The 288,358-nt window shown below is 38.4% G+C and overlaps 4 protein-coding genes across 4 annotated transcripts; 1 reads left to right on the top strand and 3 right to left on the bottom strand.

The window, feature by feature from the left end:
- Positions 1 to 2,309: 2,309 nt before the first annotated feature.
- Positions 2,310 to 8,904, bottom strand: LOC106092925 (apolipoprotein D-like). The gene is made up of 6 exons (XM_013259881.2): positions 8,816 to 8,904; positions 8,631 to 8,745; positions 8,434 to 8,564; positions 8,288 to 8,370; positions 2,729 to 2,827; positions 2,310 to 2,565 (listed from the first exon to the last, which is right to left on the bottom strand). The coding sequence occupies exons 1-6, from the start codon at positions 8,821 to 8,823 to the stop codon at positions 2,426 to 2,428; spliced, it is 576 nt and encodes a 191-aa protein (XP_013115335.2). The 5' UTR covers positions 8,824 to 8,904; the 3' UTR covers positions 2,310 to 2,425.
- A 49,946-nt stretch (positions 8,905 to 58,850) lies between these two features.
- On the bottom strand, positions 58,851 to 60,723 carry LOC106092923 (alkaline phosphatase). Its single transcript, XM_013259879.2, has 3 exons — positions 60,183 to 60,723; positions 59,106 to 60,117; positions 58,851 to 59,042 (listed from the first exon to the last, which is right to left on the bottom strand). The coding sequence occupies exons 1-3, from the start codon at positions 60,570 to 60,572 to the stop codon at positions 58,861 to 58,863; spliced, it is 1,584 nt and encodes a 527-aa protein (XP_013115333.2). The 5' UTR covers positions 60,573 to 60,723; the 3' UTR covers positions 58,851 to 58,860.
- Positions 60,724 to 82,236: 21,513 nt separating this feature from the next.
- LOC106092924 (alkaline phosphatase) lies at positions 82,237 to 84,085 on the top strand. The gene is made up of 3 exons (XM_013259880.2): positions 82,237 to 82,688; positions 82,753 to 83,764; positions 83,828 to 84,085. Exons 1-3 carry the CDS (start codon positions 82,287 to 82,289, stop codon positions 84,010 to 84,012), a joined length of 1,599 nt encoding a protein of 532 aa, XP_013115334.2. The 5' UTR covers positions 82,237 to 82,286; the 3' UTR covers positions 84,013 to 84,085.
- A 26,898-nt stretch (positions 84,086 to 110,983) lies between these two features.
- On the bottom strand, positions 110,984 to 275,088 carry LOC106088821 (protein sax-3). Its single transcript, XM_059365141.1, has 14 exons — positions 274,066 to 275,088; positions 159,570 to 159,760; positions 155,648 to 155,750; positions 151,403 to 151,687; positions 151,149 to 151,289; positions 147,110 to 147,241; positions 146,101 to 147,038; positions 145,888 to 146,007; positions 145,190 to 145,640; positions 131,531 to 131,626; positions 131,053 to 131,299; positions 130,648 to 130,811; positions 124,024 to 124,246; positions 110,984 to 112,852 (listed from the first exon to the last, which is right to left on the bottom strand). Exons 1-14 carry the CDS (start codon positions 274,553 to 274,555, stop codon positions 111,448 to 111,450), a joined length of 4,986 nt encoding a protein of 1,661 aa, XP_059221124.1. The 5' UTR covers positions 274,556 to 275,088; the 3' UTR covers positions 110,984 to 111,447.
- Between the last annotated feature and the right edge of the window lie 13,270 nt (positions 275,089 to 288,358).

Genomic DNA, 288,358 nt, shown 5'->3' with positions numbered 1-288,358 from the left:
ACCCAATAAGATTCGGCCCGGCCGTACTTAGCACGCTCTTACTTGTTAAAGACTGCAGCGTGATTTCAACAGACAGAAGAACGGACAATGCTAGATCGTTTTAGATTTTTATGACGATCAAGGATATATACATTATCGGGTCAGAACGGAATGACAAAATGAATATACCCACAACCTTCGGCGGTGGGTATAAAAATTATGTAGCCTATTTTTCCTTCTAGACCAACCTAACTATCTGTGATAATTTCATGAAAATTGGTTCAGCGGTTTTTGGGCCTACATGGAACACACAAATTTATAAAGCCACAAACAAACAAGCAAAGACAATTTTATTTTTATATATAAAGCTTTAAAACGATTGCAGTTTGCTATTTGCTTCGTTACACTTTTTTTATTTCGATGTCCTATACTAGGCTCTAATGGCACGTATTCGGGTTTGGCAATCGGCTCACTAATGTAGGACAAGCCATTTCTGTCATATTCGTCCACCTTCTCATATCATGTAATATCGTCTTGTACAGGAACTCAAGCCAGCATTATTTCACAATTATGCAGCTTGATCAGGGTTTCTATATATAAAGGGTGATTTTTTAGCTATTATCTTTTTTGGCAACACTGGATTAAAGAGCTCACACACGTTTCGTGTTTTGTTTCACTGACAAATTTCTTCAGTTTAGTCTATAATTTAACTATGAATCGTCTTAAAAACGAACAACGCTTGCAAATTATTGAATTCTATTATCAAAATGCGTACTCTGTAAAGAAGATTCATCAAGCGCTTCTTCCATTTTACGAAGAAACTCATTTTTGGCTCAATGGGTACGTAAATAAGCAGAATTGTCTATTTTGGCGTGAAGAAAGTCACATTTTGGTGCGGTTTATGGGCTGGTGGCATTGTTAGACCGTACTTCTTCAAAGATGAGAGGAATCGTAACGTAGGTTAGGTTAGGTTGAAAAGGGGGTGCAGATATTAATCCGCACCATGCCACTATGGACATACACCTAAGCCAGTAATCGGCTTGTTTTGCGCTCTAAAAACCATAACGTAACCTCTAAAAAGAAAGTTAAGAATTCCGTACTACTTACAAATTCTTTAATTCTTTTCAATACCACTGCCCTAAGTTGGTCTGATATTGTGTCTCCACCTCCAAGTACCGGTATCTGTTGTACGCGACAGCCGGGCAATGACAAAGGAAATGCTCCAACGTCTTTATCTTCACCACATGCTCTACAGATGCTATCACTTGCCGCACCGATTTTACATAAGTGAGCTCGTAGTCCTATGTGTCCCGTTATGATACTAACAGCTATACTGACCTCCATCTTGCTTCCTTTCAGTAATAGCGTCGTCTTCTCACGATCTTGATCCTCCCCTAGGATTTTCGCCGTCCTACCGACCGTTTCGCTGTTCTACATTGTTGCATGCGTCGCCCACTCCCTTAACTAAGACTGCATCGATCCGAAAGGCTTCGGGTTAGCCAAGTTTATTGACGGCAGTTCTCTGGCCTTCACCGCCAAATCGTCTGCCCTTTCATTTCCCCTTACATCGTTATGGCCCGGCACCCAAACGATGCGGATTTTCCCATCCTCAGAGAAGACGTTAATCTCTTTTTTACACTGCAAGACTGTTCGTGACCTTACTGTCCTGTTAACCGTCGTAACCATTTTTTGAAAAACTTTCGTATAGCTCTTAAAAAATCACCCTTTACATCCACGCATTTCCACATCACCGCCTTTAATCAAATGATCAAGGCCCAATTTCGTTCCTGACTTCAACTAGGGGCCATTTGTGAAGCTCGTGGTCTTATCCTTCTCAAACAAAACATCTGCCTATCTTTTTCGTTTAGTTATCGCCCTCTACGGCCTTTAACTGAAACGCCATCTATTACTTGTATCTTTTCTTTAAGAAGATATCTTTCTTAAACGACCATTGAAAACTCCTTTGAACAGAGAAAAAAATCTGCGAATCTCTAATGAGTTCATGAAAATTCATTACCCATTTGAATTTCCGCAACTAAAAACCCCAAAGGCGACCAAACGCCGGTTTTCAAATGTACTTTAAGTGGGATTTCGCGTGTATATTAAAATCGCTAAAAACTCCAATAGTCTTGTGGCAGCTTACATCTGTTTCCATTCGCAACTGCCGTTAGGCTTTTGGCAAACTCTAAGTCTAGGCCACAAGGCTGGGTGGACAAAGTAGTAGTCATTGGGCGACAGGGGGTGTCTGTGTTAATTTTGCAGCGGAACTGCAATTGCCGATTAGCGGCAATGCTGTGCCCTGTCATTGCGATGTAATTAAATGTGAGTAATTGTAATTTCATTGCTTTTATTTGTTTATCGGGAAATTACACGGGTAACAACAATGTTTTTCAATTTCAAACTTTTTCATTGTTGACCTTTTGTGTGATCCCTTGTTTGTGTGGATTTAATTGGAGCTACCACAACCATTTTGATTGGTACGCTGCAGGGGTCCCAACGACAAGCCAAGCTGTTTGATGAGTTCACGAGCTTGTTCAATATATTGAGGTTTGGGATCGCGTTCACGGGTTAAGATCCAGACAACCTCTGCAAAGAAAAGGAGGGAAAATTATAAAATGAAAATAGTTTTTAGAAATATGGTTTCATCCGTGTTAACCTAAGGTTGCATTATATCGACGGTCTTATGCAAAGCCAAATTTTGGCTTTTTTTTATGATTTTTCATTATATGCCGTATTTATTTTTACTTACGTCCTTTAAGAAATCCCAGAATATCCGTACACGAATAGACCACCGCATAGTTTTCATAATCTGTATCAAGTACCCAATAGTTGGCACCTCCAGCAAAGGCTACGAAACAAAAAGAAAAACAGAAAGACAATTAACACAAGAATAGCGTTATTAAAATATTTATCTCCTACAGATCTATGACGCTAGTTGTATTGTTGATATATGAGCTTAAATATTTAGTTTGTAAAACAAATAATGCATCGTCTCATTTGTAATTATAAACGTTCTCGTTACGAAACATGACTAACATTATAGGCTTCAAATTAGTGCGCAAATATTTTTTTTTTACTGCGGGCTATATAAATATGGCAATTAAATTGCAACTGTTGCTACCCGTTTAGCCAGTTACGTGAACTTTACGATAAAAAACAAACATTTTCACATTTCCTACTATATTAAAATCAAATGCAAAAAATATTTAGTGGCAAACTCCAATTTCAGGAAATTACGTAGAGTTTGGCCTTGCTGAGACATATTCGAGACATATTTGCAAGTAAAACGTGCAATGTACTGCCGGGTCGAATCTTGGTAACCCACCATCATAAATTCTGCTGAAGGTTAGGTTAGGTTGAAAAGAGGTTGCAGATATTAATCTGCCCCATGTCACTTTGGGCATACACCTAAGCCAGTAATCGGCTTGTTGTGCGCTCTAAGCTACAAAGTAACCTCTAAAAGGAAAATTTTAACTTAGGAATTCCGTGTTACTTACAAAATCCTTAATTGTTTTCAACGCCACTCCCTTAAGTTGGTTCATGTCTGGTATTGTGTCTCCACCTAAGTGCCGGTATCTGTTACACGCAACAGCCGGGCAATGACAAAGGAAATGGTCCAACGTCTCATCATCTTCCTCGCATGCCCTACACATGCTATCACTTGCCGCACTGATTTAACATAAGTGAGCTCGTAGTCCCGTGTGTCCCGTTATATACACTATGTCCCGTTATACTATACTGATCTCCTTCTTGCTTCCTTTCAGTAATAGTTTCGTCTTCTCACTTCTCTTGCTTCCTTTCAGTAATAACTTCGTCTTCTCACGTTCTGGATCCTCCCATAGAATTTTTCCCATCCTATCGACCGTTTCTCTGTTCCACAATATTGCATGCACATTCGTCGCCCACTCCGTTAACTCGGACTGCGTCAACCCGAAAGGCTTCGGGTTAACCAAGTTTATTGACGGCAGTCCTCTGGCCTTCACCGCCAAATCGTCTGCCCTTTCATTTCCCCTTACTCCGTTACGGCTCGGCACCCAAACGATGCGGATTTTGCCATCCTCCGAGAAGGCGTTAATCTCCTTCTTACACTGCAAAACTGTTCGTGACCTTACCGTCCTAATTGTTATTGCCTTATGGCAATTTTACTGTCGGTAAAGATGTTCACACTCGACGTCCTTGCGTTAGTACCACACCACCTCACGCATCCCGTGATCGCCCGTATCTCCACCTGCAGAACCGTATTATGGTCAGGCAGTCTAAAGCTGATCTCAGTCCCTGGGTTCTCTATGTAAACCCCCACGCCCACTCTGTCCTCTAGCTATAATCCATCCTTCCAGAAGGCAATACTAGGATTCCATCATTCCAAGACTGTGCCGATGGCAGCAGTGCCTCACACTCGATTTCAAGGTTCATCTCAGGTATTCGATCGGAAACCTCTTTCCTTCCTTCCAGGTTTCCTATCGTCGGCTCGATTTTACCGCCATGGTATGAGCAGCTCCAATCCCCAATCCATTCTCCCATCGCCTTAAGTCTCATAGCCGCAGAGGCTGCCTCACACTTAATTTATATGTCAATGGGTCGGATATCTTGAATAGTATCCAGTGCCCTAGTGGGCTCCGCATATGCCAACATGTTCTCTGAACCTGTTGTCAGCCAAATCCGACAACAATTGCGACTTCGAGGGGCTTAAGAAGTAAAATTGGGATATCGGGTTAAGTGGCAGTTTGCCATTAGACTAACTTAAACGTTTTCGTCCGTTGTGATAACACAGGAACAGAAGAAGGAAGATGCCTTCTAGTTCCTACCGTTGAACCATCCAGATCCCTTTAAAAAAACCCAATAACTTGCGAATGTTCACATTCGCTAAATCAGACAGGTTCTCAAAAAAATGAGACCCTAAAGTGGAACTCCCTCTGACTGCTAGTGCGGGACACACACACAGAAGTAGTTCTATAGTCTCTTTTTCGGGGCTACCAGAAATGGGTTGAGGACCAACCCAGGAAAGAGGGAGCTGGTGATCTTTACGCGTAGATATAAGATACCGGAGTTCAGACTCCCGTCCTTGGACGGGGTCACCCTGCGACGGTCGAAGGAAGCGAAGTATCTAGGTATATTCCTCGATTCGAAACTGTCCTGGAAGAGGAACACCGAGGAAAGAAGCCATAAGGCACTGTGCGGCCAACTAGAGTGAGGGCATTCGCGATTCGATTTCCTGAGAGGGACGAATGGAGGGCGAATGGTGTACTTGAGGAGGATGAGACCTCGATATACACAGATGGAGTCAGGGACTGGATTGGGAGTCTACTCTGATGCACTTTATATCAGTATGTCTGGACGAGTGTCCGGTCTTTCAGGCAGAGGTCTGTGCCATTCCAATGGCCGCAAGGGAAATTCTGGTAAGAGGCTTACCCCCCTCGAAACTCAGAATTTATGTGGACGGTATGGCGGCGTTCAGGCCCTTGGGGTCAAGGATGGTGGGGTCGAGTTACGTGGCGGATTGTTTGGAATCCCTGGATAGGCCCCGGGCCCACGATGTGACGCTGACATGGGTTCCTGGGCATGAAGGGATTCCAGGAAATGAGAGGGCGGTCGAGTGCGCCAGGAGGGGTTCGTCTGCACCGGGCGGACCAGTCAACGGTGTTTCCTACGTGCGTGCCAATTGTCGAGCTACTGAACACAGTAGATGAGATGGCCAGGGCGGCGTCGGTGGCGCGGTGGGACTCGGTGAATGGTTGAAGATCTGCGAAGGCGCTATGGCTGGCCATCGACCAGAGGAGGACGAGAGAGTTGCTGGCGTTCGATAAGAGGTCGATGAGTACCTTGACAGGGGTCATAAACGGACACTGTGCCAAGGGCCGCATGGCGGCGCTCATGGGAATATCACACAATGACTTCTGTAGGAGTTGCCTCGATGGAAATGGGGGGGGGGGCGGAGACTTTTGAGCATTTGCTGAGTTCCTGTACGGGTCTGCAGGGACGTTGGCTCTCCTTTGTGGGGAGCCGTTTCTTTTGTGATCTGGGTGAACTTGTGAACGTACCACGGGAATGTCTCCTGAAGTTTGTTGAGGGAACAGGATAGTTCCGACGGGGGGTTCCACAAGCTCCGTACTTGCGTAGGGACGGGCGGTTCTACACCCCCCGCTCGGGTTATCCACTCCACCTGTCTTTTCTTTTATTCGTGTATAACCTCTAGTCCGAGGTACACTTTCTTTCTCTTCCCTTTCTCTCTGTGGGGTACCACAATGGGCCAAACTGGCCTCCGAGTGAACTCACCCTTGGTGGGCAACCCATTCAACCTAACCTAACCTAGAGTCTTCTTCTTCGATGCCCTCACAGCTTCTGCAGACTATATCTTGATACAGACCCGGATTATAGGCTGCCAATTTAAGGTCTTAGATCCTTTAAATCCATATTCGCTATTTGATCTCGCTAGAATTTGGGACAGTTAGGCCTCTCTAAGTCTTTATTCAATACGGCTCAGATCGATCCACATTTGGATATAGCTGCCATATAGACCTATTTTGATTTAAGGTCTATTAGACTTCTTCAGCCCCCCACAATTTTGGCCACAATTTTTGTCCGATTTGGCTGAAATTTGACACGTAGTGTACGGCTATGACTTCCAAGAATTGTACCAAATACGGTTCATATCGATCAAGAACCTGATATAGCTCCCATATTAACCGATCTCCCGATTTGACTTCTTGAGCCCTTACAAGCCGCGATTTTTATCCGATTTGGATGAAATTTTGCATGTAGTGTTCTGTTATGACTTTCAACAACTGCACCAAGTACGATCGAATCCGGTCTATAACTAGATATGGCTCCCATATATTAGCAGAATCCAGGTGGTGGGTTCCCAAGATTCGGCCCGGCCGAACTAAGCACGCTTTTACTTGTTGAAATATAACCTTATTTGGAAGCTTAATCAAGATATCGATCTATTTGTCCATTAGTTGGAATACAATTTTAGTAAACTACAAAAAATTGAGGATACGTTGGCATGGGACCTACATCTAAAGTTTGATCGACCTGGACCACATACGGCACGGTTGTAAATAGGTCTAATAAAACCCCCGTTCTAAACTTTAGTCAAATGGGATAAAAATGCGCTTTTTAAGCTTAAGATTTTTAATCTAGAGATTGGTAAAGCTGCTATATAGAGCAATCTCTAGAACCTAGGGCCCAGTTTTGAGGCCACCATAGCACAGAGGTTAGTATTCCCGCCTATGACGCTGAACGCCTGGGTTCGAATCCTAAGGAGAGCATCAGAAAAAATTGTTAGTGGTGGTTATCCCCTCCTAATGCTGGTGAAAATTGTGAGGAACCATGCCATTTAAAAAAATGGTATGGCAGCCATGTACAAATATCTTCCCAAAAGAAGTGTGACACTGTGGCACGCCGTTCGAACTCAGCTAGAGATAGGGGTCCCTTTTCTTTCAGCTTATAACTTGAATCGGACAGCACTCGTTGATATGTGAGAAGTTTTCCCCTGTTTCTTAATGGAATGTTCATAGCAAATTTGAATTTTTTGCCCACTGTGCATCTGTACCGAGTTTGGCCTAGATCAGGCCACATATCTCTGAAGCATAAATGTTGCATATTTCACCGGCAACTTCAAGGTTACGAAATGTTTTTAACATATGGAGACCACCGTAGCGCTGAAGTTTGCATGTCCGCCTATGTTGCTGAACGCCTGGGTTCGAATCCCGGCGAGACAATCAAAAAATTTTTCAGTTGTGGTTTTCCCCTTCTAATGCTGGCAATATTCGAAAGTTACTATGCCATGTAAAACTTGTCTCCAAAGAGGTGTCGCACTGCGGCACACCGTTCGAACTCGGCTATAAAAAGGAGGCCCCTTATCATTGAGCTTAAACTTGAATCGGACTGCACTCATTGATATGTGAGAAGTTTGCCCCTGTTCCTTAGTGGAATGTTCATGGGCAAAATTTGCATTTGCATTTGTTTTTAACATACATATCCAAGCAGGTGGGTATCCAAAGTTCGGCCAAATTAAATGCGATTTTACTTGTTAAAAAGTTGAAGCAGAGATGTAAATAACAAATCACGTGCGTCTATGACAAGAAAGGTTATCATGAAAAAAAATTGTTAATGGGAACAAAGGTTGAAATAACCAACTAAAGAGGCATCTTCAAGGTTTTTGAACTACAAAATGCTAAAAACCATTTGATACTTAACAAAAAGTCTTGAAAATTTAACATATGTTGGTTATCTCCACCTTTGTTCCATTAAATAATTTTATGTATTTTCTATTTGCAAACAGTTTTTATACACTTTTCAAACTTACCAGGCATATTGTCAAATGTTACAAGTAGTTTAGCGGGTCCAACAATTTTAGCGGATCCTCTGATATCTTTTGGTGCTCCAGTTCTAGATTTTCAGGGAAAATATTATTAATCAGAGTTTCAAATAATAACTTTAAATTATTCTTACAACTCATTTATATTAAAATTATAGACACTAATATCGCCATTCTGGAGAAGGCCGTATTGGGCATAAATACATTTGCCGCCCAATTCAAAAATAAATGGATACTTTTGTTGCTCATACCAGCGACCCAAATACTAAAATCATTAAAATTACAAGTAAAGTAAAGCATTTTGAAGAACATTATATTAAGCAAAATTTACCCGATTAGCATCGAAATTTTTTACAGTTGGAAGCTGTTGGTTGCACACACCTTTACTTAAAACCTGAGATAGGCATGCGTGAACTAAACAGAATAAAATGACAATTTGCTTTACACTAAAACGAAAAAAACAAAATCTTGTTTGTTATTAGCACCAATTGTTAAAGTTGACATTAGACACTAAACCTTTTCATAATGCTGTTATTATTGTTTTTATATACTTGTTTAACTATCTTTGGTTTTATCTCTTTGGTCTCACACTAACTAGACGCGACTGGTGGCCCATGCTCTCGTCAGTTTGTGTTTTATATTAAACAAGTAAAAGCGTGCTAAGTTCGGCCGGGCCGAATCTTATATACCCTCCACCATGGATCGCATTTGTCGAGTTCTTTTCCCGGCATCTCTTCTTAGGCAAAAAAGGATATAAGAAAAGAGTTGCTCTGCTATTAAAACGATATCAAGATATGGTCCGGTTCGGACCACAATTAAATTATATGTTGGAGACCTGTGAAAAATTTCAGCCAGTTCGTATAAGAATTGCGCTATAGACCGATTCATAATAAACACGTTTGTTGATGGTCATGAGAGGATCCGTCGTACAAAATTTCAGGCATATCGGATAATAATTGCGACTTCTAGGGGTCAAGAAGTCAAGATCCCAGATCGGTTTATATGGCAGCTATATCAGGTTATGAACCGATTTGAACCTTATTTGACACAGTTGTTGAAAGTAAAAATAAAATACGTCATGCAAAATTTCAGCCAAATCGGATAGGGATTGCGCCCTCTAGAAGCTCAAGAAGTCAAATCCTCAGATCTGTTTATATGACAGCTATATCAGGTTATGGACCGATTTCAACCATACTTGACACAGTTGTTGGATATCATAACGAAGTACTTGGTGCCAAAAATTCATTCCAATCGGATAAGAATTGCGCACTCTAGAGGCTCAAGAAGTCAAGACCCAAGATCGGTTTATATGGCAGCTATATCAGGTTATAGACCGATTTAAACCATACTTGGCACAGTTGTTGGGTATCATAACAAAACACGTCGTGCGAAATTCCATTCCAATCGGATACGAATTGCGCACTCTAGAGGCTCAAGAAGTCAAGACCCAAGATCGGTTTATATGGCAGCTATATCAGGTTATGGACCGATTTGAACCATACTTGGCACAGTTGTTGGGTATCATAACAAAACACGTCGTGCGAAATTCCATTTCAATCGGATAAGAATTGCGCACTCTAGAGGCTCAAGAAGTCAAGACCCAAGATCGGTTTATATGGCAGCTATATCAGGTTATGGACCGATTTAAACCATACTTGGCACAGTTGTTGGGTATCATAACAAAACACGTCGTGCAAAATTTCATTTCAATCGGATAAGAATTGCGCACTCTAGAGGCTCAAGAAGCCAAGACCCAAGATCGGTTTGTATGGCAGCTATATCAGGTTATAAACCGATTTGAACCATACTTGGCACAGTTGTTGGATATCATAACAAAACACGTCGTGCAAAATTTCATTCCAATCGGATAATAATTGCGCACTCTAGAGGCTCAAGAAGTCAAGACCCAAGATCGGTTTATATGGCAGCTATATCAGGTTATGGACCGATTTGAACCATACTTGGCACAGTTGTTGGATATCGTAACAAAACACGTCGTGCAAAATTTCATTTCAATCGGATAAGAATTGCACACTCTAGAGGCTCAAGAAGTCAAGACCCAAGATCGGTTTATATGGCAGCTATATCAGGTTATGAACCGATTTGAGCCATACTTGGAACAGTTGTTGGATATAATAACAAAACACGTCGTCCAAAATTTCATTTCAATCGGATAAGAATTGCGCACTCTAGAGGCTCAAGAAGTCAAGACCCAAGATCGGTTTATATGGCAGCTATATCAGGTTATGGACCGATTTGAACCATACTTGGCACAGTTGTTGGATATCATAAAAAACACGCCGAACTTTGGATACCCACCACATCGGGTATATATGTAAACCCCCCTTCGTCACAATCTGATGAATATGGGATAACTTATGCACCCAAATTCGCCACGGATATTGAGTGGGTTAATAAATATTAGCCACTGTTGTATTTCAAATTTCAATAAAATCGGGTAATAAATAAAGCTTTTATGAGCTTCAGACCCTTAACCGGCATATCGTTTATATGACAGCTATATCTAAATACAGTCCTATTTTTACCATATTTGATCCTATGTTAGGAGGCCTAAAACTACTCATTGTTTCAAATTTCAGCGAAATCGGTTAAAAAACAAAGCATATATGGGCTTCAGACCCTTTATCGGCAGATCGATCTATATGGCAGCTATATCTAAATATAGTCCGATCTGAACCACATTTGGGCCCTATGTTAGGAGGCCTAAAACTACTCACTGTTTAAAATTTCAGCGAAATCGGTTAAAAATCAAAGCTTCTATGGGTTTCAGACCCTTTATCGGCAGATCAGTCTATATGGCAGCTATATCAAAATATAGTCCAATCTGAACCATATTTGAGTCAGATGTTGCTAGGCCTAAAACTACTCACTGTTTTAAATTTCAGCAAAATCGGATAAAAAATAAAGCTTCTAGGGGCTTCAGACCCTTTATCGGCAGATCGGTCTATATGGCAGCTATATCTAAATAAAGTCCAATCTGAACCACAATTGGGCCCTATATTAGGAGGAATAAAACTACTCACTGTTTTCAATTTCAGCTAAATCGGTTAAAAATCAAAGCTTATATGGGTCTCAGACCCTTTATCGGTAGATCAGTCTATATGGCAGCTATATCTAAATAAACTCCGATCTGAACCATATTTATATCCTATTTTAGGAAGTGTAAAACTACTCACTGTTTCAAATTTCAGCGAAATCAGATAAAAAATAAAGCTTTTATGGGCTACAGACCCTTTATCGGTAAATCGGTCTATATGGCAGCTATATCTAAATATAGTCCAATCTGAACTATATTTGGATCAGATGTTGGTAGGCCTAAGGCTACTCATTGTTTTAAATTTCAGCGAAATCGAATAAAAAATAAAGCTTTTATGGGCTTCAGACCCTTTTTCGGCAGATCGGTCTATATAGCAGCTATATCTAAATATAGTCTGATCTGAACTATATTTAGGTCAGATGTTGGTAGCCCTAAAACTACTCACTGTTTTAAATTTCAGCGAAATTGGGCAATAAATAAACATTTAATGGTCTTCAGATCGGTCTATATGGCAGCTATATGTAAATATAGTCCGATCTGAACCACATTTGGGCCCTATGTTAGGAGGCCTAAAACTACTCACTGTTTAAAATTTCAGCGAAATCGGTTAAAAATCAAAGCTTCTATGGGTTTCAGACCCTTTATCGGCAGATCGGTCTATATGGCAGCTATATCAAAATATACTCCGATCTGAACCATATTTAAGTCCTATGTTAGGAAGCGTAAAACTACTCACTGTTTCAAATTTCAGTGGAATTGGATAAAAAATCACGCTTTTATGGGCTTCAGACCCTTTAATGGGAGATCGGTTTATATAGCAGCTATCTATTCTTATATATAACAAGTAAAAGCGTGCTAAGTTCGGCCGGGCCGAATCTTATATACCCTCCACCATGGATCGCATATGTCGAGTTCTTTTCCCGGCATCTCTTCTTAGGCAAAAAAAGGATATAAGAAAAGATTTGCTCTGGTATTAGAGCGATATCAAGATATGGTCCGGTTTGGACCACAATTAAATTATATGTTGGAGACCTGTGTAAAATGTCAGCCAATTCGAATAAGAATTGCGCCCTTTGTGGGCTCAAGAAGTAAAATAGAGAGATCGATTTATATGGGAGCTGTATCGGGCTATGGACCGATTCAGACCATAATAAACACGTATGTTGATGGTCATGAAAGAATCCGTCGTACAAAATTTCAGGCAAATCGGATAACAATTGCGACCTCTAGAGGCTCAAGAAGTCAAGATCCCAGATCGGTTTATATGGCAGCTATATCAGGTTATGAACCGATTTGAACCATATTTCGCACAGTTGTTGGACATCATAACAAAATATTACGTGCCAAAACTCATTCAAATCGGATAAGAATTGCGCACTCTAGAGGCTCAAGAAGTCAAGACCCAAGATCGGTTTATATGGCAGCTATATCAGGTTATGGAACGATTTGAACCATACTTGGCACAGTTGTTTGATATAATAACAAAACACGTCGTGCAAAATTTCATTCCAATCGGATGAGAATTGCGCACTCTAGAGGCTCAAGAAGTCAAGACCCAAGATCGGTTTATATGGCAGCTATATCAGGTTATGGACCGATTTCAACCATATTTGGCACAGTTGTTGGATGTCATAACAAAACACTTGGTGCAAAATTTCATCCCAATCGGATAAGAATTGCGCCCTCTAGAGGCTCAAGAAGTCAAGATCCAAGATCGGTTTATATGGTAGCTATATCAGGTTATGGACCGATTTGAACCATACTTGGCACAGTTGTTGGATGTCATAACAAAACACGTCGTGCAAAATTTCATCCCAATCGGATAAGAATTGCGCACTCTAGAGGCTCAAGAAGTCAAGACCCAAGATCGGTTTATATGGCAGCTATATCAAAACATGGACCGATATGGCCCATTTACAATACCAACCGACCTACACTAATAAGAAGTATTTGTGCAAAATTTCAAGCGCCTAGCTTTACTCCTTCGGAAGTTAGCGTGCTTTCGACAGACAGACGGACGGACGGACGGACGGACGGACGGACGGACGGACGGACGGACGGACGGACGGACGGACGGACAGACGGACGGACATGGCTAGATCGACATAAAATTTCACGACGATCAAGAATATATATACTTTATGGGGTCTCAGACGAATATTTCGAGTAGTTACAAACAGAATGACGAAATTAGTATACCCCCCATCTTATGGTGGAGGGTATAAAAATCAATGTGTTTGTATGTTTGTGTGTTCCTTATAGACTCACAAACGGCTGAAACGATTTTCTTGATATTTTCACAGATGGTGCATAATGATCCCGTGGTGAAAATAGAGTACTAAATTTTTTGATATCTGAAGGGGGGCGGACCCTTCCCCTTACCCTAATTTTCAAAAACGCCAGATCTCGGAGATGAGTGGTACGATTTAAGCGAAATTGTGCTCTCATATAGTACCCTAAAAATAAAAATTTGGTATCCAAATTTCGGATGGGGTACCTAGGGGGGACGCCCCACCCTAAAACTTACCAAACATATATTTAGACCAATCACGACAATATGGGACTCAAATGAAAGGTATTTAGAATAAGAAAACGTATCTGATATCCAATTTTCGGACAAAGTGCTAGGAAGACCACCCCAAGCCCCAAAACACCGCTAAATCGGACATATTACCGACCATGGCAATATGGGACTCAAATGAAAGGTATTTGCGAGTAGAATACGAATCTGATATCCAAATTTGGGACCACGTTTCCGGGGGTCCACCCCTTCCCCAAAACACCCCCCAAACAGGACTTATTTACTGACCGTGGGAATAAGGGGTTTAAATAAAAGGTATTTGAGTGTAGAATTAGAATCTGATATCCAAATACGGGACCAAGTTTTTGGGGGGCAGCCTCTCCCCAAAAACATCCCCCAAAGGGGATAAATTTATGACCATAGCCCTATGGGGCTCATATGAAAGGTCTTTGGGAGTAAAACACGAATCTGATATCAGTATTTGGGATAAGTGTCTATGGGGCCACCCCACCCCCACAAAACCCCCCAAAAAGCAAATGTTTGCTGACTTTTGCAATATGAGGCTCAAATAAGAAGGTTTTTAGAGTGGAACACGAATCCGATATATATTTTCAAGGCCAACTCACTGAGTGGCCGCCCATCCCCCAAAACACCCCCCAAGCCGGTCATTTTAGCCGACTATGGAAATATGTGGCTCAAATTAAAGGTATTTGGGAGTAGACCACGTATCTGATATCAACATTGGGGACCAACTGTCTAGGGGACGTCCCACCAGCATAACAACCCCCAAATAGGACGTATTTGCTCACCAAGACATAGATATATGAGAATAGAGCACGTTGCTGATATATTTTCCGGGCTTAGTGTTTGGGCGACCACCACAATCCCCAAAACACCCCTTAATCGGCCTTATTTACCGACCATGTCAATGTGGAGCTTAAATGAAAGGTATTGGGGGTAGAGCAATAACTGATACCCACTTTCGGGACCATTTTCCTGCGGGTCAACCCCTTTCCCAAAATATGGGGTGCAAATAAAAGATATATAGATATATGAGAATAGAGCATGTTGCTGATATATTTTCCGGGCTTAGTGTTTGGGGGACCACCCCAATCCCCAAATTAACTATATTTGGGTCAGATGTTGTTAGGCCTAAAACTACTCACTGTTTTAAATTTAGATATATAGCAGCTATATCTAAATATATTCCGATCTGAACCATATTTGGGTCAGATATCAGGAGGCCTAAAACTACTCACTGTTTAAAATTTCAGCAAAATCAGATGAAAAATGAAAAATTATGGGCATTAGACCCTTTATCGGAAAATCGGTCTATATAGCAGCTATATCCAAATATGGTCCCGTTTAAGAACTTTACTAGCGTGCATCAAAAAGACGTGTCCGTACCAAATTTCAGCTCAATATCTCAATTTTTGAAGGCTGTAGCGTGATTACAACAGACGGACGGACAGACGAATAGACTGACAAACACACGGACATCGTTAAATCGTCTTGGAATTTTACGACTATCCGAAATATATATACTTTGTAGGGTCGGAAATTGATATTTCGATGTGTTGCAAACGGAATGACTAAATGAATATACCCCCTATCCTACGGTGGTAGGTATGAAAAGAATAACAAGTAGAAGCGTGCAAATTTCGGCCGAGCCGAATCTTATATATCCTCCACCATGGATCGCATTTTTCGAGCTCTTTCCACGGTATCTCTTTTTAGGCAAACAAAGGATCAAAGAATATTGAATATTGCAGACCAAAGTTAAAGTCATTGTGTAAAATTTCTGCCAAATCCAGTAAGAATTGAGCACTTAAGGGACTGAAGAAGTAAAATAGGGAAATCGGTTTATAGGGGAGCTGTGTTAGGCTATAAACCGATTCATGCCATATTCGATACGTATGTTAAAGATCATGGGAGAAGCGGTTGTACAAAATTTCAGCCAAATCTGGTAATCCTTGCGCTTTTTAGAGGCTCAAGAAGTCAAGACCCCAGATCAGTTTATATGGCAGCTATATCAGGTTATGGACCGATTTGAACTATTCTTGACACAGTTGTTGAAAGTCATAACAAAACATCTCATGCAAAATTTCAGCTAAATCGGATAAGAATTGTGCCCTCCAGCGGCTCAAGAAGTCAAGTTCCCACATCGGTTTATGTGGCTGCGCCCTCTAGTGGCTCAAGACCCAGGATCAGTTTATATGGCAGCTATACCAGGTTATGGACCGATTTGAACCATTCTTAATACAGTTATTGGAAGTCATAACAAAATACCTCATGCAAAATTTCAGCCAAATCGGATATGAATTGCTCCCTGTAGAGGCTCAAGATGTCAAAACCCCAGATCGCTTTATATGGCAGCTATGTCAGGTTATGGACCGATTTTAACTATTCTAGCCACAGTTGTTGAATGTTATAACAAAACACCTCGTGGAAAATTTCAGCTAAATCGGATATGAATTGCTCCCTGTAGAGGCTCAAGAAGTCAAGACCCCGGATCGGTTTATATGGCAGCTATATGAAAACATGGACCGATATGGCCCCTTTACAATTCCAACCGACCTGCACTAATAAGAAGTATTCGTGCAAAATTTCAAGCGGCTAGCTTTACTCTTTCGAAAGTTAGCGTGCTTTCGACAGACAGACGGACGGTCGGACAGACGGACTGACCGACAGACTTGGCTGGTTCGACTTAAAATGTCATGACGATCAAGAATAAATATACTTTATGGGGTCTTAGACGAATATTTCAAGGAGTTACAAACAGAATGACGAAATTAGTATGCCTCCTTCCTATGGTGAAGGGTATAACAGCGGCAGGCGTTGCAACGCAGGTGATAATTGAGTTTGGCGCATTTGAGAAAAAATAGAAACAGCAGAATGACTAATAGAATTGCCTATAGCATATTTCAAAGTTTAGTTCTGGTTTTAAAATATCAAATAAAGTTGTTTGCCCGTGCATAACTATACCGACTATAAGCGTTTAAATTTGATTGAACTATGTCTTTAAGGGTTAACAATTAGAGTGGTTTTCTATTTTGATACAATGTTTACGCTCGCCACTATTGAATGTTTCTCCAATATTTAACCATTTTTATAACGAAGAAGACGTCGACTAACTGCATGTCATTATTTTTTTTGTTTTATTTTCGTATTCAGAAACCACATCTATTTTTAGATATTTTGTAGGCCACTTTGCAGCATTAGCATTAATAAATTATACAAATTACTGTTTGTATCAATCCATTGTATGGACAGCAAGAGATTGCAACTGCGTATACTATTCAAAAGTAGAAACAAAACATACATAAGTAATCGTCGTGAGTTTGCACAACTACTCGTATCTAAACTTGTCCATCTGTCTGGTACTTACTATAATCTACTCTTTAACAGGTATATCTTATTCCGCTGCGCTGAATCATATAAACTCTACACCATGGATGGAATTTGGTAAGTTTAACAGATGAATAATTCTATAGCCTGTAATCAAAAGTACACTAATCTAGTTACTCTGTTTGTAAAACCTCGATATATTGGTCGAATTTTTTTAATCACGTAGCAAAACCCTAAACTACATGAAATTCTAAGAAACTTCTTCGAAGAAACCACATCCTAATCCACACCTCTCGACTTGAAAATGTATGGTTGCCCAAAAAGTAATTGCGGATTTTTTAAAAGAAAGTAAATGCATTTTTAATAAAACTAAGAATAAACTTTAATCAAATATATAATTGCCATTTTGTTCGATAACCTTTTGCCATCTTACTGGCAAATTTAGTATTCCACGCTCATAGAACTTCTGGCCTTTATCTGCAAAAAACTGAACCAAGTGCGGTTTATAGCCTTATCATTGCCGAAAGTTTTACCATTTAAGGAGTTATGCAAAGATCGAAATAAATGGTAGTCTGATGGTGCAAGGTCAGGGCTATATGGTGGATGCATCAAAAGTTCCCAGCCAAGCTCACTCAGTTTTTGCCGAGTGACCAAAGATGTGTGCGGTCTAGCGTTGTCCTGGTGGAATATGACACCTTTACGATTGACCAATTCTGGTCGCTTCTCCTTGATGGCTGTATTCAATTTGTCCAATTGTTGACAGTAAACATCCGAATTAATCTTTTGGTTCCTTGGAAGCAGCTCAAAATATACCACACTCTTCCAATCCCACCAAACAGACAGCATAACCTTCTTTGAAGTGGTTTGAGCTGGTTCACCATGCTTGGACCATGATCGTTTTCGACTAATGTTGTTGTAAACAATCCATTTTTCATCTCCAGTTATGATTCGTTTTAAAAACGGATCGAATTCATTGCGTTTAAGGTGCATATCACAAGCGTTGATTCGGTTTGTTAAATGAATTTCTTTCAATACATGTGGTACCCAAATATCAAGCTTTTTCACCAGTCCGAGACTTTTTATGTGATAATGAACGGTTGATTTTGGTATATTTAACTTCTCTCCTATCTCACGCTCAGTTACATGACGATCCAATTCGATTAATGCTTTGATTTGGTCATCATCAACTTCATTTGGCCGACCTGAAAAATCCGCAATTACTTTTTGGGCAACGCAATATATGCCCGTCTTTGCCAAAGAAAAATGCTAGAAGTTATAGCTTTCTCCAAATTGAGAAGCGCGGATTAGGGTTTGATTTTAGATCCATGGTTTCTTTGAAGAATTTTTTTCGAATTATATGTCGATTACTTTTTGCTATACGATTTTTAACTTTTTTCATCCATACTTTAACCCGCCATCCATGATTTAACCCGCCTTGATATATATTCTTGATCGTCTTGTCATTTTATGTTGATGAAGCCCCGTCCACCTCTCTGTCTGTCAGATAAAGGGTTTCCAATACGGACTTTTTCAATTCAATTTGAGGACGCTTTATTACACTTATCTTTGAACTGTCCATTGATTCAGCAAACTCAACATGTTTACCATGGTAAAGTACAGAATGAACAAAGTCTGCATATCATAAAAAATTGGTACCTAAATTCGGAGTCGGTGACCGCTACTTTAAGAGCGTTAACTCCAATTTTTAGAAAGCTCATTATTGGCTTAATGGGTTCGTAGATAAGTAAAATATGCGTTATTGGTCAGGTGAATATCCACATGTGCTTCACGAGTCAACACCTCATCCACAAAAAAACCTTTTGGTGCGGTTTGCATGCCGGCGAAGTCATTGGCCCATACTTCTTCGTCAACGATGCCAATAGTCACATCACCGTGAATAGACAGCGCTACCGCATCAAACACACTGATTATTATACCCACCACCGAAGGATGGGGGTCCGTTTGCAACACATCGAAATATCCATTTTCGACCCTATAAAGTATATATATTCTTGATCAGCGTAAAAATCTAAAGGGTCTAGCCATGTCCATCTGTCTGTTGAAATCACGCTACATTCTTTACAAATAGAGTATTGAGCTGAAACTGAAACTGCACAGATTATTTTTTTGTCCATAACCAGGTTAAGTTCGAAGATGGGCTATATCGGACTATATCTTGATATAGCCCGACTATATCTTGATATAGACCGATCCTCCGTTTTGGGTCTTAACCCCATAAAAGCCACATTTATTATCCGATTTTGCTGAAATTAGGGACAGTGAGTTGTGTTAGGCCCTTCGACATTTTTCTGCAATTTGGCCCAGATCGGTCTAGATTTGAATTTAACTGATATATAGACCGATGTCTCGATTTAAGGTTTTGGACTCATAAAGGCGCATTTATTGTCCGATGTCGCCAAAATTTAGCATAGTGAGTTCTGTTTGCCCCTTGATATCCTTCCTCAATTTGGCCCAGATCCGTCGAGATTTGGGTATAGCTGCCATATAGACCGATCCACCGATTTAGGGTCTAAGGCCCATGAAAGCCACATTTTTTATCCGATTTTGCTGAAATTTAGGAAAGTGAAGTGTGTTAGGTCCCTCGGCATTTTTCTGCAATTTGGCTCAGAGCGGTTCAGATTTAGAGGTAGCTGCCATATAGAACGATCTATCGATTTGAGGTTTTGGGCCAATAAAAGGCGTATTTATTGTCCAATGTCGCCGAAATTTGGGACCGTGAGTTGTGTTAGGCCCTTCGACATTTTTCTCCAGTTTGGCTCGGATCGTTTCAGATTTGGATATAGCTGCCATAAAGACCGATCTCTCGATTTAAGGTTTTGGGCCCATAAAATGCGCGTTTATTGTCCAATGTCGCCGAATTTTGGGACAGTGAGTTAGGTTAAGACCTTCGACTTACTTTTGCAATATACCACAGATCGGTTCAGATTTGGATATAGCTGCCATATAGACCGATCTATCGATTGAATGTTTTTGGACCATAAAAGGCGCATTTATTGTCCGATGTCGCCGAGGTTTGGGACAGTGAGTTGTGTTAGGCCCTTCGACATTTTTCTTCAGTTTGGCTCGGATCGGTCCAGATTTGAATATAGCTGCCATATAGACCGATCTCTCGATTTAAGGTTTTGGACCCATAAAAGGCGCATTTATTGTCCGATGTCGCCGAAATATGGGACAGTGAGTTGTGTTAAGCACTTCGACATTTTTCTGAAACTTGGCCCAAATCGGTCCAGATTTGGATATAGCTGTCATATAGACCGATATCTCGATTTAAAGTCTTGGCCCTATAAATGCGCATTTATAATCCGATTTCACTGAAATTTGACGCATTGACTTATGTTAGGCCTTTTGACTTCTGCGTCGTATATGGTTTAGATCGATTTATTTTAAGATATGGCTACTAAAAAGATTAATATTTTGTTATACACAATTGAACAATGACTTGTACTTATCAGTATTTGGTCCAAATCGGAACATATTTCGATATAGCTGCTATGGGGCATAAGAAGGTATGCATTTTTCACCGGATTTTGGCGAAAGGTGGTTTACATATATACCCGAGGTGGTGGGTATCCAAAGTTCGGCCCGGCCAAACGTTGACAAATTTAAATATCTGCCTTTTGTATATCTCATTTAAATCTTATTTTCTTTTGTTCCAATAACCGGATATTCCTACTATCCTAATGCCATCTACATTGATTTGGTAAACTAATCACTGAAAAGGGATATTTATTCGTAGGATAATGCTAAATTCTTCTTTAATTTTGGTTTGTCACCCTGAATGTCTGGGATGACTAGAAATTTTTAGGTTTATCCCAGTCTAGTTAGCGGCAAAGCTGGAATAACTCTGTCATTTCCTTTCAAGTCGCTAAGTGAATAGGTCTGACATTCCCCTTTCAAAGAGTCCATTACGATATGTGATCTTAGTGTATTTAGAATTTCACTATTCCATCTATAATCGCTTCACTAACTAAATTTCTCTTATGCCAATGAGTACAGTCCGATTAATGTTTAAGCTCAATGACAAGGGGCTTCCTTTTGTATGCCGAGTTTGAACAGCGTGCCGCATATCGAAATCACTTGGGAGAGAAGTTTTAACGTGGCAGGATACCTCACAAATGTATCCAGCATTAAGGTAAGGGGGTAACCACCGCTGAAAATTTTTCTGATATTTCGCGTCGGAATTTGAACCCAGGCGCTCGTTGTTATAGACGCACAAGCTAACCTCTACGCCACGGTGGTCTCCGATAGTATCGATAGAAAAAATATCAATCGATATTCAGACAAGAAATAAAATATCGATAGTGCCATCGATATCTTGCCATACTATGAGATGAACCTTGAGGTCGAGTGCAAGGCACACTCTTGGATTGACGGACCCTATTATTGCCATATGTCTATAGTGGCATGGGGCAGATTAATATCTGCACCCTCTTTTCAACCTTATCCTAACCTACATACTATGTATTTATATGAGCGCGTTTCACCCAAATCCCAAACTCTGACTGCGCCGCGCTGAAATGCTTTGTTTCAACAATTTATATACTTGCCGTCATGAGATTTTAAGTCGATCTAGCTATGTCCGTCTGTCGAAAGCACGCTAAATTCCGAAGGAGAATGGCAAGGCGCTTGAAATTTTGCGCAAATATTTCTTATCAGTGTAGGTCGGTTCATATGGGCCGGTCGGTCGATATGGGCCATATCGGTCCATGTCTTGATATAGCTGTCATATAAACCGATCTTGGATCTTGACTTCTTGAGCCACTAGAGGTTGCAATTCTCATCAGATTTGGCTGACATTTTGAACGAAGAGTTTTGTTATGACTTCCAACAATTGTGATAAGTATGGTTCAAATCGGTCTATAACCTAATATAGCTGCCATATAAACCGATCTTGGATCTTGAACTCTTAAGCCTCTAGAGGGCGCAATTCTTATCCGATTTGGCTGAAATTGTGCATGAAATATTTTCTTATGACTTGAAAGAACTGTGTTAAGTATGGTTCAAATCGGTACATAACCTGATATTGCTACCATATAAACCGATCTGGGATCTTGACTACTTTAGCCTCTAGAGGGCGCAATTCTTATCCGATTTGTACAATGGCTTCTCCCATGACCATCAAATTACGTGTCCAATATGGTCTGAATCGATCTATAGTCTTAATAAGCTCCCATATAAACCAATCTCCCGATTAAGGTTCTTCAGCCCATACAAGGCGCAATTCTTATCCGAATGGACTGAAATATTACCCAATGACTTCTACTATGGTCTTCAATATTCAATTCACTGTCGGAATCGGACTAACTTGATGTAGCTCTAATGGCATAAAAGTTCTTATCCATTATTCTCTGTTTTCCTCAAAATAGATACCGCGCGAAAAGAACTCGACAAGGGCGATCCATGGTGGAGGGTATATAAGATTCGGCCCTGCCGAACTTAGCACACTAGTGTAGAACGAGCTCTATTCCTTCTGACAAAAACATAAAGAAATAAGGCGTGTTTGTCGTCACACGACAATGTGATTTGTTTCAACAAATTTATGATTTAATGACCTTTCTTAAAACTTTTACCTTTAAAAAAAATCAGATTTTTAGGTTTTGTTATTCGAAAATAATATACAGGATTGCTAGTAAAAATGAGGCATGTTATAAGATAATTAGTGCAACTCGATTTTTTATTGTTTAAAATATTTTATTAAATTAGAAAAATTTTAACTTTCAACAATCTCTCGAGCTGTTTTCCACCTGCATTGACCAACGGCTTTATTTTATCCCATAGTCTTCAAGGGCGTTCCATTCAAAGACGTGGGTTATCCCCAATATCGAAATGACGGAAACTAAATTTTGTAAACAAATTTGGCATTGGCGGTCTGTCAACGTATATTCTCATATTTTCTCCTTGATTGTCACATAATTTTCGTCTTGCTTGAATATTATTTGACTTATATCATACAATACATATCATTCAGTATATATTTTTGTAAATTAATTAAACTAATGGAAAAGGATAAGGTACATAAAGCCAGTGAATCATGACAACTTTGCGTTTAATAATGCAGTTATACTGGTATACAAAATTTCCCTTTATACGAACAGTTTTCTTTTATATACTCTCTAAAATATACCACGTAATTTCCCTTATACACTGTATTGCCGACTAATGTACCTGATCTGCCATCTACATGTGGTTATGTGCTAACAAATACTGTTATACTAAGCAGTGACTTTGGGTATACCGTTATCATTGTCGATAGCAACGTACAAGGCTGCAAATGTATTGGTCCTTTGTTTATCATGGTTAAATGTGTTATATATTATAACAATTATAGACAGTAGAACATATAACAATACTCAAGGGTATTCTTTTCAGGGAATAAAAGCTAGATGGTAACTCGATATAATGGTTATAACAGTTAAATAAAGTAGAAGAGTATACAAGAAAAGGCGTACAATTTGAAGAAAAACAGTTTTATTACATTATGAAGGGTTTTCCAACAAGAAGTGTTATTTCGAATCACCGGGTATACCGGTAAGAGTCACTTTGGTAGCTCTTTTTTGTTCTTATATTTGATAAGTATTAAAACTAGAACGATAAACGCTACAAAAACTAATCAAAAATTTTTAAAATTCACAAAAAAATGGTTAATAACATGCAGTCACAATACGCATCGAAATCGAAAAATCATCTTGACCGATGAGGTCCATTTCCCTCTTGGTGGCTACGCCAGCAAGCAAAATTATCACAGAGAGGCTTCTCCTCATCCTCAGCTTGTGACTGTTTGGTGCGGTTTACGGTGGACTGGTCATTGGACCTTACTTTTTCGAGAATAAGGTTGGATCAACAGTTTCAGTGAATGGATTGTATGTTGGCGCTGGCGTTTGTAAAACATCGAAATATTTTTCTGCAACTCCATAACGTATATAGACTCTTGATCTTTTCGACATTCTGTGTCGATCTAGAAATGTCCGTCCGTTCCTACGTCAATCGAAATGACGACAGCGGTTGTACGAGTAAACCTAGCTGCTTTTTATTGGTGTAGGTCGTTGGGGATTGCAAGTGAACCGTAACGGTTCAGATTTGGATCTGGCCATGATCTGTTGAAATCACGCTACAGTCTTTAAAAATAGAGATATTGAGCTGAAACTTTGCATAGAGTATTTTCATGCCCATAGGCAGGTTAAGTTCGAAGATGGATATCGGATGGATAGACCGATCCCCCGATTTACGGTCTTAGGCCCATAAAAGCCACATTAAATATCCGAATTTTCTGAAATTTGGGACAGTGAGTTGTGTTAGGCTCCTTGGCATCTTTTTTCAATTTGGCCCAGATCCGTGTAGATTTGGATGTAGCTGCCATACAGACCGATCTCTCGATTTAAGGTCCTGAAGTCCATTGTTACGCGTGCTGCGTGTCATGAGGCCACCGTAGCGCAGAGGTTAGCATGTCCGCCTATGACGCTGAACGCCTGGCGAGACCTTCAGAAAAAATTTTCAACGGTGGTTTTCCCCTCCTAATGCTGGCAACATTTGTGAGGTACTATGCCATGTAAAACTTCTCTCCAAAGAGGTGTCGCATTGCGGCACACCGTTCGGACTCGGCTATAAAAAGGAGCCCCTTATCATTGAGCTTAAACTTGAATCGGACTGCACTCATTGATATGTGACCCTGTTCCTTAGTGGAATGTTCATGGACAAAATTTGCAAATTTGTGTGTCGTGTGGCACCGTCTTGTTGAAACCACATGTCATGAAAGTCAAGCTCTTGCATTTTGGCCAAAAAAAAGTTGGATATCATCTCATGGTAGGATATCATCTCACGGTAGGGCTCACCATTCACAGTTAGGTTACGATTCGCATCATTTTTTAAGAAGCACGGTCCAATGATGCCACCAACCCATAAACCGCACCAAACTGTGACTTTTTCTGGATGCATTGGTAGCTCTTGCAATGCTTCTGGCTGATCTTAACCCCAAAATCGACAATTCTGCCCATTGGCCCATTGAGCCACAAATTAGCTTCGTCGATGGAATGGAAGAAGGGCGCGATGAACTGTCTTAACAGAGCACGCATTTTGATAATAAAATTCAATAATTTGCAAGCGTTGTTCGTTACTAAGGCGATTCATGGTTAAATTATAGACCAAAGTGAAGATGTTTGACAGTAAAACAAAGCACGAAACGTATGTGAGCTGTTCAAAACCAGTGTTGCAAAAAAAAACAAAAGGAAATAGTACCTAAAAAATCACCCTTTAAATGGCCGCTTTATAGACCGGTCTCCCAATTTGAAGTCGTGAGGCAAAAATTTGCTCATTTTTTTATCCGATTTTGATGCATATTTACCCATGAACATTCCATTAAGAAACAGGGTAAACCTTCTTACATATCAAAAAGTCTGAGAGGTGTACCGAACGTTTTTACATGGCTTTTATGCATGGCATAGTGCCTCACAAATGTCGCCAGAATTAGAAGATGATAAACACTGTTGAAAATTTGTTTGCTGTTCTTGTTGTGCTCTTGTGCTCTGTTGAAGTGTTTTTGTTTATGCAGTCCTTCTTTAGACCAACCAGCTCTGGGGTCCACCATGGCGGTCGCTGTTTGCCCTTTGGCTTGGCACTAGGGTATGCTGACACAAGCGAGTCATTCAGTGCCTTCGTGATCCGCTTGACCACTATATCTATATCCTCCATAGTTTCCACTTCCTTTTCTAGTCTAGAATGCAGAATTTGAGCCGAAATTTATGCCAATCCTCCTTTCTTCTGTTTAGCCGAGGGACCACTACTGCAGTATTTTGTCCAAGGCGGAAACTAATATTGGGTTGCCCAAAAAGGATTTTTCATATAGTCGGCGTTGACAAATTTGTTCACAGCTTGTGACTCTGTAATTGCTTTCTTTCTTCTGTCAGTTATCAGCTGTTACTTTTAGCTTGCATTAGAAAAAAAGTGTAAAAATAGTATATTTGATTAAAGTTCATTCTAAGTTTTATTAAAAATGCATTTACTTTCTTTTAAAAAATCCGCAATTACTTTTTGGGCAACAAATATAATAATGATCAGAGAAGCTGCGGTCATCCAACACTTCCCAGTCCACTTATATCTTCCGATACAGAGGTAATATAGGAGGCCACCATAGCGCAGAGGTTAGCATGTCCGCCTACGACGCTGAACGCTGGGTTCGAATCCTGGCGAGACAATCAGAAAAAAATTTTCAACGGTGGTTTTCCCCTCCTAATGCTGGCAACATTTGTAAGGTACTACGCCATGTAAAACTTCTCTCCAAAGAGGTGTCGCACTGCGGCACATCGTTCGGACTCGGCTATTAAAAAGGAGGCCCCTTATCATTGAGCTTAAACTTGCTTCACAAAGAGACTTTTCTTCCCTACAGAAGCGGCTTCAACCAGCGACTTAAGGTTTGAAGGCGGCATCTCTTAAACCTGTGGCATATATAGGGAAGCCATCCAGTAATGAGATTTGTTTATTTCAAGGCTGGCTACTACTAAATCTTCGCGACGGAGGTGAAAAACATTTAGAATACTCTTTGCAAGAATACAGGCTTAGTGTCTCCTATTCCCGTACCCTTGAGTAGTTTAAATCCCGGAATTCTGAGTCCACGAACCATTCCTCCACACACCCATGGTTTCTGGATAAGAACCACGTCAAATCCCCCAGCCATCGGGAGGACCTTTAGTGTCTCTAGAGGGCGCAATTATGGTCCGATTTGACTGAAATTTTGCACGTGCTGTTTTGATATCACTTCCAACAACTGCGCTAAGTATGGTTCAAATCAGTTCATCACCTAATATAGCTGTCATATAAACCGATCTTGGGTCTTGACTTCTTGAGCCTCTAGAGTGCGCAATTCTTATCCGATTGAAATGAAATTTTGCACGACGTATTTTGTTATGATATCCAACAACTGTGCCGCGTATGATTTAAATCGGTTCATAACCAGATATAGCTGTCATATAAACCGATCTTGGCTTCTTGAGCCTCTATAGGGCGCAATTCTTATCCGATTTTGCTGAAATTTTTCATGACGCATTCTATTCTTATTTTCAACAACTGTCTCAAATAAGTTTCAAATCGGTTCATAACCTGATATAGCTGCCATATAAACCAATCTGGGTTCTTGACTTCTTGAGCATCCAGAAGTCAGATTTGCCTGAAATTTTGTACGACGGATCCTCTCATGACCATCAATATATGTGTTTATTATGGTCTGAATCGGTCTATAGCCCGATACAGCTCCCATATAAATCGATCTCTCCATTTTACTTCTTGAGCCCCCAAAGGGCGCAATTCTTATTCGAATTGGCTGACATTTTACACAGGTCTACAACATATAATTTAATTGTGGTCCAATCTGGACCATATCTTGACATCGCTCTAATAGCAGAACAAATCTTTTCTTATATCATTTTTTGCCTAAGAAGAGATGCCGGGAAAAGAACTCGGCATATGCCATCCATGGTGGAGGGTATATAAGATTCGGCCCGGCCGAACTTAGCAAGCTTTTACTTGTTTTTTGTCAAATTTCTGGCTCGATCGCAAGGCAATTATCGCAAAACACATCGCCTTGCCTTACATCCCACATAATTTTTCTCTCTGGCATATATGAAGAATGTATTTTTTTTTTTAATTCAGAAACTCTTGTAAACTTTTTTTATTAGCTCTAAATTTTAAAAGTTTTTTTATCAGTATTCGCGAAAATTAAACCCTCGCCATATTTTATATTACATTCCCAGTAATCATCCATATGCTTTACTTTATGTGTACGCAAATAATTCAACTATACAAACTTAATTATATTAATAAACCACAAATTAAATTACATTCATAATAACGGCAACATAGCAGAAAAGTTCTAACGTTTACCCACCCAAATATAAACATGGTTGCGGAAACAAACACCAATGATTTTTGCTCCCTACAAAATTTGAATGGATTTCAAAGGGATGCTGCCCGCCCTTTCCTTGCACCTCATCATCCTGCAAATGGATTATAAAACATACATAGGTAAGTGCAAGTGGCACGAGCATCCAAATGGATGTGTATGGGCTATGGATACCTTTGAAAATGTTTGTACTCGACGTAATTCAATTCAAAGATAAACCAAAATGGTTTAAAAAATTTTATAACAGCATCAGCAAACTCCACTGTGCTTTATATCGTATAGTAATCGAGAGAAAATTTAATTAAAAAAGAAAAAAACTTGGCAGTTATACTTGTGTGGACTAACATTTCTGGAGAATAGAAATTGTTGAGGTATTTCCAAAATATTATTAATCCCAATGCTGCGGTGGAGGTATCAGTTCGTGGAAGGTTTAGGCTGCTGCTGAAACCGCCGATGGTGAAGGAGCTGCACTAAGTGCTTGATCTGCAAGGGTATCTGACAAAAACACTCGTCTTGGGAACATGGTAGGGACTTCGGCTTTCTGTGACAATCCAGTGGCCCCCGAAAAGGGGTCCTAGATCCTTTGCTTATGTCGCTAAGCACAGCTTGGTGATGACGGTTATAAAAAAGAAATAAAAACTGGGCTGCATATCTAAGAATCTATGGATTATGAAAGTCGTTGGACTGTCCTGGGTATACTCCGACATCCTTATGGAATTGCAAGCACTTCTCCGGATTGTGATGATGGAGGCTGGTAAAGAAACCGATACAAAAAGAAAAAGTCGGCCGAGCCTAATTTCATATATCCTCCATCATTGTTCGCATTTGCCAAGTTTTTGCCAAGTTGCTCACGACCCGGCCGACACTTGATAACTATGAGCACCACCCAGGCTGGAACTTTGAGCTCCGACTTGTGCGGTGTCCATCGTTACCACGGGAAGCTTAGTCCACAGGTTGCAGATGATGGAAAACTCTGTTTTTTTGCGGAGTAGCTGCAAATGCGGCCGCGGGCAGTCTGCGATTTTCGAGAGGAGGGTCTCAGTGAGGAGTCGGGTGGCAATGGCTCTTAACAAAATACTGAGTGCCAATGATACTCGAGATCACAAGGCGAATAATTTGCGCCTTAAAATAACCAATGGCCAACATCAGCGTCTGTTCCCAAGCTAGGGGTGGCTGGAGGCGAGCGTCGGATCGTGGAGCAAGCGGTTCGCCAAAACGATGGATACATCCCACAAAACCCATGCGGTTGAGGCGATAGGCCAGTAGCCCGCCTCCGGAAACTATGAGAACTACTACGAGAAACAAAGGAATAGTAACAAATAAAAGCGTGCTAAGTTCGGCCGTGCCGAATCTTATATACCCTCCAGCATGGGACGCATTTGTCGAGCTCTTTCCACGGTATCTCTTTTAGGCAAACAAAAGATAAAAGAAAATAATTCCTATGTTATTGGAGCAATATCCAGTTATGGTTCATTCCGGACCATAATTGAATTGAATATTGAAGACCATAGTAAAAGTCATTGTGTAAAATTTCAGCCAAATCTAGTAAGAATTGCGCACTTTAGGGCCTGAAGAAGTAAAATAGGGAGATCAGTTCAAAGGCGAGCTGTATTGCTCCTGTATTCGAGACATATGTTAAAGGTCATGGAAGAAGCCATTGTACAAAATTTCAGACAAATCGGATAATACTTGCGCCCTGTAGAGGCTCAAGAAGTCAAGATCCCATATCGGTCAAGATCCCATAGCTATATCAGGTTATGGATCGATTTGAACTATAATTAGCACAGTTGATGAAAGTCATAACAAAACACCTAATGCAAAATTTCAGCTAAATCGGATAATAATTGCGCCCTCTAGTGGCTCAAGATGTTAAGACCCCTGATCGGTTTATATGGCAGCTATATCAGGTTTTGGACCGATTTGAACTATTCTTAGCACAGTTCTTGAAAGTCATAACAAAACACGTCCTGCAAAATTTCAGCCAAAGCGGATAGGAATTGCTCCCTGTAGAGGCTCAAAAAGTCAAGACCCCAGATCTATATGGACTGATTCCAACCATACTTAGCTGATATGTTAAAAGTCACAACACAATACCTCATGCAAAATTAGTTGTGCCCTAATCGATTTATATGGCAGCTATACCAGGCTATGGACCGATTTGAACTATTCTTAGCACAGTTATTGTAAGTCATAACAAAACACGTCATGCAAAATTTCAGCCAAATCGGATAATAAATGCGCCCTCTAGTGGCTCAAGAGGTCAAAGCCCCATATCGGTTTATATGGCAACTATATCAAAACGTGTTGGAAGTGATACCAAACCACCTCATGAAACATTTCAGCCAAAACGGATAATAATTGCGCCCTATATTGGCTCAAGAAGTCAAGACCCAAGACCGATTTATATGGCAGCTATATCAAAACATGGACCGATTTGGCCCATTTACAATACCAACCGACCTACACCAAAAAGAAGTATTTGTGCAAAATTTCAAGCGGCTAGCTTTACTCCTTCGAAAGTTAGCGTGCTTGCGACAGACAGACTGACGGTTGGACGGACGGACATGGCTAGATCGATTAAAACGTCATGACGATCAAGAATATGTATACTTTATGGGGTCTAAGATGAATATTTCGAGGAGTTACAAACAGAATGACTAAATTAGCATACCCCCATTCTTTGGTGGAGGATATGAAAACGGAACCCCCCAACGTTGACGACCCACGCCAACGAAAAAAGGACCATGATTTGCGGATCTGCACCTGGAATGTCCACGCTCTCTATAGAGAAGGTGTAGTATACGCTCTGGCGGATGTATTAGAGGAATACATCAGGAATGGCGTCACTACAACACCAAACGGTGACGATCTATACTATAGCTGCCATAACGCGAGGCATGAATTTGGCTGCGGATTTGTGGTTAGTCGGAGTGTTTCACACCTTGTCTCCAGCTTTACTCCGGTGGATGAGAGGCTAGCCACAATCCTCATTAAAGCCAAATTCTTCAACATCAGCCTTATTTGTGCCCATGCCCCGACGGAAGACTAAAGCTAGCAGTCCTTGAGAGAGAATATGACCGCTGCCCCGCCCATGATTTTAAAATCGTTCTGGGAGATTTTAATGCGACAATAGGGAAGGAAGACAACTTTGGCCCAACTATCGGAAAGTTTAGCCTTCACGAGATAACGTCCAGCAATGGGTTGAGGCTGATAAATTTGGCCGCGGCGAAAAACATGGTAGTGAGTAGCACCAGATTTCAACATAAAAATATTCACAAAGCCACAAAGGTAAATATGTCCTGTTGAGGGGTTTTGGGAGGCGCCTCAGTCACCAAGGAATATATTTTTATATTAGCTTTGAACTCTACCTTTAAATAGCTTTCATTTGATATCCATATTGTCCCAATCGGTAAATTTGGCCTGCTGTGGGGTTTTGGGGGGTGGGGAGGGCCGTCAGACAGCAAAAAATAAATTTTTGTGTCTGTATTGTATTCTACTTTTAAATACCTTTTATTTAATACCCATATTTCTCAAAGCGGTTAAAGTGTCCTGTTTTGTGGTATTTTTGGGGGTGCGGGGCCCCCGACACTTAGAGTAACATTTTAATGTCAAGTTCGTACTCTACTTCTAAATACCTTTCTTTTAATACCCATATTGTCCCAATCGGTACACATGGGTGTGTGGGTTTTAGAATGGGGCGTCCCCCCAGATTATTTGACCCTGAAATTTTTTTACCAATTTCGTGTTTTTGGGGTACAAAAAGGTGGCATAAACAATTTCGGTCCATTTCTTAAATCGGTGCATGCATCTCCTATATCTGGCGTTTTTGAAAATTGGGGTATGGGGGAGGGTCCGCCCCCCTTCGCCCCCTATTTTCACCGGGGTCCCAAACTCTACCATCTGTGAAATTTCATGAAAATTGGTTAAGCCGTTTTTGAGTCTATACGAAACAGACAAGCAAACAAACAAATAAGCAAACAAACAAACAAAGCGCAACAATTTTTATATAATAGATTCGATAAGTATCCGATTGCATGTTGAGGTAAAATTTCTTAATATTTTAAAACCTTAACATTACTTTGTCAGATCTATGGTAAACTAAATACTTGTCAATTACAAATAATCAAGAAATTCACAAATCTGTGTATGTCAAATACCAATGGGAAACAAGAAAGAGAAACTCTGGGAAAAAGGAAAATGCACCCCAAAAACCATTCGTTTACTTACTTTCTCTGTAAGTGAATTTGGAAAATAAAAAGATTTATCTAAAATTCGTTAAAGGTATGCCACCCTTTGTCATCATCGTAAAAAAGCATAGATTCTGTATGTGTCTCTTCAATACCTTCATAAACTTCCAGTGTATAACATGCATAGGTTCCATTCTGCGCTTCTATGAGAAATAAACATTGCCATCCTTCAGTGACAGCACAGTGACTTGAATACAACATAGGTAACCTCTATAAAAGCTGAAATAATTAAACGAAATCACTGTCAATTTCAAAACCATGTCTAAACAAAATCTCTTTAAAATTATCCTCGATACAATATTCGATGTTACAGGCAGTGTGGATTTAGCCTTTTTTTGATAAAAAGTACTGTACCACTATTCCTCATAAAACCGATTGGAACTACGATATCTTTGGTAACAGAAGTTACATAGACTTCTATGCGGATGGTTCCAAACTAAACGACCAGGTGGGCTTTGGGGTGTACTCTAAAGATCTAGAACTGGTCATATCGAAAAGGTTACCCGACCTCTGCAGGATATATCAAGCGGAGATCCTTGCAATTATGGAAGTGGTGGAATGGCTAAGATATAATGTCATTACGACGATTGGCATAAATATCTTCTCAGACAACCAGGCAGCCATTAAATCCCTGGAGAACGTATTTCTGTTTACAAAAACCGCCCTCGACTGTTGCTGATCTCTTAACGAGATATGTGCCGGCCCACAGAGATATTCTGGGTGCCGGGCCACAGAGATATCCCGGGGAATTGTAAAACGGACGAGCTTGCGAGACTAAGAACTACCCTACATAATCCAGGGATACTGGAATCTGTGGGTAAGCCACTTGCGACATGTAAGCTAAGTTTTCAGGACCAGGCCCGAAGGACAAGGAATGATAGATTGTCACAAAGAGGGGACTGACAGACTGAAGGTTGCCAGCAACGACTTTTGCAGAAGCTGTGAAGACATCGAAGAAGGAAAGACTATGGAACACCCTCTGTGTATGTGTCCCGCACTGGCAGGCAGAAGGAGTTTCACATTAGGTTCTCATTTCTTAGAGAACCTGTATGATTTAGTGGATGACCAACAGATGTTTTCTCATATTTGTTGAAATGTGGTGAATTTCTTTAAACCTTTTGTTGCATTTCATAAATCCACTCCCAAATTCACTGTGTGCCAAAAAGCAAATTCCTGGCCTGACACAAACAGAATTGGAAGCTTCTGCCAAAAGCGACTCGGCAACCATCGAACATTAAACATCATAGTTCATCACCAAACTTATCTGATGGAGACACATTATTCGCACTTGGTTGACCGGGACAAAGGCAATAGACTCACACAAATACCCATAGTAAACCCATGGTGTTCACGATACCAACAAAAAAAGGCAGGCTTTGTCACAAGCACATTAGAAGTTGATAGCAACACCATTTCTCGTTCCACCTTTTGTTCTTTAACCAAAGAACGCCGAAAATAATCTTCCCAATTTTCCATTTTAATATTCACATACCCTCACATCAACTGGCACACATGACAACAACAGCATCAGTGATGCTTGGAGGACACTTGGTGTGAGATGGCCATTGGCAGGGTCCAACCCTAATCTGACCTCAATGAAAAGCCAAAAGTCTCACGCGCCCAAAAACCAAAAATCAAATTTTTTGTCGTCCCCATACACCACAAACCCGGAGGGTAAAAACGGCCAAGGGACATTAAGGTTTTGTTAAATTTATTTATTTTTTAAACTTCAGACATACATTTGTTTGTTGTTTCATTAGTATAACTGATATAATGTCCTTTCTTTGCTTTTGTTGTCATCTTTGGTTTAAATGATCCCGGTATTCCCCCTTAGACACATTTGGTTAATGCTGTTGCTGTGTGTGGTGTTTTATCCAAGATTTGGATTTGTTTTTCTCTGTTAAGACCTCATTGAAATGCTCCAAGTGTTACGTTACGTTCTAAATTCTGAATAAATTGAAACTGACCTAACGTCTGGATGATTTTCCCCCATATTTTTGCTTTGGTCTAAACTAATACGACGTACGACATTTATGGAATTGGCCAAATGTGTATTTTGTATGTAAAGCCATTTTCATTCGAAAAAAGAGATGTTGAGTAGTAGCGTCTCTCTTTGATGTGTTTGATGAAGACTGAATAACGAGTGGCGTTAGAGAAGTTGTTGTTGATTTATTTTTAATGCACACCATAGTTGGGGTCATTTTATTTGATAGCTAGCCTTCGAATCGAATGCTAGCGAAAAAAGTAAACAAGTATTGAAAGGCAAACATTCGGCTTTGTCGACTATACACTATATGTATTTCTGGAGACCACCGAAGCGCAGATGTAGGATGTCCGCCTATGACGCTGGAGGTGTCATAAAAATATGTCAGCCTATGACGCTGAACGCCTGGGTTCAAATCCTGGCAGGGACGGTGATTATCCCTGCCTAATGCTGGCGACATTTGTAAGGTACTTTGCAATGCAAATCTTCTCCCCAAAGAGGTGTCGCACTGCGGCACGCGGTTTGGACTCGCCTATAAAAAGAAGGGTACCTATAGTTGAGCTAAACTTAAATCGTTACTGACTTGGGGATGTTGGAAACCAAGCAACTGTTCTGATTGGTTCTGCAAATGCAAAATTTTTCCATGGACATTCCATTAGGGAACTGGGGCAAACTCCCAAATCAATGAGTGCTGTCCGATGCAAGTTTAAGCACAATGATAAGGGATATCCTTTTTATAGCCGAGTTCGAACGGCGTGCCGCTGTGCGACAACTCTTTGGGGAGAAGTTTTTACATGGCAAAATACCTCACAAATGTCGCCAGCATTAGGCAGGGATAACCCCCGTCTCTGCCAGGATTTGAACCCAGGCGTTCAGCGTCATAGGCGGACATGCTAACCTCTGCGCTACGGTGGTTTTAACTTGTCGAAATCCAGGCGTATCTTGTTCTTCACCTCAAATGTGGCCACAATCCTCTCCGCGGTGTCAACAATAAAGCTAGTCAGCTAAAATGTGCCATAAGTTTATCTGTAAAACGATAAAAAGAGGGGTTGGGCGTAGGGAAACCTTGAAGAGATTACTTAAAAAAAGGAAAAATAGAAAAAGAAGATTAACAAGTAAGAGCGCGCAAAGTTCGGCCGGGCCTAATCCTATATACCCTCCACCATGGATCGCATTTGTCGAGTTCTTTGCGCGGCATCTCTTTTTTTATATGCGAGCCGTATCAAGCTATAGATCGATTCAGACCATATTGGACACGTATATTGAAGGTCATGGGAGAAGCCGTGGTACAAAATTTCTGCCAAGTCGGATAAGAATTGCGTCTTCCAGAGGCTCAAGATCCCAGATCGGTTTTTATGGCAGCTATACCAGGTTATAAACCGATTTGCGCCATACATAACACAGTTGTTGGAAGTCATAACAAAACACCTTATGCAAAATTTCAGCCGAATCGGATAACAACTGCGCCCTCTAGCGGCTCAAGATCGAAGATCGGTTTATAAGGCAGCTATACCAGGTTATGAACCGATTTGCGCCATACTTACCACAGTTGTTGGAATTGATACCAAAATACCTCATGCAAAATTTCAGCCAAATCGGATAACAACTGCGCCCTCTAGCGGTTCAAGAACTCAAGATCCATGATCGGGTTTTTTGGCAGCTATACCAGGTTATAAACCGATTTGCGCCATACTTAACACAGTTGTTGGAAGTCATAACAAAACATCTCATGCAAATTTTCAGCCAAATCGAATGAGAACAGCGCCCTATAGCGGCTGAAGAAATCAAGATCGATATGGCAGCTATACCAGATTATAAACCGATTTGAACCATCATTAGCACAATTGTTAGAAGTGATACCAAAACACCAGTTCTGAAGATGCTTGAATTGGCTGACTTGACAATTCCCCCGCCGGTAAAGTTATCTTCTTCTTTTTTCTTCTCTCCTTTTTGCTATCTTGCACCGTGCTGTTATGTAAATTTTTCTGTTTTTCTTCGTCTTCCTTATCTCTTCCACCTTCTTCCTGGACGTGGCTAGTTACCGAGCTTGCTAGTCGTGTGTCCGCCAACCTTACCTAACCTAGTGCCTGTTAGGTAAGGTTGATAAGCATTTTTCGAGGATTGTAGGGAAATTAATCTTCGAATTCAACTTTCGGAAAGGCCATAGAAGGCAAATCTTGACCAAGATACTTGCAAGAGGATTTTCGGCAAAAGTTTGGTGGTTTAAAACGTCTGTTATGTTTTGGCTGTACACTGCAGTGGTCATATCCAAAATTAATATGGTGTTGTGGTCTGCTGGAAAGAACTTAAAATATCCAACAACTCTTTTAAACCTAATTGGATCAATGTATGGCTTGTTTGTAATCAACCGCCGCACTGAGGTTAACCTGTTGACATTGTAAGCAGACGATTGGAATTATTCAAACTATTTACTAAATTGCAGATACTTGTGTGTCGACTCTCGTATATACGAAAATAAATATATCTGTGAATTAGTATTCTTGGCCTTACCACATATCATATTAAACATATTTGTATTTCCGCTCTTATGTTTTTGGTAAGCGGAAGTTTGTCATAAGGAACAACAATTTTTTGTCTGTTGATTTACATTGTGAGTATTTTGTTTTTCTTTTCAATCTAAAAGGACCTTACAAGTATGTTCGCACTTCCCTGGAGACACTTCTGCCAACGCTGACAAGAACCAGGGAACGTGATGTTGAGTGCAATATTGTGAATAAATATTTTATTTTTGAGTCTAAGCTTGAATTTTACTTAAACAAACATAAGTTATAATAAATTTTAAGTAAATGAAAATTAAGTTAAGTTATGCTAGGTTATTGTGTCAGTCTTCCAACAGACTTGCATAGATATTTTAGTCCATTGTGACACCACCGTAACAAGAGAAGGAAAATGTAATCTTGTTCTTACTGTTGAAACAGCAATACTTTAAAAGGCCATTACAGAACATTTGTTCCTCTAGCCGAATTTGGAATATATTCTCAAGCGCCTCGATCTTCTGCGCTCCTCCTCCACTCTCTAAGGCTGAGTATTCTGTTCAGCTTTTCTGGCGGAATGCTGTCAAATTCCATATAAAAAAAAAACGCCGGCGAAACGTTGGCTAAAACTAGGCGAAAAAGTAGTACTCTGCTTATAGCAAGGAAAATTGCAAAAAAAACAAGTAAAAGCGTGCTAAGTTCGGCCGGGCCGAATCTTATATACCCTCCACCATGGATCGCATTTGTCGAGTTCTTTTCCCGGCATCTCTTCTTAGGCAAAAAAAGGATAAAAGAAGAGATTTGCTCTGCTATTAGAGCGATATCAAGATATGGTCCGGTTCAGACCACAATTAAATTACATGTTGGAGGCCTGTGTAAAATGTCAGCCCATTCGGATAAGAATTGCGCTCTTTAGGCGCTCAAAAAGTAAAATAGAGAGATTGATTTATATGGGAGCTGTATCAGGCAATAGACCGATTCAGACCATAATATACACGTATGTTGATGGTCATGAGAGGATCCATCGTACAAAATTTCAGGCATATCGGATAATAATTGCGACCTCTAGGGGTCAAGATCCCAGATCGGTTTATATGGCAGCTATATCAGGTTATGAACCGATTTGAACCCTATTTGACACAGTTGTTGAAAGTAAAAATAAAATACGTCATGCAAAATTTCAGCCAAATCGGATAGGAATTGCGCCCTCTAGAAGCTCAAGAAATCAAATCCCCAGATCTGTTTATATGACAGCTATATCAGGTTATGAACCGATTTGAACCATACTTGGCACAGTTGTTGGATATCATTCAATAATAATACATAATACTTCGTGCAAAAATTCATTCAAATCAGATAAGAATTGTGCCCTCTAGAGGCTCAAGAAGTCAAGACCCAAGATCGGTTTATATGGTAGCTATATCAGGTTATGGACCGATTTGAACCATACTTAGCACTGTTGTTGGATATATTAAGAAAACGCGTCGTGCAAAATTTCATTTCAATCGGATAAGAATTGCGCACTCTAGAGGCTCAAGAAGTCAAGACCCCAGATCGGTTAATATGGCAGCTATATCAGGTTATGGACCGATTTGAACCATACTTGGCACAGTTGTTGGATATCATAGCAAAACACGTCATGCGAAATTTCATTCCAATCGGATAAGAATTGCGCACTCTACAGGCTCAAGAAGTCAAGACCCAAGATCGGTTTATATGGCAGCTATATCAGGTTATGGACCGATTTGAACCATACTTGGCACAGTTGTTGGATATCATAACAAAACACGTCGTGCAAAATTTCATTCTGATCGGATAAGAATTGCGCACGCTAGAAGCTCAAGAAGTCAAGACCCCAGATCGGTTTATATGGCAGCTATATCAGGTTATGGACCGATTTGAACCATACTTGGCACAGTTGTTGGATATAATAACGAAACACGTCGTGCAAAATTTCATTCCAATCGGATAAGAATTGCGCTCTCTAGAGGCTCAAGAAATCAAGACCCAAAATCGGTTTATATGGCAGCTATATCACGTTATGGACCGATTTGAACCATACTTGGCACAGTTGTTGGATATCATAACAAAACACGTCATGCGAAATTTCATTCCAATCGGATAAGAATTGCGCACTCTACAGGCTCAAGAAGTCAAGACCCAAGATCGGTTTATATGGCAGCTATATTAAAACATGGACCGATATGGCCCATTTACAATACCAACCGACCTACACTAATAGAAAGTATTTGTGGAAAATTTCAAGCGGCTAGCTTTACTCCTTCGGAAGTTAGCGTGCTTTCGACAGACAGACGGACGGACGGACGGACAGACGGACAGACGGACGGACATGGCTAGATCGACATAAAATGTCGCGACGATCAAGAATATATATACTTTATGGGGTCTCAGACGAATATTTCGAGTAGTTACAAACAGAATGACGAAATTAGTATACCCCCCATCTTATGGTGGAGGGTATAAAAACTACTATAGTGACAACACTTAAAACTATTGCCGGCATCATTTTTGCTTGTTTTATTGGTTTCAGGGGTTCATTTTTCTTTATTTATTTGAGAAGAAGTATATCAAATAGAGAAAACAATAAATGCAGTTACAGAAACGTGTTTTGGTGTGGAAACAAAAATATTTGATTGCTGTCAAATTTCGCTCGCGAAACAATTAAAAAATTTCAGCGGCTATTCCGAAAGCTGAATGGAATACCAACCCTAATACTGAAGATATGAACCTATTTCTATGAAATTCAACAACAATGTCGGGAATCATAAGGAAATCCTTTTTTCTAATTTCATGTGTATCGGTTAACAAGTGACCACGTTATTGCAATATTGGTTCAAATCGGAAGAATTATATGTGAGAGCTATATACCAATCTGAACAGCTTTCAATCAAGATCCGCACGTTTTGTGGTAGTCGTAGAAGGAAGCATAGTGCAAAGTTTTGAGAAGAACGGTTGATACATGCGCTTGCAAGGCTCTAGAAGTAGAAATCGGGCGATATATATACTTGGAAGCTATATCTAAATCTGAATCGGTTTCTTTCAAATTCACCAGTAATGTCGATACTCATTAGAGATTCTCTTGTGCCAAATTTCATGAGAATCGGTTCACAAATGACCAAACTATTGCAATATTAGTCCAAATCGGACGAACAAATAAATGGGAGCTATATCCTAAACCAATTGTTTCCCATTTGGTCTCTAGGCCAAAGAACATGCCGGTTCCAAACTTGAAGACGATCGGATGGCTGTGAACTGTATTTTGTACCCAAATTACCATGGATAGATAGACAGACGGTCGGACGGACAGCAGACGGACATTGCTAAATCGAATCAGAAAAAGATTCTGTGCCCATCGGTATACTAATCAATGGGTCCAACTCCCTTCTTTCTGGGTTGTACAAACAATCCTCTAAGATATAATACCCGATAATTTGATGGCAATAAGCCTACTACTTTTGAAGGCAAGTGCTGTTTTATGTCCAAGTCATTAAAATCAGAGATGCGGAGCGTATACTTTTTTCCGCTCCACTCCACACTTTGCTCCTTGGCATTTAAATTGACTATTTATTTTTTAATTTTCTTCTTATATATTGGGTTGCCTAAAAAGTAATTGCGGATTTTTTAAAAGAAAGTAAATGCATTTTTAATAAAACTTAGAATGAACTTTAATCAAATATTGTATATAATTGTCATTTTGTTCGATAACCTTTTGCCATCTTCCTGGCAAATTTAGTATTCCACGCTTATAGAACTTCTGGCCTTTATCTGCAAAAAACTGAACCAGGTGCGATTTTATAGCCTCATCATTGCCGAAAGTTTTACCATATAAGGAGTTCTGCAAAGATCGAAATAAATGGTATTTTGATAGTGCAAGGTCAGGGCTATAGGGTGGATGCATCAAAAGTTCCCAGCCAAGCTCACTCAGTTTTTGGCGAGTGACCAAAGATGTGTGCGGTCTAGCGTTGTCCTGGTGGAATATGACACCTTTACGATTGACCAATTCTGGTCGCTTCTCCTTGATGGCTGTATTCAATTTGTCCAATTGTTGACAATAAACATCCGAATTAATCGTTTGGTTCCTTGGAAGCAGCTCAAAATATACCACACCCTTCCAATCCCACCAAACAGACAGCATAACCTTCTTTTGGTGGATATCAGCCTTTGAAGTGGTTTGAGCTGGTTCACCATGCTTGGACCATGATCGTTTTCGACTAACGTTGTTGTAAACAATCCATTTTTCATCTCCAGTTATGAATCGTTTTAAAAACGGATCGAATTCATTGCGTTTAAGGTGCATATCACAAGCGTTGATTCGGTTTGTTAAATGAATTTCTTTCAATACATGTGGTACCCATAGTAAAATTGACGCCAAACAAACAAATGTAAACAAAATTTCGAGCACTTTTTTTCTAAAGCAAGCTAAAAGTAACAGCTGATAACTGACAGAAGAAAGAATGCAATTACAGAGTCACAAGCCGTTGAAAAAATTTGTCAACGCCGACTATATTACTACTATATTACCGACAATTACTTTTTGGGCAGCCCAATAATACAATGTGCCCTATGAAGTGATATATTAATTTTGTCATTACGTTTACAACATCAATCAACATTCACTCCGAAAATATATATTCTTGACCGCCGTCTTCATCGGACTATATCCTTGTAAAGCCCCTATATAAACCGATCTCCTGAATTGATATCTTGAAACTCTAGAGGTCGCAATTCTTATCCGATTTGGCTGTAATTTTGCAAAGCGGTTATGGACCGATTTGAACCATACTTGGCACAGTTGTTGGATATCGTATCAAAACACGTCGTGCAAAATTTCATTCCAATCGGATAAGAATTGCGCACTCTAGAGGCTCAAGAAGTCAAGACCCCAGATCGGTTTATATGGCAGCTATAGCAGGTTATGGACCGATTTGAACCATACTTGGCACAGTTGTTGGATATAATAACGAAACACGTCGTGCAAAATTTCATTCCAATCGGATAAGAATTGCGCTCTCTAGAGGCTCAAGAAGTCAAGACCCAAAATCGGTTTATATGGCAGCTATATCACGTTATGGACCGATTTGAACCATACTTGACACAGTTGTTGGATATCATAACAAAAAACGTCGTGCAAAATTTCATTCCAATCGGATAAGAATTGAATAAGAATATACTTTATGGGGTCTCAGACGAATATTTCGAGTAGTTACAATCAGAATGACGAAATTAGTATACCCCCCATCTTATGATGGAGGGTATAAAAACAAGTAAACACGCTTTAAGTCCGGCCGTCCTGACTTTGGATACCAACCATCATGGATATATTTATTATCCTATTTTGTTATAAACCTACTTTATCTATATTAGTATCCAAGTATGGGCCCATAAAGATCATATTCGAATCAGATACCGAGAAGTTTATATAAGTAACTGTTTAAAACTTCAAGGAAATCAATTTATAGATGAGGATTTTACAGCTTGATCTGCAGATCGGTCCATATGGCAGCTATATCCATATATGGTCTGATATGGACCATACTCGGTCCTTTACATCCTTGATCTGCAGATCGGTCCATATGGCAGCTATATCCATATATGGTCTGATATGGACCATACTCGGTTCCGATATCGGGTGGCCTAGTGCAACTACATGTTCCAAATTCATATCAAAGTATGGTCCCATCTGAACCAAATTTGGTCGGTTTGATCGGTTAATATGAGAGCTATATCAGGTTATAGACCCATTTGGACCGTACTTAACACGGTTGTTGGAAGTCGCAACAGAACACTACATGCCAAATCGGACAAAAATTGCGGCTTGTTAGGATTCTAGAAGTCAAATCGGGAGATTGGTTTATATGGGAGCTATATCTAAGTCTGAACCGATGTGGGTCCGCTTACAATCCTCAGCGACATTCATAAATTTTTAGTATCTGTGCAAAATTTCAAGCTGCTAGCTTTATGTGTTCGACTGCGATCGTTGTTTTGATAGACGGACGGACATGGTTGGATCGAATATTTCAAGGTGTTACAAACGAAATGACTGGATTAGTATACCCACATCTGGTGGTGGGTATAAAAAAAGAATTTTTGCTGAGTCGACCAATCTTCCCGGAGTCGGAGTTAAGTAAAAATTTCTGGACTCCGCAGACCTGGCTTAAACCGTTTGCCATGCACCGTTGTATTGTAGAGTTGTCAGATCTGTAATGCTATATGGTGTTGTTGTCTGGCCGACGACGCTTCAAAAGTCCACCTACTGTTCAATAGTCAACTGGATCCGAAGGATGGCTTGTTTGTGCATCACAACCGCACCGAGGACGACACCATCCGATGTACTGCATTTAATGTAACACATAATGCCTTTGGACATTGTGGGTATACAAATTGCTGTGAGCCCAAGGGAGCTTTCACTTTCGTGTGGCGGCGGCTACGGACACCGTGTTATCCTTGATATTATCCGATGTTCCAGGCAAAGGGGATTACACATTCCCTGAGCCGCTTTTTGATAATAACTACTGTACGAGGGTTGTCTATTATATATCGGGATTGGACAACCCTTATATTGCAATCTGCCAACTGACAGTTCTATCATAAATTTTGACATTTTTGAGGTTATACGTACTTCGAACATTTTGACATACGAGTAATATTTGTGTTGTTTACAGTAACTTCAAAGATTCATCTCGCCCAAAGACGATTTAATTAATCGCGAACATTTTCGTGCGATTATTTTTACAACTTTTGACGTGGATTAAATCAATGAACTTAATTAAGTTTTTGACGATGAAGCTTCATCAAGGACCAGTGTTTATCGATGGTATGGAGAATTCAACCGAGACGTCGTAATTCACTTCAAGACGAATTTCGTGACGGTCGTCCAAAATCACTTGATGTTCCAAAAACCATTGATGATGTGCGCCAACTGATATTGCACGATCGCCATCTGACTTGTCGTTAGATTGAGACAACCTTAGGCATTGGTGGGACCAGCATACATTCAATATTGCATGAACATTTGCCCTTAAAAAAATTTGTTCGCGTTGGATCCCACACAATTTGTCAATCGCTCAAAAAAAGGCTCGTGCCGATTGGTCGAAAGAATGCTCCACATATATGAAAAAACTGTACATTTGAGCACTTAAAACATCGATTTGATGAGTCATCCGCCGTATAGTCCCGACTTGGTTCCGAATGACTTCTTTTTATTCCCGTACGTAAAAATGGAATGATAGGTCAATATTTTTCGACAACTGAAGAAGCGTTTGATGCGTTCAGAATGCATGTTTGGGAGATACCTCAATCAGAGTGGCAAAAGTGCTTCGACAATTGGTTCAAACGCACGCAAAAGTTTAGAGATCTTAATGGGGAATATTTTGAAAAACAATAAGGCGATTTTCTATGATTAATATTTGTCTTCGTGTTCTCTAATCCCGAAATATAAAAGGCAACTCTCATAACACTATTCCAGATAGAACCGATTGGAACTACAATATCCCTTGCAATATGAGTTACATAGAGTTCTATACAGATGGTTCCAAACTAGAGGACCAGATGTACATTACGGTTTACTTTGAAGAACTTGGACTGATAATACCTAGAAGGTTGCCCAACCACTGTGGTGTGTTTCAAGAGGAGATCCTTGCAATTAAAGATGTGTTGGAATGACTAAGATATAATGGCATGATTATCTTCTCAGACTGCCAAACAACCTTTAAATCTCTGGGTAACATACCTCGGAATTCAAAAATCGGAATTGCAGAGCAGACGTGCTTGCTAGGCTGAGAACTACCATACACATTCCAGATGGACTGAAATCTGTGAGTATGCCTTCAGCGACATATAAGCTAAGTCTTCAGGATCAGAACCGAAGCGATTATGGTCGCAATGTGCGGATTGTGAATACTCCAAAACAATGTGGCCCAATTGTGGTTCTATTGCTTTACTGTCACTGGCTAGAACAGACGCCGCAGTCACATTGTCCCTGTCATGACAGGTCACTGTCTGATCGGAAAACTTGTTGACAGACCGATTGTTACAAGTACCGACTGCTACAGAAGCCGTGGGAATGTGGAGGAAGAGTAGACTGTAGAATATTTGATGTGCGTATGTCCAGCATCAAAACAGTCGGTAGGACTGCGAAAATCCTACGTGGCGATGCGGATCGTTGGAGGACAAAGCTATTACAGAAAGGAAGTAAGAAGGAGGTCAGTATAGCTTTTGGTATCATAACGGGACACATTGGACTACGAGCTCACTTATGCAAAATCGGTACGGCAAGTGATGGCATGTGCGGAAGATAATGAGACGTTGGAGCATTTTCAATGTCTTTCTATGTCCTTAGGTGGGGACGCAATACCAGACTTGAACCAACTTAGGGGCGTGGCTTGGAAAACAATAAAGGATTTTGTAAGCAGCACAAAATTTTCTTAAATTATCTTTTTCGAGGTTACTTTTTAGTTTTAGAGCCCACAACAAGTAGATTGCACCCTCTTTTCAAACTAACCTAACCTAACCTATGTCCCGCACTGCCAGTCAGAACAAGTTCCACTTTAGATTTTCATGTCTGATTTAGCGAATGAGCTCACTCGCAAGTTGTTGGGCAATCTGGATGGTTCAACAGTAGGAAGTAGAAGGCATTTTCCTTCTTCTGTTCTTGTGGTATTATAGTGGAAAAAAACGTCTCAGTGATAATGGAAAACAATCACTTAAGCCTTAACTACCCCATAGTTAACTTAAACTTAAAACTTACCTACCAAACAGTGTTGTCCGACGTGCCGCATGTGGGCAATTTGACCTCAAAAGTGTCACCAATTACCAATCCCATCCCTTTGTAGTTTCTATAAGACTGTAATATTGACTTTGTGCTGCTACTATTATGAGATGAACTTGCGAAGAAGTGATAATATGTGCAAGGTGGCCTGTACCATAATTTTCCCTGGGCTCCCAAGTATCCTCAATTATAAATTAAAAAATATGAAAGGTTTGAGTTGGATAGCTCTACTCACTCCTAGTGGTGATATATTCAGCAGACGGATAGACAAAACCGGTTGAACTTACAATTTATTGGGTTGTCCAAAAAGCAATTGCGGATTTATCATATAGTTGGCGTTGGATTTTTCATATATCCGCAATTACTTTTTGGGCAACCCAATATATGGGTGCTAGTGCCTTATCCTATCCTTTGGTGAGAGTTTAACAAATTAACCTTAATAACTAGCAATTTATTTAATATTATTGTACACTAGCCTTCGAGCAATGTAGTACGAGTTAGGTGTCTCCCCACGACTCAAATGTAACAAATTCAAGTATTTGTTGAACACCATTCAACATAGAGAAAGACGACTAAAAAAGCCAATGTTAACAATGCAAATTGCTTATAATTTAAGCAAAACGACATTCATCAGCATTACCGCCACAGAGTGAACATTCAGCGATTGTTAGCAATCTAGTGTCTGCCAAAAGGACATGCTTGGTTAAAATAACTCATCTTCAATGGAGCACCATTCATGGCATCCATGGCATCGCATCGCTGACTAAACTTGATGATAGAACATTTATTCAAATTTCCAGAGGATTAAAACGAAATATTTGACTGACTGTTAAACTGTCGCCGTTTTTTGTAGAGAAACAAAATGAAAAAAAAGACGTTAAACAAAAAGCATTTCACAAGGATATATGACCACTGAATGCAGTATCCTTGATTTTCATACAACACCAGAGCCTTTCATTCACTTTTTTGTTTTGTTTCTTCCCGGAAATAAAGCAAAAAAGAAAAGAGCAACATTTATTTTGTATATTTAAATGGGGTTTTAAATATTTTTTTTTTTCCTTTTTTTCTCATTTTGCACATTTTTCCTACTACTGCTGTCATTTGCGTTGCACCAAAACGTGAGTAAGGGTGGGGAAAACCATCCAATGAAATGGTCACTTGATTTGGAAGAATATTTGTTATTTTTATGACTCTGTTCGTGGGTGGTTTTGGGGTAATTGAGTGTGAGATAGCTGGTCTTTGTTGTGGTCTGATTGCTTTGAGACTTGTTTCTAGGATTCCTCTATGTTTCGCGACTCTTTACCGGCACCACTCAGCAGAGTGTTTGAATTGCACAGGAAGAGGTCATTTATTTGCGCGGTTGCCATGCTCAATGCCAGTGGTCTTTTGTTTCTCGAAATTTAGTTTCAATGTGATTGCTTTTTCAAATTTAAATTGTTTTATTTTAGATGGCAATCTACATAAATTTTTGTTAAAGTGACATTAGAAACTTTAATTTTACATTAAAGCTGGTTTTGCATGTTATTGCTAAATTGTTAGAAACTTAAATGTTGCAATTCTGTTCTCCATATGTTATTGCTAGCCATGTTATGGCGAGACCTTATGTCTCTGCATACCCCATTACATAGCATTGCCAAACATTATGGTTGCCACTCAAGGCGATTTGCTCAATCATTTACAAACTAAACTTTACAAAACAATCGTGTATGTCACTCTCTTGAAAACTCAAAACAGATGTGAAATCCTTGTTGGAAAACAATTTGTTTGACCCTTTTCCTTAATTTGACTTTTAGTAATCCCTTAGCATCAATGCCGACCCCTTGTCACTTGAAATTGGTTTTGACTGTGCTCTAACCACTTGCTCGTTTCATATGATATTACACACCAAATTGTTACCAACTTTTAATTTTTGTCATCCGCCTTATCCCCATTTTAATCCTTGAACTCCATCAGTAGCCTAAAATCCATAAAATGTCTATCAAGTATCAACCAACAACATGGTAGGCCATAAATGGGCTGTACAAAGCCTAAAAATAGCAGAACAACCAGCAGAACAAATAGAATAGACCGGATGGACTAGTCACAAAGGACACACAATTGCAACACAACAATCAATGGCAAATTAGGTTTTTCCTAACAAAAAAATGGCATCATAAAATGAAATCTGATTGCAATAACAGAGATTTTCTTTGACATTTCAATCACCCCAACAGTTGGTCAAAATGAGGATGAAACTTGAAGTGGTAGTTTGAGGGTAAAACAAGTAAAAGCGTGCTAAGTTAGGCCGGGCCGAATCTTATATACCCTCCACCAGGGATAGCATTTGTCGAGTTCTTTTCTCGGCATCTCTTCTAAAGCAAAAAAAAGACAATAGAAAAGATTTGCTCTGCTATTAGAGCGCTATCAAGATATGATCCGGTTCGGCCCACAATTGAATTATATGTTGGAGACCTGTGTAAAATGTCAGCCAATTCGAATATGAATTGCGCCCTTTGGGGGCTCAAGAAGTAAAATAGAGAGATCGATTTATATGGCACCTGTATCTGGCTATAGACCGATTTTGACCATAATAAACACGTATGTTGATGGTCATGAGAGGATCCGTCGTACAAAATTTCAGGCACATCGGCAAATAATTGCGACTTCTAGAGGCTCAAGAAGTCCAGATACCAGATCGGTTTATATGGCAGCTATATCAAGTTATTGACCGATTTGAACCTAATTTAGCACAGTTGTTGGAAGTCATAGCAAAACACGTCGTGCAAAATTTCATTCCAATCGGATAAGTATTGCGCCCTCTAGAGGCTCAAAAAGTCAAGACCCCAGATCGGTTTATATGGCAGCTATATCAGGTTATGTACCGATTTGAACCGTACATGGCACAGTTGTTGCATATCATAACAAAACACGCCGTGCAAAATTTCATTCCAATCGGATAAGAATTACGCCCTCAAGAGGCTCAAGATGTCAAGACCCACGATCGGTTTATATGGCAGCTATATCAAAACATGGTCCAAATTTCGAAAACTGGCAAACTTCGGGAAAAAAGGCGTCTAGGTGGTCAAGACGGTGAAGGCCACCGTAGCGCAGGTATTAGCATGTCCGCCTATGGCGCTAAACGCCTGGGCTCGAATCCTGGCGAGACCATCAGAAAAAATTGTCAGTGCTGGTTTTCCCCTCCCAATGCTGGCAACATTTGTCAGGTACTATGCCATGTGAAACTTCTCTCCAAAGAGTTGTGTCGCACTGCGGCACGCCATTCGGACACGGCTATAAAAAGGAGGCCCCTTGCCATTAAGCTTAAACTTGAATTGTACAGTACTTATTGATACGTGAGAAATTTGCCCCTGTTCCTTAATGGAATGTTCATGGGCAAAATTTGTATTTGTTTGTAGGTATGGGTGGCTACATCAGTTTATATACCGATTCGGATAATACTAAACACGGATGTTGGAAGTCAGAGCCGACATCTTTGTGCCAAAATTCAGCCAAATCGGATGAAATTTGAGGCCTCTGAGGGCTCAATAAAATACGCGAAAAAATTTAGGCATCTAGGGGCTCAAGAAGTCAAATCAAAGGATCGTTTTATACGAATGGGGGCTTTATAAGTTTGTGGGTCGATTTGGGTAAAACAGACGTTGAAGGTCAGAGCCGACGTTCTTGTGCCAAATTTCAACCAAATCGGATGAAAATTAAGGCCTCTAGAGGCTCAAGAAGTCAAAATCGGAGATCGGCTGATATGGAGGCTATATAGAAATCTGAACCGATGTGTTCAATTTGCAATCCTCAACGACCTACATCAATTAGAAGTATCGGCGCCAAATTTCAAGCGTATGTCTCCATTCAAAAAGCAGACGGGCTGATGGACGTTGCTAGATCAACTCAGAATGACAACTCCATCAAGAATATATATACTCTGTAGGGTCTCAGATCAATATTTCGAGTTGCTACAAACGTAATGACTAGATTAGTATACCTCCCAGAGCGATGAGTATAAAAACAAGTAAGAACGTGCTAAGTTCGACCAGGCCGAATCTTATATTATATCCTCCACCATGGATAGCATTTGTCGAGTTTTTTGCGCGGTATCTCTTTTCAGGCAAACAAGGAATAATGAATAAGAATTGTTATACTATTGGAGATATATCAAGTTAAAGGCCTATTCGGATCATAAGTGAATTGAATGTTGAAGACCATAGTATTTAGAAGTCATTGGGTAATACTTCAGTCCATTCGAATAAGAATTGTGCCTGTAGGGGCTCAAGAAGCATAATTGGAAAATCGGTATCAGGGTATAGATCGATTAAGACCAAACTGGATATGTATGTTGAAGGTCATGGGAGAAACCGTTGTACAAAATTTGAGCAAAATTTCAAAATTTCATCGGATAAGAATTGCGGCCTCTAGAGGCTTAAGAAGTTAAAATCTCAGATCGATTTATATGGCAGCTATATCAGGTTATAGACCGATTTCAACCATACTCGGCGCAGATGTTGGAAGTAATAACAAATCACTTCAAGCTAAATTTCAGCCAAATCGTATGAGAATTGCGCCCTCTATTGGCTCAATACCATTAAACCATACATAGCACAGTTGTTTAAAGTGATACCAAAATACCACGCGCAAGTTTTTGAGCCAAATCTGATAAGAAGTCAAGACCCAATCAAGAAGTCAAGACCCAAGATCGGTTTATATGGCAGCATGGACCGATTTCGCCCATTAACAATCCCAACCGACCTACATTAATGAGATACATTTGTGCAAAACTCCTTCAAAAGTTAGCGTGCTTTAGACAGACGGCTGTCCATATATTTTAAGGTTTGGAGATTATTTTACGCAAACAGTAACTGTGGCTGCACCTCAAATGGCATCCGCTTAGTCCATTTCTTGTATACTCTTTCCTACATTTCGGCCGGTATGTCACTAATAAATGCTTAAGTATTGTCTTCCAAGTATTGTCTTCTTAAGTATTTCTACCGGGAAAATACCCAACGCTTAGTTATTATTTGGGTAAATACCCAATAAATACTTTTTTATACCCTCCACCATAGGATGGGGGTATACTAATTTCGTCACTCTGTTTGTAACTCCTCGAAATATTCGTCTCAGACCCCATAAAGTATATATATTCTTGATCGTCGTGACATTTTAAGTCGGTCTAGCCATCTTCGTCCATCTGTCCGTCCGTCCGTCTGCCTGTCGAAAACACCCTTACTTTCGAAGGAGTAAAGCTATCCGCTTGAAATTTTGCACACATACTTCTTAAAGGTGCAAGTTGGTTGGGATTGTAACGGCCATAACGGTCCATGTTTTTATATAGCTGCCATATAAACCGGTCTTGGATCTTATCTTCTTGAGCCACTGTGCTAAGTATGGTTGAAATCGATCCATAACCTGATATAGCTGTCTTGTAAACCGATCTGGGGTCTTGACTTCCTGAGCTTTTAGAGGGCGCAATTATTATCAGATATGGCTGAAATTTTGCAAGACGTGTTCCATCATGATTTTCAACAACGGTGCAAAGTATAGTTTAAGTCGTTCCGTTACCAGATATAGCTGCCATATAAACCGATCTTGGATCTTGACTTCTTAAGCCACTACAGGGTGCAATTTTTATCCGATTTCGCTGAAATTTTACATGAAGTGTTTTGTTATGATTTCCCACAACTGTACCAAGTATGGTTGAAATCGATCCATAACCTGATATAGCTGTCATGTAAACTGTCCTGGGTTCTTGACTTCTTGAGCCTTTAGAGGGCGCAACTACAGGGCGCAATTTTTATCCGATTTCGCTGAAATTTTGCATGAAGTGTTTTGTTATGATTTCCCACAACTGTACCAAGTATGGTTGAAATCGATCCATAACCTGATATAGCTGTCATGTAAACCGTCCTGGATTCTTGACTTCTTGAGCCTTTAGAGGGCGCAACACGTGTTTCGTCATGATTTCCAACAACTGTGCTAAGTATGATTCAAATCGATCCATAACCTGATATAGCTGCCATATAAACCGATTTTGGATCTTGACTTCTTGAGCCACTAGAGCACGCAATTCTTAACCGATTTGGCTGAAATTTTGCATGATGTCTTTTGTTATGACCTTCAACAGTTGTGCTAAGTATTTTTGAAATCGGTACATAACCTGATATAGCTTTTATATAAACCGATCTTCAATCTTGACTTCTTGAGCCACTAAAGGCCGCAATTCTCAGCCGATTTGGCTGAAACTTTACATGAAGTGTTTTGTTATGACTTTCAACAGTTGTGCTAAGTATGATTGAAATCCGTCCATAACTTGATATATCTGCCATACAAACCGTTCTTGGATCTTGACTTCTTGAGTCTTTATAGTACGCAAATCCTATCCGATTTCGCTGGAATTTTGCATGACTTGTTTCGTTATGACTTCCAACAATTGTGCAAAGTATGATTCAAATTGGTTTATAACCTGATATAGCTGACATATAAATCGATCTGGGATCTTGACTTCTTGAGACTCTATAGGGCGCAATTATTATCTGATTTGGGTGGAATTTTGTTCAACAACTTCTCCCATGACTTTCAATATACTTGTCAAATATGGTCTGAATTGGTCTATAGCTTAATACAGCTCCCCTATAAAACGATCTCCCTATTTTACTTGTTGATCCCCTAAAGGGCGCAATTCTTATTCGATTTGGTTGAAATTTTACACAATGACTTCTACTAGGTCTCCAACATTCATTCCATTACGATCCGAATCAAACCATAACTTGATGTAGCTCCAATACAATAGCAATTCTTTTCTTTTAGCCTTTCCTTTCCTTTGTTTGCCTAAAAAGAGACCCCGGGAAAAGAACTCGACAAATGCGATCAATGGTGGAGGGTATGTAAGAATCGGCCCGGCCGAACTTAACACGCTTTTACTTGTTGTGTATTTATTTTGGGTATTTACAATTTTTGTAGATATCTTGGGTATAAAAACATTTTCCAAACAATTTTTAATGCTTTCGTATTCTTTGATCATTTGATCTCACAAAATCGGATTTTAGTTATATATATCCGCTATATAGACCGATCTCTAGACTTAAAGTCTTGAAGCAATAAAATGATAATTTCTCATCCGATTTCAATGAAATTTGGCACAGTGAGTTCTGAAAAACCCCTTCCCATTTTTGTGAAGTACTGTTCTGATCGATCTATATTTGGATATAGGTGCGCTATAGAGCTACCGCCCGATCTACCGATATAGGGTATTGGAGCCATAAAATATCTATTTATTACCCAAATTCGATGAGATTTGGCACAGTGTGTTCTGGTAGACCCCAGTCCTTTCCTGTCAAAAATGGTTCAGATCGGACCATACTTGGATATAGCTGCCATATAGACCGATCCCCCGATATAGTGTAATAAGTCTATAAAAGGAGCAGTTTTTATCCTATTTTGACGAAATTTGGCACAGCGAGTCCGATATCGTCCAGATCGGACCATATTTGAATATAGCTGCCATATAGACCCATCTCCCGGTTTGGAGTATTGAGCTCATTAAAGGAGCATTTTTCATCCGATTTTGATGAAATTTGAAACAATGAGTTTTGATAGACCTCTACACCTGTGTGTCGAACAACGTTTAGATCAGACCATATTTGGATATAGCTCCCATATAGACCGATCTCCCGATATAGAGTATTGAGCCCATTAAAGGACCACTTTTCATCCAAAAAAGATCCCTATCCGGGGTTGGTTAAAGGTTATAATGTTCAACAACAAAATTGCTCACAGTCTTGCACTACGCACCAAAAATTAAAGAGGATTACAAGATATCGTTAGTCGAATATTTAGCAAAATGTTCAGCAGAGGGCATTTATTTTTCAATCTAAACTTTCAAAACACCTATACCGATGATCTATGCATGTTTTTCTATTATTTTTTTGTTGCATTCCACAGTGTTTTATATATACACTATTTTCCTATTCAAAATCTAAAATAATATATAATACGCACAATGTTATGTCTTATTATATTTTAATCAAATTAATATGTTATTAGTCATTTTGTATTGTATTATAAGTATTCAATAAATCATATAATCATCATAATTTTAAATGGATGGTATTCCACATTCTAACGTTTTCACGGGTTGGTCTCTTGCTGTATTAAAGCGTATCGGCCATGTCTAAAAATGGCAAAACAAAATACATCCAACAATATTCAGCACCAAGCTCTTTTAAACGTTGCCACAGCTATTTAAATAACCTCATAATATTGAATCCTTTAATCAATGTCCTGCTTATTGTTAAGGCTAATTACTTCCGTTCCTTTATTTGATCTGTGGTATACCACTTCATGACCTCATTTTTGTGCATTGAAATGAATTTGTATGATTTCTAGGTCCACATTTATGGATGGCTTTTGATTTGGATTTGAATGAATGGACATTACAACTTAGAACGTTATTATGGCAAACAGTTTGAATTTCAAAATGTTGATTTAGCAAAATTTTCGCAAATAATCTTGTTGTGAACTAAGCAACTGACGACTCTGTTGCCTGCATCAGTTGTACTTGGATCTCTTTGGGCTATGAATTTCTTTTATGCCATTGTAGCATTGTTCGAATGAATGTGTGGGTTTGTGAAAATGTTGTCTCGTCATGTAATTTGCACATTTATATGGAATATGACTACGGGTTCTGAATTTACAAGCACATAGTCAGAACCAACATGTCTATACATATTTGAGTACAAACACGTATTTAGATGATTATGTCTCATTACCATGGGTTATTTGATGGGGACTTTAAAAATAGGGATGCTGTACAGGTTTAAATTCGTTCCTATTATCGATATATCGACTTGGAAGGGAATGCTGAAGCATATATAACTGTTATACTGTAATTGTTATACCAGCTCTATATGGTATATGTTTTTGAAGGGTGAGCTACTAACCCGAGGCCTACACCAAGTATTTAATACTCAATCTGTCTTCCTGTGAACTTTCCATTTATGGACTCCTGCATAATTGCATAATTTTTCCATACTGATAAAAACAAGGACTTTCTTTCTCCTAGCCCCTTGCATTGAAAGTCTCCTAATGTTATAGCCCTTTATGACATTTTTGTCCACTTACATTTATGCTATGCTATTTCCACACTGGTCAGAATTAAATGGACAGACGTCTGATATGAAGTTTTGCTTTGGCCTGGTTTGGACTCAATTGGTTGCCTCGTTCTACTCTGCTTCACTTATCCTAAAGGCATTTTAATAATGTCGAATGTTTGTTTGCTGTCTATGTGATGCACATGGTCAGTGACTTACCCACACAACCTCAAACGCATACTTCCAAACACACATGCTTGAACATCTTAGTTATGACCAAAATGTAATGATTTCATCATAGAAGTTTTTGGCCTTATTTGTGGTCTTGTATTCGGTCGAATGACTGGCTATGTCTGTGCGGGCACATTGTATTGGTAGTTTTGGTTGTATTCGATTTTCAAGTCAATTAACAATGCAATTCGTAGGGAGTTTGTAATCAATTTAATTAAGAATATTTTTGTTATTGTTTCGATAATTGATTTTTAGTATTTGGAATTTGGAATTTGCTTTAAGCATTTCTCGCAAAATGATAAGAAATTGCCAGTTGTGGTTAGGAACAATTTAAAGACTTGCGTTAAAAAAGAAAGTAGGAAGGAATTTAAAGAAATGCTATGAAGTCTCTGAGTCTTCAACAATAATTAATATGCAAGAGTCAATATAAACTTGGCAGTGTTGTTATTTCTTACATTTCCTCCACTATCGGACAAGTTAACAGCAATAAATAGTAATCTCAATATTTCGTCGGCCTACTGCTATTTTTATACCCACCACCGAAGGGATGGGGGTATATTCATTTTGTCATTCCGTTTGCAACACAGAAATATTCATTTCCGACCCTATAAAGTACATATATTTCGGATCGTCGTAAAATTCCAAGACGATGTAACGATGTCCGTGTGTCTGTCCGTTTGTCCGTCTATCCGTCTGTCCGTCCGTCTGTTGTAATCACTCTACAGCCTTCAAAAAATGAGATATTGAGCTGAAATTTGGCACAGATACGTCTTTTTCGATGCACGCTGGTTAAGTTTCTGAATAGGCCAAATCGGACCATGTTTTGATATAGCTGCTATATAGACCGATTTTTCGATAAAGGGTCTAATGCCCATAAATGCTTTATTTTTTATCTGATTTCGCTGAAATTTGAAACAGTGAATATTTTAGAGCCTCCCGGTAACTGACCCAAATATGGTTCGGATCTGACTATATTTAGATATAGCTGCCATACAGACCGATCTCCTGATAAAGGGTCTGAAACCCATAAAGCTTTATTTTTTATCCGATTTTGCTTAAATTTGAACCAGTGAGTAGTTTTAGGCCATCCGACCCTAATATGTTAAAGATCGGTCTGTTTTTATGGGGTCTTAGGCCAATAAAAGCCACATTTATTATCCGATTTTGCTGAAATTTGGGACAGAGAGTTTTGTTAGGCCCTTTCGACATTCTTGGTTAATTTTGCCCAGATCGATCCAGATTTGGATATAGCTGCCATATAGACCGATCCTCCGATTTAGGGTCTTAGGCACATAAAAGCCACATTTATTATCCGATTTTGCTGAAATTTGGGACGGTGAGTTGTGTTAGGCCCCTCGACATCCTTCGTCAATTTGGCCCAGATCCACCCCTTCCCCAAAACATCCCCCAAACAGGACTTATTTACTGATCTTGGCAATATGGGGCTTAAATAAAAGGTATTTGAGTTTAGAATACGAATTTGATATCCAGATGTAGGACCAAGTGTTTGGGGGCCGCCCTTCCCCTAGAACATCCCCCAAAAAAGGGCAAACTTACGACCATAGCAATATGGGGCTCAAATGAAAGGTCTTTGTAAGTAGAGCACGAATCTGATATCAATATTCGGGAAAAGTGTCTATGGGGCCACCCCACTCCCATGACACCACCCAAATAGAAAGTATTTGCTGACATGCTTTATGAGGCTCAAGTAAGAGGTAATTTAAAGTAGAACACGAATCTTATATATATTTTTAAAGCAAAGTCACTGAGTGGTCGCCCCATCCCCCAAAACACCCACCAAACCGGTCATGTTTGCCGACTATGGAAAGATGGGGCTCAAATGAAGGGTATTTGGGAGTAGACCATGAATCTGACATCAACATTCGGGACCAACTATCTAGGGGACGTCCCACCACAATAACAACCCCCAAATAGGACATATTTGCTATCCAATTTTGATTTCCTATCCGAATTTGATATTCAATTTTGAGGCCAATGGCAATATGGGGTTCAAATAAATGATATATATTGTAGATATATGAGAATAGAGCACGTTGCTGATATATTTTCGGGGCATAGTGTTTGGAGGGCCACCCCACTCTCCAAAAAAACCCCTAAATCGGGCATATAAACTGACCATGTCAATGTGGAGCGTAAATGAAAGGTATTGGGGGTAGAGCAAGAATTGATACCCACTTTCGGGACCAATTTTCTGGGGGCCTACCCATTTATACCCATTTTCGGAAAAATAAGTTTAAGGCTGCCCTGGCCTCAGCAAAATATTGTCTTTGTAGGATATTATAAATATGAAATTTTGTCATTATAAAAAAAGTTAATGAAAATTTAGTTTAGAATACATTTAATTTAAAATTTTTTTTTACACAAAATCATTTTGGGACCGATTCCCAATTTTCTGGGGGTCTACCCTTCTACCCTAAAATATCCCACAAACAGTAATTTTTTACTGACATCGCAATATTGGGCTCAAATAGAGGTATTTGGGAGTAGGATAGGAATTTGATATCCACATGTAGGACCATGTACTAAGGGCATCACCCCTTCCCCAAAATGCCCCCCAAAGGTTACAAATTTGACGACCATGCCGATATGTGGCTCAAAGAAAGGTATGTGAGATTAGAAAACGAATTTGATAACCAATCTTGGGGCCATGTTTTTGGGGTACACCTCATCCTGTAAACTCCCCTCAAAACCAATGGCAATATGGGGTTAAAATAAATCGTATTTGAGAGAAGAGCATGATGCTGATATTTTTCCGGGGCCAAATGTCTGGGGGATCACCTCAGCCCCGAAAACAATCCTAAATCAGACATCATGAGAATATCGGGCTGGAATAAAGTACTTTAAGAATAGAGTACACCTTACATCGAAACTTAAATTCGTTGATCAATAAAGGTCATATGGGATTCAGATAAAAGCACTTATATTGTTAAACGGCAAGTCAAGCGATATACTATTTTCGTATTATGCTATTTCACTAAAAGCTCCATAATTGCCGAAAATAAATATTCAAAGGAAAATTTTGTTACACATAAAGTAAAAAAAGGCGCAGCAGAGCGGGCCCGATTCAGCTAGTATCTATATATAGTCCGATCTAAACCATATTTACGTCAGATGTCGGAGGACCTAAAACCACTCACTGTTGCAAATTTCAGCGAAATTGGATAAAAATAAAGTATTTATTGGCTTCAGACACTTTATTGGCAGATCGATCTATATAGCAGCTATATCCAAATATGGTCCGTTTTGACCCGTTCAAGAACTTAATTTCAGCTCAATATGCAAATTTTTTAAGGCTGTAGAGTGATTACAACAGACGGACGGACAGACACAAGGACGCACAAATCGTCCTAAAATTTTACGAGGATTCGAAATCTATATACTTTGTAGGGTCGGAAATTGATATGGAAACGGCATGGCTAAATGAATACCGTCTATCCTTTGGAGGTGGGTATGAAAATGCATCTGAGCCAACGGTGTTCCTTAATTGTTCTCTATCTTTACCGTCTTTTAATTGCCTTTAAATTGCTTACTGTTCCATCATCATCTGGCATCGTCCCAAGCTTTGTTAAGTTGTATTCAAAAATTTCGTCCCAAATTATGTTTGAGACGATTTAAAGCTTAAAAATTTTTTATGTTGCTGAAAATCTACTTAAAACTTAAATTACATTTCTTAAAAATATCACATTGCCAAATACCTAAGTTTTCAGCAAAAATAAATAAATTAAAATTAAATCTTAGCAACCACAACTAGAATTACGAAATTTCCTAAAACTTAGTTGTGCTTTTTACAGATCACATAGGCTATTGATTACGATACTAAGTTGACTTTTGTACTATTCACTTTGTGTTGCAAATTTTTTGTTTCAGTATCCAAAGTTTACATTTTCACCCATCACACAATGTAGGTCCATTCCCAATGCACGCTGCATAGGCCGCCATAATTGGTATGGTATTCTGTTGTAAAACTCCTGTAAAAAGATGGGCAAAAGGTCCCGACGCATAAACACTTACATCCTCACCAGAATGAGGGCCTTTAAACACTTTTACCGCACTTGGGTATTTGCTATCTGAAAGAGTTAAAAAACAAGGTTTTATATGAGGTTTTGCGGTATTTTTACCAAACAAGTTACCAATTTTCCAATTCAATTTCTCTAAATCCATGCGTTTTCCCTTTTTATCCAAGTATTGTTCATAGCCCAAGGGATAGGATAGGGTCAAATACTTTAAACCATCCAGTGAGCGTTCGTGTTGATTTAAGCCCAATATGGGCGTACCACGGCCGGGAAAGCCAGCCAGGGTCATGGGCTGTGAGTGATCTGCAGTTACTAGAATAAGTGTATCCGAAGGATCGGTCATGTCACGCGCAAGCTGTACAGCCTTATCCAGTTCCAAAGTCTCCTCTAATGCCAAACCAGCCCTATTATCATGATGAGCTGAATCTATCAGACCCCCCTCGATGAACACAAAATATCCTTTCTCATTACGTTGTAAAAGCTGTAGGGCTACTTTTGTCATCTCCGACAACGTCGGTTGATATGTTTCATCTGCAAAGGCGTTAAATTTCATGCTTTTACTTTGAAATATGCCCATTATGTGAGAAACATTTAAAGTATTTACTTTTAGCAATTGCTCACGGTTCGTAACGAAGGCACCCTGTGGATGCATAGCTTCCCAGGTGGAAACAAGATTTTTGCCATCTCTACGTTCTCCATAGTTGCCATGGGAATCTCTCTGATCATTGGGCATGAGTTTACCCAAGCCGCCACCCATTATGACATTCAAATTTCGTCCTGGCTTTTGTGTTATCAGTTGCTGAGCCATGTCCATGCATTTGCGGGGGTCGATATTGTATCTCATTAAATCGGCATCACATTCATGCAAACGGTTCGATGTATGAGCATAAACACCGGCAGGGCTGGCATGAGTAACAGGCGTGGTGGTGACAAAGCCAGTGGATTTACCTGCTCTCTGGGCCCAGGCGGCTATAGACGACACCTGATTGGCAGGATCCATGCTGGCAGTACAGTTATTATAAGTGACCTCTGCACTTACACCTATGGTGATAATATTTCCCTTGACTCCAGACAAATATGCGGTGGCGCTACAAGCAGAATCGGCCACCTGGGCATTAGAACAATAAGTCTGGAATAAAATTTTTAAAAATATTTAAATGAATGGTAAGGAATTTGTGAAAATTTTTGTCTCACCTTACTCAAAGCTGTATAGGGAAATTTATCAGAACTTAGAACAGCTTCTTCGCCTGTGTGATTCATACGTTGCCCTTTTAATATTCGAGCAGCGGTTATTGTACTCAAGCCCATTCCATCACCCATAAACAGAATGATGTTTTTGGCTTTGTTTACATTCAGCTTTTGTTTGGCCAGGCTTTTGAATAATTCCTCACGACCCAGCGTCAGCCAAAACTCTGGATCTTTCTCCTCCTCCGGTGATGGCTTATTTGAGCCAGCACTTTCTGCATCGTCGAAGATATCATATTTTGCGAGTTGTTCAGTACTTTGTTCTCCACCCAGTGTTAAACATAAAATTAACACAATAACAAGTGCAACAAAAACAATTATTAACGTAATCTTGTACATGGCCTTCGAGAGGGTCTAATGTTTAGCGTTCGACTGCTTTCAACGACTAATCCAAAATTCTTTTCACTCTTCGGATTTTATACGATCAGCCATGTATCGTACGTATTTGCTGTGCGTTGTTGGTAATATGCAGCACGCACATGGTACTGTAAGAGAGTAGACCTTTTATAAACTGTCTCGTGAACTTGATGTTAAGGCGGTTTTATCAACTACCATTCGGTACTATAGTATACGGGTCCGAGAAGCTAGGAGATTGCTTTGTAGAAATTTGCACAGTTTCGTATAACAGTCAGTCAATCATTGCTATCTCAGCTTTTTATCACCAAAATAATAAAACAAAATTTGATGTACATAAGTAATTATACCATCAGCCGCAAGATAGACGCTTTATTAGGATAAACATTCCATTTGTGCCCCTTCGTAAATACTTCGTATTTATATCCAACATCATAAGATTAATGCCATTCATTCTAGATCGTCGTAGAGTTCTGAGATGTTCCAAACATCTCTGTCCGTCTGTTGTTAACTTTATACAGTTGTATTTTAGTTGTATCTGCGAGTTATGCCAATAGGTGGGTTATCTTCCAATATAACTCCCATTTCGAATGATATTTCGCATTGACATTTCGAGCTTATAAAATTTAAAGTTTGGTATATTCGGAGGGGTCATTGTTGGTATAAATTCCCTTTAAAGATTTCGCGCAGATGTGACTTCTTGGACCGCGAGAAGCCTACATTAATGCATAATCGGGGTTTTTATACCCTCCATCATAGGATGGGGGCATACTAATTTCGTCATTCTGTTTGGAAATATTCGTATCACAAAGTATATATATATTCTTGATCGTCGTGACATTCTAAGTCGATCTAGCCATGTCCGTCCATCTGTCTGTCCGTCCGTCTGTCCGACCGTCTGTCCGTCCGTCCGTCCGTCTGTCTGTCCGTCCGTCTGTCCGTCCCTCTGACCGTCCCGTCCGTCCGTCCGTCTGTCCGTCCGTTCGTCTGTCTGTCCGTCCGTCTGTCGAAAGTACGCTAACTTTCGAAGGAGTAACACTAGGCTTTTGAAATTTTGCACAAATACTTCTTATAGGACTAGGTCGGTTGGGATTGGAAATGGCCCACATCGGTCCATGTTTTGATATAAAGGGTGATTTTTTTGAGGTTAGGATTTTCATGGATTAGTATTTGACAGATCACGTGGGATTTCAGACATGGTGTCAAAGAGAAAGATGCTCAGTATGCTTTGACATTTCATCATGAATAGACTTACTAACGAGCAACGCTTGCAAATCATTGAATTTTATTACCAAAATCAGTGTTCGGTTCGAAATGTGTTCATTCACCGTAACGTTGCGTCCAACAGCATCTTTGAAAAAATACGGTCCAATGATTCCACCAGCGTACAAACCACACCAAACAGTGCATTTTTCGGGATGCATGGGCAGTTCTTGAACGGCTTCTGGTTGCTCTTCACTCCAAATGCGGCAATTTTGCTTATTTACGTAGCCATTCAACCAGAAATGAGCCTCATCGCTGAACAAAATTTGTCAAAATTTGAACACATTTCGAACCGAACACTGATTTTGGTAATAAAATTCAATGATTTGCAAGCGTTGCTCGTAAGTAAGTCTATTCATGATGAAATGTCAAAGCATACTGAGCATCTTTCTCTTTGACAACATGTCTGAAATCCCACGTGATCTGTCAAATACTAATGCATGAAAATCCTAACCTCAAAAAAATCACCCTTTAGCTGTCATGTAGACCGATCTTGAATCTTGATTTCTTGAGCCTCTAGAGGGCGCAATTCCTATCCGATTTGGCTGAAATCTTGCATGAGGTGTTTTTTATGCTTTTCAACAACTGTGCTAAGTATGGTTGTAGTCGGTCCATAACCTGATATAGCTGTCATATAAACTGATCTGGGGTCTTAACTTCTTGAGCCTGTAGAGGACGCAATTCCTATCCGATTTGGCTGAAAGTAAGCATGACGTGTTTCGTCATGACTTCCAACAACTGTGCCAAGTATAGTTAAAATCGGTCCATAACCTGATATAGCTGCCATATAAACCGATCTTGAATCTTCACTTCTTGAGCCACTAGAGGACTCAATTCTTATCCGATTTGGCTGACATTTTTTACAACGTCTTCTCCCATGACCTTCAACATACTTGTCAAATATGATCTGAATCGGTCTATAACCTAATATAGCTCCCCTATAAAACGATCTTCCTATGAGGCGTTTTGTTATGATTTCCATTAACTGTGCCAAGTAAGGGTGAAATCGATGCATAATCTGATATAGCTGCTATATAAGCCGTTCTGGGATCTTGACTTCTTGAGCCTTTAGAGGACGCAAATCCTATCCGATTTCTTCTACTGTGGTCTCCAACATTAATTCCATTATGGTCCGAATCGGACGTACCGCACTTATCACAGTTATTTCTACATATCATAGTTCTGTCAAACCAGTACAAATTAAAGCTCTAGGAACCAAACATGGATGATAGAGAGACCGGTTTACTTGGAAGCTATATCAGGTTCTTGGCCGATTTGGACCGTACTTAACACAGTTGTTGGAAGTCTTAACAGAACACTCACAACATGCAAAATTTCAGCCAAATCGGGCAATAATTGAGGCTTTCAAGAAGTCAAATCAGGAGATCGGTTTATATGGGAGCTATATCAGGTTCTTGACCGACATGGCACATATATTGGAAGTCACAACAGAATACTACGTGCAAAATTTCAGCCAAATCGGACAAATTTTGCGGCTTGCAGGTGTTCAAGAAATTAAATCGGGAGATCGGACAAAAATTGCGGCTAGCAGGGGCTCAAGAATTCAAATCGGAAGATCGGACAAAAACTGCGGCTTCCAGTTGCTTAGGAAGTCCAATCGGGAGATCGGATTATATAGGAGTTACATCAGGTTCTACACCTATTTGGACCTTACTTGGCACAGTTATAGATTTATATGGGAGCTATATTAGACTCTTGAACGACTGGGACCGTACTTGGCAAAGATATTGAAAGTCACAACAGAAACTTACGTGCAAAATTTAAGCCAAATCGGACAAAAAATGCGGCTTCCGGGCGTTCAAGAAGTCAAATCGGGAGATCGGCTTATATGGGAGCGATGTCAGATTCTTGACCGATTTGGGCCGTACTTGGCACAGTTGTTGAAAATCATAACATAACACTATGTGCAAGATTTCAGCCATACCGGTCACAACTTGGTGTTTCCATGGGCTCAAGAATTGAAATCGGTTGATCGCACTTGTCACAGTTGTTGGAAGTCATAACGGAACACTACATGCAAAATTTCAGCCAAATCAGTCTAGCCTGCGCAAATTGAATGTAGCGTTAAACATTATAACTCGTTATGTATACTAGGGTGGGGCGATTTGAACATTTCAAGGGACGCATCTCGTTTCTGATTCGTGGAATTGCACCGAGCCAAATAGTCCACTTGATCATATATCTACGTTGAAAATCGAGCCCAGATTTTGACTTGCAGTTTTTTCTCTGACTGTTTTTTTGGAAAATTGCAAATTTTCTTGTTTCAAACCGTATACATTGTATACGGCTTAAAACAATTTCAACAATCTACTAAAGTGGGTCACTAATATTTTAACAAAAAATTATCGTATGACAGGAAACAGAATATTTGTTTGAGAGACTGGAATTTCCACAATCTACAATAGAAGAGGAAAGAGTTAATAACCTTTAGAAGATGGAGTTTGATGTCTGAGAAATAGCTTAATATCGGCAGCAATTGTTATTGGAATAATATAGAACACGATATTCAATGTATCAGCTACGCAATTAGATTTAAACAAGTAAAAGCGTGCTAAGTTCGGCCGGGCCGAAACTTATATACCCTCCAACATGGATCGCATTAAGCTCTGTGAGTTTTGAATGACTTTTTCAAATATATATGAGCTATATGAAATTATTGACAAATATGGACCTCACTAATCATGGTCGTTAGAAGTAATACCATGTAAGAGCGTGCTTAGTGCGGCCGGGCCGAATCTTATATACCCACCACCATGGATCGCATTTGTCAAGTTCTATGCGCAGTATCTCTTTTTAGGCAAACAAAGAATATTGAATAAGAACTGTTGTGCTATTGGAGCTATATCAAGTTATGGTCCGATTCGGACCATAAATGAATTGAGTGCTGAACATTGTAGAAGTCATTGTGTAATATTTTAGTTCATTCGGAAAAGAATTGGGCCTTGTAGGGGCTCAAGAAGCAAAATCGAGAAATCGGTTTATATGGGAGCTGTATCAAGCTATTGATCGATTCAGACCATAATATACACGTATGCTGAAGGTCATGAGAGAAGCCGTTTTACAAAATTTCTTCCAAATTGGACGAGAATTGCGCCCTCTAGAGGCTCACGAAGTCAAGACCCAAGATCGGTTTATATGGCAGCTAAATCAGAACATGGACCGATTTGAACCATACTTATCGCAGTTGTTGGAAGTGATAACAAAACACCACGTGCAAAATTTCAGTTAAATCGGATGAGATTTGCGCCCTCTGGGGGCTCAAGAAGTCAAGACCCAAGATTGGTTTATGTGCCAGATATGTCGGATTATGAACCGATTTGAATCATATTTAACGCAGTTGTTGTAAGTGATGTCAAAACTCCACGTGCACAATTTCAGTCAAATCGGACGAGAAATGCGCCCTCTAGAGGCTTAAGAAGTCAAGACCCAAGATCGGTTTATATGGCAGCTATATGAAAACATGGACCGATTTGGCCCATTTACAATCCCAATCAACCTACACCAATAAAAAGTATTTGTGCAAAATTTCAAGCGGCTAGTTTAACTCCTTCGAAAGTTAGCATGCTTTCGACAGACAGACGTACGGACGGACGGACTGACGGGCGGACGGACGGAAGGACAGACGGACGGACAGACGGACGGATATGGTTAGATCGACTTAGAATGACATGGAGATTTGGAATTTATATACTTTAAGGAGTCTCAGACGCATATTTCGAGTTGTTACAAACAGAATGACGAAATTGGTATACCCCCATCCTATGGTGGAGGGTATGAAAAGCACTACTTCAAAAATTTCAGGCAAATCAAGTAATAATTGCGCACTCCAAAGGCTCAGAAAATCAAATCGGAAGATCGGTTCATTTGACAGCTATATCAGGTTATCAACTGATTTAGATCACAGTTGGTACTGCTGTTGGAAGTCATACCCGCACGATATTTGCAATATTTCAGCCATATCTGATAGGAATTGCGCCCTTTAGAAACTCAAGAAGTATAATCCGGAGATCGGTTTGCATATCAAGTTATTAATCGATATGGACCGTATTTGTCATGCCGTTAGTAAGAAGCACCCCTTCCAAACATTCAGGCAAATCGAGTAATAATTGCACACTCCAGAGGCTCAGAAAGTCAAATTGGTAGATCGGTTAATATGATAGCTATATCAGGTTATCAACCGATTTAGAGCAAACTTAGCACAGTTGTTGGAAGTCATACCCGCACGATAGTTGCAATATTTCAGCCATATCTGATAAGAATTGCGCCCTCTGAAAGCTCAAGAAGTGTAATCGGGAGATGGGTTCATATGGCAGCTATATCACGTTATCAACCGATTTAGACCATACTAGGCGCAATTGGTGAAAATGACATTAAAACACCTTGTGCAAAATTTCATCCAAATCGGATAAGAATAGCGCCCTCTAGTGGCTAAATAATTCAAGATCGGTTTATATGGCACCTATATCAAAACATGGACCGATTTGGCCCATTTACAATCCCAACCGACCTATTCTAAAAAAGTAATTGTGCACAATTTCAAGCGCATAACTTTACTCCTTCGAAAGTTAGCGTGCTTTCGACAGGCAGGCGAACAGGCGGATGGACAGACGGGCGTACATGGCTGGATCGACTTTAAATGTCACGACGATCAAGAATACATATACTTTATGGGAGCTAAGATGCATATTTCGAGCTGTTACAAACGGAATGACGAAATTTTGTATACCCCATCCTATGGTGGAGGGTATAAAAACGGCTTAAGCAACTTATCTCATAATTCACTGATATCACTTTTCTTTACACTTTGCCTCAAAATGTTTGAAACTTTTAAAATTCATTCCCCTCTTGTTTACTTAAAATTTGGATACGGCTTTTTAAAAAACCGTTTGTTATACTTCTTATATATTATGAACCTAGTTAATTGGATAATATTATAACAATACATATAATTATAAATCAACACTCTAATTATAAGATCATTATCTTGTTGTATAGATAATAAACGAATAAATAAATAAATATTAAACGGAACACAATTTTCTTATAGATCAAGGTACATGCCTCAACGACCTGACCAGTCATACATATAAAACCTACTATTTGGTATTATACACTGTTTATCAAAACTGTTTTAATTGTAGTTTTTTCATGAATTATTCAAATAAACTGTTCTGGTCTCCATTTAGCTAAATAAGCTACTCCATTGTTAAGAATACCGATCGCGTGCTATCACACGACTTTTCAGTCTAGTGGCGCTACAGTTTATACTGATGGGGGTTCATGATGGGAATCAGACATTACTATTCAGATCTATATAGACCGATTTCTTGATTTCACTCCTTTAGAATTTGAAAGCAAGTATACTCCTGCCAGCATTCAGCTTTCAATTAAGGAGACCAAAGATAAGCCGCCTTGATGTTGGACGACTGGTTTGGAGAACATCAGACAAATTTTTAACATTGGTTATCCCCTCACTAATGCTGGTGTCATTTGTGAGATTTTCCTCCATGTAGAAAAGTTGTCCCCAAGTTTCACTATATTCGGAAAATTGTCAAAATTCTTCTGTTAGTATGAAATTGGTAAAATACCTTAAATTTTGTTTTGAAAATTGTGGTCGCTACTGGGTAAAGGAACTGACCCATTGGCGGTGACATTTGGTCAAAAATTCAGAGCTAAATTGTGTACGGCTTGCCAACACACCATTTATAGGCCGATCGTAATCCTTCAAAATATGGTTGTCTTTGCGAATATCTTGGTTTTTTAATGATAGTTTTGGCGAATCATTTCAATGGTTTGATGATATTTCTAGTTTTGTTCTTATTTTAATCTTCTCTCAAACTAGTTTTATGATTTGTGTCGGTCAATAGGTTTTAAATGACTTTTTTACCATACATTTTTACGCAAACAAACTAAAAATATAAATTTTTACCAATTTATTTGATGATTTATTCAAATGACCCGATCTAGTAGCCAAAACAAATAAACTAATGGTGGAACCCCAAAGCTTGGGGTAGTACTAAGAAAAATAAAACAGCTTACAGTTGTTATTGTTTCTAAATATAGAAACGAAAAACTCGTTCCAAAAAAACAAAACAAAAAAGTCCCCCACATTGATGGTGGCTAATTGTTGTTGTCATTGGATGGCGCTTGTCACGATGACGTTAAAAATAAGTAAAAGCGTGATAAAGTCGGCCGGGTCGAATCTTGTGATCCCACCACCATGGATTCTGCCAAAATATGGGAACTATATCTGGTTATAGACCTATATGGACCGTACTTGGCACATCGGACAAAAATTGCGGCTTCCAGGGGCTCAAGAAGTCAAATCGGGAGATCGGTTTATATGGGAGCTATATCAGGTTATAGACCGATTTGAACCGTACAGTAGTAGGAAGTCGTAACAGAACACTATGTGCAAAATTTCAGTCCAAATCGGATGAAAATTGAGGCTTCCAGGGGCTCAAGATGTCAAATCGGGAGATCGGTTTATATGGGAGCTATATCAGGTTATAGACCGATTTGCAGTGTTTGGAAATCATTAGAGAACAGAGAATGTGCAAAATTTCAGCCAAATCGGACAAAAATTTCGGCTTTCAGGGGCTTAAGAAGTCAAATCGCTTTATATGGGAGCTATAACTAAATATGAACCGATATGGCCCATTTGCAATGCTTAATGACCTCCATCGATATTTGGTATCTGTGCAAAATTTTAAGCGCCTAGTTTAACGCGTTCGACTTCTATCGTGGTTTTGACAGACGGCATGGATAGATTGAATTAGAATGTCGAGACGATCAAGAATATATATATATCAATACTTCGAGGTGTTACAAACGGAATGACTAGATTAGTATACCCCCACTCTATTCAAATGCAAATTTTGTCCATGAACATTCCACTAAGGAACAGGGGCAAACTTCTCACATATCAATGAGTGCAGCCCGATTCAAGTTTAAGCTTAATGATAAGGGGCCTCCATTTTATTGCCGAGTCCGAACGGCGTGCTGCGTGCGATACTTCTTTGGAGAGAAGTTTTACATGGCATAGTACCTCACAAATGTTGCCAGCATTAGGAGGGAAAAACCACCGCCGAAATTTTTTTCTCAGGGTCTCGCCAGGATTCGAACCATGGCTTTTAGCGTCTTAGGCGGACATGCTAACCTATTCGCTACGGTGGCCTCCAATGGTGGTGGGTATAAATAGAGAGTGAGAGAAAGAGTAAGCCTGCTTACGGTTGGCGTAGAGCTGGGAATTGGAATTGTTTGCGAAGATATTGCATAGAAAACTGACTCACATGTGATTGGTGGTTAATGTGTCCTGCTGCTTAGATTTTCACAAGGCTTTAGTACTAAAAATCTAAGTTAAATAAGACAATTAACATGCCATGAAACCGTGGGCCGATCAGAAGGACTGATATGATACCGTTGAGGGTCGGCAGCCCAGATAACGCGCCTTCCAATGGTGTTGATGTCTATGCCCGATTGTCTGAGCGCTGGCAATTTCTCTTCTTCAATTCATAAAAAATAATCTCTTCAACGTAACACACATTCTTGTGGCCATTTAAGGTCGTTTAACGCAAGGATGAAAAGATATCCGGTAAAAATGTCATCCAACTATTGCCGTATGTTATTGTAATCCAATGCCAAATGGGATGAAAATCGCGGCTTGGAAGGGTTCAAGAAGTCAAATCGGGAGATCGGTTTATATGGGACCTATATCAGCTTCCTGACTGATTTGGACCGTACTTGGCACAGGTATTATAAGTCATAGCAAAACACTACATGCAAAACTACAAAAATCATCCAAATTGGACAAAAATTGAGGCTTCCAGGGGCTCAAGAAGTCATCTGACCGGTTTATATGGGAGCTTTACCGTCCGTCTGTCGTAATCACGATAGCGGAACGTGAACGAACGAACGAACGCGTAAAGCTAGCCGCTTGAAATTTTGCACAGATACTTAATGTTGATGTATGTCATTGGGGATTGCAAACGGGCTATATCTGTTCAGATTTGGATACAGCTCCTATAAAAACCGATTCTCCGATTTGATTTCTTGAGCCCTTACGAGCCCCAATTTTATCCGATTTGACTGAAAGTTTGTAGATAGCATCTGTTATGACACTCGAAAACAGTGCCACGTACGGTCCAAATCGGTCAATAATATGATATAGCTCCTATATAAACCGATCTCCCGATGTGATTTCTTGAGCCCTTACAAGCCGTGATTTTTATCCGATTTGGCTGAAATTTTGAATGTAGTGTTCTGTTATGACTTTCAACTCAACTGTGTCAAGTACGGTCCAAATCGGTCTATAACCAGATATAGTGGTGGATTCCTAAGATTCGGCTCGGCGAACTTAGCACACTTTCACTTGTTTATTATACCCTCCACCATAGGATGGGGGTATACTAATTTCGTTATTCTGTTTGTAACTACTCGAAATATACGTCTGAGACCCCATAAAATATATATATGCTTGGCCGTCAGGTCATTTTAAGTCGATCTAGCCATGTCCGTCCGTCTGTCCGTCTGTCTTTCGAAAGCGCGCTAACTTTCGAAGGAGTAAAGCTTGCCGCTTGAAATTTTGCAAAAATACTTTTTATTAATGTAGGTCGGTTGGGATTGTAAATAGGCCAAATCGGTCCATGTTTTGATGTAGCTGCCATTTAAACCGATCTTGTATCTTGAATCCTTGAGCCTCTAGAGGGCGCAATTCTCGTCCGATTTGACTGAAATTTTGCACGAAGCGTTAAGATATCACTTCCAAAAACTGCCTTATGTATGATTCAAATCGGTTCATAATCTGGTATAGCTCTCATATAAACCGATCTTGGATCTTGACTTCTTGAGCCGATAGAGCGCGCAATTCTCATCCGATTTGGCTAAAATTTTGCCTAAGGTGTTTTGTTTTGACTTCCAATAACTGCGCTAAGTATGTCGCAAATCGGTTCATAACCTGATATAGCTGCCATATAAACCGATCTGGGATCTTGACTTCTTGAGCCTCTATTGGGCCCGATTCGCATCCAATTTGGCAGAAAATTTGTACCACGGCTTCTCTCATGACCTTCTACATACGTGTGCTCTAAATCGATCAATAGCTTGATACTGCTCCCATATAATCCTATCTCCCGATTTTGCTTCCTAAGCCCCTACAAGTCGCAATTCATATCCGAATGAACTGAAATATTACACAATGACTTCAACAATGTTCAGCACTCATTTATGGTCCGAATCGGACTATAACTTGATATAGCTCCAATAGCATAACAGTTCTTTTTCAATATTCTTTGTTTGCCTAAAAAGAGATACCGCGCATAGGACTTGACAATTGCAATCCATTGTGGAGGGTATATAAGATTCGGCCCGGCCGAACTTATCACGCTCTTACTCTTACTACTTACTTTTTTTATTGCTATGCCACTGTGCGCTGTAAGCCCTCGATTTGATTTGATCATAGGAAATACAGACTTAAACGAGCCATTCGAGGAGTCTGTGATTCGCTTTACCGGCATACTATTAATCTGCACAATGTCCACCTTAATTTCTAGTCTACTAGAGATTGTCCTGTAGAATGGGTGTCGAAATATATCCCAATCCGCATTTCTTCTATTCAGCGGAGGGATCACCTAGCTTTAGCAAAGGCTAAAGCTTATTAGAGAAGCTTACCAAGACTTACTAGTCACATATTCTTACAAAACATTACCTTCCTCAAATGTTACTAGAAAAATGTTGTTAGAAAAAAAAATATACTCACGATTAATATAAGATTCCACCATAGCCATAAGAGCTAATGAATATTAACGCTGATGACGTTCAGATGTTCTACTTAGCAATCGCTGTCTGGCTAGGTAATAAACCGGTCTATTAATGCGTATGTTGGTTAATTGTTAGAAGCAAAAATAGAACTTTTAAATAATGCATGAAGTTTTCGATACAAGAGGAAAGGAAAGAAATCGAAATTGAAGATATGGATTGGATATATTGTGAATTGATTGTGAAGCCTCAAACAGCAATTCGCCTCAATGACCTCTAAGTAACATATTCTTTGAAAAATTTTATACTTGAGATAAGGGACTCCCATTTCACCGTTGAGTATGAACGAAAATAACCTTTCCGATATGTGTAATAAAAAATATCGAACATGACAAACACAGGAACTAGCAAAGATCGCATAATAAATTAATTATAATGTATAGCAAGTCAATAAAGGGTCTTTTGACTTTTGCTGGCTTAAGCGTAAGAAACGCTGGTGTTCGGTTTGAATGATAACAGTACAATTCGCTTATAGTCCACAAATTGCATTGCACGTAATTTGTGGCTTATATCGCGAATTGTACTTAAAGCGAATTTTTATACAGTCCATTTTTTGGACTCTCCCCCATACCCCCATTTTCAAAAACGCCAGATCCCGGAGATGGGTGCATCGATTTAAGCGAAATTTCGCATGCCACCATATTTTTTTTTATTTTATTTTATTTATTTGATAAAAATGTAATGATAGTACAACAAGCATTACTTATAAATTACAGTACTATCCGATATATGTCAATAACTAATAGTTTCACAAAAATAATACTATTACATAGGTATTTAAGTATAAACAAAGAAATTAATGATTAAAGAATTATACAGAAGATAAATAATTATTAGTGTAATTTGATGTATATATTAATAAATGTGAGCTAATATTTAAAGGGTCAAAATTAAATTACTTCCTAAGTGAGATGATGTTTTAGCTTAAGTTTAAAGTTCTTTTCATTAGGACTATTTCTTAAATTGATTGGGAGGGCGTTCCAGAGACGAATGGTGTAAACAAAAAATTGTCTGTCACATACCAAGTAGTTACTATGCAGTGGAACCATGCAATTGGTTCGAGAAGATCGTGAGATTTCCAACCGGTCGTAAAGATATTTGGGTTCATGTGTATAAATTAAGCGATGCATGAAAGTCAGTGCACGAAATTTCAAAAAATTTTCAAATTCCATCCCATAAAACTGTCTAGAAGCCGATGATATACTATCCGCACGTCTGATACTATAAACAAATCGTGTAATGTCATTCGAAACTACTTTTAATTTACGCTTATGGACGTAGTCACATTCTGCGTATATCTCACAACAATACAAAAGTTTAGGTAGTAAATAGGCATGAGCAATTGCGTGACGCACACTGAATGGAATATATTGGTGAATAGACCAAAGAGTCCGTAACATACCATAAATCTGTCCTATAGCCAACTCAATATGCCTATTCCAGGACAGAGTATTGTCAAATAATACCCCTAAATTCCTTGCAGTCTGCACATACTCTATGGTCTTGTCACCTAAGGCAAGCCTAGGCAAAGACAATGTATCTATAGACTTTCTCGAGATAACAATGCACTTCGTCTTATCAGGATTCAACTTCAAGCCATTCTTGGTTGCCCAATCACTGATGGCAATTAACTGCAAATTAATCCACGCCACATATGACCTTGTATCACTCGTCCTGCAAGAGAAACACAATTGCACATCATCAGCGTATATGTGCATGTCATATCCATCAGGTATGCTTGCAATATCATTGACATATAATGAAAATAATAGTGGTCCCAGCACAGAACCCTGAGGAATACCACGAGTAAGCTCCAAGAAATCAGACATCATACCGTTAGAGTAAACAGCCTGTGTGCGCCTGTCCAGATATGATGCAATAAACCGAACTGCTGTGTCGTCAAAATTAAACAAGGTTGTAAGTTTAGATGCCAATATCGTGTGATCCACGGAATCGAATGCCTTAGAGTGGTCTAATAGGACAAGAAAGCTTACGTGGTTATCATTAATATTGCGTCTAATATTTTCGACTACATCAATAAGTGCAGTCGTACAACTACGGCGTTTACGAAACCCAGATTGCCTATCTGATAAACCCAGATTGCCTATTCGATATGCTACCCCACCTTATGCTATGGGGGACGCCCCATCCCCTAACGCACCCGAACGGACATGTTTACCGATTAGAACAATATGGGTATCAAATGAAAGGTCTTTAAGAGTAGAGCATGAACTTGGCATAAAAATGTCATCCTTAGTGTTGGGGGGTCCCCCATCCCCGAAAACACCACCCAACAGGACACTTTTACCGCTTTAGGCAATATGGATATCAAATAAAAGGTATTTTAAAGTAGAGTCCAAATCTAATATAAAAATGTATTTCTTGGTGTCTGAGGGGCCTCTCCGCCCCCAAAACCTCCAGCAGGACACATTTACCGATTGGGACAATATGGATATCAAATGATAGGTATTTAAAAGTAAGGTAAAAAGCTGATATAAACATTTATTCTTTAGTGTCTGAGACGCCCCCACCCCCGAAAACCCCTCAACAGGACATATTAACCGATTGGGTCAATATGGATGTCAAATAAAAGGTGTTTGGAAGTTGAGTACACGTTTGTTATAAGAATTTGGTCAAAGGTGTCTACTAGGTCTCTCCAACCCCAAAAGCCGTCAAAACGGGCATGAAAGTCCAACGTCACAAAATAGGTATAAAATGAAAAGTCTCTATATAAAAACTCTACAATATATTTTCGGTCATCCTACACAGTTTGGCGTTGCATTTATTGGGGGAAGAGGGTCGGTCCCCACGACGCTAACAACCAAAAGACAATTTATTTGTGCCTTTTATTGTCGCGATCTACTGTCCTGCGGAACGATAGGATGTGACCCTGATACTTGAATCCTTATACCAACATTAGATTCGAAATATACTGTCATAGACCTTTCTTTTAATTGGCATATTATCTCGATCGAACTACACGTCCTATTGAAGGGTATTTAGTGGATGGGCGGGTCCCAGACTCTGTCCTAATTGTACATGCCACATTCGTAGTCAAGTCCCAAAGACCTTTCATTCGATACCCATCTTGTGACGTTGGACATTAATGCCCGTTTTGTGGGTTTTTTGGATTGGGAGACCCCCTAGACACCTTGGACCTTATTGAAACGCTTATTACCCAATCGGTAAACATATCCTGTTAGGGGGTTTTGGGGGGTAGAGAGGCGCCTCGGACACCAAGGAATAAATATTTATATCAGCATTGGATTCTACCTTTAAATAGCTTTCTTTTGATATCCATATTTTCCCAATCGGTAAATTTGTCCTGCTGGTGGGTTTTGGGTGGTGGGGAGGGCTCTCAGACACCCAAAAAATATTTTTTTGTCTAAGATTTGTATTCTACTTTTAATTACCTATTATTTGATACCCATATTACTCAAAGCGGTAAAAGTATCCCTTTGGGTGGTATTTTTGAGGGTGGGGGCCCCCGACACCTGGGGCTTTTTTTGGGACCCCCCGAAACTTAAGAGTAAAATTCGTATTGGTATACAAATTCGTACTCTACTCTTAAATACCTTTCATTTGATACTCATATTGCCCAATGCGGTGCACATGTCCGTTCTGGTGGGTTTTGGGATGGGGCGTCCCCCCATATTTTTTGACCCCAAAATTTTTTTACCAATTTCGTGTTTTTAGGGTACCATAAGGTGGCATACAAAATTTCGCTTAAATCGGTGCACTTATCTGCGAGATCTGGCGTTTTTGAAAATTGGGGTATGAGGGAGTGTCCGCCCCCCTTCGGATATCAAAAAATTTGGTACCCTTTTTTCACCTGGGGCCCAAACTCTACCATCTGTGAAAATTTCATCGGTTCGGCCGTTTTTGAGTCTATGCGGATCAGACAAACAAGCTAACAAACAAACATAGCCCATCAACAATTTCATTTTTATATAATAGAAGAAGAAGATATTAGGTTATTAACCGATTTTGGCCGTACTTGGAAGTCATAGCAAAACACTTCGTGCAAAATTTCAGATAAATCGGACCAAAATTGCTGCTTCCAGAATCTCAAGATGTCAAACCTGGAGATCGGTTTATACGGGGGGTTATATTAGGCTATCAACCGTACTTGGCCCAGTTGTTTTGGAAGTCATAACAAAACACTCCGTGCAAAATTTCAATCAAGTCAGATTACATCAGAAGATCCGTCTAAAACTATATTAAGAACTTGGGAACTATATTAAGATCAGGAAGCAATCAAATTTTATTCGACTCCGGCTTCGAAGTCAACACCGATTATAGACCGTTTTGAACCGCACTTGGCACAGTTGTTGAGATTCATAACAGAACACTATGTATAAAATTTTAGCCACATCGGACAGATTTCCAGGTGTTCAAGAAATCAAATCGGGAGATCGGATTAAATGGGAGCTATTTCAGATTATTGACTGATTTAGATCGTACTTTACACAGTTGTTGGAAGTCATAGCAAAACACATCGTGCAAAATTTCAGCCAAATGGGATAACAATTGCGGCTTCCGGGGTCTCAAGCAGTAAAATCGGGAGATCGGTTTATATTGTAGTTATATCAGGTTTTTGACCGATTTAACCCGTATTTGGCACAAAAGTTTGAAGCCAAAACAAAGCACTTCGTATAAAATTTCAGATGAATCGCGCAAATATTGCGGCTTCCAGAGGTTCAATATCTCAAATTAGGATATCGTTTTTTATGGGAGCTATATCCAATTCTGAGACGACATGGGCCATTTGCCTTTCCCAGCGACCCACATTAATAAGAAGTCTCTGTGGAAAATTTCAAAGGAATATCACTATTCGTTCGCTTTCGTGATTTCGACAGACAGACGGATGTATGGAGGAGCGCACGGACTGGCATGGATTGCTCTGCTTAAAATATCAAGGCGATTCAGAATATATACACATAATGGGGTTGCAGCACAACATTCCGAGGTGTTACAAACAAAATGGCTAGGTTAGTACTTGATATTATGGTGGAGGGTATTAAAAAGTTGTCAAGCCCTTATTGGAAAACCCGATATATTTTTGACCGTGGTAAAAATCTAGGACGATCTTGCCATGTCCGTCTGTCTGTACACGTTATAGTCCTAAAACAATCTTTGGTCGGATGCTTTTTGTCTATAGGCAGGTAAGGTTTGAAGATGGGCTATACAGACATTATTTTGATATTGGTCCTATATAAACGGATCTGTCGATTTAAGGTCTTAGGCCCATTTAAGCCGAATTTATTATCCGATTTCGCTAAACTTCGGGACAGTCGGTTTTGTTAGGCCCCTTGACTTCTCTGTTCAATACGGCCCAGATGGATCTATATTTGGATATAGCTGCCATACATACCGATATCCCGATTTAAAGTCTTGGGCCTATAAAAGCAGCATTTATTATCTGATTTCGCTGAAATTTATCACAATGAGTTGTGTTAAGCCCTTCGACATTCCTACCGAGTACGGTCAAGATCAAGGTCTATATTTGGGTGTAACTGCCATATGTACCAATCACCCGATCTAAGTTCTTGGGTTCATAAAAGGTGCATTTAACATCTGATTTTGTTGAAATTTAAATTGTGAGTTATGTTAGATCCTTTTTGGTACCGAGTATGGTGTACCGATCTTCCGATTTAAAGAGTTGAGTCCATAAAAGCATCGTTAATTGCAGAAGCATTTATTACTGTCCGTCTGTTTGTTGAAATCATGATACACTTTTAGAAATAAAGAAATTGTGCACAGATTTTTTTTCCATACTCAGGTTAAGTTCGAAGATGAGCTGATACGACTTTATCTTGATATAGTCTCCATATAGACCGATTTCCCGATTTAAGGTTTGTTAAGGTGAGTTGTATTAGAATAAATGGTAGAGTTCGGACTACATTTAGATGAAACTTTCATATAGACCAGAATTGTGTTTCATCGTCGTCAAAATTTAATTAAATTAGACTCCTCGACGTCAGCACCGAGTTTGATCCACATGAGACCATATTCCGATATAGCTGATAGTTCATAAATGATGCAGTTTTCACCAGATTATGACGAAAGGTGGTGGATACTCAAAGTTCAGCCAGGCCATACTCAAAGCTTTTTTACTTACTTTACATTGCTTTTAGTCTGCCTTCTATCTGCAGTTTTATAAGCTAATTTCTTTATAATTAAATAATACAATTTAATGTGCGTTTATGTCATTCGCTCCATATATCATGTACTTTCAATTAATTTATCAAAGTCCATTTATCAATACATTTTATTCGGGTTTTTTTTATAATTATTTTACCTGTTGCCAACAAATATATTGGCACGAATGTTTACACTCTTATCGGTGACTAACTTTAATACACTCATATGGTCGGAAGTAGATTTGACAATTTAATTGTGGTTTTAAATCTAAATGACATTATTTTCTTCCGGCAGAGAGGGATTTGTATATACAGGTCAATGGTGTCTGTTTATGTTCTTTAAGGTAGAATTTCTTAGATGTAGTTTTTAATGAGATTATAAGGAAACTAACAAATTTCATAGGTTATATATGTTTGTCCCTGCATTTTTTTTATCAATCAGCAAGCTGTGGATACCCCCTATGAACGCAGTGCAATGCGTTGGCGAATGCAAATTAGGTATTAGAGGCGAGTGGGGGAAAGGATGAAATGTTTATTGACATTTGTGTTTAATCTCTGGATGTCATAATGGGTGGGAAAACATTAGCCGGAAATCGATTCCATATACGAACGGTACGGACGAAATAAGAATTCTCTATATAATGCATTGTCCGGTCCGAAGGCCAATCAACTACAAATGGGTGTGAGTTCCCGGAAAGTCTATTATTTTTGAAGAACATCTTTACATCAGGAATAAGAATACCAATATCAAATGAAAGCACGCCATGAATGACCGATAGAAAAGCGCCAGACAACCCACATTATGAGGCCACCGTAGCGCAGAGGTTAGCATGTCCGCCTATGACGCTGAACGCCTGGGTTCGAATCCTGGCGAGACCATCAGAAAAAATTTTCGGCGGTGGTTTTCTTCTCCTAATGCTGGCAACATTTGTGAGGTACTATGCAATGTAAAACTTCTCTCCAAAGAGGTGTCGCACTGCGGCACGCCTTTCGGACTCGTCTTTAAAAGCAGGCCCCTTATCATTAAGCTTAAACGAAGTTTGCCCATGTTCCTAAGATTAAGGTTAATGGGCAAAATTTGCAAATTTGCAAAGTAGGCACATTATCATAATGTGGATTGACTGGCGCTCTTCTATCGGTACTTTCATGGTGTATGTTCATCTGATAGTCGTCTTCTTATTCCTGATGTTAAGATGTTTGTCATAAATAATGGATATCGTTCTTATATGGAATCGTTGGATACCCTACTGTGTTAAATCAACCTCTTCGCTCTCCTTTGTACACGGCTCAGTAGCTCCAAATATGCTTTTTGACCTCTAGACCACACATGTGAGTTGTACTCCATTTTCGGCCTTATGAATGTGGTATAGATGTTAGGAAGATCAGAAGGAGTGAAATAATTCTGTCACCGTTTGAGGAAGCTTAAACAATTGAATGCTTCTTTCGACACTTCGAATACATGTTTAGCCCAAAGGAAATCACGTTATATCTTCATGTCCAGAACATCAAGACATCCTGTTCGCTCAACATTTATAACGTTGATAGAAAGAGATGATCGTAATGAGACAGCGAATCGTTTGTGTAGCAACGAACAACACTGAGTCTTTCGTGCATTAAATTGTATCCGATTATTCGACCCCACTAAGAAATGGCCAACAAATCCTCTCAGAGAGCATCGTCCATAATTAGCTTTTTGTCCCCAAGCTCTCGAGGAGTCCTATATATTGACACGAGTACGAATGACAGAGATTACTCTCATCCGCAAATGAGTAGATTGGATTCGATGTCTGACCCAATGGATTGTTGATGAAAATAAAAAAAAGAAGGAGAAAGAACATAGCCGCGGGGTACACCTGCGGTCAGCTATATCATAATCTGGACCGATCTCGAGTGGCCTTACACAACTCACTGTCTCAAATTCCAGCAAAATCGACCAGTAAGTATGGCTTTAATTGGCCTAAGACCTTAAATCGGCAAATCGCTATATATAGGGGCTATATCACGGCAACGGCATACTCCACTCGACTGACCCAACTGCTTGATGAAAGCACTCCTTGTTCCGATGATATAATGGCGCAGTGGCATATCATTGCCGCGGAAAATGGAAAATGCCGCGAAATCCATACTTGGGTACCGGAAGTCTCTTCAAAGGAACTTATGGTACGACCAAGAGTGTCGAGATGCTACTGAAGCCAAAAATGCGGCATACAGAGCAACCCTGCAATCAATAGCAACGCCTGATGAAGGAGAGGTATCGGGAGAAAAGAAGTGAGGAGAAACGTCTATTCCGCAGAAAGAAAAAGGAAATGGAAGGATGTGAGTCTGAGCGAATTGAGAAGTACAGGAGTCAGGATAAAGTCCGGAAATTCTACCAAAGAATTAAACTTCAAACCGATGGCTTTGGTGCAGGCACATCCTCCTGCATAGACAAAGAAGGAAATCTGGTAAGTGCCACATATAACACGCTAAGGATATGGAAAGAACATTTTACCCAACTGCTAGTGCCCGATGTTGGCGGCGAAGAGGATACCGCAGAACCAATCCCTGATGATGGTATAGAATGTTTACCTCCTAGACAGAATGAGATCCAAGTAGCAGTAACCCGACTAAAGAACGACAAGGCAGCAGTAGCCGACGGGTTACCCGTTCAACTATTTAAGACCAAAGGCGACACTCTGATAATGCATCAGCTTATCTGCGCAATCTGGCTAGAATAACGCATACCCGATGATTGGAACGTCAGCATACTATGTCCCTTACACAAGAAAGGAGACAAGACGGAATGTGCCAACTACCGAGGAATAAGTCTCCTCCCCATCGCATACAAGATACTCTCGAGCGTACTATGTGAAAGATTAAAACCTAAAGTCAATGAGATAATTGGGCCCTATCAATGCGGCTTTAGACCTGGTAAATCCACCCTAGACCAGATATTCACACTGCGCCAAATCCTGGAAAAAACCCGAGAAGGACAAATCAACACCTACCACCTTTTTGTTGACTACAAAGCCGCCTTCGATACTCCTTTACGTTCGAAGGTATTTCAAGCCATGTCTAAGTAGGATGACACTTGCTGATACGCGTTCCTCAGTAAGATTAGGAAAGAATCTCTCGAATCCATTTAATACCAAACGAGGTTTCAGACAAGGAGACAGCCTATTGTGTGATCTCTTTAATATCCTGTTGGAGAAGATTATAGGAGATGCAGATGTGAATAGATATGGCACACTAATCACAAGAGAACACATGCTACTCGCCTATGCCGACGACATCGATATCATAGGTCGGTCACCGGAAGTAGTAACTGCAGCCTTTGAAAGAATCAAAAGAGAGTCAGTGAAAATGGGTCTGGCAGTAAATGGAGATAAGACGAAATGGATGGTTTCAACTCCCAATACGCCTTGTACAACCAAGCAGATAAAGAAAATGGAGAAAGTTGGGAACCACAACCTTGAGAAAGTCAGTAACTTTATTTACCCCGACACCGCTGTAACCAAAACGAATGACACCAGTTTTGAGATTAAGCGAAGAATAATACTGGCAAACAGATGATACTTTAGACTAAGTAAGCAGTTTAGAAAAAAGGCCACCTCTCGACAGACGAAGATTACTCTATACAAGACACCGATACTACCCGTGCTGTTATATGGTTCTGGAGCATGGGTACTTGGGAAAGCAGATGAGGCAGTGCTTGGAGTATGTGAGAGAAAGATTCTTCGTAAAATATATGGAGCAGTTTGCATTAATGGAGAATATAGGCGACGTATGAACCACAAGCTGAATGAGCTGTATGACGACGATAGCATAGTTACACACATCAAAATACAATGGCTGTGTTGGCTAGGTCATGTTGTCAGAAGGGATGAAGAAGCTCCAGCAAACACGCAAACCGGGAAGACCAAAAGCTCGATGGAAAGATCAATTTGTGGGAAACACCTCGACACTTGGTGTCAGAGATTTTAGAATGAGCGCAGAAGATCGAGGTGGTTGGAACGCTATTCTACGTTCGGCTAGTGGAACAAATCTTCTGTCATAGCCAATTAAAGTAAAGTAAATAAATAAAGTCAAGAAAAGTCAAGAGTATTGTTTAGGTGCCCTTGCACAAAAAAAAATGCAACTGATGGCATTAATCTGATGGCTTAAATGACACTTCAATATGGATAATGCTCTAAATAACCATCTACATCTCACCTTGCCAAATATTACCACCTGTTGTATAGATTAGCTTAAGTTCATTCCCTCTGTTCTGTGAGTTGCACAGGGGTCATAAAATAAAAGTCTATAAAAACAAAGCCAGTGATAACTGAAGCCTTTTATGGCCAGATCACGTTAAACATTATTTCTGCTCTCTACAAAAAAATCCAAAGTTGTATAAATATGATAATGCAACAAGTACGACATTTAGTTACTCACTGTTTTTCAATAGCAAACAAACATACGGAATATTCGATGAAAGATGTTAACGTTTGTTTTAGTTGTATGGTTAGTTGTACTCAACCGAGTTGCACACGGTCATATAATCGACGACACAGAGTTTCATGATCCAAGCCATTTATTGGGTGTTAATCACAAAACACTACGATTCAATGTAGAGGAGGCAGCTACTGGTAAATACACTCCAGAGCAGGAAAAGGATCCTGAATTTTGGCGATCTTTGGCTCATGCGCAAGTTTTGAGAAATGCTCAAAAGCAGCATTTGAATAAGAACAAAGCCAAGAATATCATCATGTTTATGGGCGATGGTATGTCATTAGCCACGGTAACTGCAGCCCGTATTCTCAAGGGGCAGCGAAATAACCGAACGGGTGAGGAGTGTAGCCTTAGTTTCGAAAAATTTCCCCACTTGGCTTTGAGTAAGGTAAGGATTGAAAACTAAAGAAAGCTTAAGGCGAATATCTAATCTCATATAATCCTAATTTAAGACCTATTGTGCCAATGCCCAAGTTTCTGATTCCGCTTGTACAGCCACTGCATATTTATGTGGGGTAAAGGGCAATATTGTAACCATAGGTGTTAGTGCAAATGTGGAATTCAATAACTGCAGCGCCAGCATGGATCCTGCAAATCAAGTATCGTCTATAGCCGCCTGGGCTCAACAGGCAGGCAAATCGACTGGCTTTATTACCAACACCCCTTTGACCCATGCCAGTCCGGCCGGAACTTATGCCCATACTTCGAGTCGTCTGCATCAAAACGATGCCAATGTCTTGGCCTCGGGCAATGATCCCACAACATGCATGGATATTGCCCAACAGTTGATAACTCAAGAGCCTGGCCGTAACTTTAATGTTATGATGGGTGGTGGCATGTCTATGTTTGTACCTCAAGAACTCAGGGATTTCCATGGAAATTATGGTGGTCGTCTAGATGGTAAAAATTTGCTGGCAACTTGGCAAGCTATGCATTCGAAAGGAGTTTTAGTCTACAATCGGAGCCAATTGTTAAGTGTAAATACCACAAAAGTCTCAAATATTTTGGGGATATTTCAATCGAAGACCATGGACTACCATGCGATGGCCGATAACACCTATCAACCTTCGTTATCCGAAATGACGGAGGTGGCCTTAAATCTCTTGAAACGCAATGAGAAGGGATATTTCATTTTCATTGAAGGTGGTCACATCGATACAGCCCATCATGAAAACAAGGCGGGTATTTCTCTGGATGAAACTTTGGAATTTGAAAAAGCTGTACAATTAGCACGTGATATGACAGATCCCCAGGATACTCTCATCGTCGTCACAGCCGATCATAGTCACACCATGAGTATTGCTGGCTATCCGGGTCGAGGAAGTCCTATTTTAGGCTTAAATCCACACGGTCGTTCTCTGGATGGCCTGAAATATTCCATACTTAACTACGGCTTGGGCCCTGTTCAGTATTTGGATGAGGATGGGAATAGATTGGATTTAGAGACCATACCCAGAGAAATAGGTCAGCAGGAGTATTTCTTAATGAAACACTGAACTATTTTTTCTAACTTTTAATTAATTGTAGATAGCATATATCCTAGTTACATAAAAACTGGAGATGGACATCATGGAGGTGATGATGTGGGTGTTTATGCTTCTGGACCTTTCGACCACATGTTTACAGGAGTTTTGGAGCAGAATACAATCCCCCATATTATGGCATATGCAGCTTGTATTGGAAATGGGCCAACAATGTGCGATGAAAATTGAATCATTAGTTGCTAAAGCACTGAATAAAGCGTTCCGGGTTTCAAATTCACAAGCCGACAAAAATTTTCCTATATTTTTAATGTTTTCATCTTTGATGGTTTGATATGACTTGAGGTTCGTCTTAACTTACGGCACCCAAGCGATAATCAAGATTCCAAAGTGAAGAAAGTAAAAATTACGATACCGACAATAAATTCTAATCTCAAAGAAATATATGTATTTAGGTCAGGGATTTTAATTTTATTGCAAGTCTTATAGTTTTACTTTACTTCGCTAAACATTCGTTTATTACGGTTCTTTATATAAATGTGTACATACACCATTGGCGTAGCTCGTGGGCGTGCTGGGGTTGCTAAGCACGCCCCCAGCGAATCTGTGTCACCTCTCAGAATCGGAATCTTGGCATGTAGTCTTCGGGGTAGCCTGTGCAGCGAATCCATCAACTCAATTTAGGGAGTCTCTCTCACTGTTATTGAAAGTCTTAGGATCATTTGCACTAAGCCTTTCAATAAAGCTGAGAGCGATGCGCCTTCTATTATCCCAACCTATTTAAGAGCATGTTGATTTGCCGGACCTAGGCCTGGCCTAGGCAAATTATAAGCATGCGAAAATAGAATAGGTTCGGCCTTGTCCTTAAGACTCAAACCAAGTGTCTTCGTCAAAAGCCCCTGCTGACCAGTCGTCTGTCGGCTAATGGAACCTGGAGCAGCCGCTCCAGCATTTGAGGTTTCGGTAGCAGACAACATGTTACGGGCTGATACCATCACCCCAGCTGTTGGGTCTTTGGAGTCCATTCTTCTTCCGCTTCACTGGAAACAGACGCATATCATCAACCGCCTTATGGATACCCCTATCGTAGCTATCCTTGAGTGACTTACATTTTTGTTCCAAAATAATGGCCCATTACGAATTACAGAGCGGAACGAAATAACAAAATGTCAGCTCTACTCAACAGTTCAAACTAAGTATCTATTAAAAATTTCATGCGTTCGAACGATATCGTGATTTCGATAATCTGTTGAACGGATGGACGAATATGGGTAGACTGACTTAACCCATTAACGACGAATGGATAGAAAAAAACCCAAAAAAAAAACTGTCATAGAAAAATTCTAGCTCGAGTTAGGAACGAATTAGTCACCGAAATAGCCGAGTTTGTAGAGTGTTCGGAGTACCAGTGCGTGGGTCGTAGGTTTGATTCCCACTATAGGCCTTGGTCTGTCGCTACTGTGGTACCCCAATGGACTTAAAATTATCTAAGTGAATCTGTAAAAGACTGCCACTCTTACCTAATCTAACCTAGCCTAGGAATGAGGTAATCTAATGAAAATTGGATTAAAGTAAAGTGGACGAATGAAATTAGTTAAAACAAGTAAGAGCATGCTAAGTTCGGCCGGGCCGAATCTTATATACCCTCCACCATGGATCGCTTCTTTCGAGTTCTTTGCGCGGCATCTCTTTTTAGACAAACAAAGAATAATGAATAAGGACGAAGGAGGTGAAGCTATATCAAGTTAAAGTCCGATTCGGGGGTCAAGAAGCAAAATCGGGAGAACGGTTTATATGGGAGCTGTATCATGCTATAAATAGATTTAGACCATATTGCACACGTAAGTTGAAAGCCATGGGAGAAGCCGTTGTACAAAATTTGTGCCAAATCGGATGAAAATTCCGCTCTCTAGAGGCTCAAGATGTCAAGATCCCAGATCGGTTTATATGACAGCTATATCAGGTTATGGACCGATTTGGACCATACTTCGCACAAATATTGGAAGTGATACCAAAACACCAAGTGCAAAGTTACAGCCAAATCGGATAAGAATTGCGCCTTCTAAAAGCTCAAGGCAGCTATATCTGGTTATGAACCGATTTGAACCATACTAAGCACAGTTGTTGGAAGTGAAATCAAAATACTACGAGCAACATTTCAGTTCAATCGGACAAGAATTGCGCCCTCGAGAGGCTCAAGAAGTCAAGATCCTAGATCGGTTTATATGGCAGCTATACCAGAACATGGACCGATTTGACCCATTTGACCCATTTACAATCCCAACCAACCTACATTAATAGGAAGTATTTTTGCGTCTAGCCTTACTCCTTTGAAAGTTAACGTGCTTTCGACAGACGGACGGACGGACATGGCTAGATCGACTGAATATGTCATGACGATCAAGAACATATATATTTTATGGCGTCGTAGACGCACATTTCGAGATGTTACAATCGGAGTGACGAAAATAGTATACACCCCATCCTATGGAGGCGGTATACGATACCACCCTCCATCCTATGGAGGGGGGTAAGATTTTTTATACCCACCACCATAGGATGGGGGTATACTAATCTAGTCATTCCGTTTGTAACACCTCGAAATATTGATCTAGGACCCCATAATATATAAATATTCTTGATCGTCTCCAATTAGAATTTTGCACAGACACTTAGAGTCGACGTAGGTCGTCGGGAATTGCAAATAGGACATATCGGTTTAGATTTGGATATAGCTCCCGATATTACTTCTTAAGCCCCTGGAAGCCAACATTTTTATGGGATTTGGCTCAAATTTTGCAGATAGTGTTCTGTTATGACTGTCAACAAATGTGTCAAGTACGGTCCGAATCGGTCTATTATCTGATATAGCTCCCATATAAACCGATCTCCGACCTCACGATTTGACTTCTTGAGTTTTTGGAATCCTCAATTTTCATTTGATTTGGCTGAAATTTTCCATGCGCTGTTCTGTTATGACTTCCGACATCTGTGCTAAGTACGGTTGTAATTGGTCAAGAACCTTATATAGTCCCCATTTAAACCGATCTCCCGATTTGACTTCTTGAGCACTTGGAAGCAGAAATTTTTGTCCGATTTGGCACATTGTCTTCTGTTATGAATCTCAACAACTGTGCCAAGTGCGGTTCAAATCGGTCCATAATATATCCAGATATAGCTCTCATATTTTATCAGATTCCATGGTGGTGGGTTCCCAAGATTCGGCCCGGCCGAACTTGTTTCATTGTTAAAGCATATTGGCTTGGGAAATAAAAAGATTTTTTTATTTTTTATTTTAATTATTTTTTTTTTTTAATTTGGTCATCAAGCTTAAACAACTAAAAAGGCATTAAGTTCGGCCGGGCCGAACTTTGGATACCCACCACCACGAGTATATATGTAAACCCCCATTCGTCACAATCCGGTGAAAATTGGATAAAGTATGCATCCAAATCCTGCACTGGCATTGAGTGGTATAATAAATATAAGACACTGTTGAATTATGTATTTCAAATTTCAACAAAATCGGGTAATAAATAAAGCTTTTATGAGCTTCAGACCCGTATTCGGCATATCGGTCTACATAACAGCCATAACTAAATATAGTTCGATCTTTACCATATTTGAGTCAGATGGCGGTTGGCCTAAAACTACTTAATGTTTTAAATTTCAGCGAAATCGAATAAAAAATAAAGCTTTATGGGCTTCAGACCTTTTATCGGGAGATCGCTCTATATGGAAGCTATATCTAAATATTGTCCGATACAAACCATATTTGGGACGGACGTCGGGAGACCTAAAACTAGCCATTGCTTCAAATTTCAACGAAATCGGGTAATAAATAGAGCTTTTTTGGGTTTCAGACCCTTTATCGTCAGATCGGTCAATATGACAGCTATATCTTAATATAGTCCGATCTGTACTATATTTGGGTCGGATGTTGAGAGGCTTAAATATGCTCACTGTTCCAAATTTCAGCGAAATTGGATAAAAAAAATAAAGCTTTTATTGGCTTTAGACCGCTTATCGGGGGATCGGTCTTTATGGCAGCTATATCGAAATATAGTCCGATCTGAACCATATTTGGGTCAGATGTCGGATAACCCACTATAATAAATAAAGCTTTTATGGGCATCAGACCCTTTATCGAGAGATCGGCCAAAATGGTAGCTATATGCAAATATGAACCGATCTAATCTATTTAGGTCAGATCTCGGGAGTCTTAAAATAACTCACTATTTGAAATTTCAGCAAAATCGGATAAAAAATAATGATTTTATGGGCATTAGACCCTTCATCGAAAAATTGGTCTATATAGCAGCTAAAACCAAATATGGTCGAATTTGGCCCGTTCAAGAACTTAACCAGCGTGCATCAAAATGACGTATCTGTGCCAAATTGCAGGTCAACATCTCAAATTTTGAAGGCTCTAGAGTGATTACAACAGGCGGACGGACAGACACACCAACATTGTTAAATCGTCTGAGAATTTTACGACGATCCGAAATATATATACTTTGTAGGGTCGGAAATTGATATTTCGATGTGTTGCAAACGGAATGACTAAATGAATAAACCCCTATCCTACGGTGGTGGGTATAAAAAATTAAGTGCCCGGTGTCGACTTTAAGGTCGGAGTCGAGTAAAATTTTATCGCCTCCGCAGCCCTGATCTTAATATAGTTCCCACATAGGCCGATCTTCAGATTTAAATTCTTAGACTCATAAAATCCGAATTTATTACCTGATTAGGCTGAAATTTATTGTTAAGATGTTTGTCTTAATATAGCCTCCATATACACCGTTCTTTCGATTTAAAGTCTCAGGCCCATAAAGTTCGCATTTGTTGCCCGATTTCACTGAAATTTAACACAGTGTTATGTTATGTGTCTCCACCAAATATGGTTTAGATTGTACGTTTTTTGGGGATATTTGGATATAGGTGCCGTAAATCGACACTTTATTACCCGATTTTGTTGAAATTTTGAAGAGTAAATTGTGGCGAATTTGGTCCAGGTCAGACCAAATATCGATATAGCTGTTGTAGGTTAATAATAGTGCATTTTTCACCGGATGTTGTTGTGTGGCTACAGTTGAATGTGGAGATAGCGATCCTCGTCAAGCTCTAAAAGTAAGCTAGCTCGTTCCGGTCCATATGGCCACTGGTCATTTAAAGGCACCAATTACTCGCCTTGTCATATCGGGTGCCGCCCGGCTTCTCATGCTCATAGACATTCCGGATCTTACGGAATTTTTTTTTTAAGTACCCGAGATGTTACTTATTCTTAGTCCGCTAAAGCCAAACTTGTCAGCTTTTTACTTATTGTAATTTTGTTCTTGTTCTTTTTTTGGTTGGGCTACAGCACCCCCCAGAAAAAATGTCTAGCTACGCCCATGACATATACATACATATCTATATGTGTTTCAATATCAAAACTGCATGGACATTCACTCATGTTTATAGAGATAATTCAACATGGATAATATTCTGACAACTCAATTAAGTCATATGGTTATTGTGGTAATAAAAATTTGCAATTCTACAACATGAAACATTTAGGCAATATTGCGTTTCATTCTTCTGTGCATATAAAAAAATAAAGATTTTAACGGCCATTATAAAACATGTTTGACAATTCAGTTTATTTAAGCGGAGAGAAATATGCCTCAGCGACTGCGCGGCATATTTTTCGTTTTAATTTCGACTGAGCTGAGATAGTTTCGCTATATAAATATAAATACGTTCTTCATAAATACGTCTGCATAAGTACGTCCTTCTGATGCACGCTAGTTAAGTTCTTGAACGGGCCAAATCGGACCATATTTGGATATAGCTGCCCTATAGACCGATATCCCGATAAAGGGTCTGAAGCCCATAAAAGCTTTATGTTTTATTCAATTTTGCTGAAATTTGTAACACTCAGTAGTTGTAAGCCTCTTCACATTCGATCCAAATATCATTTAGATCTGACTATATTTAGATATAGCTGCCATATAGATCGATCTGCCGAGAAAGGGTCCGAAGCCCATGAAAGCTTTATTATACCCTCCACCATATGATGGGGGAATACTAATTTCGTCATTCTGTTTGTAACTACTCGAAATATTCGTCTGAGACCCCATAAAGTATATATATTCTAGATCGTCGCGACATTTTATGTCGATCTAGCCATGTCCGTCCATCTGTCCGTCCGTCTGTCTGCCGAAAGCAAGCTAACTTCCGAAGGAGTAAAGCTAGCCGCTTGAAATTTTGCGCAAATACTGTCTATAAGTGTAGGTCGGTTGGTATTGTAAATGGGCCATATCGGTCCATGTTTTGATGAAGCTGCCATGTAAACCGATCTTGGGTCTTGACTTCTTGAGCCTCTAGAGGGCCCAATTCTCGTCCGATTTATCTGCACATTGTGTTTTAGTACCACTTCTAACAACTGTGCTAAGAATGGTTCAAATCGGTTAATAACCTGGTATAGCTGTCATATAAACCGATCTTGGGTCTTGACTTCTTGAGCTTCTAGAGTGCGCAATTCTTATCCGATTAGAATGAAATTTTGCACGACGTGTTTTGTTATGATATCCAACAACTGTGCCAAGTATGGTTCAAATCGGTCAATAACCTGATATAGCTGCCATATAAACCGATCTGGGATCTTGAGTTCTTGAGCCTCTAGAGAGCGCAAATCTTTTGCACATAGTGTTTTAGTACCACTTCTAACAACTGTGCTAAGAATGGTTCAAATCGGTCCATAACCTGGTATAGCTGCCATATAAACCGATCTGGGATATTGACTTCTTGAGCCTCTTGAGAGCGCAAATCTTTTGCACATAGTGTTTTAGTATCACTTCTAACAACTGTGCCAAGTATGGTTCAAATCGGTCCATAATCTGATATAGCTTCCATACAAACCGATCTTGGGTCTTGACTTCTTGAGCCTCTAGAGAGCGCAAATCTTGTCCAATTGGAATGAAATTTTACACGACGTGTTTTGTTATGATATCCAACAACTGTGCCAAGTATGGTTCAAATCGATTTATAATCTGATATAGCTGCCATATAAACCGATCTGGGATTTTGAGTTCTTGAGTCTCTAGATACGTGTTTATTATGGTCTGAATCGGTCTATAGCCCGAAACAGCTCCAATATAAATCGAGTAAAGCTAGCCGCTTGAAATTTTGCACAAATACTTTTTATTAGTGTGGGTCAGTTGGGATTGTAAATAAGTCAAATCGGTCCATGTTTTGATAAAGCTACCATAAAAACCGATCTTGAGTCTTGACATCTTCAGCTTTTAGAGGGCGCAATTCTTATCCGACTTGCCTGTAATTTTGCCCGTGGGGTTTTGGTAACACTTTCAACCACTGTGCTAAGTACGAATCAAATCGGTTCGTAATCTGATATAACTGCCGTATAAACCGATCTTAGATCGTGACTTCTTGAGCTACTGGAGGGCGCAATTCTCATCTGTTGTGACTTCCAATAACTGTGTATGGCGCAAATCGATACATAACCTGATATAGCTGCGATCTGGGACCTTGACTTCTTGAGCCTCTAGAGGGCGCAATTCTCATCCGATTTGGCAGAAATTTTGTACAACGGCTTCTCTCATGACCTTCAAACATTCGTGTCAAATATGGTCTGATCTCCCAATTTTACTTTTTGAGCCCCTACAAGACGCAATTCTCATCCGAATGGACTGAAATACACAAAACACAATGACTTCTACAATGTTCAGCATTCAGGTCATTTATGATCCGAATCGGACTATCACCTGATATAGCTCCAATAGCATAACAATTCATATTCAATATTCTTTGTTTGCCTAAAAAGAGATACCGGGAAAATAACTCGACAAATGCGATCCATGGTGGAGGGTATATAAGATTCGGCCCGGCCGAACTAAGCACGCTCTTACTTTTTTTTTATAATTTCAACTAATTTCCTGACTGAATATCATGGCGAGTATAGAACAAATTTTTCCACCTTTCGCATAAACCATCCTCTGGTCTGGCTTTCTTATAAAATATTGGGTTGCCCAAAAAGTAATTGCGGATTTTTCATATAGTCGGCGTTGACAAATTTTTTCACAGCTTGTGACTTTGTAATTGCATTCTTTCTTCTGTCAGTTATCAGCTGTTACTTTTAACTTGCTTTAGAAAAAAATGTAAAAAAAGTATATTTGATTAAAGTTCATTCTAAGTTTTATCAAAAATGCATTTACTTTCTTGTAAAAAATCCGCAATTACTTTTTGGGCAACCCAATATATAAATTCTGTAGATAAAAGTCTTCACTTCACTACATTAAAGTTATTATCTACGGTTACCTACCATAAAACCGACAATAGCATAAATAATGAAACACATTCAAATCCGGTAGACATTTCTATTATTACCAGTGCTGGTAAACGCCTGAGTTTATACTGAGAAAAGCGATGCTTATGCTCTTTTTCCCTTTGATAGTGGGGTGATGACTTGTCTGATAACTTTTCTAGAGGGAGTTTATGCTTAAATTGTATATAATTTTCATTTGTGTTGTAGTCTTTCAAAACAAAACAAAAACAAAAAACATGCTGCTTTTCTTTTCACTTCCCAACAGCAAACGGAAAGGAAACGGAGGCGGAAATGACACACAGTACCCCACAATACATCTATGCTTTCCCTTCGCATAAGACATTAGAGCTACTTGAGTAATTTTGAAAAGCTTTCCTTCTATATCTTCCAGATTTCTTCAAATTCTCAAATGAAAAATCATTTCAACATTGTACCCAATTCATGTGGTGATAGCATTTGCCAGTGGGTGGGTGTGAACACGGAGCACGTTAGGGAAATGAATGATTTCCTTCAAACGGAAATGAGATGTAATAATGAATTACATTAGCACCCAACAATGGCAATACAGCGCAAACACACTCAAGCGACAAGACAACCCTATAAAAGGAATAGTTAGCTGTAAAGAAAAATTCTTAAGGTTCTTGCGTCGCTAGCGATGATCATAAATCAGAAATGACTTTGGTAAATGATTTTTAATAAATTACCAAAATAAATTGAAACTGAATGGATGATTAGGATTGTGGTATGAATAAATGAGCGCTGTAGTTATGAATCGTGGAGATTCTTCAAGTGGCAGCAATGCTCTTGTTGACTTTACTTAAAATTTTGTTAAAATTCGAAAGGAAACTGTTTTAAATTTTTTTCAAGATGCAACCAATATTAAAGCCTTAATTATATACCAATTTTTTAACGATTTCTTGATGTTCGCTGTTTTTTTTCGGATCAAAATTTAATTAAATTTCTTTAATTGATGGCTCATACATGCAACATATTGAGAAATGTCATGGCTGTAAAGGGTGGCATGTGTTCCCGCCCTTTTTGAATTTGGCGACAAATTGTTCTTTTAGCAGACATACAAATGAAAAATTTGCTTTTAAAAATGCGTTAAATGTTGTCCTCCAGTACAATGTGTGATATAGTACATATATGAGGGGAGGTCTAATAAACACATCTAGTTCAGAATCATGGAAAATTTCATTAATTCATAATATTTTGAGAAATGCTGAGTAATCTCAGAATTTCACAGCTATTTTTTCAAAATTTTTCTTAAAAATTATTTGCTGTTGCACGAATAAATGAGCTTTTACCTATTAATGACTTATAAAAAACGTCATGCACAAACCACTTTGAAATATTTTTTGTGAAAAAATTTAAATTTTTTTTAATACATTAAAATCCAAAACCGAAAAATGTTTCAAGTCTTATAAATTTCACGAAGAGCCATATAACCTATAAACAAAATGAGATATTGATCGTAAAAATCGGTTCCCATACTTCCTTTTTATTAACAATTAAGTGAAGTTACCTCATTTGGAATCGTCTTTGAAAAAACCGTTGACGACTTTTTTGTGATTCTCAGATTTAAAAAAAAAAACTTACGTCTACGTCATTTTTATGATTGTGATAGGAAACTAATCAACTCTCAGAAATTTATGCCCTTTGGGGTTTTTTATAATAGCCACTCCGTTAACATTCAATTTGAGGCGGAAAATGAACGTGCATTTTTAATTGATGTGTGTTTTTCCGTTGGCTACCTGTTGGAGATGATTTTGTTACAGAAATTACATTTGTGAGGGATCATTAACTTGGAAGATTTGAAACATTTTCAGAATACGTCCTAACCTGGCATATAGCCGGGCGGGCCGAATCTTGTATACCCTCCACCATGGATCGCATTTGTCGAGTTCTTTTCCCAAAATCTGTTTTTAGGCAAACAAAGAAAAAAAGAAAATAATTGCAATGCTATTGGAGCTATATCAAGTTATGGTCCGATTTGGACCATAAATGAATTGAATGTTGAAGACCATAGTAGATGTCATTGTGTTAAATTTAAGCCAATTCGAATAAGAATTGCCCCCTTTAGGAGCTCACGAAGTAAAATAGGGAGATCGGTTTATATGGCAGCTGAATCAGGCTATAGACCCATTCAGACCATATTTGATACTTATGTTGATGGTTGTACATAAATTCAGCCAAATCGGATAATAACTGTGAACTCTGGAGGCTCAAGTCAAGATCCCAGATCGATTTATATGGCTGCTATATCTGGTTATGGACCGATTTCAAACTTAGGTTAGATTAGGTTAAAAAGAAAGTGCCGATATTAATTCGCCCCACGTCACTATGGACATACACTTAAGGCAGTAATCGGCTTGTTGTGCGCTCTAAAAACCTCTAAAAAGAAAATTTTATGTAAGGAATTCTGTGCTACTTACAAACTCCTTAATTATTCTCAATACCAATCCCCTAAGTTGGTTCATGTCTGGTATTGTATCTCCACCTAAGTGCCGGTATCTGTTAGACGCGAAAGCCGGGCAATGACCAAGGAAATGCTCCAATGTCTCATAATTTTTCCCCGCATGCCCTACACATGCTCTCACTTGCCGCACAGATTTTACATAAATGAGATCGTAGTCCTATGTGTCGCGTTATGATACCAATAGCTATACTAACCTCCTTCTTGCTTCCTTTCAGTAATATCCTCGTCTTCTCATGATCCCCCTCGTCTTCTCTGGATCCCCTTATGGGATTTTCACCGTCCTACTGACCGTTTCGCTGTTTCACAGGGTTAAGTGCTCATTCGTCGCCCACTTCCTCAACTCGGACTGCGTCGACCCGATGGGCTTCAGGTTTACCAAATTTATTGACGGCAGTCCTCTGGCCTTCACCGCCAAATCGTCTGTCCTTTCATTTCCCCTTACTCCGTTACGGCCCGGCACCCAAACGATAAGAATTTTGCCATCCTCAGAGAAGGCGTTAATTTCCTTTTTACACTGCAAGACTTTTCGTGATCTTACCGTCCTGGTTGTTATTGCCCTTATGGCAATTTTACTGTCCGTAAAGATGTTCACACTCGAAATTCTCGCGGAAGCACCACAGCACCTCACGAATTCCGTGATCGCACGGATCTCCACCTGCAGGACCGTATTATGGTCAGGCAGTCTAAAACAAATCTCAGTCCCTGTGATCTGAATGTAGACCCCCAGGTCCACTTTGTCCTCTAGCTTTGATCCATCCGTGTAACATGATGTTTCAGATGGCAATACTAAGGTGCCGTCAGTCCAAGACTATGCCGCTGGCATAAGTGCCTCGCACTCGACTTCAAGGTTCACCTCAGGTATCCAATCGGAAACCTGTTCCCTTCCTTCCAGGTTTCTTATCGTCGACTCGATTATACCGCGATGGTATGAGCTGCTCCCATCCTCAATCCATTCTCCCTTCTTAAGTCTCATAGCCGCAGTGGCTACCTCACGCTTAATCTGTATGTCAATGGGACGAAAATCTGTGCCGTAGTGGGCGTGCTCCTCATATTGAGCGAATTGTTTGACATGACCAAGTTAAAAGGCGAATGGATGTGCAAGGAAGATGAGGACTTCTAAAACTACAAGCTGAGAACATATGTAGCGTTGAATAATCCATCGACAAACTTTCTGGTACCCAAAACCATCCATCCATCCAAGCGAAAGTGGGCAATGAAAGGGACTGTTTCCACATTTATCAATTCAGCAACGCACCGAGAGTAGCACCGACTCATTCGACAACAGTACAGATAGTCCTTGAGAGGATTTCAATGCAATGGATTCAATTTCAACAAGAAAAAGGAAGTATAACCCTACTGGCAGTACAAAATGCCATGTTACAAGCTCAAAGCTGTCGTCTCACGGAGCAGCAAATGTCTGCCACCAGCTGTTCGCCGAGGGAATTGAAATCCCAACCACGTGCGAATCAGGCATCCACAAGTCAGGCAAGGTAGCATGCACTTTGACGGCAATCACCTTCAGAGCGTTGAATATCAGGGCGTGGTCCTCAAGAATGAATCTAAAGAAATAAGTTACAAATACAAATTTTGCCCATGAACATTCCACTAAGGAACAGGGGCAAACTTCTCACCTATCATTGTGTGCAGTCCGATTCAAGTTTAAGCTCAATCATAAGGGGCCTCCATTTTATAGCCGAGTCCGAACGGCGTGCCGCAGTGCGACACCTCTTTGGAGAGAAGTTTTACATGGCATATTACCTCACAAATGTTGTCAGCATTAGGAGGGGAAAGCCACCGCCGAAAATTTTTTCTGATGGTCTGGAGAGATAGGTGAGAAGTTTGCCCAGGCGTTCAGCGTCATAGGCGGACAAGCTGACCTCTGCGCTACGGTGGGCTCCCAAAAGAAATTAGTTGTCTGCGCTCAAATTAAAAGTTGGTTGTGATGATTGTTGCTGATACAACAAGCGTGAATACTGGCAAAAAGACAGACGTTTTAGTTCGAATGCAGCAAATGTTCGAAGAGAAGGGTCGACCCACACCCAAGTTCATCAGCCAGCACCACATGCTGGATCGCGTTCTCCGCATTGTCATATACGATGAGCTCTATGAATCGACTAGACTACCAAACATCGATATCTTTCTGCAATATAGATCAGATCGGTCCAGATTTGGATATAGCTGCCATACAGACCGACCTCTCGATCTTGGGCCCATAAAATGCGCATTTATTGTCCGATTTCGCTGAAATTTGGGACAGTGAGTTGTGTTAGGCCCTTCGATGTTCTTCTTCAGATCGGTCCAGATTTGGCTATTGCTGCCATATAGACCAATATCTTGACTGAAGGTTTTGGATTATATGAACCCGAGAAGGTATGGTGGGTATCCAAAGTTCGTCCCTGCAGAACTTAAAGCCTTTTTACTTGTTTTTTTTTTATCGAATCACCTTAAATGTAAAATTTTATCTTATACTTGTTTGTTTCTCTTTCGAGAAGAGTTCAATGATCGGAGATTGCAAATGGAAAAGGAAAGCCAAAGATAGCAACACACACCAACCACAATGGGACGCGTTTTGTCTTTGGTTAGAAGACTTTTCAACGATATTTGGTGTGATGGCTTCAAGGGCCGTGCGTTGGTATGTGGTATTTGAATCGTATTAATTGCGAAAACGTATCAATGATACAATTACCACATTAAGCATTCTCGACAACCATGTCTATTAGCTGTACTTTTTCCCAATGCATGTGTTTTTGTGTAATGACAGACTCTTTTTCTGTAGCACTTCTTTCTTAGTACACATGATTCTGTGCATATGTATGTTGGAAGTTGTATTGATCCAACATATGCACAGAATCATGTGTACTACGGAAGAAGTGTAATTGCTACATAAAAAGGGTCTGTCATTACACAAAAACACATGCATTGGGAAAAAGTACAGCTAACAGACGGGGTTGTCGAGAGTGCTTAATGTGGTCATTGTATCATAGATACGTTTTCGGCTTCGAACGCTAGACAACGGCAACGGTTCTCGCTGTTGCTCCGTGTGTCCAGGTTATCTAATCTTAAATAAAAACTCATCAAAATATGAAACAGGGATATGAGGTTGTTATAAAGTCATCACCCTAATATGAATATGACGGAAATTAAATCGAAATTTTACAAAATTCAAAAATTTTTGTCTGTCTCTCTATCGAGACGAGCTCAATGATCGGAGATGCAAATGGAAAAGGAAAGCCAACGATAGCAACACACACCAACCACTATGGGAAGCGTTTCGTCTTGGGTCAGAAGACTTTTTAAAATTATCAATAATCCAAATCGAACATAGTTTTCGCGGAATTGGATTTGCGAATTACACCAAAGCTATTTCGAAAATGCATCTAGGGCAGCTATTGTGACAAAGTTCGTTTGTGTCGTATTAATAGCGTAGATACATTTTTCAATAACTACCTCTAACCTGTACTTGGTTTTGTGTATTGTTGTACTTCCATGTGAGGATAGCAATCCAGTGCAAGCTTATTTGGGTGAGCAGGGTCTTTCCTATTGCCGAGAAAACCTTTGGTAAGTGTATGGTTTCATCTAGTTTTCCTTTATCATAATAAACCAATTCTGAAGTGCTATATTCCACATTTTACTTCAAAAGAATTAAGATTGAGGTTTTTAATAAAACATTTAAATTACTTTTAAAATTTTTCCCATAATTTCTAATCCTACCTCGTTGCACTCGCTGCCTACAAAGTAGATGCAAACATTATATTGATGCAATTCAGACACATTTATTCATTTGCAAAAACATACAATGTCGCCCATTTGTTGTCCATTGTTGCATTTGTGTTAAACCAACCGTCCTCAAAAATGCGAAAACAAAGAATCATGAATGCACTACCCAAATTTGCAAATTGCACAATAAACGATACTTTGGGTTCCACCACCAAAAAATTTAAATTGTATGCTAATTGATGATATTTGTATTTATATGGAAAATTTAATATTAAAGCGCGACGTCACATTGGTTCAAAATCTGCCTTGTGGTAGAGGTTTTTACTATTATGCGGAATATGCTACAAGCGGTCATATGGACCGATATTCCAATTTAACTTAAATTTAAAGTTTGTAGAAGTGCATTTTTTGTGTCCGATTTATTATCCCCATCCCATCGGAGGCCACCGTGGCGCAGAGGTTAGCCTATGACGCCGAGTGTCTGGGTTCAAATTTCGGCGCGAACATCAGAAAAATTTTCAGCGGTGGTTATCTCAATACTAATGCTGGCTACATTAATGAGGTATCCTGCCATGTTGAAATTTCTCTATCAAGTGGTGTCGCTATGAGATCTGTGCAAAATTGCAAATTTTGCCCATGATCATTCCATTAAGGAACAGGGGCAAACTTCTCACATATCAATGAGTGCAGTCCGATTCAAGTTTTAAGCTCAATGATAAGGGGCCTCTTTTTTATAGCCGAGAAGTTTTACATGGCATTGTACCTCACAAATGTTGCCAGCATTAGAAGGGGAAAACCAGCGCTGAAAATTTTTTTCTGATGGTCTCGCCAGGATACGAACCCAGGCTTTCAGCGTCATAGGTGGACATGCTAACCTCTGCGCTACGGTGGCCTCCATTCACCAATAATTGCAATGTTATCCCATGAATATTCCTTTAGGGAGCAAGGGCAAACTCATCACATATCACTGAGTGCTGACCTCCATTATATAACCGCGTCCGAACGCCGTTCCGCAGAGCGACATCTCTTTAGGGAGAAGTTTTTACATAGCCGCACAAATGTCGCCAGGACGGGATAACAACCGCCGAAAATTTTTTATACCCTCCACCATAGGATGGGGGTGTACTAATTTCGTCATTCTGTTTGTAACTACTCGAAATATTCGTCTCAGACCCCATAAAGTATATATATTCTTGATCGTCGCGACATTTTTTGTCGATCTAGCCATGTCCGTCCGTCTGTCTGTCTGTCGAAAGCACGCTAACTTTCGAAGGAGTAAATCTAGCCACTTGAAATTTTGCACAAATACTTCTTATTAGTGTAGGTCGGTTGGGATTGTAAATGGGCCATATCGGTGAATGTTTTGATACAGCTGCCATATAAACCGATCTTGAGTCTTGATTTCTTGAGCCTCTAGTGGGCGCAATTCTCATCCAATTGGAATGAAATTTTGCAGGACGTGTTTTGTTATGATATCCAACAACTGTGCCAAGTATGGTTCAAATCGGTTCATAACCTGATATAGCTGTCATATAAACCGATCTTGGGTCTTGACTTCTTAAGCCTCTAGAGGGCGCAATTCTTATCCGATTGGAGTGAAATTTTGCACGACGTGTTTTGCGATGACTTCATACAACTGTGCTAAACTAGGTTCAAATCGGTTCATAACCTGATATAGCTGTTATATAAACCGATCTGGGATCTTGACTTCTTGAGCCTCTAGAGGGCTCAATTATTATACGATTTGCCTGAAATTTTGTACGACAGATCCTCTAATGACCATTAATATACGTGTTTATTATAGTCTGCATCGGTCTATAGCCCGATACAGCTCCCATATAAATCGATCTCTCTATTTACTTCTTGAGCCCCAAAGGGAGCAGTTCTTATTCGAATTTGACATTTTACACAGGTCTCCAATATATAATTCAATTATGGTCCAAACCGGACCATATCTGGATATCGCTCTAATAGCAGAGCAAATCTTTTCTTATATCCTTTTTTGCCTAAGAAGAGATGCCAGGAAAGAACTCAACAAATGCGATCCATGGTGGAGGGTATATAAGATTCGGCCCGGCCGAACTTAGCACGCTTTTACTTTGACGCAACAAAGGCGGACATGCTATCCTTAGAAAACTATGAAATGCCAAGATCCCAGTACAGTGACGGGAAACTCAAGGCAGCCTAAAGAACAGGGAGCAGACGATAAGACCATCACCTCCCAAGAAGCCCATCTAATGGAGGACCAATGATTGAGGTCATCCGGATAAACCTCCACCAGAGCGAGACTGTTACACACGCTCTGATAGAGAAAATCAGCAAGGGCAAGATTCATATTGCCTTAATTCAGAAGCCATGGACGACCCGGAACAAAGATTCTGGACTGAACCATATCAACTACCAATTATTCTATGCTAACACTGGTACTCGGCCGAGGACCTGTGTTATTTGTCATGAAAATTTTAATTGTATATTTTCCCCAAAGTTGTCATCGTCGGATGCAACAGTGGTGAAACAGCGAGACGGTGGAGCATATCTGGCATCACTTTATCTGCCTTTCGACTCTCCGACACTGCCACCCATGTCGGAGCTGCAACGGCTGGTGGGTCAAGCAAAACAGACAGAAAACGAGGTACTAATAGGGTGCGATGCGAACTCTCACCACATTTCGTGGGGTAGCACCAACACTAATAAGCGGGGCCAAGCCATGGCAGAGTTCTTGAATACTAACGACCTAGTAACACTTAATATTGGTAACACCGCTACCTTTGTTACAAGGATTAGGGAGGAGGTATTAGATGTGACGATATGTTCCGAAAATCTGATCGATGAGGTTCAGGATTGGAGGGTCTCCACGTAGGGTCTTTCTCTGACAATCGCTACATTAGGTTTACAATAGCACGGCCAGCGCCTTAATAAGTTGACAGGCCAAAATTCGGAAGAGTACTCTGAAGTAGACTTGGAAAAAAGCGGAAGTATATTCGGATGTGTATTAGACACGGCTCAAGGAACACAATAAGATTACCAGAGCGGCAAAACATGCCCACTGGAAGATTTTCTGTGAACAGGTCGATAGCGTTAATGACGCCGCCAAGATAAAAAAGTTTCTCTCAAAAACCCATGTCCAAACTGAAACTTTAGTAGACGATATGGGAGTGAGAGCAGTTGTCTCTGCTCTCATTTTGGACATTTTGGACATTGAGGACATTTTGAGGTTTTTAATGAAAACGCTATTTCCACAGGATACAATGGAACTCGCGGAGACAACAGAATCTTGGAATAATGAGGTTAATCGATGGCTTATAATAACGGAATTTATGGCTGAGGAAGCCTTGAGAAGCTTCAAACCATTTAAATCTCCCGGACCTGATGGAATGTTCCCGGCGTAACTACAAAAGGAAGTCGACTATCTAGCTCCTCATCTGACCACTATTTTCACAGCGTACCTAGGACTTGCATATACTCCGAAAGCCTGGCAGGAGGCAAGGGAGGTATTTATACCCAAGCCCGACAAGGCAAGTTATGCGATAACAAAGGCCTACAGAAATAAAAGCCTTACGTCCTTTCTACTCACAACCGTTGATTGTGGATACCATGATAAAGATTAGGACATCCAACGAACTGCTTAAATACAAACAGCATGCCTATGTCAAGGTAAAATCGATGGAGACTGCCCTGCACTAGGTTTTGCTTAGCATAGAAGAATCCTTCGATGCCAAGACGTACACATTGGGGGTTTGCATTGACATCGAGAGGTGTTTAAGAATGTGCGGACCGACACATGGATCCAATCCTAAGACCAGCACCGGGTGGACCGTGTTTTAAGGGACTGGATAAACCATATGCCAAGGAATAGGTGGATAAATTGTGTATCCCATGGCATAAATATAAGGGAGAAAGTGGCAGAGTGCACGCCGCAGGGGGGCATTTTATCACCACTCCTTTTAGTGACCAGCATATATAACCTATTACGGATGCTGACCGAGGAGGGATTTGAACCCATTTGCTATGCAGACCATGTTATTGTACTTCTTAGGGGTAAGGATCCGAAAGAGCTATGCAGAAGGGCCGAAAGGGTCTTGCATATGGCATATGACTGGGCTAGACCCAGGGGTCTCAATGTTAACCCAGAGAAGACTGAAACATGCCTGTTCCCGAGTGGGGACGAAGGTGGGCTAATTTGCCCGACCATAATACGGTCCTGCAGGCAGAGATCCGGGCGATCACGGAATGCGTGAGGTGGTGTGGTGCTAATGCGAGGACGTCGAGTGTGAACGTCTTTACGGACAGTAAAATTGCCACGAACAGTCTTACACTGCAAGAAGGAGATTAAAGCCTTCTCTGAGGATGACACAATCTGCATATTTTGGGTGCCGGGCTGTAACGGAATAACGGGAAATGAAAAGGCAAACGATTTGGTTGTGAAGGCTAGAGAACTGCCGTCGATAAACTTGGTTAACCCGAAACCTTTCGGGTCGACGCAGTCCGAGTTAAGGACGTGGGCGACGAATGCGCATGCAACAATGTGGAACAGTGATGGCATGTGTAGGGCACGCGGGGAAGATGATGAGACATTAGAGCATTTCCTTTGTCACTGTCCGACTTTCGCGTCCAACAGATACCGGTACTTAGGTGGGTACACAATATCAGACATGAACCGACTTAGGGGAGTGGCATTGAAAACAATTAAGGATTTTGTAAGTAGCACGGAGTTCCTAACTTAAAAATTTCTTCTTAGAGCTTACTTTATTGTTTTTGGAGTGCACAACAAGCCGATTACTGGCTTGGGTGTAAGTTCATAGTGGCATGGGGCGGATTTATATCTGCACCCTCTTTTCAACCTAAACTATGTTAGGTTTTTCGACATCCGTCTCGTATATGGTTCAGATTGGCCTATATTTGGATATGACTATCAAAAAGACCATAATAAGAGCATTTATTGTCTGATGACGCCAAAATTTGGGACAGTGAGTTGTGTTAGGGTCTTCGACATCCTTCTTCAACTTGTTCCATATCGGTTCAGATTAGGATATAGCTGCCATATAGACGGATATCTCGATTTAAAGTCTTGGACCCATTAAAGGCGCATTTGTAATCCGATTTCTCTGAAATTTGATACAGTGACTTATGTTAGGTTTTTCGACATCCGTCTCGTATATGGTTCAGATTGGCCTATATTTGGGTGTGGCTACGATAAAGACTAATATTTTGTTCTGCAAAATTGAACAATGACTTGTACTTATTAGAAAACTCAATATCCGTGTCGAATTTGTTCCAAATCGGACCATATTGCGATAAAGCTGCTGAGGTGGCATAAATTATGCATTTTTCACCTGATTATGACGAGAAGAGGTCTACAAATAAACCCGAGGTGGTGGGTATCTAAAGTGAGGCCCGGTCGAACTTGATGTGGTGATGTGAATTTAAATTGCTGCTCATTATGAAGCTACTGTTCTTCATGGGGGGTATACTAATTTCTTCATTCTGTTTGTAACTACTCGAAATATTCGTCTGAGACCCAATAAAGTATATATATTCTTGATCGTCGCGACATTTTATGTCGATTTAGCCAAGAAGGAGCCGAAGGACTAAAGCTAGCCGCTTGAAATTTTGCACAAATACTTCTTATTAGTGTAGGTCGGTTGGTATTGTAAATGGGCCATATCGGTCCATGTTTTGATATAGCTGCCATATAAACCGATCTTGGGTCTTGACTTCTTGAGCCTCTAGAGTGCGCAATTCTTATTCGATTGGAATGAAATTTTGCACGACGTGTTTTGTTATGATATCCAACAACTGTGCCAAGTATGGTTCAAATCGGTCCATAACCTGATATAGCTGTCATATAAACCGATCTTGGGTCTTGACTTCTTGAGCCTCTAGAGGGCGCAATTTTTATCCGATTTGAATGAATTTTTGCACGAAGTATTTTGTTATGATATTCAACAACTGTGCCTAGTATGGTTCAAATCGGTCCATAACCTGATATAGCTGCCATATAGACCGATCTTGGGTCTTGACTAGAGTGCGCAATTCTTATCCGATTGGAATGAAATTTTGCACGACGTGTTTGGTTATGATATCCAACAACTGTACCATGTATGGTTCAAATCGGTCCATAACCTGATATAGCTGCCGATCTTGGGTCTTGACTAGAGGACGCAATTCTTATCCGATTTGAATGAATTTTTGCTCGAATTATTTTGTTATGATATCCAACAACTGTGTCAAGTATGGTTCAAATCGGTCCATAACCAGATATAGCTGTCTGTTTATATAACAGATCAGGGGACTTGACTTCTTGAGCTTCTAGAGGGCGCAATTCCTATCCGATTTGGCTGAAATTTTGCATGAGGTATTTTATTTTTACTTTCAACAACTGTGTCAAATAAGGTTTTAATTGGTTCATAACCTGATATAGCTGCCATATAAACCGATCTGGGATCTTGACTTCTTGAGCCTTTTGTACGACGGATCCTCTCTTGACCATCAACATACGTGTTTATTATGGTCTGAATCGGTCTGTAGCCCGATACAGCCCCCATATAAATCGATCTCTCTATTTTACTTCTTGAGCGCCTAAAGGGCGCAATTCCTATTCGAATTGACTGACACAGGTCTCCAATATATAATTCAATTGTGGTCCAAACCGGACCCTATCTTGATATCGCTCTAATAGCAGAGCAAATCTTTTCTTATATCATTTTTTGCCTAAGAAGAGATGCCGGGAAAAGAACTCGACAAATGCGATCCATGGTGGAGGATATGTAAGATTCGGCCCGGCCGAACTTAGTAGGCTTTTACTTGTTACTTGTTTTAAATGCACATCACCATATATGATGCATTTATGGAGCTACTGTTCTGTTCCACTCATTATGGATCTACTGTTCTCCGAAAATGCAGTTTTTGCTAATAGTTTTGGATTGTAGAACGACAACTTCGGTAAGTTGCACATCTAATATAGACAAATATCAGAGTGTTTGTCATCATTCTGGGTGCTTCCATATTTTATCCTCCCATGACTCATTATGGCTTTAAAATAAAAACAGTTTTTTTTTTTAATTTTTCATAAATATGGCATTTATTTTCCTCGTATTTTGTTTGTTTTTATCATTCGTTTTCTTTGCTAATGCTGCTTATCGTTCTAATCGTAAATCGATAATCACTTAAAATCTGCTGCATTTGTGTAATGTTATTCATATATTTTTGTTTTTGAGACTTCACATGATATTGTTGGAAATATTTGTGAATATTATTATTATTATTATGTTTTAATATCATTAATAATACAGCTTAAATAAACAACAATTCTATAGAGTTAATGCATATGCTTATTATAAGATTTAAATTAAATGTATTTGAAAAATAAACTTAAAACGAGTACTTATACAATAAAACTAAATGGTAATTCAGATTTCTAAGTTATTGTTATGTAGTTTATATGTATATATATATGATTCAAATTTATTTATAAATATATTACAGGAGGGTGATTTCATATTTCTTTAAAGAACAGAAAATTATAAAAGGAAACTAAAATTTAATTAAAAACATTTACATTTATGCTACATAGTATTTAAAACAAAGATTTTAAAGAAAGACTTTTGTATTTTTAAAGAAATATCTGCATACTTCAAATGGAGCATCGTCAAAATTTTGGCTTATTTGGAGTTGAGGGCTTAGAAGTTTTTTTTTATTGCTATAGATTTCGTTTCATTTCTATGATTGTTTATAATATTTATTGATTATTTGCTTATAGTTTTCAAAGTGAGCTAATAATTTAGTTTTTCTTATTAATTCGTATTTGTTTTTTCGCTAAGCTATTATGTACAAGAACATCTTATTATTTTAGTTTTGTATGTTAATGAATAAACCTATTAAGACATCACATTACTTAAATATGTATATATGTATGTATTTGTGTATTTCCTTGTAAGATATTTTATGTTACGTTTTTTTATATTATTTGTTTTGTTTTGTGATTAAAGAGAGAAAGTATGAGTGTGTGTGTTTTTTGTTTTGTGAATCAGGAACAATTAGTTGTCTCTATACATTAACACCGGTATTCACAAAACTTTATACAGCTTGTAATAGGTTTATTTGACAGATTTCCCTTACAGAATTGTCAAATAAACCCTTTTAGGACTTCATTAAATTTTGTGAATACGGCCGTAATTCTTTTATATATAAAAATATTAAAAATTAAAAAAGTTAACTACTGTAAAAGTTAATTTAACTAAAATCAAAATTAAAGAGAAACTAAGAAAAAAAAAATATTCAAGGCATATAAAACCCAATACAATTTGAAGCATCGGTGGTATTTTTTTGTATTTTTTTCTATTTGTAAATAATTTGGCAGTTGGAGCTATCCCTTAGCAAGATGTAGTCTAGGTTCATGTAAAACAAAGAAAAAAAAAACTATTTCTTTTATTGAAATGCCATTTCATTCTCGGAAGATTTAGAGTCTTTATGTTAATAATTCTTTAATGAATTTGCAATATTTTTGTACCCTACACCACCACTGAGGTACAGGGTATTATTTAATCTTTATTTTGTGATATCAAGTATGGCTTTGAGGGATTAATAAATAATTTCTTTCCCTGTATTTTTGTTTTGAGTGTTCTTTGTGAAATATTTTCATGACCCTGTGTCGTATAAGTATTATTAATTCTGTAACATGGGTGCGTATGATGAACACATTACTTATATGACTCATGTATTATATGGATATATGAAAACAAAAACCTTTAGATTCAAAATGAAAATTTGAAAAAATTCTGTTAAATATTTTGTCAACACTTTAGAAGAAAAAAAAAATATCAAAAACAAAATTTTGATTTTTTTTTTTAATAAAAGTAAATAAAGAAAAACAAGAAACTTTGCATATCCACCACCATGGATCTAGCTAGAACTAGGAAGTTGAGAAAAATGAACTTAAAACGACGCAGGCGTGGGTGAAGGGCGTGCAAGTAGCACTGGAACAGTGAAACTTTCTCACTGTTCCAGTATATGTTCCAGAAGTATGACGAAAATCCTGTGAGTAGAGGCGGATAGTGACAAAACGATGCTGAAACTTAAGCCTTAAAAGGCTTCCCAACCCATGTCAATGGAGTGGGCAAAGTGTGCGCATGTAGCATTGTGGAGCAGTAAAAAGATCGGACATTGAAATCCTTTGGATGGATACGGATTGTGAAAAGACAAGTCAAATGCTGTAGGATAGTAAGAATGAAAAGCCATTTCCTGGCTTGGGTCTATACTCAGAGTGGCATGGCCAGATTTAGATCAGCACTCTCCTCCCACTTCTCCTCCCACTCCTGACTTACCATTGTAACTTCACGTCTTTGACGTTATGCTGTAACACAGTGGGTGAAAGGATTCTGCAGGTTTTTTGCCACTGCGCTGCAGTAGAAAAAACAGTATTATGACTGAACACTCTTTCTGTGGCTAGACTTCCTTCAGACTTATGGCCATCTCGTCATAGTGGACTACTGTCGAGTCCTGAAGTGGGTGGCTGAAATATGAGCTCATCAGTGAAAACTTTTTTCTGGTCCGCCTGGCTCCTTTAGTCTTTGCTACACTCAAAAAAAATTGTTATTCCAAATAGCAAAAATGTTTTGCTAAAATAACAGTTTTTGTTTGCTGAAAATGGGAAAGCAGACATGACAGCTGTTTCAGCAAGCAAAGAGCTGCTACTTTAGCAATATCTGTCTGTTATTTCAACTAACAAAATCTGCTGTTTCAACCACAAATTCTGCTTAAATAATGAACACGCTTAACTTAAGCGTAGATCCTTGCAATTAAGGAAGTGGTGGAATGGCTAAGAAATAATGTCATAACGAAGATTTGCACAAATATTGCTCAGACAGCCATTAAATCCCTGGAGAACGTATTTCTGAACACAAAAACCACCGTCGCAGATCTCTCAACGAGATGGTTGAACAGTTCAAAATTCACCTGTTCTGGGTGCCGGGCCACAGAGATATCCCAGGGAATTGTAAGGCGGGCGAGCTTACGAGACTAGGAACTACCAGCGAATTGAAGGCAGGAACTTTCTTCCGCATTTACGAGAAACTGAAATCTGTGGGTATGCCTCTAGCGACATGTAAGTTAAGTTTTCAGGAACAGGACGGAAGCGCAACGAATGATAGATGGTCACAAAGAGGGGGCTGTGAGAATTCCAAAACTATGTGGCCTAATATAGACTTGAAGAGGTATACCGCTTTGCTGTCATTGGATAGAACCGACGTCTCAGTCATTGTGTCCGTCATGACAGGTCACTGTCTTATCGAAAAACATGCTGACAGACTGCAGGTTGCCAGCAACGACTTTTGCAGAAGCTGTGAGGGCATCAAAGAAGAAAAGACCATTGAACACACCTTCTGTGTGTGTGTCCCGCACTTGCAGTTAGAAGGAGTTCCACTTTAGGTTCTCAATTCTTTGAGAACCTGTCTGATTTTGCGGATGTAAACATTCGCAAGTTATTGGGCTTTTTAAAGCGATCTGGATGGTTGAACGGTTTGCTGTCACTGGCTAGACCAGACGCTTAGTCGTTGTGTTCGTCATGATAGGTCACTGTCTAATCGGAAAACATTCTGGCAGACGGAAGGTATCAAGTAGAGAGTTTAAAAGAAGCTGTGAGGACATTGAAGAAGAAGAGACTATCTAACACCTTCTGTGTGTGTGTCCCGCACTAGCAGTCAGAAGGAGTTCCACTTTAGTTTCTCATTTCTTTGAAAACCTATCTGATTTAGAGGATGTGATGATTCGCAAGTTGTTGGGCTTTTTTAAGCGATCTGGATGTTTCAACGGTAGGAACTAGAAGGCATCTTCCTTCTTCTGTTGCTGTGGTATCACAATGGATGAAAACGTCTAAGTGAGTCTAATGATGGCAAGACTGCCACTTAAACCTTACCTAACCTACTGCTTTACAGGCAAAACATTGATTCTATGAAAGCAAATATATTACACAGCACCGAGAGAGAGAGAGAGAGAGAGAGTAAATATTTCTGTGGAATTTCGCATAAAGTATTTTATTTTTTTCTTTTATGTTATTTTTTTTTTTTTTGGTTTATTATATTTTTTTTTGTTTTATTTTATTTTAATTTATTTTATTTTAATTTATTTTATTTTAATTTATTTTATTTTGTTTTATTTTGTTTTGTTTTATTTTATTTTAATTTATTTTATTTAACTTTTTTCATTTTATTTTATATTATTTTGTTTAATTTTGTTTTATTTTTTTGTTTTACATTTTTTTATTTTATTTTATTTTATTTTACTTTATTTTGTTCTATTTTATTTTATTTTATTTTATTTTTTTATTTTATATTTTTTTATTTTGTTTTATTTTAATTTAATTTACTTTATTTTATTTAATTTATTTTATTTTATTTTATTTTATTTTATTTTATTTTATTTTATATAATTTTGTTTTATTTTATTTTATTTTATTTTATTTTATTTTATTTTATTTTATTTTATTTTTTTATTTTATATTTTTTTATTTTATTTTATTTTACTTTATTTTATTTTATTTTATTTTATTTTATTTTATTTTATTTTATTTTATTTTATTTTATTTTATTTTATTTTATTTTTTTTATTTTAATTTTATTTTATTTTCTTTTATTTTATTTTATTTTATTTTATTTTATTTTATTTTATTTTATTTTATTTTATTTTATTTTATTTTATTTTATTTTATTTTATTTTATTTTATTTTATTTTATTTTATTTTATTTTATTTTATTTTATTTTATTTTATTTTATTTTATTTTATTTTATTTTATTTTATTTTATTTTATTTTATTTTATTTTATTTTATTTTATTTTATTTTATTTTATTTTATTTTATTTTATTTTATTTTATTTTATTTTATTTTGTTATATTTAATTTTGATTTTTTTGTTTTTTGTTTTATTTTATTTTTTTTTATTTTATTTTTCATTTTATATTATTTTTTATTTTATTTTATTTTTTTATTTTTTTTTTATTTTATTTTATATTATTTTTATTTTATATTTTATTTTATATTAATTTTCCGGCTGCAGACCATAGGGTCATCTGTTTCTGCTACGTAAACCAAAACAAAAAAACCTTTTTTAATTTTTATGAAATATTTATGACATTTTTGAGCGACCCTTATCTTTTTACCATTTGAAAACAGCAGAAAACGTTTGCTGGTTTAGCAAAAAATTACTTCTCTCCCATTTTCAGCAGACTTTCTGCTGTAAGATCAGACATTTTTGTTTTTTTGCTAAGAAATTTCTTTGAGTGTAGATTGGTCTCCATCTGTAATCCTCTTCTTTTCCCTCCTAAGGAAAGTACCCTTTAACCTTTCATAACCTTAGTTTAAGGTAAAATTGTGCCGCTGGGATTTTGATTCCACAAGCCTTTGCACACATACCTCTATCTTGAGGACTTTATACATGCCCGACAGTTTACACCCCATCTTAGAAGTTATGTTTCAATAAAGCTATGGCCTATAGACGAAAAAAATTTCTATTTTAAGTTTCAGCTGGAGAGCTTAATTTTTTAAGAGCCAATGATTAAGAAACTACATAGGATTGAAGATGAACTTTTTTAAATCCCATGGTCTATTAAAGTATGATCTGTTTTCGTTAATCTGAGAGTCATTTAAGAGGTAATAAAAAAAAGTCTACAAACTATAAAAAAAAAAAATATTTTTGAGCTGTACATTTCGGTATTTATAACTGGGGGTCTGTGTCTCCTTTCTCTTAATAAAATAAAATTCATATTCAAAAGGTGTAAATTTCAAGAAAAAAAATATTCAAATGGAAGCAAAGTTTTGAAAAAAAAAAAACACACAATTCCAAGAAGAAAAAAATCAGTCTTTAAATATAAATAAAGTATAAAAAAATTAAAATTAAAAAAAAAAAACTCATATCGTCTCAATTTCATTTCGCTTCGCTTTTAAAATCTAATCAAAATTATCCAAGGAACCCTTATTGAAACGTTCACACCATTCCAATAACTCTTTCACTTCGCGCGCATAATAATCTTCTTGTTGTCTTGTCAATATGTGTGAGTTTGTAGCCGAAGGTGTATCTAATGCCTCAGTTGTATCTTGTTCTGGCAAAATGTCTTCGTTTGTGCTCGTAGCCAGCAAATCGTTTTGCAAAGGTCACACATTGTGAGGCTGGCCCATGCCCAAACCACTGCCATTGCCTCCACATGTGGAGCTACCCGAGTTGCTCAATAGACTGCGTTCACTAGCCATGCTGCTGCCAGGAGCATAAATCATTTCTGAATCACTGCTAGGCTGCTGCTGATGCAATGGGTGTAAGTGATGCATTTGTGGCGAAGCTGTTTGTGTTGTCTCCAACAAGCCATTGGCCGACACCGACGATGAAGATGCGTTATTGGTCATGGCGTTAGTGTTGCTGGGTGTTTTGATGCTGGCCATGGCCAGATTAGGATTACGATGTGCATATGACGAGGATGCCGTGGAACGCGTTGAGGAATTATGCGAACGCCAATTGTTGTAGGCCATTTGATTGTTGGGATTTGATTCTTGATTCTGAGTCTGATGCAGATGATGTGGTGGCTGCTGCTGTTGTTGTTGCTGCTGCGACTGGGACTGTGACTGTGGCGTGTTGCCATGATGGCTGGATGGTGTTAGCGAAATTAGCTGTTGCTGCTGTTGTGGATTCTCATCAACCTTAACATACAAACGTTCCATGTCACTTTCATTGTCCCCATCGGCGGTGTGATATAAAGCCTGCTCCTCCTCACCATGCTCATCATCATGTGACATCAACATGGCCATGGGTGAGGGTGAACCACCGCAACCCGAATCCGCCATGCCATTATAGCAGAAAGAGCCTGCATCCAAATCCATCAGATTCTTGGTGATCATATCTTGGGTGCTATAGTCGCCATTATTTTGATTATTATTCAAGGTGTTCATCTTGAGCTGTTGCTTCTGATGTGGATTGTCGGCCAAGTGTAATTGATAATTCTGTGGCTGGGTATTGATGATCTTAAAGCGATTGCTATGCTGATTGTTACCACTGCGTCTGAGGGTGCCAATATTGGCAAAGCCCAAAGGAGATGGTTGATGTTGGTTGGCCGTATCATAGGTGTGGCAGTTGCTTAGCTTATTCTCGGTTATATGTATCTTCTCCTTGGGATAATAATACTGATCCGAATAGGCCGATCTATTGCTGTTCATTTGCGAGGGATATATCTCGCTGGTGGTGGACATTTGTTGGTAGATATTATTGGAGCTTTGTTGTTGTTGTGGCTGCAGCTGCTGCTGTTGTTGATGAAAGTGAGGATGCATGGGCCTTTGCTGCTGCTGCTGCGTTCCCACCATTTGCTGCTGTTGCATATTTATACCTGGCCGGGTTTGATAACGAGGCTGTGATTGTTGTTGCTGCTGCTGCTGTTGTTGCACTATGGACGATGTGGCATATGGTGCCGGTGAGGAGGCATTCTTACGGCCCACTCCATATTCACTGCCGTTTTTGCCAAAACTTGTTACCTCAGCATAGTCCGTGGGTATATTGGAATATTCCCCCACATATCTGCAAAACAAGAAGGCAGAGTTGGAATTACTTTGGTTTTATTTATGTGAATATGGTTGGAAAAATATCAAAAATATTGTAGTTCTATGCTTTGTTTTTGCTTGGCTTGGCTTGCGTGACAATTTATGGTTATAGCTCTTAAGCTGCTTATATTTCGTATTTATATGGTTTTGCATGACTATGGATTAACGTCCCCCAAATTTTGTAGTGGGTTTCAAATTTTTCCCTAAAGCAGATTACAGGCATTGCCTTTGAGCACAAATTTCTAATGAAAATCAATAATGATTTTATTTATAGTTTAGCCGCATTGAAATTATTATTAGAGCTTTAGTGGCAAATTTGTAAAGGCTCTTTTTTTTTGGTAATAAAGGATTAGTAATAGTTTGTAGTAGTTTATTTTCAAGGGAAAACTTGGTATACAACAAATCAGGAAAAATGGTTCATGGTTCACTAGAGTATGAGTGATTTAAATTTGATTGCCAAGGGATTAGATGAGTGAAAGTTTAATAAGTTTTTGAAAATAAGTAAAAAAAGCGTTAAATTCATAATTCTCTTAAATTTTAATGGACGCAAAAAAATGAAACATTTGAAATTCATTTACGACAAACAAATTAGTTTAATAGGGGAAATACTATTTTTGTAGTAGCTGAGCAACATTTCCCCCCCACTGTTGAACGCTAGTCTTGAATCTGTCACATTTTGATGTTGAAGTTACTACGGTTATGGTTAAATTTGTATGTACTTCGTCTGTGGTAAAGAAGAAGAAGAAGGTAGAAAGGCTTTCTAACGCAAAAACACAAACGGCGCCAGGCTGGATGCAACAAGAATATCTATACGACATAGATTGGTGTAAAGTTGGAAATTTTTGTCAATTTCATAAAAAATCTGTATTTTTATACCCACCACCGTAGGATGCAACACATCGAAAAATCAATTTCCGACCTTACAAAGTATATATATTTAGGATCGCCGTAAAATTCTAAGACGATTTAAAGTTGTCCAATTGTCTGTCCGTCCCTCTGTTGTAATCACCCTACAGTCTTCAAAAATTGAAATAAAATACAAATTTTGCCAATGAAGCAGCAAACTTCTCACATATCAATGAGTGCAGTCCGATTCAAGCTAAAGCTCCATGATAAGGTGCCTCCTTTTTATAGCCGAGTCCGAACGGTGTGCCGCAGTGCGACACATCTTTGGAGAGAAGTTTTACATGGCATAGTACCTCACAAAAGTTGCCAGCATTAGGAGGGGAAACCATCGCTGACAATTTTTTCTGAGGTTCTCGCCAGGATTCGAACCCAGGCGTTCACAGTCATAGACGGACATGCTAACCTCTGCGCTACGGTGGCCTCTGCGAGTCTTAGGCCCATAAAAGCCACATTTATTATCCGATTTTGCTAAAATTTGGGACAGTGGTTTGCGTTAGGCCCTTCAACATATTTCCTCAGTTTCGCCCAGATCGGTCCAGATTTGGATATAGCTGCCATATAGACCGATCTCTCAATTTAAGGTTTTGGGCCCATAAAAGACGCATTTATTTTCCGATTTCGCCGAATTTTGGGACAGTGAGTATTGTTAGGTCCTTCAACATTCTTCTTTAATTTGGCCCAGATCGGTCCAGATTTCGATATAGCTGCCATATAGACCGATCTCCCGATATAAGGTTTTGGTCCTCTAAAAGAGTCATATTTGGGACAGTTAGTTGCGTTGGGCTCTTCGAAAACTTTCTGCAATTTGGCCCAGATCGGTCCAGTTTTGGATATAGCTGCCATATAGACCGATCTCTCGATTTAAGGTTTTTGTCCCATAAAAGGCGCATTTATTTTTGGATTTCGCCGAAATTTGGGACAGTGAGTTGTGTTAGGCTCTTTGACAGCCCTCTTTAATTTGACAAGATTGGTTCAAATTTGGATAGAGCTGCCATATAGACCGATCTCTCGATTTAAGGTTTTGGTCCCATAAAAGGCTCATATATTGTCCGATGTCGCCGAAATTTGGGACAGTTAGTTGCGTTAGGCTCTTCAATAACATTCTGCCTTTTGGCCCAGATCGGTTCAGATTTGGATATAGCTGCCATATAGACCGATCTCTCGATTTAAGTTTTTGGGCCCATAGTACGATCATTTACTGTCCGATTACGCAGAACTGTGGGTCAGTGAGTTGTGTTAGGCCCTTTGACAGCCCTCTTTAATTTGGCCCAGATTGGTTCAGATTTGGATATAGCTGCCATATAGACCGATCTCTTGATTTTAAGTCTTGGCCCCATAAAAGGCACACTTATAATCCGATTTCCGAAATTTGAAACAGTGACTTATGTTAGGCTTTTCGACATCTGTGTTGTATATGATTCAGATTGATCTATAGGATATGGATATGGCTATGAATAATACCCTGTACCACTACCGTGGTACAGGGTATTATAACTTAGTGAATTAGTTTGTAACACCCAAAAGGAAGAGAGATAGACCCAGTGATAAGTATATCGATCGACTCGGAATCACTTTCTGATTCGATTTAGCTATGTCCGTTCGTCTGTCTGTCTGTCTGTCCATCTGTCCGTCTGTCCATATTAATTTGTGTACAAACAACAGGTCGCAATTTTCATCCGATCATCTGCAAATTTGGTATGGGCATGTTTTTCGGCCTAGAGACGAAGCCTATTGAAATTCGGAAAAATCGGTTCAGATTTGGATATAGCTCCCATATATATGTTCGTCCGTTTTGGAGTAATACAGCAATAAAATGGTCATTTGTTGACCGATTCTATTGAATTTTGGCAGGAAGGACTTTCTTATGACTCTTAATTGTACTGGTGAATTATTTAAAAATCTGCTCATATTTGGATATAGCCCCCATATATATATTCGTCCGATATGGAGTAATACAGCAATAAAATGGTCATTTGTTGACCGATTCTATTGAATTTTGACAGGAAGGACTTTCTTATGACTCTTAATTGTACTGGTGAATTATTTAAAAATCTGCTCAGATTTGGATATAGCCCCCATATATATGTTCGTCCGATATGGAGTAATACAGGAATCAAATGGTCATTTGTTGACCGATTCTCTTGAAATTTGTTAGGAATGATTTTCTTATGACTCTCAATATTACTGGTGAATTTCATAGAAATCAGTTCAGATTTGGGTATAGCTCCCATATATAAGTTCATCCGATATGGAGTAATACAGGAATCAAATAGTCATTTGTTGACCGATTCTCTTGAAATTTGGCAGGAAGGATTTTCTTATGACTCTCAATATTAATGGTGAATTTCATAGAAATCAGTTCAGATTTGGGTATAGCTCCCATATATAAGTTCATCCGATATGGAGTAATACAGGAATCAAATAGTCATTTGTTGACCGATTCTCTTGAAATTTGGCAGGAAGGATTTTCTTATGAATCTCAATATAAGTGGTGAATTTCATAGAAATCGGTTCAGATTTGGATATAGCTCCCATATATAAGTTCGCCCGATTTGCAGTAATACAGCAATAAAATGGTAATTTGTTAACCGATTCTCTCGAAATTTGGCAGGAAGGACTTTTTTATGACTCTCAATATTACTGGTGAATTTCATAGAAATCGGTTCAGATTTGGATATAGCTCCCATATATAAGTTCGCCCTGATTTGCAGTAATACAGCAATAAAATGGTAATTTGTTAACCGATTCTCTCGAAATTTGGCAGGAAGAATTTTCTTATGACTCTCGATATTAGTGGTGAATTTCATAGAAATCGGTTCAGATTTAGGTATAGCTCACATATATATATTTATATCGCCAGATTTTCTCTCCAAGAGCCACTGCAAGCGCATTTATTGACCAATCTTGCCAAAATACTGCACAATGCTTTCCTCGATGACTACCACAATATACATAGAGTGGTCAAACTCGGTTCAAATTTAGATATAGCTTGCATATATATGTTCGTCCGATTTCCAGTAATATTGCAATAAAATGGTCTTTTGTTAACCGATTTTCTCAAAATTCGGCAGGAGGGATTTTCTCTTAACTCTCAATAATACTGGTGAATTTCATGGAAATATCTTAGAAGTTTGCTCGAAATCGGTTCACCATTAGATATAGCACCCATATATATGTTCGCCAGATTTTGGATAATTAGCATTAATGCTGTTATTTGTCAAACTCAGTTATTACAGTTTAAACATATTTGCTCGAAATTTGAATCTGATTGTTTAATTTGTTATCAATTTAAAAACATCCGCCAAAGTTCATCAGAATTGTGGTTCATAATTGGATATATAGCTCCCACATTGTACTTATAGGGTAGGTGTAGGGTATTATACAGTCGGCACCGCCCGACTTTTGCCCTTCCTTACTGGTTTTGTTCTACAAAATTGAACAATAACTTGTACTTGTTAGACCACTCAATATTCGTGTCGAATTTGGTTCAAATCGTACCATATTCCGATAAAGCTGTTATGGGGGCATAAATTGGGCATTTTTCACCGGATTATTATGAATGGTGGTGGGTATCCAAAGTTCGGCCGAACTTAACGCCTTGTTACTTGTTATGAGTCAAATAGTGAAGTACGATACAGAGAGGTTCATAAATGGGCATAGACCAGAAGTCATTCATCTCTTTAACATTGGAACCATACCATATAAATGATTTCCTAGGCTAGTAAAGAGTTTTTGTTATAGCAGTTAAAATAGTAGCTTAATCATCAATATTATCTCCTCGTTTTCTGATAAAATAAATTTTTTAGAATTTTGCTGTTAAATCGAAATGCCTTCCCACCCAATTTAAAAAATTTATCATAATTTTTAATTCATTGTTTTCTTTTTTTTTCTGCCCAACACTTTATATACAAAGCATTTGTTACACTAATCAACATCTATCGAATTTTTATGGCGTTATTTATTATTTATTATGCAAAATGTATAGGCGAAAAGGATATTTGTGTGCGTGTACGCCTTGGGCTATTGTTGAAAATTACAAAACAATTGTGATGTAAACAAACATAAATAATAAGCTTTAAATTACAAAATATATTAGCATAGACATTGCAGCGTAAGCCTTATGCTTGTGGTGTGTCATGAATTTAAAATAATAAAATTAGCTTTAAAATTTTCCATTAGTTTTAAACGCAAAAATTGTTAATAATAATTTAGTTTTTTTTTTTTTGTTCGCCATTGCAGCAATGATTACACATTGCTTTCTATTGCCAATTAAATCTGTCATACTTTGCGAAAAAATATGATTATTGCAGGAAATAATTTAAGTTTGCTAATGGAAAGCATTTTCCGCTGCCTGCCTCCCTACTACAACCGTTCTTAATACACAACGGATATTAATTTAATATTTATTTTATTTTAATTAGTCATGAAGCCACAATAAATACAACTATGAAAACGATTTAACGACTCTGTACTTGTGTAAGATACTATTTTTGCATCATGTTTTCCAATTATTTCTGTACATATTAACTAACTAGTGAGAATAAGGTCAGGGTTGTACATACAAAAAGGGGTTGGGTTGATTTCAAATATTTCAACCATACTCATGGGCGCTTTTATGAAATTTAAGTTTTCGTTACACTTGCTTTTAATAAGTTTAATATTAATTTCTTCTTTACTTTATGCCCCTTTGTTTTAAGCTATGTCTCTGTTCTTTATTTTAATACCGTTTTATGTCACATGAATACATTTGGATTGTTTCTCCATTACCACTCCAGTAATATTACTAATTGTAGAGTAATTATTGTCAATGAAATGTACATAAAATGTTATTAATTAATAACATAATTATAAGAGACATTTTTCCCATGATTTCACCGCCACACAAATGCGGAGCAAAATATCTGCATAGTAGAAAAATATTGAATGTGCGCAAAAATTAAAGAAAAATTTTTAACGTTTCATTTTAGCTAAAATTTTGAAGAAGCAACAATAATCGGAACTATGGAACCCCGAAATAGACGAAGTCCTTTTGGGTGTTGCAAATCATGCTACTAATACGAGGCAAGTATCTGTCTGCAGCAAGTGAGATCATTGCAATGAGAAAACAGTTGGGCCAAAATTTAAGATTTTTCTTTTTACGTAAAATTTTAGCAATGAAAACGAGCCAAAGAACCAAAACTTTAAAATAAGGATGCTATCTTTAAATAAAATTTCCTATCTACTAACGGACATGACCATCTGTTTCAAATTGTGATCGTTGATTGATTCTTATTTTAGTTCGTAGATGACAGTCCAATTTTAAGTTTTTAAAAAACTTTCGAAAAATTTTTTCTCTTTGGGGGTGTTTTGGGAAAGGGATAATGCCCTGATTACATGGTCCTACATTTGGATACCAAATTCGTATTCTACTCCCAAATACAATTATTTGAGCCCCATATTGCGATGGTCACTAAAAAATTGATGTTTGTGGGGTATTTTGGGAAAGGGGTAGACCCCCAGAAAATTGGTCCCGAAAATGAGTATCAATTCTTGCTCTACCCCAAATACCCGTCATTTAAGCCCTACATAGTCATGGTCTGTAAATATGCCCGATATAGGGGTGTTTTGGGTAGTGGGGTGGTCCCCCAAATTCTAAGTCTTGAAAATATATCAGCAACGTGCTCTATTCTCATATATCTATATATGATTTATTTGAACCCCATATTGCCATTGCCCTCAAAATTGGAGATCAAATTCGTTTTCTAAACTCATTTAAACTCCTTATTGCAAAAGTCAGCAAATATGTCCGGTTTGGGGTATTGGCCCTAAAAACTATGAATATTTAGTTCCACTCTCTTTAAGACCTAAATTGTCTTGGTGAGAAAATACGTCCTATTTGGGGGTTTTTATGGTGGTGGGACATCCGCTAGACGGTTGGCTCCTAATGTTGATATCAGATACGTGGTCTACTCACACATACCTTTAATTTGAGCCCCATATTTCCATATTCGGCAAACATGACCGGCTTGGGGGTGTTTTGGGGGATGGTCGGCCACTCAGTGAGTTGGCCTTGAAAATATATATCGGATTCGTGTTCCACTTTAAAAACCCTCTTATTTGAGCCTCATATTGCAATAGTCAGAAAATACTTCCTATTTGGGTGCTGTTGTGGGGGTGAGCTGGCCCCATAGCCACTTTTCTCGAATATTAATATCAAATTCGTGCTTTACTCCCAAAGATCTTTCATTTGAGCCCCATATTGCAATGGTCGTAAAATTGTCCCCTTTAGTGGATGTTTTTGGTGAGAGGCGGCCCCCCAAACACTTGGTCCCATATTTGGATATCAGATTCGTATTCTGCATTAAAATACCTTTTATTTAAGCCCCATGTTCCCGTGGTCAGTAAAAAAGTCCTGTTTGGGGAAAGGGGGGTGACCCCCAGAAACGTGGTCCCACATTTGGATATCAGATTGGTATTTCACTCGCAAATACCTTTCGTTTGAGTCCCATATTGCCATGGTCGGTAAATATGTCCGATTTAGGGGTGTTTTGGGGCTTGGGGTGGTAGTACTTGGTCCGACAATTGGATACCAGATACGTTTTCTTATCCTAAATACCTTTTACTTGAGTCCCATATTGTCGTGATTGGTCTAAATATATGTTTGGTAGGTTTTAGGGTGGAGCAGTCCCCCTAGGTACCCCATCCAAAATTTGGATACCAAATTTTTATTTTAAGGGTACTATATGAGAGCACACAAAATTTCGCACCACCCATCTCCGATGGTCTAAAAATTAGGGTAAGGGGGAGGGTCCGCCCCCCTTCAGATACCCTATTTTCACCACGGGGTCATTATGCACCATCTGTGAAAATTTCAAGAAAATCGGTTCAGCCGTTTCTGAGTCTATAAGGAACACACAAACATACAAACAAACAAAAAACAAACAAACCAACATACAGACAAACACAAACTGATTTTTATGAATATATAAGACTGCCAGATGAATGCACAGTCTTTCAGGCAGATGTCAATGCCATTATGTTAGCCTCCATAAGACTGAGGGAATCACGTACATGGTGCTCCTCTAATTTGGTCATTCTTCTGTTCTGCGAGGGCTGAATAAAGCATGGCGCTATGCTTTATTCAGCGCGGCTGATTATATACAATGGGAAGTGTTTCCAAGCCAAACATTAAAGCTTAGAAGTCGTTTTCCCGAAAAGGTATCTCTGGGTTTGGACACCCCGCCCTTCCCGGGTCCCTTTGTATACAAGGGTGGGACTAAATTGGACGGGGTCACTAAAGCTGTAGTCTCCATTGAATTACTTGGAATCAGGGAAACTTTTAGACTTCTGGACGGGTGTAGAGTCTTTCAGGGCGAGATCTTCGCGATCCTGAGGCACTGGAGATGCGGGACCAGCGGCCCGATCCGACTGTCACGATATACGTGCACAGTCAGGCAGAGCTTAAGGCTCTGGCGACGGGCCGCGTGAGGTCAAAACTGGTTGGAAGATGCAAAGAGCTTCTACAAACCAAGGGAAAGACTCGGGACCTACTGGATTCCAGGACATCAAGGAGTGGCGGGGAACAAAGCAACAAATGAGCTGACCAGGAATGGATCGCTGATTGCCGCATATCTTGCTATGGCGTCAGTATGACCTCCACAGTATTAGCTTCTCCACTGTATTAGCTTCTTGAAGACGTCCACCCTGTCTTCTACGATAACTGCACGAATAAGGCGTGGGCTAGTGCTGTAGGTTATAGGGTGTCAAAGGGCATGAGGCCAAGTATTTCGCGAAACAGGACGTCGCTTATCCTTGGGGCTGAGAAAGCATGACCTAGTACTGCAAATAGGAGTCCAGACTGGCCCCAGCAACGTCATGTCTTTGACGTGGCGCTGGGTTCAGAAAAAGGCAGACTTCTGTTGTATGTGTGATGACGAGGAGGAGTTGGAGACGGTCCAGCAGCTGTTGTGTCACTGCCTTGCAATTGCGAGCAGAAAACACAAGATAATGAATGAACACTCCATTCCGAGCATGGATTCCCTACAAGCTCTTAGCCCTCTTGTCATTCTGAAGTTCTGTAGAGGCCTGAATAGGCTGAATGGCTCATACTTTCGACGGTTAGCTTTTTTTTCTTGTCTTTTGCGTTAGTTTCGATTTTCTGTCGCTATTATACCCTTCATCATAGAATAGAGGTATACTAATTTCATCATTCTGTTTATAACACCTCGAAATATGCATCTAAGGCCCCATAAGGTATATATATTCTTGATCGCCATATTTGAAGTCGATCTAACTATGTCTGTCCGTCTGTCGGAAGCACGCTAACTTTCGAAGGAGTTACGTTAGGTATTTGAAATTTTACGCAAATACTTCTTATTAGTGTGGGTCGGTGGGGATTGTAAATGGGTCAAATCGGTTCATGTTTTGATATAGCTGCCATATAAACCGATCTCCCAATTTGACATTCTGGGCCTCTGGTGCGCAATTATCACTCTATTTGCCTGAAATTTTGGAGATGGTGCTTTTCTATGACTTCTAACAGCTATGACAAGTACGGTCCATATCAGCCATAACTTGTTACAGCCCATATATAATTGAAAAAGTCATTCAAAGAACTTGACAAGTTCGATCCATGGTGAAGCGTAGACTTATCTCCAGGAGGTCCTCCAAGATACGAAGACAAAACGGAATGGTTTGGGCAGGAAATGCGATCAGTTCGCACACAAGCTATATCCCTAGTCGTTGCACACTGACCAGGCACTTAGAGTGTCCCAATGAACCAAACTGCCCTCCGAATGAACTCTACTTCGGTCTACAATAAAGCTTCCGATTTTAAAGGCAAAATCGATAGTACGATTAATATGGGACTAAAAACAAAAGTTTGTCTTTAAAACTGGGAAGCTTGATTTTTGATTTTTACCCCATAAATTTTTGGCAAAGGTTGCTTAGAATTTGCCGTAGATTACCATTTTGACAACTGTTTGGCTTAGGAAATTGACCCTCACTAATCGTGTCTGGAGCTCTAACGAAAAGTTAAGCAATAAACCACGAATTACGGCACGGGATGACTATGAGTACCACACCACATTCCGGAACTTTGAGCTCCGATTTATGTGGTGTTCAACGTAATCAGGAGAAGCTCAGCTGAGAGCTACCGGGTGCGTCCAAAGGTTGTGGATAGTGGAATGCTCCATAGAGAGTAGCTGCAACTGCAGTAATGGTATCGAGTGGAGAGTCTCAGTGAATGATCGGGCGGGACCGGCTCTTGCTTAAATACTGAGTGCATACGAAGAGAGTTATTGTCGTCTCTAAATAACCAAAGGTCATAACGTTCCCTTGGTGATCGGTCCTATGGATCGGAACGAGCTATCTCACCTATTAAAGCTTGACGAGGATCGCTACCTCAACATGCAAATATGTGGCTACAAAAAAAAACCCAACCACAAGATGAGTCACCCAATTGATGTATAATGACCAAAAAATTGCCGAACTGTGGACTAAAACAATTTCCATTTTTTAGCCTTTATTGTTACGTTATAAGGATAGACAGACGGGCATGGCATGGATATTTAGTGCACGGGCATAAGCAACAATAAATGCAGTTCATCATCATCTTGCGATTGCTAAAAATTTGCATACCCTCTGCCAAAGCAATGCCTTAGGCTATAAACAGTTGATGACCAACATTTAAGCAATAAGAACTGATGCATTTTCATTTATAATTTAAAACTTTGTTATACAAACACAATTTAAAATTGATTTCCTCAATACTTTTTTTCCAAATGTTTTGCTTTGATTCAACAGTGAATAGTTTCTCTTATTGCTGCTGCACGTTTAAAACTGTAACATTTCTATTGTTGGGCAAACATTTTAGTGAAAAAGTTCCTCTTTTGGTTTTTATTTCATTAAGCTTGCGGGACTAAGCAAATAGAAAATTGTTATGTAAAATATTTTTATAGCTTTATTTCGATGGCATTTAGACATGGACCATCATAAAAATAAATGTTTGTTTCTAATTAAACATTTAACGATTTTTAGCACTCTTTTTGACAGAGATTAAATAAAATGAATACAAATACAAGGATTCACAGCTAAAAATTGGGAAATGAAAATAACAGCAGTCGCCTAAAAGTATGCTTTTGTATTGCAAGCATCACATGTTTGCAAAGCAGAAGGCCAGAATGTATATATATGTATGTGTGGGTATATATTGTACAGGAGTAAAAAACTTAAATGTTATTTGACAACGCGATGTCTACATACCTTTGCTGGCCAGTGCCACGTTCAGTGGTGTTTTGTGCTCCATTGGCCGTATTGTTGGTCAGACATACCGGTGCATAGTCATCAATTTGATCCTTTTGCATATCGAGAGTATCACCACTTGGCTGAGTGCGCCACACCATACCACCCGTCGAAGCATCCAACCAATAACCATTGCCATTACGTGATAAACTTGGCATTTTCAGAACATCATTGGGATGGGTACCTAAAAAAGAGATGAAGGCAACAAGGTGGAAAAGGAGTGTTAAAAGTATAAAAGCTTAAATACTAAAAACTCTATTGACAAAATTAAAATTGCTGCAAAGTAAAAAACAAGAATTAGAACATTCCAACTATTTCAGCAGCTGCTGTAAAACTTGTTTTTTTTTCACATGTTAGGGGTTTTTTTGGGGGGCTATTTGTAATGTTACACAAAAACTGCAGTTGCTTTGCTTTGTTTTTTCTCTACTAAACGCTCGCTTGTTATGGTCTTGTTAACTATTTAGTTAATTAACATGACATGACAAAATACACTGAAAAATCACACAAAGAGCAAACTAGAAAAAAAAACCAAAGACTACCAAAAAAACTAGTACTGATAATAAAATTTTATCTTCAGCCATATAATCTCTCGATTTGAGCTTGTTGAAAATTAAAACTTCAATTTATGTCTGTTAAGCGTAGACTAACCCAGAAAAAACCAAACTGCCGCTAAATGGGAAAAGAGTAGGACACTTGTTCAAAAAAAAAGGACTTGTTATAGTGAAATTTCAGTCAAAGAGAGATTAAAAACGTTGGTGGTAAATAGTTTTTTGTTTTTTTGTTTTTCGCTTTTGTGGCTGTGTTGGCAACAGCAACAACGAAAAAAGCAACAATGATTGCTTTGCCAGACTGGCATAACTGACAGGATGGATAGTGATTTGTTCTGCCATTAAATCGGTGATTAAAAGCTATGTGTGTTATGTTTTTGCTACATTAATCGAGAGAAAAAAGTGCATGGAAAATAAACACAATAACCATACGCCACCGGTTCCGTTCTACTTAGTAAATTGCATTATTATAATTCATACGCCTAGGTGACCAGACTAGTGAGAATAGGCCAGTGGATAAAAACCGTTGATATCCATCTCTATGACTAAGGTTTTATAGACTTGAGAGTGCTGAAATCCCAGTTTGGCCTCAAAGATATAGAAATAGGATAAATTAAGCTTCGAAAAAAATGAAAAATCTCAAATCCCTTTAAATTAGGCCTTTATGGTGCTCTAGTTGGGAGATAATTAATGTAGGGTCGAAATATGTCCATAAAAAATCTATCCATTGACATTTCATAAAGCATACATGCCTCATATCAGAGTACTAGTTGAACTCAACTTTATGGGACTTCCCCTTTTGCTGAGTCGTAACAGCGTGCCATTTATAGTGAAATTTTACAGGACTGAATGTCTTACAAATGACGCCGGCGTTGGTGAAGCGGCCAGAATCAAAGAAAAATTTTTTCTGTAGTTTTCACAGGAACTTGAATACAGGAGTTCAGCATAGTCTCTGAGCCACGATGGCTTCCAATATATGCCTAAACAGGGTACACATTAGGGTGGGTTACTTCGTTAATCAAAAAAGCGGATATCAAAATCGTCTTAGATGCAAATGCAAATTTTGCCCATGAACAATACATTAAGGAACAGGGAAGAACTTCTCACATATCAAAGAATGCAGTTCGATTCAAGTTTAAGCTCAATGACAAGGGACCTCCTTTTTATAGCCGAGCCGAACGACCATAAAAAGTTCGACACCTCTTTTGAGGAGAAATTTGTTCATGACATAGTACCATAACAAATGTCGCCAGCATTAGGAAGGGAAAACCACCGCTGAAATTTTTTTGATGGTCTTGCCAGGATTTGAAACCAGGCGTTCAGCGTCATAGGCGGACATGCTAACTTCTGTGCTACGATGGCCTCCATTTTATCCAATTTATTCATTAACGTTTCCTAAAGAATACATGCCTCATATCATATCATGCCTATTTGAACTCAAGTTTATGGGACTTCCCCTTTTGCTCGAACGTCGAGGTCTAAAATAGCACACTGTTCCAGAATACAATGTAATCGGGTAATATATAACCCATTTATGGGTGAAAGACCGTAAGTCGGGATATCGGTGTATATGACAGCTATATTAAAATATGATCTGATCAGGTAATAAATGCGGACTTTAGGGCCCCACGACGTTACATCGGTCTATATGGGGGCTATCTCAATAAATGGTATGTTAAAGCCCATCATCCTTTAGACATGGACAAAAACACAATGTGTGCAAAGCATCAGCTCAATATTTCTATTTTAAAAGATTGTTGCATGATTGCAACAGACAGGCGGACAGACATGGTTAAATCGTCTTACAATTTTACGGCGCTCAGGAATATAAAGGGTGATTTTTTTGAGGTTAGGATTTTCATGCATTAGTATTTGACAGATCACGTGGGATTTCAGACATGGTGTCAAAGAGAAAGATGCTCAGTATGCTTTGACATTTCATCATGAATAGACTTACTAACGAGCAACGCTTGCAAATCATTGAATTTTATTACCAAAATCAGTGTTCGGTTCGAAATGTGTTCATTCACCGTTCAGCGATGAGGCTCATTTCTGGTTGAATGGCTACGTAAATAAGCAAAATTGCCGCATTTGGAGTGAAGAGCAACCAGAAGCCGTTCAAGAACTGCCCATGCATCCCGAAAAATGCACTGTTTGGTGTGGTTTGTACGCTGGTGGAAACATTGGACCGTATTTTTTCAAAGATGCTGTTGGACGCAACGTTACGGTGAAGAACACATTTCGAACCGAACACTGATTTTGGTAATAAAATTCAATGATTTGCAAGCGTTGCTCGTTAGTAAGTCTATCCATGATGAAATGTCAAAGCATACTGAGCATCTTTCTCTTTGACACCATGTCTGAAATCCCACGTGATCTGTCAAATACTAATGCATGAAAATCCTAACCTCAAAAAAATCACCCTTTATAAGTTTTATAGGGTCGTAACGGATATTTCGATGTGGTGGGTATAAAAAAATAAAACAAGGAGAGACGCATAGAGCAACGGAAAAGGTAGTTTTAGTACCCTTTCTTAAACGTTTTTTAGTACTATATCCCAAAGGACAGGCTAGTTTTAGTACACTTTCCCAAAGGAAAAGCTAGTTTTAGAGAAAAGGTAGTTTTAGTACCCTCCTCCAAAAAAAAAAAAGTGTAGCTTTAGTACCCTTTCCCAAGGGAAAGGGTAGTTTTAGTACCCATTCCCAAGGGAAAGGGTAGTTCGAATACCCTTTACCGAGGGAAAGGATAGTTTTAGTACCCTTTCCCAAGGGAAAGGGTAGTTTAATTATCCATTCATAAGGAAAGGGGTAGTTTTAGTAACATTTCCTAAAGTAAGAGGTAGTTTTAGTACCTTTTCCAAAGGGAAGGGGTAGTTTTAGTACCCTTTTCCAAGGGAAGGGGTAGTTTTAGTAACCTTCCTCAAGGGAAGGGGTAGTTTAAGTACCATTTCCCAAGGGAAGGGGTAGTTTTAGTACCCTTTTCCAAGAGATAGGGTGGTTTTCGTACCCATTCCCAAGAGAAAGGGTAGATTCAGTACCTATTCCCAAGAGAAAGGGTAGTTTTAGTACCCATTCATAAGGGAAGGGGTAGTTTTAGTACCCTTTCCTAAGAGAAAGGGTAGTTTTAGTACCCTCCTCCAGAGGAAAGTGTACCTTTAGTACCCTTTCCCATGAAAAGATTAGTTTTAGTACCCTTTCCCAAGGGAAGGGGTAGTTTTAGTAACCTTTCCCAAGGGAAGGGGTAGTTTTAGTAACCTTTCCCAAGGAAAGGGATGCTTTTAGTACCCTTTTTCAAGAGAAAGGGTGGTTTTAGTATCCATTCACAAGAAAAAGGGTAGTCTTAGTACCATTTCCAAGGTGAAACGGTATTTTTTGTAGGGTAAGGGTAGTTTTAGTACCCATTCTTAATGGAAAGGGTAGTTTTAGTACCATTGCTTTGGGAAAGAATGTCTTTAGTACCCTTTCCCAAGAAAAGGATAGTTTAGTACACTTTCCCAAGTTTTAGTACCATTTCCCAAGGAAAGGAAAAGGTAGTTTTAGTACCATTTCCCAAAAAAAATACCAATTTTAGTACTCTTTCCCAAGAGAAAGGATAGTTTAAGTACCCATACCCAAGTACCCTCTCCCAAGAGAAAGGATGGTTTTAGTACCCATTAGCAACGGAAAGGGTAGTTTTAGTACCATTTCCAAGGTTAAAGGGTATTTTCTGTACCCTTATTTAATACCCTTTCCCAAGAAAAAGGGTTTTAGTGCCCTTTCCCAAGGGAAAGGGTTTTAGTAGCCACACCTAAGGGAAAGGGTAGTTTTAGTACCATTTCCCAGAGGAAGGACTAGTTTGAGTACCATTTCCCAAAGGAAGGACTAGTTTGAATACCATTTCCCAAAGGAAAGACTAGTTTTAGTACACTTTCCCAAAGGAAAGGATAATTTTGGTTTTTAATTTCCTTTTCCAAAGGAAAGGGTAGTTTACGTACCATTTCCCAAGGGAAGGGATAGTTTTGATAGCATTTTCCAAGCGAAAGGGTAGATTTAGTACCCTCCTCCAAAAGACAGGGTAGCTTTAGCACCCTTTCCCAGGGAAAGTGTAGTTTCAGTACCCATTCCCAAGGAAAAGGATAGTTTTAGTAGCCTTTCCCAACGGAAAGGATAGTTTTAGTACTCATTCCCAAGGGAAGGGGTAGTTTTAGTACCCTTTCCCAAAGAAAGGACCAATTTTAGTACTCTTTCCCAAGAGAAAGGATAGTTTAAGTACCCATACCCAAGTACCCTCTCCCAAGAGAAAGGGTGGTTTTAGTACCCATTAGCAAGGGAAAGGGTAGTTTTAGTACCATTTCCAAGGTGAAAGGGTATTTTTTGTACTCTTATTTAATACCCTTTCCCAAGAAAAAGGGTTTTAGTGCCCTTTCCCAAGGTAAAGGGTTTTAGTACCCACTCCTAAGGGAAACGGTAGTTTTAGTACCATTACCCAAATGAAGGACTAGTTTTAGTACCATTTCCCAAAGTAAAGACTAGTTTTAGTACACTTTCCCAAAGGAAAGGATAGTTTTAGTTTTTCCTTTGGGAAAAGGGTAGCTTTAATACCCTTTCCCAATTAAAGGGTAGATTTCGTACCCTTTTTCAAGGGAAAGTCTGGTTTGGTCCACAGCAAACCTAATCTCGATATAGCAGCCATATAGTTTTATGTAGCGATTTTTGGTCTCAAGCCAATAAAGGCTTTATTTATTAACAAATTTCTCTAAAATTCAAACTGAAACTTGTAAAAAGCTCTTCGCTACCTGAACTAAATATGATCTAAATCGATCCATTTTTGGATATTTATATGGATAAGGTACAGTTATAATAAAAAAGGTTAGTTTATATATCCATGGTGATGGATTTGGAGGCCACCGTAAAGCAGAGTTTAGCATTCCGCCTATGATGCTGAACGCCTGGTTTCGAATCCTAGCAAGAACATCAGAAATAATTTTCAGCGGTGGGTATCCCCTGAACTGTACCATTTGATATGGCAGCCATGATAAAAATTCTCCACAAAGAGGTGTCGCACTTTAGCACGCCGTTCGGACTCGGCTATAAAAAGGAAGCCCCTTACATTGAGCTTAAAAACTTGAATCGGGCAACACTCATTGCTATGTGAGAAGTTTGCCCCTGTTCCTTAATGGAATGTTCATGGGCAAATTTGCATTTACATGGAGGTGGATATAGACAGCTGAACTTAATGTTTTGTTTTTTGTTACTCCTAACGTTGTGTAATATTGAGCTACATTTTAAAACTCTTAACCTACTAGCATGACCTTTGAACTTTTAAATTTAAATAAATATTTCAATTCCAAATTTATAAATATTTTTGTTTTACCAAGCAACATAGCCCCACTTTTAAAGTAATCTCAAAAAAAAAGTTTCCCCTCTGTGGAAATATTACAATTCCTTTAAGTTGGCTACATCCACAATAACTCTCAACATTTCGATGGTATACTGACTGCTGGCAGAGAACTTGAAAAAACAACATCCAAAGAGGATGTTAATGGCGGGTAAAACTTTTATTTTACACCTGCTTGGTTAACAATCATATTCAAGTGGTTTTGTCCAAGCTCTGTCAGGAGTAGGTACAAGAGTGTTGTGTTGTTTTTTTTTGCATTATTTTCAACCCTCATTCGCCATGAAAGCAGACAACATTTAACTACAACAAAAACAAGACTCGTTAACTCGTCTACACAAGAACGCTTCTGGAAAATTGTAAAATAATGCTGAGTTAACATCATGCTCTGCAAACCTTTATACCCCCTCCTCCCTGCTAAAACACTCACCGACTAGAGCTATAAACTTAATAAAGATTCAGAAAAAGTGAAGCCAACAACACACACAAAAAAAAAAAAGGAAAAATATGAAATCCTTCAAACTTTAAGAGTTTTTCTTCAGCTCACACAAAAAAAAAAAAAAAAAAAAAAACAAGGGGACTTAAAATGACTTTGGGATTTATGAAGCATTTAACTAAGGGCATGTTTTGAAAAATTTTCATCTTTATCGTTATTTACACTTACCTCGGATGGTATTTAAGGCTGATTGTTTCATCATCATGTGTTTACGCTTGACAAAGACCATGGCTCCAAAGGATAGCATCATTATGGCCAATATGGCACCCAATAATATAATAAACCATGGTTGAGTTAACACATCATCGACATGATCTTGATTTATGGGATAACTAGAGAAAAAAAATTAAATAAAAGACCAAACACACACACACACACACAAGTGTATATTAGCATAAAATATTCCATATATATGTATATTAATGTCATACATCATATTTATGAATACACACATCCGCATATCCCCAATGATGAGGATGAGAGGCATTACGATGGCCATACCACCAAGTGGGTTACAAACCGGAAGGATATGTAAATTTATTTAAATACTTTAATCCATGGCTGTTAACTTACCGTTGATTTATGAAGGGATCTAATCTCTTGGTAATGGGATCCAATCTCAGTGTAGCCGGTGAACAATAGGGTCCAATGCCAGCATTGTTGCCAGCTGCCACACTCACCGTATACATGACACCTTCGGTTAAATTGGCCAGCACCAGAGTGGGGGAGGCAGCATCAATTGTGACATTGGTAAGGATACGTGAAAAATTATGGGCCGTATCAATGCCTCGCACAACAATGTGGTAGTACAACAATACGCCTAATGAGGTGCGAAAATATGAAGAGAACACCAAATGGAGAATAAACGGAAAAAAAAACAAACACAAAAGTTATATAAAAAAGAGGCATTTAAAAAGAGATTAGTGAACAGACAAAAAATAGAAAAGAAAAACGAGGCGTAAAGGGTCCGAATGCTTGGTCCCGTTTTCTTGTCTGCCAAACATATGTATGTATGGGTTATGTGTCTGGCATTGTTGTTCTTTGTACTTACCATGTTGAGCCTTAAGTGTTGGCTGTTTCCATTTAAGGAAAACTGCTGAAGAATTTAACAATATGGCCTCCATGCCAAATGGTGCCTCATTTGGAACTGAAAAAGAGAGAGTAGAAAATATAGTTAACTTTATTTAAACTAAAAACAATTACTTGAAAGATTTTTGGAAATGTTTCTTTTTGTTGTTTTTTATTTAAGGCAATAATTGTATTCACATTTTTATACCCACCACCGAAGGATGGAGGTACATTCATTTTGTCATTCCGTTTGCGACATATAGAAATATCCATTTCCGACCCTATAAAGTATATATATTCTTGATCAGCGTTTAAGGTTTCAGCCAAAAGATGCTCAATGAGGAGATCGGTATATAAGGGAGCTGTACCAGGTAATAGAACCGATTTGTAGCATACGTACTACAGTTATTGCAAGTTCTTTGAAATCGAAGAAAAAGGCTTCTAGAGCCTCAAGCTGTCAAATTTGAGGAACGGTTTATGAGTGAGCTATACACCAATCTGAACCGATACAGCTCATTTGCAGTCCTCCCAACGACCTACATCAAAAAGAAGTGACTGTGCAAAATTTCAAGCGAATATCTTTATTTGATCGACAGCTATCGTGATTTCGACAAACAGAAAGTCAAGATGATCAAAAATACATATCGTAGAACAATTTTTTTTAAGTTTTACAACCAGAGTAACTAGGCTAATATACCTCCCATCCTACTCCCCTTCCTAAACCTGCTTTTTTGACAGCAGGTGCGATTTTATGTCAAACTAATTAAAATCCATTTTCTTCGGTAAATGGTGAGAAAATATTAATATTTTTTCAGAGGTATCCTAATGAAATTTAACAAATAGCAATGGGGAGAGAATGCATCCTTGCCTAACACCTCCTCTGGATATACTGATACTTTCTGTTGCCGTTTGGTGCTAATACAGGCTTCTAATGCATCGTATGTCCTTATGGTCTAAACCTTTAGATACAAGAATTTATGTCAGTTTATCATGCTGCACCGTATCAAAAGCCTTCTCATAATTTATAAAGCATAGGAATACATCTTTGTGGGTATTTCGGACCTGCTCCGCTGCGCCTTCTTTCACTCTCTTATTTTATCTGAGCCCTATACTGGTACGGCCAGGAAATAAGTCCTGTTAAGGGGTGCAGGTACGGCCTTTCAGATATTTCGCCCCAATGTGTATATCATTTTCATGCCATACTCCCAAGTACCTTTCATTTGAGCCTAATATTGCAGTGGTCGGTAAATATATCCGGTATGGAGGTATTTCTGGCGGTCTCAAATACCTTGCATTTGAGCCCCATATTGTCATGATTGGTTTATATTTCCATTTGGCGGGTTTCGTAGGTGGGAGCGCCCCCCTAGGTATACCACCTTAAATAAAGATACCAAATTTCTGTTTTTGAGTTATTATAAACAAACTAAATTTCGCTTAAATCGCCCCAATCATCTCCGAGATCTGGCGTTTTGAATATACGGTAAGGGCAGGGCCCGCCCATTAAAGTTTGGATGCTAGATCTACTTGGTTTTGGTGGTGGATTGGAATTGCCAAACCGTTTGCCCCGAAAGTGGATATCAAATTCATACTCAACTCCCAAAAAACACATTTGAGCTACCCTTAGACACCAAGGAGTAAATTCTTATATCAGATTTGTATTCCACTTTTAAATACCTTTCATTTGATACCCATATTGCCCAAAGTAGTGAAAAAATCCTGTTGGTGGGTTTTTTTTTACCTTATGGTTTATGGTACCATAAGGTGGCGTACAAAATTTCGCTTAAATCTGTGCACCCATTTCCGAGATCTGGCGTTTTTGAAAATTGTGGTAAGGAGGAGGGTCCGCCCCCCATTCGGATATCAAAAAATCTAGTATCCAATTTTTAACGAGGCTCAAACCCTACCATCTGTGACAATTTCATGAAACAAACAAAACGCAACAATTTAATTTTTATATAAAACATAATTAATTTCATTTTATATTATTTTATTTTATTATGTTTTATTTTATTATATTTTATTTTATATTATTATTTACTTTATTTTACTGTTTCATTTTACTTTACTTTGTTTCATATTATTTTTTATTTTGTTTAATTTAATTTTAATTTATTTTATTTTTTTTTACTTTATTTTATTTTATTTTGTTTCACTTTACTTTACTTTGTTTCATATTATTTTTTATTTTGTTTAATTTAATTTTATTTTATTTTATTTTTTTTTTACTTTATTTAATTTTATTTTGTTTTATTTTATTTTACTTTATTTTATTTTATTTTATTTTATTTAATTTTATTTTATTTTATATTTATTTTATTTTATTTTATTTTATTTTATTTTATTTTATTTCATTTTATTTTATTTTATTTTATTTTATTTTATTTTATTTTATTTTATTTTATTTTATTTTATTTTATTTTATTTTATTTTATTTTATTTTATTTTATTTTATTTTATTTTATTTTGTTTTATTTTATTTTATTTTATTTTATTTTATTTTATTTTATTTTATTTATTTTATTTTATTTTATTTTATTTTTTTTATTTTGTTTTATTGTATTTTATTTTATTTTATTGTATTTTATTTTATTTTATTTTATTTTATTTTATTTTATTTTATTTTATTTTATTTTATTTTATTTTATTTTATATTTATTTTATTTTGTTTTATTTTGTTTTATTTTATTTTATTTTATTTTATTGTATTTTATTGTATTTTATTGTGTTGTATTTTATTTTATTTTGTTTTATTATATTTTATTATATTTTATTTTGTTTTATTAATTCCTTTTACAAGATTTATTTAAACCTTTTACCATAGTACAACTTCACCACACGAAACTTTATGAAAACAAACACTCAATTTATCAAATTTGCAGTCAAAGCAAAGAACAAAATGATTATATGAAAGTCGAGTGGAGAGACAAGACTGATGCGTAAACACCTTGAAAGTATTACAGCTGTTTTATATGTAACTTGGCAGCAAGAAACCTTATCATTATGTGTTTTGTTTCTCTTGCAAACAGTTCCGTGGAATTTCGTGACTGACAACGTCGAGGCCACTAAATACAAACAAAAGAAAATTTGAATTCGCAAAAGTTGTAGCAGCACAATTTTATGAAGACAAGCAGAGGTGCATTTTAGAATGCTGTTTATGAGGAATGATGCTTGGCAAAAAATAATATCAAAATAATGAAGATTCTCATTATGCCAGTGCTTGCATTTTGTTGTCATAATTTTCTATAGACCCTGTCTCTATGTTGCATAGAGTATAACAACTTCTGTCAAGGATGTCTTATTACGTCACAAGGATAAACAACAATTATTTCAGATGAAAACACACTGAATACCTGGCTTGCTTTTCTTCTGCCCCAAAGAAAACATGCAACCTAACCATACTGAATGTCTCATAAAAAAGAAACACAAACAAGCAAGATAACAACTTCAACATGAGCTTTTAACAAGAAGTGCAACATAATCCTTGCATGTATGCTGCTGCACAGGAAACGGAAATGCAGCCACAAAACTGCTTATTTTGCTAACAAAAAGAAAAAAAAAACATCATCCAGCGATACATAAAGTTGAAAACCTTAACAACTGAAATGCCAACTCACGTTCTGTTTTCTTAGTACCTAGCCGAAAGGGATTTGATGCGGTCCCCCACAGATACACACTCGTACTTCCACCTCCACCAAATAAGTGTTTGTTTTGATAAGATGTGTGATTGGAGGGAATGCATTTCTTTCTGTTTCTTTTTTTGCGCCCATCCTACTCAAATGACTTGCCATTGTAGTATTGTGCGCTGTTGTTTACACGTAACATTTACTGTCAACTGCTATTACGTGCTGCAATTTGTATGCAATATAAATAAAAACAAAACCGTAACAAAACCCATTGCCTAGGTAAGCTTATTCGAATGAGTTTTCAGACGCCTATTTTGAGGACAAGTGCATTTTGTATATTTGTTTATGAATATGTTTGTATGCTAACAGTGATTGTGTCTCTGGCATAACAATGGTCCTTTAGCACGTTGCATAAAGAAATTGCAAGGCAATGTATGTCTGAAGCAATTGTAAATCATTAGGAGAGGGAGAGATTAAGGTGAACACCCCTGTTTTCGGAAGAAGGAAAAACGTTAAATTGTCAAAACGCTAGTAGGCATGGTATTGATGAAACTTATGAAGCTAAATGGTCAAATTATAAAAAACTTGGACTATATTTCTAATCCTTTTGAGGCTTAAGGACCAAGTCTAGGGATGCTTTAGGAAAAAGTAAAAACATATTGGGTTCGCTAGTTACGGATTTGGTAATCGTAATAGAACATCGCTTAGACAATTCCAGTGTCCCAAGAGGTTTTTTAAGGATCGCTTCTGCAGCGGAGGCCACCGTAGCGCAGGGGTTACCATGTCCGCCTATGACGCTGAACGCCTGGGTTCGAATCCTGGCGAGACCATCAGAAATAATTTTCATCGGTGGTTTTCCCCTCCTAATGCTGGCAATATTTGTGAGGTACTATGCCATGTAAAACTTCTCTCCAAAGATTTGGGCTACCATCTGATGTACAGCACTTAAAAATATTGGTGCAACACCTAAAAGCTAGATGAATAAGCAGACCTTCGGCCACTTATCTAGTGATAGTCTAAGATTTCTAACACGATTACTAATCACCATCGAAGAATAATCTTTTGATATGTTGCAAACAGAATGACAAATTTAGTTTAACTGCCATCCCACAGTGGAGGGAGTACAAAGTGGGTAGTCAAAACACTCAAAAACCAAAACGTTGGTTCTTTTTCCACAAAGCGACAATAATACGAACAACAGCAATCACACTGTATTCACCGGCTACTCGAGCAACAGAATAAATAGCAGCAAAAACCATGCTTGTGAGAAATAATAATGCCAGTGGGTGTGGAGTGTGAATAAGTGTTTGCCCCCTCTGTATCCATAACTGCATATGCATTGGTGTTGTCTAGAATGGTTTTGTTCTTTGGATCCTTGCCGCCGCAACTACAGAATATTTCAGGACATTTTGTAGATACATACATGAGGGGAAGGGGAATAGTGAACTAAAACTTGGGCTAAAACGAAAAAGACTTTATGTTTACCCTAAGAAATTACTTTATTTTGTTGTCGAGCAGAAACTTAAGGCAGATACCCAGCCATACTTTTCGAATGAGTCACAAAGAGAGTAAATGACAAGAGGGCTAGATTTCACATGGCTGAGATGGGATAACTCAAATCTCTAGGGGAAAAATTCCATTGCTAAAAGTCCGCTTGAGGTCTACAGCCATTAACCATTAAAATATTCAAAAAGTTATATCTACTCGTTCTCAGACTACAGATTTATCACTAGTTTTTTTTCGATTTCATCCCACTGTGCATCATCTCTTTTTAGAGAAATATAGGGTTTTTAAACAGGGACGCTACAAAATGGACCGATAAGAACAGCAAACGACGTCATATGTTTTGCCGCTCTTTTGACAGTCGAGTCGAGTCAAATTCATTAAAATCTACTATCGAAATTCGGAGTCATTGGCCTCAACGTCAAGAGCGCTACGATGCGGCTCATTTCTGGATGAATGGCTTCGTCAATAAGCAAAATATGCGCTAATGGTCAGTCAGCAATCCACACGTACTTATCATTGCCTCCCAAACCTCCGGCACGAGATAGTTGTGAGCACCACACAGGCTGGAACATTGAGGTCAAATCTGGGTGGTATGCTATCACGAGAAGCTTAGCTGCGAGCTACCGGGCGCGTCCACAAGTTGCGGATAGTGGAATACTCCATACGGAGTAGCTGCAATGGCAGTCGCGACAAATCAGCGGTATCGAGCGAAGAGTCTTAGTGAGAGGCCAGGCGGCGCCGGCTCTTGCACTGAGTGCCTATGATGATCGATATGACCAGGCGAGTTATTTGCGCCTTTAAATAACCAATGGTGAACTTGTTGCCGCGGAAACGAGCTTGCTTACCTACAGGAGCTTGACAAGTATCCCCACCTCCACATGAAAATGTGGCTACAAAAACAACATTGCATCCCGAAAATATTACGGTTTGGTGCAGTTTATGGGTCGGCGGCGTCACTGGGCTGTACTTCTTCTACAATGATCAAGACCGGCACGTTACTGCGAATGGGAATCGCTACCGTTCAATGATAAGAGAATATTTTTGGACCCAATTTGATGATATGGACTGGAAGGACATGTGGTTCTAACAGGACGGCACCACAAGCCACACGGCCAAGTTTGGAGAACGTGTTATCTCACGAAATCATCCAGTCGATTGGACGCCTCGGTCATGCGATTTGACACTGTTAGGCTGTTTTCTAAGGGGCTACAACAAGCCTATGATCAATGCCAAGAAGCCGGCGACGATCGATCGATTTATGTTTGAAACCCGTTGAAAATTGGGTTCAGCTGCTGGACTTCTGCAAGCGTGCCCGAGGTGGCCATGCAAAAGAAATCGAGTTTCATACATAATGGCATCGAACATATTTTCACAGAAATAAAGAATTTCATTCATATCCACAACCGTTTTTGTCATATTTAAAAAAATCTTTTATAGCGCTTTTATTGAAAGACCCTATATTACATGACCCCGTCCTCATACCACGATCGGACTACTTTTCCGTTTTCCTTTTTTGGTAGTTATTTTTTTTTTTATGGTTTTTTGTTATGGTTGCGCTCTTATATGGTTGTTATGGTTGCGCCCTTATACCACGATCGGACTTCTTTTCCGGTTTTTCGTTTTGGTTTTTTGGAGAGGGATTTTTTTCGGGTTAATATGTGTACGAGGACGATTTTTGGGGAAGGGGTGGTCCTCCTGAGGCTTAGTTCCTAATTTAAGCATCATACTGGTATTTCACACGCATATTGTACAGATTGGTCCACATAAGGTTTGAAAGGTTTGTAGGGTAGGGTTGCGAATACTACTCCCAAATAAATTTAGTTTGACCCCCATATTGTCCTAAACAACTTACTTTTCAGTTTGGGTGGTATATTTGTGGTCCGCGTCCTTCTTGCTATAAAAAAATTATGTAGCCGGTTATTCTTCCCAGAATAACCTACACAATGGCCGGGCTGAATCTTATATACCCTCCACCATGGATCACATTTGTCAAATTCTTTGCCCGACATTTTATATACCGAGGTTGTGGACCGATTGGATGTTGCAGACCATAGTAGATCTCATTGTGCAAAATTTCAGTCAAGTCGGACAAGAATTACCTCTTCTAGAGGCTCAAGAAGTTAAATCTTAAGATCGGTTCATATGGCAGCTAAATTAGGTTATCAATCGAGTCGGACTATACCTTGCACGGTTGTTGGAAATCAGAACAAAGCACTTCATGGAAAATTTCAGACAAATCGGATAGCAATTGGGGCTAGAGGCTTAAGTCAAGATCCGAGATCTGTTTATATGGCACCAAAGTAGTGGTGTAGGGTATAAAAACAAGAAAAAATGGATTAAGTTCGCCCGGACGGAACTTTGGATGTCCACCACCTCGGTTATATATATTAACTACCATTCGTTATAATCTGTTGAATAATGCATTATTTATGAACCCATTGCAGCTTTATCGAAGTATGGTGCGATTTGGACAAAACCCGTTACCGACATTGAGTGCTTCACTATTCACTATTCAAGACGGTAAAACAGAATAATGGTCAACATGGCAGCTATGTCTAAATATAGTCCGATCTCCAGCATATTCGGGAAGGATATGGTGAGGATCAAACAAGGATATGGTGAGGATGAATAAAAAAAGTCTATGTAAAGAATCAGCTCATTATCTTAATGTTTAGAGACTGCAGCGAGATTTCAACAGACAGACTGACCGTCTGACGGACATGGCTAGACTGTCTTAGATTTTTACGACGATCAAGAATATACATACATACTTTATGGGTTAGGAAATGGATATTTCAATGTGTGTGTTGCATAGGGAATGACAAAATTAATATGCCCATTCTTCGGTGGTGTATATAACAGTACAACTCTAAGTATACCCCCAAAATCAACCACATGTACCCTTACACATGATACCATCATTTCCATACCACGATGCTGCTGACGATCATGATGATGTTGATGTTGACACTTCACAATGATGACGATTATTGTCATCATTCCGGCAAAAGCCGGTACATCAGCGTTTTCGTATGGCAGGTTCAAACAAAAAAAAAAGCTTATAAATAAACAAATGAGGATGAGTTTGTATTTGTTTCTGCATCTCCGTATATCCTGGCGTTATTTTTTCATTATGTCTTTTCTTGTGCATCAACAAACCCCACACAAAGCCAAAGAGTGGGGGATGTGTAGAGGTGAGAAGAGAGAGCAAGGGAAAATGGGTTTTTGTATCTTTTAGCGGTTGCTGTTTGCCTGATATTTTACATCAATTGTGTGTGTGTGTGTGTGTGCATAAAAAGTTGTCGTAGTTGTTGTTGTGCTGAAAAAGCCAAAAGCAAGGGTTTCACATATGCAAAAGGCAAATACGCATAGCCCAACATAACACAGACACATATTTGTATGTACCCCACCTCATAAGAGAAAAGTGCTTCTGTCTCTCTCTCTCACTCTCTGCTTGTTGTCGTCTGTCTGTTGTTGGGTATGTGCTTAAGTGCGTATTTGTTTAAGCTTTATTTGTTTGGTGAATGGGGTGGCGAATGATGATGATGCTGCTGCTACTGTTGAAATTGTATGGCAGCTAAAAGGAGTTCGAAACACACTTACACATACACATGCTACTTCATTCGTATACTATTTATGGGAGCACAAGCACATTTATGTGTATTGGCGTATGCTTGAAATGGAAACGGAAATCTATGGGGGGCCTGACTTTATAAATAAAAGCGGAAGTTTTGTGGTTATTTAAAGTAATCAGGCTATGATTGTTCAAAACAAAAAACAAAGATGGCAAAGTTCATTTTCTGTATGATTTCCTCTAGATAAGAGCAAAGAGTGAAAAAAAACTTTATCTTTCAGAAGATTTTTGTTTTTATTTTTAAACAGGCATTAAAAACTTCGAAATGTCAAAAGGGATTTTTTCTGCTACTTCACTTTAGAATTGAGGGTCTTATTAATTAAATATGATGAGACATTTTTTAAGTTATTTATGGACTTTTTCAAAGAAGAAGAAGAACTTGCATCAAATTGTCTGCTTTTTTGATAAAATAAAATTGATAGGGGACCGAGAGACAATTAATGGAGTTGTTTTATGACAACAATTTAGCACTGAAGTTAACATGAGGCAGTTCATGGGAATATTTTTAATAGCTTATGAAATTGGAAATTAGATAACGCCAATGTGTGTTGATGTCAAATTAGAAAAAGCATGTTTCAATAAATATTTTCTAAAGATAACATTTTAATGAGATTTTCTTAAATTTTAATGAAAATGTCCTTAATTTCATCTTGAACCAGCAGTGGAATCAGTTGTTATACAATATGTCAATAATTTTATTTGTAAAATAAACTTATCTAGGATCCAATTTACTTTGTGAGCCTTATAACAACAAATTCTCGAATATTTTTTTTTATTCGGTAAAAAATTCACTTTATAGGGCGCACTTCTCATTTCGCTGAAATGTTGAATGAACATGTGGATTGACCCCAGGAATAAGAATCTGAAGTCCATTTTTGGGACGAAGGCCCATGGACCCTCCTGCTAACACCTACGCAATATACATATCAAACGAAAGACATTAACGAGCAGATGAAAAATATGGAAATAGACTTAAAATTGGGCCCGGCAGGGATCCAAAGGGCCTTGAGATAGTGAACCTCTCAACCTAGGCAAAATGGGTATTAAATGAAATAAATAAATTTTTCAAATGTTTTTAATTGTTGTTTGTAATCTACTGTACCATATTAGTAATCTACTCATCGATCGCTTTAATTTGATACCCATATTGTCGAGGTTTGGGGGTTCAAAAGTTTGGAGGCCCCATATGTCCTTCCCGGGTCCAATTTTTAGACATTGGCACGTTATCTCACAAATATAGACCGCGTTTGTAGGATTTCATAATGTACCCTGTCCTGTCGGAGTCAAATCGGACCTCGATTTCGATAGGAAAGTTCATAAAACTCAGATACAGAAATCGGATAACAAATACGCCAATAATAAATGTGCCTTTTAAATCGAGAGATCGGACTATATGGCAGCTATCTGGACCGATCTGGGCCATCTTCAAGAAGAATATCGAGGTGCCTAACACAACTCACTCTCCGAAATTTAACAAGAAATGCGCCTTTTATGGGCCCAAGACCATAAATTGAGAGATCGGTCTATATGACAGCTATATCCAAATCTGGACCGATCTTGGCCAAACTGAAGAAGATGTCAAGTGGCCTAACGCAACTCACTGTCTCAAAATAGTTGGATATCGGGAGCTTTATAATGTTATTGGCCGATTCAAATCAAACTTGGCAGAAGTAATGGAGCAATCATTTCAGTCCAATCGGCACCCTTAAGGCACATGAATTTAAATCGGGAGAAAGCTTTACATGGAAACCATATCTGGTTATGGGCCGATTCGGATCCCACTTGACATAGATGTGGACGCATCATAAAGAAGTTTTTGAGCAAAATCTTAGTCAACTCGGAAAGAATTTGGGCCCTTTAGAGGCTAAAGAAGTATAATCGGGAGAAAGGTTGTTGTTGTTCCAGTGTATTGTACACTGAGGCGGCAGCCCTAGCCGATGAAGAACTTTTTTGGGTCCATCCGGTATGTACAACCGGCTGCCATGGGATTGCGGGAGATAGGTTTCTACAGGAGCTATATTAGATTGTGGACTGATTCCGACCAAAGCCGTTAAATATGATAGACGTCATATAAAAAGCATTCAATGAAATCAGATAAGAATTCCTCACTCTAAACGCTCAAGTAGTGAAATCGAAAGATCGATTTATATAGAAGCTATGTCTAGAAGGCCACCGTGGCGCAGAGGTTACCATGACCGCCTATAATGCTGAAAGCCTGGGTTCGCATCCTGAAATATCGGAAAATGTTTACCGAAACTTCTGAACTAAGTGATGTCGCTCAACGATACGCCGTGGGGATACGGCAATAAAAAGGAGATCCCTTATCAATAAAATTAGACTTGACGGCTAGCACTCACAGATATGAGAGAAATAACCCTGATGTTTTTTTTAATGGATTGGTCAGAGACGAATTTGCATATCCTATGGCGGAGGCTAAAGAAATGATGTGTGTTGAAATCAATTCGAGTATCTTTGTTTTTTAGGCCTGTAGCGTGATTGCGATAGACGAACTGAAATTGAAAATCGCAAAGTTTTCTTTGAACTTAAGGATTTTCAGATGTCAATATTTCCACATACTGGACTCGAAGCTAGTTACTTATATATATTTCAGCTCATTAAGTATTTCCGGCTTTAATATAATACGGCCCTTTCCATTTACTTGTTATTATCCATTATTCCCAATTTTCTAAAATTTCAAACTTAAATTTATTTATTTATTTTCTGTTTGGGACTTTTCTAAAATTTTATACAACTCCGTTTTCCACTAATCCTTTTTGTTCCCCCTACTTTGCCAAATGCATGTTTTCCCCAATAAATATTCCCTTTGCAAAAAGGGTTTGCTTCGTCAATATTTGCTTTTTTCTTTGGTTTCACTAACAACATCAGCTGTTTTCCCAAAAGATTGTATAATTTTTCGATTAAATATTTATTTAAGCAGAAAAGTGGGAGGTTGCATATGTAACCTTACGACAGATTTGATGCCAAGGCAAAAATGTCCAAAGCTTTAATATTGAATTTAACGAAAAAGAAGGGGGAGAAAATGGAAAGAAGAAAAAATTTTGTTGCCAATGTAGGGAAAAGTAAAATGTGTTAGAATCATATAATATGTAAGCAAACAATTTTGAGCTTAAAACCAGCAAGGAAGGGCAAAAGTCGGGCGGTGCCGACTGTATAATACCCTAAACCTACACTATAAGTACAATGTGGGAGCTATATCCAATTCAGAACCATTTTTGATGGACCTCGGAGGATCTTTTTAGATGGGTTATTAAACAATCCATATCAAATTTTGAGCAAATATGTGTAAACTGCAATAACTACGTTTGACAATTGACAACATTAAAGCAAATTACACAAAATCTGGCGAACATATTAATGGGAGCTATAACTAAATCTGAACCGATTTCGAGCAAACTTCTCAGATAATGTAGTAGTAGTCGATGAAACCGTTGTGCAAAATTTTGGCAAGACTGGTCAATAAATGCTCTTGCAGTGGCTTTAGAAGTAAAAATCGGGCGATACACATATATGACAGCTATATCTAAATCTGAACCGATTTCCATGAAAATCACCAGATATGTCGAGAGTCAAGAGAAAATTCTTCGTAACAAATTTCAAGAGAATCATCTAACAAATGACCATTTTATTGCTGTATTACTGCAAATCGGACGAACATATATATGGGAGCTATATCTAAATCTGAACCGATTTCCATGAAATTCACCAGTAATGTTAAAAGTCATAAGAAAATCCTTCCTGCAAAATTTTGAGAGAATTGTGTAACAAATGACCATTTTATTGCTTTATTGCTGCAAATCGGCCGAACATATATATGGGAGCTATGTCTAAATCTGAACCGATTTCGAGCAAACTTTATAGACATTGTAAATGTCGTCGAGGAAAGCGTTGTACAAAATTCTGGGAAGATTGGTCAATAAATGCGCTTGCTGTGGCTATGAGAGCTATATCTAAATCTGAACCGATTTCCATGAAATTCATTGGTTATATCGAGAGTCCTGTCAAATTTCAAAAGTATCAGTTAACAAATGACCATTTTATTGCGTTATTACTACAAATCGGACGAACATATATATGGGAGCTATATCCAAATCTGAACCGATTTTTATAAAATTCACCTGTAATGTCGAGAGTCATAAGAAAATCCTTTTTGTCGAATTTCAAGAGAATCGGTTAACAAATAACCATTTTATTGCATTATTATTGCAAATCGGACGAATATATATATGGGAGGTATATCCAAATCTGAACCGATTTTTTCAAATTTCAACAGCCTTCGTCTCTAGGCTGAAAACATGTCCATACCAAATTTGAAGACGATCGGAAGAAAATTGCGACATGTAGTTTGTACACAAATTAATATGGACAGATAGACGGACAGACAGACAGACGGACATAGCTAAATCGAATCAGAAAGTGATTCTGAGTCGATCGGTATACTTATCAATGGATCTATTCTTTTTGGATGTTACAAACTAATTCACTAAGTTATAATACCCTGTACCACAGTAGTGGTCTAGGGTATAAAAAAAAATTTTTACCTTAAGAAATTTTTAATTAAGTTTAGTGTAAAATAAATGAAAAAAATAATAAACAAATATAATTAAAATTAATTTCATATAAATTGAGGTAAATAGTTTTGAAAAAATGTCAGCTCTATTAATTTAATTATTTTTTTATAATTAAACTTTTTTTGAAAATCTAAAATTTTTCTTGCCCCCGAAAATTTCCTTTCAAAACTGCAAATTTTTAAATAATTTTACAAATTCAAAGGTCAAAACTGCCCTGCTACCAAAATATAACGAAAACAAAAACAACATTCCACTTATTTTGCAAAAAAAAAAACCGTAGTAATACTCACCATCTTCCAATGTCCGAGCGACACGTGAGTTTGATGGTTTGCCCTCGACCGACTTGTAAAAGGGTACAATGAAAAATTCATATAACGTATACTGTAGAAGGCCGGTCATGGTGCATGACGAGGCTCCGCCACCATTCAAAATGGTCAACATGCGATATGTGGTGCTGCCAATATAGGCAGCAGCCGATTGTATGACCGTAGATGGCGTAGAGGAGGCCACTACATAAGCTGTACCATCACGTCGTGCAATATTTGGTTTCGAGGCCGAAATCAATGCTGATGAAGAGCCAGATGCCGAAGGAGACGATGATGGAGATGAGCGGGAACTGCTGCTGCTGCTGCTACGTGCGGCGGCTACTAATGGATTTGTATTGGGCGAGGAGCCAGTTGAAGTATCCAAAAGTTGACGTGCGTAAATATAGAAACCTTCAACATATTTGCCATTGATGATCTGCGTGTGGAGAATACGTGTGCATATGTTTGTGTGCGTGAAATGGGAAAATGTATAAAAAGTTGAGAAAAATTAAAGGAAATGAAAATCCCAGCTCATTCATATAAATAAATAGTAAATACTACTACGTATAGCAGTATACAACAAGAAGTGTTCCAAAGTTTTGTTTGAGTTACATTCAAAGAGTGCAAACAAACTGCTGATGAGTTGCTTTGAGTTGAATTGATGGGAAAATTAAGCTACCAACCTGCCAAGATAATTTCATACTGGTAGAGTCGACAACACTGGCATTGATAAGTTCTATAACATCACCGGATAGTAAGCTGGCACGAGCTTCACTCAAATCCAAACCACTATTAAAGTATTTCTAAACAACCATAAAAAACAAGAAAAACAAAATTAATGGAAAAACTCCCCTACAGTAAAAGCAGCCTCCGACATACTGCTGTTAGATACTTACCGTTCCCACTGCTATGGGCTCGGACATGGGTGAGGGCAACGACAGCCCATGTGAGTTTTCAGCCCTAATCAAGAAGAAATAATTAATGCCTGGCAGCAAAGCCACTTGCGTGTAGGTGGTATTTTGCACACGAGTAGCCACTTGCGTCCAGCCATCTGTTTCGTTTTTGGCAAACATTTCCACCACATAGCCCACCAGGCTGGAGGCACCCACTTTATTGCTGCGTGTCCAGGATAAACTAATTGAATCTTCGGTTTTATCCACCACCTGAGGTTTACCCGGTGGTCCAGGATAGGTGGATAGCTCAGGTGCTCTAAAGAATTTTATATTGGGATTGGTAGGCGAATCCAAACGCAAGTAGCCACTCCAGGAAGATTTGCCATTACGATTGCTAGCCACACAGGTGTATAAGCCTTCATCTTCATTTTTCACCAAATCCACAACGGTAAGGGAGCCCGCATCTGAGAGATTTCTTCTTTCGTGTTCATTCACATCCACAGGTATGCCATTTAAATACCATTGAACCTGTGGTATGGGAGAGCCCAAAGTGCGACAGGGTAGGGTAACAAAGGATTTCAAAGGCAAGGTTTGATTCACCGGCCCCTGTTCTATGATGGGAGGAGGCAATTCAAATTGTGTATCCACTGTAACCACTGTGCGACTGCTGACACTACCCACTGCATTGAGGCCATTGCACACTATCACTTTGCCGCTGTCCTCGCGAGCAAAACGAAATATCGAGAGCACAGATCTGCCCTCTGGGGTGACGGTTACCTCCATGCGCCCATCTTTATAGCCAGGAAACAACAGAGAACTATTGCCCTCCAAGGACCAATAAACAGTGGGTTTAGGATAGCCTGTGGCCTGACATTCGAATATCACCTCATCTCCTACTTCGACCAATTGATTTTTGGGTCTAATCGAGAATTTGGGAGGAGCTGTTGGGTGAGATAAGCGAGATATAGGTTAAAGGGTGAAGTAACTGCTGTAGAGGAGTAAATGTACTCACCATGCACAATTAAGGTACCAGTAGCTGTGATTGAACCCACTGCATTATCAGCCTCACAGGTATATTCACCCATATCCTCCAAAGTGATATCATCCAGTTTTAGGCTGCGATCCTCCAAGACGGTAACTCGACCTGAAAATTTGAAATTTGTTAAAGAAAAATACTAACAAAATTGCAAGGAAAATGGTACAAGAGCACCAGCAAAAGAAAATTCTGTTATGATAATGAGGACATAGACAAACGAGTAATAGCGAGCTATCTATGGCTGGGCCGAATCTGATATACCGTCCATCAATTATCAAGTACACTGAGGCGGCAGCCATTGCCGATGAAGGACATCATCGGGTCAATCCGGTACGTACAACAGGCTGCCTTGGGATTGCCCGGTTTTCTTGGTAATGCAGGATTGTGTCAGATGGCCAATCGATCACAAACTGGTGTGAGTTCCTAGATGATCTTGTGTCCTTGGTTAACCTCCTTACCTTAGGGATAAGAAGACGTATCTCCAAATGCCATGAAATTACCGATAAAACAACACCACGTTGCCAATATTTCGAGGGGAAACATCGTCATTCAACACCATCGCACTCCTCTGAATCCGGTCAAGTAGCTCTAAGAAGACTTTGGAACCCCAGCCCATACATGGGAGTTACATTCCATCGATATAGACCATAGTTGGAGTGGATGTTGAAAATCATAGAAGAAGTCATTGACATCATATTCGGTTAACAATTGCGACTTCCAAGGGCCTAAGATGTCATATTGAGAGATCGGTTTATATGGGACCTATATCAGGCACCATAGCGCATATGTTAGCATCTCCACCTATGACGCTGAACGCCAGGGTTCGAATCCTGACGAGACCATCAGAAAAAATTTTCAGCGGTGGTTTTCTCCTCCTAATGCTGGCAACATTTGTGAGATACTATGCCATGTAAAACATCTCTCCAAAGAGGTGTCGCACTGCGGCACGCCGTTCGGACTCGGCTATAAAAAGGAGGTCCCTTATCATTGAGCTTAAACTTGAATCGGACTGCACTCATTGATATGTGAGAAGTTTGCCCCCGTTCCTTAGTGGAATGTTCATGGGCAAAATTTGCATTTGGATTCGTAATACGATATAACCCTGGTCAGCTAATATGCTCATTTGGGGGTATTTTACGGTGGGGGACCTCCCATTACTTGGACTTAATGCCATATTTGTAATCTACTGCCCAATACTTTTCATTTGAGTCCCATATTGACATGAACTTTGAATATATCTGTTTAGAGGAGTTTTGGGGGTTGGGGGGAAGGGAGGTAGGGGGCTCCGCTGGGTACTTGAACCCAAATTTTAATACCATATTTGTGTTCTGGTCTCCAATACCTTTCATTTGATACCCTTATTATGCCCATCGGACCACTTTTTTTCTTCTAGACAAACGTGCACAATATATGAAAATTTTAAGAAAATCGGTTTAAAAACAAGTATCATATAGTCATTATGGGTCTAATGGCGTTTTTGAGGGGTGACATGACTCCCTGTATTTCGATCTGATTTTGTAAGCCACATTCGAAATCTACTCTTCAATACCTTTCATTTGAGCCCCATATTGAAATGAACGTCCAATATGGGTATTTGAACTCAAATTTTAATACCATATTCGTATTATATCCTCCAATACCTTTCATGTGATACCTATATTGTCCCGATCGGTGCACTTTTGATTTTGGGTTGTGTTTTTAGCATAAGGGGGAGGGTCCGTCCCCCATCCCGAATACCTTTCATTTGAGCTCCATATTGAAATGAACGTTCAATATGGGTACTTAGACTCAAATTTTAATACCATATTCGTATTCTACTCTCCAATACCTTTCATGTGATACCTATATTGTCCCGATCGGTGCACTTTTGATTTTCGGTTGTGTTTTTGGCATAAGGGGGAGGGTCCGTCCCCCTTCCCGAATACCTTTCATTTGAACCCCATATTGAAATGAACGTCCAATATAAGTACTTAGACTCAAATTTTAATACCATAATCGTATTCTACTCTCCAATACCTTTAATGTGATACCTATATTGTCCCGATCGGTGCACTTTTGATTTTCGGTTGTGTTTTTGGCATAAGGGGGAGGGTCCGTCCCCCTTCCGATACCGAAAAATTACATAGCCTATGTTTCCTTCCAGACCAACCTACACAATATGCAAACATTTCGAGAAAATCGGTTCTGCCGTTTTTCAGTCTATACCGAACAAACAAACCGAGTCCCATATATCCGTGATTGGCTAATGTGCCCATTTTGGACGTTTTTGTGGGGGTGGGGTGACCTTCTATACTTCGACATGAATTTGTATGCCAGATTTGTTATCTACTCCCGCCTACTTTTCATTTGATACCCATATAGTCCTTATCCGCCTACTTTTGATTTTGGGTGGTGTTTTTGGGGTAACGTTGGAGGGTCCGCCCACTTCCGTTATCAATAAATTATAAAGCTTATTCCCACTTTCTGACCATATTCGTAATCTACTCCCGAATATCTTTCATTTGAGTCCCATATTATCATGATCGTCAAATAAACCTATTTTAAGGGGATTTGAGGCTGGGGCGGGCCCCCAGGTACTTGGACCCTATTTTTATTATTAAATTCGTAATCTACTCTTGAATACCTTTCTTATGAATCCCATATTGTCCCGATCGGTCCACTTTTATTTTTGGGTAGTACTTTTGGAGTAAGGGGAGGGTCCGCCCCCCCTTCGTATATCAAACAAATTATATAGCCTATGTTTCCTTCCAGACCAACCTACACAAAAATTGTTTTTCACTAAAGACTTTCACCATTACTGGCGACCAAATCTCCCCAATGCCATGGCAGCCGGTTGTACGTAGCGCATTGACCCGATGGAGTTCTCCATCGGCAAGGGCTGCCGCCTCAGTGTACAACACATACTCAACAACAACAACAACCAAATCTCTCAACAGTAAGGCAGTAAGGCCTTAAATAGCAGCAATCATAGTACAGAAGTACAAACCATTTGGCTTACATCCTTTTGAGATTCTTGGTCCTGTTGTGTTTTCATATAAATACCTTTGCTACAACATAACGTTTGACTTGTCATTCAAAGTCTATATTCATAATTGCCCAAAAACCACAGAAAACGTAGCTTTGCTTAATTAATTAGATTTCCATTAAGCAAGAAGCATCTAAAACTCAAAATGTTGATGTCCGGAAGAGAAAACAGCAGCTTAGGTATGAGGGGAAACCACATTCCAACCAAAAAAAAAGAAGTCCTATATCACTCAGCTGTCGAAGTGTATCATTGCATTTTCAACATTCCATAGAAAACCACATATTTTGGAAAACTCAAACTGAAATTCGGGGCACATTTGGACATTTGGTAACCTCTACCTACATACCATACATTACAAAAACCCCCACTGCTGTTCTATACTATTTAAGAGTTATAATTCACTAAAAACCCAAAAAGTAATTTTCATTTAGGAAATCAAACTAAACTAACAAAGTTGTGTAAACATACAAACTGAAGAGCAAAAATAACATGACATCTATATTGAAAACCAAAAACTCCCTTTTACCCACAAACACCGCCAACTTCACCCCTACACATAGATCAGGGAGTTTTCTCTGGTGGTCCAGGTGGTTGGCTGCAGGTCTCATAGATGACCGCTTACAGTGTTATGTGGTTTCCGGCTAATTGACAATAAGAGAAGGGTTAAGCAAACAGCAGGCGACCACAAACGTTTAACCAGGTACGATATAAGAAGGGGATGAAAAGGCTCCCATTTTTGTGCAAAACTGAGGGGGGACAAAACGAATGACAATAAACAAACAAACAAACAAACAAAGCCACACACATATATGAGCAAAGTTAAAATCAACAATATAAAAGCCAATTTGATGTTTTAAACACAGCAGCAAAGTTGAAGGCCAACCATGAATCGTGCATTGCTAGTTTATTGATAAACAAGCTGCCCACATTGGCAAGGAAGTCCTTTGCCAGCTATCGCTACTAGTTTGAAAATGGTTAAATTGAACTTACGTAAAGGCATATTGCCACCCGAGGCTGTACGGCGCCACAGGACATCCGGCAATGGATCACCACCGATACGGCATTGGAATATCACTGATGTACCCACCACAGCTGTTTGATTCTGGGGACCACGTATTAAAAATGGACGAGCTGTTTGAAAAGCAAAAAAAAAAAATAACAAAGTTAAGGAACGAATAACAAATTAAATCAATAAAATAAAAATTAGATTAAATTAAACGCAACTGGTGACCGCAAAAACTTACTGTGCACTTTTAGGAAAGCCGTAGAGGATTCTCGTGTACCAACTACATTTTTAACAACACACTGATAGCGACCATCATCGGATTGTCGTACATCCTGTATGGCTAAATTGCCACCATCCACTATGCGTATACGTTTATTTCCCACCAAATTCAAGGTTTGGCCATTTTTACGCCACGACACTTGAGGTTCAGGGGAACCCCTGGGCGGTCCGCACTCCATTAAAGCTACTTCACCTTGAGCTACACGGGTATTTTGTGGCTCCAAACGGAATTCGTCGCGCAGAACTATAAGAAAACAAGGAAGAGAGTTTAATAAAGGCCTACAACCCAATCTAAAGAAATTTTGAGAAATTTAAATTAAAGAGCTTTTGTTTATGGAACAAAAATTTTATGGCTAAATCGCAAGAGATAAAATTGAACATCTGTAAGCAATATGGATTGCTTCAAGCATAAGGATTTTACTAATCTAAATATTTCTGCCATGTTAAAACTTCTCCACCAAGTGATGTCGCTACGAGGCACGCCGTTCGGACTCGACATAAAAAAGGACCCTGAGCTGAATCTTTTTTGGGAATGCATTGATATCCCCTGTTCCCTGTTAGGAATATCCCCTGTTCCCTGTTATTAAGAACCCTCTCCAGTCAAAATTACTGTAATATTGCAATAGAATGTTTAGACGGAATTAAAAAGCATTCAGTGCTATGGTATGTTCCGAACTATTATTCTAAGGCATTCGTGAGGTCAAAGAAAGAATGCATGCAGCAATTCTGAATGTGGCTCTGAACATGGGGTGTTTCCTGATGATAGTGCAAATCTAAAAAATTTGCCCATGACAAATGGGGAAACTTTTCTCATGTCAATGAATTTTGACCAATTAAAGTTTGAAGATCAACGACAAGAGACCTCGTCTTTATTGTCTCTAGTTTTTGAGTGAATGTCAGAGAAAAACTAAAAAGCAGTGAAAAATGGAATTTTTCTGAAAAGTAAAATTCAAATTGTACGACCCATGATACTTTACATACCAACCCAACTAGGGAAGATTGTGAAGCACACATCTGAATTTGAACAAGGCTCTTAAAGACGACTTGACTCACAAGCGCAATAGAAAACAAATAAAATCTTATTTGCTTTTTTTCAAATCCAACTTATCTAGCAACTAACAAACACAATTTTGCCGAACTTATTTGTTCTCTGCACTGAGATCAGCCATCGGCTGATGCTGTCAGTGCTGTTTTGTGTATAGGCTGTGACGTGACCTGCACCATATGCGATGTGCCTTTCGTTTGGTTTGACTGTCTTTTATTGGTCTTGAAATCTTATTTAGATTCCAATGCAGGAAATTGTCCGGCTTGAGAAAATTGTAAGAAAAAAAGAACAGAGATATCTCCAAAATTTCTTCCGAATTTTCCAAAAAAAGTATATGTGAGAAGTTTGCCTCTGTTCCTTAATGGAATGCTCATGGGCAAATTTTCAAAAAATATAATAAAACCAAAGGCAAAATCAAAGATAAAAGTGTCTTTAAAAAACCAAAAATAAATACTGCCGGAAATTTTTCACAGATATACCCCAAATACCCATTTTGGGCAAAGGTATTCTCCACATCAGCATTTTTTTAGTACATTTTCTGTAGAGGCTACAAAAAAGGTACAAAAAAGTTTTTGCAAGGGTTTGGGACGAATTTCAGCCAAAAAGGGTGAAAATTTAGGCTTCTAAGGGCTAAAAAAGTCAAATATGGGGATCGGTTTATATGGGAGCTATATCTGTTTATTAGACCGATTCGAATCATACTTGGCGTGGATGTTGGAAGTCATAACACAAGACTTTATTCCAAATGTCAAACAAATCATATGAAAACTAAGGCTTCTAAGGGCTCATGAAGTCAAATCGAGAGATCTGTTTGTATGGGGGCTACATCTGTTTATATACCGACTCGGATCATACATGGTACGGATGTTGAAAGTTTTAACTCAACTCTTTGTTCCAAATTTTAGCCAAATCGGATGAAAATTAGGGCTTTTAGTGGCCCAAGAAGTGAAATCCGGGGATCGGTTTATATGGGGGCTATATCCAAATCTGAACCGATATGCCCCATTTGCAATCCCCAATGACCTACATCATTAAGAATTATCTGTGCAAATTTTCAAGCGGCTAGTTTTATTCGTTGAACCGCTGTAGCTTTATGCGAAGACAAACGAACGGACGGACGGACATGGCTAGTTAAACTCAGAATGTCGAGACGATCCAGAATAAACGTAGTTTATGGGGTCGCAGATCAATATTTCGAGGTGTTACAAACGGCATGACAAGATTAGTATACCCCCATCCTATGGTGGTGGGTATAAAAACATGTGCCCTATGGGGGATCCGAGGTTTGGAATTTAAGGACTCGAAGGGTTCTATGCCATGTAAATCCTCTCTCCAAAAGAGGTGTCGCACAGCGGCACGCTGTTCGGACTCGCCTATAATAAGGAGGCCCCTTATCATTGAGCTTAAACTTGAATCGGACTGCACTCATTGCTATGCGAGAAGATTGTCGCTGTTCCTTAGTGGAATGTTCTTGGGCAAAATTTGCAATGGCTGGCTACATTTGTGAGATTTCCTGCCATGTTAAAACTTCTGTACGAAGTGGTGTCGCTATGCGGCACGCTGTTCGCATTCGGCAATAAAAAGTAGCTTAAACATTAATCGGACTGCACTCATTGACATGAGAGAAGTATACCCTGTTCCTTAATGGAATGTTCATGGAAAATCTAGTAGTAGTAGCAATAACGGTAACTTTTGCCCTATACACCTGCAAGAGGGCCTTTGGTTTAAACCGCGTGTCATTCACTGGGTATATACTACAGTTGTCAGGCTTATTATGGTATATGGTGTTGTGATCTAGTGGACGGCGCTTCAAAAGTCCACCTACTGTTGAATACTCAGCCGGGTCTAAAGGATGGCTTCTTTATGCATAACAACTGCACTGCGGATGACACCATCTTATGCACTGAATATATTGCTACACGTAATGCCCATGGATATTATGGCTAGAGAAATTAATGAGACCATTGCTGTGAAGCTAAAGAAGCTTTCTTATTGGTCACGCGCGAGCTACGGAAACTGTGTTGTCCTTGATACAAAGCCCGATGTTTTAGGTAGTCAGAATTACATATTTCTTGAGCCCCTTGTTGTTTTAAAGAACTGTGCCTGATTGAGCCGATAGAAACAAAAATATCCCTGGTAATAAAAGTTACATGCAGATGGTGGGCTTTAGGGTGCTGTTGTGAACACACCAAAATTATATGCCCTAATCTAAACTTGAAGAGGAATACCGCTCGGCTGTCCCTGGCTAGAACAGACGTCTTAGTCATTGTGTCCGACATGACAGGTCGCTATCTGAACATCTGCTGTATGTGTGTCCCGGACTGGCAGTCAGAAGGAGCTCCATTTAAGGTTTTCATATCTTTGAAAACATGTCTGATTTAGGGGATGTGAACTTTCGCAAGTTGTTGGGCTTTTTTAAGCCATCTGAATGGTTTAATGGTAGGAACTTTAAGGCATCTTCTTTCTTCTGTTATTGTGGTATCACAAAGAACGAAAACGTCTATGTGAGTCTGATGCCAGACTGCCATTTAAACCTAACCAGACCTATAGTATATGTTCATCTGTTTTGGGAGATTTGTAGGCGACCCAACATTTTTAAGCTCTGATATATTCTACCCCAAAATGCCTTTCATTTGAGCCCCCCCTATTTTCATGACTGCTTGTATTTCGCAGTATAGGAGATATAAAGATGGGACTGAACCTCAAATTTTGTTATCGATTTGATTTTCTTGGGTCCCTACGATGGCCTTAACTAAATTTCGCTAAAATTGATTCTTCTATCTCCAAAACAGGCGTTTTTAAAATTATGTTAGAGGGGAAGAGTGAGAATTATGTGACCTATTTTTTCATTTTTTAAGATAATTTTAAGTTTCGTAGAAATTGTAATAACTTTATTTCCATAGAGAAGCATTGCACTATTCCACAACGGCATAAAGACATTTAAAGGATAACACTCAATTACTTAAAGTAACGAATTTGATTCGTGGTTAAAGAACTTTGAATAATGCCAACTGGCATTCAATATATTAGGACAAATTCCTTATCCTACGCATTTATTTCACTATCTCATGTTATTATGTGAAATGATGTTATATGACTTTATCTCTCTTTAATTAAAAATACCATACATATTTGTTAAACCCTTTTGTAAATACTTACATGCAACCTGCAATGTGGCATTGCGAGATCTCGCCACACCGAATTCATTTTTGGCCTGGCACCAGTAAGTACCAGCATCACTCTCACGCCTCGAATGGATAACCTGTAATAATAAAATAAAACCGAGAAAAATACATTAAACAAGCGGCTAGGCAATAAAATCAAAAACAATATTAAAATAACACACACACAAAAATATATATACAGGCACTTGCTACCTACCATCAATACGAAGAGAAACCCTTTTATAGACAAAAACATTCCAAAAAAAAAAAAAAAAACGTCTACATCAGACGACTGACACGTGTCGTGCTTTATGATCTTATCATGAAAATGAAAATCTCTTTTGGTATTGTAACAAACAGTTGACCATAAAAATCTCAAAGCGACAAACAAATTAATTTTTAAAGAATTTTAATTAAAATGTGTTTGAAAAATCATCAAAGTGGCAGCGGAGTAGAGATTCTAACATTAAAGGTTTTTACATTGAAGCCTATAACAAGGCCATGATGGTTGGCAATGGCCATAGCATTAAAAAAAAACAAACAGACAGACTGAAGTCTCAAATCCATGGCCAATTTAAAATTCCATTCATCACAAAGTTTTATGACATTTTAACATTGGTGAGAACGTAAGCATACTTCAAGTACAACAACAAGTACTTAAATTTTAATATCCTGTACTAATTTTCGAAAGCTTGAAATTGTTGTGCAGGAACAAATATCGAAATAATTTAGCAAATTACCTATAGACCATGAGTCCATAGTCGAAAATCAGCTTAAAATGAAATTGGTATCATACCTATGTTGTCATTAAAGCCTTATAATAGAACATTTCGTTTTAATCGAAAAACAAATGCATTTTTTATAGCTATAGACTTCTAGTGCATAAAAACAAAACTTGCCCTAGCTCAACAATAAACAAAGGAAACGGAAATTCATACTCAAATTCACTCAACATATGCTTAAACTTGTGCATGTATGTGAAACGCCGAATCATTTAACAAAAAATTAACAACGTCTGTAAATATTACAAAAACCGTTATTCCAATGTTTTGTTTTTCGCCCATTTATGCTGTTAGGCCTATTCAAGCACATCTACTATTGCTTTGTATGTGTATGTGCGAGCATGGTATGCATGCCCATTTAGCACATTTCTGTCATGTGGAAATAATTTGTGGCCGACATTCTGTGTCTGATTGTTTTGCATGGGTGTGTGTGTGTGTGTGTGCGTGTGGGTCCCTTTTCACATAAAAATATTTATAAATATAAACGGTATATAATTGCAATTTGCATATTTTATATGAAAGTTGGTTTGCTTTTGCAAAAACATCTGTTAACTATGAGCGTTCAACAACGTACAGCTTTGTTTTTGTTAAAAATTTTTGTTTATGTTTTTATGGGTGTGCGAAATAAAAGCATTAAAAACATTTCTTTCAAATGGCAAAACAATAAGAGGAAAATTTTTGCTAATTGATATTTTATTAATAAATAATTGTGTAAGCAATCTGTGAAAACAAGAATAAGGCAACGGCAAAAAGAAAAAAGCGTGCTAAGTACGGCCGTGGCGAACTTTTGATACCCACCACCATGGATATCTTTATTATTCCACTTTACTATAACTCTACTGTATCCATCCATGGATATTAGTCCAAATCTGTTACAAATTTCGAATTTTATGTGACTCAGACCCTAAATCGGCAAATCGGTCTATATAGAAAATATTTGCAAATTTTCCTTAAAATGTCTACTAAGGAACATGGGAAAACTTCTCATATCAATGGAAGCAGTCCGATTCAAGTTTAAGCTCAATTATAAGGGGCCTGCTTTTTATAGCCGAGTCTGAACGGCGTGCCTTATGCGACACCTCTTGGAGAGAGGTTTTAACATGGCATAGTACCTCACAAATGTTGCCAGCAGAAGGAGGGATCTATATAGTAGCTATATGGAAATATAACCATTTCCGTCTTAGACCATTTCCGATCTAGACCATTTCCGGCTTAGACATCAGGGGGCTTAATCCAACTCACTGTTCTAATTTCAGCGAAATTGGGTAATAAATGCGGCTTTTAAGGGCTTAAGACCCTAAATCACCAGGTCGGTCTATATGGCAGCTACATCTAGATATAGTCCGATCTAGATCCTATTTGGTTCGGCTGACGGGATTCTAGACACAACTCACTGCCACTCATCACTCTTATAAATTTCATTGAAATCGTGTAATAAATGCGCCTGTTACGGACTTAAGATCCTAAATCAGCATATCGTTCTATATGGCAGCTATATGTTAATATGGCCTGATATACACCATATTCGGATCGGATGTCAGATGCTCATAGAACAACTCACTGTTTGAAGTATCGATATTACGAGATAACCAGCTGGTATCTACCGGGCGTCCACAGATGTACAGGGCGACAATATCAGATTGACTGCAGGGGAGGCACTTGCAAACTAAACTGTGCCGTCTTTCTGGAGCCACAGTTATCTCAAAAGACGTTCATTATTTACATTCGAAAACTGTTCGTGCCCTTACTGTCCTCGTTGCTATTGAGCTCATGGCCAGTTTACTGTCTGTATAGATATTCACACTCGATGTCCTCGCATTAACATCACACCACTTCACGCATTCCGTGATAGCCCGAATCTCAACCTATAACACCGTATTATGATATCTGATCGTAAATCTTTTCCAATCCTAGGTTGGTTGACCTGCCTTCATCTCCTATTCAATCTACCATAGCGTTTGGTCGCAAAATAGCTGTATCCTATCTAGTATGTATGACTATGGGCCGCACATCTAGAATTGTAGCCTAGTAGGCTACTGGAGCCAAGTAGGCTACTGAATACAGTTAATGAAAGCGCAAAATCCCTGGGCGTTGTGCTGGACAGGAAATTGAACTTCAAATCCAACATTTGGGAGAGGAAAAGAAAGGCAACTCTTGCCCTATACACCTGCAAGTTAGCCATTGGCAAAAGTTGGTGGGTTTAAACCGCATGCAGTGGGTATATACTGCAGTTGTTAGACTTGTAATGCTATATGGTGTTGTGGCCAAACCAAACTCTCCGGCTCAATAGCCTGACTCCGACCCGGAGTCGAGTGCTAGACTCCGCAGCCCTGATTTCTTCGCACTATTCGACAAAAACCGTTTTTGAGTGATTGCCAAATATGAGGATTTCAAGGAGAACAAAACTTTTTTACGGCACGGTGTTCATGCAATATCGAATGTGAGCAGGTGGAAGAAATGCCCAAGGATGCCTCCATCTCACAATATGTCACATGACGATCTTGCATTATAAGTTCACGCACGGCATCAACGTTGTGTGATTACATTCCTACCCCTTAGAAGATAACATCATCTGGTTAGGATACTGGTTCAAATCCCTTCTAAATAGCCTATTTAAGGTAGTCACTCATAGGAGTGGCAATAACATATTACCATTTGGCGTGCCCTGTATCTTATTCTCTATGAACCGGCTCTTTAGGGACAGGATAAATCGTGTGCTAAGGAATAAGTGGACAATATGTGTGGCCAGGGCACATGGGAGACCACCATAAATGGCCTACTACAGATTCTGACTTTGTTGTTAGTTTATAAGGCAGTTTTATATTTTTATATGAGCTAACAGATGGACAGACAAAAAACATAGCCCACTACGCTTTGCATTTTTGGTATATACTTGGCATACACAGTAATCGACTATTTTCGGAGGTTGAGAGAAGTTTCGGGTGAATTTTTTTCTTGCTTTTTTGTATTTTGGGTCAATTTTCCAAAAACCTGTCAGCACTTTGAAGTATACACTCCTGTTTTTGATGAATATTTCATTCTATACTACTTATAATATTTAAACACCATATTCCTTCTTTAAAATTCGTCAACCATTGCTAATTATAAATCTTCCTACTTTCAGAATCAACTTACCTTTAGAAAAAATAAATCTCCCGTTGGCATAACAATGCGATGCGACCCTGAGTCGGTTTTCAATTCATAGCCATCTTTGAACCATTGTATTGATGGAGTTGGACTACCTTCGGCCTTGCAGTTGAATGTAAAAGGATCATTTTTGGGCACCACCATATCCATGGGATTTTCAACGATACGAGGATTTTGAGCTAAAATGAGAAAGAAATAGGAAGGAAAAAAAATTAATACAAAATAGTCAAAAGCAGGTGAGAAAAAATAGGCTTTAAATTTTGATTACAATTTGTTATGGTTCTAGAAATAACTCTCATGAGAAATACATTGTTAAGGATTAAGAAACAATACCATACTACTGCCTTTGCCTTTGTTTAAATGGCATGACCAAAGAGAAACGCCTCGTTTTTAAATTTTACACACAAAGGACCATCATAAAAACCTGGAGGTTAGCTGGGAACTATGGCAGTCATCAAACTAACAATGGCATCAGTAATTTCCAATTCACATTCAAAAAGGTCTTAGAGAGCAGAGCAGACTACATGGCTGGCCACAGCAGTTAACCTGGTTTAAAGCGCATTACTCTCCTCCCCCTTTAGGAGAGGCCATTGTAAAAGAGCCCATCATTAATGAAGGGAAAAAATAAAGTCAAAGCTAAGCGCTGTGTGTTATGTCAAAGTAGTAACCTTTTGTACTATCTCTCCTGCCGAGTGATGGGGTGTCCTTTTGACTTCCCGCTCCCTGCTCCCACAGAGGAGAAGAACAGACGGCATATGCTTTTCGTTACCATTATAAACCTATTCATTGGTTTTTCCTTCTTTACTTATGGGAGAAAAAATGGAAATTATTGCATTACTTTTTGATATTTATGATAATTTGTTTTTATTTTATGGTCAAAGTAGGGAACCACAAGCTGTTTTTTTTTCTCTTTCTCCTCTATATCTTGTGGCGGCTATTTGCTTCACTAGCCACAGTCTGCAGACTAAGTAAGCGCACATTATCTGCTCTAGAACAGGTATTAATGCCAAAGTAAGTGATGGCAAGCAGACTTCTTTTTTGCAGAACCTGCCATTGCGGGATTTCGTTCTGCCTCATTTTCAAACATTATTTAAAAAGGTTCAATTGTGTTTAATCACCGTAAAAGTGAAGTTAATGAATGCTAACGAAAGGAAAAAAAAACAGAAAAGATAAATTTCTATTGGTTTTCATCTCCTCCTCCTCTTCCTTAGGAAAATTCTATTATAGACTAACTTTAGTGGTTTTGCAGCAAGAATGTTTAAACTTTTCAATGCCAAAAAAAAAGTCTCCCACCTGCTGCCTAGATAATTTGATTAAAATTTATTTTTCTTTTTAATTTAAATTTTAAGGACTTTTTAATCTTTAGCCTTAGCAACTAGACCGCTTTGCTAAAAATGCAATTATCATTCGACATTTATTTGTTTTGTCTTTGTGCGTGTGTGTGTGTGTTTGTCAAGTCCTTCGCCACCATTAAGGTTCATTTGTGCCTCATGTCGTTATCATCACCTCTTTCGTTTCGTTTTTGCAGTCCCCACATTGCCGCCCATCGCTTTATTTTGTTGTAGTTTGTTGCTATCACCGTTAGTTCTTAAACGGAAATTAAATTTTCGCCTTTGGAAAATTTATTGAAAACGGATAAATGAAGCCATCAATTGTTTGCCTTCTATGGAGAGCTTTTAGAATGTCATAGTCTTAGCACCCTCTTTGTAGCATTTCGTAATTTATTAGATGAAAACGGGAATAAAATAGAACACAAAGAGAAATGAATGAACAATAATGGCTTTAGAAGAAAAGCAAATAAACGAATGGCCCACCATAAGGGGTTAGGAGCTTTCTGCGAGACAGGGGCCTGTGAAGGGGAGCAATGAAAATTTAAAATTGGGACATTTTGTGGGTTGCTGTGCAAATATGGGAAATATTTGTCAGAAAACTACGATAATCTTTGCCATGGAATAATATCAGGGTTTAAAGCAATTACATTTTTAAGTCATCAGTATTATATTTTTGTAAAGAAAACACTTTTAAAATAGCTATTAAGTAACTTAAGAGGAGGTATTTATACAAAAAAAATGCAAATTTTACCCATGAGCATGCAGACAGGGGCAAATTTCTCACGTTTCATTGAGTGCAGTCCGATTCAAGTTTATGCTCAATGATAAGGGACCTCCTTTGTTATAGCCGAGTCCGAACGGCATGCCGCAGTGCGACACCACTTTGGAGAGAATCTTTATATGGCATAGCACCTCACAAATGTTGCCAGCATTAGGAGGGAAAAACCACCGCTGAAATTTTTTTTCTGATGATCTCGACAGCATTCGAACCCGGGCGTTCAGCGTCATAGGCAGACATGCTGACCTCTGCGCTACGGTGGCCTCCTAAGGTAGGTTTTTATACAGATTTCAATAAGAACTGAAATCGGTAAGAGCTTAAGTAGTCAAACTGAAAGATAGGCTTATGTTGGAGCTATACCAGATAGTGTACTAATACTTAGCATGAATGTTTAAAATTCAAAATCCTCTTTTAGAAGCTCATAAAATGGTGTGAAGGGATCAGGGATGAAGGATATCACAACAGAACATCACACGCAAAAATCCAGCAAAATTAGATCATCGTTACCGCCTTCACGTGGCAAGGAAATCACATATGGAGATCAGTTTATATGGGGGCAATATCAGGTTATGAACCAACACGAACCAAACTCGACACTCCTGTTAGAGATCATAGCATCACAATTCATGTGAAATGTCGAATTAAAGACCCTGGAGGGCGCAACAAGTCAAATATTGTGGTGGCAAAAACATGGCGAACCCTTCCCTATTCCTTAGAAAACGTACTGGAGTATCCAATGCCTCTGCTGAAGGCTCTTGAGAGGTTGATAGAAACATATCTTAGGGCAAAGATCCCTGGAGATCGCATGTCGCGGCAGCAGTATGCATATATTGGTTTGCCCAAAAAAGTAACTGCGGATGTTTTAAAAGAAAGTAAATGCATTTTTAACAAAACTTAGAATGAAATCAAATATACTTTTTTTACACTCTTTTCTAAAGCAAGCTAAAAGTAACAGCTGATAACTGACAGAAGAAAGAACGCAATTACAGAGTCACAAGCTGTGAAAGAATTTGTCAACGCCGACTATATGAAAAATCCGCAATTACTTTTTGGGCAACCCAATAGTAAAGACAAATCCACTGAATCAGCCCCTCGCGACCTAGTCGGCTATATAGAGAGTTCTCACGCTATCAAGGACAATTGAAGGTGCTTTCAATAATGTAAAACCGATGTCAATCATGAAGGAGTTGAAGTTTCTAGGCATCAACTCTAGCGTAAGAAAGTTTATTGATAACTTACTTACTAAAAGATGCATTACGACAGGCTTGGAATCTGTGGAACTAAAGAGATGAGTCAGCAGAGGTACACCTCAAGGAGGTATACTGTCTCCTCTACTTTGGAATATATCCATTAACAATATATTATTGTCTCTGGAAGAAAAAGGTGTAAAAGTGGGCGCGTATGCTGATGACGTGGCAATTGCGGTTAGGGGAAAGTTTCCCAGCACTCTAAGAGATATACTACAGAAAGCTCTACGTGTAGCAGCAAAAGGGGCTAGCGAAAGTGGTCTAGGTATAAATCCGTGCAAGACAGAAGTAATTCTTTTCAGCAGGGGATACAAGTAGCCTACAGTGGAACATGTCTCCTTGGGTGGAGAGAATGATCCATTTACCGGAAACGCAAAATACTTGGGTGTTTTGCTGGACAGGAAATTGAACTTTAAATCCAACATTTTGGAAAGGGCAAGAAAGGCTACTCTTGTCCTATAAACGTGCAAAAGAGCCATTGACAGTTGGCAGACCTTTAATGCTAAAGTTCCATTTACCGGAAACGCAAAATACCTGGGTGTTTTGCTGGACAGGAAATTGAACTTCAAATACAACATTTTGGAAAGGGCAAGAAAGGCCCCTCTTGCCCTATACACCTGCAAGAGAGCCATTGGCAAAAGTTAGGAGGGGGGGTGGGTTAGACCGCGTGTCATGCATTGGGTATATACTGCAGTTGTCAGGCCTATAATGCTATATGGTGTTGTGGTCTGGTGGACGGTGCTTCAAAAGTCCACCTACTGCTCAATACTTAACCGGATCCAAAGGATGGCTTGTTTGTGCATCATAGCCGCACTGAGAACGACACCATCTGATGCACTGAATTTAATGCTACATCTAATGCCTCTGGATATTGTGGCTAGACAAATTGCAGCGACCACTGCCGTGAGGTTAAGGGAGCTTTCTCATTGATCATGTGGCGGCTATGGACACTGTGTTATACTTGATGCAATATCCGATGTTCCTGGCTGTGTGAATTACACCCTACCTGAGCCGATTTTTGATCAAAATTACAGTACCGCTATTCCCGATATAATCGATTGGAACTACGATATCTCTGGTAACAGAAGTTACATAGACTGCTATACGGATGGTTCCAAACTAAACGACCAGGTGAGATTTGGGGTGTACTCTAAAGATCTAGAACTGGTCATATCGAAAATGTTACCCGACCAATGCAGTGTATATCAAGCGGAGATCTTTGCAATTAAGGAAGTGGAGGAATGGCTAAGATATAATGACAATACGGCATAAATATCTTCCAGACAGCCATTAAATCCTTGGCGAACGTATTTCTGAACACAAAAATCGCCCTCGACTGTCGCAGATCTCTCAACGAGATGACTGAACACTTCAAAATTCACCTGTTCTGGGTGCCGGGCCACAGTGATATCCTAGGGAACTGTAAAGCGGACGAGCTTGTGAGACTAGCACCTACCCTACACATTCTAGGGATACTGGAGTCTGTGTGTATGCCTCTAGCGAGATGTAAGCAAAGTTCTCAGGGCCAGACCCGAAGGACAACGAATGATAGATGGTCACAAAGAGGGGGCTGTGAGCTTTTCAAAACTTTTAGATCTAATCTAGACTTGAAGAGGTCTACTGCTTTGCTGTCATTGGCTAGAACAGACGTCTCAGTCGTTGTGTTCGTCATGACAGGTCAGTGTCTAATCGGAAAACATGCTGACAGACAGAAGGTTGCCAGCAAGGACTTTTGCAGAAGCTGTGAGGACATCGAAGAGGAAGGTGTTCTATAGTTTGAACACCTTCTGTGTATGTGTCGTACACTAGCAGTCAGAAGAGATTCCACTTTAGGTTCTCATTTCTTTGAGAACCTGTCTGATTTTGTGGATGTGAACATTCACAAGTTATTGGTTCTTAAAAGCGATCAGGATGGATGAAGAAAGACAAAGGCGAACATTTTTTTAAAAAATCGCGCTATTTTTTTATTTATTTTTTTTCAAATAAAACATCTTAAACAATTTCAATCTTTTTTTATTGCTGACAACTCTTATTTTAGTTTGTGAAAATGTATTCAAAGTTTTTGTAGTAAAATATATACATTTGAGTCCCAAAATGGTGAAATTAGACCCTAAGTGATGACCATGTGCCCCAATATTATTTACCCCCAATGTAATTGGAAAACTTCAGATTTACTTGCGAAAAACCAAATTGTCCCAATGGTCGGATAAAAGAAAGACCCCAAAAAGATGAAATTTGGGTTAAAATTTTGTTGTTGTTCTCCATATATGAATACCTATTTCGGGTATATTTTCAATTTGGATTTGGGGTTTAATTTCCTGGGGCCCAAATTCAAGCCGCCCAAATAATTTCTTAATATCTATATTCCAGGTGTAATTTCTGAGGGACCATCCGGTGACCGGTCATAACGCCCAACATTTTTTTGGGCTTAAGTTCGCTGTTAAGGAAATCATAACGCCCAATTGGGGGTTGTAACCTACATATAGGCGTATACAACACCAAAGCCCAAGCAAGCCCAAAAAATTTTCATAAAATTAATAGAAATTGATTTTACTATTTAACAAGTAAAAGCGTGCTAAGTTCGGCCGGGCCGAATCTTATATACCCTCCACCATGGAGCGCAGTTGTCGAGTTCTTTTCCCGACATCTCTTCTTAGGCAAAAAGTGATATAAGAAAAGATTTGCTCTGCTATTAGAGCGATATCAAGATATGGTCCGGTTTGGACCACAATTAAATTATATGTTGGAGGCCTGTGTAAAATGTCAGCCAATTCGAGTGAGAATTGCGCCCTTTGGGGGCTCAAGAAGTAAAATAGAGAGATCGATTTATATGGGAGCTGTATGGGGCTATAAACAGATTTAGACCATAATCAACACGTATGTTGATGGTCAAGAGAGGATCCATCGTACAAAATTTCAGGCAAATCGGATAATAATTGCGACTTCAAGAGGCTCAAGAAGTCAAGATCCCAGATCGGTTTACATGGCAGCTATATCAGGTTATGAACCGATTTAAACCTTATTTGACACAGTGGTTGAAAGAAAAAATAAAAAATAAAAAACGTCATGCAAAATTTCAGCCAAATCAGGTAGGAATTGCGTCCTCTAGAAGCTCAAGAAGTCAAGTCCCCAAATCTGTTTATATGACAGCTATATCAGTTTATGAGCCGATTTGAACCATTTTTGGCACACTTGTTGGATATCATAAAAATAACATGTCGTGCAAAATTTCATTCCAATCTGATAAGAATTGCGCACTTTAGAGGCTTAAGAAGTCAAGACCCAAGATCGGTTTATATGGCAGCTATATCAGGTTATGGACCGATTAAGACCATACTTGGCACAGTTGTTGAATATCATAACAAAACACGTCGTGCAAAATTTCATTGTAATCGGATAAGAATTGCGCACTCTAGAGGCTTAAGAAGTCAAGACCCAAGATCGGTTTATATGGCAGCTATATCAGGTTATGGATCGATTAGGACCATACTTGGCACAGTTGTTGAATATCATAACAAAACACGTCGTGCAAGATTTCATTCCAATCGGATAAGAATTGCGCACTTTAGAGGCTCAAGAATTCAAGACCCAAGATCGGTTTATATGCCAGCTATATCAGATTATGGACCGATTTGAACCATATTTAGCACAGTTGTTGGATATCATAACAAAACACGTCGTGCCAAAATTCATTCAAATCGGATAAGAATTGTTCACTCTAGAGGCTCAAGAAGTTAAGACCCAAGATCGGTTTATATGGCAGCTATATCAGATTATGAACCGATTTGAACCATACTTGGCACAGTTGTTGGACATCATAACAAAACACGTCGTGCCAAAATTCATTCAAATCGGATAAGAATTGCGCACTCTAGAGGCTCAAGAAGTCAAGACCCAAGATCGGTTTATATGGCAGCTATATCAGGTTATGGACCGATTTCAACCATACTTGGCACAGTTGTTGGATATCATAGCAAAACACGTCGTGCAAAATTTCGTGCCAATCGGATAAGAATTGCGCACTCTAGAGGTTCAAGAAGTCAAGACCCAAGATCGGTTTATATGGTAGCTATATCAAAACATGGACCGATATGGCCCATTTACAATACCAACCGACCTACACTAATAAGAAGTATTTGTGCAAAATTTCAAGCGGCTAGCTTTACTCCTTCGGAAGTTAGCGTGCTTTCGACAGACAGACGGACGGACGGACGGACGGACGGACAGACGGACGGACATGGCTAGATCGACATAAAATTTCACGACGATCAAGAATATATATACTTTATGGGGTCTCAGACGAATATTTCGAGTAGTTACAAACAGAATGACGAAATTAGTATACCCCCCATCTTATGGTGGAGGGTATAAAAACAAAATAAGTTCATAAGGCCCAAAGGTTGTTCAGGCCGATTTGTGGGAGGTTATAATGCCCAAAAAAAAATATTGGGTAAGGTCATAAAGCCCAAAAATCTTTTGGGCCACTATGTCCTCTAGACTTTTTGACCGTTTCATCCGGGTCATCCCACCCCCAAAACACCACCACCGACAGAGGCAATATTGGGCTTAAATAAAAGCATTAAGGAGTGAAAGCACAGCGGAGAGGGCCAAGGGTTTAGCAAGTATCTAAATATTGAGCGATTTGGGCTTTCGTGAACTAAAGCCGCAAAAAAATTAACCCAATATCTCTGAAGGCTGCAGCGTGATTACCATTGGCAAAAGGCCAGGCGGAAAGACAGACACGTGAATCTTGTTAAATCGTCATAAAATTTTGCGACAATCAATTTAATATGGACTTTGTAGTATCGTAGATGGATAGGTCGATGCATTGCAAACGGAATTACAAAAGGAATATGCCTCGCATTCTAGGGCGGTGGTTATGAGAAAAAAGGAGGTGAGAAACTATGTAACTGCAACCTACAGCATGGAAGTTTTCCATCCAAGTCATGGCGGACAACATCAGAGAGACTTCAGTTCTAACAGAAGTTTCAAGTTTAGATCTCTTCAAATTTAGATTGGGTCATATTGTCTTGGAGCATACGCCATTCTCAATTTTTTACCACCTGTCATCTGTTGACCTTTTCCAAAAAACTAGATTGCATGTGGGCATACCACAAGATTTCAATTCCCCAGGAATGTGTAATGATGATTTTAGTTTTGCAAATTCTGGCGATATCTATGTGCCTCAACACCCATAATAGGTGAATCTATATCCATAAACCGGATATTCACACACACTTAGTATTTGTAACAATTTGCAATAAAATTTAATTTACCGTAGAGTTATTCTTGGAAATCTCAATCTTTTTAAACAAAAATCTTCATTATATCTAATTGGCCATTGTATAACAATCATGACCATTAAATTTTATGATAATGGAATTATTAATTCTCTCAAAATTGTTTACTAACCAAAGTCTTTGTTTTAATGACCAAGGTTAATGAAGCCAGAAATTTCATAAATTTCTAAATAAATACTGCTTCACTATATTTTTTCCACTTTTTAATACCTTACCAAAAAAAAACAAAAACTTTTCTATGCATTCTACAAACAGATAGTGTTGCAGCAACAACCTAAGAAAAACAAAGATAATATTGTTTTTCTTTTTTTTTTTTGTTAGTTTTGTGAAATTTCAGTTTTAAATATTTTAACAAACACATAAATTTTACTTGAGAATTATGTGCAAAAGTTTTAGTGGCAAGGAAACTACAACCAGACGGAGCAACCAAAGCGACCAACTACGAAGCAAATGATGCTTTAGGAAAAAAAACGTTCATACTTGGTCCAATGCTGATTAGAAACGAAAGACCGAACAGTCCAGAACGGAGATAGTGGTCGCAACGGAAAACAAAATAGTTGTTGTAGCATGGGTTTTCCGTTCCAACAGGAAATAAAGAAAAGTATGAACAGAAGTTGGAGGGGGAACAAGCACAACAGCAAAAACCAAATCACACAAATTATCACAACAAGTGGAGCAGAAAATAAAGGCTACAGGTAAGAGAGTGTGTGTGTGTGTGGAAAATTTTTGTTTTTAAGGAAACTGTCGATACTTAAAGAAGAAAAGTTTAAATATAAAATAAATTTAAGAAAATACACGAAAAAAAACAAATGCTCTGCTTAAGGGTGTATGGAAAAAGCTTTTGAAAAGAAAAACAAATAAGGAATGCTTAAACAAGCTATTAGAAATTGGTATTCCCTTCAAGAGGAAGTTAGAACATGAAAACTGATATGCTATTGACAAGCGGAAGCTACTTAATTTTGTTAAGAAAATAACAACAAGTCAAGAGGTTAAGGAAATGCATTTTTATACCCACCAATGTAGGATAGGGGCTCTATTTATTACCCGATTTCGTTGAAATTTTAAACAGTGGGTAGTTTTAGTTCTCCCAAAATCCGTCCCGGATATGGTTTGTATCGGATAGTATTTAGATATAGCTTCCATAGAGAGCGATTTGCCGATTAAGGGTCTGAAGCTTGAAAAAACTTTATTTATTACCCGATTTTGTTGAATTTTGAAACACAAAATTCAACAGTGACTTATATTTATCGGACCACTCAATGTCCGTGCCGAATTTGGCTGCATAAGTTATCCAATTTTCTCCAGATTGTGGCGAAAAGGGGTTAACATATACACCGGAGGTGGTGAGTATCCAATGCCTTCCTTTTTACATGTTCATCTTCAACTTAAACTTTGAAAATATTTTCTTCTCATTGCATTCCATACATCTGATATTCATCTGTTCTTTGGAAAAGTAGAAGTATGTTGTTGGCTTTGTCAAAACACAGCACTGTTTTGCCATCATTATAGTGTTCAAAATCAACCATTAGCATCTCAGTGTGTAAGTCAACATTGTTTCCAATCACCTCCCACAAATCTTCATGTGTTAGCAGTTGCAACTCTCAGTTTTGCTTGTGTTCCAAGTGCTGCTCTCTGCTATCATTGACATGTTCATCTTTCTACCATTGCGAGTGGCACACAACACAGAAAAAAGATCTGCCAAACATTCGGTAAGCTTTAGCAGTTAATATCTCATCTTGGCCATTGCAACATTGTAAGCCCACCAAGAAAAAAAAGTCTATGTAAATTTTTCTCTTTAACTTTGAAGCAAAATGATGTAGCAATGATGTCTAGGTAGTTAGTTCTATCGGCCAGTGTTCTATCATCATTGTTGTAGAGTTGGTGACTAAAGGCAAACAATTGCAAAAACAATGTCATGCACTTGGCCAAAGACAAACTTCATGGCGGGGAATATTCAAAAATCTTGTTCAGGCGTTTTGGGCCAATAACACTCTCTAAGTAACTACTGTTTTGAGGGTGAAGTGAAGACGACAGTTTACCAACCAGCCAGCCACCTCATGCATCAACATAAACAACAACATCAACATCATTGTCCTCATCATCATCATCATCATCATTGTCAACATCTTCCGCCTTGTCGTTATTGTCAACAACATCATCATTGCATGGTGATATGCAGGCAAAGCTATAAACCAAAAGCCTCAACAGGAACAAGCTGCACTACACCAAGTAGACTTTGTCATCTTTCCCCATTGGATGTGCCGGGTGGGATGTGTTTTGCCCAAATCACGTTGATATACGATAGTTTTGTGAAATAGAAAACAAAATTCAAAAACGTCAACTCAATGTAACTGAACAACCTTCGGAGTTGTAAAGCATTTCAAATCGAAGAATTGTACGAAATCAAAAGAGTTTACAGAAAAGACATTCCTACAAAATCTAATTTAATAAAATGAAAAATTTAGTGTTTTAAGGTTTTAGTTGTCAGAAAATTTAACAAAAGTCAAAATTTAAGCAAGGATTTTGATTTTTCAAATAATTAAAGAGAATCATAACATGAGACTTAGTCGAAAGCAACCAAAACCAACTACCTCAACAGATATTATGATTCACTTCCATACATTTTGTAATATTCTTACTTCACCTCAAATGATTACAAATGTCAAAAGGAAGTATGCGATTTTCGCAGAAATACATAACCTCATTTAAAGCATTCGGCAATCCTATTAACAAAATATACAAATGTCTTATATTGTTGTAGTCAATTTTGTTTGTGGTAGCTGATTGAAGTTCGTTTTTTATAATTTGAACAAAAATGTTTTAATGAATATTTTAGGCACATTGGTTATGTGAATACAAAGAAGCTTCAAAATGAAGGTAATACTGGTTTTTCATCACCCACACTTTGCTTGGCAAAACTCCCATTCTTACTTCAAGATTCTCCGACATCATTTGCAAGTATTTTTTAACTCTCTAGCTCTATCATTTACTTCCTATATTGAATTTTGTAGTTTTTATACCCAGTGTCTTTCACAATTCACGTACGCACCGACAAAAAACCGCAAACATTTTGCCTTCTTTATTTTAATTTCATTTATATGTAACATGTGAACTGGTGAACTTCAAAATTACTCCAAAGAATGCTACAATGAAGATAATTAGACCGACATTATAACTAGTCGTATACAACTTACTTTTGTGGTTTGGCTTTATGGTTGTTGCAACAATGTTTTCAAGTACAAAGATGCTCAAAATATGGAAAGGAAGCGGAGTAAGAAGAACACAGCAACTTAATGAACTTTTCGCCCATAATGAAAGGCTTAGGGTTGGAGAACAACAACAACAACAAGGCTGCTAGTGAAAAAACTAAAACTGTTCTAAAGTGAAAGGCGAAAGTAAGGTGAGCTTCCTCAAAATAGGAATGGCAGGGGCATTTAGAAAGAAGTTATAGAGTAGTAGTAGAAGAGATTTTTTTTGGTATATCAAATTCATTATTTTAGAATTCTTTGAAACACTTAAATCTTTTAATATCACTTCAGATTCTGTTAGCACTTCAAACAGTGGGGTTGTTAACATCATTTAACATAGAATAGTGTAAAGAATTGTGTACATAGGCCGATTTTATAAAACAGCTCCCGATTAAAAATTGACCTTTTTGATTTGACTTTTTAAGGACACTGAAATTGTATGCTTCATCCGATTTCCATGAAATTTGAAATGAGGTTTAATATAAACTTGTGTTAAATGTGGTATACATAGGCAAACTTTTAAGGAAAATGAAAAAATGGTCAGTTTTAGGAAGAATCTAATTCGGAACGAAACCATAATAAGATTTGACACGCTATGATTTGCAACCAGGGAGGCAGGTGGACATTGATGAAAAATCTCAAAATGCTAGAAGGATAAATAGCTTAAGCATCTCAAAACCATCAAAAAAAAGTGGAATTAGTACTTCATCAGCATTAGAAGTGAGCATACGGAACTGTTTATCAGTGCTTAGGTCGTGGATATAGTTTCTAAATGAGTCTAAAATGTACTATCACTTTTACTTAACCCAATCTCGCATTAGGAGTTATAACTTCATCACCATTAGAAGTGAGCGTACACGACGGTAAAGCAGTGCTTGGGTCGTGGATATAGTTTGTTTGTGCATCACAGCCGCACTGAGGACGACACCATCTGATGCGCTGAATTTAATGCAACATCTTATGCCTCTGGACATTGTGGCTACCCAAATTGCAGCGACCACTACCGTGAGGTTAAGGGAACTTTCGGACACTGTGTTTTCCTTGATACAATATCCAATGTTCCAGGCAGTGGGGATTACACCCTACTTGAGCCGATTTTTGATAAAAAGTACTGTACCACTATTCCCGATAGAACTGTTACCAGGGATATCGTAGTTCCATATCCCTGGTAACAGAAGGTACATATACTTCTATATGGATGGTTCCAAACTAAATGACCAGGTGGGCTTTGGGGTGTACTCTAAAGATCTAGAGCTGGTCATATCGAAAAGGTTACCCGACCAATGCAGAGTGTATCAAGCAGAGATCCTTGCAATTAAGGAAGTGATGGAATGGCTATGATATAATGTCAAAACGACGAATGGCATAAATATCTTCTCAGACAGCCTGGCAGCCAAAACCCCCCTCGACTGTCGCAGATCTCCAAACAAGATGACTGAACAGTTCAAAATTCACCTCTTCTGGGTGCCGGGCCACAGAGATATCCCAGGGAATTGTAAAGCGGACGAGTTTCCGAGACTAGGAACTACCCTACACATTCCAGGGATACTGGAATCTGTGGGTATGCCTCTAGCGACATGTAAGCTAAGATTTCAGGACCAGGTCCGAAGACAAGGAATAATAGATCGTCACAAAGAGGGGGCTGTGAGCATACCAAAACTATGTGGCCTCATCTAGACTTGAAGATGTCCACTGCTTTGCTGTCATTGACTAGAAGAGACGTCTCAGTGATTGTGTTTGCCATAACAGGTCACTGTCTAATCAGAGAAGACATGTTGACAGACTGAAGGTTGCCAGCAACGTCTTTTGCAGAAGCTCTGAGAATATCGAAGAAGAAGAAGAGACTATAGAACACCTTGTGTGTGTGTGTCCCGCACTAGCAGTCAGAAGGAGTTCAATTTTAGGTTCTCATTTCTTTGAGAACCTGTCTGATTTAGCGGATGTGAACATTTGCAAGTTATTGGGCTTTTTTAAGCGACGTGGATGGTCCATCAATAGGAAGTAGAAGACATCTTCCCTCTTCTGTTCCTGTGGTATCACAATGGACGAAAGCGTCCAAGTGAGTCTAATGGCAGACTGCCACTTAAACCGAAACTAACCTTGTAACACATCGAAATATTGATCTGAGACCCAATAAAGTATACATTTTCTTGATCGTCTTGACATTCTAAGTCGATTTGGCCATGTCCATCCGTCTGTCGAAAGCACGCTAACTTTTGAAGAAATAAAGTTATGCACTTGAAATTTGCATGCATATTTCCTATTAGTGTGAGTAGGGATTGTATTGGGTTGCCCAAAAAGTAATTGCGGATTTTTCATATGGTCGGCGTTGACAAATTTTTTCACAGCTTGTGACTCTGTAATTGCATTCTTTCTTCTGTCAGTTATCAGCTGTTACTTTTAGCTTGCTTTAGAAAAAAAGTGTAAAAAAAGTATATTTGATTAAAGTTCATTCTAAGTTTTATTAAAAATGCATTTACTTTCTTTTAAAAAATCCGCAATTACTTTTTGGGCAACCCAATAAATAGGCTATATCGGTCCATGTTATGGCATAGGTGTCATATAAACCTATTCTGTATCTTGACTTCTTGAGCCTCTAGAGGGCACAATTCTCATCCAATTTAAATGAAATTTTGCACTGTCCAAATCGGTTCATAACTTGATATAGATTTCGGATCTTGATTCCTTGAACCGCTAGACACCGTAATTATTATCCGATTTGGGTGATATTTAGTACGAAGTGGCTTCTTAAGCCGCTAGAGGGAGCAATTGAGCTAAAATTTTGCATGAAAAGGATTGTTTTGAATACCAATAACTGGCTCAAGTATGGTCATAGTCCATTCATAACCTGATATAGATCCCATGTACACCGATTTCGGTTCTTGATTTCACGAGCCGCTAGAGGGCGCAATTAGCATATCCGAATATGCTGAAAATTTTCACGAAGTGTTTTTGTTTGACCGTCAACACTGTGCCACGTATGGCCTTAATCGGTTCATTACCTGAAATAGCTCCCAGATAAACCGATTTCGGATCTTGACTTCCTTAGCCACTATAGGGCGGAATTCTCATCCGATTGAGCTGAAATTTTGCATGAAGAAGTTTGTTTCGGAATACCAACAACTGTGCCAAGTATAGTCTTAGTCCGTTCACAACTTGATATAGATTCCATGTACACCGATTTCGGATCTTGACTTCACGAGCCGATAGAGGGCGCAATTATTGTCCAATTTGACTGTCCAACAACTGTGCCAAATATGGCCTTAATCGATTCATTACATGATATAGCTCCCATGTAAACCGATATCGGATCTTGACTTCTTGCGCCGCTAGAGGTCGCAATTATTATCCGATTTGGCTGAAATTTGCCATGAAGTGTTTTTGATTTCACTTCCAACAATTGTGCCAAGTATGATCTTAATCGGTTCACAACCTGATATAGATCCGATTTCGGATCTTGAGGGCGCAATTATTATCTGCTAGAGGGCGCAATTATTATCCAATTTGGCTGAAATATGCCATGAAGTGTTTTGGTTTGAGGGCGGAAATCTCATTCGATTGAGCTGAAATTTTGTATGAAGAAGTTTGTTTCAAATTCCAACAACTGTCCCAAGTATGGTCTTAATCCATTCACAACCTGATATAGATCCCATGTACACCGATTTCGGATCTTGACTTCACGAGCCGCTAGAGGGCGCTATTATTATCCGATTTGGCTGAAATTTGCCATAAAGTGTTTTGGTTTGACCAGCAACGACTGTGCAAACTATGGTCTTAATACGTTCACAATCTGATTTAGATCCCATGTACACCGATTTCGGATCTTGACTTCTTTAGCCGCTAGAGGGCGCAATTCTCATCCGAATGAGCTGAAATTTAGTATAAAGTGGTATGTTTTGAATTTCAACAAATGTGCAAACTATGGTCTTAATACGTTCACAATCTTATTTAGATCCCATGTACACCGATTTCGGATCTTTACTTTTTGAGCCGCTAGAGGGCGCAATTCTCATCCGATTGAGCTGAAATTTCGCAAGAAGTGGTTTGTTTTGATTTCCAATGAGTGTGTTAAGTATAGTTTTAATCGGTTTGCAACCCAACATGGCTCCCATATAAACCGATCTCCCGCTTTTATTTCTTAAGGCACTATAGGACGCAATTCCGATTTGGCCGAAATTTTGCACAACGAATTCCACTTCGGTCTCCAATAGCCATACCAAGTATGGCCCCAATCGGTTCGTAACTTGATATAGCTCAAAAAGCACATCTTATCCAATATCGTTTATTTGCCTATAAAGACAGGCCACCGTAGCGGAGACCACCATAGCGCAGAGGTTAGCATGTCCGCCTATGACGCTGAATGCTTGGGTTCGAACCCTGGCGAGAACATCATACAAATTTTCAGCGGTGGTTTTCCCCTCCTAATGCTGGCGACATTTGTGAGGTACTGTACCATTTGGTACGGCAGCCATGTAAAAACTTCTCTGCAAAGAGATGTCGCACTGCAGCACGCCGTTCGGACTCGGTTATCAAGAGGAGTCCCCTTATCATTGAGCTTAAACTTGAATAGGGCACCACTCATTGATATGTGAGAAGTTTGCCTCTGTTCTTTAATGAAATGTCCATGGGCAAATTTGCATTTGCCTATAAAGAGAAATCGGTCAAATAACTTGAAAAATGTGATCCATGGTGGAGGGTATAAAAGATTCGTCCCCGCCGAACGATTTTACTGGTTTCTTGCTACACATTCCCTACATTTTATCTCAGAAATATTTTAAACTTTCAAATTTATATCCCTTCAAACCTTATTCCACTGTCAGTTGATGTCGTCCTATATATCTGTCATACACTCATCCTGAATTTTAATACTCCTTATCGCCTAGCTTTATGTTTAGAGCTTTCAAACAAATGAATTATTTCACTGACAAACTATAACCAGATAAGCGGACTCGTATGAAAAATCTGTCGTTGTTTTGTCATTGCTATTCAATAACACAAAATGGTAAAATTATCATATAATCTGTTGTACGTACGGTGGCATTGCTTGTCAATGGCTGAACAGCCGGCATTATGCAAAAAAAAAAAAAAACAGAAAAACGAGAATAAAAAAACTACTACTACTGATGAGTTAAAATGATAAAAAACAGGGTTTCATTAATTTAAAACAGATGTGGGAACACAAAGCTTTAAAAGATGATAAAAAACGATTTGTAGAAAACAATTGCTGGAGTCCTATTTCACTATGGCAAAAACTCTCATATTTGTAGATCCAACACCATAGCATTGAATTGAGCCTGGCAATCAGTTAGACAACTGCAAAAAAAAAACGAATAGTTTCGTTTATAGACTACTATTCAACCCTCTTGATGATTTACTTCCCCCGCCATAGAATAATAGTTCACTCTCTCTCTCTCGTTTACCATCTCCACTCATAATTGTCGTAATTTTCTAACCCCTGGCTATTTGTCTCATTAGCAGCCATTTGTGGTTTTCTTTTAGGAAACATTTTTCCATTTTACTTGTCTTTTTCTTTGGCCGTCACAACAAGCAGACGTGCCAGGCAAAACAATAGAAATGAATTGTATTTGTGGTAATCTTCATCGTTTAGTATTGCATACCTTCAGGGCTGACATTGGTGGTGAGCATTACAAACGAACAAGCCAAACGACAAAAGTGTACCATTCTACTCTACAAACAAACCAACCAACCAGGGCAATAGAGAAATGAATGAGACATAACAAAGGAACAAAAAAAAGTAAGCAGCCAAAAAAACTCAACTTACACACAAAGATGCAGAGAAGCCATGAATTAATTTTCTGTCAGTTTTATTTCCAAACAATTATGAATGAAAAGGAAGTAAGGAAATTTAAGTGGACTGGGGCAACTGGAGGAGTTGTAGCAGCAGCAGCATACTAGTATTTAACCCTTAAGGCATTTGGCACATTATTAGGCGGCAGTCTCCAGAGAGTGACAGGAAACATTGGTAATTTAAGGCAAACAACAACAACAGCAAAAACTAGAATCAACACAACGCCCAATTACACTAATCAAGTTTGTGGGTTCAAAGAGCAAGAAACTTCTTGGCAGATGATGCTATTATTTAGGGGTTTAATATTCAAAAAACATATGTTTTTCATTATAATGGAATTAGGGACAAAGTTTTTGGCCAAATTTCTTAGACCAATACGTCTACACAAAACACAATTTGATAAATGCTAGTCAAAACAATCCCTTAAGGTATGTTTCATTAAGCAAATGCCCTAGATTGCAAAGGATTAGAGTAAAAGAGCGAAGGAAGGAAACAAGAACGACGAAAGCCTAAAAATAGGCTTTGCTAAATGTTTGGTTTTGTTTTTGTCTGTAACTGTAGGCAATGAATATTGAATATTTATAGCACGTAATTCCGTGTGTCTGAAACTTATTAATTATGTCCAAGTTATGAGTGGTATTAAATACTTATTAAATAAAAAGAACATTCGATATTTAATTAATGGATATGAGAGAAAAAGATATGTTAAGAGGCTGTAGTAAGCAAGAAAAAAACTAATTAAGTAAAAATATAAGCGGAAGAAACATCTTAAGTCTTAGGGATTATATATGATGAAGAACTATACATTAATGCAGCGCTGATCAAGTAATTCATAAAAAGTTTTTTTTTAGTATACTAACTCACTTTACTTTAATTGGCTATCACAGAACATTGGTCCCATAAACCGAACGCAGAATAGCGTTCCGAGCACCTCGATCTTCTGCGCTCCTTCTGACACCAAGTTTGGAGATGTCATTCACCACTTAATCTTTCTATAGGGCTTTTGGTCTTCCCGGTTTGCGTGTATCATTGTGATCGTCTTTAAAAGATTTCTTCGCTGGAGCTTTTTCTTTCATTCTGACAACATGACCTAGCCAAGGCAGCCGTTGTATTTTGCTACATTTAACTATGCCAACGTCTTCATACAGCTCATATAGTTCGTGGTTCATACGACACCGATACTCTCCATCAATGCAAACTGGTCCTTAAATTTTACAAAGCATTTTTCTCTCAAACACTCCAAGTACTGCATTGTCTGGTTTCACGAGTACCCATATCTCGGTACCATATAACAACACGGGTAGTAACCGTGTCTTGTCTGTCGAGAGTGGCCTCAATCCCATCTCAATTAATGTACTGAATTTTGCCTATAACTAAGCTTCAATTTCACCATAATTTTCTCCAATCAAATTTGTTTGACAATCATTTATTGCCAAATGTCAATGACTAAGAGCCAATCATGCATTGTAGGCAAGAACATCGGTTCAAATCCTAGCGAGAACAAAAAGTCTTTAAGCATTTTCCGAAGAGAAGGAAGCACGCAGCGCTGGGAGGTTCTTCTGACGCGGTCTCAGAACGTCCGAGCTGTTCACCCACAACAAGTCAATCTGAAAGTTCAAAGCCTACCCCAACTGCAGTACGTCCTCTTGACAGGAGAATAATCCCCTTCCTTTCGATATCACAGTGAGTGAGTCACTACGGGCAGTGTTCCTTGTCCTAGAAGACCTTGAGATGCCGAACAACGACCTAACCGCGCAATGTTGTAAAGAAGCATCTTTTAGAGATGGAGAGCGATTAGTCATGCATTGGAGTTTCAATAGGCATGATGAAGAATGTAATGAGAATCTGGACCCCAATTTGATTCTAGCTTACCCTTCTGTAAAGGCAGTTTCTACAAATTATGCTTAAGGGAATCCCTCATCGTCTGTGAAGATGCATGATACCGCCATGACATGTCCACGGTGTCTAAAAGGTTTGGCAGCCGCCCATAGGTTTACAGAAAGAAAAGAAGGCAAGATATACCTTTCTCACAAGGCAGTGTGTATAGCATCTTGACATGACAAGTGAGAGTCACTTGCAAAAGTGCCTTTAACTTTGTAGGCTTCCCACGAAAGCGAGGGGCACCTATCAACGGACCTTCTCTTACTTACGAAGATTTGTTAGCAACGTCGCGACCTCAAACTTCTTCTAGAGATGGAGAGCTATAAGTCATGTATTGGAGTTCCAGTGGGCATGATCAATGATGTGAATTTATTCGACGAGGAAATGGACCCAAATTTCATCCTAGCTTTCCCTTCTGTTAAGGCAGGATCTCCAAATCATGCTAAGTGGAGTCCCTCACCATCTGTAAAGATGCATCATACTGCCATGACGTGCCCACTGAGGTCTACAAGGCGAACGGAAGCTAGAGGTACCGTTTGTACAGGGCAGAACGTATCTTGAGATGTCAAGTGAAAGTCCCAGTAAAGCGAGGGTCGAAGATTTGTTAGCTACCTCACACATCTTCTAGAGATGGAGAGTGATGAGCCATGCATTGAAGTTACAGTGGGGATGATGGAGGAAGAGACTTTGTTCGACTATGATCTAGGCTCCTATTTGATTCCCCTTCTGTAAAGACAGGATCTACAAATCATGCTAAGCGGAATGCTTTTCCATCTGTCAATGCTACATAACGCCATGGCGTGCCTACTGAGGTTTACAAGGCGAACGGAAGCTAGACGCACCGTTCGCACAAGGCAGAATGTACTGTATCTTGAGATGTCAACTGAAAGTCCCAGGAAAGCGAGGGGCGAAGATTTTTTGGCAATCTCACACATCTTCTAGAGATGAGGAGTGGTGAGTCTTGCATTGAAGTTACAGTGCGGATGATGAAGGAAGAGACTTTGTTCGATGAGGATTTGGGCTAAAAATCTACAAATGTATAGCAATCCCTTAGCCAAATCTTGCTAAGCGGAATCCGTCTCTATCTGTGAAGGTGCATGACATGCCTACTGTCTCTTAAAGTTTCGGCCCAGAGAACTACAGAGCGAACGGAAGCTGGATGCACCTTTCGTATAAGGCACAATGTACTGTATGTTGAGATGTCAAGTGAATGTCATTTGCCAAAGTGGTCTCCACTTTATAGGCGTCTTAGGAGAGCGGGGGACGCCAATTGAAGGATTTTTTCTTACCTACGAAGGTTTGTTAGTAACCTCACTACATCACACAGAGGAGGAAGGGCTTAATCTGACTCAACTAGAGAACGGTTATTCGTCATTAGAGGACATACCCTGATGTATGGGGTAAATTGAATCTCCTAAGCCTATTTCCCCTCTGTGGATAAACAGGGACCTGAATTCCTTAGCCTAAGTTGGAGCTGATTCGCGACTTTATCGAACCACAGACACAACAATTTCCAAAATGCTCATCAATAGTCAGACTAAAGACTGATATTTTAGAATTTTCTTGACACCAAATAGGAGTATTGTGACTCGAATGAACGGAACTAAAGTCATTGCCAAGGACAATCACGAATAATGAAGTGGCTATAAATTAAATGGAGGCCACCGTAGCGGAGCATTTCCGCCTATGACGCTGAAAGCCTGAGTACAAAACCTGGCGAAACTATCATAAACTTTTCAGCAGTGGTTATCCCCTCCTAACGATGGCGATATTTGTGAAGTACTTAGCCATGTAAAAACTTCTCAAAAGAGGTGTTGCAGTGCGATACGCCGTTCGGACACGGAATGAGCTTAAACTTGAATCGTACAGCACTCAATGATATGTGAGAAGAAAGGAGTGTTCATGGGCAAATTTGCAATTTGGCTGTACATTACAGCATGTCTTGTATAAAACAGGGTCAACATATGGAAGCGCAGAAAAAGTAAGACGACTCACTAGCGATTCAACTCAGGGTTTGGAGAATAGTCGATTTGGGAAGCCACAAAGAAGACATAGCTGAAATATGAACCTGGACGTGAGTAAAATACCAGTTAGCTTGGTGACGAAACAGCATGCCTAAGTTATGTTTAGGTTATATGGCTTAAGGGATCCCAACTATCTTTGAGGAGATCATGTTGGCAAGAATACAAGCAATCTGCTCAAATTGAATGCAAATAAGAGATTGGTATTTTGCCCAAAGATGCATATGGACGCAAAATAGGAGGACATAGGCTTTGTCAAGGTCTTGTTTTTTGTCAGGAGTCAAGCCTTATCCTTTGCGAGGAACACCATATTCATTTCAACCGAAAGTGTCTCTACGATCAAGTTTAAAGTCACTACACAAACATTTTATAGGTTTTGCCAATTTTCCTATATCACTATACAATTATCCCTTGAGAGTATATCTTTTTACTCAAGTACCCAACATTAATAAGGATAAGAAAATCTTAGATAAGGGTTTTAAAGAATATTTTTGCTCGCTCAAAGCCTTTTTTCAATTTTGGCAAATGAATTTAAGTCCACACAAAAAAATACAATCAAATTATATTTCCAAAATGCTATAGCCTCTCATAGCCCTTTGTTGTCTATATGCAGATTTAATGATGCAAGAATGCATGAAATGAGCAAGCATTCTGTATGATGCTTTTTGCACACAAAGGCTGCATGAATGAAATATGAATGTCACAAAAAAACACACACACACACACACACAAAACATACACATATACAATGTTCTACTTTACAAAGCATCTAACAGATTATTATCAAATATACATTGAGTAAATTCATAACTTTCTGTGTGTGTAAGTCTTTCTTTTTTTTGGTCTATGGGACCATGCAATGTGATGACAAGCTAAAGAGCGGAAAATGGGCAGTAATACAAAAATGACAGAAAAAAAACTCTTGCTTTGTGAAAAGCAGCCACACATGCATACAAGAAGGCTATCGCTTTTTGTGCCACCACTAGATATTATATTCATGAAGAAAAATACACACAGATGTCATATATTGATTATCGATTTATATGCTGCACATACTCACAAAAAAGGGATGCCTTTTTACCACACACACACACACACACACACAAGGCAGAAGCCTGGTTGGTCCCATAGTAGTTGGTTGTTTTGCCCAAGGTAGATATGGTGGTCATGGTGTATAGCTGCACTAAAAGCATCCGGTATTTGAATGTTAAATAAATTCAATTAACAAAAACCATAGCCAGGGCATACAAAAGGGGCCACCGCCATTTCGGTTTTATGAATTTCAAATGAGTTTCTGCCAAAACTGAAATTATTTTTATGACAATATTTTTTGCTGGACCATGGAAAAACAACAAAACGATAGCATCTCTGGTCTGTGTGAATTTTCAATGTCATCAATGTAGCCGTATGCTGCGTTTTGGGGTATAAGCCCATTATGTGTCCATATATGGTAAGGTCAAAATTATACCCTTAAGGTTTGTGTGCTATCGCAACGAGGCCGTTCTTTGCTCCTTGATGTTTTCGTTTGCTGCTGCTTACATTATTGTCCGCAACGTCAGCAACACTGTGGCGAGGGGGGAGAGACATTTTAGATCTTTAAGTTGAGATTATTGGGTTTGCTGTATAGAATTTCGAATTTCTATAATGTCAGTGAATGATGATTGATTTCATGCCTTCGTAAGATTTCAATCAACTACTACCACCAACCACATGGACGCAAGAGACAATGGCTTGCTTATCTGGTAAGCCAAGCTAAAGTGTCGACTGGATCACAAGGAGCAGGGAACTTCAAGGTAGGGGTAGGTTAGTACAAAGTAACCACAAGCACTTCCAATGCCATTGCCTTTGCTACCGCCTGGGACATGGGGACAGTCAGCAAAACAGTAATGGCACAACTTAAGTCATAAAATACTGTCACATGCTGTATGTCTGCGAGCATTGCATGAATGTGTTCATCGTCGTTTAACTCTCTGTTGGGGTTTCTGAGCATTTACTTAACTTTTGCCAGTTTGACACATTGAAGAGTTATGAGTTTGGAGTCAAGAATTAACGATTAAACAGAAACACACAGACACACATATGGATAAAGATATACACACACTCGCACTCACTCATCTAGATAAAGGACCTTAAACTGGCTATAGAAGTGAAGAAAATAGGCTTTGAGTGAATGAAGGGATAATAATAACAGGGTTGATTTTTAATTGCTTGAAAAATGTTGAAAAATGCTTTGGGTTTTGCTAACTTGATTTTGTGCGAAATTTTATTAAAAGCTCCCCTCTTTGCAATGAAATTTGCCTGTCCCCTTGGGGGGGCTTCATTCGATGAAGGAATTTTTGGGCCTTTTTATTTTTGTAATTATTAAACACATTTTGTTTTGCAAAACATGCAATTAAGTTATTAACATGAACATAAAGTTGAACATCAACACAGTAATGTTCACTTAATAGCTGCTAGACCGTTTTTTTGGCAAAGCCAGGAATGAAGAATATGTTATCAAATATTTTTAAAGAAAAATTAATTGGCTTTTAGAAGATGGATGGGGATTTTCTGGCTGTATGTCTGTCGTAAGGAAATAATTTCAGATCTTAATAGATATAAAATAAATGTGGAGAATGGTGTGGACAAGCATAGGCAGGGTCTATATTAGAACATTTGTATTTGTATACAGAAAAAAAAAGTTGGTCGAATATTTAGGATTTTTCCTTAGGATTTTAGCAATCTCGGATATGACAATCAGTTTCCAATTTTGATAGCTGATTGATTCCCATTTTACTTCACAGATGACTATCCAATTAATATTTTTTGAATAATACTCTTCTCAACTTAGCATCTTAACCTTAAAAAATTCTTCGAGGAAGGCGTTATACAAAATATTGGGAAGAATGGTCAATAAATGCGCTTGCAGTGTGGATCTAGGAGTGAAAATCGGGCGATATATATATGAGGGCTATATCTAAATCTGAACCGATTTCTATGAAATTCATGAGGAATACCGAGAGTCATAAGAAAATCCTTCCTGCCAAATTTCAAGAGAATCGGTTAACAAATGACCATTTTATTGATATACTACTGCAAATCGGACGAACATATATATGGCAGCTATATGCAAATCTGAACCGATTTTTATGAAATTCACCAGTAATATTGAGACTCATAGGAAAATCCTTCCTACCAAATTTCAAGAGAATCGGTTAACAAATGACCATTTGAATCCTGTATTACTCCAAATCGGACGAACATATATATGGGAGCTATATCCAAATATAGGCAGATTTTTAAGAAATTCACCAGTAATATTGAGAGTCATAGGAAAATCCTTCCTACCAAATTTCGTGAGAATCGGTTAACAAATGACCATTTTATTGCTTTATTACTCCAAATCGGACGAACATATATATGGAAGCTATATCCAAATCTGAACGGATTTTTTCCAATTTCAATAGGCTTCGTTTCTAGGCCGAAAAACATGCCCATACCAAATTTGACCTTTCCCTTGAAAATTTCACTTTATCTAACATAATTGTAATCACATCGTCTTAAAGTACAAACATCATTTGTGCTCTTTGCCGTAATTCAAAATAAATAGTTTGGCAAAAATATAGAATTAACTTGTGAACATTTGCGAGAGACTATTTTTCACAACTTTCGGGGTGGATTACCACAAACTTAAATATATATATCGCGATGAAACACGATCCTATAGCACTATGAAAACTGGTTTATTGAATTCAGTAGTGGTCGACGCTCGCTCAAAGTCGAATTCCGTGAAGGTCTTTCAAAAACGGCCGTTGTGTCAGAGAACATTGATGCCGTGCGTGAATTTTTAATGCAAGATCGGAATTTCTTGTAGTAGCAAACACTTTGCCGTAAAAATGGTGTGTTCTCTTTGGATCCCACACAATTGCTCAAAACCCCGTTCATGTCGATTGGTCTATAAGAAATTTTGAAGAAGAAAAAGAACGTGGTAGAAGAACTTCGAAGCAAATGGTCACCTGTTTCTTCCGCAAAACTGGTTATGTGGCGGCTGTTCCACTTGAGCAACATAGGACGGTCAATTCTGAGATATGGTAAAATTTTTAGTTTTGCAACCTTCATCCTTATACCAATTTAAGGTTAACCAGAACTAAACGTACTGGTTGTAACAATATTAATTTGCGACCCTACAAAGTACATATATTCTTGATCGCCTTGATATGCTTAGTCGATATAGGCCTGTCAGCCTGGGTTCAAATCCTGGCGTGAACTTCAGAAAAATATTCATCGGTGCTTTTCCCCTTACTAATTCTGGCTATATTTGTGAGGTAACCTGGCATGTTAAAACTTCTCTACCAAGTGGTGTCGCTACGCGGCATGCCGTTCGGATTTGGCAAAAAAACGAAGCCCCTTATCATTGAGCTTAAAATTTAATCGGATTGCACTCATTGATATGAGAGAAGTATCCCCTGTTCCTAAATAGAATTATCATGGGAAATTTAGTTAAGACCTCTTATTTATGTCGGTCGTTGATGATTGCAAATAGGTCGTTCAGATTCGGACAAAGCTCGCATATAAAATGGTCTTTCGACTTGAATTCGTGGGCGTTAAGAAGCCGCGATTATTATATGATTTGGCTAAAATTTTGCATGTAGTGTTTTTTCATGACTTTCATAGCTGTGGTGAGCGCGCTCCAAATCGGTCTATAACTTGACTTAGCTCCCATGTAAACCTATCTCCCGAATTTATTATTTGGAAGCCGCATATGTTATCTGATTTGGCTGTAATTTTGCATATAGAATCCCGTTACGACTTCCAACAACCGTGATGTGTACGATCTTAATTGGTCTATATCTTCCATATTAACCCATCGCCCGATTTGAAATATTGAATCCCTGGAAGCCGCAATTGTTATCCAAATTGACTGAAATTTTGCACTTAGTGTTCTGGTTTGACTTTCAGCATTCGTAAAAAGTATAATCCATTTAAACTGAACTTCAGCTTAGTCTTCTACTGGTTGGTTGATTGGGAAGAAATTTTGTACGTAAAGTACATGTGTGCCCTTCAACTATTTACAATAAGTTGATATGTGCAATTTTCAAGTAGAATGCCTGGTGTTTAGTACCCAATATTCAGCCTTTGCGAACTTAGCATGTTTTAACTTATCTGGAAATTGGCCTTTTCGATATAGCCGTTTTTACTTCTTTCAACTACCATTAGAGTTGAAATAAATATATATATATAAGACTGAAATATATAAACAATATTTACTATATCTAATATCACTACAATTTTCATATTTACACAATTTACATTTTAAGAAAAGAAATTTATTTCTTGCTTGCAGTTCATGTAATTCAAGTAAAACAATTCATGTTTGCCTTAAATTACACTCTATTTATATATTTATAACACCTAGAACTTTAATTTCAATCTGAGATATTGATGTTTAATTATTAAAATACATATCTAGTTGATATAGTCCCCAATCATTGGAGTTCAGTTATAAATAGCATTTATTGGTATAACCAACAAACATTTTATTGCATATTTTAAGGGCTTTACAATAAAGTTTTCCAATCCAAAGGGCAAGCAATTAATTGCAAGAAAACTATTTCCTGTTTATTACCAAACAACTTCAGGTGTTTAGGAATTTTCAAATCTTAAAATCCTTAATGCAATGGTTCCTATGAAATCTAGGTCATAACAATAAATTCTAAATGCTTGCTGCTCCTAAATTCCCTCTTTATGTTATGCTTACTCTTAAGCCCTAAAGTATGCTATTTTCTGTTCATATATTATGCCATAACATTACAGGTATTTAAAGACATAACTAACAGGCATTATTTGACCTAAGCCTCAAACTATGCAATGATGAATCGTTTAATTTTAGGGTGGGGGGGGGCTTCACTAAGATTGTGTAAATGCAAGGAAAATCTGTCATCGAAACACATTTATAGCAGACGAACTAAAATTCTCACCACATATTTTCGGTTTTCTTTTTTTTATTTTCATTTTCGTTTATTCAAAATGACTCATACCAAAGCCAAAATGTATGTCATAAAAAATAGATACGACAGAGTATGCCATCGCCTTCAATACAGCGCCACCGATGCCACATTTAATAATACCTTACCCCAAACATTGATTAAATTGAGCATATAAAAAACGCATCAAATACATCTTGAGAAGATATAGCCTAGAAGACAACGACAAAGACGACAACAACGAATTGACTTTGCCACACCACGTAATGTGGGCTATCTCATGAACTAAATGTCTGTGTGTTTTTTATGTGACTGGCTGGGCTAGATGGTCGGCTAGAAAAGCGCATATATCCATAGATATTCTATAATAAAAAATAATACAAGAAAATCAAAAGCAACAACAACAACAACACCAAACAACAAAATCTTTGCCACAAAGACCCCAGCACAAACTCAAATGCCTCTAATGATGATTGTAATACATGAAGCATACAACATCAAAACATCAGCAACAGCAGCCAGCATTAACAACAACAACATACAGGAGAACACATGTACCAGATCTTTGACTGCTATTTGTTAGTTTGATTTAGTGGCCGCAATAATTTTATTTTGTTCTTCCAATTTTTTTCTTCGTGGCTTCCTTCTTGGGTTTCCTGTTCCAGAGGTTCTTTCGCATAGCCGTATATAGAGAATATTATGATTTTTTCTTTTATTTTTTCCTATTGAGAAGATGAAATGTATGCTGGGATGGCTGGATGGATGGTTGGTTGATATCTTATGGTACAGATCGTCTATGTGTGTTCTTGTAATTCAATTTAATGATACTTCAATTTGTTGTTTAGTTGTTGAGCATTGCGGTAAGGCTTTGTTTTTTTGCGGTAGTATGGTATTTTTTTTTTTTCCTAATTTTTGGGATAAATTATATTTCTGGGAATATTATGTGTGTGTGTGTGCTTGGACTTTGTTTTATTGTACCAGCTTTCTGTTATATTTCTAATAATATGCGGGTACATATTACTGAGCATTTCGGTTGGAATGGCAAATATTAAAGTTTGGTTTTTTACAGAGGGTAGATATTTTTTATGCTGCCTCTGCCTCATAGACATAAGAAATTGACCAGAGTCAAGCCAAGGGCAATAATAATTGTAGGCGTATGTTTATATAAGAAAATTAAACAATAAATGTGAGGCCTTTTTTAGAATGGAATTTATATTGGAAAATTTTCCTTTATTTATTACAGTTAATCGTGGGTTTCCCATTATTGATTTATGGTATTTCTAATAAAGTATCATCCACTAAAGGCATGTTTAATTTATAAAGTCCCAAAAAATTGGGGGTTCTAAGAGGTTAAGTAAGCAATTAATAGTTGAATTTCAAATAGCAATGTCTAATAAAAGCCTTTAACTACAATTAGACAAAATAGATCTAGATTAGTGGCTTATGAGTAGAAATTTGCTTCACATGATGAAGAATATGACATATGTTAAATATCAGAAGCAAATCCTAAATAAAGAAACTACTGAGCCTTTTCCATATCAATTTATAGTGGGATCAAATTCGTTCCTTCGTTGGAGTTGGAGGCCGCTTATGATGCTGAACACATGGGTTAAAATCCTGGCGAGAACATCTGAATAAATTTTCAGCGGTGGTTCTCTCCTCCTTATGCTGGCGACATTTGTGAGGTACTTTGCCATGTAAAAACTTCTCTCGAAAGAAGTGTCGCACTGCGGCACGCCGTTCAGACTCGGCTATAAAAAGGAGGTACCTTTTCATTAAGCTTAAACTGGAATCGCACTGAACTCATTGATGTGTGAGAAGTTTGCCCCAGTCCCTTATTAAAATGTTCATCGGTTAGGTTAGGTTACATTGGAAGAGGATGATACCAAGATTTTCATCTAAGCATCCGCGTAGAAGATAAGTTTACTCCTTATCCTTAATGGACAAATTTACACATCTTTACTTTAATTGGCTATGACAGAATATTTGTTACACTAGCCGAACGTAGAAAAGCGTTCCAGGAGCTTCGGTATTTTGCGCTCATTCTTAAATCTCTGACACCAAGTTTCGAAGTGTCTCCCACTACTTGATCTTTCCATCGGGCTTTTGGTCTTCCCGGTTTGCGTGCATCTCGTATAATCTTCTCCAGCAGGATATTAAAGAAATCCCACGATAGGCTGTCTTCTTGTCTGAAACCTCGTTGGGTATTAAATGGTTCGGAGTGATTCTTTCCTATTCTTACAGAGGAACGCGTATCAGCAAGTGTCATCCTGCAGAGTCTTATAAATTTTGTAGGGATACCAAACTCAGACATGGCTTGAAATACCTTTGAACGTAAAGGAGTATCGAAGGCGGCTTTGTAGTCAACAAAGATGTGGTAGGTGGTGATTTGTCCTTCTGGGGTCTTTTGTGTGAATATCTGGTCCAGGTTGGATATACCAGGTCTAAAGCCGCATTGATAGGGCCCCATCATCTCATTGACTTTAGGTTTTAATCTTTCACACAGTACGCTCGAGAATATCTTGTATGCGATGGGGAGACGACGCCAGTAGCTCCGCTCAAATCCCAAAACATCCCGATATACGTATGGATAAATATTGGGTTGCCCAAAAAGTAATTGCGGATTTTTCATATAGTCGGCGTTGACAAATTTTTTCACAGCTTGTGACTCTGTAATTGCATTTTTTCTTCTGTCAGTTATCAGCTGTTACTTAAAGCTTGCTTGATTAATGTTCATTCTAAGCTTTATTAAAAATGCATTTACTTTCTTTTAAAAAATCCGCAATTACTTTTTGGGCAACCCAATATATCTTCTTGTTTAATTGGCTATGACAGAATATTTGTTCCAAGTTTCGAGGTGTCTCCCACAACTTGATCTTTCCATCGGGCTTTTTGTCTTCCCGGTTTGCATGTACCACCGTGTTTGCCTTCAAAAGACTTCTTTGCTGGAGCTTCTTCATCTATTCGGACAACATGACCTAGCCAACGCAGCCGTTGTATTTTGATGCGTGTAACTATGCTATATTTAAATATTTCGAGGCAACATTTTTAATGTCATCCTACTTCGAGGACTTAGTCCTGGACAAGTTCCTGTCATGTTGAAAATCATTACTAAATCTTAAAATTTCCCACGAACATTCTATTTGGAACTGGGGATACTTTTCTCATATCAATGAGTGTAGTCCTAGAAGAGATTAGGGCTCAATAAGGGTTTTCCTTTTTTATGCCGAGTTTGAACGGCATGCCGCATAGCGACACCATGGCAGGATACCTCACAAATGCAGCCAGCATTAGTAAAGGGATAACCACCGCTGAACATTTTTCTGATGTTCACGTCAAGATTTGAACTTTAGCGTTCGTCGTCATAGGCGGACATGCTAAACTCTGTGCCAGAGTGGCCTTCTTAAAAAAGCAATTTTCCGTCTGTTTGAAGACCAGTGTTAGACATATGCCAAAGACTGGGTGGTACCATATGGGTACTAAAGTGGCGTCACAAACAAATTTGTAAGTCATCTTGCATTTTCTCGATTCGTTTATTTCATATACATCCCACCTGTCATCCGAGAGGCAGTGAGTCAATCTGAGCATCTTTTTCTTTCCTTGGAAAATGCAAATTTGCCCAAGAACATTCCATCAATGAGTGCTGTCCGCTTCAACTTTAAGCTCAATGATATGGCACCTCTTTTTGTATAGCCTAGTCCGAACGGCGTGCTGCAGTGCGACACCTATTTGGGAAGAAGTTTTTACATGGCACCGCTAGTTCCAGATATTTAGGGAGAACAATCTCTCCTATAACGGCTTCCGTGGTGGAAAATTCCGTCACAACACGTCATTAAGCAACATTACCCTCCGCAATGTCAACACCAACACGATTGCTCCATCCGTGCTCAATACCCATGGACTGCTCATCAAGAGTATCCAGCGTAAGTATAGAATCTCGTTTAATTTGGATGAAATGGTCATCCGAATATGTAATGTTTCTAAAGGACTCAGCCAAATGTCTCAGCAGTGCATTCATGAGGTTCTAGACCCTTCCAACACCGTATGGCATGGCACTAACCACGCATTATCTTCTGTCACTGAAATGATTACGCCAGAGAGTAAGTTCCCGACAATGAACCTGTGTGTGAGTACACTTTACCATAAACATAGCCTTTAACTACTTATGCCAAATCATTTGTGTTAAACTATCAAAACTCATAGCATACTTTTAGGATGACTTACTCTCCCAAGTTTATTGCATATCTTGTCAACCAAATTAAATCCCTTAAACACGAATTTCAAGTTCTAAATTTTATCACTCATTCTGCTTTTAAAGAAACATATTTTTGAAAAATAATCTTATTTACCTATTTCCCCAATATATATTTTGATTTCTCTTTGTCGGTTCGAGTTATGCACCAAAGAAACTTCTTCAAGTACTCGTATATTGCCTTTCATTTCAACAAATAAACCATAAACATTTGACTTGATTTAAGACAAAACTTAACGAAGAAATAACAGCAACAACACTGGCAGCCTTAGTAGCAGCAGCGTCAAAAGGCTTCAAAAAGCCGCTGGCAAAAATCAATGCAACATTATTTACAGATCGAGAAAAATTGAACAAAGGCTTCCCATTCGAATGTTGTTGATGATGGTTGGGGTTGGAACCAAATAACCAACAATGCCAATATTGGGGAATAACATGCCAAGACACCATAAAGCATCATGTGTTGGTTCCTTATTGAATGAATGCAATTCCCTTTTACTCTGAGGCTTTCTTACAATACTGGTGGAGTAAAATCGAAAAAACAAAAATAATGCCTAAACATACTTCAAAAACATACATATTTTTGGTTTCGATTTTGCCTTTTAGTTGGCGGCTGCACCACTATTTCTTAAAGTCAAACAACAAAAGGCATAACTTCGCTTTGTATGATTTTTTCGCCAAGGCTTATTGTCTCTGGTTGTAGTTTTTTTTTGTTTTTCTTCTTTTGGGGTATTGTTTTGGGAAGACAAGCACAGCACACAAAGCTGACTGAAATTGCTGGTGCAGCATGTTGCTGAATGCCTATGACTACGAGCTGGCTGGCTGGCTCTCGCTTGCTGCTGTTCTTGTTAAGTTGATAATCATGTAAAAATAAATCACATTTTCGCTTCCTTTTTCTGAAATACAAAGGCGGCGTCGACGGCGGCATAGATTTGAGAGTTTTCATTTTGAGCCATGCAACCTAAAATTGTTTGCCATCATCATCTTGGACCATCCGCCTGTACGAAAGTTTTTTTTGTTTTTTTTTTTTGTAATCTTTTGAAGGGCTTTTTAAACTCACATTACCTAGGCTAAATAGCCAGCTTTTACCAACATAAAACACTAAACCCCCTGCAAATAATCTAGTATTAGCAGCCAAAAAAGAAACACAAAATAGCAAAACTAACACAAAACCCATCAGTTTTGTAAAAGCAAAAATTTTGCTCTGCAAATATGCATTAATTTTGTTTGCTGCAGCTCTCGAGTCCTTTTGTGGTTTTTGCTGCCTGACTATGGGCTATGAGCAAAACAAAAATTCAGAATTCAACCACACACGTGTAGATTTAAAAATCATGTATTATGCACTCATGCATACTTTCAATTAGTGTTATTTGTTTTGGCCCATAAGTCCACAATGCTCTACCACCTACAGGCAACAATTCCGTTTTTTGTTGTTCTTATTTTTTTCTCTTTACATTCTGTGCTTCACTTTTTTTTGTGCTTAATTTCCTTTTGAGTCTTGCATAAGGCTTCAATGCTTGGGTGATGTTGCCGCTGCTGCTGCTTTTGGGCTATATTGGTCAGAAAAACAGACAGTCTCCTTTTAAGGCTCAGTATGAGCGTGAGTGAATGCCTGCGTCGGGGTCCAAGCCAAGATACATGGCTCAATAACAGTTTTTAAGTCAATTGTAATGTGCGTAGTAGTTAGTTATATGCCAATGCTATTACTCTGTACAGAGTGGGTTAGACGTTTTTTTTCTTCTTCTCATTTGAGGGGGCTTTCTTTTTTGTTGAGTTGGTGGACTCCATTGGCTACTGAAGAAGTATGAAAAAGGCAGGCGATAAAAGATCGATTTCTTGTAGAGCAAAAAACTCCCAATTAGAAGCACAGTTATGGATTTTTCTTCAATTTATTTGGGCCAGGCTTAAAAAAATCGAGCCCTTGGATTATTTCCTACGAACTCTACAAGGCGAAAGAAGATGTCTTATACCTTTCCTACCATTGCAACGATCAGCTAGTCTAATAAATTGCGATAATTCAAATCCGATCCTGGGCACACGGAGCAACAGCGAGAGCCATTGCGGTTGTCTTAGCGTTCGAAGACATCAATACAACTTTCAACAGATTCACAAAATCATGTGTACTACGGAAGAAGTGTAATTTGTCACAGAAAGAATGCCTGTCATTACACAAAAATAAATGCATTGGGATAAGTACAGCTAATAGTCAGGGTTGTCGAGTGTGATTAAAGTGGTAGTTGTATCATAGATGCGTTTTCGCTATTAATACGATTCAAATACAACATACCAACGCACGGCCCTTGAAGCCATCACACCTAATATGGTTGAAAAGTCTTCTAACCAAAGACGAAACGCGTTCCATAAAGGTTGGTGTGTGTTGCTATCTTTGGCTTTCCTTTTCCATTTGCAATCTCCGATCATTGAGCTCGTCTCGAAAGAGAAACAAACAAAAACAACATATCTCATAATTTAGACAAGCCTCCAAGAAAATACGAATCTTATGTTGGAATCATTTCTTCCTTCCGGGTGCGCACAGAGCTGATGCTCTATATTTTTCTCTTCCTCGATGTCTTAACAGCTTCTACAGAATTCGTTACATGCTACATTTAGTCTATAATCATGTCTTCAAATCATACAGTGAACTGCGAGGACTGATTTAATGAGTGAGATGTCTGCCCATAACCGCTGCTTGACCCAAGAGAAGGCTGTCACCTCACCCTCGTGGTAATGATTGTAGCAATTTTTCTAGCCTAAACGTCCAGAGGTATGAGAAGTTGCATGATCGATGGCATCAGATGATATTGTCATTAGTGCGGCTATGATGCATAAAAAACCCATCCATTGAATCTGGATCTGTATTGAACAGTAGATGGATATTTAAAGCGCTGTCCACCAGACCACAACACCATATAGCATTAAAGGTCTGTCAACTGAAGAATACAAGTTCGGATCTTTATTGAACAGTAGGTGGATTGCAAGTCGTCATCCATCAGAACACATTACCTTTTAGCATTATAGGTGTGACAAATACAGTATGCAGCCAATACACAAGACATTTTTTCGATATGGTTCGGTATGAAACAGCTAGTGGATTGTCCCAGCAGACCACAACACCATATAGCAGCATAGGTCTGGAAACTGCAGTATATAGCCACTACAGGACAGGTGGTTTAAACCCTAAACTGTTGCCAAAGATCTCTTGCTGGTATAAAGGGCAAAAGTTGCCTTTGCCTACCTTTCTAAAATGTTGCATTTAAACTTCAATGTCCTATCCCACAAATTTTGTACAATATTTTCCCTGACTATATCTTCTAAGTACCCAAAACAATTTTCATACATTGACTTCCCCAGTCAACGTAAAAACCTTCAGGCAAGGGAGGAAATGATTCAGAGTAGAGCAAGATGGACTATTGTCGGATATTCTATGTGACCATAGGGGAAAAGGATAAAAGTGCAGAAATTTGAGACGATAATACAGGTCGAGCGTAAAACGCCAGGGATACCGGAATGAACGGCAGGAACACTAGCACAAATGACATCTCGAAGCTGTTGCTACACAGATGGTTCGAAGATGGCGTAGAGAACAGGTATGAGTGTAGATACAGAGACCGAGCACTTTTATAGCCGGTCAAGCGGAGATCGGAGCAATCACGGAATGCGTAGCTGTTGCAGTCCTATTTGAGAACGTGCTTAGGTATAGCCAAATGGCTATTAAGAGATAACAAACAGGGTGATAACCTCCACCACCACCATGGCGCAGAGGTAAACAGGTGCGCCTATGAGCCGAACGCTGGGGTTCAAATCCTGTTGTAGTCCTATATACGAGACCTGCATTTGAGAACGTGCTTAGGTATAGCCAAATGGCTATTTAGGGATAACAACCAGGGCGATAACCTCCACCACCACCTATGACGCGAACATCAGACTACTTTCAGCGGAGGTTATCCCCTTACAAATGCTAGCTACATTAGTGAGGTATCCTGCCATGTTAAAAATTCTCTACCAAGTGGAGTCGCTATGCGAAACGCCGTTCGGACTCGGCATAAAAAGGAGGCCCCTTATATTTGAGCTTAAACTTTCATCGAACTACACTCATTGATATGAGAGAAGTATCCTTAATGGAATGTTCATAGGAAATTTAGTATGCGTAACCTCCAATGCCGTTCTGTAGTAAAAAAGATCGATTTACGCCTATGTTGCATTACTTCAATGCCAAACCACAAGTGTATAAGGGAAAATGGGAAAGGTATTAACCTGGCGAAGAATCAGACACACACAAGTTCTTCCTTTGTAATACCACAGACCAAACAGTCTGATTCGAATTGAACCCTGGAGACCCCTCTCTGGGAAACCGAGATCTCTATGTACTCAGCTAACGAGGCGCTTAGCCACAACGACCACGATAACAGGACCATACTGGATGATTTACAATAACACTACTTGTTGGAAGACCCTATATATATGAAAAGCACAGAAACCTCTGGCCACCGTAACGCAGAGGTAAGCAAGTTCGTCTATGACACTAAAAGCCTTGGTTCGAAACCTGGGGAGAACATCCGAAAAAAATTTTACCGGAGGTTATCCCCTCCTAATGCTGGTGACATTTCTGAGATACCTTGCCATGTAAGAACTTCTCCCAATGAGGTGTCGCACTGCGGGACGCCGTTCGGACTCGGCTATAAAAAGGAGGCCCAGGTATAGATTTGGATATAGCTGCCATATAGATCGATCCGCCGCTTTAGGGTCATAGGCCCATAAAAGCCACATTTATTATCCGAGTTTGCTGAAATTTGGGACAGTGAGTTGTGTTGGGCCCTTGAACATCCTTCAATTTGGCCCACATCGGGCCAGATTTGGATATAGCTGCCATATAGACCGATCCGCCGATTTAGGATCTTCGGCCCATAAAAGCCACATTTATTATCCGATTTTGCTGAAATTTCGAACAGTGAGTTGTATTGGGCCTTTCGAAATCCTTCTTCAATTTGGCTCAGATCGGTCCAGATTTGGATATAACCGCCATATAGACCGATCCGACGATTTAGGGTCTTAGGACCATAAAAGCCACATTTATTATCCGATTTTGCTGAAATTTGGGACAGTGAGTTGTGTTTGGTCGTTTGACATTCTTCATCAATTTGACTCAGATCGGGCCAGATTTGAATACAGCTGCCATATAGACCGATCCGCCGATTTAGGGTCTTAGGGCCATAAAAGCCATATTTATTATCCGATTTTGATGAAATTTCGAACAGTGAGTTGTGTTGGGCCTTTCGAAATCCTTCTTCAATTTGGCTTAGATCGGTCCAGATTTGGATATAACCGCCATATAGACCGATCCGACGATTTAGGGTCTTAGGCCCATAAAAGCCACATTTATTATCCGATTTTGCCAAAATTTAGGACAGCGAGTTGTGTTTGGTCCTTTGACATTCTTCATCAATTTGGCTCAGATCGGGCTAGATTTGAATACAGCTGCCATATAGACCGATCCGCCGATTTAGGGTCTTAGGGCCATAAAAGCCATATTTATTATCCGATTTTGCTGAAATTTGGGACAGTGAGTTGTATTGGGCCCTTCGACATGCTTCTTCAATTTGACTCAAATCGTGCCAGATTTGGATATAGCTGCAATATAGACCGATCCGCCGCTTTAGGGTCATAGGCCCATAAAAGCCACATTTATTATCCGATTTTGCTGAAATTTAGGACAGTGAGTTGTGTTGTGCTCTTCGACACTTTTCTGAAACTTGGCCCAAATCGGTCCAGATTTGGAAATAGCTGCCATGTAGGCAGATCTCTCGATTTAAGGTTTTGGGGCCATAAAAGATGCATTTATTGTTCGATTTCGCCGAAACTTGGGACAGTGAGTTGTGTTTGGCCCTGCGATATCCTTCTTCAATTTGCCCCCGATCGGTCCAGATTTAGATATAGCTGCCATATAGACCGATCCGCCGATTTAGGGTCTTAGGGACATAAAAGCCACATTTAATATCGGATTTTGCCAAAATTTGGGACAGTGAGTTGTGTTAGGTCCTTCGACATCCTTCTTCCATTTGGCCCAGATCGGTTCAGATTTGGATATAGCTGCCATATAGACCGATCCGCCGATTTAGGGTCTTAGGCAAATAAAAGCCACATTTAATATCGGATTTTGCCAAAATTTGGGACAGTGAGTTGTGTTGGGCTCTTCGACATTTTTCTGAAACTTGGCCCAAATCGGTCTAGATTTAGATATAGCTGCCATATAGACTGAGCTCTCGGTTTTAGGTTTTGTGGCCATATTAGGCGCATTTATTGTCCGGTTTTGGCGAAATTTGAGACAGTGAGTTGCGTTAGGCTCTTCGACGTCCTTCGTCAATTTGGCCCAGATCGGTCCAGATTTGGATATAGCTGCCATATAGACCGATCTCTCGGTTTTAGGTTTTGGGGCCATAAAAGGCGCATTTACTGTCCGATTTTGCCGACATTTGGGACAGTTCGTTGTGTTAGGCTTTTCGTCATCCACGTTGTATATGGTTCAGATCGGTTAATTTTTAGATATAGCTACTAAAAAGACCAATATTTTGTTATGCACAATTGAACAATGACTTGTCCTAATTAGTATTTGGTCCAAATCGGAACATATTTCGTTATACCTGCAATGGGGCATAAGGTATGCATTTTTTACCGCATTTTGACGAAAGGTGGTATATATATATACCCGAGGTGTTGGTATCCAAAATTCGTCCCGGCCGAACTTAACGCCTTTTTTGTTTATTTTGAATACTTTCTGATTTTAGTTTTTCTACCATAATTTTTATACCATCTCCCATATCATATTGATGTCAGAGGCACAACATTTGCATCTGTTTTTTTTTTACATTTTGCTGCCAGCTTATTTTTCCGTCTGTCGTCCATTTGCCAGGCCATGGCTATGGCTTTGTGGGCCATACAGGTAGTGATTTTCATTCATTTGGCATAATTTCAGCTGCAATTTTTGTGCATATTTGCCTAGTGGCTAATAATGTTTTGTTTTGTTCACTATGGACCTATGTGAATTGCGTACTCTCTTGGTTGTTGTAAATTATTTCTTTTATAGATTTGCCGTCTGCGAAAAGCAACAGACATACTGACATGCACATACATCTATATATAAATTTTTTTAATTTTGTTAATTGTTCATTATGTTAACCCAAATAAGTGCAGCATTCTTAATGCAGAGGTAGAAAAATATTTGTCTACATTGTATTGAGATTTTTTTTTGTCAAATAGAAAAAAGTCAGTAAAATTTCTTTGAAAAAAACTTATATATGCTTGTCTATAAATTAGAAAAAAATACTTTAGCTCATGTAATTCTTTTTAGTTTTCAAGCCAGCTTGTGGCCTTTTGTAGTAATACACACATCTATATACAATTGTTACATCTTGTCTCCTTCCTGGAATAGTCTTCCCCACATATATTTTTGTGGAACTTTTCATCCACCTATGTTAAGTGTATGGAACTGCTTAAGAGCTCTATTGTTTGGCTTTACAAGATTGATGTTGAGTCTTTTTGTGTTTTTATTATATTTTCCGACACAAAAAAAAAGAAACCAAAAAATCTACCTTAAATAGCACAATACAAAATGGTTAATGTGTGTGTGTGATGTGCGTTTTTTTTTAATTTTTTATTGAGAAGGTGTTTTTTTATAATACTCCATAAAAAGACCTATGGATAGTCCATCAATGTATGGTTTTTGTTCCATTGAATTTTTATGTAAATGATTGGTGGTATGATTAAGTGTTACTAATTTGTTATAGTCGGTATTTTTCCTTGTTTGGGTTACCATTGACTTCTGATGTGAACTCTCTGTTGATTTTTGTTGGCTTTTGTGGCAGTAGCTTTGCTGCTGCTGTGCCATTGCGTGACATTTCAACTTCGTGTTGGAAAAAAAAAACAATAACAATAATATTTGTATACAAAAAAAAAAGAAAAAAAAATACATTTTTATATATGATGTCTAATGAATTGTTTTGTGCTTAATAGAAATCACGTTTTGTCAATGTTTTGAATATTCAAAGAAAAAATTGATAGATTACTGTATTCAATCAATGGCCCTTACCCAAATAGTTAAATGAGTTTTGGTTTTAATTGAAACACTGTTTTATGTTGATAAATGAGGAGAAGATTTTAAAGAATGGAGCAAAGGGTAATGGAAGAAAAGTTTAAATTGTTAGAGTAAAAGAAAGATGTTCCTCTAAGTTGTCTTAACGGTTTGAACATTCGAAATTATGAAACTTGGAGCCTTTCATTCTGATGATGACAACCAATGTGCAACATCTCGATTATCGCAGATCTTTCAACGATATGGTTTAACAGTTCAAAATTCACCTGCTCTGGGCATATGTCACAGAAATATCCCAGGGAATAGTAGAATAGACTATCTTGCAGGACTGGGTACAGCCTTACACATACCAGGGGAATTGAAATCTGTGGGTATACCTCTGGCGACAAGTAAGCAAAGTTTTCGGAAAAATTCCGAAAGACAATTGATGACGAATGATCACATATTGGAGTTTATGAACGTTCCACGGCTATGTAGCCCAATTTACAGTCTACAGTTTTCCTATCATTGGCTAAAACAGAAGTCGTCCTGTATGATTGGGCTGGCCTGATTGAGAAACATGTTGATAGACCAAAGGTTGCAAAAAACTTCCTTTGTAGAAGATGTGCGGATATTGAGAAAGAGGAAACTATTGAACTTCTTGTGTATATATCTGCAGGCACTTGAAAGTGTTGATGTTCGACTTACACTTTTTTCTTTGAAGTTTTGTCTCAATTGGCGGATGTGAACCTTCCATGTTAGGCTTTTTAAATCATCAGGATAGTAAACGATATGAATTAGAATACAACTTCCTTGTTCCTGTGGATTAAAATGTCTCCTCAAATGCAAATTTGCCCATGAAGGTTTCAAAGGAACAGGGGCAAACTTCTCACATATCAATGAGTGCCGTCCGATTAAAGTATAAGCTCACAGTTAAGGGGCCTCCTCTCCACCTCTTTGGGGAGAAGTTTTTGTATGGATGCCAAGCCAAATGGTACAGTACCTCACAAATATCGCCAGCATTAGGAGGGCATAGCCAACGCAGACATTTTTTTCTGATATTCTCGGCAGGATTCGAACCCAGGCGTACAGCGTCATAGGTGGACATGCCACTCTCTGCGCAATGGTGGCCTCCTAAGAGAGCCTTACTTGTGATCAATGCTTATTTGTGATCAGCACTCATTTGTGACCCACATTCACTTCTTACCAACACTTACTTGTGAACAACACTCACTTGTGACCAACACTCACTTGTGACGAACACTCACTTGTGACCAACAGTCATATCTGACCAACAGTCATATCTGACCAACAGTCATATCTAACCAACAGTCATATCTGACCAACAGTCATATCTGACCAACATTCGATTGTGACTAAAACTCATTTGTGACCAATACTCATTTGTGGCCAATATTCATTCGTGACCAATACACATTTGTGACGAACACTCATTTGTGAACAATACTCAGTTGGGACCAACATTCAATAGTGACCAATAATCATTTGTGGCAAGCACTCATTTGTGACAAACACCCACTTGTGACAAGCATCCATTTGTGAGCACACTTATTTGTGACCAACAACCCATTTGTGACTAGCACTCATTTGTGACCAGCACTCATTTGCGAGCAGCACTCACTTGTGACCAACACTTATTTGTGACTAGCACTCATTTGTGACCAGCACTCATTTGCAAGCAGCCCTCATTTGTGACCAATACTTATTTGTGGCTAACACTCATATGGGAACAATATTCAATTGTGATCAACATTTATTTGTAATCAACACTTATATGTCATCAACACTCATTTGTGATCAGCACTCATTTGTGACCAACATTCATTTATTACCAACACTCACTTGTGACCAACAGTCATATCTGACCAACATTCGTTTGTGAATAAAACTCAATTGTGACCAATACTCATTTGTGACCAATACTCACATGTGACCAATATTCACTATTGACCAACACTCATTTGCGATCAATATATATTTGTGACCAATACACATTTTTGACCAACACTCATTTGTGATGAACACTCATTCGTGACGAACGCTTATTTGTGGCGAACACTCATTTGTGATCAATATTCAGTTGGGACCATAATCATTTATGATCAATGCTCATTTGTGGCCAGCACTCATTGGTGACCAACACTCATGTTTGACAAGCCCTCATTGATGACCAACACTCATGTTTGACTAGCACTCATTTGTGACAAACACCCAATATATTTCGATATATTGGTCTTAATTGCCTGTACTATTAAAGATTTGTACTGAGCATTGCTCTTTTTCAACTGAGTACGTCGACGTGAAAATTCGCTTGCATTTATGCTTATATTGCATACTGGAAACGAATTACACTTATCCGAACTACGCTAAAGTTAAAATTACGGATAAGTGAAGCAAACTCGATATATTTTTAGAGTTACGCTTATCCGGTTTCGACTGTCGTACACATTTGTGATCAACACAACCTTGATAGCCTTCCACATGATCCAGAAATGCTGTTTGCATATCCCTTAACGTCTTAATATTACATGATCCGAAGGGAGGCTTCAGTGCATCTTGATTATCCACATATTGTGATTGTTTGACAGGGCTCTCACCACTGCTTCAAATTCCTCATCAAAGCCTTTAAGGCAACGAAATCTTCAGCCTGAAATACGCTAGATCCATTCAGAAGTCTTTATGACTTCTTAACTTCCAAGAACTCAAAGGACCCGCTTTCTGCGGCGACCCATCCAACCAGGGCTGGAGAAGTCTAGCCCACGACTCCGAGTCCGGCTCGTTGTCTAAGTCGGAGTCAGAGTCAGAGTGTTAAGCCGGAGTCGGAGAGCGGTTCGGAGTCGGGGCAAGTGTGCTCTTATCCGACCCAAACTCCGACTCCGGTTCAATAGTCCAACTCCGACTTCGACTCTGGCTCAAAAACTCGACTACAGTCGACTCCGCAGCCCCGCATCCAACCTGGCCTAACCTGTATATTAGCCCAACTATTACTCTATACTAAAATGATGTTCAAGCCATTAATGAAGCAAAAATTCTCCGGCTTTTACTCTGTCGCCTTACCTATACCCGTTTATCTGATGGCTTTATATACTCATGGGGCCTCTTCAGCACACATTTGTCAATAAAGTATCTAACAAACCAAATATCAGTTATATTGAGTACACATTGAGGGTTTTAGGGGCCTATGAAGATATACATATCGGTTTATAATTTTAAATTTAAATTTTTAAAACCTACCTCACTACTGCCCCTGTTTCTTATGGAATGCATTTTAACCCACTACTGTAGTGCAGAGTATTGTAACTAAGTGAATTTTTTTGCAACACCCAATAGGAAGAGATATACCCCTATGATATAGATTCTGATTCGATTTAGCTATGTGTTCCTGTCCGACTGTTTGTCCATGTTTATTTATGAACAAAATAAAGGTCGCAATTTTCATTCAAAAATTTTAAAATTTGTCAAAGACATTTTTTGACCTAGAGACGAAGGCTTTAAAAATAGTCGAAAATCGGTTCAGATTTCGAAATAGCTCCCATATTTATGTTCGTCCGATTTGGATTAATATTGCTGTAATATGGTCATTTGTTAACCAATTCGCACGAAATTTGCCGACCAAAACCATGAACACTTTGTGAGGTTTTAGATCTATATTTCGTGGCATTTGAAGCGGAATGGCCATTCCCCACTTCTTTGGTGATGGTTAAAAAACTAAAATTCTTTGTTTGCTGATGTTAGTGCCTGAAACTAACTAACATCTAAAACTTTTATCCAACCTTAGGCTTCTTGCGGTTATCACCTAAACATTTGCTTCAATTTGCCCTCCAAGAAAAACAAAGGTGTTCCTTTACACTTCTTGCCGTAAAACTTCATAAAATTTCCTTTACAGTTTTAAGTAGTAATCTTAGCAAGATTTTTACCCTAAAGTTATACCAAAATCCTTAGTGGGTTGGTCAGGTTGACTATGACCACCAAATAACATTCAAGCCAACTACACCTTCGAAGTCCTGCAATAGTCAAACTCAACTTTAAAAATTCAATATTTTAACCTCAAGCCAAAAAATCAAATCGAAGCTAAAGACAGCAATAGAGCAGCAATGGTAGTGCATACAAGCGGCTAAGTTCAAATTATGACTAGATGGCATAACAACAAAATGCAATGTGCGGCGCGGCATATTGGCGGCGCTCATCATGATGGCCCTGACCAAAGAAAAGTTCACACTTTTTGGGCCGTAAGGCAGTAAACTCTATTTGACTGGACAAAGGGGGCGACCAGGAAAGCAAACCTATGCAAAAGGCTTCTCTATGGGCTTTGGACAGCGAACCATTAGCATGGTGTCGCTGGTGCAGTCTTAAAGCAAATAAAGCTTTATTGTTGTTGGTGGCAGCCAGGCCCAAGCGTAATAGCCAAAGTAAACAGGCCACCAAGTGCAGCCAGCCAACCGGTCAGCCACCCATCATCATCAGCAGCAACACAAATGCATAAACAAAAGGGCCATTGTTATTGATTTTAACAATATTCAAGTGAGAGAGAGAGACAACAACGACAAACATTAAAGCATATATTTTAACATTTTTGTTGTTTTTTCCCCACAAAAAAGAAAAAAAAAGTGGAAAAGAAAACAAAATAACCCGAAGAAATAAGAATAAAAACAACAACACAACCTTAAAAAAACATATTGTCCGAGAAAACAAAAACAACACAAAAAAAAGGAAAAACAAAAACAGAATCTTTACGGATGAAATGATGAGGAAAAAAAACGTTTATCAGAAATAACAATTGCTCAAAGGTGGTCTCATAATTTTAAGTTTCGTCTGAAGTAAAAAACAAAGTGCACACCACACATACATACATACATACATCTGAAAACTTGAAGAAGTCCAGTGCATAGCAAAAACAAACAACAATAATTCTATCAACTACTTCTACAACAACAAAAGAAATCAAAGCTCCCCAACATATTCTAACCGAAGTACAAACAAACAAAAATCGACAACAACAAACACTACATCTTCAGCAAGACAGACAACAAACACCAAACATCGTCGTCGTTGTCCTCCTCATCATCATCTAAGAAATGTTGCTTGTTATTGATGTTGTTGCCTGCACTTCTGGCTGTTGATGCTGCTGATGCTTCTGCTGCAGCAGCTGGTGGCATTGTTACCGGTGGTTGAGACTGCCTTGGCCAAGTTAAGACAAATATCCATGGAAGTGCATAAAAGAGAAAAATCATACTAGCCTTTCGATCCCGTTCGATTTAAAACACATTTTTTCCCAATGCATTTGGAAATTCTACTCAATAACGACTGCCGACTGTATTGTTGTGAAGTGAAGTTCTATTTCATAGTCTTTGTCAAATAAAAAAAAAATGCTTATAATATATGAGGGTTGGTGTGGGAAGAGGAAAACTGGAGAGATATCATTGAAACTGTATTCACAATAAATATCTGTAATAGTTTCCACTGAAGCGAATTGAAAAGGGGAAAAACTAAGTTCATGTTGCTCTTGCAAGCAAATTCGGATGTTCCATGATGGACTAAAACATTGTATATATTAAGTGAAAGTGATTTCAGACTTCTACTATTACCATGAGTTAGGTATAAGGCATGAATTAGGTTCTAAAGTGGTGGGTGCAGGGACTGTCCTAATAGTGACTTAAAAACAGGTGTTCCTTCTATTTGTGCTGTCTTTCAAAAATAAGTTCCAAAATAAGCTCTTTAGTGATTATGCTGTTGAGAAACAACGAGGCAGCAGCAGCCGATGGGTTATCAGCTGAATTGTGTTTAACCATAAGACTTATGACTCAAAGTATTTTGGGATTTTTTGTCTTCAGCTATACACAGAATTAACCAAGCAAAAGAAAATAAGTTCAGTCTTAGCTCAACTTATGTAAATGTCTTGTAGGGGCTCCAGAGGCAAAATCTGGAAATCAGTTTATGTAAAGACAAAATGAAGAGATACTCCCTTAACTGGTCTCGGGAGTAACTGGTAACTGGTCAGGTTACCCCAGCTGTTACATGACCAAATTCGGCAACTGCTAAGCAATCCTCTAAACGAATGCGTTCACCTTGCGTACATTCTATACCAAAAAGAACCAAGAACCCTTTCTAATATCATTAAGAACATCTTGGTGATTGCGACAGTTAACAATGGAGAATAAGAGGGCTGCATCTTCGGAAAATTTGAGCTGCACCTAGAAAAATAAGGAGTATGATAATCGATGGTCTGTCATCGGTATACTCCGATGTTCTAAAGGAATTGGCAGGAACTCCCCAAGATTGTGACGCTGCAGGCTTATATAGAACCAAAAACTCTTCCTAATGTCATTAAGGACATCTTGGTGATGGCGACAGCTAACAATGGAGAATAAGAGGACTGCATGCTATTAAAATTTAGGATGCACCTAGAAATATGGGGAGTATAATAATCGATGGACTGTCATCGATATACTCCGATATCCTAACGGAATTGGCAGGACCACCTCCAGATTGTGTCGGTGCAGACTTTTATAGGGGCCGATTCAAACTAATATCTATTGGATATCAACGCTTAGCCTACATTTACAGTTGAAATCTCCCAGATGCATCACTTGATTTGGATATTGTTTCTTGAGGAATCCCCAAGATCCCAACTCTATACTTCGGCTCCACTCCCAATATTTCAACCAATGATTATGAGATTGGTAGATGAGATCATCGTCAGCCCAAGTCAGCATTTGGACATATGAGTGGCTAGGGTAATGGCTTTTGGTCTAATTATTCATACTTTGTGTTTTTTTACTTACGGATTCTCATGGGGATAGTATAACAGATCATTTGTATATAGTTTACAATTTTGGTAAAACTTACCTGAAAAAAAAGAAAGAAAAGTGTTAGTAATGTTGAAGTTAAAGGAATTTCCAAAAAAAAAGTAAAAAGTATAGGGTGAGCCCTACACAGAAGTAAATCGGAAGATCGGTTTATATGTGAGCTATATCACGTTATGGACCGATTCCATGCATACCTGGTACATTCATTAAATATCACAGAAGACGTTATAGTACAAAATGTCAACCAAATCTAATAAGAATTGCGTTCTCTAGAGGCTAAAGAAGTCAAATCGGGAGGATAAGATAGCTATATCAGGTTTTGGGCCGATTTTAACCATACTAGGCACGTAAGTTTGAGGAAGAAGAAGTCTAACTAAATTTCCTATGAACATTCCATTAAGGAACAGGGAATACTTCTTAAACTAAAGTAAGCTCAATGTTAAGGGAATTCCTTTTTTATGTCGAGTCAGAATGGCGAGCTGCATAGCGACACCACTTCATAGAGAAGATTTGCTTGCTAACCTCTGCGACACGGTGGCCTCCCATTCATAATTCAAAGAGAAGCTTTAACATGGCAGGATACCTAACAAATGTAGCCAGCATGCCAACCTCTGCGCCACGGTGACCTTTATAAGAATTGCGTCCTTTAGAGGCCCAGGAAATAAAATCTGGAGATCGGTTAATATGGGAGATATATCCACTTATGGACAGATATGGCCCATTTACAATCCCAACAGATTTTTAAAACAAAATTTACTAAGAATGACCAAAAGTTTTGCAATTTCAGACATTTATAGGAGAAAGTGCTGGTTCGAAGTTATATATATGTGGGGACAATTGACCTCTTTTTATACCCACCATTGAAGGATAGGGGTATATTCATTTTGTCATTCCGTTTGCAACACAACGAAATATCCATTTCCGACCCTATAAAGAATATATATTCTTGATCAGCGTTAAAATCTAAGACGATCTAGCCATGTCCGTCCGTCTATCTGTTGAAATCATGATACAGTCCTTAAAAACTGAGATATTGAGCTGAAATTTTCTACAGATTCTTTTTTCGTCCATAAGTAGGTCAGTTTGGAATATGGGCTATATCGGACTATACTTTGATATAGCCCCCATATAGACCGATCCGCCGATTTCGGGTCTTAGGCCCATAAAAGCCACATTTATTGTCCGATTTTGCCAAAATTCGGAACAGTGAGTTGTGTTAGGCCCTTCGACATATTTCTTTAATTTGGCCCAAATCGGTCCAGATTTGAATATGGCTGTCATATAGACCAATCTCTCGAGTTAAGGTTTTGGGCCCGTAAAACGCCGAAGTTTGGGACAGTGAGTTAAGTTAAGCCCCTCGAAATGCTGTTTTGGTTTTTAAAAACCGTTAGAATCATCAGCTCATTAATCTAAAACCGATTTGAAAGAATTCTTCAAACCTCTTCGCTTAATGTTATCTTAGTATACACAATTGCCCTCCGACTAAAAGCTGAACTCTTTTCTTCAATCTACGATCTCGGAATTCCAAGATCGAAACTTCCTTGCTTGTAGCCTAATCCTAACACCTACCTTTAATTATTCAGCTAAATTATTTAAAAATATTCTTAACCTGCTTTCCATTTACCCACCTCGTTTCAAACTCAAATTCAAACTATGCAACATGGTTATGTTTGCAAATACATACTACATTACATATCCAGCAGCAAGCAACAAACGTACATTATAAAAAAACAAAAACGAATAAAAACTCAGAAGCTTCAAAAAATCGCCAAGAAAAACAAAATCTCTAACAACTTAGTAAGACTAGCAATGAATTGGACGGACAAAATCGACCGACAGACAGACAAATGGTCATTGAAAGATGAATATCCGTACGTTTGCTGGCCATCTATTGCTATACGTGTGTGTTCCTTGCAGTGGATTCCCAAGGATTTGTTAGTGGACCAAGTCAACCTAGCAAGCATCTATCTAACCCACAAACAATAGAGCAAGTGTACCATGTGTTCAATGCTTCTCAATAGTCACTTGAATTCTAAGATTTTTTTTACCGCCATTGCTCTGGCTCTGCGCTCTTTAATAAATAATGGGTTGTATGCTTTTAAGGTCAGTGTTTAGTTAAGAAATTGCATTGATTTGTATAATACATTCAATACAGTGCTGGCATATCTTCTAAAGCGCTATTGAGAGGAGGCCGAACGGCCTAGAAGGCAGTTGGGCTGCAATTCAAGCTGCAGTTCATAGTTTGATTGCCAAATGCCGAACACCGCGCCACACTGGTGGAAATGGTGGCCGTGGAGGTGGTGGCTACGATGATGATGCTGCTTTTGCAATCGAGGGCTATGGGTAGTTAGATGGGCAGTAGGTATTCCTTTGCCATGGTCAACGGGAGTTGCTCAAAGGCCTTTTAACTAAATCCTTGGCAAAGGTAGGCTATTTTTTTTCTAATTTCTTCAGTTTATTTTATTTTTTTTTATACTTGCTTGCTTGCAAAAATAAGCTTCTCTATAGAAAAATCATAACACAACTTTGCTTTTTGACTCAATTCATGGGACTGGTCTATAGAAAAAATATTTATATTGATTTAAATAATAGATAAACTGCATAAATTTCTTAGCTGTCTTTGTTGTTGTTGTCGTGTTGTTGCTCTGATGGCAAGCAACATCTTTTTGTATACAAAAGAGTCCTCAAAGTGGAGTTGCTATAGGATTTCAGGCTAACATGAATTGGTGAAAAAAGAGAAGCAGGCTATTAGCATTATTCATAAAGCAACAACAACAACAACAACAGCAATCGCAAAAACCAACCAAGCGGAAGAAAATCAAGACAACAACAACAACACAAGAAATATGGAATTGTAAATAGCCATGAAAAAAATATCAAAATAAATAAATGAAAAATTGCGATTAAACAGAGAGTTCATGAGGAGAGTATGCCTTAGAAATGCTTGTTAAAAAGATCATGAAGTGGAAAATCAATGCTTAGATAGCTCTTTAGAAATCAAAGTAGTTCAGCTGTTATTAGACAAACCCCATTAATACAGCAGGAAACCATAAATTAATCATTATTAATGCAAAAATCATTCGATGGTGGGGGAGAAGCAGTTAACAGAGAAATTATGCAGCTTAATGGTGCTTGTGGTCAAGAGGAATTGGAATAATTTTTATATCCACCATCGAAGAATGGGGAATATTCATTTTATCATTACATTTGCAATACATAGAAATATTCATTTCCGACACTTTAAAGTATACATCTATTCTTGATCGTAGTAAAAGTTGAAGAAGTCTGTCCGTCCGTCTGTCTGTTGAAATCACTCTACAACCTCTAATAGTAGAGGTATTGAACTGAAACCTTGCACAAATTCTTTTTTAGTCCTTATGCATGTTAAGTTATATCCACCACCGAAGAATGGGGGTATTTTCATATTGTCATTACATTTGCAATATATAGAAATATTCATTTCCGTCAATTTAAAGTATATATCTATTATTGATCGTAGTAAAAGTTTAAGAAGTCTGTCCGTCTGTCTATTGAAATCACTCTACAACCTCTAATAGTAGAGTTATTGAACTGAAACCTTGCACAGATTCTTTTTTAGTCCTTATGGATGTTAAGTTCAAAGATTGACAATAACGAACTACATCTTGCCATTGCCCCCATGTAGACCGATTTGCCGATTTAAGTTTTTGGGCCCTTAAAATCGGATTTATAAACCGATTTCGCTATAATCTAGCATAATATGGGTCTTACAGCGGTTTCAATATGGGCCTCACAGCGGTTTATATTTGGACATAACTGCCTAGAAGAACGCATATCGGATGACTGAAACCTCAGTATACTATGTCCTGTACACGAGAAAGGCGACAAGATGATATGTGGCAATTACAGAGGAATAAGTCTTCTCCACATCGCAACATCATACTATCGAGCGTACTTTGTGAAAGATTAAGTCAACGAGTTTAGTGGGCCCTATCAGTGTGGATTTAGACCTGGGGAATCCACCATAGATCAGATATTTATACTGCGCTAAATACTGGAAACGATCCGAGAAAGACAAATTAACCTTAACCATCTTTTCGTTGACTACAAAGCCTCCTTTGACAGTCCAATACGTTCAAAGGTACAAAACTGATACGACTTTGTAGGATGACGCATGCGTATACACGCTCCTCAGTTAAAATAAGAAAGAACCCCTCCGAACAGATCAATACCAAACGAGGTTTCAGGCAGGGACACAGCCTGTCGTGTGAACTCTTAAATATCCTTCTAGAGAAGATACGAGATGCAGGTGTGAATAGGCCTGTCACACTATTCACAAGAGAACATATGCTACTTACCTATGCCAGTGATATTGGTATTATAGGTCGGTCACTGGCAATCGCAGCCTTTGAAAGTATCGAGAGAGAATTAACGAAAGTGGGTTTGGCAGTAAATGGAGATAAGACAAAATGGATGATATCAACTCCCACAAAGCCCTGTAAACCCGATCAGATAAAGATAATTGAGAAGGTTGCACACTACAACTTTGAAATAGTTAGCAACTTTATCTACCTCGTCACCGCCGTAACCGAAATAAATGACACCAGTTCTAAGATGAAACGAAGGATAATATTGCCTAACATCCGCTATTTTGGACTGAGCAAGCAGATGAGGAGCAAAGCCATCTCTCGACAGACGAAAATCCCACCATACAAGACACTGATACTATCCGTGCTGTTGTATGGCTCCGAAGCATGGGTATTTGCGAAAGCAGATGAGGCAGTACTTGGGATGTTTGAGAGAAAAATCTTTCGAAAAATTTGACCCTCCACCATAGGATGGGGGAGGTATACTTATTTCGTCATTCCGTTTGTAACACATCGAAATATAGATCTGATACCACACAAAAGTTTTTGATCGTCTTGACATTCGTAGTCGATTTAGCTATTTCCGTCCGTCCGTCTTTTTGTCGAAAGCACGCCAACTTTCGAAGGAGTAAAGCTAGGTGCTTTAAAATTTGCACAAATACTTCTCATAAGTGTTGGTCGGTTGGGATTGCAGATAAGCCAAATCGGTCAATGTTTTGATATAGCTGCCATATAAACCGCTCATGGGTCTTGAATTCTTAAACCTCTAGAGGCGGCAATTCTCGTCCGATTTTACTGAAATTTTTCACGCATTGTTTTGATGTCACTTCCAACCACTGTGCTAAGTATGGTTCAAATCGGTTTATAACCTGATATAGCTGCCATATAAACCGATCTTGGGTCTTGACTTCTTGAGCGTCAAGAGGGTGCAATTCTTATCGGAATTGACTGAAATTTAGCATGAGGTATGAGGTATGATATGACTTCCAACAACTGTGCCCAGTATGGTTTAAATCTGTTCATAACCTGATATAGCTACTGTATAAACCGATCTGGGATCTTGACTTCTTCAGCCTCTAGAAGGCGTAATTCTTTTCTTATTAGGCTGAAATGTTGCACGAAGTATTTTGTTATGATTTCCAAAAACTGGGCCAAGTACGGTCCAAATCGGTTTTTAACCTGTTATAGCTCCCATATAAACCGATCTCCCGATTTTACTTCTTGAGCGCCTGGAAGTCTCAATTTTCATCAGATTTGGCTGAAATTTTTTACATAGTATCCTGTTATGACTTCCAACAACTGTGTCGAGTACGGTTCAAATAGGTATATAACCTGTTATAGCTCCTATATAAACCGATCCCCCCGATTTGACTTCTTGAGCGCCTGGAAGCCACAATTTTTGTCCGATTTGGCTGAAATTTTTCACATATTGTTTTCTTATGACTTCCAACAACTGTGTCATGTACGGTCCACATCGCTCTATAACCTGTTATAGCTCCCATATAAACCGATCTCCCAATTTGACTTCTTGAGCGCCTGGAAGCCACATTTTTTGTCCGATTTGGCTGAAATTTTACACATAGTGTTTTGTTATGACTTACAACAACTGTGCTAAGTACTGTCGAAATCGGTCTATAACCTGTTATAGCTCCCATATAAACCGATCTCCCGATTTGACTTCTTGAGCGCCTGGAAGTCCCAATTTTCATCAGATTTGGCTGAAATTTTGCGCATAGTGTTTTGTTTTGATTTCCAACAACTGTGTGAAGTACGGTCCAAATCGGTCTATAACCTGTTATAGCTCCGATTTCCCGATTCGATTTCTTGAGCGCCTGGAAGTCTTAGTTTTCATCCGATTTGGCTGAAATTTTGCATTTAGTGTTCTGTTACTCTCAACAACGGCGCCAAGTACGGTTTAATTTGGTCTATAACTAGATGTAGCTCCCATATTTTAGCAGAATCCATGGGGGTGGGTTCCCAAGATTCGGCCCGGCACGCTTTTACTTGTTTACTATGTCATAGAACGCATGTGCGTTGTCTATGCTCAAAATTCTTTTACAAACAGCGTGTCCAATGAACAACAACAACAAAAGTTCAACCTTGTACAGACTGGGTGCGAGACCCTTTTCCACATGTTCTTTCCAATAATCTTCTCTTTTATTTTGTTTCATCTAACAAACCCATCATAACTTAACCAGCAGTCATATTCAGCAAACAGCAGACTTTTCAGCAGCAAGCCTGCTGTTCCGAAATAGCAGTACTGCTGCAGTAATATCAGCAAAATTAAACACTGACAATCTGCAGAGTTTGCTATTGCACATCATTATATAGCTTAGGACAGTGAACTGTGACCCCTCGGGGTCCCTGGCGAGTTTAATCTAGATCGGATCATATTACTATATGGCTGCTAACATTGCATATATGGTGTGTTTTGCACCAAACTTGACATAATGTGGTTTATATGTATATCCGCATTGTGGGTATAGAAATTCAGTCCTGGCCAAACTTAATGTTCTTCTACTTGTTATGGTTGAAATGAAGAAACTCATGTTTTAGTTATAGATTTTTACCTATGCAGCATTTTGACCAAATGATAGTTGCCAGAAAAACATTAAACTTTAATCCTTAAAGTCTTGCCATTATCTGTAGATGCTTTTATATTATTCACATTGTATTTCGCATGGTTCCCACAAAATGTGTTGTTTTTTTTTTTCATTTGTTATCTTATTAAACAACTCCTTTTTTATATAAAACATACTTTCGCAAAAACAAAAAGAAAGATAGATGGAGAAAAAGAAAATGCAAACTCCCTCCCTTAAGCATTATTATGTAAAATAGCTCATTAGTGTAACAATTTATCTTGCAAAAAATTGTCAAGAAATACAACAGTCACAGCAACGCACATAAAAACTTGGTTTAACCGAGGGCAAAAACAAAGCACATCCCAACAACAATGGCCAAATATTTTATATAAAAAATTCAATATTATGCAAACCTTTGGCGAACAACCAACATCTTTCAGCCACAAATGCACTCCTCCTGTTATGCATTTTTTGTGACGGGGTTTGCAGCAAAGTTGATGTTGCCGCTGTGGCAATGCAATGCCATGGCAAGTAGCAGCAACAAACAATGCTCCATGAATGCATTTTGAGCAGATATTTTAAAATCAATCGTGCGTACCGTCTTCATAGGTGAGTAGGAGGTGGGGTGCAGTTTAAATGTTGCTGATTATCCGAGGCGGTATCTTCCCTGGGTGCGCATATGTACACACATACACACATATGTATGCTTGTATAGTATTTACGGAAAATAAAAAGTATGCTAAACAAGGCTTATTATGCAGACAATGACAATAATACACAACACACAAAAATCTGTTAAGCCCGAAAAGGATACGTACCAGCATAAGCATCACAGCCTTATCCAAGATGCCAGGCTTTGGCTACCGAAAAATGTTTAAATGTATGAGGTGGAAAAACAAAACGAAAAAAAAGACGAACTGTTAAGAGGAATGTGATCGATATAAAAGATGCATATGTAATACCGCAAAACATGGTCAAGAGCAGTTACTTGTTGTCTTAATGGCCTGCAAAAGGCACCTGAATTTTGTTAACCACTAAAAGCGATGCAACAGATAAGCTCCTACTGCCAAACCAAAGAAAAAAAAAAAAAACGAAACCGAAAAATGCATGGTTTTTTGTAATTAGTAAAATTTTTGTAGAGGACTTTATTTTTGCATTTTGAAATCGCCTGCATGCAGAACAAACATGTCTAGAAAATTTATTTGCCTAAATAAAATAGAAATTTGTTATGCATTTATCTTTTAGATATTAACCGCCAAATAGAGTCATATGTTATAACAGACATAATGTTTGGCTTTAAGCACATACGTTGACCACGGAAGGCATATGAAGAAGCCAGCAAGGCTGCCTATTATGCTTCCTAGCATGGTTCATAAAGGAAAATGCATCATCAACTAACTTCAGTGCCACCATCAGTACCACTAGCAGCCACTAGCCGCAGCAGCAGCAGCAACAGCAAGTAGTTAGTAGTTTACTTGATATAAGCTGAAACTCTGAAGTTTGCTCATAAATTACCCGACATCTCAAAGAACAAGATGGTCTTTCTTAGAGCTGAAATGAATGCAAAAAGCAAGCAACCATGTTCCACAAGAAGAGGAAAAAGAGAGCTTTGGAAAGAAAAGCCAAAACGAAATATATGAAGCACACATATCCTTTACAAACACGGATGGACAAAACTCGAACACACGTTTCAAAACCAGGAGAGACACACATATGGACAGACCGAAAGACCAACAGACAGACAGACCGATATAGGGACGGATATGTTATATCTTGCCAGCAGTCATACATCCCTGTCGTTCTTATTGTACTAGTACTCGTTCTCGTACTTTTACACACTCTTTATAAATGTTGTACTTTCCTTATATTGTACAATTATTTGTTAAAACTACAACCAACAACAAATCGTTTGCTTCTTCCGTTCGAGGACGAGCAGTCAACCTTACAAAAACAAAAAAAAAAACGCAGCAATATTATATTATACGCCGCTGCCAAATAAGCAGCAGCAATATATCGCATGTTGCTGCGACAGCAGCAAGAAGCCAAACGAATATTATTTAATGCCAAACCAGCCAGCTAACAAACATATGAGGAGTAACCACGTTTAACACTGTCTGTATTGTCTTGTTTTCTCAACTTTTTACGGTTTTATGTAAGGCGTTTTTGCGTGCTCTTGTGTCTCTTTTTTTTAAGGGGAAATACATACATAGCCGACGATGTCAATGTGAAAAAGTGCAATAATATTTTAAATTGAATTTTATGGAAATTGATACGAGGAAGGATTGGCAGAACTTAAATTGAGATAAAAAATTGTCTCTCTTAAATTGAAATTGAGATTCATATATTAAAATTTTCAAGCAGGAAGATGGTTAAACCAAATCGCTATATGGGACTATTATGATACTTCCACAAAGGCCACCGTGGCGCAGAGTTTAGCATGTCCGCCTACGACTAGAGTTGGTTAACAATCGGTAATCGCAAAATTCGATATTTCTTATAATAAATATCGATAGTATCGGTACTATCGTTAATTTCCCTTCACCTATATTTCAAACTAAAATGAGAAGTAACATGTAAAAGCGTACTAAGTTCGGTCGGGCCGAATTTTGTGTACCCTCCACCATGGATCGCTTAGTCAAGTTCTATATATGAGCTATATCAAGTTATTGTCATGGCTGTTAGTAAAAATGCAAATTTTGCCCATGAACATTCCACTAAGGAACAGGGGCAAACTTTTCATATATCAACGAGTGCAGTCCGATTCAAGTTTTAAGCTCAATGAAAGCGGCCTCCTTTTTATATCCGAGTCCGAATGGCGATATTTGGTCGTTGACATACTGTCGAATGTGAAAGAAATAGCACCGCTAGTCTCACCTATATGTCGATATTAAGTATTGTATATCGGAGTGGACTACCAATCCCTACAACCATCTCCATCTCCGGGTCATCAATGAAGGTAGTCTGGGGTATCATCGTCCTCGAACACAAGATCCATCGCCCAATCTTTGGAAAAGCGAATAATGTATGTAGATCCTTCTTTGAATCGCTTTCGTTGCCAGATGGTTAAGTTTCAACCTTTACTTCACATTGATAAACAAAGAGTGATCGAGTCCGCCCTTTTAAACATGCCAAGCTCCATCAGCCTGAAAAACAAAATTGGCATCACAGTTTCGACTATATACCACAGCATTTCTAGCATCGCTTCCAAACTTGCTATGTGAATCTCAGCGCTCCCATGATTCTAACGCACGATCTCCCAACTTCCCAACGAACATCTTTCTGCAAGAGTAGGATGCTCCTTTTCTGTCTATTTTTTTTCTAACGCAATTATTTATCCACACTAGATGCAAGCCCTCTCTCTCGCTATGATGTCATCAAGAGAGGAGCGTCTAAGTCCCAGTATCATATAAGTTAAGTTAAAGTGAATATGAAGACAGTTGAAGCCGATGGTTTGCCAGTATAGCTAATTGATAAGCAGATGCAAGGAACATACAAATAGATTGGAAAAAGTTAGCAGACAAAGGTATTAAAATCGCACTAAGAAGAAATAGGTCCATCGCAACGCCTAAATAAACACCAACTCCATTTTCATTGTTTTCGCAATCAACCCATGCCTTGGACCATGACGAACGTTTCGATTGTTTTCTCAGCGATCACTCAATGATCTCACTTATAGATGAGAGAAATTTGAACCGGCTTCAATAAGGGCAATGAATTCGTGGTGAGACTAAGAGTGTCGCAGTTAGAGATGCGCACGAGAGTAAAAAATCGCTTACGAGAAAAAATTGCATCACGCACGACTTTTTAATGTCAACTTATGTTAGCGCACGCTCACGAGACAAAAATTTTACTTACGAGAGATTCACGAGATCCTCACGAGATACTCACGACTGACGAGAAAAATCACAACTCACGACAGCAGAAACTCACGACTCACGAAATAATCAAGACTAACGGTTGAAAAAATAATTTTCCAGGAAGCGAAGGAAATTTGAATCGGCCTCGATAATGGCAATGAATTTGTGGTGAGACTAAGAGACTAAAAAATCGCTCATGAGAGAAAAATTTTATCACGCACGACATTAGGGCCATAAGGAACGATTCGATTGTTTCCTGAGCTATCATGCAATGATCTCACTTATCGCTGAGAGAAATTTAAACCGGCCTCAATAATGGCAATGAATTCATGGTGAGACTAGCGCACGCTCACGAGACAAAAATTTTACTTACGAGACAGTTGCGATTCACGAGACCCTCACGAGATTCCCACTGCTCACCGAAAAATCGCAACTTACGAAAAAATCGCGACTCATGAGAAAATGACGACACATCGGGTACTCAGGACTCACGAGACAATCACGACTAACGGTTGAAAAAATAATTTTCCAGGAAGCGAAGGAAATTTGAATCGGCCTCGATAATGGCAACGAATTTGTAGTGAGACTAAGAGTGTCGCAGTTAGAGAGTAAAAAATCGCTCATGAGAGAAAAATTTTATCACGCACGACATTATAATGTCGACTCATGTTAGCGCACGCTCACGAGTTAAAATTATACTTACGAGTTAAAATCACAACTTACGAAAAAATCATAACTCATAAGAAAATCACGTCTCATCAGATACTCACGAGACAAACGACTAACGGTTGTAAAAATAATTTTCCAGGCAGCGAACAATAACATTAAGGCAGTTGAAGCCGATGGTTTACCAGCTGAGCTAATTAAGAGCGGAGGCCATATGCAGACGCAAGCAACATATATTAGAGGGCCGGTACAATTTAGGTAGAGAATAAAGACAGACGCCTGGATATTTTAACATGTCGTAGGCCAAGACACTAAAAACGCTCTTAGAAGATGGTCATCAAAGACTTTTTAACCACTCCCTCGTATATTCACTTAGTAAGTATTTCAACTTTAACAAAATAATCAAACAAATCCAAATGCAAGGCAATGTATTGCTAGCAAACAACCAACACACTAAAACTTTGAAGCAAATGAATCTTTAAGAAAAAATTATTATAAATTGCAATGCAAACGCTTTGATACGGTGTCGTCGTCGTCGACGACGTCATCTTCATTGTCCCATAGTTTAACAAAGCCTTAAGTAACGCCTTTGCCCTGCAGCAATTGTTGATCAACAACAGCCAAACAGACCGGGTTTGCCATTCAGCCAAGAAATGAGACTTCTTTCCTGCTGTATTTTCCAGCCCACTGCCAGGCTTTGGCCACATTTCAGAGACAAAGTGATGGAGATAAAGCGCAGATATATTCACTAATAACTTTGGCATACTTGAATCATGGTGGTAGTCAAAATGCATGGAGGAGCTAGAGGAAATAAATGAAATGAATTTGTGCGGACATACGCCTTGTGTGTACGTTCATTTGTCCATATGTCCGTCCATGCTGGCTGGTTTTTTTTTTGGTTTGGTGTTTATTTTTTTAATTTATATGTTGAGAATGATAGAGAGTTGAATATGTTTCCACTAAAGTCTTAATCGTTTTAAGCTCCACATGTATATATGCTGAAGCATAATTTCTATATATGGTTTGATGTGTATGTTGGCTTGGTTCTTTTTTTTTTTTTTTTTGTTTGCTGTAACTGAAGTTTTCCTCTCAATGCGTTTTTTCCATCATCTTTTTTTAAATTTTTGCATACATCATCAGATGGTGCGACTGATGTTGGTTTATGCTGCTGTTGCAGAATGTGTGCAACAAATTATTGCAGATAAATTAAGGCAAACAACAGCATCTACATCAGGCATAAACGAAGAAAATATTAATTACTGCAGATATACAAACATTTATATAAATGTCTCTGCCCTCTTTATCATTGCTTTTTGCCTTAGCTCTTTTCCATTCCCCCCTCTCTTGTTTTTCCATGTTCATAAGTTTCTGTTGATTTTTTCTGAAGTTGCATTTATTTTGTTGCCAAGTTTTTGAAGCGTTGAAACGATTGCACATTTTGATGCAGCCGACAAAAAAAAAGCAATCCAGAAAAGAAAGGAGGAGGACATATTATTGCAAGTTTTATTATTTAATGAATATAATTTGGAAGGAGTAGGGATTTGTTAATGTTTACCGGGGAAGACTTGAAAAAAAACGAATTTAAAAAAAGCTGAAAATCGAAAAAGATGAATTCAAGTAAATAATGAATTTGAGCAAATGATGCAAATTCCAAGTAGTCCTTGGGCAAATACTCTTCACAAAATCCTAAGTATTGTGGTATGTGAGGTTAAAAACGTGGCACAGAGGTTAGCATATCCGCCTATGACGATTAAGGCCTGGGTTCGAGTCTGGGCGGGAACTTCAGAAAACATTTCCCAGTGCTGGTTATTCCCTACTAATGCATAGAAGCCATGTAAAAACTTCTCCCTAAAGTGTTGTTACACTGCCATACGCCGCTCGGACTCGTCTTTAAAAATTGGGTTCCTTATCATTGAGCTTAAACTTGACTCGGACAGTAATTATTTATATGTGAGAACTTTTGCCCCTGTTCCTTAGTGGAATGTTCATGGGAAAAATTTGCATTTGGAAAGCCCCCACGTAGACCGATCTGTCGATTTAAGGTTCACTGAAATTTCAAACTAAGAGTTGTGTTGGGCCCCTCAATATTCTTGTTTGGCCCTGTTCCTCATGAAATGTACATGGGAAAATTTGCATTTGCAATGTGCTACGTCAATCCTCCGCTAAGGGCTTGAGGTCTGGACTTGTTTTCCTCACAATTTCTCTGAATACTCAGTCTGGAACAACTTGATAATCAACTGGTACTACTGTTGCTTAGAGTACTTTAGTTCAGATTTGAAGAACCCTCTGGGACTGCAGTCTTCCAGAGAGTAGGAAATCTGTTAGAGAAATTAGGAGGGTGCTCACCAAAGTTTTGTTTTAAGTATACACAGAAAAAAACAAAAATCGTTTTCAATCACGAAATTAATTGATCTAATTATTTTTTTAATTGAAACTGCTTCAATTGAGAAAACTATAAATCTATCTAAGTTCTAGAAAAACGTGATTAAAAAATTTTTCAATTAAAAATATTGCATATTCAATTAAATAAATTATAGAAATTTTTTGAAAATTTTTTTGACCAATAAAAGACAAAACAAGTTTTTTTTTAATTTTCAATTAACTCCATAATTGAACCAATTAAAAAATTATTGAAATAGTCGAAATATCCATTTTTCTTAACCGATTTGGACCGTACTTGGCACAGTTGTTGGAAGTCATAACAGAACACGATGTGCGAAATTTTAGCCAAATCGGATAAAAATTGAGGCTTCCAGGGGCTCATATCGGGAGATCGGCTTATATGGGAGCTATATCTGGTTATTGACCGATTTGGACCGTACTGGGCACAGTTGTTGGAAGTCATAACAAAACACTATGTGCAAAATTTCAGCCAAATCGGATAAAAATTGAGGCTTCCAAGGGCTCAAGAAGTCAAATCGCGAGATCGGTTTATATGGGAGCTATATCCAAATCTGAACCGATATGGACCATTTCCAATCCCCTACCAACTACTTCAATAGTTAGTATCTGTGTAAAATTTCAATCGACCGCTATCCTGATTTCGACAGACTGGCGGGCGGACTAGGCTAGATCGACTCAGAATGTCTAGACGATCAAGAATATATATGCGTTATGATGTCCTAGATCAATATTTCGAGGAGTTACAAACGGAATGACTAGATTAGTATACCCCCATCCTATGTTGGTGGGTATAAAAACGTGCTAATTTCAACAGGGCCGAATCTCCTAAAAATTCTGTCAAATCAGCCAAAAATTTAAGTTTCTGGGGGTTTCTACAGCTAAACGGGAGATAGCTTTATATGGGAGCTATACCAGATTAAAGACCGTATTTGACAAAACCTAGCATCAATATTGGAGATTACAGCAAAGCACTATGTGCAAAATGTCAGAGGCTCAAGGTGTAAAATCAGGAGATCGGTTTATACGGGAGCTATATTAGGTAACATACCGATTTTGACCATACTTGGTATTATTGTTGAAATTTGTAACTGAACACTACATAAACAATTTCAACCAAAACGGACAACAATTACGGCTTCTAAAGGCTGAAGATGTACAATCAAGCGATCGGATTATATGAGAGCTGTATCAGGTAATACATCGATTTTGACCATACTTAACACGATTGCTGGAAACCGTAATAGAACACTTCACGCAAAATTTAAGCCCAATTGGATAATAATTGCAGATTCTAGGAGCTGGAGAAGTCACGTCGAAGGACCAACTTATATGAGGTAATATATATCTGAACTGATATGGCTCATTTGCAATCCCCAACGACCTACATCAAAAAGAAATAGAATGCATGAACATTCCATTAAGGAACAAGGGCAAACTTCTTACATATCAATGAGTGATGTTCGATTTAAGCTTTAGCTCAATGATAAGAGGCCTCCTTTTTATAGCCGAGCGAATGAGTGTTGTCCGAATCAAGTTTAAGCTCAATGATTAGGGGCCTTCTTTTCATAGCCGAGTCCGAGCGGCGTGCCACAATGCAACACCTCTTTGGGTAGAAGTTTTTACATTGGATAGTACGGCACAAATGCATTAGGAGCCCAGCAAATTTTGTTTCTAACTTTTACTGCCAAAGCTGCATTAAATGTCATGATTTAGGGGTTGCACGAAAAATGCTACTTTTTTTCTTCAGCCATTTCACAGAATTATATTCTACTATTTTAGAAAATAGTAGCTTTCAATGCACTGAATTGGCGGAAAAATAGAATTTTTCGAGCGACAGCACTATGTTAAAGCCATGTCATTAAATGAAGCTTTGGAAGCAAAGTTGAAAATTTTTTTGCTAAATATTTTTTTCTAATGTTCTCGCTTGAATTCCAACCCAGGCGTTTAGCTTCATAGACGGACATGGTAACCTCTGCGTTACGGTAGCCACCACATCAAAAAGTATCTGTGCAAAATACCAAGCGGATAGCTCTACGCGTTCGACCTTTATCGCAGTTTCCTCAGACGGGCCATGGCTACATCAACTTGGAATGTCAAGGCGATCCAAAATATTTATATATAATTTCGTGGTTTTACAAACGGGACGACTTAATTAGTATACCACCCATCCTAGTGTGGTGGATATAAGGTGGACGTACCAACAGACGGATATGTCAAAAAGAGTGAGGCATTTCATTTTCGTTTGCAAAATATCCCACGAAAATCTACTTAAGGAACAGCGGTGAGAATTCTCTCATATCAATTAGTGCTGCAATTTTTGTATTTCATAGAAGAGTTGCAGAGATTTCCCAGGCTAAAAAAATTGTGTAGCTTTTGTTGTCTGATCACACTTAAATTAAGTCATACCAACATCTGTATAGGCAAAAAAATATAAAACGTTTGGAATATCTTTAGGACAAACAAAATATTTTTGTTTGGGAAGTCCTATTTTTATAGTAACTGAGGAACATTTCCCCCCACGGTTAAACGCTAATCATAAATTAACTAAATTTGGGTGTAAAAGACATTTCGTTTATGGTAAAGACATCTTTTACCACAAACGAAGTCCCTTGTTTGTGGTAAAGGATGACTGTTTTAAGCTTTAACTAAAAAAATCTTTTAAGCCAAACATATTTTGATAACAGCAAAAGATGCCTTGTTATTATTTGCATTGAAAATTAAGTTAAAAAATGAAAACAGAAAAAATTAACCCAAGTCATTTTTAAAAGACATATAAAGAACATGAGTGAATGATGGATGCATGTTGGTTGGTAGGTTGCATGTAACGCCTGGCAAAGTGTTATGTGACCACAGAAGAAGAGCAAATGACAGGCCCAAAGGGGTGGGCTTTGATTCCCCCCGCCCCCCTACTCACTTAATGTTAATAGCGCCAATCATGATATGCATCTTTAATGCAAACAATTTTTTTAATCAATTTAAATTTTTGTTTTTTATTTTAAGCTCTGCCCAGTTTTGTGTCCATTTCATACTGAGTATTCAGTGATCTTCAATGTGTCTGCGGGATTGTTTTTTTTTTTTTTTTGTCTTCTGCTCCATGACTTGAGTTGGTTGGCAGCTTGGCACGATACCATCATTTATAACTCGCTGTGAGCTGTCAATAAAATTAAAATTTCTTTTACTCTTGTTTCAGAATATATGTGGAACATACTTGTTCGCAGTATTCTCCGCAGCGATAATCAAGTAAACACTTGTTTATCACTCCTCCCAAAAGGGGGTACAGATCACGAATGACGATTTGAACAATCATAAACATTTTCATTTTATGTTTGATTTGTAAGATAGGCGGGCGGCAGGACCGCCAACAGAGTTTTTAATGTTCATACTATTTGTTATATATAAATTTCTTTCACAGATATGTTATGTTATATATCTCTTTACTGTTTTCTAGTGATTGTGTTGAGAAGAAAGCTTTTCCATCATCTTTGAAGGTGGGAAATACCTTGCCTAGAAAGGCTTTAATTAATACAAATTGTCTTATGGCAAAGTGATGAATTTCTCCCGTTGAGCGATAGAAATGATTAAGCGGCAAATTAAGACAAAGTCAAGATTTTAAATGTTTGGTATTGTTAATTTTTATGAAAAAACATAAAATGTTTATAGAAATATCCGCATAAAGTTAACTCTAAAGAAAAAGTGTTAGATCTTAAATTTTGTTGTAGTAGAGAAGTGTTATATTTCACAAGCCATAGATGAAATCATTGTTGATTCTTTTCTTTTGACAACAAACTAATAAAACATTGGAATGTTAAAAATGTATGTCATGATTGAAGACCATGATAAGGGTAAATCATTAGGCGGATTGAAATTTATTTTGTTTTTTTAGGGAAATAATAGTTCTTTAATGCGCACGGCTAAATGTTGGAGATTTATAGTTAAAATTGATATGCTTTGGAAATTAGATGGAAGGGATTTATCCAGCGCACAGAATTGCCAAATAGAAAAATAATTCTATAACTTTGGAACGGAACTTTGAGGATTTGTAAAATCGGAACGAATAAATGTACCAATATGTTATAAAAAGCTTTCGAAATGGCCAAATTAAGGTAAAACCTCGCCAAAAAGTCCCTTTTTAGTAAACTAGCTGTTGCTCACACGTTTATAGCTTTGCTGTTAGTTCGTAGACGTATGGAGCTACCTGGAAGTGTTAAGAACTCAGAAATCGGTGCTTTTCGATTTGAGAAATTTAAGGAAAACCTTTTCAATTTTGGGCGGCCTTAACATATATATTGGCATATCAAACCTGGATTTTCGCAGCATTATTCTCTTCACCATTTAGTCCTCTTTAAAACATAAAAAAGAAAATAAGACATACTAATAGAAAAAAGTTATGAAGGAAATAATGATGTCACATCTTTTTACCAAAAAATGCAATTTTTTGATTTTTTTTCGGAAATTTTAGATTCTAAAGCGAATAACATTTTTGATAGGAACGGACAATATGCACAATTTTTTTTTTAACTCGAAAAAATTTAAAATCTTTCAATTGAGGTAAAAAAAATTCAATCGGCTCACAAATAGTTCCAAAATTTCAGAAGTACCGACGATACCTTGGCTAAAACTTTCAAAAAAAAGTGTTGTAAGTCCAATATCTCATAAACCGTTAGAAATTCATGCTTTTTGTAGTGTTTTACGAGATCTACTTTCAAAAAAAAAAAAAGAAACAAGCCGATCGGCCCATAAATAACTGTTTGGCAAGCAATTCAAACTTTGATATGCTTGAGGTGACGAACTTCATAACCCCATGGATCAGCCCAATGGAGCAACCAACAAGGGTCTCCAAACTTATTGGAAAACAGCCCAACATTGACTTTCATGTCTACATCCCCATCCGTTCAAAAGAATTATTTCCAAGATTTTTTGATTTGGCAACACTGTACAGCATTTTGGACGAACCATCAATGCAAGGAGTGAAAATTGATGTGATCATTATCTTGTGGAAGCAAAAGTTCGCAACCGTCCAAGAGTAGCAAAAACATATGAATATACGATCTGGCACTGAATGAAACATTGAAATTGAAAAGCTGCAAACGCAAAAGATGACAAAGACATACTCCACTTGACTAATCCAATTGCTTAGATCAAGAAAGAACTCCTTGACCCTTTGACATGAACGCGAAATGACAAACTATTTCCCACTCCATGGGTAATGTTGCGAAATCTTTACTTGGTAATAAAAAGCCTTCTCCAGGAAATTTATGGTACGACCAAGAGTGACCATATCCTTTTGGAGCCAAGAATGTTTCTTAAAAAGCTGGCATTGGGTCAAGTAGAGAGTGGAAAACACCTCAACATTGACTTTCATGTCCATGGTACAACCAAGAGTGACGATATCCTTTTGTAGCCAAGAATGCTTCTTAAAGAGCTGGCATTGGGTCAAGTAGAGATTTTGTGGGAAAAGAAGACAAAGAGAAACGTCTATTCCGCAGAAAGAAGAAAGAAATGGAAATATGTGGGTGTGAGTGAATCGAGATTTTCAAAAGTAAGACTGAAGTCCAGAAATTCCTCCAAGGAGTTACACAAAAAATGCAAAATTGGCAAGTAACATTCCATTAAGGAACAGAGAAAACTTCTCACATATCAATGAATGCAGTCCGATTCAATAATCCGATAATCTCTATGATAAGGAACCTCCTTTTTATAGCCGATTCTGAACGGCGTGTCGTAGTGCGAAAACTCTTTGAGAAGTTTTTACATGACTGTCATACCATGTTTATACCCTAAACCACTACTGTGGTACAGGGTATTATAACTTAGTGAATTTGTTTGTAATATCCAGAAGGAAGAGAGATAGACATATTGATGAGTATACCGATCGACTCAGAATTACTTTCTGATTCGATTTAACTATGTCCGTCTGTCCGTCTGCCTGTCCGTCTGTCCATGTTGATCTGCTTGCAAACTACAGGTGGCAGTTTTCATCCGATCATCTTCAAATTTGGTACAGGCATGTTTTTCGGCCTAGAGACGAAGCCTATTGAAATTCGCAAAAATCGGTTCAGATTTAGATACAGCTCCCATATATATATTCGTTCGATTTGCAGTAATAATGCAATAAAATGGTCATTTGTCAACCAGTTCTCTAAAAATTTGTTAGGAAGGATTTTTTCTTGACTTTCGACAATACTGGTGAATTTCATAGAAATCGGTTCAGATTTATATATAGCTCTCATATAAATCTATCCTTACTGGTTAAAAATGGCATAGTTCCTCATAAGTGTCGCCAGCTTTAGGAGTTAGTAACCACTGCTGAAAATTTGTACTGATTTTCTCGCCAGGATTCGAACCAAGCCGCTCAACATCACAGGCGGACAAGCTAACATCTGCAAGGTATTACACATTAAACAGAATGTTTTGTCCTTCTGCAGAGACAAAGCCGCAAATCTGGTACTGGATACAGGGAGTGGTTTTATACCGCCTATACTAAATGAAAGTAACAATAACCTGGGTGAAAAACAACAAGCCAGCGAGAACCGATGGATTGCCAGAGGCTATGTTTTAAACTGAGCGGGATATGAAAATAAAACTTTTCCAGCTGGCTTTATCCGATAGTGAAGGCGACAAGAACCAACTTCTAATGATGGTATAGAAAATTTACCGTCTTGTAAGATTGGACGTAGCTGTAACCCTGCTGTATAACAACAAAACAGCAGGAGCCGGTGTGATGCCTGCCAAACTATTTGAGAGTGGACACAACACGTTGATGAGGTGTATTTATCAGCTCGTCTGCGAGATTTGGTTAGAAGAATGTAACCCGAAAATGGGAACCTTTGGCGCACTATGTACCCGCAACCAATAAAACGTACCAACTTGAAAGGAAGAGGCCACCGAAGCGCAGAGGTTGTCCGCCTATGACACTGAACGTCTGGGTTCCTGGCGAGAACATCAGAAAAAAAAATCGTCTGAGGTAGTCCCCTTATGCTGGCGACATTTGTGAGGTCTTTACTTTTTATACCCTTCACCATAGGTTGGGGTATAGTAATTTCGTAATTCTGTTTGTAACTCCTCGAAATATTTGTCTTAGACCCCATTAAAGTATATATTTTTGATCGTCATGTCATTTTAAGTCGATCTAGCCGTGTCCGTCCGTCTTTCTGTCGAAAGCACGCTAACTTTCAAAACAGTAAAGCTAGCCGCTTTAAATTTTTCACACATAATTTTTATTAATGTAGGTCGGTTGGGCCATTTTGGTACATGTTTTGATAATCTGGTATAGATGTCATATAAACCGATCTTGGAACTTGACTTCTTGAGCGCAATTCTCATCCGATTTGGCTAAAACCTTGCATGAGGTGTTTTGTTATGAATTCCAATAACTGTGCTAAGTATGGCGCAAATCGGAACATAACCTCATATAGCTGCCATATAAACCGATCTGGGATTTCGACTTCTTGGGCCTGTACAACGGCTTCTCTCATGACCTTCAACATACGTGTCCAATATATAAACCTATCTCCCGATTTTGCTTCTTGAGCCCCTACAAGGCGCAATTTGCAATCCGAATGAACTGAAGTATTACACAATGACTTCTACAATGTTCAGCATTCATTTTAGGTCCGAATCGGATTATAACCTGATATAGCTCCAATAGCATAACAGTTCTTATTCCATATTCTTTGTTTGCCTAAAAAGAGATACCTCGCATAGAACTCGTCAAATGCGATCCATGGTGGAGGGCATATTAGATTCGGTCCGGCCGAACTTACCACGCTCTTACTTGTATTTGTTTACTGCTAACTATGGTTCGTTGACAGGGAACAATTGTCGTTTGCAATGAACGATGTTTTGTTCATAGCAAACAATGAGTTTATAGCTAACCATGACGGCAGTAAACAAAATGATTCGTTAAGTGTGAACGATGATTCATTTGCAGTAACCGATCACTCTTTAACAGTAAGCGAATCTTAATCATAAACAGTAAAAGTTGATTTGTTTACTGTAAGTGTTGATTTTTTTACCTTAAACGATGATTTGTTCACACTTAACCATGATTGTTTGGCATGAACGATGTTTTGTTCATAGTAAATACCGATTATTGAAGAGCTAGCAAGGGCCAGTTTACTGTAAGCATAGTTGCGTTTGCAATGAATAAAGATTTTAAAACGATGAGCAGTCTACAGGAAACGATGGTAAACGTTTAGTGTAAACAAATCTTTGTTCATGACAAACTCATCTTCGTTTAGCCTTAATAATAATGAGCATCCAGGCGATTGTAACGAATATTGAGGGTTCTAAATGCTAAAAAATTATTATATTTTTAAAAACCAACAATTCAATTCTCACAAATGAATCTCTATTTCAAATAGATTTTTTTCCCAATGAACCCTTGTATCTATCTCTGTCGTCCTGATTATTAACCACAAAACAAATTTGCAAATGAATTTCGTTCAATATATAAACAAATGCAAAAATCACTCACATATAAAAATCGACCATAATTGAATATCAACAAAAGACAACACAAAAACACAGAGGCATGACAAAAACGAAATTATATTCCCACAACAACGAAAAAAAATACAGCCTGCGACAATGGCCAGATACACCGAGAGATGAACACAGAAAAAAATTCGATAACCATTCCAAGGGGAAAAACAATAAAAAATCAAGCATAAAAAAATATGTTTTGGTTAGCATAAAAAATCATAAATAAACATAAACTTTGGTTTTGCAGTCAGCCAAGTCATACTGACTGACTGACTCTTCCGAAAATCAAACAGAAAAACAATAAAAATGATATAAGTGCGAGTGGATGGGCAGGGTAGGGCAGGGCAGTGAGGTATATATGGATGGATGTATAAATGCAGCAGAACGTTTTATTAAAACTTTAAACAGCGAGTTGTCATACAGACAGTCAGTCATATGAATATGAGAAAGAGCCTTGTATTGGGGACAAAGCTGAGGCAACCACAGCCATTATAAGATCATGATGATGTAGATGATGAATTTCATATGGATGAAGGATATTTCAGCGTATGAGACTAAAAATGTTGACAATGCTTTTGAGAATTATGATGACGATGATGGTGATTTCGATGATGAATGTTAATAATGAGTTTTTAAAAGAGAGGCAAAAAGGAATGGAAACAACCAAAAGACCAAAAGGTATGCGTAGTCCTCTGTATTCAGTGTTTACTTCATTAAACAAATATTTCCTCTGTTTGTTTGCTGACATTAAAAACACACAGTGTTTTGTTTTTTGCTTCTCTTTACTATCCTCTGACTTTGAGTTTATGGCTAGCATTGAATATTGTACTTAAGAAATCATATTTAAAAGCGGCATTTGTTTGGTTTTTTCGTTTTTTTTTTTTTTACTTGTCTTGTTTTGGTAAATATTTAAAGGTGTTTTTTATTACAGCATATATATAGTAACAGGAGTCAAGAACATCAAATTACTTATACAGAGGGAGAGAGAGCGAGAAAAAAAACACCAAAACCGGTAGAACCTTAAAAGCCGAGACCTTTTAAGTGCCAGCTATTTCAACAACAACGGCAGCAGCGCGGCACTACAAAATGACAATTCATTAAAATGACAGAGCGACAACAGGTTTTTCATAATTTCTCTGTTCCTTTGGCGGATAAGTTAATGAAAATTATTTTTTTCTTCATCAGGCCTACTGAAAGTGGTATTTTAAGACAAGAAGCTAATGAATGATATATTAAATTAATATGTTTTTCATTTTTGCTTTGGCCTGTTGTTCGCAGCAAAAATATCCCCTAGGTGCACTAAAAGGCGTTTCAAGGTAGGATGTTGAATTTTTGTTATTTAATTATATTATGGGGTGTATTAAGTTGTTCAGTAAGCCATAAAAGTCAAGAAATTAATTTAAATTCCTTAAAAGGTGGGTCAAGACGTGCCGAAAGGGGGGTGAAATTGGTGAAGTTTTTTTCTTAAGAAAATTTAAAAGACTGAAATATTTAGGAGTAAATCCTAAGCGCCTAGCGGCTCAGGTATGTATCGTTACTTGTGCCAACCAAAGTGCGTCTAGGGCACAGGCCACGCCTATCAGCAGAAATGTAAGGAACGGACAGAGTACGTCATTCAACCAAGCCTAACATCTCATCCAACTGAGAAAAACAAGGAATTTATTTGAAGCAGCTGGTAAAACAAAGGAACTGAACTAGTTCTCATAGTAGTTCCTTTCGTTGTCTACCTCATTTAGGTTATTTTAGTTAACCAAACACATGGTGTGATTTGTTCCGACAAAACGAAAACGCTTACTGAACTAGTGAACTAGTGTAGTAAGTTAAAGGAACTGAACTAGTTTAGTAAGTTAAAGGAACTGAACTAGTTTAGTAAGTTGAAGGAACTGAACTAGTGAACTAGTTTAGTAAGTTAAAGGAACTGAACTAGTGAACTAGTTTAGTAAGTTAAAGGAACTGAACTAGTGAACTAGTTAAGTAAGTTAAAGGAACTGAACTAGTGAACTAGTTTAGTAAGTTAAAGGAGCTGAACTAGTTTCCACAGTAATTCACTTTCATTGTCCAGTTAATTCAGGTAAAAGAAGTGTATCTTTCCATCGTGGCAGGGGCACGATAAATCAACCGCTAATTGTGCGCTTTAAATACTACACACGCAACTTCAAAAAAATTCAGGAATTCTAATCACAAAATACCTAATTATTCTGCATTTCACACACCACCTAAGTTCAAATCTGGTATTTTTCCCCCATCAAAGTGCTGGAGCTTGTTAGCTGCAAAAGAAGGGCAACGACACAGGAAATGGTCCAACGCACAGTGGGATAGAACCGAAAGAAAAACTAGTAAAAAATAATTGCAAAATACGAAGCAGGTCTCGGTGACCTGAACGTGGCTCATCTTTAAGTGAAAAATCTCCAGAACGGAATTTGCGAAACCAATTTTGACACTGTCTTCCTTTTAAGGCTTTATCACCATACACATCTCGTAACTTTTCAGCTACCTGCTCCGCGTTTTTTCCTTTACGGAAATAATAAAGTAAAATATGACGAAAATGCTCCTTTGTGGGCTCCATATTAAAATTGACGCCAAACAAACAAATGTAAACAAAATTTCGCGCACTTTTTTCTAAAGCAAGCTAAAAGTAACAGCTGATAACTGACAGAAGAAAGAATGCAATTACAGAGTCACAAGCCGTTGAAAAAATTTGTCAACGCCGACTATATGAAAAATCCGCAATTACCTTTTGAGCAACCCAATACGAAGCGAAAAAGAAAAACTAAAATCGAATATCCCCGAAACAAGAAAAGATAATGTAGATATTGATATTGCTGATATTGTAGACCTCAAGCAGACGTTTCTGTAGAGATTTTTGAACACTATATAGCGAAATCGAACGACAAACGAAGATTTGGAAGCTCCAACAAATGTTTGAAATAATGAGGTGACCAGCCAAAAGGCGCCCAGACAACCCACGGCATTAAAATTTTGCACATGATGTCGATAACACCTCAGCTCTAACCATTCCATTTGCCGCTTCTATTCTGCATAAGTGTAACTGCAGTTCAATGTGCCCCGTCTTGATACCGAAACCTATACTGATCTCCTTTTTACTTCCTTTCAGTAATAGCCTCGATCCGACTCTCTCCCCGACTTCTCGAGATCCAGATCTCCCAGCTTCGCTGCGCAAACCCTTTTCCTGTTCCACAGTGATACATGAGCGATCGTGGCCCACGCCATTAACTCGGACTGCGTCGCTCTGCCAAGACCAAGCCAAATCGTATGCTCGTTCGTACCCTCTTACTCCGCTTTGTGGACCGTGCCATCCATCCCGAAATGGCCTTAATCACCTTCTTAAAATCCAAGACTGTTCGTGACCATACCATCTTAGTTGTTGTAACCTTTATGGCCAGTTTATTGTCGGTACTGATGGTTATACTCTACGTCGTCGCATTAAAACCATTCCGCGATCGTCCGGATCTCCGCCTTCAGGACCATATTATGGTTAGGCAGTCGAAAGCAGATCTCAGTCCCTGGGTTCTGAATGTAGACCCCCAGGCCCACTCTGTCCTCTAGCATTGATCTGTGTAGCATAAACATCCAGATGACAATACCAGAGATTGTGCTGCTGAAAGCAGTACCTCGCACACGACCCAAAGTGTCGTCATAGGTATCCGATGGGAAACGTCTTCCATTCAATCCAGGTTTCCAATTTCGCCGCGATGGTGTTGCTACTATTCTTTATCCATTTTGTTATACCGCGATGGTGTTGCTACTATCCTCTATCCATTTTGTTATACCGCGATGGTCTTGCTACTATCCTCTATCCATTTTCTCATGGCCTTAAGTCTTATATCCGCAGTGGCTGATAAATGGAGGAGGCCACCGTAGCGCAGAGGTTAGCATGTCCGCCTATAACGCTGAACGCCTGGATTCGAATCCTGGCGAGACCACCAGAAAAAAATTTCAACGGTGGTTTTCCCCACCTAATGCTGGCAACATTTGTGAGGTACTATGCTTAAAAACTTAAATCGGACTGCACTCATTGATATGTGAGAAGTTTGCCCTGTTCCTTAGTGGAATGTTCATGGGCAAAATTTGCAATTTTTGGTACTGATAAATTTCAGTCTTCTCTGAGTTAACACTCAGACTCCTAAGTCTGGCCTAGTCGAAGCCATTTCCAAACCCCTTTCGGTTCTTCTGATTCGGACCTCAACCCTTTAGAAGTATTATAACATCATCTGCGTAGCAGAAAGGTTCAAAGCCCTCCTCAGTCAGCATTGGTAATAGGTAATTTATGGTGGTCACCCATAGGAGTAGCCACTTTCTATTTATCTGTAAACCCGGTACTTCTATAAGGATTGGAACAAAGTGTAGGTCTTACATTGGCATACTGCCAATGTTTACCTCTTGGCATCGAAGGATTCTCCTATTTTTTGCATGACCTTGTGCAAGGGTATTTATCGATTTGAAGTAACTGAACAAACTGGTTTAGTTCGCTAAAGTTAGTGGTCACGGATCATCATCGTAACACCAATTCGATATTAAGCCTTTGGACCGGTTCATTAGAGGTTTGAACAAAGGATTTTGGAGATCTTTAATATCGCACTATAGTTGTGTTGTTCGCGAACAAACTGGTTTATTTGAATAAGCAAAAAGTGATCTAATTAAACGAACTAGTTCATTAAGTTCAAATGAGCGGTCACGATGATACTGATACTTCATTGTCACAAAACCAAGGCTAACAAGACGATATAAAGAAATTTGAACTATTCATTGGAGGTCTGAAAAATGGATTTTGCAAAACTTCACTGCACATGTGTATAAGTAAATTGCATGAGACCCAAAATTTGGTACTCTATAGCCACTTTGGCCAAAGCAACTGTCTGTATCGCATGCCACATAAAAACAAAGTTAGCTAGAAACATACGTACATATACAGTAAAGTGAGAGATGCGCGAACGTTTTAGTCATCGTTCAGTGGATGTGATTTTCAATCTGGTTGACGCACATCGTGTGTTGTTTGCAAATGAGCAACACTCCGATGATTGTCATATGAAGCCAAAGCAAGCAGAGCAATGAGACATCGTCTGCGCTTGGTTTTTTATTTTTTTGTGGAAATTGCTTTCATCAGTGACGTACGTGCTGCCTGTCCCCGTCAGTTCAAAAGTGACAGACTTTTAGTTTTGTTTCTTTACCCAAGCACTTATTTTTAATGCGGCTTACTGCTATTCTCTAATGTGTTACTAAATAAAATACTCGTAGGAAGGATCTGATGTACTTAAATGAATGCTTCACTCCTAGCCTCTGATGAACATCATGGCTATACAAATTGCTGTGATTCTTAGGCGTGGACTTAAGGGAGCTTCCTCTTTGGTCTAGCAACAGCAACGGAGAATGTGGTAACCTTTTTGCGCAATATCGCAGGCAATGGAAATAGAATACAGAGTTTTGGTGGCAAAATTCACGCCGACATCGATATTATGACGGAAGAAAGTCCGTAAATGGATCATCGACGTAGAATGGCCAATCGATAAATTACTTGTATGGCTAGGTTAAAATATCTCTATCCTAAAGCATGTAGGGTATGTAAATTTGGCCATTAACATTCCATTAAGGAACAGGGGCAAACTTCTGATTGCTGTCCGATTCAGGGTTTAAGCTCAATGACAAGCCGCTTCCGAATGGCGTGGGGTGAAGTGGCTTCTATGTATGGCATATTACCTCAAAATTGTGGACGGGATTACCACCGCTGAAAATATTTACTGAAATTCTCGGCAAGATTCGAACCCAGGCGTTTAACGTTATATGCACTGTGATGGTGGTGGGTAAAAATTTGATTTTAAAATTATAGTTATAAATGTTAGTTCGATTGGTGTCGATCCTGAACCACATTATAACAATCTTTCGGCAATAGTATGATCTAGGAAGTGGCCTCTTATATTCAGACAATGCTTTTTTCAAATATTTTGTACTTACGGCTATTATTATATGACAGAGCATCTGTTAACTATTTTGGATTTACTTACCTGAAAATAAAAGAAAAAAAGTGGATTAAAATAATGTTGAAGTCAAAAATCACATATTGCAATTTTACATGGAAAGAAAATTGAACTTCAATTCCAACATTTTTAAAAGGGTGAGAAAGTAAATTCGTGCCCTATATACCTAAATAGAAGGCCATTGGAAAAAGAGGGGGGCTAAACTGGGCATCAGCATAGGCAAAGGAAAGGTATAGACTTTTAAACTCAAAATAATCATAAAATAACTCAAAAGTTCTCCGCTCGCCCGGAGTCCTTGCGCATTCACATATTAACGACTTTGACATTTTTCGTATCTGTTAGAGCTTTTTTGAAGATACTGTTATGAGTCTATAGATTTCCTTTGTCTATGAGAGCATCCATAGTATTCAAGGTATTGGCTATATACTGCAGTTGTTAGACATGTAATTCTATATGGTGTCTTGGTTTGGTGGACGACTTTTCAAAAATCCATCTACCGTTAATGGATTGAATATTGCGGCTAGACAGATTGATGCAGCATCTACTGTGAGGATAATGGAACTTCCTCTTTTGGTTTAAGCAGTGGCTATGGGCACAATGTTAACTTTCATAAAGGCAGATGGAACTATATAGAATCTGTGGCACCTTAACTCTTGGACCGTATATGACTTGCATTAGTGGCTAGTACAAAATTTGTGGCCTCTAAAGCCTAAGTCCTAAAGGTGTTAGGTTAGTACCAGTAATGCAATCCAATCCATATTTCATTGCAAAAATGCAGCTACCGATGTCCATCGACATATGGTTTTACAAAATTTATGTGGAGGTTCATTCTACTTCGCAAACATGGTGGTAGGTATATTTCAAAATCTCTAACTAACGTCATGTCCATATCCCTTTTTGATAATCATAATCAATTTTCCCCAAAAATATCCATTCCAACCATCTTTCCACATCATCTCAACATACCTATCGGCGAGAGTACCACAAACATAAGGCCTTAATTAGCCTTCGAATTTACTTGAAAACTTTAAACCAACAGCTGTTGCAGTTAAGGCAAAAAGGTAAGAACTCCCATTAATATCATTAACGAAAAATATCCTTTAAGGATGAAAATATATATCGCCTGAATATATAAAAGCAAAGTTATCATCTTAAACATGACATGCACTAAAGTTGCCAAGCATCCATTGTATTCAAGCAGCTATACAGTCATTTGAGTTCTTTTTGTTTTTCGACACCATCACCATCATCATCATTGGCTGAAACAGCAGCCTCTGTAACTTACACCACCTACCCCAAAGCCAAAGAAACATTTAATGATCTACTTTTGGTTTCCTTTAATTTTCATAAACACTTATAGTTTAAAGCCAATACTCGTAGTAGTGGTACTGTTGCTGCTGCAAAATACAATATATCTGTTACCAAGAACAGCAGCTGTTCTGTGGAAAAATGAAACGAAACGAAACGCAACGCAACATAATAAAGAAAGGCCTTTAAGGCTTTGATACGCTCAACTACAACAACAATAAAACTGTCCTCTACTACACTACAAAAGCAGAAAAAGGGATTGTTTTCGGAATAACTGAAGCCTGATTTGCCAGGGCCAAGAACATATCAGAACAAAGCCAGACGGACATACAGACATATATAAATGTATCGCAAGAACGCCTAGGTAAAGGCATAGGTGTTTTAGTTGTTGTTGCATTGCTACAAGTATTTGGGATTATCCTTTTCCCTATCATTGACAATAGTTCATGTGTGTTACTGTGTTCCACATTTTCAAGTGATTATTGTTATTGTTGCAGCAAAGTTTTTCTTTGTATGTTATTTTTCAATTTTTACCTTGTATTGAAAGCATTTTTTTCTAAACCATTTTTCTTTTCTATGTTAGGGATTTCAGCAGCACCTAAATGGTTTTTTTACGTTTTCTACTGTTGTTTTATTTTGAGGAGTAGCTTCGACTGTGTAGGTGCAGCTAAGCGTGACAAAATAGATTTAAGGCCCAAAATACCTGAATCATGTCTTGTTGTTGGATTTTGTTTTTGTGTGTAGGTAGATCAGGAGGTGGCAAAGATTTATTTTACTTCAATCAGCACAGCAGTTTTTATGTTTTCCAGTGTTTTTTTTGTTCATAAAAATTTGTTCAGTATTTTGAAGATTGTGCAGAGGTTTGGTATGACATAAATATGAAATGAAGGTCAAAGGTGAAATAACTAATGAGAGGTGCTGAAATGTGGAGATGCCTTAAAGAGAGCAATAATTTAAATTTACTATGCCCAGTTGGCAGTCGTCATGGGGGATTAGCTTAATTGGGTCCAGAGATGATGGGGATATCTTGTGGGTTTGTCTAAGAAATCAATAGTTAGCGATGAGTCATTAATAGATTTCTTCAATGCAGTTGAAGTGCAGCTACAGTACAGGTTGTCATACTAAGAATAATATGTCATATCAATAGACATTTCTTCTTCTTATGGTAAAACGTTGGGAAATATAAATCATATCTAAAAGACATGACACCGTGGCGCAGAGGTGAACATATCTGCCTATGACGGTATGAATATTAGAAAAAAAAAATTTCAGCAAATGCTGGCGATAATTGTAAGTTATCCAGCCATACTAAAACTTCTCTAACAAGTGGTGTCGCTAAGCGGCACGCCGTTGGAACTCCTCATAAAAAAGGAGGCACCACATCATTGAACTAAAATTGAGGATAACTGCACTCATTGATATGGGACATGTATCCCCAGTTCCATAATGGAATGTTGGAATGGGGAAAATATTTAAGAGATAAGATACATATATAAACCACTTATTCTATCCAGCGCCGAATCAAATCCAGATACTACAATAACTCGCCAGAGTTTTAGAGAATACACCATAGTGGGCTTTTTTGCTTCTGTGGGTGCCTATAAAAGTTGGTAACCTCAGATCGTACAGGACTTTGGAAGAAACTTGGTATCAGAAAATAACTATCATCTCACCCAGTAATTATAAGTTTCAAATTCGGGATTACTCAAATACATGTTCTTTATAGTGGTCCCCCAGCTTACTCTGAATCTCTATTCAATAGGAATGGAATTCAATAGGAATTCAATTTAAAGGAAAATTGAATTTGACCCAGCTACAGGCCAATTTGGATAATGGAAATGTGCTTGTGTCGTATTTTTACTAAAATTTACTATGAGTTCCAGGTCTTAGGCCCTTAGATCTCATCGACTGCTTGTTGTATGTCCTATGTTTGAAACTCAAATCTGATATCACATCTTATTGGCTATGAAGACTTCAATATTGGTCCCCCAGCGTACTGTAAATCTCTGTTTAATCGGAATGGCTTCCTTCAAATGGACTATGGAAATGTGCTTGTGTTGTATTTTTCACTAAAAATGTGTTCACATGAGTTCCAGATCCAGGTTCCATTTGAAGGCTATAAGTTCCAGGTCTTAGGGCTTTAGAGCCAATCGACTTGTTGTATGTCCAGTGTTTCAAACTCGAATCTGATATCATATCTTCTTGGCTATGAAGACCGGTCTGCCTTGAATTTTCAGTAAACCTTATGTATGCATCCTGCTGCAGACTTTCAATAGAATCAGTCAAGCCATGCTCGTTGAGGATATCGCCGGGCCTGAAACGTTAAATGCACATTTTTAGTTCTGTAAGGAAGGGGAGTGGAAGGGGGGAGATATCTCCGGCCATATTTAACCTCCACCTATCCTATGCTCCACTTCATCCGGAAGGCTTACAGATTTTATCATATGAAGGATAGTACAAACAAAGCCTCTAAGTGGCATATGCGATTTGAAGATATTTTCTACCGATCTGCAAGGCTTTTTGAATATAACCTTCACAAAACCACCACCACCGACATTGATTACTACATAGACATCGAGAAGTACAATGCCAACTGCATGCGAGAGTCGATGGTGTATTGATTCCGACTACCAACTAAACTTATCATGAATATACCATTGGTGAAGAGGGGATATATGTCTCATACCAAAGACTGCACTCCGATTAAAGTTTAAAGCTCAATGACAAGGGGTTTCCTTCTTTATGCCGAGTCTGAACAGCGTGCCACATATCGACAACGTTGGTAGGTTTTTTAAATGTGAGAGTAACATAGCAGGACAAGGGGAAAACCACCGCTGAAATTTGTTTGATGGTCACGCTGGGATGTTGAATCCAGATGATCGCTGTCCTAGGCGTACATGCTAACCTCTGCGCCACGGTGGCCTCCGATTCCGACTACCAACTATCGTAAAATACTTGGTGTCAAATTAGCTAGCTTATGACACACCATGTTGTGGCAAAATTAAAAATAGAAAAAAGGTCCTAAAATTTCTTGGCGCCAATACCTTTGTAGAAGGCAAATATACTTTGTTGACTACCTATAGGACAATGGGGTAATGGATGCAAGGTAAGGGATGAAAACAATATGTAAGAAGTTTGCTCGAAATCGGTTCAGATTTAGATATACTATACTTTACTTTAATTTTCTATGGCAGGATATTTGTTCCACTAGCCGAACGTAGAATAGCGTTACAAGCGCCTCGATCTTCTGCGCTCGAGTTTCGAGGTGTCTCCTACAACTTGATCTTTTCAGATTTAGATATAGCTCCCATTAACATTTTCGTCAGATCTTTGTTAATTTCCAATGTTATTAGTCAACCGTTATTTTTACAGTTTGAACATATTTGCTTGAAATTTGATACGGATTGTTTAAAAACCCATCTGAAAACATCCATCGAGGTAGATCAAAATTGGTTCAGAATTGGATATAGCACCCACATTGTACTTATTTGCTCTGGTGTTTGGTTTTCGTATGAACTTTGAAACTGGCTTTACCTTGAGTTCCTTCTTCAATATATGTTGCATCCTTTCAAGGGCGTAGATTTTGAACCTTCTCTCGCCGAACCATTTGGTATGATGTTGTAGTTTTATTGGACCACCACCATGGCATTTGGCAATGCCACCAGTTTCATTATAATCATTTATGGTGAGCTTATTAAACACTTTGTTTACTTTGAGGTATTTGAGTTCGCCAACGGAAGCCAGTTTTGATTTTCCAGCCAAATATAAGGCAATCACACATTTACGCTTGAACTCCATCAGGAATAGCTTTCTTTTTAAATAAACTCAGAAGGGAATTTTCTCGGTGGTTTGTAAATCAAATAGTGAGTCGTCAACATAACAAATATCTTGTTGCTGCCATTTCTATTTTGACACCAGCTTGAACTTAGTAAGACTTAGTCTCAACTCTCCTCTTTCTTTAAAAACGGTTGTATGATTACAATTCCTGAATGTTAGCAGAAGTATTCAGTAGTCTACTGGCTATTAGTGTTGCTTAATTCGCTGTCCACATGCATTGTCATTTTCTGAAGGATCTTCAGAATGATCAGAATGAATATTTAATGCAACTTAATATTATCAAAACCGAAACCAAAAGAGCTTTTCGCCAGATATACGCTCGTTTTCCTCAGTGTTCAAATTAATATATAATGAATTTTATTTATAGCTCATATATATGTATATACATATCATTTCATTCAATTATACGGCGGCACGATCTCCAAAATATTTGACATTGAATATTGCCATGAAAATGTGTGCCAATTTCCAACAACATTGCAGCATACTTATATATATACAGCTATTAAATAAGTATTGCTATATTCGATGTTGTAGGCCTTAGCCATCGAAAATTTTCTAAAAGCAACAGACATATAGTTTCTTTATTTTATCGCTGTCTATGTGAATATGATCGGTAGACTAGTTACCAAGAAACTACCTCAAAAAGAGTTCATAAAGTTCAGCTGGTACACATTCCTTAAGAAAGAAGATTTTGATACATCAACTTAACACAACAATAACTCCACTTAGTAAGTCAATTGCCTTTCATTCATATTCTAACCATACTCTTAAGTTATAATTAACATCTTAAAAAGCTAAGATAATGTGAAAGTCTCCATTAAAAATTTTGCATTATTTTATCTCAAAGTGCTTATTAGACACTGAGATTGCTTTCAATCACTTTAGAAAACTCCAAAACAATATTTTAAAAAACTTTGTGGTCTCTTGCAAAAAAAAAACAATCCCAACATGACATGGCACTACTGCCTTCACTTTATTGCTATTTTTTGGCATAATTAAAAAATATGTTTTTGTTCGTTGTTGAGTACTTTTTTGGCTACATTAACATTTTCCCACTGACAAGTAACACTTAATTAATATTTCTTTAGCTTCCAAATATGGTTCTCATCAAAACAAAATCAACAGCCCCCACTATGTGCTACACAAAGGAAGAAATGCTGGCTGGTCATTTGTTAATTTGAAAAAAAAAAAACAAGAAAAACACTTCAAGCTCCAACTACCCCTGCAGAAAAATAAGGCAGAGCAGAAAAAAATTAACATCTTCAGCATATTTGCTGGCTTGGGTGTGTTTCCCATACCAAACTTCATGTGTTGGATAATTTATGGCAAATCATGTTCTAACAATTAGTAATCAACTCAGAAGAGATTCTTCAATCTCATCATACAACTCATCAGATTTTTTGAGGTTTTTTTTTCCTCTACGCCACAAGATATCCTCCTACTTCAAGATATTCTTGAATGATAAAACACTAGATGAATGCAACTCGTTTGCGTTACACATATATAAGCCATATAAGCTCAGCATGATTTTCAAAATAATAATAAATACAAGAAAAAAAAAACCAACCACTGAGGTATTCAGAACATTTCAGAGTTTTGGTTTCTAAGCCATGGTTCAATAGACCTTCCCAAAAATAAAATCACCAAACAACAAGGGGCATGCATATGTTCTTTTTTTTTGGGTTTTGGAACTTGAATAAGGAAAACTAGGGAACACTATTAAAATAAATGATTGGAGCCCTCAATGTTTGGACATGAAAAGCATTTTGATTATTTTTCTTTACAAAAGGAAAGCCAAATAGACTGGAAGATTAGGTAAGGGTTCAACGACATTATCGCCGCCTTCAACATCATCATCGTCGTCATTATACTCATTATTTGAATAAAACGAGTATCATCATCATCATCATCATGTGCAGACCCATATATGTTCATTGCCCATTGGTCTTTATGTCTGTCTGTCTGCTGGCTCTTGGCCTGTTATTCAAATAAAAATCACAGATGACACTGATGAGAGATCCCTCTCCCTCTCTCTCTCCAACTTTAGCTTTAGTATGCATATATCCAACCATCCGTCCATTCATTCATTCATTGGCATGAGTTTGTATAATTTTCTCCTTTTGACTTCTTGTCTTTTCATTTCATTTCGTCTCATGGCACCGCCACAACTGCATAGTAGAATTCAGATAAACATGACTTGAATTTGTCACTTGCTTTGTGAATTTCTATTTTATTCTTGTTTTCCCCTCTGCATTTCTCTTTTCTGTTTGGCTTTTTCTAAAGGAAATGTTTATTAATAGTTTTTCCTTTATGCCGTCATTGTCTATTAGTATTCTTGCAAAGGTTTTTGGGGTTTTTGGTTGTACAAAGATTTATTACGAAAATATTACAATATCATGGTTTCTGTGTGTGTGTGTGCGAGTGAGTTTTAGGAAAGCAGCACTATATGCACAACACCATGGTTGTTGTTGTGGCTTGCAGAGAATACTAATTGAATTGCAGAGGAAATTAGAAAATGTGATAGAAATTTTATTATACAAAAATCGAGTATATTGAGAGCTAATTATAGAAAGGAAGTCATCGAAATAAAATCTAGGTAAAGCTTTATGTAGTAGCATAACAAACAGAGTTGGAATTGGAATTTCAAGAAAAACAAAATTGTCACACAGAAAGTAGTTGATTTTAGAAAACAAATTTTGCTCACAGAAGGTATAAAAAATGTAGCACAAAACTCTCTAATTTTAGGGAAAACAAGTAAAGCTTAGAGAAATGATAACCCAATTTTCATGAAGGTAAAAACACTCGGTAAAAATAGGGCATAAGTAGTTGTAAAGTTCTTTCCATTTATTGAATGGCGCCCAACGGGGGGAACAAGCCAAATTTTGGTCACAGAAGGTATAAAAAATGTAGCACAAAACTCTCTAATTTTGGGGAAAACAAGTAAAGCTTAGAGAAATGATAACCACATTTTAATAGCTCTCGGAAAACAAGAGACATACGTCGTGGTAAAGTTCTTTCCATTTATTGAATGGCGCCCAACGTGGGGCACCAAATTTCTGCCAAATCAGCTAACAATTTAAGTTCTCTAGGGCCATAGAAGACTAATCGGGAGATCGGTCTGTATGAGTTATACACCAGTTTGGACCATACTAAACACGGATGTTGAAAGCTTCCAAGGGCTTAAGATGTCAAATCGAGTGATCGGTTTATATAGGAACTATATGAGGTTTTACACCAATTTGCACCATACTTATCATTGTAAATCATAGAAAAACATGCAAAATTTTAGCCTTATTGGATATTTACGGCTTGTAGAGGCTCACGAAGTCAAATGGAAGAATCATTTGATATGGGAGCTCCACTCAGAGAAATTCGTTTGCAAAAACAGCAAACATGTTTGTTTGAAGTTATCGAGCCTATGCGCCACCAACCATCCCTCTTTCCACCCATGTGAAATGATGCTGATTATAGACAATATAGTACTCAAATTAGAAGAAATTTTGCGTAAGACACGATTAAAGCGAGCAACTCTGTTGTAAGAGGTCGTAAATGACTTACCTCACATATTTGGCCACCACATTCTCTTTATGAACAACAAGGGAACTCCTTTCCTCAATAGATGATTGATAGACAATCCTTGGATATATATTAAGGTAGCGGGAGAAACTAACAACGTGTAACTAAAGGTGGTAAAAGCCCCAGTAGTTAAGCTGGTAGGCTATAGCAACAGTCTTCGAGTGTAAGGGGGAGATTAGCTACTTCTCGGAATATCATATTCATCGTCTGTGTGCCGAGAAAAAGCGGTGTAATGGTGGGATGATAATCCTTTTTAGGCGACGCAGCTAAGCCTGAGGCGAAAGGAGCGCATTGTGTAACAGTTAAAATATCGGAAGGACGACGAAAACTTAGAGGTGATCCATCCAGATTGTAACACTGATAAAATTGCCAATTCATGTGGTATTATTTTTTTACATTATTTTTAATACTATTTGGTATTAATTCAATACCAAACGATGGAGACTACTTTAAAAATTGTTTTCAATGGTATTTGTTGTAATTCATCAGGGGGTGGAATGTTGAAATGATAACATGGATGGCATAAAAACAATCTTGGTTTGGTACTCAAGCCAGTAATAGTTTGGTATTAAGAGCAATACCTAATTGGTAACTAATGTAATACCAAACGATACTTTTCTTTTCATATTTTATCCATTATTTCATTATTTTGATACCATAGGGAGGTATTATTTTGATACCATAGGGAGTTGTTTCATTATCAATACCTTTTGATATCGGAATAAGCACTTTTGGTATCAAGTTTTCTATGAATGTTAGGAGGAGATTAGTATTGCTTAAGCATTATTTCGGAACTCAAAGGACTATGGTGCTACATGCATGTATGACATGTGGAGAAGACAGCGAAATATTGGAGCTCGACTTTCAAGGCTACACCGAAAGAAAAATTGATGCCGTATGGAATCAATGGTATTGATAGTAGAGCAATACCGAAAATTAATGCCAAAACAATATCGTGTGATATCTATAATGTCTTACATCATACACACCATTCGGCATTGGTTTGGTATTAATTCACTATCGTTGGTTCAATTTTTCACTCAGTGTTACAGATGTCAACATTAAGGAGTAGATAGGATACAAGACTTGAACCGCCTTAGGAACATAGGTTGGAAAACGAGTAGAATTTATGTGAGTAGCATGGAGAACCTGAAATAAATTATTCCCAAAATACTATTCACACCTTAGAGCGCTAAACTAGCCTGTAGGTATCTGAGAGTAAGTGTCTATTAACAGGTACTCACTGACATAGTTTAAAAGCAATTTTCATTCTAATAGTGTTATCCTCTATCACCGACTTTAATCCGTGTATTATAGGAAGATCTCAAGTGGATAAATTAGAGGGGGTAACTGCCCAGCTACTCGCAGACATCTCTAGGTTTGAGTATGACTAGTAAATTCCATAATGACTAGTAATCCCCTCCATTAGGAGACAAAGATTCTACGCGTTCGAAGACATAACAACAACGATTACACAGGGTAGCTGAAACGTAGCGTTACCAAGTGCACATCTGTCAAACTAGAAAAGACAGCCACATGATACGAGTATGTGTTTTATTGAATGATCATTATATAGTTAACAAGCCATAAAATGAATTTGCTTCAGAGTTTATTTTAATTTAAGCTATTCGTGATGGAGTGCAAGGATAATGGTGTGTTTGCATTTTATGTGGGTTAAAAATCATAACCGGCTACTGTTGGCAAACTCAAACACCTCAAAGTGAACAAAATGTTTGTGTATCACCAAACTCAGGCCAACTAGGCATCCTTTTGACAGACTTGCAAAACCGAGAGACTTTACAATGTTATCTCTCTATTGGCATCAAGTTGAGTTAACGCAATTTCTTAAACTGATTTTGAACATTTAATATCAACGTTGACCTACATTCCTTTCACTATCGTCTTGTATTACCCACAGCCATAGGATGAGGCGTACTACTTATCTAGTCATTCCGTTTGCAACAGCTCGAAATATTACCTTGCGACTTTAAAATGTTTGTAAGTCACAAGGTCTTCTGTCTGTCCAAATCACGATAGTCTTTGTTAGAATACTACTGCAGCTCTTATTGTAGGGAATTGCAAATGAGTCATCTCGATTAACATTTGGATATAGCGTATAAGCCAGTCCCCCGATTTGACTTCTTGAAAGGCAAATTTTGTTTGAATTGGCTGAAATTCAGTAAATTTCGCCAAAATAGGTTAACCTTCCCCCATAAAATTCTTAAATAACGATGGCGGTCGTATAGCTAGCCGCTAGCAGAGATACTGCTTATTGATGTACGTCATTGGGAATTGCCACCGTAGCGCAGAGGTTAGCATGACGCTGAACGCCTGCTAACGAATCCTGGCGAGACCATCAGAAAAAAAATTTTCAGCGGTGGTTTTCCCCTCCTAATGCTGGCAACATTTGTGAGGTACTATGCCATGTAAAACTTCTCTCCAAAGAGGTGTCACACTGCGGTACGCCGTTCGGACTCGTCTATAAAAAGGAGGCCCCTTATCATTGAACTAAACTTTAATCGGACTGCACTCATTGATATGTAAGAAGTTTTCCCCTGTTCCTTAGTGGAATGTTCATGGGTAAAATTTGCAAAAATTTGCATTGGGAATTGCAATGGGCCAAATTGGTTCAGATTTGAATGTGGCTACCACATAAACCCCTGATTTGACTTCTGGAGCCCCTGAAAGCCCCCGATTTGGCTGAACTTTTGAACGGAGTTTTTTGTTATGACTTCCAACAACTGTGCTAGGTATGGTTAAAATCGGTCGATAACCTGATATAGGTCCCATTAAAACCGATCACTTGATTTTACTTCTTGAGCTCTGAGGGGCCGCAATTAAGATGAAATTTTGCATGTAGAGTTCTGTTATATCTTCCAACAATCGCTTTATAATTTCAAGTTTTTCCTGATTTGATAGATATTTGATATGTACAAATATTTAGCAGAATACATGGTGGTAGAACTCTAATTTTTTTCCCCGATTACAACCTGCATGTGAACTATGGCTGACGTGTTTTTTTGAAACAAATTTTAAATTTTCCCTTATTTTTACACAGTTTTCCCTGGTCTCATCATAATTATTTTTTCCCACCATTTTTCATTTTCCATTTAATTTTTGCACAAAATTTGCATTATTTTCCCATCCCTTCTGGCCCTCATAGATCCTAGCTACAACCCCTAGTTTGTGTGGTACCCTTATGGCATTTTTTTTTTTTTTTTTTAATACAAATTCTTTAATTCTTCACAATTGTTTGGTGTTTTGATTTTATTCCTTCGCCAGAAATCTTTGGAGTTGCTGGCAAACAAAAGAATTATGTCCTGTCGCAGGAGTAAGAAAGAAATGCACACGACAATGGGAAAGGAACCCTCAAATTATCTTCTTTGATACTCTAGGGTGTCTCCAAAGAAAATTTACGAGGTCTGTAAATATTCTTTACATTTTGGGCCTTTCAAAAACACATGTTGTTCCCTGCCAACATAGGCGCAACAACAAGCAGAAAGGCCTCTCACTCACTCACTACTAGGCCATTGAAAAATCTTTTGATTGTTTCACAGCCACCCGGATAGATGCATGAAACAGTGGCGGCCTTTGTGTGTTCTTAGACAAAACAACAAAGAAGAGAAAAAAAAACAACGAAAATTCAATGGTCGCTTTTAAGTACGCAGCTAGAGTTGTTGTTATAATCCCAAGTATATGTATGACCATAGCATTTGTTGTTGTTTCTTAACATTCTGTTACAATTATTGTTAAACAGTTTTTTTCGTTGGCTCTTTTACTTCAATTTCATATGCAGGCGTAACGAAATCCATATTGACCTTGTCGGCTGCATGGCATACCAATTTTTTGTATCTTTTAAGTGAAAATGTTCCATAACTGCCATACTGCTATAAAACCCAGCAGAGTTTGGTGTCCGTCTCTACCCGTCCAAGCATTCGCTTGTCTGTCCATCCTTGTCTGAGGGTGTCTGTGTCTAACATGGTCTGTCATAATGTGCGCGAAGGCCTTTTGTATTTATTGATGCTCAGTTAGTGGAAAATTTGACTTGATATAAAAAAATTTAAAAGTTTTTATTACATTTTCCTCTTAAAGAAAGTTGTGAAAACAGTCGAGAAAAATTAAACCTTATTATTATGATTATCACTGTAAAGGGAATTCGAGAGAACAAAGTTCACAGCAAATAAGAAGAAATTGTTTAAATTGCTCTTTTAATTTAAGCAGCATTTCCAGGAAGAAATTATGAAGTAGGATTTTATTTTCCTTTGTAAATTTCTAAATTCCTTTAACTGGCTACAAGGGGAATTAGAAATTTCACCAAACATTAATAACAAAACATTCTGAAGTTAATGCTGGTTGGGTTTAAGACTCGTTTCAAGCTTTTCGCCTGAATCTTTATCTTTGGAATACCTTCATCTTTAAGTTTTAATATGGAAATTTCAATTTAGAAAAAACGAAATTCTCCTAATTGCCCTATCAAAGTGAGCTAATGTCTGCAAGATTTCGACACTAGCCCATTAAAGCGAGACAAGACACTCGTAAAGAATCTTCAATCCAAGATGTTGGCCATCAGCTTCAAAGGAAATCTCAAAATTAAAATCAAATTCATTTCGAAAAACACTTTTCGAAACAATTAAATCTTTATCAAAATTTAACCAAATCACAGAATATATGTCGCTGCTTTCCCCATGCTGTCCCTGCCAACAGAGACACTCTTGGTCTGTAAAGTGAAAAAACCACTTAAAATGCGTTAAGATGCAAGATAAGCCAGCAATGACAAAAACAAAATCTCCAATACCCCTGAGACCATAGGCAACAAAGAATCATAAAATATCTAAACTATGGCAGAGTATTGAATTTTAAAATAAAAAGGAGAAGTCAAGGGAATTAATATCATCATGCACTTGCTACAATAATCTCCTCCTCTTAGAGAGGAAAAAGACGACAGCGAAGACGAAAAAAACCAAAGTTTATTTAAATATCAGAAAAAGGTTAAATTACGGCCTAAAATAACTACTACATTATGAAGAAGCTGCAAAAGCCATAGAGCCAAGCAGCCACCAGCCACCAGCTTAAAAACAACAGCCTAGCATGATGTCATGATACCCCTTCGGCTTATGTTCGTTGCAGAGATAAAGATTTTCTTTTTTCAAATCAATTTCTTATATGGGGCTTGGCTGGCTCTGGCAAACATCCAGGGGCCACTTGGCATAGGCCAGTAAGCCAGCCAGCTAGCAAGAGGTAAAAAAAAATACATAACACTTTATTGAAATGACAAAAAACTCCAACAGCACCCAGAATAACAAGAGCCGCAATAACAAAAACAACAACAACAAATTGGTAATTCAATGCTTTTTAGGCTTATCACCTTAAAAGTCACTTGTATAACGTTAACGTATCTCACTCACTCATTTGGCCAAATCCCTGAATTGCAGTAACTGTGAGAGGGGAATGAAATAGACCCACTGCTGCCTCCGGTTAACATTACCTTACCCCCTTGTACACTTGCTAAGAGTTAGGATAAGGCCAGTCAGCCAGCCAGCGGTGTTTGACTGCCGACTGCCGCTGTAGAACGATGTACATGTTGAAAACAAGCAGCAATTGCTATATGCTACAGGTTGACATTTATTTAGATTTATAGTTTAACTATTTTACAACATGTTCACAATAACAACAACAATACCAACAACAACAAACCAAGCCATGGCAATAGCAACAATGAAAGCAATAAAAGCGACAAATATCGTGGAGAAGCGTAACAACAGAAAAAATATGCTCAAACTTAAACATTACTCCTAAAAAGCCTATTTTACACTGTCTCACAGCAATGCAGAAGAAATGAAGAAAGCCAGAGGATCAAGAACTCGAAACCAATGGCAAGGGGCTCAAGAAGCAAAATCGGGAGATAGGTTTATATGGAAGCTGTATCAAACTATTGATCAATCCCGACCATATTAGATGTTAAAAGTCATGAGAAAAGCCGTTGTACAATATTTCTGCCAAATCGGTTGAGAATTGCGACGTCTAGAGGCATTAGCGCTCATTGTTTAGACGTATATTAAAGGAGTTATAAGCATTTTAGGTTAAATTTTTGATATCAAAATCATGATTAAAGCAATAAAGAAATGAAGTCAAATCTTCCAATATCTATTCATGAAGGTATTTGGATCATGGCCTTTTTGATGTAAGAGGTTATACGTGCACTTCAGATACCAAATTTCAGTATAATTGGATAAACTTCGCTTGTTTAACTGCCAAGCCAGACCCACTAGACTCAGACCCAGATCCCTCTGGATGCACCCCATCTTAGTCGCAGAGTTCCTGGATCTGGACAGAATCAAGCAGATGAAAGAACACAACAAACTGCCACAACACCAGCTATATCCAAATATATACCGTTCTGAACCATATTAAGCACGAATTTCAAGGAGCCCAACACAGACCATATGGCAGCAAATCCAAATTTGGACCGGAGGAGCTCAACATTACTCATCGAAATCGGACAAAAGATACGTCTGATATGGGCGCAAGACCTTAAATTGAGTGATGGGTCTTTATGGCAGTTATGTTGAAATAAAGATCGATCTGAGCCAAATAAGAACAAGTACAAAGGCGTTAAGTTCGGCCGGGTCGAACTTTGGATACCCACCACCTCGGGTATATATGTAAACCACATTTCATCAAAATCTGGTGTAAATTGCACACCTTATGTCCCATAGCAGTAATCGGTACAAGTCATTGTTCAATCGTGTATAACAAAGTATTGGTCTTTTAAGAACCTATAACTAAAAATAAACCGATCTGAACCATATGCGACACGGATGTCAAAAACCTAACACAACGAACTGTCCCAAATCTCGGCGAAATCGGACTATAAATGCGATTTTTATGGGCCCAAAACTGAAAACCGAAAGATCGGTCTATATGACAGCTATATCCAAATCTGGACCGATTTGGGCCAAATTGACGAAGGACATCGAAGAGCGTAACGCAACTCATTGTCTCAAATTTCCGCAAAATCGGGCAATAAATGCGCCTATTATGGCCCCAAAACCCCAAATCGAAGTATCGGTCTATATGGCAGCTATATCCAAATCTGGACCGATTTGGACCAAACGAACGAAGGATGTCGAGGAGCCCAGCACAACTCACTGTCCCAAATTTCAGCAAAATCGGATAATAAATGTGGCTTTAATGGGCCTAAGACCGTAAATCGGAGGATCGGTCTATATGGCAGCTATATCCAAATCTGGACCGATCTGGGCTAAATTGACGAAGGATGTCAAAGGGACCCACATAACTCACTGTCCCAAATTTCAGCAAAATCGGATAATAAATGTGGCTTTTATGGGCCTACGACCCTAAATCGGAGGATCGGTCTATATGACAGCTATATCCAAATCTGAACCGATCTGGGCCAAATTAGCGAAGGATTTCGAAGGGCCTAACACAACCCCCTGTCTCAAATTTCAGCGAATTCGGATAAGAACCACATTTCTTATGGGCCTAAGAACCTAAATCGGAGGATTGGTCTATATGGGGGCTATATTAAGATATAGTCCGATATAGCCCATCTTCGAACTTAACCTGCTTAAGGACAAAAAAAGAATCTGTGCAAAGTTTCAGCTCAATATCTCTTTTTTTAAAGACTGTAGCTCGATTTCAACAGACAGACAGACAGAGGTTTCGGATCGGAAGAGGCATTGCTGCCAACGGCACAGCCATGGATTGACAGAACTCTGGAAGTTCATGATACACGTATAGATCAAAGAACAGAGTGGGTCTGGAGATCTACTTTGAGAACCCAGGGACTGAGATCCAGCAAACGGAGATTCGAGCGATCACGGAATGCGTGAGTTGAAGAGGTGTAACCGAGAGGACTTCGTCTGTGACCATCTTTACGGACAAAAAACTGACTCTCTTTCGATTCATAAGTAGGACCACGAACTTACTTGTGCAGAATAGATGCGGCAAGTGATAGTATATGTGGAGTATGTGGGGAAGATGCCATTTCCCGACTTTCGCGGCTAACAGACCCCGACACTTAGGTGGGTATACAATACCAGACATAAACAGACAAAAGAGCGTAAGACCGGTTTGTATGGGAGCTATATAGGTTTCTATACAGATTTTGATCATACGTACTACCCATGTGGGTAGTCATATGTGGAAAATTACATCAAATTCAGATAAGAACACTTCAAATTGGAGCTATATCAGGTTATTGACCGATTTGGTTGATACTTGGTACGGTTGTTAGAAGTCATAAAAAAATAGTGTGCAGCCAAATCGGAAAATAAATGCAGCTTCTAGGAGGCCACGAAGCTATGACCCATTTGCTATCTTCCACCTACATTAATAAAAAGTAGCAGTGCAGACAAGAAGAAAGCCCATCGTATGTTCTCTTGAATATCCTGCTGGAGAAGATTATACGAGATGCAGTTGTGATTAGAGATAACACTCTAATCACAAGAGAACACTTGCTACTCGCCTATGCCGACGACATCGACATCATAGTTCGGTCACAGGAAGTAGTTACAGCAGCCTTTGAAAGAATCGAAAGAGAGTCAGTGAAAATGGGTCTGGCAGTAAATGGAGATAAGACGAAATGGGTGGTCTCCACTCCCAAAAAGCCTTGTACAACCGAGCAGATAAAGAAAATGGATAAAGTTGAGAACAACAACTTTGAGACAGTCAGTAACTTTATCTACCTCGGCACCGCCGTAACCGAAACGAATGACACCAGTTTTGAGATTAAGCCAAGAAACAAAGACATTTTGTCAGCATGTTCTCATAGTAAGGAAATTGAGGCCCTATTTTGCTGCTTTGTGGCATTAGAAATGACATTCTTTACTTTAGCTGCCGTCCACCCGCTCATTAGAATTAGTGCCGTCCACCAAATCACAACACCATATACCATTGCAGTTATGATAATATTCAGCCTATTCATTTAAGGGTTAGATTGAAAGGGTCAGTTTTGCTATTTTGGAATGAACAGCCGTTACATCAACTGGAGTCCATGGGGTCACAAAAATAAAGATTGCTTTTTAGGCGTAATTTTTTATATAGCATTGTAGCTCTGGCATAACTCAAATGCCGTATTATTCGCCCCGTCTTTTGTATCCGAAAGGGTTATCCAAAATTTTCTTGTTCTTCAATCTAACGGTCCTCTTCCCTCCAATATAACGGTCCCTTTTTTGGGATTTTCCTTTCTTTAAGCTAAACATTTTCCATGAGACAATGTGAACAGTGCTTCTCTAGCCATATATAAACACATATAACACTACAAGGAAATACACTTACAGCCCAAACCATCTTAAATGACAATAACCTGTCTGTTGACAACGCAATGCAAAGGCAACATAAACGTTGACTGGCTGCCTGGATGGCTGGTTGCTTGGCTGACTTTGGCCACGGCAAAGCTAACGTGTTAGCTTAGCTTGTTAGGGGGCCGGGTTTGTTAAGCGGCAAGGCGCGTTACGGCTTTCTGCTGCTTGTTAATGCTGCCATGCCATACCGTATTTGTGTGCCGCTGCCTCTGTTGTTTGTTAGACATTACTGTTGATTTTCTTTTCAACATTTTTGCCACTTTTGTTGCAAATTTTTTCTCGTTTCTCTTAGCTGTTTTTTTTTTGCCTTTTTTCCTTCAGAGCTTTGGTGACTTGGTGCGTTACGTGTTTGTTCTTGGCGCTGCTGTTGTTATTGTTGCCATTGTAAGTGTGTCTATTATTTTTATTACATTGCTGAGGCACACAGGTGCTTTTTAGCGTGGAGCTGTCGTCGTCGATGCTGCTGCCTGGCTGCCATCATCATCAGCGGGCCTCCCCTTAAAAGGTTTTTGTTTAACCATTTCTCTGAATGAGAATGCCGCGCCGCGCGGCAGCAGTCAACAACATTTGGTGAATAGACGAAGATCCTGTTCATGGCCAATGTTGGTTTTAATGCTGCCTGTATTGTTGTTGTTGTTTTTGTTCTTGTTTAGATATTGCCATATTTAAATTTAATTCTTAAAGCGTGATATTAGATGTCAAACAATGATAACAGCACTTTTAAACTATACGCACTGTGAAGCAGCATAGCATTAGCTTTTTGAATTCACACCAAAACAAAGAAAGGCCTAAATACCATACTGTGCAACACCATAATTGCTGGCAGTGTTGCCACCTGAACAAAATGTTGGAGACAATTTGATAAATTGTTGGAAAAATTCTGTTTTGAAATAAAGGTGATGACAGATAAGTTGAGGAAGAAGGAGCTGAGCAAAGATGGTTTTCTTTGCTTCTTTGCGCTCTGGCACATGAGCTGGACCAGTTATAACATCTTAATATAGCACAAACTTCTTTTACTATTGTAACCAAAATAAGTAAAAGCGTGCTAAGTTCAGCCGGGCCGAATCTTAGGAACCCATCACCATAGATTCTGCTAAAATATGGGAGCAATATATAGTTAAAGACCGATTTGAACCGTACTTGGCATAGTTATTGAGAGTCATAACAGAACACAATGTGTGAAATTTCCGCCAAATCGGAGCAAAATTGCGGCTACCAGGGGCTCAAGAAGTCAAATCGGGAGATCGGTTTATATGGGAGCTATATTAGGTTCTTGACTGATTCGAACCGTACTTGGCAAAGTTGTTGGCAGTCATAACAGAAAGCAAAAACAAAGAAAGTGTGCAAAATTTCAGCCAAATCGGATGAAAATTGTGGCTACCAGGGGCTCAAGAAATCTAATCGGGAGATCAGTTTTTATGGGAGCTATATCAGGTTATAGGCCGATTTGGAACGTACTTGACATAGATGTTGGAAGTCATAACAGAATGAGATGTGCAAAATTTCAGCCAAATCGAACAAAAAGTGCGGTTTCCGTTTGCAAAATATCGAAATATCCGTTTCCGACCCTAGGATATATATTCTTGATCAGCGTAAAAATCTAAGACCATTTAGCCATGTCCGTCCATCTGTACGATTGTCTGTTGACATCCCGCTACAGTCTTTAAGAATAAAGATATTGAGCTGAAACTTTGCACAGATTCTTTTTTTTTTGTCCATAAGCAGGTTTATTATGAATATGCGCTATATCGGACTATATCTTGATATAGCCCCGATACAGACCGATCCGCCAATTTAAGGTCTTAGGACCATTAAAGCCACATTTATTATCCGATTTTGGTGAAATTTGGGACAGTGAGTTGTGTTAGGCCAGTCAACATCCTTCTTCAATTTTGCCTAGATCGGTTCAGATCGCCCATAAAAAGCGAATTTATTGTCTGATTTTGACAAAATTTGGGGCAGAGTGCTAGGCCCTTCCAAATCCTTCTTCAAATTGGCCTAGATCCGTCCAGATTTGGATATAGCTGCCATATAGTCCGATCTTGCGGTTTAAGGTTTTGGGCCCATAAAAGGCGCATTTATTGTCTGATGTTGCCGAAATTTGAGACAGTGAGTTAAGTTAGGCCCCTCGGCATCTTCCTGGAATATGTAACAGATCGGTCCAGTTTTGGATATAGCTGACATATATACCGATCTCTCGATTTAAGGTCTTGGGCCCACAGAAGGCGCATTTATTATCCGATTTCGCCAAAATCTGGGACAGAGTGTTGTGGTAGGTCCTTCAACATTCTTCTTTAATTTGGCCCAGATCGGTCCAGATTTGGATATAGCTGACATATATACCGATCTCTCGATTTAAGGTTTTGGGCCCATAGAAGGCGCATTTATTGTCCGATTTCACCAAAATCTGGGACAGAGAGTTGTGTTAGGCCCTTCAACATTCTCCTGCTATTGGTTCAAGATCGGTCCAGATTTGGATATAGCTGCCATATAAACCGAACTCTCGTTTTAAGGTTTTGGGCCCATAAAAAGCGCATTTATTGGCCGCTTTCGCCGAAATTTGGAACAGTGAGTTGCGTTAGGCCCTTCAACATTATTCTTCAATTTGGCGCAGATCGGTCCAGATTTAGATATAGCTGCCATATAGACCGATCTCTAGATTTAAGGTCTAGGGCCCATAAAAGGCGGATTTATTATCCGATTTCGCCGGAATTTCGGGTAGTGAGTTGTGTTAGTTGTTCCCAAATATGAGCTGGAAATATTTTATTATTTATACGGCAACACTTGCTGCTGGTGAGAAGCATAGCTGGGTTAGCCTTTCCTTTTTACCTTTACACCTACAAACTATTGGGCCATACCTCTAAGTCTCTGCTATTCGAGAACAGGGTAAACTTCCAACATTTACTTTCGCACCCATAAGGTTCAGGAATATTGTGGCTTAGACTTTACAACTGCGGCTTGAAGCTTAATAATACTTCAGGCCCAAAACTGAGTTTTGTATTCCTGCCTGTGAACATATATTCTTATGTTAATTGCCCAACTTATAAGTCTTTTCCTTTTGCTGGTGTCTCTCTGCAAGCTGCAAGACTTTTGCAAATATTTCATTTTCCCCTATTTGAGACCCAAAAAAAATCCAACTGTTATTTTTAAGTGCGTAGGCCTAAATTATGCCCTGAATGTATAAAAAAGGCAAAGAAAACTCTTAGAAAATCCCAAATTTTCGTTGCTATTTTCTAGTGTACTGCAATTATTCGCCTCAGAGTGTTGTCGTTTGAATGTTAAGCCAATGTGTTGTTGGTTTTTGTCGCTTTGCCTGACTCTGAGAAAATTTGCATGTCTTCGTCCTCAGCTTGGAGTTTGGAGCCATGAACATGTTTTGAAATGCCAACTTGACGTTTGCTTGACTTCAATGGCTGTGAAAAAGCTGGCCTTAAAACATGCGTAGGTTTTAATAACATGACAAAAAAGACAAATTTCCTGATTCAATAAAAAAGAAAAAACTGCAAACAAAAAAAATCGGCCAACAAGAGAGTATTAAAGAAAACCTGGTGTCTCATCTACCACCACCATCACCGGTCGAAGGAAAGAATGCTTGGATGGCATAAAGCAACAAGAAAGTATAAAATTCAAGGGAAAAAACATGAAATTGGAAAGCCATAAAAAGTTTGCCCAGACAAAATGGTCGTGTTGGTGGTGTTGGCTGCTTGGAAAAAAAAAAACAAAAAACACAATATAAAACATCAATAAATTATGGATTGGAAATTAATAATTCAAATGGTGGCCATAATAATCATAACAAATATTGAAAACCACAATAAACAAACGAAAAAACAAATTCTATTTTTATAACTTGCTTGTTTCTCGGAAAATGGCGTTAAAAAATCAAACGCAGCTTATTGTAAATTGTGGAAAAAAATAAAAGAAAACAAAACAATAAACATGGTTGCCATAAAATGATTATGGGCCATTAAAAGATCTTATGTGGGTATCTTGGCAACATCTGGATGGTTGAGGTGCTTACAACGCCCGAAGAATAATCAAATATTGCAAATATTAAAAAAGAAATTTACATGCTTAAATCCTTGAAAATTTTGCGATTAATATCATGACTACTATACTGAAAACAATATGGCATTTAACTCAGTCCAGTTTTTTTAGAATATAAATGCAAGCTGGGCTGGAAGCTAATATTCCAGCAAATGTCCCTGCCCAAATGATCAAGTGTAAGAAGTAGTGGGGCATTTGGTCCCGACCTGACCTTGATCTAATTTAATAAGAGAAAAAATGTTGGAAAATGTATAAAAAATTTGTCAATTGAGAACATGTGGTGCTGATTTTGCGAACGGGTGTTGTCAATTTTGTGCACGACTGTTGCCACTACCAATTTCAAAATAATCCAAAATAAAACATATTGCCAAAAATGTATAGGAATGTTGTCAACATCAACAACAGTTGTAGTTGAAGAGATTAGCGTTAAGCGGTGTCGATTTCCAAACGAGTGTTGTCGATTTTGTCGACACCCGTTGTCAACATAATATTTAAAGATAATCCTAAGTTAATGACGTTGCAAAGATGTATACCAAGAAAGATGTTACCAACATCAACCACAGTTGTCATTAAAATATCGATGACTTGTAGTGTCAATTTTGCAAACTAATGTGGTCAATTTTGGGAACGCTCTTCGGCAACACTGAATTTAACAGTATTCCGAAATTAAATACATTGAAAACACTGTCAACATCAATATCAGTCGTGGTTATGTCATAACATATGATGTCAAATTTTTGAACGAGTGTTGTCATTTTTCTGCACGCCTGTTGTCAGCACTGGATTTAAAACTATTCCTAAATTAAAGATATTGCAGAAATGTATAAGTTAACCAAAATGTTGTCAACATCAACAACAGTCGTAGTTCAAAATATTGACGATATGTGGTGTCAATTTTGCGAGAGAGCATTGTCAATTTTGATGACATCCGCTTTCAATATAAAATTTAAAGACAAATGAAATATGTTGCTAAGATGTATTCAAATGTTGCCGTGACTGAAATATCGATGACATGTGGCGTAAATTTTGCAAACAAGTAATGTACATTTTCATCAACATTAGCAACAGTGGTGGTTGAAAAGTTTGACGATATGTGAGTTTAAATTTGCGAATGAACGTTGACAATTTTGTGCACGCCTGTGTTCACACACTGCATTTAAGGATTATTTTAAATTGAAAAACTTCGCTTTATTCAATATTTAGCAACCTGGCAAAACTCCAAAATAGTTTTCGATTAGCTTATAGAGAGAGCTTGTCGAAAGCTAACCATGGTGGATGGTATAGTTGTAAGTCTTAGAATTAGATTTTTAATTTCCTTTTTAAACCCACCACCAAAAAAATCAGGGTGTACATCAAAATATTAATGTGAGACCCAACAAAGTATATAATTCTTGATCGTCTTATTTTTAAGTCGATTTAGCCATGTCCGTTCGTCTGTCCGTCCATCTGTCTGCCTGACGAAAGCACGCTAACTTTCGAAGGAATATAGCTAGACGCTTGAGAATTTGCACAAATACTTCTTATTAGTGTAAGTCGTTTGGGAATGTAAATGGGCCATATCGGTTCATGTTTCGATATAGCTGCCATATAAGCCGATCTGGAATCTTGAATTCTTGAGCCTCTAGATGGCGCAATTTTTATCCGATTTGGCTGAAATTTTGTATGAAGTGTTTTGTGCTAAATGTGGTCAAAATTGGTTCATAACCTGATATAGCTGTCATATAAACTGATCTCGCATCTAGACATCTTGAGCCTCTAGAGTGTGCAATTATTATCTGTTTTGACTTTCAACAACTACGCCAAGTATTTATTAATCGGTTCATAACCTAATATAGCTCCCATATAAACTGATCTCCCGATTATACTTCTTGGGCTTCTAGAGCGCGCAATTCTTATCCAATTTGGCTGGAATTTTGTACAACGACTGGTCCTATGACCTTCAATGTACGTGCCATATGGTTAGGATTAGTCCATAACAAATCGCAATTCTTATCCGATTTGGCTGACACTTTGCACAAGGACATCAATCAACATCCAAAGCAAGTATGGACCGAATTGGTCCATTGAGTTTTGTTAGGACCCTCGACATTCGCACCGAGTATGGTCAAGATCGTTCTCTATTTGTATATAGCTGCCATATAGGCTGCTCTTCTGATTCAAGTTCTTAGGCCCATAAAAAGGGCATTTTTATCTGATTTCGCTGAAATTTGGCACGGTGGGTTGCGTTGAACCTCTTGACGGTAAGGATCGGGCTATGATTGGCTATAGCTGACATATATGTCTTTGAAAAGAGAATTGTGTTAGACCCCTCGACAGCCATGGTTATTTGGGTCCAGATAGGACCATGTTTCGATATAGTTGCTGATGTTTCATAAATGGAGTATTTTTCCGGACTTGATGTAATGAGGTTAATGTGTATATCCGAAGTGGTGGGTATCCAAAGTTCTGCCCGGCCGAATTAAATGCGTTTTTGCTTGTTTTATTTTAAAAGATCTTTGTTTTATGGTTTTTAGCTAGTATAATGAGAACATATGGCGCCGATATGGTGAACGACCGTTGTCTATTTGCTGCACGCCGGTTGTCAACACTGAAGTTCAATACAACCTTAAATTAAATAAACTGGATGTATTCAACATTGTAATATGTCCTTGGAAAATTTCAATGTCGATGCCCAGTTTCAATTCCAAATGAAAACAATTTTGGTTCATATTTATAGCGAGAAACTTTATATAGAACTTGTCCAACTCTTTCCGATGGTATATAAGTTTCGTTCCGGCCACACTCAACTCTAATGTTATATACTTGTACTTGTTGTCTTTAAATATCTGATTTTCGTTTTAATTTTGAAATCTCCCTCTTCCTAATATGACTCACAAAATTTTATGCTTTTCAGATAACAATAAATCTGTTCAAAATTGCATTCTCCACTGTTTATTAAAAAGAGATTTATTTTTGGGATTGAGAAAAAACGGAATCCAAGAATTTCATTGCCAACTAAAAAGCGCGGGGGATGCTCTGACAAAATCTACATAAAAGGTCCCCAGGGTGACATTTACCTTCACTGACTTGTGTTGGCCGGCTTCGTTTGCCGCTCAGTCAAAACATCACCAAAAAGAATAAAAATCCAACTGTTAAGGTTTGGCATTGAACAAACACCCCCCCAGTTGCATGTCCTTACCTTCAGCAATGCAAAATAAAGTGTAACATTTGTTTAAAAGTTTAACTTTTCTAATGAGGCCCGATGACAATGCATCAGCAATATACAAAAAAAAAAAAAGAGAGACAACAACTACCCTTAACTGGTGGTAAGTAGTACGATAGCTCTACTCTACTACATGTGTGGTATTATAAGGGCTAGGGCAACAACCCTTATTTACAATTTGGCCCTCGCTACAATAATGACGACCCTTATGAAGCATGAAGCAAAGGCACACTCCTTTAACCCATAGCCTCCCATATCTTCCCATATTTTGGAGAAATTCTTTTTCCCAGTTTGGTTTGTTTACTCGTTCCCATTGCATTTAACAAAAACTCTGATGACTTTGTTCCTTTCCGAATTGTTTATTTCGTTAACATTTCATGTATTTGTTTGCTAAATTCTTATGTAATTTTGGATTTATGTTGCAGCATGTTGTTGCAAGTTTGACATTAGCTTAAATGTTATCACGTGCATTACCCCATTGCCATATTAGTTACAGGTCTTTTATATGATTTTGAAAGATTCTTATCTTTCATTTGATTGCTGAAGGTGGAGAAGAATGAAAATTGAGGGTATGTTGATGTTAAAAATTTAGGATGTGGAGTTTACAAGATAAGCATAAAATTTCTAAATTTTGCATAGAAAAGCAATTGGTTATGGGAAGAGATTAAAGAAATCGAACGGAAATGTTTTGAAGGGAAATTTCAACGTGATAAACAAAAAATGTGTCTTTCCGTAGAAAGTATGGATCAAAGAATTATTGATTCTTGTATTCTATAAGAAATAAATTCTTGATCTTCAGAAATAACTTCTTGATCTGCATTACATTCTTATTTGAACAAGTGGTGACAGTAAATACATCCTCCTATATATCAATACATCCAACATTTCAATCTCTACATATGACCTTTAGAGTGGGCCCATCAGCCCCGGACTTTTCGGGATCCAATATGCTGACTACATTTGTAAGGCATCCTGCCATGATGAAACTTCTCTACCAAGTAGTGTCGCTATGCGGCATGCCGTTGGAACTTGGCATAAAAAAGGAGTCCCCTCATCATTAAGCTTAAACTTTAATCGAACTGCACTCATTGATATGAGAGAAGTATCCCTGTTCCTTAATGGAAGGTTAATGGAAATTTTAGTAGTAGTAGTCATAGGCAAAAGATTTGATTCGATGATTCAATAAGGAACTTTGATCTCCAACCTGATTATTGCTGAGAAAGCTGTAATGCTGGTTGTAGTTTAAACCTAGGAAAGCGAAAGGCGAATAAAGAACGAAATCTATTTAGCATAATCTATACTCTTAAGGAAAATGCGAACACTTACCAAGAATACAAGCCAGATAACAGAAACGAAAAAAATGCTATAAATGCCCGCCACAGTATGTGAAGAACATAGAAAGCCAGTAAGTAAGATTTTCTGATAAATTCTGATTTCATTGAACGTATGCCGCCCCTGATGCATCGTACAACACAAATACTATAGGAGGTTCAAAAACTAGCCTGCGTTGGAAGTACAGGATCACTGAAGTTCACATCGTAGGCAGATTTGGAAGCAATCTTGTATATGCAGATTATTGATGACTATCAAAACTATGGTAATAAGGTTGCGGCTGATAATATGTATGCAAAGGAAAGTTTCAGACTTTCAGGCATCGAGACAGATTCGATGTATGATATTCAGGATTCGGTATTCTTCGGTATATTCTAAAGAGGGTGATTGTAAATGCAAATTTTCCCATGAACTATCCATTAAGGAACATGGACCAGCTTCTAACATATCAATTAGTGGTGTCCGATACAAGTTTAAGTTCAATGATAAGGTGCCTGCTTTTAATAGCTGATTCTGAACGGCGTGCCACAATGCGACACCTCCTAAGGGAGAAGTTTTTAAGTAACATATTCTTTGCTGTTGTATTTCTTGTAGCAATGAGTTGTTTATGAAGGCAGCCCTTGCCGATACAATCAGCTGTCATGTGATTGAACAAGGCATAGAACTTACAAATGTCGCCAGCATTAGGTGGAGGAAGACGGATAACCACCGCTGAAAAACAAATTTCTGATGTTCTCGTCAGGATTTAAATCCAGGCGTTCAGCGTCTTAGGCAGATATGCAAACCTCTGGGCTATGGTGGCCTCCTTGGGCTGCGATTACCGTATTTGAGAATGCTGCTAAAATCTCGGCCTGCACTGATGGGACCAAAATGAAGAAGGTGACGGGATTGGGTGTTTACTCCGATGCATTTAATATCTGTATATCGTTCAGACTGCCAGACGGGGGGACTGTGGAACACTTCTTTGGGAAGAAGTTTTTATATGACAAAGTACCTCACAAATGGTACCAGCATTAGGAGGGAATAACCACCGCTACAATTTTTTCTGATGTTCTCGTCGGGACTCCAATCCAGGCATTCAACGTCATAGGCGGACATGCTTACATATGTTCTACAATGGGCTCCATGGTGGCATCTATAGTGGCACCTGTCATTTATAAACTTCTTAGGTTAGGTTAGGAAGATGCCAAGACCTTAGTCGTCTAGACATCCATGTTGGACATATTAATGCTTATTATGATTGCTCATCTTCCCTCTTTCCCTTCCGATGAATTCACTTCACAAAGCAAATAGTCCTTAAACGTACTTTCTGGAGCCACCCAGATGAAAAAGCAAAAAAAGCCTTGATCCTGCACGAATTTACGCTTCTCAGGTCTTCTAGGGGCTGAAAGAAAAAAGGACCCATTATCTTGTTTCTAATTTAACATAAAGCAGGGCATTGACACCTGTCCTCCGAGGAGTCGATCTCATAACACCATCGGCAGATGTCATCGCTTTTAATGCCAACATGAGACATAAATTTACTTTACTTATTATGTCCTGTAATAATTCCGATAACCATACTAAGATGTGCCTTTTCCATTGAACTTCATAAATGCGAAGCCATTCAGGGCGTAGCAGTCCAACTTAAGGCTTTGGATGGCAAGCTCGCATATAGCACTGTTGTACAGTGAATTGGTCGAAAGTACGACTGGAATTCTTTGGCGGGATTCGGGTAGAGGGAAAACCAGGCTATTACCCTGATAGAAACTTTGCCAATACCTGATGATATTTTTTCATTAACATGACTAGCGAACTATTTTAATACCTATTGTCATTAATTCAATATAGAATGGTATAGAATAGAAATGGTATTGAAATAATCCGGTTTAGTACTAAATTCATTAACATTTGGTATTAAAAATACTTCCAATTTGGTTATAAATCTAGTACAAAATGGTACACGTCGTTTTGAATGTTATCCTTACCAGGCGGTGTTGTTCCGATATCTTACGGGTTTGTTTCGTATGGTAGCGTATGATATCAAAATAAGCACATTTGGTTTAAAGTTTTCTATCTGTGTGTTGAGAGGAAGTAGGAAGGAGGTCGACATAGTTTTCGATATAATTACGGGACAATTAGGGACAATTTCGATATCATTACGGGACGGGCATACTTATGCAAAATTGGTGCAACAAATGGCAAAGTGTGTAGGGAAGAGAACTATCACTTTCGTGGCCAACAGGTTTCGGCACATTGGTGAATGGTGAACGATAAGGGATTTTCTGAGAAGCCCTTAATCAAACTTGTGATTGTCACAATTCGTATGAAATAAAGTTTCAATAGCTCTCTAAAAATACAAAGGCCCCAAATAAACCAATACCTGATTTGCATTTTTGACCCACCACAAAACTCTTTATTTGTCAATTTGAGGGTTTAAATTATTGTGATTTTTTTTGCACCACCAAGTGGTGGTAGGTGTCCAAAGTTTAGAGGGTACAACAAGAGGATTGCTAGCTTGGATGTACGTCCATAGAAGCATGGGGCAGATTTTAGTGCGCATTCTATTTTTCAACCTGACCTAGGTTGGCATTCCATTTTCTAAGCAGACTCACTTTAAATATTTAAGCACATTGTGCTATCACAGTAGTTAAAAACCAGGTTCCTGGGGTGAATCGAACCCACGACCCCTGAACTTGTAATCAGAATACGCTACCAACTCGACTACCGGGGCAATACTTTGCCAATACCTGCTGGTATTATTTTATAGACATAATTGGCAAATAATTCTAATACCATTTGGTATTAGTTCAATACCAGACGAAGGAGGTTATTAGAAAATGATGGCGCCATGTTATAGTCTTGTCATCTAGGCAAAGTTTAGTTTAACTTTGTACATTAGGGGCAATTCAAGCAATTCAAGTGATAATGAGAATGTCGATTTTTACTAAATTCAATAACATTTAGTATTTAAACTAATACCTATTTGGAAATAAATCGAATGTCAAACGGTACTAATCATTTTAAATGTTATCCATATATAGGTTCGTTAATTTGCAAAGGCCTTAAAGGCCGATGCAATGATATGCATTCTGGAACCCTTACAAAACTCTTTATCTGTCAATTCGAGGTTTTAAAGTGGACTAATTTATAGTGATTTTTTTCTTTTGGCGTCCAAAGTTTAGTAAGGCAATAAAACATTTTTAGTTTAACTAACCTAGAATTATTTTATTTTATTTATAGTTTTAACAACTTGTTTTTCATTGTTTTTTTTTTCTTTTTGGCTTTCTTTTCCTAAAACTCTTTTCAAAACTAAGTCATCATCTTACTTTGTGGTTTTCTTGGCACCCAAATAATTATTATCATAGTTATCCATAATGGTAGTGTGGTTAAACTCAACACCGGGGGTATGTGGAAAGTTTTGGGTCAGAAGACAGCCTTTAGTCTTTTTGTTTCATATCATTTTCGATGGAAATTTGACTCCTATTTTCTATGTTTCTCTTCCGTTACCCACCACAAGAGGGTACGGCAGTTAGTTCTGCTCCAGTTAGATGGTAGCCAACAATAATAAAGGAAGCTAACATAGCACCAAACTCAACAAACAATGTGGCATACTACCATTTCTATTGCCGCTTACAAGTGTTTGCAATGCATTGTACATTTCCTACTGCTATGGATTTCATTTTTCGCAACAAATCTCCAAGACCAGCATACTAGGGGCGTTATATTTTATCTGCACTAAGTGGAAGTTGTAGTTGCAACTGGCAACTACAAAGAATTGTAACTCTGGGGCCTTTTGAGCCCAATAGTTCCTTTCTGGTATAGCCGTTTTTTGCTTAGGCTAATAACAGTTTTGCTCCATTCTTCTTTATGAGTCCGAAAATAAAGAAAAATCTCCATTCCACTCGAGCTATGTGTACGAGTAGTATGAGCCTTTTCACCAGTTGCCATAGAGATTAAGTTCGCTGTTGTTTAGCTATGCCTCTTAACTCCACAATACGAAAAAAAGAAAAACATTTTCGGTATTTTTTTTTTCTAACTACATGCCTTAGAGTAAGACATTTTTCTTCAAATACTTTTTTTTTTGTTCTGTGTAAAATTGGTATGCATATGTGCAGGCCTTAGCATACAACAGAGTTTGTTGTATGGAAAAGTTGCCGGAAAAATAGGGTCAATAGATAGTACAAAAGATATGAGATATACTACTCTAGTTTTATGTAGAAGGTTGCCTGCTTAGCTTTTCGGAAGGGAGATGGTTGATAAAAGCTGTTATGATGGTGCCAACTAGGTTGGCGTCAAAAAGACACACACTCACAAAAGTAAAGATAAAAATTGAGCAAAATTACAGAGTTATAGAGACTATCAATTGCTTGAAGCGATGAAGAGAAAATAATTTTAATAATCAATACAACTAGAAATATTGACAAATCGAAAATATTATTAATACTTTAAATTAGGTCAAACAAAAAAAGAAATACTTTAATTCGGCCAGCGCCGAATCCGATAAGCTTCCGGAATAAGTCGAAAACCAACTGGGCAAAATTCGGAAGGCTACTCAGAAGAAACCTTGGGCAAGATAATTTAGATTGTCCAAGCATAGAAGAGATTGACGAAAATGTCAACAGGATTACGACTGCTCTGGTGGGATCCTTAAAAGATAGTTGTCCTCTTCGGGAAAGGAAATCCGCCCCAAGAAAAACCCTGGATGACCGGAGAGATTCGCAATATTGGGAAAGAGATTCGCAGACTTTTAAACAGAACACGTCGCAAAATAGTTTATTGGGCTCAAGGAATCCAAAAAGATTACCATAACGGCAAAACGTGCCTCCTGGAAGCTTCTCTGCGAATAGGTCGATAATGTTAATGACGCTGCCAAAAAAAAAGTTTCTCTCAAAAACCCATGTCCAAACTGAAAATTTAGTAGACGACATGGGAGTGAGAGCAGAGACAACGGAGGACATGTTGAGGCTTTTGATGAAAACCCATTTTCCACAGGATACGAAGTTACTCAGACACCAAAATCTTGAAATAATGACGTTGGTCGAAGGTTTTTAATAGCGCAGTTTATGCTGAAGGAATCCTTAAGGAGCTTCAAACCATTTAAGTCACCCGGACCTGATGGAATATTTCCAGCGTTACTGCAGAAAGAGGCAGACTATCTGGCACCTCGTCTGACCAACATTTTTACAGCGTGCCTAGGACTTTCATATACTCCGAAAGCCTGGCAGGAGGCAAGGGTGGTGTTTATACCCAAGCCCGGCAAGGGTTATGCGACACCAAAGGCCGCATTTTATCGCCACTCCTATGGGTGACCATCATAAATGATCTATTACGGATGCTGACGGGGAGGGATTTGAGGAAGGGGAGGGATTTGTGCATAAAATAGAAGAATCCTTCGATGCCAAAACGTACACACTGGCGGTATGCATTGGCATAGAGGGGGCTTTTAGCAATGTGCAGAGCGACACACTGATCCAATCCTTAGACCAGTACCGGGTGGAGACGGTCCTTAGAGACTATATAAACCATATGCTAAGAAACAGGTGGATAAATTGTGTATCCCATGGCATAAATGTAAGGGAGAAAGTGGCACAGGGGACGCCAAAGGGGGGCATTTTATCGCCACTCCACCATAAATGACCTATTACGGATGCTGACAGGGGGCATTTTATAGCCATCCCGATGGGTGACCACCAAAAATGACCAATTACTGATGCTGTTATAATACTTTTAAGGGGTAGGGATCCGAACGAGCTACGCAGAAGGCCCGAAAGGGTCTTGCATATGGCATATGACATCTTTATGGACAGTAAAATTGCCATAAGGGCAATAACAACCAGGACGGTGGTGGTCACGAACAGTCTTGCAGTGTACAAATACAAATTTTGCCCACGAACATTCCACTAAGGAACATGGGCAAACTTTTCATATATTAATGAGTGCAGTCCGATTCAAGTTTAAGCTCAATGATAAGGGGCCTACTTTTTATAGCCGAGTCCGAACGGCGTGACGCTGAAAATTTTTCCGATGGTCTTGCCAGGATTCGAACCCAGGCGTTCAGCGTCATTGGCGGACATGCTAACCTCTGCGTTACGGTGGCCCGCAGTGTAAGAAGGAGATAAACGCCTTCTCTGAGTATGTGCAAAATCCACATCGTTTGAGTGCCGGGCCATAATGGAGTAAGGGGAAATGAAAGGACAGACAGATGATTTGGCGGTGAAGGCCAGAGAACTGCCGTCAACAAACTTGGTTAACCCCAAGCGTTTCGGGTCAACGCAGTCCAGGTTAGGGGAGTGGGCGACGAATGCTTATGCAACATTGTGGAACCGTGAAACGGTCGGTAGGACGGTGAAAATCCTATGGGGGGATCCAGATCGTGAAAAGACGAGGCTATTGCTGAAAGGAAGCAAGAAGGTAACATAACGGGACACATAGGACTACGAGCTCACTTATGTAAAATCGTTGCGGCAAGTGATAGCATGTGTAGGGCATACAGGGAAGATGATGAGACGTTGAAGCATTTCCTTTGCCCGGCTTTCGCGTAGAACAAATACCGGTACTTAGGTGGAGATACAATATCAGACATGAACCAACTTTGGGGAGTGGTATTGAAAACAATTTGGGATTTTATAAGTAGCACGGAATTCCTAACTTAAAATTTTCTTTTTCGAGGTTACTTTATAGTGTTTAGAGCGCACAACAAGCCGATTTCTGGCTTAGGTGTATGTCCATAGTGGCATGGGGCGGATTAATATGTATATGCATCCTCTTTTCAACATAACCTTACCTAATCTTAATATAACATTACTAAGGAATAATTTATGTTACCCAAAAGAATTCCACAAAAAATTTTTAAGGTTTTTTGAATATTTAAAATACATTTTAGTGTTTCAAATATTAAAAATACCACAAAGAATCGTTCAAAAAATATTTTTTAATATTATTTGATTGTTGAGCTACAACATTGTTGTAAGGAAATGTCTTTTTTTGATCATGAAAATGCTTTTAATATTAAAAATGTTTCAATACTCTTTTAAATCCTAACATATTTGTTTTGCAATTTAATACTTTTTCTTTTCTCCAAAACACTAAACCCTAAACTACACCCTCCTCAAAATTCGTTTGCTTTAAATTTATTTATATATGGCACCCAATAACCACATGTTCTATATTTTGCCTGGTTGTTAACATTGAAAATCTATTTTACCAGCCAATATATATATAAAAATTCATTTACAAGCAGGTAGTAGTTTTATTTTATTTCATTTATTTTACAAACATCTGCATCTAGTACTCATATATCCCGCTGTTTAAGCACTTGGCATTTTACTCTTCAGCCTAAATGCACTCATACATCTTTGCTATGGAAAAGTGTTTGTGTGTGTGTGCATATGGACTTTTTTTTAACAAGTATTTAGAGCCTCCATATTTTAGAGGAAAATCTATCAGACTGTCAGTGTTGTTGGTTTTAGTAAATAGGCTTCCTATGGATTTCATACAGCTCAGATTACATGAATTGTAAAAATGCTGCTAAAGGCACATTTGAACCAAACTAAACTGAACTGTTGATGATGAACAGCACCACCGTTTCGAATGATGCTAGTGATTTATGAGGGGAAAAGCGGTTCTTGTTTTTTTTTCTTTTTCTATAGAAAAACTCGTATGGACAATTAGGTAGAACGAAGAGAGCTATTTTGTTGTATGTTTAACACATAGAAAACCTGATGATAACATGTTCCTATGTTTTGCAATTGAAATATTGATATAAAAAATAATCACAGAAGATTTGACCACATTTCATTGAAAAGAAACTAATTGAATATTTTATAATTAAAAAAATTTAAGAAGGCTTTACCAGATATTGGAGAAGGGTAAGTTCACTTTAAAAGAAATAAATAGAATTTTTTATTATTAAAAAATTTAAGAAGGGGCTTTACCAAAAATTGGGATTATCTATTGTAAAATCTGAATTTTACAATAGATAATCCTCCACAATTATCTCTAACTAGGGATTGAAGGGGCATTTTAATTGTTTCCATAGTGTGAGTAGTTTGCAAAATGACATGAGAAAGACAGTTTAGTATGAAATGGCAAAAAACTAAGCATAAATCTGGTGATAGCTTTCAAAAATACCAACTACGAAAAAAGTATGAACCCATGTGAAACATACGTCTAAAACTATAACTTTTATAATAATATTGGGTTGCCCAAAAAGTAATTGCGGATTTTTCATATAGTCGGCGTTGACAAATTTTTTCACAGCTTGTGACTCTGTAATTGCATTCTTTCTTCTGTCAGTTATCAGCTGTTACTTTTAGCTTGCTTTAGAAAAAATGTGTAAAAAAGTATATTTGATTAAAGTTTATTCTAAGTTTTATTAAAAATGCATTTACTTTCTTTTAAAAAATCCGCAATTACTTTTTGGGCAAACCAATAATATCAGATTTTAAAGTATCAAAAAACAAAGAAAATCATTTATCAACTGTGTTGAACATGAAACCGCTTAACTAAATGGGAATAAATACAAAAAAAAAATCAGTGTTCCAAAAAATATATTTTTTGGTTGTATTCTTCTCTTTCTGTGGGATAACAATGAGTGCATCAAGATAATAAGCTGACCAAATAATTAAAACACTTAAAACTACCCCAGCCAGAAGGTTCAGAATCGAAAATCGACAGGCAATAGGCCATATCATCGCTTCTAGTAGAATTTCTTTTATTCTGCAACAATTATAACAAGTAAGAGCGTGCTAAGTTCGGCCGGGCCGAATCTTATATACCCTCCACCATGGCTCGCATTTGTCGAGTTCTATGCGCGGTATCTCTTTTTAGGAATAGGATATTGAATTAGAACTGTTATGCTATTGGAGCTATATCAAGTTATAGTCCGATTCGAACTATAAATGAATGCTGAACATTGTAGAAGTCATTGTGTAATATTTCAGTTCATTCGGATAAGAATTTCGCCTTGTAGGGGCTCAAGAAGCAAAATCGGGAGATAGGGTTCTGGGTGCTGTATCAAGCTATTGATCGACTCAGACCATATTGAACACGTATGTTGAAGGTCATGAGAGAAGCCGTTGTACATTTAAATTTCTGGCAAATCGAATGAGAATTGCGCCTTCTAGAGGCTCAAGAAGTCAAGAACCCAGATTGGCTTATATGGCAGCTATTTGATGCAGATCAACAACTTTGTCAATTTGATTAAGGTTCCCCTTTGTTGATGAATATACTATGAAACTAGATCAAGTGCAGTTCGATTAAATTGCTTAATTGACTAATCGAAATATGATCTTATCGAAATATTGCAACTAGAAGCTTTTTGTGCTGCCAGCAGGATGTTTCCTACATATTCTTCAAATAATGGAACAGTAATCAAATATTTCAAGAAAAGAAAGAAATTTGTGAGATGTGGAGTGATTTCAGTTCTGAGTTAGAGTCACAGAATGGTATGAAAGTGCTTAGATGAGTCTTACTATTTGAAAATAATAGAGTAGTGACAACTCCTTACTTATTCACTACTAATGTTTCAAAAAATACGCTAGTTCTGGGCAAATTAGACAAACTTTCTTACATATCTCTAGTGAAATTTTCCTTGAATTAACTTTGAAACTCAAGTTACATTACCCCAATAAGCTTATTTAACGAAACTCTTTAAGCAGTCAATTGACCAAACGTTTTGAATAGATTAATCTTTTTGGAATATGTTCTAAGATTTCAGGCGCAATCAAATTTTGGTGAACTACTTAGAATTGACCGTCCTAAATTGATCAAGCGGAATTGTGGCCATATAACCCGTATTGCCAAAGAAACAGGCGACCATTTACTTCGAACTGCTTCTTCCTCGTACAACTTTCGTGGGATTTGGCTGGTTTTCGAAGACCACATGGTCGATGGTTGTTTTGGGCTCATACGCATAGATCAACGATTCGTCACCTGTGAAGGTTTTGTAGACGTATTTTCAAGCACCGATATCGAAGTTTTTAACATTTCTTCGCACTAATTGACATATGCCTTTTTTGTCATGATTGTCAAATTGTGCGTAATTCAACGAAAACAAACCTTTTTTAACGGTAAGCTATTCTTGCAATTTCGAATGTATGCTGTTGAAAGAAATGCCCAAGGATGCCTCTATCTCATGGTATGTCACATGACCATCTTGCATTATATGTTCAGGTACAACATCAATGTTTTCTGGTACAACGGCCCTTTTTTTGGACGACATTCACGGAATTCGACTTTGAGCGAGTGTGGGCCATGACTGAATTGAATCGACCAGTGTTTCTCAGTGATATAGGATTGCCATACAAAGATTTAAGTTCATCAATGACAAATCACACCGAAAATTTTATGGTCATACGGAAATCTTTAAGAGTTAATTCTGTATTTTTGTCAAATTAGTTTTTCCAAATCATTGTAAACAACACAAATTATGGTCGTGGGCCAAAACATTCTGAGTGCGATTATGTTTCGAAATACCACACTTTCCAATGGAAGTGCCAGAGTGGACCTGGTAACACTTGGTGTTGCCGGGGTTAGAAACTTATTGGGTTGCCCAAAAAGTAATTGCGGATTTTTCATATAGTCGGCGTTGACAAATTTTTTCACAGCTTGTGACTCTGTAATTGCATTCTTTCTTCTGTCAGTCATCAGCTGTTACTTTTAGCTTGCTTTAGAAAAAAAGTGTAAAAAAAGTATATTTGATTAAAGTTCATTCTAAGTTTTATTAAAAATGCATTAACTTTCTTTTAAAAAATCCGCAGTTACTTTTTGGGCAACGCAATATATAGCAGCCTTTGTATGAATGAACTTTTATGAGATATACAGTGATTTTAATTTAAATATAGAACTCCAGAATTGTTTTATCAACATGCTTTATTGGGCATAATTTTTACCAAGGAAATGGTGTTTCTCCACTTGCTATTGATGAAAGATCTAAATTTCTTTATTTTTGTTGAACCCGACCAATAAGCTGATTTGAAGAAACAATCCATCCACAGTCTATTTGGCCTTATGTTAGGATAGATTTACAGGGAAGAATTGTGTTCTCTTCGCAGAGTGCGATGTTTTTTCAAAGGCCATTGTTTGTCATTACTTATAAGAAGTTTTTCTTATCAAAGAATTTTTCTTATCTAGAATGCCGAAAAAGAAATCACTTTTAACTCTCAGTATGGTTCAACATAAACCAGACTTTTTCAAATAGTCGGAACCAAATTTTCCCAAAGAGCTGATTCGGAGAAACACCAAACTTTCTTGGTCCTAACGTTGGATTGGAAAGAGTCATCTCAAAGAATTGCATCCTCTTTTCTTTCCAGAATGTCATGTAGTTTTTTTTTTTTCTTTCTTAAGAAGGTTAAGGGTGTCCTTATAACAACTTTGCCCATAGCAAATCTCTTTTAACTGCCTCTTCGGTTCAGACCAGACAGAGTTTTTTTGTTGTTTTAACTCTCTCTTTGGTTCTTGTTGAACCAGACAAAGCTTCTTACTCAGTTCAAACTTTAATGAAAATTCGCGAATTCCAGAATAAGCTGATTTTAAGAAATTTTACATTTCCTTTAAAGACTAAGCTCACTATCCTATTGCGATATCGCTCTTTTGCGTATAAATCACAAATTTGTATGATATTTCTAAAAATAATTCACACATGTATACATTTTTTTTCTGAAATTGTCTTCCGATCTATTAGATCTTTTCTGAGAAGTCAGAATAGAGCCTCTCATACAAGTTTGCCTTAAATAGAAAATTTTTTGTATACATTTTTTTTTTCGGAGAATGCCTTTCGATCTATTAGCTCTTTTCTGTGAAGCCAGAATAGAGCCTCTCATACAAGTTTGCCTTAAATGGAAAATGCGCGGTGAAACTCCCCAATAAACTGATTTAAAAAAAAAAACTTTAGGTTCCGTTGGCACCTATAATAAGTTCATCTGATAGACACTTTAAAGACTAAGCTCACTATGATCACTGTTCCCATTGTGATATCGCTCTTTTTTTTAATGGTTTGGTCAAGCTTGAGCCGAAACTGAGATCAAAATATTATTCACATCTAAGCTGGCAGATTTGTGGATCTATGCTATTTCAAGATTTGCAAAAGTCTTGGTATGGGTTATCCATTCAAAGCGACTGTTACAACAGCAACGAAATTCCTTCCATGTAAACACTAAAGGATTTTTTATAATTTAGAGCGAAACCTATGTTCCGCCAGTTCAAACGTTGGATCCTTAGCTTTCTATTTACTCCCTAAAGTCAAACAAAACCACTATGGGCATCAAATTACCTCATTTTTTTCAAAATCAAAGATAACTGCAACTGTTTTACCTATTCTCCTGATATAACCTTGAGAAATGTGTAAATGTGTGTGTTTTTAGCACATTCCTCAACAGAGAATCTTATATTCTCTCCTTTCTTTTCATTCTCCGCAAAAACCATATAAACAATCCTACACATAATTTCTGTTTTAATCTCTAAGATATTTTGTGGAAAACCCCAAAAGAAAACATAAATTAGCCCTCTGCTCTACTGTGTTTCTCTTAAGGAAAATGATAAATTAGGTAAGGAAGGGAGTTATAGTAGATAGGTAGAGGCTGGCTGTCAGAGGCTGCTACATATGAATATGCATGTGGGTGCTTGCCTTAGTCTCAGCTCTTTTTCTCAAGAAATTTATGTGAGTGAGTTTAGGATACCCAAAACACAGACAAACACATTTAAACAGTACCTAACACTGACTAACTTGTGTTCTCTATGATTGTGTTGTGTGTGTGTGTGTGTGGGTGTTGCCTATGCTGGCGCATATTATATACATATTAAAATGTTTATGTGCAACTTACCCTTAAGGGCTGTAACTATTCGTAATCCATTTAATCCACTATCGGCTAATAAAAATACCAACAATACAATAGCCAACTGCATTGACATCAGGCTAAAATGCTTAGTAGACATTTTAGTAGCTATTGTTGTTGTTGGCATTGCTTTTGTTGTCTCCTTCTCCGATTTGGATGCCAGCACTGTTGTTGTCTTTACTGATCTCAAAGAGGAGTTCTTGCATGTAGCTGTTGTTGCGACGGCTGCTGATGCATTTTGTCTGTATGTTGTTGTTGTTTTTGTTGTCTCACTAGTATTTCTACTTGATGTTGGGTTTATTCCATATGTTCTTGTTTTTCTATTTGTTATTGTCATGATGCCTTTAGCTTCGATTTTGTCGTTATTTTTGTTTTCGGCGACATGAAGATTATTTCTAAATTTAAATCCACCAACCAAATGCTGCTTAAACATAGGCATCTTATGGTTATATATTACCGTTTGAATGCGTACGTACATACGTACGTATGTTTGAATGTGTTTGTTTAAATGTGCACTCGTCGGCCTATGCTTTCTTGAAATGTTGCTTTAAAATTAAGTTGGTGTTGTCAGATCACTTGGGTTCTTTATACGAAACGATTTTTTTTGTTTTTTGCTTTGTGATGATACTAAAACAAAACACAAACTCTCATAGATCAACAATTTCCTGGGATGTTTTCTTTGCTTTTGTTTTTCTTTATTTTGGGCTCACTTCAATCACTCTGGTGATATTTAAATGTCGTTTTTTATAGACGTTTATAGAAATTTAATGACATCTTGATGGATATATGCATGCATGGCAACATTTTAAATGTTGCCTGCGACGTTAGGGACGTTTTGATGCGTTTGCTTGACGGTAGCAAATGTTTGGCTGGGCGCTATAATTCTGTTAACACTTTTATTTAAAGCATTTTTTGATTAGAAATAATTTGAGGTTGTCAATTTTCGAAAAACACTTAGCTATAAAATTTATTTGTAATGGGCCTTGCCATAATTTCATAACACTGATTAGCTTATTTTTAATTTGAATGGGAGGGGGGGTTAATTTTAAAATCTTTTAGTTAAAGCAAACACTCAATCCAATTCTCGCTTCATTCTTTGTGCACTTTAAATATTCTTGTTTTACACGTTAATTCTTATATGGGGTCCCCAGACTGAATGGCACAGGTTTTTTTTCGAATCCCCCCTAAATTCTATTTTCACTGCACAAAAATTTCGGTTTTTATCTCTTTCTTATTTTAATTCCCCATATGAAAGAAAAAGATTCTGCATTGTTTTGTTTGTTCGCTGGCACTGCTGCGCTTATTGCTTGCTTGTTGTTATTCCAAAAAATTTTAGTTAAACGAACGCATCGTCTTGCGCTACCGTTTTGTAAATCAACCAAACCGCCCGGCAATCGTATTACAACTAAAATCATCCACGATTGCACAGTTCGGTAAACATGGCATACGCACACACTCTCTCACACACACACACACAAGAGTGTTAATATTTCCACCAACATATCCCACGATGTTACTCGCCACTCACCCGATTATTGTGTGTGCTATGCTGTTGTTATTGTTCTCGGTAGGGCTGTTTGTTGAAGAGCTCCTCGTTTGTTTGGCTACCTAAATAACATAACACAGCATAGCAGGGGAAACAAACGAAGAGTGTATTTTCTTCGTTTCAATTCCGTTGCGTTCGTGTGTGTGCATTGAGTATTTGTTGTGGATTGTGGATGTTCTTGTTTGTTGTTATGCGACCTGCTGTTGCATGCAAGTCTTCTTTTGTTTGGTCATGTGGTGGATTGTGTTCTGTTGTCAGTGGAGTGCGTATGCTTAACAAACACTCACTTGTTTACACTTCTCTCTGTTTCATTTTTCCAATAGGTTTCCGTAAAAACTTAAATTTAGTCTCCCACTCTCGCTCTTTATCTCTTGGAGGAATGAAATAGAATTTGTTGATAAAATGTTTGCAACAATTGAAGCAAATATATTGCAATGCAAAGCAGGTGCGAGAAAAGCAACAACAGATAACAAGGAAATGAGTTCTATGGCTGGGAGAACTTGCGAATGCAATAATTCCATAGTGAAAATGTCAATGAAATGTTTTATTAAAAATAGAGAAAATTTTATTAAAATTCCGTCTTTATAGAAAATTAGAATCACATTTTGCCTTTAATGAAATTTTGTTTTTGGAAAAAATTCATAGAAATTTTAGCTTAAAAAAAAGGTTATACAAATGTTGACCTAAATGAATTTCATTTTTCAATTTTTTTATGCTTGTTAGGGCGAAGATCATTCAATTTTACAATTTTTGTTTGTTTCTCTTTGTATGTTGTATTTGAATAGTATTAAAAGCGAAAACGCATATATGGTACAATTACCACTCTCGACAACCCTGTCTATTAGCTGTACTTTTCCCAATGCATGTATTTTTGTGTAATGACAGATATTCTTTCTGTGACAAATTACACTTCTTCCGTACTACACATGATTTTGTGCATCTATTTTAAGTTGTATTGATGGCTTCGAACGCTAAGACAACGGCAAAGGCTCACGGTGTTGCCCGTGCGCCCAGGTTCGAATCCTGGACGTACTCTGCCGATTTTTTTATTTTTCAGGTTTTTTTGCCTGTTAGGGCGAAGATCATTAAATTTTACAATTTTTGTTTGTTTCTCTTTCGAGATGAGCTCAATGATGGAAAAGGAAAGCCAAAGAAAGAATTTCTTAAAAATTCTCCCATTTAAAGACAGTTTCATGGAAATTTTGTCTTGAGAGGAAATTTCATGCGTTTTTTGTGAGATTTTTTTTTCTTATTTTGTTAACTAGATGTTTGTGAAAATATTTAGAATAATTAAAATGTAAAAGAGAAAAAAGAGAATTAATGATGTAACATTTTCTGCAAAAAAAAAAAAAAATCTAAAATTATGATTGCTTGCGAATAACTTTTAGACTAGACAAATCAATCTCCGGTGAGAATGAAACCCTCGACCGACGCACTGGTAATACGAGCACGTCACCAACTCGACTACCGGGCGACCATCTGTCCATGTTAATATGTGAACGTAAATAGTTCTATATTTATATTCGCCCGATTTTAAGATGTATTGCAATAATGTAACCAATATGTTAACAGATCCTCACGAAATTTGCATTTATCATTATCTTGTTACAGTTGATATTTGTATAGTAATTTTTCTTAAATCGATTCAGATTAAAGTATTTGTGTCTCCCTATAGACGCACGGCTGAACAGAGCAGGAGGTCGATCATCTCCTCCTCACGAAGACATCATCCACAATAGTCGTTGTGCGGAACTTCCATGCGTGCGGTATCGTAATCAGTGGTTCCTTATCAAAGGCCAACAACTCCATTGTCCTGTTTCGATAAATGGCAGTCCAGAGTGTTCTGGCAATCCCATATCCTTCCACATACTCCCACCTCGCGACCTATCTCCTTTGCTATGTTCAGTAGTTCGACAAAAGGCACGTGTGGAAGACCGGCCACAGGTCTGCGTGGAAGATCCCCTTCTGACATACTCGTTTGTCTTCTGCTTTTCCAGAACACCGATGTGTTCGAGAACCCAGGGCAAGACAAAAAGATATGAACAAGGAAACCGTTCAGCGCCCCAAAAAACCCACAACGCACTTCAACATCATCGTCCTTGAATTTAAGGCGTAGAGGGCCGCCATACTTTCTACATATATCCTGAGTTTCGAACGTGACAGGAACATCCTCCGGATCTCCTTTGCGGCTAGCGTTATGACATAAACCCATATCGATTGTTTCCGAGTAAGCCCCCAATCCTGTCCCTGACTCCATCCTGGAGTCATCAGTAAATATCGATGTCTCATCGAACTCAAACTTAGCATCCGCCTCCCACAGCTCTTTTATGGGAAAGCGAATCTGGAATAACCTGTCTCAAATCGGTTTCAGCGACACGTAGCCTGAGGCCCTCTTCATCCTACCTTCTGCATCCGTGGCCTCCATAATGGAGCAGTGGCCGTGTCCGCCTTCTCGTAACATGCCAAGTTCCCTCAGCTTAAGCGCTACTTTAGCGGCACAGCCCCGAATATATATACCTTAACAGGTTCAGCATCGTTTTCAGACCCGCCTGCGGTGTGGATATTAATGTCTTGTGATCCCAACGAACGCCAATATCTGTACCTTCCGAAGTTCGTTCGGCCATATACCCCCTCCACAGTCATTCACCATACCAGTGCTCAGCCTAAGCGCTACTTTGGCGGCACAGCCCCGAATATAAATACCTTAACAGGTTCAACATCGTCTTCAGTCCCACCGGCGGTGTGGATCTTAACGCCTCGTGATCTCAGCGAACGCTAGTATCTGCACCTTTCGAAGTTCCTTCGACCATGTACCTTCTTCACAGCCTCCCACCATACCAGTGCTCCATATGTCTGCACTGGCCTTACAATGGGAATGTACATTCAGAAAATCATGTTCGGGTTAACACCCCACTCTCTACCGAACATCCTTCTGCAGAAGTAGAAGGTGCACATCGCCTTTCGGCAACTATCCTCCGTATTCCTTTGTATCTAAGTATTTCGCCTCCCTTGAAAACTGCAGGGTTATCCCGCTCAAAGACGGGAGTCTGAAATCTGGTATCTAATATATCCGAGTGAAGAGCACCAGCTCGGTCTTCTTTGGGTTGATCTTCACTACATTTCTAGTAGGGACCTTAACATAATCTCGGTGGTTCTCGATAGATATCTGCCTCAAATCAATAGTACGACGTCGTCCGCATATGCAATTAGTTTTACGCAATCCCCATTGAGATCCAATAGGACTTCGTTTATCACCAGGTTCCAGAGAATCGACAAAAACACTCCGCCTTGAGGCGTTCCCCTTGTCACCCGCTTTATGATCACACTTTCTCTCAAGTCCTCATTAATAATCCTGTCGCGAAGCATTTTACCTTACACCGGGAGACTGGTTGGATTCCCGTGGGGTCTTGGGCGGCGACTATCGACCCTATCTCAACGTTATTAAATGTCCCCACAATATCGAGCATATCCACCATTGTGTACTCTTTCTGTTGGAGAGACATTTCGATCTCTCATGCCACTTCATGTACGGCCGTTTCCACCGACCTTCCCTTGAGGTATGCATGTTGTGCCCCAATGTCTTTGTTTGTTTGTTTGAAAGATAATTTCTACGAAATTGTGTTTTTAATGAAAATTTTAATGAAATTTTGTCTTATGCGGAAATTTTCAATAAAATTGTATCTGTAGAGCAAATTTTAGTTATATTTTGCATTAGAGAAAATTTCCATGTAGTTTTGCCCTAAGAGAATTTCGGAATAAAATTCTTTCTTTGGAGAACATTTCAATGAGATTTTGTATTTAAAGAAAATTGCAATGAAATTTGTCTTTTAGAAAGAATTTCATTGTAATTTTGTGTTCAGAGAAATTTCATGGAAATTTTGTGGTTAGGGAAAAATTAATGGAAATTTTGTGTTTTTCATGGAAATTTTGTCTTTTTCATGGAAATTTTGTCTTTTTATGGATTTTTTGCCTTTAGAGTAAATTTTATAGACATTTTTTCGTTGGTGGAAGTTTTATTAAAATTTTGTTTTATTGAAATGCTTTTCATTTAAACACCTCTGCGGATGCGAGCGAGTGGAATGAGTGAACAATTCACCTTGTGTTGAGAAACACAGCAATATCAACATGCATCCATCAAATGATAGTAACATCAACATGTTTCTAACAAACCAAATGTTTATCAACCATGAATACCGTCAGTCTGTCAAATGACTTAAGCAACGAATCGAAAAAATTGTTGACTGCAACATTCTCTTTCCTTTGCCACTGATTGCATTTTGTTGTTATTTATTTACGATAATGTTTCGTAAATTTAAGTACGCCCAATGTCTGTTGCTAGCGACCTGAAGTCAGGTTTAGTTGACATCACAAAACCCAAACATGTCTGTCATTCAGTTTTGTCTCAAAAACAGGTTGGTTGCGCATGCGAAGCGCCAACGTATGTTTTCATTGAATCGTTTGTTTGTGAAGTGTCATGATGACCGCCTGATAAACAACTAATCAATAGCTTAATCTGGGTTTAATAGAAATGTTTATTGGAATTAAAAAAAGTTTAGGAGACATTTTGCAGAAAACCACATCTATCGAAAAAATCAAAATCAAATATTTTTTTTTACAAATATACCTATTTTGGGGTACAAAAAACAAACATACAAATTGAAAAATTTATTTTTATACATTGGGGAATGTTGGTCCAGATTTGCCGGTTCAGATTTGTATATACCTATCTACTTTTTGAGGCATTTTTGTGTTACCTCAATATTTCTCTGGTAATTTCAAAATTTTACACAAGATGCTCTATTCGATGTCCCAACATCAAATCCTCCCCCTTACCACAATTTTCACCACAATTGCCAATCTCAAAACCCACCCGAACCGACATTTTTACCTACTGGGACAATATGGGTATCAAATGAAGTAAGAGTAGAGTACGAACTTGGCATAATAATGTCACCTTAAGTGTCGGGGGGTCACCACCACCAAAAACACCACCCAACAGGGCACTTTTACCGCTTTGGACAATATGGGTATCAAATGAGAGTTATTTAAGAGTAGAATAGGTAATAGGCACAAAAATTTCACCTTAAGTGTCAGGAGGGTTCCCCATCTCCATAAACATCCTCAACATACCCCTTATCCTAAGGTGGTGGGTATAAAAAAACTAGTAAGGAAAGGCAAAAGTCGGGCGGTGCCGACTATACAATGCTCTACACCACCTAGTGCATGTAGTACTTTTTATATGTAAAACTTATCTCGAAATCTAGTCAGACTTTAATTTGGATACCAATTGAAATTGCAATTTAGAACCTTGTAAGATTTCCTACCATAGCACAAAAGATTTGGATTTCCACATCTTTAAAAGGCCAAGATTATATGGGATTTATATAGAAAGCTGTGCCAATTTTAATGACACATACTGGGGCATGAAATAGAACATCTCACGCCCTATATTGTAGAGATGTGAACAAAATTGTGGGTTTTACTGCCATAAAAGTCCATATCGGATGAAATATACACATTGGAGCTATATCTAAATTAGGATTGAATTTAATGAAATTTTGCGCACGTATTAAAACGTCAATTTAAACGTCTCATGCAAAATCGGACGAAAATTGTGGCATCTACAGCCTTAAAAAGGCCAAATCGAATGATGGATATATATGGGAGCTATATCTAAATCCGAACCGATTTTTATGAATTTTTGCACACATATGAAGACGTCAAATAAAGCACCTCGTGCACAATTTTGTGAAGATCGGACCAAAATTGTGACTTCTACAGCCTTAAAAGGCCAAATCGAATGAAAGATATATATGGGAGCTATATCTAAATCTGGACCGATTTTTATGAAATTTTGCGCATACTTTAACACTTTACAAAAACGACTCCACGCCAAATTTGGTGAAGATCGGACTAAAATTGTGGCTTCTGCAGCCTTAGTAGTTCACATCGGATGAAATATATATATGGGAGCTATATCTAAATCTCAACCGATTTTGATGAAATTTTCCGGATATGTTAAGACCAGTAACAAAACAGTCCGTGCAAAACCTTGTACAGATCTGTTGAAAATTGTAGCTACTACAGCCATTTAAGTGCAAATCGAGCGATACATATATATGGGAGCTATATCTAAATCTGAACCGATTTTTATGAAATTTTGCACACATATGGAAACGTCATACAAAACACCCCATGCCAAATTTTTGTAATGATCGGTAAAAAATTGTGGCTTTTACAGCCCTAAAAGGCCAAATCGTTTGAAAGGTATATATGGGAGCTATATCTAAATCTCAACCGATTTTTATGAAATTTTCCAGATATGTTAAGACCACTAACAAAACATTCCGTGACAAATCTTGTGCAGATCGGTTGAAAATTGTAGCTACTACGGCCATTTAAGTGCAAATCGAGCGATACATATATATGGGAGCTATATCTAAATCTGGACCGATTTTTGTGAAATTTTCCAGATATATTAAGACCAGTAGCGAAACATTCCTTGCCAAATTTTGAAAAGATCGGTAAAAAATTGTGGCTTCTACAGCCTTAAGCGGCCACATCGGATGAAAGATATATATGGCAGCTATATCTAAATCTGAACCGATATTCATGAAATTTTCCACACATATTAGGACGTCAAATAAAACACCTCGCGTAAAATATTTTGAAGATTGGACTAAAACTGTGACTTCTACATCCTTAAAAGTCCATATCGGATGAACGATATATATGGGAGCTATATCTAAATCTGAATCTAATTTCATGAAATTTTCCACACATATTAGGACGTCAAATAAAATACCTCACGCAAAATATTTTAAAGATCGGACGAAAATTGTGGCTTCTACAGCCTTAAAAGTCCATATTGGATGAAAGATATATATGGGAGCTATATCTAAATCTGAACCGATTTTCATGAAATTTTGGACACATATTAGGACATTAAATAAAACACCCAATGGCAAATTTTGTAAAGATTGGACGAAAATTGTAGCTTCTGCAGCCTTAAAAGTCCATATCGGATGAAAGATATACATGGCAGCTATATCTAAATCTAAACCGATTGTTTTCAAAATCAATAGTGATTGTCCTTGGGCCAAAAAAGTGACATGTGCAAAATTTCGTGACAATCGGACAACAAATACGACCTGCACTTTGATTACAAGTGCATATGGACTCACAGACGGACAGACGGACATGGCTAAATCGAATCAGAAATTGATTCTGAGTCGATCGTTATACTTATCAATGGGTCTAGCTCTTCTCCTTCTTAGCGTTGCAAACAAATGCACAAATTTATAATACCCTGTACCACAGTAGTGGTGTAGGATATAAATATGAGTGCAAAATTTTGGGCGGTTAGCTTCATTCGTGCCTTTTAGCACTGAAATTTAAACACCTCGTCTATTTCCTCTCCAAATTTCACACACAATTCGTACAAAGAACACAGACTTGTTTCCACATTTTTGTGTTTTCAATACGACTCGCCTTTAAATAGAAGCTCACTAATCATTGAGCTAAAACTTGAATTGGGCAGAACTCATTGATATGACAGAAGTTTCCCCGCTGTTTCCTAATAAGATGTTCGTGGGAAAATTGTGAGTTAACTAAATATCGGTCTAAGTCGAGCTCACAAAGAATGTTTTTAAAGACTATGGAAGCACTTTGAGAAATCCTCTTAGCTCCCAATGGCTTTCGGCTTTGATGTAAGTTTATTTCTGTCCATACTAAACGGTAGCTGTTAATACTGTCTATATACACCTAATATTAGCCAATAAAAATAATTTAATTTGATTTTGTTTTAACCAGCCTGTCTCTTTCGCAAGCGTCCATGTATTTAAATTCCAAATTCCATGAAAGCTAAAATCCCAGGCAATGTTGAGGTGTTAAAAAAAAATTAACAAATTTTTACACACACAATAAATTATAGAAATATTTTATTGTTCTTTTCCGAAACGTTTTGGCCTATTAACATTTTCTTTGTTGAATTGAATTATGAAAATTGCTTGCTTTTGTGACACCTTTTTTTATAAAAAAAAGGTCTTGCCATCAGGCTCGTTTCTTTTCACTATGTGTTATTTAATTCCGTATTTTTTTGTTTTTCTTCTTCGACGAATTTTTCATATGCAAATTCATTTGACTTCTCTGTTTCGCCTTTTGTGAGCTTATTAACACATATATCATAGATTCAAATCGCTTGACATTAAGCTTATCAAACATTTTTTTTTTGATTAGCTCCGTCATAGTGTTTTTTAATTTACTTCAAAAGTTTGAGCAAGCCAAGTGTCTGTGAAGCAGCCCAACGGAGACACAGATTTTTAAAAGTGTTGAAGTTAATGTCACGCCATTAATAATCCGTTTAAAATGGACTTTTGTTATGGACTTCATAACATCATTTCCATTCCCAGGCCCAACCACATTAACTTCTCACTGCCCAGACCCTAATAAAGTGCAAGCTGCACGCTTGCATCTGCATAATAATCCAATTTAATAACTTCTTCAGGTTTTCTCATTTTCTCTGTCTATGCCTCGTTGTTCAATACTTGGTGTCGGCAGTTATTACTTAATTTTAACGCTTTTTTAATACAACTCAAAATTTGTTTAAATATCTATTTTGACCTCTTTGTCTCTGTGTTTACAATCTCCATTCTCTCTGCTATGAAATCACTCTGTTGTTAAATTTGCCTTTTATCCGCCTCAGTGATTTATGAATGGAAAATTTCACATAAGCCAAAAAGAAAGAAAGTATTCCTTAATTTGTTTAAAAATATATTTCACACTGCAGCTTCTATGTCCTTTTAGCTATATTTCTTGTTTTCAGTTTCTTCTTTACTTTTTTGCAGGGGAATTTTTTTCTGCTATGCTTTAATACTCTGTTAGGGTTTCATAAGCTTATATGCATAAATCGCTCACACATATTAGTGGAATTATAAAAGAATTATATTAAATGCCTCATAGTAGGACATGAAGAGGCTTCTTTCTTTAATTTTGTTAGTGTGGTGAGCAGCAGTGAAGAAATTATAAAAATTTGGGAAGATTTTGTGTTGGAAACTGATTTCCTATAAAACGAACCAAGGACTTGAATCCCACAAGGGCTTAAGTCTTAAAACATTTTTTATACCCTCCACCATAAGACGGGGGTGTACTACGTCATTATGTTTCTAACACCTCGAAATATGCGTCTATGATCCCATAAAGTTGACATATTCTTGATCGCCATGACATTTTAAGTCCATCGGTCTGTCCGTCCGTCCGTCTATCTGTCACGCTAACTTTCGAAGGAGTAAAGCTAGCCACTTGAAATTTTGCACAAATACTTTTTAATAGTGTAGGTCGGTTGGGATTGTAAATGGGCTGTATCAGTCCATAACCCGATATAGCTGCCATATAAACCGAACTTGAATCTTGATTTCTTGAGCCACTAGAGGGCGCAATTCTTATCCGATTTGGCTGAAAGTTCGCACAGCGTGTTTTGTTATGACTTCTAACAACTGTGCCAAAAATGGATTAAACTGATATAAACTGATCTTGAATCTTGATTTTTTGAGCCACTAGAGTGCGCAATTCTTATCCGATTTTGCTGAAATTTCGCACGGCGTGTTTTGTCATGACTTGTAATAACTGTGCCAAAAATGGTTCAAATCGATCCATAACCTGATATCGCTGCCATATAAACCGATCTGGGATCTTGACTTGTTGAGCCACTAGAGGGCGCAATTCTTATCCGATTTGGAAATTTCGCATGGCGTGTTTTGTTATGACTTATAATAACTGTGCCGAAAATGGTTAAAATCGATCCATAACCTGATATCGCTGCCATATAAACCGATCTGGGATCTTGACTTCTTAAACCTCTAGAGGGCGCAATTCTCATCCGATTTGGCTGAAATTTTGCACCACGTGTTTTGTTATGACTTCCAACAACTCTGCTAAGTATAGTGTAAATCGGTCTATAACCTGATATAGCTATCATATAAACTGATCTTGAATCTTGATTTCTTGAGGGGCAATTCTTATCCGATTTGGCTGAAATTGCACGATGTGTTTTGTTATGACTTCCAACAATTCTGCGAAGTATGGTGTAAATCGGTCTATAACCTGATATAGTTACCTTATAAACCATATAATCTTGACTCTTGAGCCTCTAGAGGGCGCAATTCTCATCCTTTTTGAGCTTTTAGAAGGCGCAATTCCTATCCGATTTGGCTGCAATTTTGCACGTGGTGTTTTGGTATCACTTCTAACATTTGTGCGAAGTATGGTCCAAATCAGTCCATACCCTGATATAGCTGCCGTATAAACCGATCTGGGATCTTGACTTCTTAAGCCTCTAGAGGGCGCAATTCTTATCCAATTTGGTAAAAATTTTGTACAACAGCTTCTCCCATGACCTTCAATATACGTGTCCAATATGGTCTGAATCGGTCTTTACCTTGATGCAGCTCCCATATAAACCGATCTCCCGAGTTTCCTTCTTGAGCCCATATAAGGCGCAATGGACTGAAATATTACCAAATGACTTCTGCTATGGTCTTCAACATTCAATTCATTTACGGTCCGAATCGAACTATAACTTGATATAGCTCCAATAGCATAACAGTTCTTGTTCATTATTCATTGTTTGCCTAAAAAGAGATGCAGCGCAAAGAACTCGACAAATACGATCTATGGTGGAGGGTATATAAGATTCGGCCCGACCGAGCATAGCACGTTTTTACTTGTTTTCCGATATTCTCGTCAGGACTCAAACCCATACGTTCAGCGTCTTAAGCGAACATGCTAACCTCTGCTCTACGATGTCCCCCTACTTTTCCGCCGCTTTTCCTTATAAATGCCAATTTTCCTTTGAACATTGCATTAAGGAATAGGAAAGAACTTCTGACTTATCAATGAGAATGGACCTCCTTTTTATAGCCGAGTCCGAACGGATGGTGCAACACCTCTTTGTGGAGAAGTTTTTACATGGCAATGTACCTCACAAATGTTGGCAGCATTAGGAGGGGATAACAACGGCTGAAAAATAGTTCTGATGTTCTTGCCAGAATTCGAAGCCAGGCGTTCAGCGTCATAGACGGATATGCTAACCTTTGCTCTACGGTGCTACTACTTTCTTTACTTTTTATACCCTCCACCATAGAATAGTGGTAAATTAATGACGTCATTCTGTTTGTAACACCTAGAAATATTCGTCTAAGACCCCATAAAGTTTATATATTCTTGATCGTCTCGACGATCTGAGGTGATCTAGACATGTCCGTCCGTTCGTCTTTCGAAATCATGATAGCTGCCGAACGCGTAAAGCTAGCCGCTTGAAATCTTGCACAGTTACTTAATATTGATGTAGGTCGTTGGGCCATATCGGTTCAGATTTGAATATAGCTCCCATATAAACCGATCTCCCGATTTAACTTCTTGAGCCCCTAGAAGACATTTTAAGTCCATCTACCCATGTCCGTCCGTCCGTCTGTTGAAATTATGCTTACTTTCGAAAGAGTTAAGCTAGGCGCTTCAATATAGATCGGTTGCGATCCATGTTTCGATATAGCTGCCAAATAAATCGATCTCCCGATTAGACTTCTTAAGCTTCTAGAGGGCGCAATTCCTATCCGATTTGGCAGAAATTTTGCACATGTTGTTTTGGTATGACATCCAACAACTGTGCCAAGTACGGTCTATATCAGTCCATAAGCCGATATAGCTGCCATATAAAACGATCTTGTGTCTTGAGTTTTTGAGCACCTAGGGGGCGCAATTCGCACCCGATTTGGCTGAAGTTTTGCACATATCATTGTGGTATGAATTCCAAAAACTTTGTCTTAAGTATGGTACAAATCAGTCCTGATATAGCTGTCGTATAAAATGATTTCCCGATTAGACTGATTTCAGCCAAATTAGATAACAATTGCGCCCTCTAGCGGCTCAAGATCTAGAGGGCGCAATTGTTATCTAATTTGGCTGAAATTTTGCACATGCCGTTTTTGTATGACTTCCAACAACTGTGCCAAGTATCGTTGAAATCAGTCTATAACCTGATATAGCCGCCATATAAATCGATCAACTGATTTGACTTTTTGAGTCTTAGAAGGCGCAATTCTTATCCAATTTGGCTGCAATTTTGCATATGTTTAATGACTTCCAACAACTGTGCCAAGTATGGTCTTAATTGGTTCATAACCTGACATAGTTGCCATAAACCGATCTTCCAATTTGACTTTCTGAGCATCTTGAAGACGCAATTTTTAATCGATTTGCCTGAAATTTTGGAGGTGATATTTTTTTTATGACTTGTGCGGCATGACAAATACGGTCCATATCGATCAATATCTTGATATAGCTCATATATATTTGAAAAAGTCATTCAAAGAACAATTTTTTTTTTTATTATATAGATGCAGATTCTAATGTGCTATAAGGTTCGAAATTCATGGCAGATTTGATTTAACTCGGTAATAACTTGATATACTTACATACTTAGTTGGGTATCATGGAGCGTTTGTTCTATAACTCACAAAAGATTTCCAAGCGATTGAATGTTCTGGGCTCCTCTTCTGGTTCTGACACCTAGTCTCGAGATGTCTATCTCTACTTGGACTTCAGCCGGAGATTTACGGATTACGCGTTTGCCATCGGACCTATTTATACCCTGCACCACTACAGTTGTATAAGGTACTAGCTGACCCGGGCCCGCTCCGCTGCGCCTTTTTTTACTTTATATGGAACAAAAGTTAGCTT

Source organism: Stomoxys calcitrans, chromosome 3, assembly GCF_963082655.1.
Source record: "Stomoxys calcitrans chromosome 3, idStoCalc2.1, whole genome shotgun sequence".
In the NCBI taxonomy this organism is placed as follows: Eukaryota; Metazoa; Arthropoda; class Insecta; order Diptera; family Muscidae; genus Stomoxys; species Stomoxys calcitrans.
The sequence above is the reverse complement of the archived record's forward strand: the minus strand, read 5'-3'. Positions and strand labels throughout refer to the sequence as shown.

What these genes read in the sequence shown, in the direction of transcription:
- LOC106092925 (XM_013259881.2), bottom strand. An exon ending in AATTTTAATATAAATGAGTT is followed by an intron (nt 8,371 to 8,433) that starts GTAAGAATAATT and finishes CTGAAAATCTAG; the next exon opens with AACTGGAGCACCAAAAGATA. An exon ending in TCTGGGATTTCTTAAAGGAC is followed by an intron (nt 2,566 to 2,728) that starts GTAAGTAAAAAT and finishes TTTTCTTTGCAG; the next exon opens with AGGTTGTCTGGATCTTAACC.
- LOC106092923 (XM_013259879.2), bottom strand. Translation starts at nt 60,572, where the DNA reads ATGTACAAGATTACGTTAATAATTGTTTTTGTTGCACTTGTTATTGTG. An exon ending in CCTATACAGCTTTGAGTAAG is followed by an intron (nt 60,118 to 60,182) that starts GTGAGACAAAAA and finishes ATTTTATTCCAG; the next exon opens with ACTTATTGTTCTAATGCCCA. An exon ending in GAAATTGAATTGGAAAATTG is followed by an intron (nt 59,043 to 59,105) that starts GTAACTTGTTTG and finishes TAACTCTTTCAG; the next exon opens with ATAGCAAATACCCAAGTGCG.
- LOC106092924 (XM_013259880.2), top strand. Translation starts at nt 82,287, where the DNA reads ATGTTAACGTTTGTTTTAGTTGTATGGTTAGTTGTACTCAACCGAGTT. An exon ending in CCCACTTGGCTTTGAGTAAG is followed by an intron (nt 82,689 to 82,752) that starts GTAAGGATTGAA and finishes TCCTAATTTAAG; the next exon opens with ACCTATTGTGCCAATGCCCA. An exon ending in GACCATACCCAGAGAAATAG is followed by an intron (nt 83,765 to 83,827) that starts GTCAGCAGGAGT and finishes AATTAATTGTAG; the next exon opens with ATAGCATATATCCTAGTTAC.
- LOC106088821 (XM_059365141.1), bottom strand. Translation starts at nt 274,555, where the DNA reads ATGTACGTACGCATTCAAACGGTAATATATAACCATAAGATGCCTATG. An exon ending in AATAGTTACAGCCCTTAAGG is followed by an intron (nt 159,761 to 274,065) that starts GTAAGTTGCACA and finishes TTCTCATTTTAG; the next exon opens with CTCAAAATCCTCGTATCGTT. An exon ending in TGGTACCTTAATTGTGCATG is followed by an intron (nt 147,039 to 147,109) that starts GTGAGTACATTT and finishes CTCACCCAACAG; the next exon opens with CTCCTCCCAAATTCTCGATT.